The sequence below is a fragment of the Lissotriton vulgaris genome, chromosome 1_1 (genome assembly GCF_964263255.1).
Source record: "Lissotriton vulgaris chromosome 1_1, aLisVul1.2, whole genome shotgun sequence".
Classification (NCBI taxonomy): Eukaryota; Metazoa; Chordata; class Amphibia; order Caudata; family Salamandridae; genus Lissotriton; species Lissotriton vulgaris.
Window position 1 is genome coordinate 1,381,821,967 of NC_141685.1, and position 257,916 is coordinate 1,382,079,882.

Below are 257,916 nucleotides of genomic sequence, written 5' to 3' on the forward strand. Positions count from 1 at the left end.
AAAACTCATCTCAGAAGCCCTAACCAGCTAGCATCAGTGTCACATTAGCTCTTCGTGCTATAGCAAAGGAACCAATGATTAGACAACCAAGAACATGTAACTTAGATTATACTCAGGAATGGTGGGAAGCAAGAACACTCTTTTGTTATACTCTCATATCAGTCCACAACAGGAGTAAAAAGAGACACGGGAAAGGTTAAAATATTTATTTTAATGACGTGCTCTAAGATGTAGTATCTTTGCTAACATAAGCAGACATATGATTAGAAATAATATGATCAGCATTGTTACAATTCCATAAAACACAAAAGGAGAAATAATATTACAATGATGGTGAAGAAAGGACTTATAGCGCCTTGTATATCACCCTCCATACCTAGGAACAAATGTTTTATAAAATATAGAAGGTCTCTTAAGCTTGTGTGGGGAACCCCATACCACGAAGATCAGCAGGAGTAAATCACATCAGGATCTTCAAAAGCTCTCTGTCTCTCTGGAAAACGGGAATCTTCCAAGTGCCTAAAATCATGCTTACAGTGCAATATTAAAGGCGCCAGAATCACGATGGCTGCAGCTGCATGCATGTTATGGCTGAAAAGTGAGCTGATCAGCCTGAACAACAGCTACCTTGTTATGATAACCTTGGAGGTTTTAGCACTCAGTGTGCAGACTAGTCACGATGTGAGTCTAGGGAAGCTGAAAACAAGCCATTCTCCTGTGAAGCATTTCACACAACCTAACTTACAACAACATTTATATGTGGTTTTGTGTGCAAAAGCAGCAAATAGGTAAAATGGCGTTTAAACTTCTAATAAGCCTATGCTAACATAGCAATGTGCGCAACAAGGCCCAGCCCGCACTACACCCTTAGTCTTAGGTCCATGTCCCCCCCCCAAAAAATCAGCACGCAATTTAGGTTTCATCATTGATGACAAGCTCTCCATGGCTGAGCACATTAATACCACTGTGCGCTCTAGCTTTGACATCCTGAGAACTTAAAAAAAATCTTTACGTGGATTCCGCTTTCTTCTCGGATGCCCCTTGTCCAAGGCCTCATCATTAGCCGTCTAGATTACGGCGATGCTTTACTCGCAGGCAGCAACGAGGGACACCTGTCTAAACTTCAGGTGCTTCAGAACACTGCAGCAAGAGTGGTTCTCAATCTCCCTCCTCGCTCTCACTCAGCTCCCTCCCTCAGGGCCCTACACTGGCTGCCCGTGAAAAAAAGGATCATTTTCAAAACTTGCTGCATAATTCATAAGACTCTCAGCGGCAATGGACCCATATATCTTGAAAATAAGCTAAGAAGGTACGCCCCAGCCCGAGCTCTCCACTCATCCAGCAAACTACTTCTAGCTGTACCCAAAGTGCAAACTATCAGAATGGGAGATAGAGCATTCACCAAACTCGGTCTAGAAATGTGGAACTCTCTTCCTATCCAGCTACGCGATGAACACCATCACAAACATTTTCGCTAACTCCTGAAAACATGGCTCTTCCGGCATGAGTGAGTCAGCTACTACATCCCATCAACACCCACTGGCGCTGTGAGACCTACGGGTGATGCATGCACCCAACAAATACCAAATACCATACCATACCATGCTATACCACCCTCCCTTGATCGGAGAACGCACAATAGTGGGGGCAATTTTTAGAACTCAGAGCTCGAGTTCGAATGAGACAGAACCATGTTCAAAATGTAGCCAAAATGGATAATTGGGAGTAAAATCCGAATTAATAATCATAAAAATTTCAAAACCCAAGAGGGGTGCATAATGTCAAAGCACATGTAACTTATAGAGTGAGAAAAAAAAATGAACGGGAACAAAATTAATCAGTCCATTACGTGTCTATGAATCAGAAAAAATATCGTAACTTCAATCCAACAGCGTATAGGTACAGTACGTTGCAACCGGCTCCAATAGGAAGTCGTTATCGTCAGCGAACATTTCAGCCATCCAATTCAATATTGGGAAAGAACACACATGTTCTTCAACAGCCGGATCCTCTAGCATCATCAGAGGACAACTTGGGTGTTCTTCAAGATAACTGCGAGCCAGAAAGTCATGGGCTGCAGTCCATATATTCCAATTGCCTAGGACTCCATGAGCGGCTGCGCAGGCCATAATCCTGACACCTTAACAGTCTAGTTTATGAGCAACTAAGGGACTCATTAGTAGATCATAATCCGGGTTAGGCGTCACCGTGTTTCAGAGACAAATCCAGAGCCCACTCAAGACTGCCATCCAAGCAGTGGAAAACTGGCTGCAGGCATGTAAAGTACGAAAAACGGAAAGATAAACCATACGCCACACTCAAAGTAGCCAAAGGTAGCGATCCACAGTATTCAAGCATCCGGTTACGAAGTTGGAGCAGCCTGGGCAGAACATCTTGGGCCACAGAATTTGCAACTATTGTGCAGCAAGCAAATTAACAGCAGTACAACGACAGCTAAGGCGAAAATTAAGGGTAAACCGCAAAAGACGCTGGAAAAAATAGAATGAAAAAATGCCGGTATCACACCAAATATAGTTTGGAATGAAGTCACAAGGCCAGAACTTACTACTTTGAAAAAGTGTGCCAAGCCTGTGGTCGAAGAGGCATTAAAGATAGTGTGAATCAACACCCCAAAATGCAGGGGGAGATCTGTGTTGAGTAAGGCATGTACCTCAGTACGAGTATTAGCCACGTTAAGGACGAATGTTTCACGCGCAGATGTAAGGGCAACTTGTTTTTGAGACAAAAGAGCCCTTATTCGACTCATCTTGTTGAACATCTGCTTTCAAGGTCGGAATGGAAGGCCAGATGGCTACATCGAGCTTCCCATGCAGAGGAGGAAACAGCACCTTTTTATAACAGACTACACCTTGGGAGACAGTCACTATGAACGGTATCCCTGCCAGCATACCACAGCAATCTTCATTATTCAATAATAAATACCTACTGTTTGCTAACAACGTGAAAGTAGGTGTAATAGCCGGGGCGGGTGTACCTTTTAAAATACAGGCCAAATTCGGTGCTTCCAGGTTACACGAGCCGTGCAATTGTATATTCCTACAGACCAATGAGTGATCGGGTGTGGAAGTGCAATCTTCACCTTTCAAATAAACTTCTTTACCCTCCCTCAGACACTTATAGGTGAACGGAAGAGACCAAACTTCATGGAGATATGCTCTACCTAGCTGTTCATATCTGCCTATGGCATAATGTTTCATGCATGCTTCAAATTTAAACAGTGGAAAAGGTAACGTTATTAACCCATGAATAAGCTAAACCGCATAATTTGTTTCAGCCACAGAAAATGGGAAAGGTTCCAACTTTTCAATATGTAATAGTGAAAATGTAGTATCTTTTATCGACATAAATTGTTGTTTAACATTCAGATTAAATGGTAAAAACGGTGAAGTGTTCATATAGTCCCAAGGCACCTTCCCAGCCTTCAATGTTTGTAAAGTCCATGGAAACTGCATAATAGAACGCAATTGATTTTGACCATGGTACAAAATTGAGACTTCATCCTGTACAATATCAACGACAATTTTATCTAATGTGTAAATTTGGGAAGAAAGTGTGTTAATGCTATTGTCTACAACTGCAAGCACTTTTTCTAAATTAGCTTGATCAATAGCTCTTAACCTCGAAGCAGCTTCAATTTGGGACAGTTTCCAAACTTCGTTGTATACGGCATAAATCCATCTTTTGGATCTGCCTGCAGTAGGACCTTTTACAAAGTCATTCAAATCAACATCTTCTGACAATTTAGACAAATGAAGCTTAACTGACCCTAAGGTGAAGTGTTTGAGCCAGTTCTGACATAGCTTGCCTACAGAATAGATAGTGACCGAATGGTCACTCTGAAAACGTGGATCCACTCTTACCTGTGTATAGCCAGGGGTCAAACCTAGAAAACGATGTTGGCATGAATCTGCACTTTTTTGCCATAATAGCCAACCTTCGGGATCCAAACTGGAAATGTTAAAGGACAAATTTTGTAACCGAGTCTTAAAATCACTAAGGGACCTACTGGTGTGATCATCCCAATTGGAGTATTCTCCCAAATCAGGAATAGAAGGAGCATTTAATTTCTTAGACGTAGCCAACCCAAAGTAGGTGGTCTATGACATAGTTGAATTCATAAACATATGGTTCAGGATGAGACATGCACAATGCAAACCCTCAGTGCCTTGCACTTGCCAATTTTTAGAACCCCAAACAAATTTAAGATCAATAGTATCTTTCCACAGCTCATAGCCCCCTACTGCCAATTGGTCGATGAAGGACTTCGAATACAACAATTTTGTGTGGGTGAGTCTAACCTTGGAAGAGGACTTCTCAGTCATCTTAAAAAAATGCATCAGGATTTGATTGATTAAAATCAGTAAAGTAAGAAAACTTTTTCAAAAGAGTCTTGGAGCTGCCTTCAACAGGGGCAGAACAATGTTCCCATTGTGTGCAATTAACCACGTTTCTAAACGTGTGTGCTTTGTGCCGAAAATGATTACCATTGTGTTGGTAACAAAACAAATCAGCATAATATGCAGAATCTAAAAACAAATCTTCAGCATCAAAGGCAGCATAATATTTCAAATCAGAAAATAAAGCCTCTACGGCTTGGACGTCCCAAACATCAGAGCAAATATTTTGTTTAACCACATCCCCCATTGAAACACAAAGTACATTAGGGACATTAATAACCTCTTTGGGTCCGTGGATTTGAAATTTAACAGCATCCCATAAAATCCCATCTAACAGGCCACGCAGGGATATTCACAAAAGTCTGGTTCCTCTTCATTATGTGTAATGAGGAGTGGGGTGCCAAAGTTCCATCAATTAGTCTAATTGTAGTTCTTTCTTTAACATAGTGTCCATTCACAAGACAGAAAAAAATACACCACAAATCTAATGGGCATGAATAAAAAAAACTGAAAAAAGCACAAGCCAAATGTAAGTCCATGGTGGAATGAAATTTTTTTTTTTTTTAAACCAAACTGCAAAAATCAAAACTTTTGAGGGGGGACTTCGGTGTGGTCGAATTAGTGTCAAATTAAAAATGTTATTGATTAGCCACACAGGTCTCTAAATCGGGCATAGATAAGTCTGTGGGTTAAGGGTACTCAGTATCATCAAGAGGATCACCAGCCGGTGGATTCAATAAAGGATTTGTAACTGTATTCATCTCAATGGCAACATCAGGTCTGGTGGTAGGTGCCGGAACCAAAACAGAGTTTCTCAGCATCGCTGGACAAGAGACCACAGGTGTCATACTAAGAAGAATCGGCCACTCTGTGTAGTTTCACATTGTCAATGGAGATGTACCTGTTTTCCTACCAGGAAGTGGAGGTAAAATGACTGTTCTTGTACCCTGCACACCAAGCACAGGAACTGGAGCACGATATGAGGGGCCGAATTCCTTCTTGTTCTCGACCTTCTCTCGGACCAGTTCACCAACTTGGGGTAGTCAGACAACTACCGGAATCTGCAACGCAGCATCAGATGTGGAGGGCAAGTGTCCTTTGCAAGACTGTCACAGGTCTTTTGTAGATTCTGGAAAACAGTACAATGTTCATCTACGTCAAAGGGAGTGGCAGACACCGCTTGGTCTAGACCCGCAAGATCCGGAACAAACATTTTGATACCAAAGGGCATCTCGTTTGGGGTCCACCCACCCAGAGACCTTCTAGGGAGATTATTAAGTGCATGCTGAAAGCTATTGAGGGGGACTAGCCAGTTCCGGCCTGTACCTAATTCCCTAGCTGTCAAGGATTGCTTTAAGTCACGGTTCAGCCGCTCCACAACACTATTGCCCTCAGGCCGATATGGAGACGAAAATTTTACTTGGACCCCCAATGAATGCATGGCAGCTTTGTATGCCTTATAGGCAAACGCCGGACCCATGTCCGAATGGAAGGTACCACATGCAAAAATTCCCACAAAGACACACAAATCCCTTACGACAGTTCAAGAATCAGCACTCCTTTGGGGCCACACCCACACAAAGCGCGTGCAAGAATCAACTACAACAAAGATGTACTTATATGCAGTATAAGAGGAGAAAGGACCACAGTGATCTAAGTAAACACAACCAAGTGGTTTATTAGATATATAGGCAACTGAGTCTGGGGCGGGTGGGCAGAAGTAGAAGTTTTTATCTGCTGGCAAATGTCACAATGAAGGACATAATCACGCGTCTGTTTGTACAATCTGCGCCACCAGTAACGCTGTTGTAGAAGAGATACAGTAGCCGACACAACAGCATGCACTGAGGCCATGCCCTCGTGAGCCGCTGTAATCTAAGTCTGCCTGCGGTCTGCGTTACGAATCAACCCGTCACCAACGTCAATAATTCTCACATAAGGAACTTTATCAGGACTTAAATGATTAGAGTATTTAGAAGGGAAACCTTTTGGATAATTACCTCCCTTCTCTGTTGCAGCAATAGCTGCCAAGATGTCATCATCAATCTTACTTTTGGAACGTGTAATCGTTGCTACTAAATATGTTGCTACTGCTGCCTTCGCCGCTTCATTGGCGAGACTGTTGCCCACAGTGTTAACTCCAACACGTTGGTGACCAAGAGTATAAATTACAAACACAAGTGTCAGCCTTTCTTTAAGCTCAGCCACTCGGACCCAGATCATTTTATGTTTTATGTGCTACCGTTGGAATCACGATAGTCATTTTGAGACCAAAAGAACAAATTGTCATTGTAAGACTGTACACAGTAGTAAGAGTCACTTACGATAAAAGTAGTCACACTAGGATCAGCTTACTTAAATGCAAGCATTAGAGCACAGAGCTCTGCCAACAGGTCGGTACAGTCCCTTAATGTCGGTGTATGCACGACATCGGACTTGAACTCTCCATTCACCATGGTACCAACCACAATTGCGCAGGCAGAAGAATAGGCGTGCTTTGAATCCGTCGCCGGTTGCGCCAAACCGTCAGTGTAAATGATACAATGGAAATCCTCCAGTGGGCGCCTGGTCTGAGGAGCTGGATGAACACATTCATGCTGCAAAAACTCCTGAGTCTGCAAAAAGGAATCGAAAATAAACGTGACTTCCGGAGATGTCAAGGACGTAGCCCATTGTATCTACCGTGGGGGCAAAGCTTTTGAATTTGGTACACTGGCTTTCGTCACTGCTTCCAAGGCAGGATACGGAGTAACAACAAAAATGTGTTTTCCCTGCGACAGTGCACGTTCTTTCAGAATCACCATTTGTAATGCTGTCAAAACTTTTTCCACAGTGGAAAACCGCAGCTCAGCCAAAGTGTACAAGTGTGATTTGTAAGCGATAGGGACTTGGTCACCCTCATTAAAAGTCAGGTACGTGAAACCCACTGCCCCAGGTACGATTCTTATTACCAGGTTGGTGTGGTTATCACGAGTCAATAAGAATTTTGATTCTAGAAGATCAGCATGCAAAGATTGCAAAAGGGCTGAATGAGCTAGCAGCCAGCAAGATTTGGAAAAAGTAGGTTGTACCAAGTCATAAAACGGCTTGATACAATGGGCATATTCGCGAATGTAAGTACGCCAGAAATTTAAAAAGCCTAGTAAAGATTGTAGTTTTTCAAGAGTTGTAGGAGTGCACAGCTGTGCGCATTTCTCCAAGAAGTGAGGGGCTAAACCTCGACCTTCATTGTTGAGCTCAGAGCCCAGGAACAACAGTGTGTACTCTGCAATGTGTGATTTTGCAAAGTTGAATTTATAGCCAAAATCCGCAAAACAGCAAATTATGCGGTCAACGTGACACAGATGGTGCCATAATTCGTGGTCTGTGAGATAAATGTCATCCACATACGAATATGCATCTGGGTCGAGTCCCTCCAAAAGAGAGACTATGCGGGTGGCAAAGACACCAGGACTGTTCTTATAGCCCATAGCCAATCTTCTGAATTGGAGTTGTTTGCCACCACTGGTAAAAGCTGTCCATTGACTACTAATAAAGGACAGGTTGTGTGCGAAGAAGTCATTGGATATGTCAAGTGTGGTTTTAAACCTTTTACGTAAGAGACTATCCACAAGGGCAGAACTGTGAGTGTTTTGTACCGCGCACGTACGACAATGAGAGTTTAAGTGCCAGTCATACAATACCATACGGTACGAGCCATTAGGCTTAGTCACAGTAAAAAGAGGGTTATTCATCGGAGACACACACGTTTCAATCACACCTTGATATTCCAATTGTTCAAGGATCTCTGCGGCGGGAGCTTCCGCTTCACGCTGCATGGGGTATTGTGGCTGAGGCTGTGGCATAGACCGCAATGGTATCTCATGTCGGGGGGGAAAATGTATCCAAACCACAGTGAGTACGGCCTGCTCCTTCGGCACAGTGTGCGCGAAACTAGGGAGGATTACCTCCTCCCCTTGCGGAGCGGCTAAAACAAAAGATGGGGGCCAGTCAACCTCCGCCAACAAAAAGTCATAGGTAGTAGATAGATTTTCCCAAAATACCCCTTCTACAGTACGTGGTATGTCCCCCTCAATTAAATGACGATTTCAAAAAGTCTTTCAGGGGGAGCCACTCTAGTGTCAGTAGTCTCAACAACAAGGAACTTGTCAGTTGCTGTCACTTACAGAAGTGGACGCAGCGCCTCCCGCCGCACTGTCTAACAGCGTCAACGCCCACGTCAGGTTCTGAAGCTGTGTTCTCACTATCTGTGGCATATCTAGCTGTTAAAGCAGCAACTTTCTTTTTCTGAAACTGGGGTCTCAGGCGTGTATAGTCGTCCTGCTTGCCTTTACCATCCGTCATGAGGGGCTACTCTTGTTTTGCACCCAGTCCTCTGCCGCCTTCTCCTCCACCGGTGGGTAAGACCGATTTTCCCTGCAAAGAGCGAGGAGAACGTTGATCAGGAACCTGAAAACGATCAGGTGACTAAATAGTAGTGCTGTTGCGCAATTCATAAGTGTGCTCAGTAGACGCAGGTATGGGGGAAGCAGGACGGGACCCCTGTTCTGTTGCCGTTTCCCCTGTTTCTTATTTTTATTCCAATTCTGCTTTGGAACATTGGGGCGATCATCCTTATCACATTTCTCCGCCTGAGTTTGCTTTTGCGTTGGTTTAGCAAAAGGCTTAACACCCAAACTATTACGCCCAATGGTCTTATATGCCACTGTAATAATTTTTGGTAACTGATGGGGTTTCTCGGCATCGGGAACATCGCGCAAAGCATTAGACACCTGGAAGCTTACCGCATCTCCCTTAACATTGGCAAGGACGAGATCGGAAACTACGTCAAAGACTCAGAGTCTCATTCCCAATTCAACCACAGCCTCCGGTCCGTGCTCATCCTGAACACGCTTAATGACTGAGGGCAGGACAGCCATGACCAGAGTGCCACAGCACTTAGCATAGACTACTGCAAAAATCATACCGCATGTGGCACAATCAGTCACTTCCGGCACTAAGTCTTTTGGCAAATTTATGGTAAGAATCCTGTGCTTCTCCACAGGAGTCTTATTTGGAAATGCTGCCTCCAGTTGGTCAAATTTCTCGGCAAGCCAATAAGGCATATCATCCTTATCCTGGGGGGCGCTTGCCCATAACCGCATTAACCATACCGGGACTAAGCTTCAGCCTGCTCGGTCCAACTGGATGCACTGAAGCTCCAGGGGCCCGCCCTGGAAGTTGCGGGTGATGTAGTGAACCAAGGCCCTTATAACCCCTACTGTAGAGGTATAAAGGGTCCTTACTTCACCAACCGGAGCCACTCCGGCATGGGGGTGCGGAGTAAATCCAGCCAAAATAGGCCAAGACGCGCTTAGGATGGACAAAGGACCCAATCGAACCGCCGTTAAAGAGTGGGGGAGGGAGCCATTAAACTAAAATTCGGTGCTGCCAAGCAGAAATCGGAATCTCCTGTGTCCTCTATGGAGTGTACTCCATAGGCACGGCAGTACACATGAAACGTATTGCCATCTGCATTCACCGCAGGGAATGTAACCCAAAAGTAGAAAATCTCAAATGGGTAAGCTGCGTCTGCACTCACCACAAAAACAACTGCCATGCCCTCTAAGGGGATGTTAAAAGTCTGCAAATGATTGCGGACCGCCATCCGACTATGCTGGAGTATTTCAACATAGACACAATAGAGAGAAAAATCAACACAAAATAATTTAGCACAACTGGGTAGTAACTCAATTAAAACTGTTTTAAATTATCAAGCTTGAAAAAGACCTATTTAACTATAGGTAGGTTTATCCATCACCACTGTCAACCGGAAAAAAATAGTGAGGGGGTCATGGACTGATGTAAGCACTACTCAAGTGTCTCAAAACAAGACCACAAAGTTGGGTGCGCCATGTTGCAGGGATTCTACTCCTACACAGAACTGTGCACAGAGACCCAGGACCTCAGTGAATTGTGGTGGACCAAAAAACTCACCTCAGTACCTAGAAACCCTAACAAGCTAGCATCAGGGTCACATTAACTCTTCGTCCTATAGCAAAGGAACCAATGATTAGACAACCCAGAACATGCGACTTCGGTTATACTGGGGAATGGTGGGAAGCAAGAACACTCTCATACCAGTCCACAACAGGAGTAAAAAAAAGAGACACAGAAAGGTTAAAATATTTATTTTAATGACGTGCTCTAAGATGCAGTATCATTGCTAACATAAGCAGACATATGATTAGAAATAATATGATCAGCATTGTTACAATTCCATAAAACAGGAGAAATCATATTACAATGATGGTGAAAAATTGACTTATTGTATTGTATTGTAAGGGGTGCTTATAAAGCGCACTCACACCATGGGTTTCCTGGCGCTGGATGAGATAGAGGGTACAGAGAGACTAACCAGATTGAGGGAAAAGCCAAGTTTTTAAAGACTTGCGAAAGAGAGTCAGAGAGTTGGAAACTTTAAGAGAAGAAGGAAAAGAGTTCCAAAGCTTGGGGGCCAGGTATGCGAATCTCCGGCCTCCAGATCTACAGAGCTTGTAAGAGGGGACAGTCAGAAGGTGAAGATGGGAGGATCTCAGATTCCGGGGCGGGCAATAGGGTATAATCAGAGATTTCACAAACGCGGGACAAGACCCGGTTAGCGATTTGAAGATAAGACAGCCGGTCTTGAAGGCCGACCTGGCGGTAACGGGAAGCCAATGGAGTTTGACAAGGAGGGGCCTGGCGGATTGCCACTTCGGGATCCCTAGGGCCAATCTCGCCGCTTGATTTTGCACCACTTGCAGTCTAGCCACCGATGTTTTAGGCAGACCGTGGTAGATCGCATTAGAAAAATCTAAGCGGGAGAGGACGAGAGCCATGATGACCTGCAGGAGGGCATCGGGTGTAAAGAGGGATGCCACTTTCCTGATCCTGCGCAGCTGGTAGATGCAGGACGAGACCACCGTCCCCACCTGTGGCCCAAGGGATAGGCCGGAGTCAATTGTGACCCCTAGGCTCTTCACCGAGGCCACGGGAGTGGGGGAGGGACCAAGTTCCGCCGGCCAGAATTGTGGCCCCCAGGAGGTGGCGCTCCTACCGGGGAGGAGGAGCTCCGTCTTCCCGGGGTTCAATTTCAGCTGGTTGTGGCCCATCCACTGGAGAATGTGGGACATGACTGCCTGAAAGTTGGGAATAGCAGAAGGGGAATTAAGAGAAAAGATGAGTTGCAGGTCGTCCGCGTAATTAAACACGGTGACGTCCCACTGCCTCAAGGAGAAAAGAAGGGGGCGAAGATAAAGATTGAAAAGAAGAGGAGATAGAGAAGAGCCCTGGGGAACCCCACAGGGCGAGTGCTCCCTGGGAGCCCTGAAAGTACCCAGGCTGAGGGTCTGAGATCTGCCGGTCAGAAAGGATATGACCCAGGCCAGCGCCTGGCCCTGGATGCCAGCCTGCTCGACACGGTGGAGGAGGATGTTATGGTCCACCGTGTCGAAGGCGGCAGACAGATCTAATAGTACCAGGGCCTGAGGGGTGCCCTTGTCGACCCCGTCTCTCAAGGCATCCAGTACCGCCAAGATCACAGTCTCCGTAGAGTGGCCGGGTCTGAAGCCAGCCTGATTGGCCTCGAGAAAGTTGGAGCTCTCGATACACTGTGAGAGACAGGTAGTGACGTGGGCCTCCAGGATTTTAGAAAAGAAAGGTAAGAGAGGGATAGGACGGTAATTTGCTGGAACGGCAGGATCCGCCCCTGGCTTCTTCAGGAGGGGCACCAGAACGGCTTCCTTGAAGGAGCCAGGCACCGTGCCAGAGGAAAGAGAAGAGTTTAACAGGGGTAGAATGCAGTTGGGTAAGGAGTGGCAGATAGCCCGAAGTATGGACGGGGGACAGCAGTCGTCAGGAGATCCAGACTTGATACGGGTGGCAAGAGTGGCTAGAGAGGTGGAGTCTAAGAGAGGGAGTTGTGTAAATGAAGCAAGATTGTGAGGAGGGGGGGGGAGGAATCAGCGCCAGGAGGGGTAGCTGGAATGGTGTCCTTGATCAATACAATTTTTTCTACAAAATAGGTGCTGAGAGCATTGCATGCTTCCTGTGTGGCAACCTGAGTGGGGAGCGTCCTGGAGTCGGAGGTGAATTCATTGAGGACTTTGAAGATTTCTTTGGGTTGACATGGGGCCGATAACATTTTTCCTGATGCGTAAACTTTTTTTGCTGTGAGAATGACAAGTTTGTACCTATTACGGGCGGCCACATAGGCATCTCTGCTTAAGGAGTGGTAATCTCTCCTCCACTTGCGCTCAAGTTGACGGAGTTCCAGGTGGAGGGATTTGAGGTGAGGGGTGAACCATTTGTGGGAATGGCTATGCCGGGATTGGGGGAACTTGGTTAGGGGGGCAAAGATGTGGCTGGCTGTCGTGAGCCAGTCTACTACCAACCCGTAGAGCTTATCGGTGCCAGTATCATTAGATAGCGCGGGACAAGTTTGAGACAGGTGGGCAAGCAGTTTAGGGGGGGGTCAACAGCCTTCCACTTGCGAGCCATGCCGCCCTCCCGCAGGGGGACCCTAATCTGGCCAACCGCCGATATTGTGGTGTCGATCATAAAGTGATCCGACCACACACAAGGTGTTATTAACGGGTGGGAGGACTTGACCCCATGGATTCAGATATGATCGAGGATGTGGCCGCCTTTATGGGTGGCGGACCTGACCAGTTGAATAAAATTCAGGCTCGAAAGACCCTCGAACAATTCGGAAGCATGCGGGCCAGCGTCCTCATGCTGAAACCAATAGTTAAAGTCACCGATGATGACAGTACGGGGGGAGGAGGTAGCAATGTTGGTGAGTTGATCAATGAAGGCTGAGGGGAAAGACGGCATCGGGTTAGGGGGGCGGTAGAGTACCACGAGGGTGACTGCCCCTGCCTCCGTCCCAAGGCTGAGAACCAAAGTGTCCACTTCCGGCACGGTCATAGCCGCAGAAGTAATGATCTTCAGATCCTTGCGTATGACCGCCGCCACCCCTCCCCCAGCGTGACCTCCTGAGCGGTTGGTATTTAGCAGGAATTAGTCTGGGGGCAGAGCAGCCAAGATGTCAGGAAGTGAGTCATCAGAGAGCCAGGTCTCTGATAACAAAAGGACATCAGGGCTCTCGGTGAGAAGTAGGTGCAAGATGTCGGCTTGGTGCTTAACCATGGAGCGGGTATTTAGGTATAAAACCCGTACCTGTGACTCAATGGGAGCCGGAGCCGCAGGTACTAGCATCGACCCGAGATGGGGGGAAGAAGTACCAGCAATACCAAAAGATGTAATACGAGTCCAGGTGTCGGGGGAAAGAGGGCTGGCAAAGACATGTAGGTGATTGAGAGCAGCGGGGGAGTAAGGTATAAGGGTAGCAGCATCCCTGGCCCCTGGGCCAGTCCGGCCGCGGACGGGCGCAGACGGGCAGGACTCTGGCACGACTCAGGCGCGCCTCCGTCGCGCCCGCTGCGCTCGTCCGCTGCGCTGCCTCATGGTGTTCGTATAAATAGGGGCGGAGCTGCGGGGGAGTGGCAGGGCTATGGTGGAGAATACTGCCCAAGCCAAAATGGCGCCCGTTACCGCTGGGAGCCCCCGAGAAAACGATCAGCCCCAGTCGGCAACTCACCCCTGCAAACAGAATAAGGTAAGAACCTGCACAAGTTTAAAAGCAGTTAGTTACAGTGCAATTTAAAACAGATTCCGATATTTCCCGAAAATAAATCGCCTGCGCTCGTAATCAGCGGGGCGGGATGCCAAAGAAGCAGGGAACTCTCCAAAGTGTGACCAGACGACCCACTGCCACCGGGCCACTGGTCAAACACGAGAGAAAGCAGGAAACGCGCTCCTAAATAGGGGCGGAGCTGCGGGGGAGTGGCAGGGCTATGGTGGAGAATACTGCCCAAGCCAAAATGGCGCCCGTTACCGCTGGGAGCCCCCGAGAAAACGATCAGCCCCAGTCGGCAACTCACCCCTGCAAACAGAATAAGGTAAGAACCTGCACAAGTTTAAAAGCAGTTAGTTACAGTGCAATTTAAAACAGATTCCGATATTTCCCGAAAATAAATCGCCTGCGCTCGTAATCAGCGGGGCGGGATGCCAAAGAAGCAGGGAACTCTCCAAAGTGTGACCAGACGACCCACTGCCACCGGGCCACTGGTCAAACACCGACCCGGCGGTTGCGGATTTCCCGCCATCACTCTGAATATTCCCACCACCAAATTAGGATGGCGGTGGGAATGGGAAAGGTACCACGCAGACGTACAGACCGTCCACTGTGGTCCCGCAAGGCGGGCCTTATCCGCCCACCTTGCGGGACCCAGTACTATGGGGCAATGGAGGCGGTGCCGTGCAGGCACCGTCGTGGGCATTATGATGCCTGTCTTTTGCAGCGTTGTTGCCGCCGCAAAAAGACAGGTGGAGAATGCCATTGGGGGCCTGTTGCGGGCTCCCGGGATGGTGGGTGGGGTGCTGCACGTGGGGGGACATATGGTACCCCCTACATATGCATGTACAAGGTGACAGGCACCCCGCTGTGCCTGTCACATTGTACATGCATATGCAAAACATGTTTTTTAACATTGTGGAGGGTGCTGCCTTCCGCCGCAATGTTGAAATACAGGATGCGCCCGCCAGTGTGGCGGGCGTATCCTAATTTGTTTTGCAGGACCGCTGCACCTATAGCGGGCATTCACTTTTGCAACTTTTTCGGCCCCTTTGTTTTATAAAATAGAGAAGGTCTCTCAGGCTTGTGTGGGGAACCCAATACCTTCAAGATCAGCAGGAGTAAATCACATCAGGATCTGCAAAAGCTCTCTGTCTCTCTGGAAAACCGGAATCTTCCAAGTGCCTGAAATCATGCTTACAGTGCAATATTAAATGCTCCAGAATCACATTGGCTGCAGCTGCATGTATGTTATGACTAAAACGTGAGCCGATCAGCCCAAACAACAGCTACCTTGTTATGATAACCTTGGAGGCTTTAGCACTCAGTGTGCAGACTTGAGTCACGATGTAAGTCTAGGAATGCTGAAAACAATTAATTCTCATGTGAAGCATTTAACGCAGCCTAACTTACAACATTTATATGTGGTGTTGTCTGCAAAAGAAGCAAAAAGGTAAAATGGCGTTTAAACTTCTAATGACCCTATGCCAACATAGCAATGTGCACAACAAGGCCCAGCCCTCACCACACCAGAGTAACACCCACTTTGGAGGAGAGGAGGAGCTCTAAGGTCTGTATTGTTCTCTAACTATTGTTTTGTGCGCCTTCCGTATAGTAATTGCCTAGGCAACAAATCTCTCCTTTTCAATGAAATAGTGATCTGTACACTCGCAGAACACCCCTAAAAATCTTTGAATTTTAAGGTACCAGGGATTGGTTGACCAGACCCTCCATATTGTGTCCAGCTATGTTTGAACCTCTGCTCACAGTGGTGAACAATCCGATATACCCCTGGTTAGGTCCTGCACATCTGAAAAGTGGTGAGATTGTGTGTGTCGAGTGAGGAGATAGTCTATGAATTATAAACTGCCATGTGTGCCCAAATATAACAAGTCTTGTTTTTTCCAGTGGATTGTTGGCTCTCCAAAGGTCCACCAGTCCCATTGCCACCACCAAGTCACACCTGCTCTCTGAGGCATATTCTTTTGTGTCAATCAGTCCCAGTCCTTCTGTATTACCATGTTAAAGTTGTCACCCACTATTAAGGTACAGTCCGGTAATTGTGGCAGCAGGGAGCCTGTGTCTGGTAAGGCTGATATATGTAATTTGGGTGGTATGTATACTGAGCATCCATTTAATGTTAAGCCCTCCCACTCACCCGTTATAGCCCACATACCTGCCCTGGGGGTCCATCCATGTCCTCTGGAAGATTAGGTTTATTGCTTTTTTGATAGTTTTTCCCACCCTCTGGACCCTGTTGTGTAGCCCATGTCGGCTACAAGTGTAACCACATCAGTCCAGAGCTTTATAATTGTCTCCTGAATCAGCACTATGCCAGGGGCATGGTGTTTTCAATATTGTAGTGCAACCCACCTTTTTATCCTGTCCTCCAGTCCGTCAGCATTTCATGACAGTACGTTCAGTGACCATGGTGTCCATTAAGATGTCAGACGGTGGCACCACCGCGGTGCTGGCAGGCGGAAAAATGCCTTTTTCCGGCCGCGAGCAGCGGTACTCATGTCCGCCATATTAGTATAGCAAAACATAGGTCATTTCCCGTCCACCGCGGAGTGCCGCGCACTGCCATCAAACCGCGGCGGTGGGAGCCACATCAAACCAACTACAGATGCACAAATCAACCAACACAACAGGACATCTGGGCATACACATCAGGCAATGTCAAGGCCACATACACACAGCACTGTATGCACAACCACCAGTGTGTGCACAACAAGCACAACAGCTACACACAGACATGACTGACACAACCTTACCACACACACCACAAATCAGCACAGCACAAAAACAACAGCACACACAGGAAGTGTAGCAATACCACAGCCAACACACAGACATCCAACACAACAACAACAACAGGATGCACCACTCTGGGATACAAGAGCAGAACCATCTACACCAGAGCACTGGGCAGCACACACAGCTCAAGTGCACATGGGCAATCCTCACTGATAAATAGCTCAAGAACATCACACACAAACCATTGGGGCAATGTCCAGAGTGGAGGATCACTCTTGGACCAAGAACTACACCACAAGGCACAGTATCACAAATGAAGTGATGGGGAGGAACATACACATGTAAACAAAGGGGACAGCTGACATCAAAGTCAACGGACTTGCATGTCAGTAGTAGACATGTAAGGGGTGTACCATACACAAATAGAGGGAGTGCAGACCCACAATGGCTCGGCACAAGTGGCACACATAGGTGATGGCATTACACCACACACACCATGCAGGAGGAGAAAAGGCACCATGTGCCTGCAAAGCCTGTGAAACACAAACACAATGCCAGTGAGGAGCAGCAGGGCCACACAGTCTACACAAACACACTCAAGACACATTGATGATCAAAGAATTACAACACCGATATGCAAGTCACACGCTTTTCACACTCATAAGTGACGAATACAACAGGGAGGAGTCACACAGAACTGCATGGACACACCAACACACTGCACAACAGACAACACACACAAGCGCATACAATCATTTACACAGGGCAGGACAATCCAAACAGGCACACAACTCATGGGTGACATGTGTGTCTATCACAATCCAGGGGCATCCACACCCACTACAAAGTCACACCCTTCACACTGCACACCTCCTCACTACCCAAGAGCACACATCTCATGTAGGCCAGGGGATCAGGACTAAGGGCCTACACAAAATTACCATACACATACACAGCTGGGCACATATGCAGGATTTGCACAGACATCATGACATTGCCCAGCCTGCATGCAAACCTGTGCACAGCATCACACCCTGTGCTGGCAGTGTACCCCAACCTGACATGGCAACAACGTAGCCAACTATAGCAAACCACTAAAAAGAGTACTGCATGACAGGTAAAAGTGCCAACACAGATGACACAAGTATCAGTTTCTGAATGGACTGAAGACACTGTCACCCCTGTTTAAAAATGTGATGCGGGCAAAGAGCTTGGCAACGTTGAAGTGACACATAGAGCATGCGGCACAGGCAACCAAATGCACACACCAAAAGAACTTTAATCAGCAAGGACACTGACAAAACACACAACAGGAGTAAATGTCTTTATTCACATATTGCACAGATGTGACAGTAGAACAGCAGTACACAAGAGCAAGGCACAAAATGATGATCATATGCAAGATAATCTGCACAGGCAAACTACAAACAGGAAGACCAGTGGGCATGGCACAGGGGAGAGCACAACACAGCAGAGCAACAGGGCCAGTGTCCATGACCGGTGGCACAGCAAGTACATGTGAGGCTGCACAGGTGAGAGTCCAACACAGCAGAGCAGCAGGGCAAGTGTTCATGGCACAGGGGAGAGCACAAGACAGCAGAGCAACAGGGCCAGTGTCCAGGGCAGGTGGCACAGCAGGTACATGAGAGGGTGCACAGGTGAGAGTCCAACACAGCAGAGCAACAGGGCCAGTGTCCATGGCACAGGGGAGAACACAACACAGTAGAGAATTACAATTTCAGTGACTAGGGAAAAATGCGGAGTCCGGGCACGAGAAGCTGCACAGTGACTGTGTTTGACTGTACCCTTCCATGACCAGCAACACAGCCAGGTGGCAAAAATGGGCAGGACTAGTACACCTGTTTGAGAGACAGGTGTATGAGGGGGACTGCCACTCACATTAGGCTGTCATGTGGACTTTGAGCTAGCTGTGTGTCTGGGACAGCAGGAACACTTGACTGGGAAGACATAGGCGCAGGTGATGTAGGGCTATCAGTCGTTTGGCAAGCTGGAGGGCTGTTTGGACCAGGTGGCTTAGTGGCACGTGGAGGTAGAGTCATGCAGACCTGTGACACAGTGTAGGTGGGAGAGGTTTGAGGAGTGCCCTTCCACTTTTTGGGAATACGAAATGGCTTCCATGTCTTGGGGTTAGTAGGAACTGGTGATGACACAACAGGCACACACACCAACAGTCCTGCATCAGGTGCAGACACTGGCACTACCTCTGGTGACGTGCTGGATCCTGCGAAATTCTTTGTCTGGCTACGTCTCTGGACCACCTTCCCCTGTTTGCCAGGTGTGCCACCTACAGTGCCCTCCTTTGCCTCTTTGCCAGGGGTGGCCCCTACAGTGCCCTCCTCCACCTGCTTCACTGGGCTTGGAATTGGAGTTGATGTGGTGGGGTATGTGGCTCTGTGCCTTTCCTAGGTGTACCCTGGCTATACAACACCTCCTCAGTGGGCACAGACACTGCACGCCTAGCTCTGCATGAAGATTTAGGGACAGGAGAGTCCTTTGCTGGTGATGCCTCTGAGGCATGTGAGCCTGATGTCAGCCTCATTGCTTTTTCGGCCTTGCTCTTCCCTGATTGGCTCTTGTCCTTGCATTCTGAGGTGGCTCTGCTCTTCTGTGGGGATGGTGTTTGTGGGCGGGACTGCTTGGGTTGTGTCTGCTGTGTGCTTCCTGTGCTGTATCGTGTTTGTGACGCATGCGAACTGTGGTCACTGTCCTCCGATGTGGCCACTGACTGGGGTTTGGACAAAGGCACCTGAGCAGGAATGGGAGCATGTGCCTGTTGAAGGGCAGATGTCACTGTGGATGACAAAGCCTGGACTGTACGGTTTAGCCCACCCACGTCAGAGTGTATGCCCTCCATGTAGGCAACCACCTGGCCTAATTTCTTGTCATGGTCACTGAAGGCATTGAGCAGAGTGGTCTGGCCCACACAAAGCTGGCGCAGGAGCTCTACAGACTCAGCACTGAGGGCAGCAGGGGGGGACAGGTGCAGGATCAGCGGTGCCAGGTGTGAATGTAACTCGTCCCATCTTACTGACACGGACACTGGAAGCACCAGATGAAGTGGATGGGAGGCTGGGCACTGGCCGCTGAGTGGTCGATGATGTTGCAGACTCACCATCCCCTGTGCCTGCCAACATGGATGCATCACCGATGGCATCAGATGATGTAGTACTCTGTGTCTCAGCCACGGATTCTTCCTGCATACTACGGTCCCCTAAAGATGCGCTGGTGAGCTCTGTCACTGGCCCCCGGTGCAGCTGCAGTGCTACTTTTGCCACCACTGGTTTCCGGCTCCCGTTCCTCCGTGTCCACTGGCGATTCTGCACGAGAGAGAGATGCAGGGTTGTGTTAGTGTCATCATCAGGACAAAGCAATCCAATCAATGCAGTACAGGGGATGCCCAAATCAAGATTATGACCATCAAACCCTGCAATCACATTGCAGCAACACACTGCATAGACCACAACAGTGCCTGTAACACTGAATATCTGCCATGACTGAGCCATGTTGAGGCCACACAGCATAACACCCTGCCCGTGGATGAAGTGTACCAGACACACAACTTGCCCTGCCCACACCTATCATGTCCCATCACTCATTGCCACTGACAGACCTTCAGGGAACAGGAGGGGACAACACACACACACCTATTAGGACAGGACAGTCCACAATGCCAAGTAGGCCATACCAAGGTCCATGTGGGACTCTGGAGCACCTTGTTGTCAGATGTGTGGGTCTCACCGATCATGGTGCATGCAAAGTAGGAATACATGAAGTCACACTCAGATAGTGGACCCTGCAGTTCACCCCCTAATAGATTCCCCACACTATCCCAATGCTGAATGACCATGTGGATCTGAACACATCTGGCTATGAGAAAGCACAACAGGGAGGATCAGCTTTGTAAGGCCTGTATGGCACAATGCCTGATACTGAGTAAACGTATTATCCCTGTGCACTCAATTCAACAACAACTTTTGGATTGGAATCATTAAAAGTTCGTGGTGGCGCATAATCGTCGCACATAGTCAAACTGTGCCTTTGAACATGAACAACGGATGTGGTGGGTAGACAACTACCCTCGTGATTATGCGCTCAATTACCAATGAAACAAACAGGTTTCTTCTCAATTTTTCATTTATTTGTACTTCAAGTTCATCTGGTCTTAAACCCAATGGTAAACCATAATTTACAAGCAATATTTTCGTGCGTGCATAATGATAATCTATGTACATGTATTTATATATAGCGCAAATTACCCACATCGCAGGCATCTAAGCGCTTGCTTAGGGAACCCGTCCTGGTATTCCCCTGTGAGATAACCCCGGCAGGGTATCCACAAGGTGAAAGCCAGGCATCCCGCCGCGAGGCGCCGTTGTGGAGATTAAGCAAGCTATTGCCCAGAGTCGCAGAGTGTGAACCCGTGAGTCGAGTAGGCACCGGAGCGAGAATTATCGAGTCCATGGAATTATTGAGCCCAAGCCCCGTCGAGGCGGGGAATTGAACCCTGGTCCAGGGCCGATCTCAGCTTCCGGGTCTGCCGCCTCTAACCCCTGAGCCACACTTCTCTCAATCTTATGTCGCAATATAACAATTCCGCGTGAATTTCACATCCACCCAATGCATTTCGGGTCAAAAACCAAGACCCTTTGTCAGGGGTCTGAAAACAAAGGATAATGCAGGACCAAATTAGTTACTCCGACAATGGAAGCTGTTTGTCATGTTAAATACTCAACGAGAAATTAAGAATGACTAAATCAGCTCAACAAGTGACCCGTTGTATGTGTGGCTAGTAGTCAACCAAAAATGAATTCAAGAGCACCAAGTGACAACTATACGCGTGTGCGAGTAATATAACAGGTGATGTTGACAGAAGACCGTCAGGAATGTACTACATGCATACCGGAGAGTTACCGAGGTGTGCGATAGACGAGCTGAATATCAGTGCAACAATAGAAACAAAGATGTGACAATATCCCGAAAACACAAGGGAAGAAACACTTAGAGGATCGGACAACGCCGTAACTCCGCAGGATATCGCCGGTTTACGCGGTTCAGAAAACGCCATGTAAAGAACGTTCGAACGTGGGTCACGTGATCGGAAGGTTACCCAATCCCAGGAGATTGAAAGAAAACCTGTGGCACCTGTCATGTGATGAGAGTGTGCATGCTTCACAACACGGAAGTGAACGGATGAAATGTATGAAGTGTGTGGAATATGGTGACGTAGATTCAACTTAAATATGAACAGTGAATACTATGTGCGATTCAAACCAGTGCAGTACAGTAAATAGAATATTTATAAATATGACATATCGTATAATGAGGACCAGCGTGGTTCATGGGCCAATGTTATATTACAAGAAAGAATCAAAGGAAACAAGAATGTTCAACACTATCATTCATCCCAAATGGATGAGCAGAATTAAGTCTCTTGATCCAGTGAAATTGTGCTCTTAATCTTTGTTTCAGAGGATCCATGTCTGAGCGTTGTGGGATGGTCTCGAGAACCATAAATTTAAGTTGTGGAATTTGATGACTGGCTTCTTTCCAGTGACATGCTATGGTTGATTTGGTATTCATTTGCCGAATGTTACTCTTATGCTCTGTGATCCGAATTTTTATTTTTCGTTCAGTTTGGCCCACATATACTTTACTGCATGGGCATTGGATTGCGTACACGCAATTGGTAGTGTCACAAGTGCTCGTGTGATTAAGTTCTATAGGATAAACTTTAGTTGGATGTGTAAAAATCCTTCCTGTCATTACGTTATTGCAATGGAACGTTCTTTACATGGCGTTTTCTGAACCGCGTAAACCGGCGATATCCTGCGGAGTTACGGCGTTGTCCGATCCTCTAAGTGTTTCTTCCCTTGTGTTTTCGGGATATTGTCACATCTTTGTTTCTATTGTTGCACTGAAATTCGGCTCGTCTATCGCACACCTCGGTAACTCTCCGGTATGCATGTAGTACATTCCTGACGGTCTTCTGTCAACATCACCTGTTATATTACTCGCACACGCGTATAGTTGTCACTTGGTGCTCTTGAATTCATTTTTGGTTGACTACTAGCCACACATACAACGGGTCACTTGTTGAGCTGATTTAGCCATTCTTAATTTCTCGTTGAGTATTTACCATGACAAACAGCTTCCATTGTCGGAGTAACTAATTTGGTCCTGCATTATCCTTTGTTTTCAGACTCCTGAAGAAGGGTCTTGGTTTTTGACCCGAAATGCATTGGGTGGATGTGAAATTCACGCGGAATTGTCATATTGCGACATAAGATTGCCATTCTGCACGCAAGAAAATATTGCTTGTAAATTATGGTTTACCATTGGATTTATGACCAGATACAAATAAATAATTGAGAAGAAACCTGTTTGTTTCATTGGAAATTGAGCGCATATTCACGAGGGTATACAATGCCTGATACTAACACACATCCCAGCAGCCACTCACATGACACAGCACAGCACCACCACACGAACATCACATGGGCCACCGCTGCCACAGGTCCTGTACACATGCATCCGCTCTCAGCCAAAGTAACCCTCCCCAAATACTCACCCTTGCCTTGCTGGCGATGCTCCTTCAGACGTGCATCTAGCTCCGGATTAGTCACTGCCAATATGCGGATCATCAGTGGTGTTATGTTGCTCCGTGCCAAACGCCCAGTGCACGGTTGCAGCCCCAATGCCATCTCTGCCATGTTCTTTGCAAGCCAGCTGATGTCGTCTCACCTCTTGTGGCAGTGGGTGCGTCATCGGTTGGATACCCCCAGAGCTCGCACCTTTGCTGCAATGGCCCTCCACACGGCCTTACGCTGGTGTACCTTGAGCTGCAGGTATGGGATAAAAGAAGGGTAAATGACCAGTTACACAGTGCCATGTACCAACATCTATCAGTACAGTAGTAAGACACAGACTCAGGACCCAATGTAATGTCCCTCCTTCCCAAACTGGGGGACACCTCACAAGGGCACTCTGCATGGGCCGAACATATGTGATTGCATGCACACATGAGGGCGTAAAGGGTCCCTGATAAACTCACACACATGCATGATGACTGCACTGAACCCCCTCAGTGGCTTGTAGATATCACCAGTCCCATGCTTGTCTGCCCACTACATACATCACATATCTACCTGTGTCTGTGTCTAGAAGCACTGTGTGCCTGACTGGTCAGCATTCAATGAGCATGTCCTGTGAACATATGTGTTTGTTATGTGTAGGGCCTCGGGGCACATGGACTCACCAACAAAATATCCCTCTACAGAAGTGTGTTTGTGTGCAATTATACAGGGCTGAGATGGTGCATGTTAGAAATGGGATCTCCGGCTGGCCAAGGCTTGCGCCAAAAAGTCAGTCAGAGATCACCACTCTAAGTCAGTTCAAGGGAGTTACACTCCAAGATAACCCCTGCTCACCCCCTTGGTAACGTGACACGAGCAGTAAGGCTAAACTTGGAGGCTATGTAGGTTAAGTGTTTGCGCGCGCACCCAGCAACAACACCCAAGGCCCACCACAAAAGAAACTCCACACAAGGTTATATATAAAAATAGCCTTTGTATTATACCAAAACACATTAGATAAAAACACACTTTACAATGTGCCAACAGGCACGGGCAGAATTTAAAGGGGATATGTACAAGACAGGGCCACATGGACCACTGTCAGGAACAGGCACTTTTAGAACTAGCACTTAGAACATAGAGAATAAAATCACTGTAGCACAAATTAGAAAATGTAGCACACAACCAGTAATCACTGGTAACAGGTAAGTATCACCTACGCAACCCTAACCACCTTAGGAAAATATCACGCAGGGAATCAGGACCTCACTAGCAACACCTGTACTAGCAAGAACAACCACCTAAGTATCAGCATACATTTAGAGGTATAGGCATGAACACATTACACATGATGCCTAACCATACCTTCAGAGGTGTAAGAACAATTGCACAGAAATCACATTAGTCACCACCTGTGACTGTCCCTTGGCCAACTGGCCTTGCAGGGGCTAGATGCCCTGCATCCCAAAGTCAGGGGTGCCTAAAAGTAGCAGCTGCCCACTAAGTGCTGCGCAGCTGTAGAGACACTGATGGGGCCAACGTTGGAGCCTCACAGGCTCTGGCCACCAAAGCACTTGTGAGCCTCGTGGCTCTAGACAACTGGGGGGGCGAGTGGGAGCGGACCGCTGACTTCTGGGGCCACTTTACCACACAAGGAACCATGCACAATGCCCCTGATTACGTTGGAGTCCCTCACGGGGGACTCGAGAACAGTTGGGGCGATGAGGAGCCTCTCAGGCTCTAACACAAATATGCCCCCACAAGCCTCGTGGGCTCTCGAAACAACTGTGGCGCCTTGAGCCTCTCGGGGCTCTGGGAACAAATGCGGCACCTGGAGCCCTTCAGGCTCTCACTTTCGGGGGCTTCGCACTGGAAGGGTGGGGCGGGCACTGGCAATGTGCCCCAACGCCCCCCCACCCCCTCCTCTGCAGGCACTCACTGGGTTTAGTCTCCGGCTCTGCGGCAGCTCTCCTCACTTCCCCTGGTGCCGCGGGCAGGGCTCCTTCCTCAGGGGAGCCTCGCTAGGCTTCAGACTCTACGTGCAGCACTTCCCAGTGCAGGGTAGGCTCCCGCCTGGGCTTCCGGATGTCCCTTTGCCCCGCCCACGGCCTGCCTGACTTCCGGCCAGGTCGGCGGTGGCGATCTGATTCGTTCACACACAGGACTTTCGAAATGCCGGGTGGGCACCGGCCAAAGGGGTGAACGCGCTCCCTAGCGCTAGAGACAAAAATCAAGGTCCAAAATAGAAATAAAGCGCTCCCAGTGCTAGGCAGAGGATCACAGCGCTCCCAAGCACTGCAGGGCAAGATAAGTGAATAAGAACAGTTCCCAACAGGTATTATGTAGAGACAGTTTTGAAGACGTATGCAATAAGCATTACAAAGAAAGGAAAAACCAAGGAGTCAAAGAGTTTTTTCATAGAAAGTGGTCTTATTTTCATAGGTAGTTGAGGGTCAATACAGTTAAAGCAGCACTGTACAGAGTGGATCGTGTGACAACCCGGTGACACTTGGTGCAGGTGCTATATACAATCAGTGACAAGTGAGTGTGCAAGTGTTTAAAAACAACAGCAGTGGCGACGCATTGAACAGAATTCACAACATCAAATAATGGCCCCGGTAGAGACAAGTAATCATTACTTGAAACAAAATTATTATGATGGGAGCACAAGACGTGAAATGCGTCGTGAAATTCAAGCTGTCTAGTCGACGGCGTTTCGATCCCAGTTGTTCGGGATCCTCATCAGGACGGGGTTGTCGATGAGAACAGTGATACTAGCTTTCCTAGGATGGCTTAGTCCAAATCCTGGTTGAGAACTCGATCGTTCAAGGTTACTGGATGATTCTTCCGTCTGGGCAGCGAGCGGTGTTGGCGAGTCCTGACTGAATCAGGGAGGTAGGCCGTAACCGGGGTCTGCTGTCACAGCGGGTTGCAGGCAGTGAATGCACGGCAAGATAAAGCGCTCTAAAGTGCTATAAGTAAAATAAAGCGCTCCCAAGCACTAGAGGCAAGGTCCAGATCCAGCAAAGTTATTTAGGTAGGCAGGGGGGGGGGCAAGGCTGGGCCCAGAGCCAGCTCACTGGGCCTCCAGGCAGGGAGGCAGTCCAAGTGGCAGTCCTCATGGCGCCCAGCAGCAGCAGCAGCCCCCCTCAGATAGGATCCTCAAAGAGAACCGATTGTAAGGGGACACAGCCCCTTTTTATACACAGTATTCCTTTGTCTGGCTTCAGGGTGAGGGGATACACCAGTCACAGCTGGTTTGTGAGCACTCTTGATGTGCTCAGCCCCTCACTCTATTTACTGGCAGGGCTAGGGACATTAGACGCACCACAGGGGGTGGAGCCAGCATTGTGTGGGGAAAGCCCAGCCCTATTCAGGACCCAGGTGCACTCCTCCCCAGCCATCAGTATGCTAATCTCCACACTCACCACCGGGACAGACCCATCCAGACTCCTATAGCCAGGCTCACCAGCCAGCTCCAGCCAATCATGTGCCAGCACACACACAGCACACGCACACCCATGTCTAGAAGTGGCACTTCCACACTAGAAACATTCACGCCGCACACATCATTGCGCAGCATTCAATCGCACGAGTCCGCACATACCAAACTCGAGTCTGCACACCTCACGCATCAGGCACTACCAGGGACGCAGACATTCCCCATGCATTCCTATGGGAGGGTAGGCCAACCTTACTCCATGCACTCAGAGTGCGCATGCACTTTCCACTGGGACACAGTGAAAGTGCGCAGAAACCAATAATCACTACTACCAATTCACATTCAAACAGCAAAAAGTTTTAGGGGTGAACCTGCCAGAAGGGCAAAGTCCAACAGTGCATATCTACTATTCAGTGTGAATGAACAGGAGCAAGGACCATGTAACTTTGGTGATGTGTTCTTGTTTGGGTGGGCAGGCACTGGGCCTAGTCTCTGGGTTCACACTGAGTCGGACAACAGGGGCACACAAAAACATTAACCCAAGCAATTACTGTCCTGGCACCTACATGTCCAACATCCTGTGGCTCTGTATGGCTGACAATGTAACACACTCCACTCACACATATAACTGCAGGCAGAGCAACAGTGACATTGGGACACACACACACTCGCTCGCCCTGGAAACAGTTTGTCAGTGTATGACACAACCCCACACCCTCAGGCATATACTGCAGCAGCACAACTACATGCATGACACCCTCCCTGCCCTACAGCACCCTTAAGGATGACTTACCACTACATTGGGGCCACCATACAGCCTTGGGTACTGTGCCAGCACCTCGTCCACTAGGACCTCTAGCTCCTCGCTTGTGAACGGACTGTCACGGATCTTCTCTGTCCTTGCCATCCCTGTGGACATGGAACACCTGTTGTGGAAGTGAGTGGGGAGGGGTCCCATGCAGCAGGCACCTGAGGCAGCAGCAGGAGAGGGTCCCAAGCAGCAGGCACCTGAGGCAGCAGCAGGAGAGGGTCCCAGGCAGCAGGCTTTGTGAGCAGTGGAAATGGGAGGCTCACTCCCACAGATTTATAGCCCCCTGGGGTCGTTTGTAAGGTGCAAAGCTGCAACAACTGGTTGTCCAGTTCTGCCTCATTCAAAAGCATCCAATGACCGCCTCCGCCTCAAAACTGCATCATGCCACCGCAATCATTGCTGCCACTGGCTGTAGGCAATGCCCCATGGGGGTGATGCACCGCAGGGGCCCAGGGTGTGCTACCCCGAAGGTGCATCGTTCAAAAGCATCCAAAGACCGCTTCCGCGGTGGCGGAGCACGCCTTCCGCGATTTTCAAAACTTCATCATGCCACAGCAATCATCGCTCCCATTGGCTGTAGGCAATGCCCCATGGCGGTGTCACACCGCTGTGGCTATGCGATAGCTACCGCCATTTGGGTGGCGGAGCCTGTCCACCTCCATCTACCCATGTCTCCATGCCAATGGCTACTGCACTTGTGAAGAGGTGGTGCTGGTGTCACACCGCCGTTGCCAGGCGGTAGCTACCACGAATTTGGGCACATGCAATGGCAATGTCCATCGTGAACACTGCATCAGTACACCGCAGCAACATGGTTAAGGGTACTTCATTGTGCACACAATGCCATTATTCCATGTAATTCACAGGTGGACGCACGATGTGTGACGCACATTGGTCTGTGGTCCCTGCCATGTAACGTATGCATTTGATGTTTGATGATGCTTCACAGTGTTAAGCTGATGTCAATGTCTGACAAATAAATGTGTTGTGGGTCAGTGCTGACCTTGGCAAGGCTGGTCTCACTGTATGGTATTGTTACTTACTTGTGCTACCATATCAGCTCATGCACACAAGTGACAGTTTTCCAATTACTGTGATCATTGGGCTGTTGATGTGTGCCAAGTTCACATGATGCATTGAGGTGTGACAGGTACAGCAGATCGGTATGAGACAGTCATGGTCATTTTACACACTTGTGGATGGTACGGTAGGAGACGTGCACATGTGGAATGTGGGGTTCTGTATGTGTGCATTCACATTGACGTATGTGTTGTTTACAGAACTTGTGTATTGTAAATGGAGAGGTGTTCCCTCTGTGTCTCAAATGTCCACTAATGTAACCTGGTGTGCCACGCATCTCTCATTACAGTCTTGGTTTTTCTGTGAAATCCTTAACGGTATGTGCTGTGGCCATCTCATGATGGTGGTTAGTGACATTTGTCCATTTACATCTCAACTAGGAGGAGGCCTAATCTCATACGTCACCTGACAGTGCTGGAGGACATGAAGGATATAGCGATCATTTGCAAATTCCGCCTCAGACCGACACTGAAGACCCTTTGTGATCTGTTGGAGCCTTGTCGCCACTACCCAACAGCATTCACACCCACATACAAAGTGATGGCAGCCCTCCACTTTTTTGCAATTGGTTCCTTCCAGGAGACCGTGGCCAGCGCTGCAGGGATGTTGCAACCCATGTTTAGCCTGGTGCTCAGAGATGTTCTTGCAGCCATGATGATATTTAAGGATTGATACATAGATATCCCCATGGGAGCAGAATTGGCCGGCGTGAAGGGCGACTTCTATCCCCTTGGGCACATCCCCCATGTCGTTGGTGCCATCAATTGCACCCATGTAGGTCTGGTGCCACCACAGGCGACTGAGCACATTTTTAGAAATCGTAAACATTATCATTCGATGAATATGCAGGTGGTGTGCCTTGCGGACATGACCATATCACAGATGTTTGCAAGATTCCCCGGCTCAGCCCAGGATTCGTACATCCTAAAGAACAGCATGGTGCCCCGGATGATGGCCAATCTGCTTCCCGAGCGTGCTTAGATTGTGGGTGAGTATGCCTAGTGATATGGCGTGCTGTGTGTGTGACATGCTGCCCTCTGCCTGTGCAAAATTCAATGTGTGTTTGTCATTTACAGGTGACTCTGCATATCCCAGCCGTCCATGGCTGCTGAGCCCACTACGGAATCCCAGGACCCTGGCGGATGTCAGGTACAATGAGGCCCACGGCAGGACCCGACATGTCATTGAGCGGACTTTTGGCCTGCTCAAGTCACGATTCCGCTGCCTTGACAGGACTGGAGGTGCATACTCGCCTGGGAAGGTCTGCAAGATCATTGTGGCATGCTGTATGCTGCACAACATGGCCATTCACAAGGGGATTCCCCTGCTCCTAGATGGTGGTGGGGACCCAAGGCCCCCGCCTGCCCAAGGACCTGAGTCAAGTGATGAGGAAAGTGGAGAAGAGGAAGGAGTTGACATGCGTCAACAGCTTATCACCCACTACTTCACTTGAAGGTGGCTGAAGAGGTACAACTTGTACATTGTCTGGTGTGATTGCTGTTGTTGTGAAGGGCTATGCACGGATGGTACAGACAGGCACACGTTGAGTCACCTGTATGTGGAAATGTGGCAGTGACATTTCACATGTGAACGTATACAGAACTCGGTATGTTGACACTTGCTGCACATTGTGTTGTCTGCCTGTAGACTTATGTGGATGTTTTGTGTAGTGTTAGGTCTGTGATGCCACACTAACGCCAGTGACTGTTCTGTTGTGTCTTCCTAGGTGTGTCAAAATCATCCAGCCCTACCTACTGTACATCTTTTGGATACATCATGGACATTTTCAAAACTGGAAATATTGCACTAAAAACAAAACTGCACAAATTCAAGTGCGTAAGGTATTTTATTTTCAAACTTGACATGTGAGGGGTGCGGGCATATTTACATGAAGGTGGTGATGGAGCAGTGAGTTGACAGTCATGGTAGATGAGAAGCAAGAGTAGACACCACATGGATGTGGTGACCCAGTCCATCAGACAGGTGCCATTCACAAGGCAGTGTGGGGAAGGACAGTCCAAACAGTCAATGCAGTGGGCAAAAGGGTTGTCATCAGGGCTGGCTCCGTGACTGGCGTGTGGCTGGTGCCTTGCCTCCAGAGACTCCCAGGCTCTTCTTTGGATGCCCCTTTGGTCGCTTTGGCAGGGGGGGCCTGCTGCATGGCCAGCGGCGTCTGGGGACTCACCCCTCTCTGTGGCCGCAGGGGAGGATGGTGCACTGTCATCCTGCAGCACAACAGACGGGGAGGTGTTTGGGATGCATCCCTGTCCCTCAGTAACGCAACTTGCTGGGCCATGAGGTCCACCATTTGTCCAATGCGTGTGTCGATGGACCTCTTCAGCAGGATGAGCTCACGTAATAGTTAGTCAGACCGGCCACTTTGTCCCTGGACCTGTTCATATGCCCCAATGACTCTGGTGAAGTGGTACAGGGATGTGCCAACCTCCTGAGGTCTGGGGGTGACCCTGGCCCTCCCACCTGCCTTGTTGCCACGGACCTGTTGCCTCGCCACGGTGGGTCCGCGCACACTCTCCCTGCCCTCCACAGTTGTTGTTGTGTCCTAGTCATCCCCTGGGACAGGGAGGGTGCTGCAGTTGTACTGGTGGTGGTGGTGGTGGCGGCGGCGGAGGTGGCAGCAGAGGAGGCACAGATCGTGACTTCAGTGGTCTGCTGTACTATTGTTGTTGCAGCAGATGTGGTGGTGAGGAAGATGGGGGCCTGGGACCTGTTGGTCCCTGGCACACCAGATGGGCCGGCCTGGAGCTCATCGTCCAAACTATCCTGGGAGTCAACATCCGAGAGTCCATGTACCGGGGGTGGATACTGGCTCTGCTGGTCGTTGTCCTCAGCAGCGAGTTCATCATCACCTGTGGATTAGATGGGCAATGGTCAGTGTTGGGCACTGTGCATGTATTCTGTTAGCTGCGTGTCATCCACTGTGTGTACACTACACAATTGAGACAACTTCACTATTATTTTTAAGTGCAATACTGGGCGTTATTACATGGTGCAGAGGAATAACAATTACTTGTACAAATCATGTATCGATTCATTGCATGCAATTGGTGCTGTGTGTAGTAATGCAGGTCTCCCACCCCCAAGCAGCCAGTACAGGGAAGATGGCTACCTACCTGTAAGTTTGTTTGGTGAACATGCAATGGCTGGCCCATGCTCCTAGGTGGGGGAAGCCTCTATCCTGCTCAGGTGTGGGACAGGGGGCATGGTGGAAGTGGTAGTGCAGGCCTCCCACCCCCAAACAACCAGAACAGGGGAGAGGGCTACCTACCTGTAAGTATGTTTGGTGAACAATGCAATGGCTGACACATGCTCCTGGGTGGGGGAGGCTTCCATGCTGCTAAGGCGTGGGCCAGGGGGCATGGTGGGAGTCGTGGTACAGGCCTCCCACACCCAAACAAGGCCTCCCAAGCAAGATGGCTAGCTACCTGTTAGTTGAGGGTGGAAAATGCAATGGTGTTTGGGTTGTGCAACAACGTACATATCAGTGTGTTGGTTAACATTTGTTTGTACTTACCAGCCTCCACTCACACGGACACTCCAGTGAGACTCTCAGGATGCAGTACGGCAAGCACCTTCTCCTCCCATGGTGTGAAGGGTTTTGGTGGAATGGGAGGGCCACTGCCAGTCTCGTCAGCCAGCTCCCGGTTCTTGCTTCTCTTCTCTTTGACAACCCTCTTGAGATCATTCCACCGCTTCATTATCTCCTTCTTGGATCGCAGGGTGGTCACTACTGTATTGACCCTGTGAACTATCCTTTCCCACATTTGTGTACTTGTGGCTAATGGTGTCTGTTGGACCAGGCTACCACATAGTTGTGGTTCCACTCTCACTATCTCATTGACCAGGACTGTCAACTCACTGTCTGTGAATTTGGGCATTTTATGTGCTGCCATGGTGCGTGGTGTTTGAAGTGTTTGTGGGTGCAGGGGTGTGGTGTTGATGTGTGAGGTGTGCTGGGGGATTGTTGGTGCTGGTGTGATGGTGGTGGTGGTGGTGTGTGTGCGGTGTTCTTTTGCCTTTCCTGTCAGATCTGGTGTATGCCCTCTTCTGGAGTGTTGCAAAGGATTGTGGTCAGTAAAGGGGCTGGTTTTATACTCAGCTGTGTGGGTGTGCCCAAATGGGATTTTGCTGTCATGTGTGTTGTGGGTGTTGTCCTGGGAGTTTTTTTTTTGGCCTTTTGTTTTTTAATTGGTATGTGTTTTGTGTATTTAGAGGCCATGGCTACTTTGATTTGTGCTAAGTTTGTCATTGTTGTGGTGTTTGGCATCGTCCGCCATGTTTTTCATGTACCGTCCGCTGCGGTGGCTATGCTGCTGCTCTTCCGCTGTCTCTCCCATTCACTCCGGTGTGCAACCGCGGTGGTCATAAACAGCGGATCGTACCGCGCGACCATCCGGGATCTCCTAAATTCCCGTGCGGTGTCTCCGCTTTGCTTCCGGCAGGTTGTAGCTTTTCTGCTACGTTTCCGATCGCCGCCGTCGGTTTTTGGACATCACCGCCAGCGTCGGAGGGTTTTTGTTAGCCCGCTACCGCCACGTTGGTCTTTTTTGGCGGTTGATCCTAAATTGACCGCCGGGTTATCCCGGCGGGCGGTTGTTTTCCTCCTCCATGGCGGTTGGGGTGATTTTCCACCCGCTATCCTAATGTGGCCCCTTGCGTTGGCCATAGGGTTTAGGTTTGATCCCGGTCGACAGCATCAAACATGGCCAGCCCCCCCCCCCCCCCCCCTCGGAATGGCAGCCTGGAGATTAAGAGGTCTGAAGCTAGTCTTACCCATTTCATGAATTCAGCCTATTCTTTTCTTAACTGCTTGTCCACGAAATCAGAAAAGAGCTGTATAAATATTTTTGCCTGGATTTTACTTGGGATTGGAAGAAGGGTGAGTCTACACTAGTTGTTACAGTTGGTTAATGTTCCCTTCTTTGGAATCCTGACAATGATGCCTTGGTTCCAGTCATCTGGTACTTTCTTCCCTCCAAACTAATGTAAACAGTGTTTGGAGGATCTTGGCTGATGTTTCAGGGTCTCCCTTGAACATTTTTGCATACAGGTTATGTGGTCAGGAACTGTTCCATAATGGAGGGCTCAGATGGCAGCGATGATTTCTTCTTTCTGAGGTGGGACAGTGTTCACATCCAAGTCTGTCTCTGCTTTTTGGATTCCTGCTTCGCAACATGTCTATTTCATGTCTCTATAGTGTGATTTTAATTAGTTGTTGTAGGTCATTGGTCAATTTTATTTTTTAGTGTTGCTATTGGTTTATTTGAATTTTTTTTAGTTTGGTAATTGTTTTACTTGCATGAAAATTGGCAAAGTAGAGAAAAATTATTTGTATTATTTGAGGAAGGATATTCTGAATGTATTTCGTTTAAAAATGGTATAATATATATTTTAACTAGTGAAGATGTTGATTATATTTGTTTCTAAATATTTTAGTTTTTTTTTTTATAAATTATGTTGTATAAGTTTTGTTAGGTATGTTTGTATATAACTAATGTAATATGAGTATATATGTTATTTATTACAAATATAGTGTTGAAAATAGTAGTTTTAATGTGTTTTAGAGTTGTCGATATTTTGTTAATGACGAGAATATTGATGTCTATATTTTTGTTTTCGATATTTTGGACATGTCCTAAATTTATTTATAACCTTCGATATTTTGTATTACGATATTTGTGTTTGCGATTTGTGTGTTGTCGATATTTTTGCATTACAATATTGTGGTATCAATAGTATTGGTTTTTTATAAATAAGTATGCAACATCGATATTTTAGTTATTGATATTTTGAACTCGATATAGTTGTATGTCGATTTTTTGACTTTCGATATGTCACCATGGTATTAAAGTAAATAAATACAAACACAAATATTCTAACCAGGCCGGAAATCCAAAATACAACAATAAAAATGAATACCTAAATAAACAACTACAAACACCATAACTTCCAAAACTTAACTCCATACACCCTAAAAACAACACTACTACCGTCTAAATACGCTTAAAATTGTTAAATTTAAAACAAAATGACTCTTACCTTCTCAGACACGAAACAGCTCCCACCGCGAGCTTCTCTCTTCCCAAATAACCCAAAAAGACAATGAGCAGTGCCTAAATTAAAGACCCAAAAAAAGAGGTCAATAGAAATGTTAAATAAATGACTTTATTTAACAATAAATAATGATTACAAAATTAAAATAACAGTGATGAATTATTTAAAATTGTATCATACTTTAAAAAATATTGTATTTGTCTCATGTATTGTAAAATTATAATAAATATTATGACAATCTATTATAATAAAAAAATATGTATGTTCAAAACAATTACCAAATGAATGCATTATTTTACAAAACAAATGTTATGATATGTAATAGTTAATAATTCATTATTAACATTATAAATACATGTACTTTATATTATAATTTTTAACTATGTTATTTTGTGCACACTTTATTGTAAAATATTTACAGTATATTATGTTAATAAATATTTAGCAATTTTTGTTAACATTTATAACAATTTTAAAATGTAAAAACAATATGTTAAATTTATAACAAAATATCCACTATTTAACAAGAGGTCAAACGAAAAAATAAAAATGCAACAAAGTATATGTACAAAATATATGCAAACGTAAAGTATATTTTTATTCACCATATTATTTTCTTTTTCTACAATGTACTTTTTGCAACATACATGCTAATAAAAATAGATTTGTATAAAATAAAGACATACTGCTGCAAATACTTATATTTTGTGATTATATTTCTACTGTTTAGTAAAAAATACAATTTTAATTTAATTATCAACTCTATGGGATCGATTCCGAATCGGGAAACGAATCCGTACGACGGTTCGTATTCGCAGCAGTTTCCGTCTGAATCTTACGAATCCGTCCGAATCGCGTAGTACGATCCGTTGCAAGAGAATACGTCCAAATTATTGCGAACCGAACGAAAATGAAGTGTAAATCCGTACGGCATTGACCACACAGTGAACAGTAGGATTCGTAAAAATGCCGTACGACCTGCCAAGTACGATCCGGACCAGGGAATGAGTACGCGACTCGTATGGTAAACATTGCGTATGAGCAATTCGTACGGATGGCTACACTATCACATACGCACTGTACCCCTGAAATCCAGGGGTGTACGCACCGTACCCCAATGTACCGTACCCCTGCAATCATAGGGTGTATGCACCGTACCGGGGGTCCTTTTCGTACACATTTCGGAGGCGAAATCTGCTTTTACGGATGTTTTAGGCTCCCGCAGGAAAAGAGTCGTACGGAGTGTTGTCGATACGATTTGTACTGGCTGGGTCGGAAAATGCAGCTTATTCCGTATGGACATTGCGTACTGCGCGTTCCGAATGCGATTCGTACAGATTAGTGAGTTGTACGGTCTTCGGTACGATTCGTACGGAGAACTGTTTTGGGTACATATCGTACGCACGGGTTCGGTTCTGCATACGATTCGTACAGGAAAAAAAGCTCCCTATGGCTATTTGGAGGGCATTTTACAGAATCAGAATCAGCCCCTATATGTTATATAATAAAATATTTGGAAATAAAATGTCTCAATTTTTTTTTTACTACCTTTACATTGCTATGACTTTAAATGTATTTAAAAATTGCTATTCTTATAATATATATAATATATAATCTAAATATAATAAAAGACATAATAAATATATTCATTTAGCACATATGTAAAATTATATTTCAAAAATAATCATAAAAATATTATTACATTATATTTAAGAATTAATATGTTACATTTTACTTACAACTTAATTCAACTTAAACATAAAATACTTTATATATTTTTCAGTTGTATATTTAATTATAATCGATGCTAAACATGGACCCTAATTAATATACTATTCCCACTCAAGTCTAAATTAAATTGGGCTAGGTGCTGAACACTTAACCTAATTAATTTACTATTCCCACTCCAGTCTAAATTGAATTGGGCTAGGTGCTGAACACTTAACCTAATTAATTTACTATTCCCACTCCAGTCTAAATTAAATTGGGGTAGGTGCTGGACACTGAACCTAATTAATTTACTATTCCCACTACAGTCTAAATTAAATTGGGGTAAGTGCTGGACACTGAACCTAATTAATTTACTATTCCCACTCCACTCTAAATTAAATTGGGGTAGGTGCTGGACATTTAACCTAATAAATGTACTATTCCCACTCCAAACTAAAATAAATTGAGTATGGGCTAAAATCTAAACCTAAATAATTTCAAATTATAGTAAATCTAAATACTAAAAATAAATACTATTGTTCTGAATATTTGTATATACAATAACATTTCTAAATATTTTGAAACACACTCCCCAACCTTATCCCCTAAACTCAACATTCCACTCCTAAAATATAATTTTAATTTCGAAATTAAAATAATTAATTTGCTATTTAGATTTTAAATTAATTTAATATAAGTATTTTAAAATACTCCGCACCCTTATCCCCTATAAACTCAACATCCCACTCCTAAAATTTAATTTAAATTTTGACATTTAATAAATTAATTTCCTATTTAAATTTGAAATTTGTATTAAATATAAATATTTTAAAACACTCCCCACCCTTTTGCCCTATAAACCCAACATCCTGCTCCTAAAATTTTATTTGAAATTTAATAAATTAATTTCCTATTTCAATTTGAAATTTTTAATAATTAAATATACATATTTTAAAACACTCCCCACCCTTATCCCCTATAAACGCAACATCCCGCTCCTAAAACATTAAAAATAAAACATTATATATATCTAAAGACAATTCAATACTTAACACTAACTACAAAATAACATAAAAAACATACAAAAACAATATTTTTACATTTCGATATTTTTCATTTCGACATTACTAACCTCGATATTTCACACAGTATGTAAAATCGATATTTTTTACTTCGATATGCAGAAGATCGATATTTCCAACTGTTGACATTTATAACTCGATATTTCTGTTTATCAAAATAAAAGACTCGATATTTTGACTATGCACCGCATTTCTCATTATGCAGATCCATCCGTATCATGTTTCCAATGATATTATCATCCACATTGTGTTTACCATATGTTTCTGTTATTGTATTTATTCCATCTTCAACACTGATACACCATTATATTTCTCCTAGAAGTTCTCCAGTGATGTCAATAATAGCAAAGCCTACATTGATTTTGGTACTCAGCTTCTCACTCTCCTCTCACACGCAAACCACAATCGAGCAATAACACAATGCACTCACTGTTATCTTAGCAGAAAAGGCCACTTTTATTAAGACTATCTTCCTTTATGCAAAAATAAAAACAATCATTGACACTATCAAACCCCTTTTTGCATTATACTTCGAGAAAAAACACGAAACATTTTAGTATGAGAATACCCCAAATAGTTCCTACAAAACTTGCATAAATAAACCCCATGTAATGCAAAATCCCACCATTTCCCTTCCCCTCCTTTGCTTACTGACCTTTACCCTCCACCCCTGAGAGATGGATAAGCCTGCTCCAGACTATCCAACCCCCCCCCCCCACCCCCACCCCCCCCCCCCCCAAATGCCTACCTAGCAATGAACATATAGGGAATCTCAACTGTCTCATAGTGACGATTTTTTAATTTTTTTTATGTGTATACATATAGGGTGGGTCAAAGAAAACAGTCAGTCCCCTTGGGTCCCCATTCCAAAATGGCTGCCACACTTTTCCCGGGACGGATACCTTCTCTGAATCAGTCGGTTTTCGGTTTCACACAACTTTACTGTTCGAGCACACTAATTTGTTCATTTGGGCACTTTTTTAAAAATAGTTGAATTGCATTTAAATCTCCATCCACTCTGTTTTGACTTTTCCGGGACGCTATGGCGCTAATTCTTCCAATTTGCCAAACCGGTAAGAATGGCAGCACTATCAGTTTTTATCGCATCTTGCCATTCACAAGGCTCATTCGACAGTTTGCCTTACATGAGAATAATTTTAGCATTGTTTATCTTGCGTTCACCAGACCCGGTCCATCACATCTTGCTTTTCACAAAACCAACTTCAGATTTTGCCTCACGTGACAATAACCTATCATTGTTTATTCCACGGTATCTTGTTCTTCACCAGACCCATTTGTGATTTCATCACATATGATAACATTGCAGGCAGACCAGCCTTAAACCTGGGTGAATTCGCCTTCAGTCAGTACTAACGCACATTACTGCCTATTGATTTACACAACTGCACACAAATTAACAGCACATAAGCAGTCTGCCTTAGAACACGCTGGCAACAGCCATCTTCAGTCTTGATTTTACCCACAGCCCATGGTGATCCCACTCACAACCCTGAACTCTGTGGTGGTCACTCCCTTCGGCGACTGCTTGACCACCTCTGTACAACTACATTCGATGTATGAATTCAATACATTACCACCACTACATAGTGACCCATGCTTTTTCTAGGCTCATTTGTTTAGGCGTTTAGCATAACTCTGAGCAGGGGCCCCTTTCAGCCCGAAATGCATTGTGATGATAAATAATTTCGGAGCATTTATTTGCCTCACCTTCTTTGTTCTTCACACATTCTTTGTTCTTCACACCAAAGCTCTCTATTGGACGGACCACAGCTGCGTTCACTTCCACTACAAAAAATCCACGACCCATAACCCCCCAAAAACAATTCCCTGAAGAAACTGGAACAAAATCACCACTGACCAGCTCTTCTCGTCGCTTCAACAAAACCCCACTGCCAATTCATCGGACCCTAACCAAGCAGCCACCAACCTCACACAATGGATCACACACAGCGCAGACGAACTAGCACCCTTGAAAAACCATCAAATCAAGCAAGGTAACAAAAAAGCCCCCTGGTTCAAGGATGACCTCAAGAAATCCAAGAAGCTCTGTCGGACTCTCGAGAAAACCTGGATAAAAAAACCTTACCACTGACAACCTGACCTCCTTCAAGAACGCCACCCGCAAACACCACCAACACATCCGGTCCACCAAGAAATCAGCATTTAAGACTCGACTTGACAACAACGCCCAAAACAGCAAGGAACTATTCAACATCGTCAAAGAATTCACTAACCCCTCCGCAGGCACTAACGACATCACCCCCTCCCAAGACCTCTGCGACTCTCTATCAGCTTTCTTCCACAACAAAATCACCGAAATACATAACAGCTTTCAAAACCAGTCCGAAGACCAAGCCACTCCACCCACCTCCGAACCAAAACTCCCCTCTAACAACCTCTGCGCCTGGAACCCATTCACCACTGAAGACACCATCCGCCTGATGAATTCTATCCACTCAGGATCGCCAAACGACCCTTGTCCCCACCACATCTTCAACAAAGCAGACTCCATCATCGCACCCCATCTCCGAGACGTCATCAACTTCTCCCTCAACTCCGCCACCTTCCCGGAAAACTGAACTCGGCGCCCTTCTGAAGAAACCCACGGCTGACCCAACCGAACTTAAGAACTACCGCCCCATCTCGCTCCTCCCTTTCCCCGCCAAAGTCATCGAGAAAGCCGTCAACAGTCAGCTCGCCACCTTCCTCAAATCCAACAAATCCCTCGACTCCTCTCAATCAGGTTTCCGAGCCAAACACAGCACCGAAACCGCCCTCATCGCAGCTACAGACGACATCCGAACACTACTGGACAACGGAGAAACAGTTGCTCTCATCTTACTTGACCTCTCCGCAGCCTTCGACACAGTCTGTCATAGCACCCTCATACAACGCCTCAGCAACATCGGTATACAAGGAAAGGCATTGGACTGGATCATATCGTTCCTTACCGGAAGAACCCAGAGAGTCTGCTTCCCCCCTTTCAAATCAGAGGCCACCGAAGTAATCTGCGGCGTACCACAAGGATCATCACTCAGTCCCACCCTCTTCAACGTATACATGAGTCCCCTCGCATCCATCGCGCGCCAACACAACCTCAACATCATCTCCTACTCAGACGACACCCAGCTGATCCTCTCCCTCACCAAAGACCCAAACACCACCAAAACCAACTTACACGAAAGAATGAAAGAAGTAGCCGATTGGATGAAGAACAGCCGTTTAAAACTAAACTCAGACAAAACAGAGGTCCTCATCTTAGGATCTTCCCCCTTTGCCTGGGACGACTCATGGTGGCCACCGGCCCTTGGAACCGCACCCACACCTATGGACCACGCACGTAACCTGGGCTTCATCCTGGACTCCTCCCTCTCGATGACCAGACAGGTCAACGCCGTCTCATCATCCTGCTTCAACATCCTACGAATGCTCAAAAAAATCTTCAGTTGGATCCCCACCGAAACAAGAAAGACAGTCACCCACGCGCTGGTCACAAGCCGATTGGATTACGGTAACACCCTTTACGCGCCGGAACCACAGCCAAACTACAGAAAAAACTTCAACGCATCCAAAACGCCTCTGCCAGACTCATTTTAGACATCCCTCGGCAAGCTCACATTTCCAACCACCTGAAAGACCTCCACTGGCTCTCTGTCAGCAAGAGAATAACATTCCGTCTCCTCACCCACGCACACAAAGCCCTCTACGACCTGGGACCCGAATGCCTCAACACGCGTCTATCCTTCTACACCCCCTCCCGCCAACTACAATCGTCCAATCAAGCCCTCGCCGCAATTCCGCGCATCCACAGATCCACCATGGGGGGGAAGATCCTTCTCCTACTTAGCGGCTAAAACCTGGAATTCTCTCCCCACCCACCTCCGCCTCACTCAGAACCACCTCTCTTTCAGAAAGCAACTAAAAACCTGGATATTCGATAAGTAAATCACCACCCACCCTCAAGCGCCTTGAGACCCTCTGGGGGAGTAGTGCGCTATACAAATTTTTTTAACTTTTTTTTTTAACTTGACATGTAAACAAAAGATTTGCCATGCAGAATTAATGACGATTTAATGAATTCTATTTTTTTGTTTTTTAGAAATCTTTTTATTAACATTGCTCATTACATCAAACAATGCAGGACATTTAGCACAGTGCATGCAGTGAAATCGCAGTTTACAGGACAATGACAGACCTTTAATTGCACAAATAAGACAGATGACAATTGACATTACAGTCCCAATCCATTCCTCCTCTCCCTGTATTTCCACCATGGTCCTCAAATTTTCCGCCATTTCTTGGCGCAACCCCTACTTTTGTAGATGGTTTTCCTTGGCCCTCTGGCACCAGTCCATGTCTCGCACCCATTGGTCCCACTGAGGCGGCATCCGCGAGCCCCAGACCCTTGCAATATTCCATTTCGCTATCCCAGCCGCCAGTGCAGCCAGATCTCCTTGTACCTAGTCCAGTCAGAGTCACTTCTAATCATTAAAAGTAGCCATCGGGGCTCTAGCGGGACCGGTGAACCCACCACTGTCTTAATCATGTGGACAACCTTAGTCCAGAAGGGAACTATCTCCGGGCATTCCCATAAGATATGGTAGAAGGTGCCCTCTTCCCCACATCCCCACGCACAAAGGGCCGACTGACTCCTCCCCCAAGCGTGTGCAGGAATAGTATACTATGTGCAGGATTTTAAGCTGCACTAACCAGAACCTGCATCGGATGGCTATCTCCCTTGGGCTCTGTAGGGCGTCCTGACAGTCTTCATCTTCCAAGTCCCCAATGTCCCCCACCCATCTCTCCCGCAGTGTCACCAGTGGGTCCGCAGTGTTGTTTATGAGTTTGCGATATATTGTGGAGGTGGGATTCTCAACTATCGGGTCCAGCAGTAGCCTATCTTCCATTGGGGAGTACTCTGGGAGAGACGTGCCGCTCACTATACGAGCCCGTAGTGCATGGACAAGTCGTATGTAGTGGTATTGCTGGGAGTCATGCAGGTCGTACTCCTGTTTGAGGTAGGCAAAGGATCGCAGGTTTTCCCCTTTCCAGACGTATCCCAGGTATTCTATACCTATAATTTTCCAGCCCCGGAACCCTTTCAAGCGGGTCACATTCCTCAACTGGTGTCTGTGCCACAGGGGGGTTCTACCCATCAGGGAGCACGACCACCCCAAAAATTGATAGGCCTCCCTCCAGCATTGAACCACCACCCCGGTATGAGACGGCCAATCCTTTCCCTGTTTCCAAGCATAAAGCAGGGGCTCGCAGTTTCCAGCCGGCATAGCCCATCGGACGCAATATTTGGGGTTCCAAGTTCCTAGCGAAGAACTCCGCCCTGTCCTTTGTGATGTAGAGCCCTGAGTATTTAAATCCGTCCACTACGACAGAGGCGGGACACCGGGTCGGGATTCTCGGTGTAGGGCCCGGGAACGGGAAAATTACTGACTTCCCCCAATTAATCTTATAACCTGAGTAACTGCCAAATAGTTCAAAGAGGTGTAGAGCCTGTGCGATCGAGTGGTATGGTCGGGCCATATAGAACACAATATCATCTGCATATAAAGAAATACGCTCCTCGCACTCATCACTCAAGGCCAGGCCCCAAAATAATCTATCCCTCCTTATCCAGTACGCTAGTGGGTCCAGGGCTAGAGCGAAAAGGAGGGGGGACAAAGGACACCCTTGCCTGGTGCCCCTATGTAGCGGAAATATCCTGGACACCGCGCCGTCCTCTCACCCTCGCCACCGGTTGTGCGTATAAAAGCCGAACCCAACTGCAGAATACCAAACCGAACCCCAGATGCCGGAGCACCATAAACAAATAGGGCCTCTCAATACCATCAAAAGCCATTGAGGCGTCCAGCGCCATCAATGCTGTTTGGGTGGCCCCCACATCCTCTGTCATGTATAGTACTCGATAAAGGCAGCGGAGATTATGCCGGGTGCTCCTATGAGGCATGAACCCGACTGGTCTCCGTGTATTAAGTCCGGCAGGACCGCTAGCAGCCTGTCCGCCAGGGCCTTAGCTAAAACCTTGGGTTCTACATTTATAAGTGATATTGGGCGGTAGGACGAACAAAGATCAGGCGGTTTTCCCACCTTAAGGATGACTACTATCGTGGCCTCCCGTTGTTCCGGCAGAAGCCTATCCGCCTCTCGCGCTTTCCAGTACATGTGTAGGAGTGGGCCGATGATATTGGCCTGTCGTTTAGAAAGCTCCACTGGGAGGCCGTTTGGCCCCTGCGCCTTTCCAGATTGGAGGGAGCTGAGAGCCAACCCTATTTCTTCCCCCATGAGGTCAGCCTCCATTCGATCTGATAGCTCTTGGGATAAGGTGGGGAGTGCAAATTCCTGCAAGAATTCTGCGCATACTTGTTCAGTGCGGGTGCAGCCCAGGGTGATACCTCTTCGTAGTAGGATGTGAAAGCTTTCGCTATGTCTGCGCTGTTCGAGGCCAGTGAGCCTGTGAGGTCCCTCACTCTGGCCACCCATGAGCGTTCCCTGTCACAGCGCTCAAGCCACGCCAGCAGCTTAAGAGCCTTGTCTCCAACATCGTAGATTCTGTGTTGGGTGGCAATGGAGTAGGCTTGTGCCTCGCCTTACGCCAGAGCCCTAAGCTCCTGCTGTTTAAGGGCCAAGTTATGTCTGAAATCTGCCGTTGGCGCTGCCCCCGCCCCCCTCTCTATCTCCTCAATCTCCCCCTCCAACCGGGAAACCTGCAGGGATTCTTCCTTCTTCTTTGCTCCTATCAGCGCCTGAGCCTGTCCCCTTAGAACAGCTTTTAAGGCCTCCCAGAGCGTGATGCAGGACTCCACCGACCCCTTATTCTCCTCAAAGTATAGCTGGGAACCCGCAGGGAGCTCATCACTTATGGTGTCATCACTGCTGCGCCACAGATCAATCCTCGGGAAGGAGGCCCTGTTAATCACTGGCCCCTTAATCGTAACCCCAACCGGGGAATGATCGGAGATTCCCCGGGTCAGGATATGAGGTTCTGCAAAGTCGCCCAACTGGTTAGCGTGTGTAAAGAAATTGTCTAGCTGGGAAAGGGACCGGTGCCTGGCCGAAAAGAATGTATGCTGTCGTTGTGTGGGGTGGTGTGTGCGCCAGATGTCACTAAGCCCCAAAGCGGAAATAAAGTCCTGCAACCCATACTCCCCCCCTGGACCCCCGCCCGAGCGGTCCAGGTCAGCGTACATTACGGCATTGGTGTCACTACCTAATAGGAGGGTACTCCATGGAAGATCAGTCAGGAAGGAACCCATTTGTGTGTATGTTGAGGCGTGAAGTCCCGGCGGGACATAGCAGGAGCCCAGTACTATGGTTCGGCACTCCCACCTTCCAGCCACTGCAACCAAGCATCCTGAGTCGTCTGTCCAGGTACCGGACACCATTAGTGGCAGGGTGTTGCGGATTAATATGCCTACCCCTCTGGATCCAGACGTGAACCCCGAGTGGGCCACCATTTTGTAACCAAATCTGTCAAGGGCCTTGAATCTGTTACCTCGCAGGTGTGTCTGCTGAAGCAGGACCGCATCTGGCGAGTGTCTTTTCAGGTACTGGAGGACCAACATCCGCTTAATTTTGTTGCCCAGACCATTGACGTTCCATGTCCAAACTTTAATGAGCGTCTGGTCACCCATCACTGACAACTGGCCTCCCACCTATCCGAGCATAACTGTCCCAGTGTGCACCGATCGAGCGATCCCTGCATGCAGAAAGCCTGTGTTGATATCGAGCATAACAAACCCCTATCACAAAAACACCTCCCTGTACCAACTCCTCCCCGTACCAACTCCCCCCTCCCTGCCTCCCTGCTAGGTGGGTACACAACTTCCCACCAACCAAACATGCAGAGTGCCTGTCGTCCCGTCGACCCATATCAAAACCTGAAAAGGAAACGGGAGCTTGCAGTCAGCTAAAAAGGTTATACACTATTGACGGACATTACACCCAACATGGTAAACATTCTCTAGCAACCCCTAATCAACTCCCCAGGTCCCCACCTGTCCCCCTCAGGAAGTAGCGAGTATATGTCCCAAGCAGCGTGTCCAATGCTCTAGGAAACTCCCAATGGGGCCAATTCAGTCTCTGATGGCTTGCGACAGCGCCCATTGACACCTTCCCTAGCTTCAGGGCCACCGGAAACCCATCCACCGCCCAGGGCAGGAGTCACGCTACATTTCTGCACATTCCCTTTACCTGGGCCAACATAGAGCCTTGTCGTGGATGTCTGTAGCGTGGGTGTTCCCTTTCAGCGCATCTCGTCGTGGCAAGCTCTGTTCAGGAACACGCCTACCCCCACTCCTGCCCACTGTCCGCCATCCATCCATCCATCGCTGGCCTCCTCTGGCAACTCAAAAAAGTATGACTTACTGCCATCCAGAACCTTAAGGCATGCAGGGAAGAGCATCATGTACTTCACGCCTTGTTCACACGTGGAGCGTGAAGTCAGGGAAGAATCGGATGGTGGCATTCTCAAGCTGTAGATCTCCGGTCACTCTATGTCTGTAGGATGGCATCCCGGTCCCTAAAGTTCAGGATCCTTGCGATTATTGTGTGTGGCGGGGCCCCTGGCTTAGCACTCCTTCCCAGTGCTCGGTGGGCTCGCTCAACGGAGAAGAACTTGGAGAGGCGTTACGGTTTCAGGTGGTTGAGAATTAAGTCTTGCACAAAACAGTCGGTGGATTGCCCCTCCATTCCTTCCGGAAACCCCACTATGTGGATATTATTGTGCCGTGCCCGACCTTCCTGGTCCTCCATCGGGCCTGAATTTCAGACTGGTTTCTCGTCAGGGCGGCCACTTGTTCTTCCAGTCTATTTGTCTTGGATTGGAGACTACAGATTCCTGTCTCCACCACTGCAACCTTTTCTGACATCTTGCAGAAGTCGGCCCGCAGGAGATTGACCTCCTCCGTTACAGAGTCTAGTTTGGGCTCCAAGGTGCCCCGCAGGTCCTTGATTGCGCCCATGATGTCCCTAAGCGATGGGTCTGGGTCATTGCCTACTGGATCCCCAGTTGGCTGCGACCTGCAGCTTCCTCCGCCCTGCCCATGGCCACCGTGTACTTGTCAAAATGATTGGACTGGCTCTGTCCTAGTGGTCTGTTGCGGCCCATGATTGGGCGGACGGGCCGCTCTTGTGCGCGACAGTAAGTGCCACCAGCGATCTTTCCGTGCCCCTTTGAAACTGGTCCTAGACCGCCAGTTACCTCGCGCTGTGGCTATGCCCTCCTACCCCTTCTTGGAGCTGCAGGTGACCAGTACTGTTGCTCCTGCCACCACGCCTTGTAACTTGTGCCCCTGCCCTGATGTGTGCCTGGCCGCTGCTGCCCTCTTTCTCCAACGAAGCACCAGGCGTGCTCAATCTCGCTAGGGCCTCGGCCCCTAGTCAGCAGGGTTCAGGTTCTGGGCGACACTCACCATTGCCCCCTCTGCCGTTCTCCTTATGCTCTGAATTCCTGCACTGCCCGGCCGGAGGCCTCCAATTCCCGCCCTCTGGTGACTAACCAGGGGCTCCGCTCTCGAATAGTGCCCTGGGTGCAGGCTCCTCACGTGTCTCACCACCGCAGGCCCGATGTCAGAGTAAGGCTAGTTTCTCCAGGGAGGCTGCTCACTCCCTCACGCACACCCAGGGACACAACTCGTGGCTGCCGCACCAGCAGGGGAGCCTCCACATACCTCAGCGCTCCACCCTGGCCATGGTAGATTCCGCACTACCACGATCATGTGTGCCTCTTTGCCTGTCGCTGCTGTCTTCGACCCCTCAGGGCATTAAGGGGACATCTACATGCAACCCGCTGTCTCAGACGGTCGCGGATCCTGCTATCGCCGAGCTACTGCCCGGCGGGCGCCATTTTGTTTCCGGGGTCGGGCCAATTGGGCTGCCTGAGGTGAGTGTTGGAGTGCTCTCGGGTCGCCTCGGTTTTCTTGCGGGTCTCGCCACCTCCCGACTGCTTCCGATGCTTCTTGTTGCCGCTTTGGTGCAGGATAATGCCAGATTTCGGGTGTAGATATGCTGACTGTTAGCGCAGCTCTGTCAGTGCGCGACCTTCTTCGGTGGCTGCAAGCCACGCCCCCAATGAATTCTATTTTTGAGAAAGGACCAACCTGTCTTATCTTTGATCAAACACAGACTTCTCCATGAACTGGATATCACGCTGTGCATTTGAGCGACGCCACTCCTGGCGTGGCGCTTATTCAGAATATTCTCTCTAACGCTCGTGGATCAGAGAGCGATACCCGATCTGCATGCATCACCATATTGAACATTCAAAGGAACATTTGACCTTCGTTTCCATATCTTGGTGTGCATGAACTACCACTTGTACCATCTTGAATAGTCTCATAATGCTGTGCAGGAGGTTTGGGACAGGGGTGGAGGGGTGATGTGGCACCATATGTTTGGCCTGGATGCCTGGCATCGAGAACCTTCCACCCCCATTTAAAAAGTATGTTGTAAAAGGGAGAGAGAGAGTGCTTTTTGCTGGTGGACTCCGAACACAGGGACGTTGTTGGTGGCAGCAGCCATAGACTTGTCCTTCCAAACAAGCCCCATAATACCCAAAAGGAGGCAGCTCACAGGTCACCCCAGGACTAATGGGTCTCTCCAAGGGTCAGTGAGGCTGCCCCTTGTACCAACTGAGGACTAGTAGGGGAAAATCTGGATCTTTGCGCCACAGAAACACGAGAGGAGCACAAGGCGCAAAGACCAGGAGGAAAGATGGCACAGAGAACAAGTGGAACCAGATCCCTTATGTTGCCCGCTGAAACTGCAAGAGTCCATCATCAGGAGTAAAATGAGCTCAAGATTGTGAAAAATGGCCAAACAGGGCCGGAGATATCCAAATTTGAAGCTCACTAACCTTTGACTTTTTCAGGACACAGTATGTGTTGCTCCACTGTATTTCTTTAAATTACCTCCAAAGAGTGCAATGGCCCAGGGGTTGGCACAAGATTCTTATCACTAGTCCTAGGTAGTGCTTGCAGAGTTACACTCCACAGAATTCCACGGAGTTGCTGAAAAATTTCACCAAATTCTGCAGAGTTCTGTAAGCGGGTCGAGTATTGCTCGGCCAACCCTAATGAACTCCCCTTGGCTGTTGAGGGCCGTTGGGGGCCAAGAAGCCCTATTGTTACATCAAGTAAGTCCCCCACAGCAGCATAGCTGAAATGGCAACGGAGGCCAAACCCTCTCTCAACCACTCTGCAAAGGGACCTCCTGGTGCACAACTTTTGGTGGATGAAGTCCCCTTAGCTGCTGACAGTCGTTGGAGGCCAAGAACCCCTAGTGTTGATACAAGTAAGTCCCCCACAGCGTGATTGCGGAGATATCGTCGGAGGCCCCATCCCCTTTCTTATCCGTGCTGCAAAGGGGCCTCCTGGTACACAACTGATTGGGGGATGAAGTCCCCTTGGCTGCTGAGAGTTGTTGGGGGCCAAGAACCCCTAATGTGGCAACTAGTAAGTTCCCCACAGTGGGATTGCTAAAACATCATTTAAGGCCCCCACCCTTTCTCAACCACTCTGCAAAGGGGCCCCCTAGTGCACAACTGTTTGGAGGATGAAGTCCACTTGGCTGCTGAGAGTCGGTGAGGGCCAAGAACCCCTATTGCTGCGACAAGTAAGTTCCCCATAGTGGGATTGATGAGATGTCATCAGAGGCCTGCCCCCTTTCTCAACCACTCTGCAGAGGGGCCTACTGGTTCACCATTAGTTGGGGGATGAAGTCCTTAGGTGCCGAGGGTCGTTGGCAACCAAGAACCCCTACTGTTGCCACAAGTAAGTGTCCCACAGTGGGTTTGCTCAGACGTTGTTGGAGGCCCCATCCCCTTTCTCAACCATGCTGCAAAGGGACCTAATGGCGCACAACTGATTGGGGGATTAAGTCCCCTTGGCTGCTGAGAGTCGTTCGGGGCCAAGAACCCCTAGTGCTGCAACAAGTAAGTCCCCCATAGCCGGATTGCTGAGATGTTGTTGTAGGCCCTTCCCCTTTTTCAACTAGTCTCCAACGGGCCTCCTGGTGCACTATTGGTTGGGAGATGAAGTCACCTTGGCTCCTGAGGGTCGCTGGGGCCAAGAACTCCTATTGTTGCCACAAGTAAGCCCCCCACAGCGAGATTGCTGAGAGGCCGTTGGAGGCCCACCCCCTTTCTCAACCACTCTGCAAAGGGATGTCCTGGCGCACTACTAGCTGGTGGAGGAATCCCCCATGGCTGCTGAGAGTTGTTGGGGTCCAAGAACTCCTATTGTTGTAACAAGTAAGTCCCCCACAGCGGGATTGCCGAGACATCGGAGGCCACACCCCAGTACCCCACCACTCGGCAAAGGGGCATCCTGGTACACTACTGGTTGGGGGATGTAGTCTCCTTGGTTGCTGGGTCATTGGGGGCCAAGAACCCCTATTGTTACCAAAAGTAAGTCCCCCACAGCAAGATTGCCGATATGTCGTCAGAGGCCCCACCCCCCTTCTCAACCACTCGGCAAAGGGGCCTCCTGACGCACTATTGATTGGGGCATGAAGTCCCCTTGACTGCTGAGGGTTGCCCGGCTCTTGAAGTGTGCTTGTCAAATCTTGTTGCGCTCCCCGCACCCACAGAATGACACAGCAAGCGCGCAAATGGGCGCCAATGCCGAAGTGCAGAGTTAATCAGTAACTCCGCATTCTCTGCCGAATTCTGCAAACTCCACGAGCGGAGCAGAATTTTACATCTAGGCCTAATAATTACGTCCTCTGGTAGGGGCTCCATGGAGAACCATTGCGCCCCCCCCCTCCTCCAATGGTGGTAGCCTCACCTCCGCTCCCTGTGCCTAAGGTGAGCAGAACAAACACTACCAAACGCACCTCATTGACCGTAGGGAACAGTCAGGGTGAAGAAGACGGCAAGCTTCCGCCAGATGCACAGGGGGGCGATGAGCCACAAAAAAGTTGGTTCCCTGTTCGGCTATAACACATTGATATAGCGCTTACTACCCCTCTGGCCTTAAATTTGTGATGCGCGGATAAGGATTGTCAAATGGAGTATTTGGTTAGGGGTAAGAGTTGGTGGGTACATTAGATAGAAAGAAGTCAGTTGTTAAGATATCTGGATATCGACCACTTTTTATTCAGCTTGGTGCACAGGTCTTGGATAAATGAATTGGAAATTAGGAAAAAGCAGATATAAGAAAGCTCTGGAAAGTTTGGAAGAGTACCTTTTTGTATTTGTTTTAATTCTGAAGGTAAAGAATTATGTTTTGTGGCAAAGGGCTTTGAGGTAGGAGGGTTAAGGTGATATTGGTGTGCATTCTGGTCTTTAATTTGTGATGAGCGGAAAAGGGTATTTACATGGGGACCTAGAGTAGATGAGTTCTGGTAGGTATGAAGCAGTCAGTTGTGAGGATATCTCGATACAGTTACTTTTTATACAGGTTGGAGCACAGGCTTTAAACAGATTAATTAAAAATAAGGAAAAGACAAGTGTAAGAAAGCTCAGGAAGATTTTAAAGAGCTCCACTTTCCTGGACCATTTTAGATCCTTAATAAAAAAAAAAAAACAAGAGCGGGCCACTCGGCCCCGGCTACCCCATCCACCAGCGCCATGCCTTGATATTACTTATTTATTTGTTTAAATGGGGAGGGCGGCCTGCATGGTCCCTTCTCTGGGCCAACTTTGGCCCCAGGGACCCCATCCCCCAGGGCCTGGCCTATCTTTTGGGATCCACGGGGGGAGCCTCAAGGCCCCACGGTCCCCGACAGCTCCCCACCTCCTGCGGGAGACGGCTTTGCTTTTGGACAGAGGCAGCTGCTAACATGCATCTCCCTCTGTCCAAAAGCAATTCTGCTCTGCTTCTTGGAAGCAAGAGTATTTTTAATGCTCTCACTTCCACAGAGCAGAGCAATGTTTGCTATGGCTTGCTTGGGGCGGTGCTCCCGCCATGCCATGGCAAAATGCAATGTCCTGGGGGTGGGCACCCCGGGACATTTGCTGGAGTTGGCCCTGGGGGGGTGGTGGTGTACAGGGCCATGTAGAGCTTCTAGAGGTGGGCTGTGCGCCCCCATCCTTTATTCAACGGACCCCCTAAATGATTGTATGGGTGTCCTGGGGAGGTGGCAGTCCCATTTATTTAAGCACGAAGGAGGTGCGGGAGCTCACACTTGCTTTAAAAAAAAGATTTGCAGCTAATTTGTGAATATTGCAAATTCCCTGCAACATTTAAAAATAAAAGCATTTTATGCCATGGAGGTGTCCCGGGGGACACCAAGACCATGGCTTCGGGGTCAGGGTATTCCCACCCTACCCTCTTTTTTTTGTTTTCACTTTCTTTTGGGGAGAGTCCCAAGATGGTTGCCAATACTTCCTGGTTGAAGTTTTGGTAGTTAATCAGCGTGGCACATTTCCCTGCACAAGCTTGTCTTTTTTCGCAAAGGCTTGTCGACCGGATGTATCACTATAATTTTCAACTTACATTTCTCAACAACTACTGAAGGGATTTACACCAAATAAGCAAAAGACACTTTCTTGAACCAACATCTACCTCCATGCCAAATTTGGTGTAAGTCCATTCAGCAGTTCGGACTGTAGCTGTGGCTAAAGGTTCCTATGGGATTTAACATTACAAATGCACCCTTATTTTGCACCATAACTTCTCGTATCAAGCGAGATAAAAATAATAAAAAAATTATTAAAGTGCTATTGTGTGCCTTTGAGAATTATTCCTAATAAGCGAGTGGGAACAATCAGGAATAGTTCTCAAAGGCACACAATTGCACTTTAATACTTTTTTTTGTTATGTCGCATGATAATATATCATGGTACAATGAAAATAAGCGTAATCCTCCACTGTGAAAACTCGTAACAATAGTATGTCATTTTTTGTAAATAATGTTAATATAAGTTGTCATACACTCCATATCCCATAATGCCACATCAAGGCCATATGGGTATATATGGTGAATGAGAAGGACTCACTAACCGTGAGCAAAGCTGTGAGAGGGCTGAAACGCTGGGGTTGAGTGTTGTTGAATAAAATTACTCCGGAGTGCCGCCGTCATTTGTAATACATGTGGAATTTAGGGCCAGGATCCGGTCCCCACGCTAAGCACCAGCTGGTGAGTGCATCAAGCTTTTGGATACATTGTGGAATAAAAATTAACTGTTCGGTGGCGCCCGAGTGAACTCGCTAACAACCACAGGAAAAGGAGCTCACCTCGGTGGTTGAGCGCCGTAGGAAGGAGTCGGAGGATGCCCACTACACGGCAGTCTCCCGGCAGGTGATCGCGCAATAATCAGGCCACACTTGTTGATTAAGCGCAAAAGGCCATTTATTAGGACCAGGCTGCACAACATAAACCACAACAATAATCAACATCAACTACATCTCCCCCCCAACACCAAACTCCCATCATCATACTCTCCTTTCATTCCACCTTCCGTTCCTCAACCTTACCTCCAATCTCTCTACACATCCTGGCACTACTCATGCCACCAGTCGCCCCTCCCATCATTCACTCCTCCCCCCCACGAGAGGTGAGTGCGCCCGCTAGTGACTCCCCCACCCCTCCCAAATACCTCCAGAAACGCAGCCCGTCCTAAATCGGCACACTCTGCCAACCCTACCCCAAAACCCTAATAACTTGTAGGGCGGGTGGGTGGCCACAGAAAAACTAACTACCCCCACCCAGCAATGCCAGAATGCAGGAAGAGGAAGTGCTCCCTCTCCCTGCATTCTTTATACCCACCCCCCCAACCATGCCCCCCAACCCACAGACCGGTGGACCTGGCACACCGGGGGTTATTTAGAAGCAAGTGCGGGAGCTCACACTTGCTTTAAAAAAAAGATTTGCAGCTAATTTGTGAATACTGCAAATTCCCTGCAACATTTAAAAATAAAAACATTTTATGTCATGGAGGTGTCTTGGGGGACACCAAGACCATGGCTTCGGGGTCAGGGTATTCCCACCCTACCCCTCCCTGCGCGAAAGACCCTGGGGGAAGATTAGACTGCGTCTCCGCTTCCCCCGGGGCCCTCCATCGCGCAATAATCAGGCCACACTAGTTGATTAAGCGCAAAAGGCCATTTATTAGGACCAGGCTGCACAACAAACCACAACAATAATCAACATCAACTACATCTCCCCCCAACACCAAACTCCATCATCATACTCTCCTTTCATTCCATCTTCCGTTCCTCAACCTTACCTCCAATCTCTCTACACATCCTGGCACTACTCTCATGCCACCAGTCGCCACTCCCATCATTCACTAATCCCCCCCACGAGAGGTGGGTGCGCCCGCTAGTGACTCCCCCACCCCTCCCAAATACCTACAACCAGGGAACCCCCTTTAGGGCGGTTCCCTGCCCCCCCAGTCGCTCCCATGCATCTTTCGACTCTACACCCTCACACATCCATCCGGCACCAGATCGCTTCATTCCATAACTTGCTCACTACGTCACGCAGCTCCATCATGTAATACGCATTCCCAAGCGTCAAAGGATGCACTCCGTCGTCCCTAAAGAGCATCCTTTCTTCCAGTCGTAGTCCGGGATGAGAGATCACCTTAATGTCTTTCCCTTCACAGAAAACCCGCATTGCCCTGTTCAATTTCCTCCGGGCCTTCTCAACTGCCCCATGCTTAATCGCACCCCTCCATACTCTCCTGGGAATGAATTCAGTCCAAGCAATGCAGGTCCCAGATAACCTTAGCTTCATGACCTCCAGATCCCTCTGCATCAGCTGCAAGAGCGCCAAACCCGACAGCTGAATCAAGTCATTTCCCCCCAAGTGGACGATCAACAAATCCGGGCATCCCCTCTGTGGGACCATCTTCGCGAGCCAGGGCAAAAGTGTCCCCCATCGCATCCCCCCTTTTCCCCACCAGAGCACCACGTGATGGAGTCCATTGGGTCCCAGGTTACGGCCGTACACCTGCTGCTCCACATATTTCGAAGCCCAGTGCACAAAGGAATGCCCCACAATCCATGTGACAGTCTTGGTCCCCGGTCTGCCCAGGCAACCTACGAAAGAAAAAGGTATTAATACACATCCTGGTAAAATGGTCTCCACAACCACCTACCCTCCCTACCCCTGGGCCCCCTTATTTCCTGACATACCGCTCACAACATCGTGACCGCCATCTACCAATCCGCCGAATCCGATCCCAGGACCACCCCAAACGTGCCGCCGCAGTAGCCACCCCTATTCTAAAAGAATGTGTACCAAACCCAGCTGGATTCAATCCCAAACTGCTCACCGCCTTACACAAAACCGCCAACAACTGCCCCGCTGTGACCCTGGCCCCGGACTCATGACAGAATATCTCAGCACCCGACAAACGTACCTAGTCCACAAAAGACCTGCACTCATTCACTGGACACACACCGTCCCATACGCTCTAACAGAGCCAAACCCATTTTCCCCTCCCCAACTGATCCGTCTTAGACTGGCTCAGCCAAATACCCAATTGTCCTGCCTCCTACCTCATCTTTAACGAACAGCAAAATGGCAGCCGCAAAGCTCGAAACATTTTCGGGTTCGGGGGCGTGTATTTGTTGTTTTGAGTGACGGATGACGTCACTGGCGAAAGAACAGCAAAATGTACATCCCTGAATCCGAAAGAGACGGAGCTTCTTTCGAGGGACGCCTCTCTCCTCCAATGGCTGGCCTCAGTTTAGGAAGCCAGCCAATGGAGGAGAGAGGCGGGTTAAACTACACTGCTAAGAGACATAAGATCTCCTACCGGAAGCTGGCAAGCCAGCATTTCCTGTCCTCGACCTAACCAGACTGCAAAGCGCATGAAGACCACTGCGCAACCGCAAGTAGAAAATATCAATCTCATTGTGAATCTCACAAAATATTCACTATCTATGGAGGAAAAGGCAGTACTAAACAATGTTATTGTTATTGTTAGTGAGTTTTTATATCGCGCCTAATCACCTGCAGGTCTCTAAGCGCCTGGAAAGATGGTAACAGACAATAACTTAGCAGGATGAAAGCTGAGGTCATAGCAGATTATACTGTGCTCATGCTTTTGCGGAACAGAAGTGTTTTTAGACTCTTCCTGAATCGTAATAGATTCCCTTCCCGGCGCAGCACCTCCGGCAGCCTGTTCGATAGCTGAGGAACTTGCACTGAAAAGGCTCTCCCTCCCTTGGTCACTAACCTGTAGCGAGGGCAGACCAGTAATTGGGAGTCTGAAGATCGAAGTGTTCTCATAGGGCAATAAAGTTGCAGACGATCTTTGATGTAGGTTGGGGCTTTGCCATAGATTGCCCTATGGGCCGTGCATAAGTTCTTAAATTCCACTCTTTCTTTAATGGGGAGCCAGTGCAAACTTTGTAGTAGGGGAGTGGCTTTAGATCTCCTCGGTAGCCTGAAGATCAACCGGGCAGCGTCATTCATTATGACCTGAAGCCTACTGGTCAGAGTTTTAGGTAAGCCAAGGTAAAGGGCATTACCGTAATCAATTCTGGAGATGATGGTGGCCGCTACTATTGATCGCATCATGGGTTGTGAGAGGACAGGAATTAACTTCCGCAGTTGCCGAATGATGTTTGTGCAACTTCCCACAACCGCGGAGATCTGAGGGGCCATTGACAGATCATCATCCAGCTTGATCCCCAGGCTCTTTACAAACGGGCTTGGTTTTGGAGCAGGGCCTAACTCTGTGGGCCAGTAGAGATCACACCAAGGTGAGGCAGTGGATGGAATCACTAGTACCTCAGTCTTGTCAGGGTTAATTTTTAACAGGTTATTCGTCATCCATTGCACTGTGAAGCCGCAAGATGTTCTGGGCTTGGAGTTGTGCGGCCACAGTGTCATCGACACTTAACAGCAGTTGCGTGTCGTCCGCGTAATTAAAGACTTTACAGCCCATGGTGGCCAAAGAAGCAATCAATGGTTGCAGGTAGAGATTAAATAGAAGCAGGGACAGGGCGGACCCCTGTGGCACCCCGCACTCTAAAATCCCTATCTCAGATGTTTCATCCCCCAGTTGTATCTTTTGGGTCCTTCCTGTAAGGAATGATTGCAACCATTGAAAGGCCAGGCCCTTAATCCCAAAGTCCTTCAATCTTTCCAAAAGCAAGGCATGGCTGACCGTATCGAAAGCCGCTGATAAGTCCAGCAAAATCAGGGCGCTCGGTTTCTTGCAGTCAGCCATGCCTCTTAGATCATCCAACACCGAGAGCATCACCAACTCAGTGCTGTGATGAGCTGGGAAACCTGCTTGTCTCTCATGGAGTAGATGATGAGTTTCCAGATAGAGGGACAGGGACTTTAATACATGCTGCTCAAGAACTTTTGAGAGAAAAGGCAGCTGGGAGATAGGTCTGTAATTTTTTAACACCGCAGGATCCGATCCAGACTTTTTCAGTAGAGGTCTTACACGCGCCTCCTTAAGCTCAACCGGTAGGTACCCCGTATCTAATGATCTATTGAGGAGGGAGATGATACATTCCTCCAACAAGGGGCGCGCAACACGGAAGATCTCTTCCGTTCTTTCTTTCTGCCCAGAGAGTCATTTTAACTATACACAAGTGAGGATTGATTTGTATAAATAGGTACAGAAACTTAAATTAGCCAAGATACACGCATTGACACAAGAGAAATCACCCAATTGGATGAAACGGAACCAACGATCAGTATTGATCAAGCACAAGATCTAAAAGATATGTTTGATTTCCTGTACAATTTGAATGATGATGAGATGACAGAGGAGCAAATACTAGACCATCTAACGATTGAAACTGACAAAAGAGTGGAAAGCGGCTTAAAAGAAAATCTAAGTACTGCCTGGTCTTGCCCCCTGGAAACATATTTGATCAGTTTAGAGAGGCAATAGTTGAAGAGCTTGACAAAATATCTAATGCAAGAAATGACAATCGAAGAGAAAATGTAAGTAAAAAAGAGTGGGAAGCAATTAATGAACTGATGGAAAACAAGGAAATCATAATTAAACCTGCGGATAAGGGAGGAAAGATTGTGTTGATGGATGTAAAAGATGATATGCAGGAAGCCTATAGACAACTAGAGGATGTTACCAACTACTGCAAAATTCTAACTAATTTAATCAACAGAACACTAGACCTCAATGAAAAATTAACAACATGGCTTCATTCCTAAAAGAGGAACTGTATCCCATATTAATAAAGTGATCACCTTAATTGATATAGCGGAAACTGAAAAGAGAGACTTGGCGTTGATATTACTGGACGCCGAGAAGGCGTTTGATCGCGTAGAATGGGATTACTTATGGGAAGTTATGGATAGAATGGGATTTGGTAATACATTCTTAACAGCTATTAAGGTATTATATCGATCACCTAATGCGAGAATTGTAGTCATGGGGCAAAAATCAGATAAAATAATTATTACGAGAGGTACCCGACAGGGATGCCCTTGTTCTCCACTTCTTTTTGCGTTACTTATTAATCCTTTTTTAATTAAGTTACAGGAATCATTATGTATCAAACCATTTATAGTATCTAATATACCTTTTTCAATATTTGCATACGCGGACGATATAGCTGTTACCACCACAGATCCCAGACAAGCAATCAGAGATCGAACAGTTAGCTATCAGTTTTGGACACAGCTCGGGTTATAAACTTAACGCTGCAAAAACGCAGGTACTTTGCACAGATAATCTTCAATATAACGATAATAGGGTAGTCTCAGAAGTAACATACCTAGGAATAACTATAAAATCACATACTCAGGAGATAGTGACAGCTAACTTGACTAGGATAACATCACAAATCCAACAATCATTAGATAGATGGGCGAGATTTCAACTTTCTTTTATTGGTAGAGGCAATATTATTAAGATGAATATACTACCTAAAATATTATATATTTACCGTAGCATTCCTCTACAAATTCCTCAAAACTATATAAATAAAATACAAACACTAAGTACGAAATTTTTTTGGGCACCTGGGAAAACCAGAAGAGCAATGAAATGGCTAACTTTGCCGGAAGAGAGAGGGGGTGGCGGGGGATCCCCGATTTTCTGTTTTACTATTATGTATGTTTTCTACAGAAAATGCGAATTCTTCTGACTGGAGAGCAAATAGAGGATCCGGCAGAGTTTCCCTCAATATTTTATTTATTATTGGGAGAATATTCAAAGGGCTGTTTATTGAAAGAGCTGGAAGGCAACTACTATAAACACACACGGTTTAAGGTGATTGATGCAGCATATGAAGTATGGAGGAAAGCCAAAAATATATTGAAATTAGATAAAATTATTTTCTACACCCCATTTTCAGCAGAGAGAATTCTTCCACCAATTTTCAGGGATCAGGTGGCTAAGGATTGGAGTATGCTGGGGATGGTAAAAATTGGCGACTTATATCAGAAGGATGGAACTTAAAAAGCTTTCTGAATTGATTAATAAATATCATATTCAGCATTCTAGTTTCTTTAAGTATTTACAAATTAGGGATTTTTGTTTAAAGAAAGTAACTAATCTAACACCTAATAATCTAAATCGAGGAAATACCAACAAAGAGAAAGATAGGGCAGATTTATCAATTATTGTTGGAGTATAAACAAGATGATTTGAATAAATACAACACATATTGGCAAACCCAGCTGGAAGACAATGAACTGAATATTCTAGATACTATTCTTATGCAAAAAGACATTTGTATTTCAGCCAACATGAAGGCACAAATATATAAAACGGTATTTAGACTATATTACACACCTAAGCGAATGTCTTCATGGGGTCCACAATATGATGGAAAATGCTTCAGGTGTGGAGGAGAAGAAGCTGATTTACTTCATATCTTCTACGAATGTTCTAAATTGAACTCTTTCATATCAAATATAGAAAAGTTCATATCTGAAATTATTCACTATCCTTTAAAAATATCTCCGGCTTTGATGTTAATAGGAAGGACTCAATCTATTAATGAAAATACAGACTTGTCTAAATATAAACACTTCTTATTTGTAGCAATGATAGTCGCTAGATTATGTATAGCTACTGAATGGCTACAACCTGAAGCACCCGCTTTTGAATTCTGGAAAAGGAAATTATTTAATATATTTGAACTAGAATGGAATTTATATGTTCTAAAAGGGACAAGGAAAAAAAAGATTGGAATATCGATATGGGGTGTACTTAAAGATTACTTAGAGAATTAGAATCTTTTTATGATTTATTCATGTATTTTGTAACAAACTAAAATGCTGGTATCAATCACTTATTTGTAAAAAAATGTTTCTTATGTTAGGCTTTATTCTTTTCTTACTAGATTTTTTTTTGTGTATTTTTACTTTTTGGTTTGATCTCTTGTTGGCAATAAAAATAATTTTAAAAAAAGAAAAATTAACAAAATGGCATAATGAAAACCTGATCAGTGATGATGAATTGAAATTTCCTATTAAAGACTTCCCGGTAATTCCAACAATATTTTTCTTGCCCAAAATACATAACACTCATCACCCACCTGGGAGACCTATTGTCTCTTCGTGTGACTTATATAGACAATCTGTTTTTAATATGGAATGGCACTGAACAAGAATCCCATATGTATTATCAAAGATTGAATGAAAACCAAATTGGATTATCTTTTACCTGTAACACAAGAAAAACTGAGATAACCTTGATACTTTGATATACATCGAGAATGACAAAATACACTACACACTCTACAGAATAAAGACAGCCACAAATAGTATCCTACACGGGACAAGCTTTCTCCCCAAACCATTAATTGACAGCAACCTCTATGGGGAATTTATGCGGATGAAACGGAATTGCTCTAAACCTAATGATGCAGAAGAGAACATTAAAGAAACCATGGAAAGACTCAAGTCTAGGGGGTAAAGAGAGATAACATTGAACAAAAGCAAGAAAAGAATTGACAAAAAACCTATAGAGAAGACATTAATTCCTAAAAAGACAGAACACAAGGAAGAACAACAAGTACCAAGATTTACAACAACCTACAGCAAAAATAGTGGAAAGATCATGAGCAAGATCAAAAATATTGGCACCTCATTGCAAAAGACAGACATAGGGCAACTCTTAAAATCGAAACCTGTAGTTACATATAGAAAAACGAAGTTCCTCAAAGACGTGTTGGTCAAAGGCCATTTAAAAAAACAACAGGAAACGAATTGGCTAACGGAACAACAGAACAGCTTCACGAAATGTAACTCATGTAAAACATGCAAAATCGGAAAAAATATGCGAACCATCATGGAGCCTAATGGGAATACAATAATGTTGAACCAAAGAATAACCTGCACAGCGCAATATGTAATTTACATTATTGAGTGCAACTGCGGATCAAATACATTGGCAGCACAATTTGCACATTAAAGAAATGCAAATTGGAGCATATCCGAGCAGTGAAAGACAGGGATGTGACTTATGCAACTGCCAAACACATGCTGTGATGTCAAAAAGGAGACTGGAGAGCAATGAGCTACTATGGCATCCACGCCATACATCAGATGAACGTGGAGGGAATAGAATGAAAAAGCTCCGCCAATTAGAATCTCGCTACATCATCAGGCTCAGGACAAAGATCCCGAGGGGGATGACCAATGACGAAGAACTTTTTATACATCTAGAATAGGAAACGGAACCAACAAAGGATCCTCCCAAAGAAATAGGAACAGCGATGAAACAATAATACTGACTCAGCCATTGCTCTTGGACTGGATACTACATCAAAACAGAGAAACAGAGCCAATACAGTCGTACTATACAACATACAACAGCAAGAAGCAATACACTGAGATGGGTGTAAGTTGACACTGAGACTGCTTGCATCTTAACTACTTGCTGCGTGACAGTAAATGTACTATACATACAGACAATAGTGAGTGGGAACAATTAGGAAGAGTTCTCAAAGGCACACAATTGCACTTTAATATATTTTTTATTATTTTTGTTATGTCGCATGATACTATATCATGGTACAATGCAAATAAGTGGAATCCTCCACTGTGAAAACTCGTAACAGTAGTATGTCCTTTTTTGTAAATAATGTAAATATAAGTTGTCATTCACTACAGATCCCATAATGCCATATCAAGGCCATTCGGGTAGATATGGTGTATTAGAAAAAGGACTCACTAGCCGTGAGAGGGCTGAAACGTGTTGGTTGAGTGTTGCTGAATAAAATTATCCAGACTTGACTCCAGAGTGCCGCATTATTTGATATATATCAAACTCATGTGCAAAACACTAGGCACTCACAGGGTATATTCTCCATTCTTTAATAGTAGCACTCATACGCGTTTCGGCTATAATGCCTTTCTCAATGATTGCGCTAAAAAAAGAAAACATTTCAAAATTAACATGTGCTCTTACTGGCAATTCACATCACAGCGTCATAGAAGGACTAGGTCATTTTTTCGTGTTCAAATAATTTTTATTGAGTAAGGAAAATAAAGTAAATTAGCAAGAAAAGAAAAATAAATAAAATGCAAAGAATGAACGTACATACATTGGTGACTCCTTATTCAAATAAGAAAAGTGTAGTAATGTGGCACAATACAAGATATACAGGATATACAGTTACAAAAGCAAAACACTCAGAGTAAGGACAATTCACATACCGTATGTAAAGCATGTAAAGCAGATCTAACATTACAAGTACTAGTAAGCATACATACATGACGTCTTGAGTTTGATGGCAGTATCTAGTTCAGGGGTCAGAGAGTTATGCCACTTCGAGGGAGTCAGAAGGACAAGCATATACGGTCTAAGAAAAATAAGACTAAAGACAGTAACCTAACATTAAGTCTCATTAAGTCTATACCTGATGGACTAGGCCATTTTGATGTCAAAACACAATTATTTTCGGCCGCCATATTCTATGCGTCATTTATATCCCAAATGTTTATGTCCACTATATCTTGGAGATATCTCATGTCCAGACATTGAGAAAATCAATGGACGATGGAAAAGAACGAAAATAATCACAAAAGGTGGACTGTGGTAATATGTGCATTGAGTGTCTGTGTGGTCCACCATGTCTTAGGAAAAACAACTATACAAAGTGGAATTGTGTTTTAACATGCAGATATCTCCAAGATCTGCATCTCCGTCAGTGCCAGGGTGAGGCTGTGTGGGGCCACCCACTTTCACTGCTGTTTTAAGCTGTTCTCTGTCAACTAACTCTCCCTCTACAACAGATGTCGCAGAATGTTTGATGCCCCTTGCTGGAGAAGGTACCGTAACTTGGTCTTGGCCTCATTTTTTACTGTTAATGTGTGCCTCTACATCTCCCAGTGACAATTTAAACTTAGTATTGGGACATTAAGCATCCGTGTGTGGGTAGTGTGAGGGTGGTTGTGTGTTCCTCTCAAACAGCACTTTCTAGGGCCTTTGGGCTAAATAGAGGTATTGAGGGGTCTCTGATAGATGGGTAAAAGAAAAGGCCAGGACAGGGCTCAGGGTATGGATCGCCCCAAAAAGGTCCTCTGGAGCTATTTGTCATGAGACAATGGACATAATGGAGTAAAATCTGACAGAATGTCATGAATTAGCCCATTCTGGCTCACCCTGCCCTTCCTCCTGGCCAGGTAATCCCACAAACCCTAACAATAATCTTGGAGCCTTAATTACCATCTCCCCCGAACCGCCACTAGCAAAACAACCTGCAAAGCTAATTCCACAGATGTTCAGAAAAACATACTAAAGGGCGGAGTAAGGGCCTGGTCAAAAGATCCCTTGACCAGGGGCCCAGTCCAGCCGCCTCCATATCAAGTAATGGGTCAAGGGACTCTCCTGTCGCACTGTATGTCACACAAGTTGAGTGTCATAATAGATTTGATGTTCTTGGAAATGAGGAAGCTATGACGCTAGGGGTTGGGATAGTTGACCCTGATGAAATTTGTAAAATCCCGCAAGCGAGATACAGGCACTGAAATCACTAATCGAGTCATTGAGAGATGAGTTTGTCGCACTTAGAGTGGAGGTTATTAGTTTAACAGGGAGGATAAATTGTGGGAAGGTGGCTTCATAAGAGACTCCGATAGCTCTCCCGTCTACGGCTATAAAGGGAGTTGAAGGTAGGTGCCCGGGACCCCATAGGCGCGGTAATGCCAGACAATCACATAATATTGCCCTAACCAGGCTTACTCACCCAACCCCCAACTACACTAGGGATCACCACTTCAGTGATACATTTAATTCAACTAAAGGAAATCCGCGAGGTGCTGGCCAAGGTAGGGGTGGGCGTAAGATCATAGATAGAGGAGAGGTCATACTGGTTGAAGGGTGCACCTCTAAGCTAGATCACGGGAGGGTATTGGGAAAGGGGGCAGTGTGGATGGTGTCTTTACCAGATCCATTGAACATGGTAATAAAGCTGTGGTTTACCTCACAGAGGTTTCCAAACTCTTGACGGTTGAATACGAAGATCAGGACTCACTCAAAAACAAGGTCATTCTCTGGTTTAGGTCCACCCGACCCAGGGTCACCATGGGATACGATCGAAATCAGTTTCTTACATAAGGATATGGTTACTAGATTACTGTTGGGCGACTCCTGCACGATCCCCCCCTGTGAATTCCCTCATTTCCATTAGATACAGACCACCAGCAAGACCAGACCTCGTGTTCCCCAGAACCGCCCTAGCAGGACTTTCCACATGACCCCAGACACCACCATTATTGGGCCTCTAGGACCATCACTAAACACGCCTCTAACAGAAGCCCCACAGTCCCCAGGTCTGGCATCCACACTTGAGGCCTATTGTGAGTCAACCGCCACTGACACAAGCAGGTGCACGGCTGCCATCTCTCCTGGTATTGCAGAAGGGGGGGGAAATCCGCTGATCATTCTCTAAAAAGTTTCTTGCCTGGAATGTGGTAGGGATTTCCAAGTTACTGTCTGACACAGAAGGGTGTTCCTTCGTGGACTCCCATGGCGTGATTTTATTTCAGGAAACCTGGAGTTTGTATACTCCACACAAACGTGTTGTTTCTGCCTATGGCATTAATGCTACTAGGAAAGAACTGGGTAGACCCTCAGGAGGCTTAGCAGTCTGGGTCAAAACTGCACTAGGGTCCAAATTCAAGCTCTTCCATGCTGAATCGCAAGATATATTAGCATTTCAGCTGATTCTTTACAGTAGTTGGAAAATTACGATTTTTAATGTATATAACAGGGTGGTGCGGTGCTCCGAGGACACCAACATGATCCGCATTATAGACCACGCTCTGTCCCAATTCTCAGATAATGCTCCTGTATTAGTGGCGGGAGACTTTAATTGCACTTTTGAACCCCTTGACCTCACTCCGCCAGATTTAACTGAGGAGTGCGGTCAATTGGATAAAATGTGAATGCATTGTTTCAATAAAATTCAAGACCCCTTCCATATTAATCATACTCTTTGTACAATATATAGCCTTTAAGAACTGGAGGTAGTGGTAGCTTCTCCATTAAAATAGGTCGCTGGAGCCTCCTAAGACCTATGAGTCTGCGTATCTTCAGCCGGCACAAATGCTGCAATGTCCGGGGGTTCTCTAAAGAAAAAAAATTAGATAAAATATCATACAAATGGTGACACCAAGTAAAACTGAATCAGGGGTTCAAATTTGCATGGGTCATGAGACGAGACTAAGGAATTTAAATCAATACTTCAAAGGCCACTCCATGCATAGGTGAAATGGATTGCATGTTATATATCTGTATTTTCTTACTTTCTCATACTGACTTATTATCTCATTCACATTGTGGACCTCTACGACACATGTATGGACAGGTTCAATAATTTGACAAAGTACCAAAGGACATTCTCAGACACAAAGTCAGGCTTATCATTTTTTAAGGCGAGCCATGAGTGCCATGTGCGGCACCACCTCTTTGTGTCCATGGGTGGGAGTGGCATGGGCACAAGCGATGCACGAAATATTGTGTATATCACTCTATGCACTTTATCACATACACCCATGTAAGAGTATGTGGACCCATGGTTGTGTGGCAAAAATTCTTCTTAGCTGGCAGAGGGTCCGACCAACATGAGAATTCTCAGAACAGAAGGGTCATTATTTACAAGGAGGCATAGAAGTACAAAATCACAACTGGGGCATTTTTACCATCCTTCAGTATGAAAACACTTGTTTGTTAGGAGACAGTACTTCACAATGGTTATTCTATCAAGTAGCTCACTGACAGCTCCTCATTTAGTTTACTTGTATATGACTGGTCAACGGCGCTGTGTTTTTCCACAAAACTCACTGTAGACTGGTTGCATAACTGAACCTTAGATTACCATTGGGGATTAGTTTTCTGTTCATGCATACAACTATTCCCACTATCCAACCCAAGTGCAACAAAGACTATCACCATGCTGTGGTATTGTTCGGCAAATCAAGTGCAAGAGTCAACCGTATGCTGTGAGCAGCAGTAGGGCACCTCTGTGATCTTTGTCCAGTGGAAGACATTCTTACATGTTCTCTGAGCAAAACTTAATAATCTATTCCCTGTGTAAGACTTCACTTAGTTACCTATAGCCAGTGTGAGTCAATTCCCAGTGAGAGCCATGTTCCCACCTCCCACCTGCTCCTTAACCACTCTGCATTGTTTTAACTGGATCTACTACAGTTGGATATTTATTCAGCCAGTTCTGCTGCAACTTTGACAGCTAATTCCTTTATCATAACTGGTAAGGAGATGTTTTAGGGGAGTGTTAAAGAATACTCTGATTTGCATCACCTAGTAGTAACATACTTTTATTTGTCTTTATAGATTCAGACCTAACAACCGGCATGCATATGACCCACATCCAACATTTCCAGGACTCTCTTGCTTACTGCATGCGCTTTTAAGTTCTTGATTGACTGCCTCATCTGGTCTATGTTTCATTGATAAACTTGGGTGGTGATGCTGGATCTCTTCAAAACACAGCCTCTACTCAACATCTGTGTGAAAGATAATTTCAGCCTTGTCCAGACAGCATGGAAAAGATATATGCCAGCCTGAATTTAATGTCAGTCCATACAAATCCTTATTTATAAACAAGAGATGACTATAGGTATATCAGCTCCAAGCGATTTACCGAAGACCAATCCATCATTAAGACTCCTTCCTAAGTTTCAATTTCTTGTTTCCTCCTTTCTTCTCTATTCATCTTTTTCATCCTTCATGTCTCCCCTAGCCATTTTGAGAGACCCTGATGGTGACGTGAATTGTTACACAAATCAGATACATAATATCACACTGAATGGTCTGGCGCTATCCAAGAATTACTGGGCTGCAGAGGACCCATCAGGTCTTCAAGACTTTCAATTTTCCCACAGGTAAAGTGGGTAAGACTTTTCCTCGCCACACGTCCTCGTCTTCCAAAGACACCATTGTTCCGTGAAATCTCACCTTTTCTGAAACAGACCTTCAAGTGTCAGATTCTGCACCAGCCCCACAAGTCTGCACTGTCACCGTTATATCCTGAAATCTTCCTAGTGTCCCACATGAAGAATGTGTTTGTCCCTTCCCCACACCTAATAGCCATAGTGATGGTTTTTAATTTGGGTCCTGTATAGGTCATGGACAATTACTGGTCATTATGTAGTGAGATATAAGATCTGTCACTGCAGACCTGGATAGGTACTAAAGAGCCCTGTGAGCATATTCCAAAAACTTACTTTTCCAGAAAAAATGATACCTGGTTGTATCGTAATGGAAGCTCTGTAAGGCTGATATCGACAGACTATTACTTAGACCCTGCCAAGTGTATTCCAAGTTATGGCAGGCGTGTGCTAAGGGTGCGTTTTAAACTCCCTTACTTTTACTGTTTGCTTGAACAGTGGTGATGCCTACCTGGAATAGAATGGAATGGAAGGTGGATTTATAGAGTGCTGCTTGTCACCTATGAGGGTAACCAGGCACCGAGTAGGTGAGAGTAGGCATGTGGTGAGGCTGGGCCTGAGTATAGGCAGTCTCGATGATACCCCAAGTAGACTAATTGCTACGCCAGGTCTTCAGCTTCTTGAAGAATTCTAGACACGAGGAGAAAGCCCTGGTGTGTTAAGGGAGGTCGCTCCAGGATTTGGTGGCTTGGCCGACCTCCCATTCTGTGTCTGTAGATGCGGGTGTGTGTGTGTGTGTGTGTGTGTGTGTGTGTGTGGAAGTGAGAGTGATGATGAGTGAAGTTCTCAAGTGGGTCGGTGTAAGTGAAGCCAGTGATTGAGGTATGCAGGTCCCATGTTGTGTTGTGATTTGAACGCATGTGTGAGAAGTTTGAACTGGCAGCCCTTTTGGCTGGGAAGGCAGAGGAGCTCTCTGAGGAGTGGTGTTGTGTGGGCTCAGCGCTGGAGGGAGGGAAGGAATAAACCTCAACATTTACAGACTTTGGAAACTGAAAATTCCAATATTGCTGTTTGATGAAGATGCTGGAATTTTGGTTGGGGCTGGAAACAGGATTCAGAGATTTATAGTAAAAACACAGATCTGTGCGTTTCGCCAAGAGATTTTGGCTGATTTTAGCAGTTGAACTCGGGGGTGAAATGCCATGGGAAAATGAGAAAGTACTGAGGAACGGTGGCCGGAAGTAATATTTACCCAGGTCATTTCCCATTTATAAAGGCCCCACTTGTAATCCTTGGTTACTCTGCTCCCTGGAGCTGTCCATAGCCTTGGTATCAGGAACCGGGGTTTGTCGAGTTACCTCGGGTTCTAAGGAAGACCTTTTAATGAGTCCCATAGGGATTATGCTGATGATTTTACAAGCCTCCCTATCTGACCCTAACAGTGACTTCATTATCCTTTCCATCATCCTTATGCTGCCAGCTGCACAAGGCTGTGGTGCCACGAGGCGATATTAAATATCCTTCTGAAATGGGCAGAAAACTCCGGTCATTACTGGAGAGCCCCCTAAAATGAGCGGAAAGGGTGGCCTACTACAGTTAGTTGTCTGCGTGCCCTCTGAATTGAGAAGAAATTGTGCCGGGTGGTCTCTGGTGCCGGTGGCAAGACTGCACTACCTCTGAATATTACTAGAAGAACCTCTAAAGTTAGCAAAGGATGTTCAGTATCACAATTCATATAATTCCTTCTAATTTCAGCAGAAGCGTGTAATTTGTATTATTCCCTATACTTACAACTTAATGGACTAAATCAAGGCACCTAAAAGCACATTTAATTACGCATGCTGAACTCATTCAAGGCATTTGAAATCATTTTTACATTTGTAACATTTCACCAAAAAAAATCACCTTGTGAAACGGGAACCTTCTCACACTGTGGTGAGTCTGTGTAATTTAACATGAAAATCATCACAGCTAGGTGGTGCAAAGCATTATGGGTAAATGTACAATAGTCCCCTGAAGAACGAGTATAATATTTCAAGAATGAATTACTGAAACAAGAGTCACCTAGTAGAAAGAAGTGCAGTTTTGATCAGCATCACTCCTTTTGTTTTTTAATGTAACTATTATTTTATATAAATGAGAACTGAGGCAGCTGAACTGAGGCTTCTCGTGGGGAAATGTTTTGTTATTCTGCTAGAGTTACATTCAAGGGTGTTACCATAAAGAGAATGATGGACTATGCAGAACAACTAGGTTAATGAACAGGAAGCCAATGTAGGGTGGGCTTGGCATGACTCGAACAGGAGGCCCATGTTACCAGTTTGTCTCCCTCGTTTCAAATAGTATGCAGCTGATTCAGCAGTGAAGCACTTATGCATGGATAGGACTATTACAGCATTGCAGTCATGAGCCAGTGCAGGTACATAAAGTTATTGGTCCAAGTTGGAGGCTGCATGGGATACACAGGCATCATGCAGCACGAGATGACAGGGAACAATGTATTCTTCATCTGGAGGAGAGGGGAGCATCAAGTGTGATACTTAGGGCCATATTTACAAGCCCCTAGAGCCACTGGAGCGTCACTTATTTTGACGCTGCGGTGGTGCTGTGTGCTGGTCCATGTTTACAAGGCTTCGCAAAGCCACTTCGCGTGGCTTTTCACAGCCTTGTAAATAAGACCCTTAATTTCTTTAGCTGCTAAAATCTGCAGGCCAGAAGGAAGACTGCCAGATGTTGGTATTGCCACCAGTGACGAGAATTTCAATTTTCTCTCTATCAGTTTTAAGCAGGGAAATAGCAAGTCTAACCCAATTCTGCACTGCTAAAGAACAACTTTACAGAGAGGGGACAATATTGGAATCAGTGCTAAATCTAACAAGCATTTGCAATGCAACGGTCTCGCCTTTAGGATCTTAAAAGTATTTACCTATGCAGCACATTATCCTGGCTGTTATATTAAGTCTTGTCATTTAGCCTTACACAACTGCTATAAACGGATGAAAAGAGCATTTGTTTTCAGTAGGGCGCCATGAAAAGGGGTTAAGGTAACTGTTAGTCTCAAACAAAGTTTTACAAAAACCAACATGCATTGAGAAAGCTAATGCATTGACAAAGTCAAAAGGCTGGCAGCATAAGTCGGACCAGCTAGACCAAAACGCACAATGCGGCCCTTGTTCCACGCAGACTTTGTAGCGAGGAGGGCGGAAAAAAAGCGGGTAGTTTTTTTTGTTTTAGGTGGAGGAAAAGAAAGAAATAATGAAGCAAGACAGTGACGTGCACTTACTGGTTGGTTAGGAAGAACGGGGCGTGCAGAGGGAGATTAGAGGGCTTGAACCGAAGGGCGGGGGTGAACACAGTGACGCAGATGCCGACATGTGGTCAAACTGAGAAACCTTTTAGAGTATATTAGTTTGTGTTCTAGCAGCTGTGATCTTCTAACAAAGAATTCTTCGAGCAAGTGCCAGACAAACAACCCAACCTGCTTAGAACCTGTGATCGTAGCGCCTCCATGTTTGAAGAACACCTCCACACATAACACACTTGCGGCCAAGCTGAACAAAGCCTTTGAGCCTCAAGCTGAGGTATTCACACCAAGTTATCGCACTTCCAGTAAAAAAAAAAGCATTTGCAATGCAATAGGTCTCGCATTTGCAAGAGTTTGAGCTACTGGCTTTGCAAATGACAATTCATTTTATTTGTGCGTTTTGAAAACCTGCGAGGGCGCACTTTGTACTTATAGTCATTGCTTACAAGATGCAAGGCTGCCAATAACTGTGCTTCTTTTACTGCCACCCTTGCTTCTCATAAGCAAGGACTAGAAGTACAAAGTGCGTGTTTACGCACCGCTTGCAGCTTTTCAAAACACAAACAAAATGCATTGTCATTTACAATGCAAATAGTTCAAACTCTCTCAAATGCGAGACGTATTGCATTGCAAATGCTTGTTAATGTTAGTGCTGACCAGCCTGCTCTGACTATCACTGCATTAGATTGGCGAGAATATTGTCACACATTTCTTTAAACAACTTACATACAGTCTGGGACTGTTGACTCAGGGGACTTATGCATCCACTTTAGAAACCTGTGTTTGACCTCATGGCCGCAGGTTCAGATGCTAGAGGGCCCACTAAGGTGTTCATCCTTCCGAGGTAGATAAAATTAGCACAATATTTACCTATAAAAATACAGCTATTTTGCATGAAGGTGCACTTTAAAACTACATGTGTTATGTCACTTACATTTGTGTGGACGCTCATGTATTCAGACTCACCCACGCATTAGCAGTAGTTTCTTATAAGCACTACATTTTTCTGCCAATACCTTCACGTCTGCCCACTTGCGCTTGCGTTTTAGCCCTGCTCCGCACAGTATTAAGTATAAAGACACAGACACTTGAGCACACACACACACATATATATATATATATATATATATATATATATATATATATATATATATATATATATATATATATATATATATATAACCTACTGGCGATAGCCAGTAGGTATATATAGTTAGGATTTTTTCTCTATGGGACTTTTGAAAATTCTATGTCTAATAACTTTGGCGTTTGGGGACGGAATCGGCTGAAATTTTCAGGAAAATGGCACATTTTGTTTCTGAGCAGCCCCTGAAAATTTGGGGGGGGGGGGGGGGTCGTCAAGGGGGGGCCGAGAAAAAAGGGGGGTCCCAAAACGCGTTTTTCCCATTCATTTTTCCATAGGGCGGTTGGCCTCACTTTTAGCTCGAACGGCTGAATGGATTTGCACGAAACTTGGCAAAATTGTAGGGACTGTTAGCCCGATGTGCCTTTGCTAGGTCTCAATATATGTGCTCCAGTGGATTTTGAGAAATTAACGTTCAAAAAAAGATATATATCTGTAACAGCGCTCCGGGCAGCGCTCCGGTTCGCGTACTTTTCGCGTAACGGAACTTTGCGATGCGAAGCTGATTGGCTCTCCGGTGTCTGTCAACATTCTAAACAGTCCGGAGCGGCCGCCATCTTGTCTCTCGGTAGGATCGAGAGACAAGAGGAGGCCAAAACAAAGGGGGAAATGAAGGAAAGGGGGCAAGGTAGAGTCCTCCTGACCCCCTAGGATTGATGAGGGGGATATTATAGAGCCACGCGGGGCCCAAAAAAAAAAAAATAAATAATTCCGATTTTTTCGCCGTAGAGACGCGTCTTGGTACGCGAACCGGGCAGCTAACGGGGTAGCTAACCGGGAAGCTAACCGGCAGTGTAACGGGAGTCTGAGGAGTAGCGGATTGGCTGTCAACATTGTAAACAGTCCGGAGCGGCCGCCATCTTGTCTCTCGGTAGGATCGAGAGACAAGAGGAGGCCAAAACAAAGGGGGAAATGAAGGAAAGGGGGCAAGGTAGACCCCTTCTGACCCCCTAGGATTGATGAGGGGGATATTATAGAGCCACGCGGGGCCCAAAAAATTCCGATTTTTTCGCCGTAGAGACGCGTCTTGGTACGCGAACCGGGCAGCTAACCGGGAAGCTAACCGGCAGTGTAACGGGAGTCTGAGGAGAAGCTGATTGGCTGTTAACATTGTAAACAGTCTGGAGCGGCCGCCATCTTGTCTCTCTGTGGGATCGAGAGACAAGAGGTGGAAAAAAAAAGGTGTAAATGAAGGAAAGGGGTAAGGTAGACCCCTCCTGAACCCCTAGGATTGATGAGGGGGCTATTAAAGTTCCCCGCGGGGCAAAAGAAAAAAAAATTGCGATTTTTCGCGGTAAAGGTACTTCCCGGTACGTTAACCGGGCAGCTAACCGGCAGCGTAACGGGAGTCCGACATATTGTGTTTTTTGAACGTTTGTGATATGTGCACGTGTGGATTTTGTCTACTTAAGGTTAAAAATATATATATATATATATATATATATATCTTTAAGCGTGCTCTGGCGCGCTTACGTTACGGGTTTTGTTTGCGCTGCAGAGACGATACGTCACGGTTATGCGATGCATCATGAGGCGTCTCACGGGCTACGTGATACGTCACGTAATAAAGAATATATTTTACAGCTATAGATATTAGCTTTTAAAAAACCAATGAAATTCATTGAAAAAACCATAGGTTATAGACCATATATAGTTAGGAATTTGCATTTACAAAACCTTGAAAATTCACTGAAAAAACCATAGGTTATAGACCATATATAGTTAGGGATTAGCATTTACAAAACCTTATTTTATTCGCACAAAACCATTGAAATTCCATATATAGTTAGTTGCACTAACTATATATCGCGGACCCGCAATCCACTGCTAATGATGTCACATATTACATCATTCATGACATGGTCAGTGACATCACTGATGACATCGCAAATGACATCACTGATGACATCACTGATGACATCTCAAATGACATCACTGGTGACATCACTGATGACATCTCATTTGACATTACTGATCACATCACTGATGATATAATTTATGTGATAATACAATGAACATCTTCAGACTCTAATATAACCTTAGATACACTCAGTGTAAACAGACACTCACAGACTGTCACACATCCATGGAGTTACTCACACACCTAGTCAGTCATGCAAAGAATCAATCACACCTCCATTTCCTCAACTATACAGTTATACACACCTTACTTATTCAAACATATACTAACACATATTTACTCTCTTATACAATCCCTGATACAAGTTCACAATGATCCATACAGCCACTCACACATTCACTGGCTCTTATGTTCAGTTATTTATATATGTCAACTCTCACATGGACTGTGTTTTACATATGTACTTACTTTGACATGTAGCACTGAGATATCCATTCACTCACCAATACACTCATGCACACAGTCAACTGTCCATACAGCTGTTTCTACATGCACTTTTGAACCCATACACCTAGGGAATCAACTGCTCACACATCTATGCACAGAGTCATACACCTCCCAGCCACCCACACACATACTCAGTCTCCCATACAAATACTTGGGCAACCATTCAATAACCCATATAGTTACTGATATAGCTACTGATTTAAACATGCAGCAGTTTACAGAACAACATATATAATGATTGCCAAATTAAGACACTTTAGTCACTAACCCATGCACTCAGTGAGACACATTTAATCATTCTCTCATACAGTCAGTCATGCACCTACTAAATCCTTCATCCAGACACTTATACATCCACTCATTCTTCAATATGTAAGACATATTTTAACTTTACAGAAACATACAGTCACTGGGTGTTGTCATCAGTGATGTCATCAGTGATGTCATCAGTGATGTCACTGACCATGTCATGAATGATGTAATATGTGACATCATTAGCAGTGGATTGCGGGTCCGCGATATATAGTTAGTGCAACTAACTATATATGGAATTTCAATGGTTTTGTGCGAATAAAATAAGCTTTTGTAAATGCTAATCCCTAACTATATATGGTCTATAACCTATGGTTTTTTCAGTCAATTTTCAAGGTTTTGTAAATGCAAATTCCTAACTATATATGGTCTATAACCTATGGTTTTTTCAGTGAATATATATATATATATATATATATATATATATATATATATATACACACACACACACACACACGACAGACCTCACGCAAACACACACACTGACACGCACCAGTGCTTGTCAGGGGGTCACTGCTGGCATCGACATGCAGGTCCTGTATGTTCATCACTGGTGCACACCAGGGTTTGCCCATATATACCGTGCACTGTATGTTGTGTGTTGACACAGCCCTTTCTCTGCACATTGTAGGACCGAAATGGTCACTGTCCTAGTAGGATTGTAACTTCTGAACTGCAAGTAACACAAGGATCTTTGTGACAAAGGCAGAACCTACTGAGCGATCCACATAAAATACAATTCACCTGCATTTAAAAACTACTAACCGACAAATGATTGCTCTCCAGCAGGATCATTAATCACCAGCGTTATCTGGGCATTTTGTATTGTCTTTTTATTGTCCTGCATCAGCCATGATAATGATAAAAACTGTTTAAATGACGCACACACAAAGTATGTGTCCTGCTGGGCCTCTGCAGATTTAAAAAAGAAAAAAATGTAGTAACACATTTTCTTACCTACTCCATTAGCCAAACTTTGTGCCAGGGCCTGATGTGATAAGCCGCTGCAGGGGTCAGGAAAGTGACTAGGAATAAACAAACTAGTAGGTCAGTAGGCAAAGGTTACCAAAGGTTACCATTGTCAAAGGATTTGTGCCTTTCAGAGATGAAGGGGTGAAAAAATAAACCAAGCCTCCTTAACATGTAAATGGTCTTTTAAAGACCTGTGAAGTACTTGCATGCGGCTGCGATCATCTTTAAAGCGGTCTGTGTGTGTGTGCGCGCCCGGGGAAGCTGCCTCAGTCGGGCACACACGACCTTTGCGTTGCACTCCTGCCTTCAATTCCTCACTGCGAGGGCCAAGGATCCTGTTTGGGTGGGCCAGGCTAATGTTTGGGTGGGAATGGCCCACCCGCTGGAACCAGGCCTGTAGGGATATTGAGGCTTTTGGTTGCTTTGCCGTGTTACTGTTATTGAAAAAACTGAATTTAGTAGGACAACTAAAAGCGCCAAGAGGCCAAGTAATCAGCGAGCGGCTCTACACTTTAAAACACCTTTTAACCTAGCATCGGTGCTCGTACTAAATCCGGTTAAAAAACAAGGTATGTACAACTCGACTAAAAAGCGGCTGCGTTTTCAGAGAACATGGGAGTATCTGTGTTGATTTGCAAGGACGTTTCTCATTTTCCAGGAGCTCTACATCAGTGCGGGTACTAGGGAGACTGTTGGCTAATACTCATGGCGGGGGACATGTGCTGCTGTTATTGTCCACTGACACACAGAATTCAATGCAGCTCAATGGTGCATTTTAATGGCACTGGTGGTGCCCAGCAAACGTCACGTCCCTCCCAGCCCGCTCTCTTCCCAGCTGGCACACTGAACTCCGGTGCCTGCCGCTGTTTCCTCTGTTTACCCAAGCTTCTGCCCTCTGATCGCTTTAATTAGCTGTGGCTGCGCGCAGCGTTTCTGCCTAATTGTTTTTTTTTTGCAGAGTTTTATGTAGCGCGAACTTGACCCGAATCGTGTATCAGAGCGCTTTACATAGCACCAGTTACGTTACATGAGGACACAAATTCATTTTTGTTAGGCACGGGAGATTAAGTGATTTGCCCAGAACCACAGGATGTTTTGGCGTCATTACGGAGACTCGACCCCGGTTCCAGAGTTCAAGTGCCCTAGCCGTTAGGCCAATATAACTATATATACCTACTGGCGACCGCCAGTAGGAATAGGAATATATATATATTGGAAGTTCCTTATCTTATTTTGATTATAGGCGTTTTGACTATGTATTTCATCTGGGGACATTAGCCGATCCACGGCTATATTTTCTTGTCTAATTTATGACTTTGATTCATGATATGCCATGCATGGAATAACGTGCCTGTCCATTTGAGGGCTTAACCACCGATTCCTGCACTATGTCATCCAGTGTTTTATATATATATAACATACATTATAAGATGGCCGCCCCTATTCCATGCATGGTGCGAGTCCCCTTGTTTATGTCCATGCCTTACTGATTGTGGGAGTAAACACTAAATGTTTAAAACTATGTCGGGAGTAAACACAGTGCATCACACACTGACTAAGGCAGACCGCCGAAACGCGTCTGTGTGCACCCCTCCGCTGAATAAAATCTAGCGCGTTGAAACCTTCATCCTCGAGTGCTGTCTTGTTCTTTCTGGAAGCTGAAGGGATTTGGAGCGTATATATATATATATATATATATATATATATATATATATATATATATATATATATATATATATATATATGTGTCGCCAGTAGGTATATATAGTTAGGATTTTTTTCCTATGGGATTTCTGAAAATTCTATGTCGAATAACTTTGGCGTTTGTGGACGGAATTGGCTGAAATTTTCAGGAAAATTGCACATTTTGTTTCTGAGCAGCCCCTGAAAATTGGGGGGGGGGGGGGGGGGGGGGGGGGTTTCGTCAAGGGGGGGCAGAGAAAAAAAGAGTCCCAAAACGCGTTTTTCCCATTCATTTTTCCATAGGGCGGTTGGAATCACTTTTAGCTCGAACGGCTGAATGGATTTATACGAAACTTGGCAAAATTGTAGATATGGTTTGCCTGACGTGCCTTTGCTATGTCTCAATATATGTGCTCCAGTGGATTTTGAGAAATTAACGTTTTAAAAAACAGATATATCTGTGACAGTGCTCCGGTTAGCGCCCCGGTTCGCGTACCTGACACGTAACGGAACTTCGCGAAGCGAAGCTGATTGGCTCTCCGGTGTCTGTCAACATTCTAAACAGTCCGGCCCGGCCGCCATCTTGTCTCTCAGTAGGATCGAGAGACAAGAGGTGGAGAAAAACAAGGGGGAATTTAATGAAAGGGGGCAAGGTAGACCCCTCCTGACCCCCTAGGAATGATGTGGGGGTTATTAAAGGGTCCCGTGGGGCAAATAAAAAAAAAAAATCGATTTTTCGCGGGGGAAGCGCTTCCTGGTACGCGAACCCGGTAGCTCACCGGTAGCGTAACGGGAGTTCGCCATTTTGTGTTTTGGTCCAATTTAATCACAAGATGGAGGAAAAACAATGTGGGAAATGGGTATAAGGGGGCACGGGAGACGTATCCTGACCCCCTAGGTTTTCTGAGGGTGGCTGAGGAGGCTCATATATGTCGGAAAAAAAATAATTTGAATTTTTCGCGCGGTTAGCTGCCGGTACGCGAACCAGGAAGCAAACATAAGTGAAAATTAGGGAAAAAAGGTACATTCGAAATTTTAAAAGAGTAATTATAGTTAAGGTAGCTCTGAAAAGAGCTTTTGGGTTCTGTGTAAGTTCTGGGTACTTATAAGTAGGTACCAATACACAGTCTTAAATTTTGTATGAAAACTCTGTTTCCCTCATCTGAGAAGTGCACACCATCTCCTCTGTAGATATCTTGCATGTAGTAACGCACATTTATTTATTTATTCATTTATTTTTAGGTCACATGACCTAGCCTTACATCATTCAGAAACCAAAAGTGAAATCAACCAATAAAAAGTGTTATTTTCAAGTCACATGACCTGTTACGCTTACGTTACGCGTCCCGCTACGCACCCGGAGCGCTTCCGGGTAGCTGCGCTTCGCGCCTCGGTTCGCGCTCCAGAACGCTTCCGGGTGCGCTAACGCGGCGCGTCATGAGACGCATTACGCGGCAACGCGATACGCCGCGCTTACGCGACGCGTCACGATGTTGTTTTCTAACGCTGTAGTTGCGCTAACGGAACGTTTACCGGTTCGTGGACCGGGTCGCGGAACCAAATTGAGCTAACGGGAAGCTACCATGTGCGCGGACCGGTAGCGAAACAAAAAAAATAATTAAAAAAAAAAATATATATATACATAAAAAAATTATATAAAAAACAAAATATATTTTTCCATTAAAATAAGAATACATTTTACAGCTTTTGATATTTGCTATTAAAAAACCATTGAAATTCACTGAAAAAACCATAGGTTATAGACCATATATAGTAAGGAATTAGCATTTACAAAACCTTATTTTACTCACACAAAACCATTGAAATTCGCATATATAGTTAGTTGCACTAACTATATATCGCGCACCCGCAATCCACTGCTGATGATGTCTCGTATTACATCATTCATGACATGGTCAGTGACATCACTGATGACATCACTGATGACAACATCCAGTGACTGTATGTTTCTGTAAAGTTAAAATATGTTTTACATATTGAATAATGAGTGGATGTATAAGTGTCTGGATGAAGGATTTAGTAGGTGCATGACAGACTGTATAGAGAGTGTTTAAATGTGTCTCACTGAGTGCATGGGTTAGTGACTAAACTGTCTTTGTGCATCATTAGGTCTGTTGTTCTGTAAACTGCTGCATGTGTTGATCAGTAGCTATACGAGTAACTATATGGGTTATTGATTGGTTGCCCAAGTATTTGTATGGGAGAGTGAGTGTTTGTGTGTGGGTGGCTGGGAGGTGTGTGACTCGGTGCATAGATGTGTGAACAGTTGATTCACTAGATGTATGGGTTCAAAACTGCATGTGGAAACAGCTGTATGGGCGGTTGACTGTGTGCATGAGTGTATTGGTGAGTGAATGGATATCTCAGTGCTACATGTCAAAGTAAGTACATATGTAAAACACAGTACATGTGAGAGTTGACATATAAATTACTGTGTATAAGAGCTAGTGAATGTGTGAGTGGCTGCATGGATCATTGAAAACTTGTATCAGTGATTGTATAAGAGAGTAAATATATGTTAGAATGTTTGAATTAGTAAGGTGTGTATAACTGTATAGTTGAGGAAATGGAGGTGTGATTGATTCTTTGCATGACTGACTAGGTGTATGAGTAACTCCATGGATGAGTGACAATCTGTGAGTGTCTGTTTACACTGAGTGTATCTAAGGCAGAGGTCTTCAATCTGTGGGGCGCGACCCCCAGGGGGGTCGTGGAGTCCTGGGAAGGGGGTCGCAGATTCTGTTGGAGCGTGCAGCAGTTCCTGGCGTCAGGCTGATTGAGGCCGGGTGATCACGGTGGAGGCCTAATTCACGCCTCATTAACAAGTAAAGGTCTTCTGAAGACCTGTGAAGTACTCGGGTGTGCCTTTCTGTGTGTCCCGAAGCTGTTTCAGCCGGGCTCACTTACACGTGCTGGGGAGTGGGGGGGGGGGGGGGGGGGTGTCTGGGGGAGGAGGCTGTAGCCCTTTGAGTTCAATCAATGGACTTAGCTGTGGGGTTTATTTTTAAACGTTTTATATAGCGCTAGCTTAACCCGTAGGTATCAGAGCGCTTTACAAACACACATAGCAAACAGCAGAAGGACATTACAGTCATTGGTTCAAGTCCCACATACCTGGCGCCTGTGCAGGAGAAATGTGCCTGAAACTGTTCTTCACCGTGAGGTGTTTATACAGCCTGTCTGCCCCCCCTAAGCAGGGAAGCACAGAGATGCCCTCCCATGAGAGAGGAAGAAGGAAGAAGACACAGAGAGATACTGACCCCACCCCCATGAGAGAGGCACAGAAAAGGTGGGTGGATGAAGGATGAATGTATGTGTGGATGGAAGGATGAAGGGTGGGTGGATGGATGAAGGATGGATGGATGTGTGAAAAGGTGGGTGGATGGATGGATGAAAGGGTGGGTGGGTGAATGATGAGTGGATGGATGTAAAGATGAAAGGGTGGATGGATGGATGAAGGATGGATGGATGTGTGAAAAGGTGGGTGGATGGATGGATGAAAGGGTGGGTGGATGAATGATGAGTGGATGGATGTAAAGATGAAAGGGTGGGTGGATGGATGGATGAAGGATGGATGGATGTGTGAAAAGGTGGGTGGATGGATGGATGAAAGGGTGGATGGATGAAGGATGTATGTATGGATGGATGTGTGAAAAGGTGGGGGATGAATGATGGGTGGATGGGGGTGGATGGATGGATGGATGGATGGATGAAAGGGTAGGTGGATGGATGACGGATGGATGGATGAAAGGGTGGATGGATGAAGGATGTATGTATGGATGGAAGGACAAAAAGGTAGATGGATGAAGGATTGATGTATGGGTGGATGGAAGGATGAAGGGTGGGTGGATGGATGGATGGATGGAAGGAAGGATGAAGGATGGATGGGTGGATGTAAGAATGAATAGATGGATGTGTGAAAAGGTGGGTGGATGAATGATGAGTGGATGGATGTAAAGATGAAAGGGTAGATGGATGGATGAAGGATGAATGGATGGATGTGTGAAAAGGTGGGTGGATGAATGATGAGTGGATGGATGTAAAGATGAAAGGGTGGATGGATGGATGAAGGATGGATGGATGTGTGAAAAGGTGGGTGGATGGATGGATGAAAGGGTGGGTGGATGAATGATGAGTGGATGGATGTAAAGATGAAAGGGTGGATGGATGGATGAAGGATGGATGGATGTGTGAAAAGGTGGGTGGATGGATGAAAGGGTGGATGGATGAAGGATGTATGTATGGATGGATGTGTGAAAAGGTGGGGGATGAATGATGGGTGGATGGATGGATGGATGAAAGGGTAGGTGGATGGATGAAGGATGGATGGATGAAAGGGTGGATGGATGAAGGATGTATGTATGGATGGATGTGTGAAAAGGTGGGGGATGAATGATGGGTAGATGGATGGATGGATGGATGGATGGATGAAAGGGTAGGTGGATGGATGAAGGATGGATGGATGAAAGGGTGGGTGGATGGATGGATGGATGGAAGGAAGGATGAAGGATGGATGGGTGGATGTAAGAATGAATAGATGGATGTGTGAAAAGGTGGGTGGATGAATGATGAGTGGATGGATGTAAAGATGAAAGGGTAGATGGATGGATGAAGGATGAATGGATGGATGTGTGAAAAGGTGGGTGGATGAATGATGAGTGGATGGATGTAAAGATGAAAGGGTGGATGGATGAAGGATGGATGGATGTGTGAAAAGGTGGGTGGATGGATGGATGAAAGGGTGGGTGGATGAATGATGAGTGGATGGATGTAAAGATGAAAGGGTGGATGGATGGATGAAGGATGGATGGATGTGTGAAAAGGTGGGTGGATGGATGAAAGGGTGGATGGATGAAGGATGTATGTATGGATGGATGTGTGAAAAGGTGGGGGATGAATGATGGGTGGATGGATGGATGGATGAAAGGGTAGGTGGATGGATGAAGGATGGATGGATGAAAGGGTGGATGGATGAAGGATGTATGTATGGATGGATGTGTGAAAAGGTGGGGGATGAATGATGGGTGGATGGATGGATGGATGAAAGGGTAGGTGGATGGATGAAGGATGGATGGATGAAAGGGTGGATGGATGAAGGATGTATGTATGGATGGAAGGACAAAAGGTAGATGGATGAAGGATGGATGTATGGGTGGATAAAAGGTTGCATGGATGAATGATGGATGCATGGATGGATGTGTGAAAAGGTGGGGGGATGAATGATGGGTGGATGGATGGATGAAAGGGTGGGTGGATGAAGGATGGATGTATGGATGAAAGGGTGGATGGATGTATGGATGGAATAATGAAAGGGTGGATGGATGAAGGATGGATAGGTGAAATGGTGGATGTATGGATGGAAGGATGAAAGGGTGGATGGATGAAGGATGGATGTATGGATGGATGGGTAAAAGGTTGCATGGATGAATGATGGATGGATGGATGTGTGAAAAGGTGGGTGGATGAATAGATGGGTGGATAGGTAAAGGATGGACGTATGGATGGAAGGATGAAAGGGTGGATGGATGTGTGAAAGTGTGGGTGGATGAATGATGGATGGATGGATGTGATGAGGTCTAACAGGCGCATTTATGGTTGTCGATAGTTGTTGATGATGAGGAGTACCAGTTTCTAGAATCTTTTGTCGTAAGGGGGTCCTTACGCCTAAAAAGGTTTTACAAGGGGGTCTCGGCATCAAAAAGTTTGAAGACCTCTGATCTAAGGTTATATTAGAGTCTAAAGAGGTTCATCGTATTATCACATGAATGATATCATCAGTGATGTGATGAGTAATGTCAAATGAGATGTCATCAGTGATGTCACTGACCATGTCATGAATGATGTAATATGTGACCTCATCAGCAGTGGATTGCGGGTACGCGATATATAGTTAGTGCAACTAACTATATATACGAATTTCAATGGTTTTGTGTGAGTAAAATAAGGTTTTGTAAATTCTAATCCCCAACTATATATGGTCTATAATCTATGGTTTTTTCATTGAATATATATATATATATATATATATATATATATATATATATATATATATATATATATATATATATATACACACACATACATACACACACACACACATACACTTTTGAAGACATTTATCTATGCAGATACCTCACCAGACAACCTGGCGTCTTCTCTAATCTTTTTTTTTTTTTTTTTTTTGGGCGTTCAAAACTGCTTTATTGCATAGTTAGGAAATTACACTGCTGTGAATGCCCACAACCCGGAGGCTGGCAGCGACAGAGCCATAGGAACAAAGGCTAAGATATAATAGTGGTAGACACAGCCTTGATACCGGCATCCCGGAGGCCCGGTGGCGATAAACCGTACTAGGAGAAGGTGGGAGGGAAGGACGTTTGGCAGGAGAGGAAAGGGAAAAAAAAAAAAAGGGTAGGAGAGGAGGAGGAGAGGGAGGGGGGAGGAGAGTCAAGGGAGGATAAAGGGAAGAGGGGTGGGAAAGGAGAGGCAAGTATAACTCAGGATTGACAGCAGTAGAACAGATTTTTCATTGTTTTCTCCCCAACTCATCAACACGGAACAGTGAACCAGAAGGAAAAAAAAAAGTAAAAGGGAAAGAAAAACACAGAGGCCGCACACACTGTCAAGTAGTAAGAAAGAGAAAAAGAAAAAAAAAAAGAACAATTCAGATAAAGTTACTCATGGAACATCAAGCATAGATCATAGCGTGGATTTGTGATGGTGATTGTGGCACCCGGAGGGACATATACAGTAACAATGCAGGAGTCGTGAGTCATGTCCTAAAGGGGTGGTAGTCAGGAGGATAAAGCACGAGCGTGGAGTGTATTGGGACTTGGAGAAACAGCCGCCCAAACTAGTTATCGCATCTGCAGAGCCATGTAGTAGGGAAGGGACATATAGTGGAACAGAAATGCAGGACATGCAAGCACCAGGAGCTCATGGCTAAGCGCCCGGATATCCAGTTCAGCCGGTCGCCCCCTAGTTATCAATGCGAAGGTGCGTCGTCGTCATCCTGATGTGACAGGTAGGAGATTAGTGGTTCCCAAATGTCTGTGGGCCTAGTTGTGAGCGGTAGGAGTTCAGAATAAGTGACGTGTTGGACCTGACAGTGAGTCATATCCGAGAGGCACTCCTTAAACTTGGGCGCTCTGCCTCTGCCCCAAAGACATGCCACACGTCGCTTAGCCAGGAGCAGAGCGGTGTCAATGAATTTCCTGCTGGATTTCGGAAAGTGTGGCGTGTGCCCCAGCAGAGCAATAAGCGGGTCTGCTTCCACAGTAACCTTGGTCATCGCTGTGAGGGCCTCCGTCACCTGTTGCCAGTACGCCCGCACGGCCGGGCACTCCCAAGCGAGGTGCAGGAAGCCGGCATGGTCAGCTCAACGCTCGCATTCGTCAGTATCAGCGAGCCGGAACCTGAGTTTTTTGACTGGAGTATAATATAGCCGCTGGAGGAACCTGTAGTGTATCATCTTGAGCCTGCTGCTTGCCGATATCCTGGCAGTGAGCGTGCAGCAGTACTGCCACTTCTCATCAGTAAGAGCGGTAGGTAAATCCTCACTCCAGGCCGCTCGAGCACCTGTCTCAAGAGGGTCAATGTCTGACCGAAGTCGGCGGTATAGGCCGGAGACCAAGTGCGCCCCATCCTGCGAGCTAAGCAGAACGTGTAGAGGGCCCAGGGGTTCTGGCTCACGGGGATAATCCGGAAGGATATCCTTCATCCCCCGTCGGAGGCGAAGGTAATAGAATATGTCGAGAGGGGAACGGGCATGAGTGGCAAAGAAGATGTCTATGGACTTAAAAACATTATTCGCAAACAGATCACCCCAGGTGATAATGTGTAATCGACCGCAGAGCAGCTGGAAACCACGTTCTTGCAAAAGTGCGAGTGAGGGGTGAAATGTCAGGGGTAGGAGGGGAGAGTAAAGGAAAGAACAGGAGAGTCTCCTGGTCAGGCGGCGCCAAGCGTCCAGGGTGCAGGAGACCGAAGTGTTAGGAGTTTGGATCAGCGACTCTGGGCAATGAAGTAAGCCGTTGAGCGGTATGGGATGCACGATCCAGTCCTCCACCGCTAGTTGCGGCATGAAGGGCGTGGGAACCATCCAATGAAAAGCAAAGTGGGCCTGCGCGCAAAGGTAGTAGGCTTCAAGGTCAGGGACATCAAATCCCCCGGCCTCGTAAGGCAGTATCAGTGTGGACCATTTTAGCCGCGGGGCCTTGCCGCCCCAGAATAAACGACAGAGCTCCGATCTCAGGGTCTTGAAAAAAAAAAGTGCCCGGGTAATACGGGATATTGAGAAAAAGGTATAGGAAACGGGGTAACACAACCATTTTGATGAGGGACGCCCTACCAGCCATGGAGAGTGGCAGAGTGATCCAGCGGTCGACTGTGGCAACAAGGGATGTAATTGCTACTCCGTAGTTGGAGCGAAGGGTCTCCTCCCGATCCCGCGAGATCTGAATGCCTAAGTAGCGAAGGTCCGAGCGGCACCATTCGAGAGGGTAGTCGAGGGGAAAGTGAATCACAGAGGGCGTGAGGGGAAAGAGCTGGGACTTAGACCAGTTGATGTGTATCCCCGACATGCCCCCAAAAGCTACAAACTCCCTCAGTAAGGGGTTGAGATGAAGGTGAGGGTGTTTAACATAAAGGGTGATGTCATACGCATAGAGGGAGACATCTATCTGGCGCTGTAGGCACTGCACAGCACTCTCCCGGTGCAGCTGACGAAGCCGACATGCAAGAGGCTCAACCGCAATCGCAAAAAGAAGAGGGGACAGAGGACAACCCTGGCGCGTGCCCCTCGTGATGTCTATCGAGGGGGACAGCCTACCATTGACGAGAACTCTCGCCGTCGGTCGTGTGTAGAGGAGTTGTATCCAGGAAAGAAACAGCTTGGGGAAACCCATACTCGATAGCACTGAAAATAGGTAGGGCCATTCGACTGAATCGAAGGCTTTGGAGGCGTCCCAAAAAACGGCAACGACTGGGAGGTCAGGGTGAACTGTGCGGAGAAGCGAAAACAGGGTGCGCAGGTTATGGGACGTAGAGCGTCCGGGAACAAACACCGACTGGTCTGGCAATACAATCCTAGTCATGAGCAACGAAAGCCTAGTAGCCAGTACCTTGGCTAAGATTTTCACGTCGCAATTTAGGAGAGAAAGGGGGCGATAAGAGCCACAGGAACAGGGGTCTTTACCAGGTTTGAGGAGGGAAGTGATGACCACTTCACGCATGGAACCTGGGAGAATGCCATCAGCAAGTGATTCCTCATATACTTCACGAAGGACTGGGGCCATTATGTCGATATACGTTTTATAGAATTCGGCCGGTAGCCCATCTAGTTCGGGCGCCTTGTCATTTTTAAGGGACATGATGGCTTTACGGATTTTGTCCAGTTCAAACGGGCCGCCAAGAAGGCCCTATCGCCATCACTGAGCCAACAGAGTGCCACATCGCTCAGATAATCAGCGTAGGGCATCTCCACTGAAGCGGTGGTAGTGTACAGATTGTGATAATGGGAGGTGAGGGTGGCTAATAGCGCGTCCGGGTCCCTAATCATGTGTCCTTGGTTGTCAGTGAGTTCCAGTATGGCATTACGATCGCGTGGAACTCGGGTCAAGACTGCCAGAGCTTTACCCGGGCGGTCGCCCTCACAGTATCTCCAAGCCTGCCAGTGTTTCCCCTTGAATCTCGCCTCCCTGTCGGCCTCCTCTTCATATTTGGTCAATGTGACCCTGAACTCCGCGTGTAGTGCAGGGTCATCCCCTGCGACCATACGATTCTCCAGTGCTCGCAGTTCCCTGTGCAGTTTACGGATAGTGGCCTGTATGTCCCGGAGGACCCCAAAGCTTTTAGCCATGTAGAAACCTCTGACAGTCACCTTAAAGGCCTCCCAAATGTGCTTCACCGAGGCGACCGACCCTTTGTTCCTTGGAAAGAAATCCACAATTTCCTCCCCCAACTCAGAACAGAACAGGGCATCGAACAGAGCCGTCGGCTGTAGGCGCCGAGGAGGCCTAGGGCAATCCCACCCCGGGAGTCTAGTATGCATCAGGACTGGGCTGTGGTCAGAGTATGTCCTCGGTAAGTGTGTGACCGCCGAAACCCCAGGTATTATGCCAGGTGTAATAAGGAAGTAATCCAGTCGCGCCCAGGTGCCAGTCTGTGGAGTGAAGTGAGTTCCCTCCTGTCTGACCGGTTGTAGGGATCGCCATATGTCTACCAGGGCCCCCTCAGCCATAATGCCCTCAAGGGCCTCTCGTGCCTTAGGTTTGTAGTGGGCAGTCCCATCAGCTCTGTCCATGCTGGGTACCAACGCCAGGTTGAAATCCCCACCCCAGATGACATGGCGGGAGCCCACGTCTAGGATTTTACCCCAAAGTGTGGTGAAGAAACAGGGCGTGTCCACATTAGGGGCATAACAATTTACAAAAGTGACAGTGTCATGACCCATTCTCCCCCAGAGCAAAGCGTAACGACCTCCCCCATCTACCAGTTCCCCGCATTTGTGAAACGGAACAGTGCCCCGGAGTAGGATGGCCACCCCCCTGGCATACGTGGAGTAGGATGAGAAGGTACGGGTGGTAGCCCACTTACATGCAAAGGTGGTACGCCCTTGTGGCGACAAGTGAGTTTCTTGGAGCATAGCAACATGCACATCATGTCTAGTGAGGTATGCAAGAACATCCCGGCATTTCCTAGCATTATTGAGCCCACGGACATTCCACGACAAGCAGTGCAGCTGCGCTACAGACCCCAAAACCGCCATTTAGTGTGATGTAATGTAGTAGCACTTCTCCTGCAGAGCAGTGCAGGCAATAGCAAAGGACTCGAATCCATGTGTGCAACAGGAAAAAACATAAACCAAAAACAGTTTCCGGTGTGCAGGCCTCCCCCATCCCAACGGATCCCCCCCCCCCCCACCCACTACAGCGCTCTGAACTTGCCTGCAGCCAGTCAGTCAGTCCCACCCCCCCCCCCCCCCCCCCCCCCCAACATCAAAGTCCAACATAGCAACAGTCATCATGGGGTGCACCCAATGGGGTAACGACATCGAGGGCGCACAACCGCTGTACCCGCCGATGGCCTCCAAACACTGTACCGCCCTCGGTGGAGGCCAGGGCTAGGTAAGCGGATCTTGGTATACGTTACCACAGAAGTGTCCAGGCACCGCCAAGTCCCGTCGAAGAGTCAGCCACCTCGGAGCAAGCAGGATGAAGAAGTAGCATGCCAGGACGAGGTAGGCAAAGGGTCAATTCAGGTAGATGGTCATGGTCAGTTGTCATTCTCCGCAGCAGAAGGATCATCATCCCTTAAGTCAGCAGCCGCAGCATGGTCGCCACCTGTGGCCCTTCGGAGTGATTTCAGGTAATCCTCAGCTTTTTGGGGGTTCGTGAAGAAACGTTGCTTCCCCTGATGCGTGATTCGCAGTTTCGCTGGGTAGAGTAGGGCGTAGTCCAGTTGTGCTTCACGTAATTTTTTCTTCACAGGGAGAAATTTGCGCCGTTCCTCCTGGACCATAGGGGTAAAATCCGGGTAGATAGAAAATGTTACACCATCATATTGGAGGGTTCGTTGAGTGCGGGCAGCCCTCAGCGCCACATCGCGGTCACGGTAGTTCAACAGTTTGGCGATGATGGGCCTGGGTGGTAGGCCAGGCTTCGGAATAGGCGCCAAGGACCTATGTGCGCCTTCGACAATAAACTGCGGTGAGAAAGCATCCTCGCCTATGGATCCCTTGAGCATCTTCTCAATGTAGAGCTCCATCCTGCCCGTGTTGGTGGACTCCGGAACGCCCGTGACGCGGATATTGTTGCGTCGGCTACGGGCTTCCAAATCTTCGTTCCTAGCTGCTATGATCCTGAGGAGATTGTCCATGCGAGCCAGCTGTGTGGTATGGGTGGAGGCGACATCGTCAGCGTCAGAAATGCGTTGCTCCGTGGCCGCGAGCCGTTCCTCATGCCGATCCACCCTGTGGACCAGAGCGTCAAGTCTAGCTGTCACACCATCCACTTTCTCCACCACGGTGGCGAACCCCTGCCGCATCTCCTGAAATAGTTGGTGTAAGTCGAGTTCCTTGGCAGGTGAGGAAAGAGTGGAGGAGGAAGCGGCGCCGGAGCCAGGATCCGCAGGAACTGTCTTCGTGGATTTCTTTGCGCCATCGAAGCTGATCTTTGTTTGGCGGTTCTCAGGACGAACCATCTTGAGCTACTAGATCGGCGCCGCCGTCCGTCCAGGCCGTACCAGCACAGTGCGAGCCGGGTCCAGTCGGGTTGGGATGTCACAAGATCGTGAAATGACCCGTCCCAAAGACCCGTGGGCAGGAGTGTCCAGCCGCGGTACAGAAGGGCAGTGCGGCACGCGTAACCTCAGTGGCGGCAAGCAGGAGGGGTCAGGCCGGAGGCCGTCCGACCCGCAGCTGCGACAGGACGGCAGTCCCAGTGTGTGTAGGCAAGGCCACGGCAGCACAAGAGCTCCCCGGGGTGGCAGGTCCGATGGTAGGCCAGGGTGCGGGGAAGAACGCGTGGCCCGCAGTCCCACAGAGGAAGGTCAGTGGTGGTGGAATCTGACAGGCTCGTCCGGGGAGACCCCCGGGAGCAGTGAAGGTCCGTGTGGCAGTGAGGCCGTTGGCGCCCAGGGACCTCCGCAGGAGCCGGTGGATGAGCAGGCGGGCCCCGGGGCCCGAGCAGGTCAATCTAGAGGCGGCGCGGGGCCACGCAGCTCACTCCGGCCGCAGCAGGCAGGTAAGGGCAGAGGTGGTGGTGCAGGAATCTGACAGGCCCGGCTGGGGAGACTCTTGGGAGCAGTGAAGGTCCGTGTGGCAGTGAGGCCGTTGGCGCCCAGGGACCCCCGCAGGAGCCGGAGGATGAGCAGGCGGGTCGGCGGGCCCTGGGGCCCGAGCAAGTCTATCTAGAGGCGGCGCGGGGCCATGCAGCTCACTCCGGCCGCAGTAGGCAGGCAGCTCAGGGCAGCAGCGGGAGGCAGGGTCCACGGGAGGAGCGTCACTCACCCTTCACAGGAGTGCGGCGGTATTCTCAGACGGCCGCCGGTAGTAGGCCTCAGCTCCGCCAGGCTATGCCGCTGTCCGGGGGTTCCGTAGGTCCGACGTCCGTTGGGGGCAAACCCTGCGACTGCTCGCTATGGAGGACCAGCGGCCAGGCGGCGGATCCCCAGGTCACGCAACAATCCGAGGGCTCTGCACAGGGGTCGTGAGCTCCGGGGTAGGCGGGGCCCAGTGCCGCGTGTCAGGCACCGACCTCGCGTAGGACTCCACAGCCGACCTCAGCGTCCAGCAGCGACCAGGGCACCAGCCGGGCCGATTTCACTCGGCAAGATCTCCGCCTCTGGCGATAGGATCGAGACAGGCTCCTGGACGAATGTGAAGGGCAGTATTGTGCTTCAGGTGACTGGGTCTGGGGCGATGCCTGTCACCCGTGGCAGAGGATAATCGAGGATCGATGGCCAAGGTGCGGGAGCTGCAGTATCAAGCAGCCATTCCGCGTGTGCGCCCTCTAGCGCCCCCTCGTCTTCTCTGTAATCTTAAAATCTTACTGTTGCACCCCACTCGCTTCTAGGCACTTTACATTTCCAAGACATTGTTTCTCTAGGCGCTCTGTGAATAGAGATTTAGGGTCAACATGGGCATAGAGGGCGAACTCAAATCTGTTGTCTTATTTTGCAGACAGGTCATTAACAGGGCATAAATTAAGGCCAAGAACAAATGGAGAGACCAGCAAATAGCTAAAAAAATGAAGACAATGAGACCCGAGACCGTGGGAGGATGTGGAGTAAGCTACCGCCTAAGACTCTGGAAGGGTGCAAGCTCCCACTCCAGACCGTGTAAGGGTGTAAACTATTACAGACCGTGGAAGGGTGTAAACTCTTACCAGAGACCGTGGAAGGGTGTAAACTGCTGCCCTGGGGCGTGGAAAGGGGTGTAAATCTGCAGCATCCTTTCCATTCACTTATCTAAGCTGGGGTCTGTAATGTAGTCAGCAGTCTAGTAGTTGGGTGGGCGGAGTTAGACGGGGACCAGGGGAAGAGGAGGAGCGTAGGGAGGAAAGGGGCAGATAGAGTAGGGACATGGACGGAGAAGGATGCAAAGAATAAAGCTCCTTATAATATAAATAATCGTGTCTGTCTTCCTTGAGCCAGGACACGACAACTGGCGACGAGGGTGGGATGAGCAGCTTGCTCTCTCTATGACCCTGGAAACAGCGTCCTGTCCCGGGGGCACTGGTGAGGAACAGTCGCAGTCGTGACGTGTGTGTCCCAAAGAAGTTGCCGCCCAAAGAAGAGGCCAGCAGCGAGTATCCCTGCTCCGCGATGCAGCGATCGCGTGGAGCCAAGTAATGGGAGAGCGGTCGAGCGCCAAAGAAAATTTTGAACCTGGCGCCGTTTCGCACCCAAAAGTGGTGAGTGCGAGGTCGGGGGTCGTGCGGGACCTACGAAGAAGTCGGGAGCCCACCCCGGACTTCCTGAAGAGCCCTGGAGGCCAGAACCGCCTGGAGCGCCGTGGGGAAGTCTAAGACCCCGTGCCGAGTGTGCTGAACGTCGGAACTCACCCCCGATGCGTGGGGTTTGGCAAGCTAACAATCGAGAGCTGATCCTGAGCTCACCTGTAGGTGCATGAAGACGAGAGGCACAAAGGAAACCAAGGGAGACCTGCTGCCAGCCAGATAAGCTGCCGGTGAGTGCCGTATGAGTCCCGAGAGCCTGAAGAGTGGATGCTGCCTCAATCCTCGTGATGACTGAGAGTTTCAAGGGGGCGGCCATCTTGAAGTCAGGCAGCTGAATAGGACACCCCTGTGCAGTTTGGGAGCGGCCATTTTAAAGTCAGGTGTGTCAGTTGGCAGACAAGCAGTGACACGGAAACTGCTGAAAACAAACTAGCATGAGTTCATGCAAGACACTGATGTTAATCAAGAAAATGCAGCAGTACAAACAGAAACAACAAACAAGCATAAGCTAAGACAAACAAGACACAATCAATCAGCCTGAGCACCTGCGAAAAAGGGACAATAGGTTAACCAGAATCAAAGGAAAGAGCGAAAAGGACGTGTTACCACAATGGTGACCCCAAACACCTCACCACAATGAAATGAAGTCAAACCGATCATCACGGGAGTGTCGCATCTGCGGCCCCCGGAACCCTTAATACTGACCACGGGAGGGAGCATGGGCCCCAGATGGCAAGAGTGGCTTGAGGACTTTGAAGATTAGGGGTCCAAGGTAACCATTGATGAGGAGAAATTGATTGCCCTCCGCAATCTAGCGGGCCGAGAGATCAGTAAGATAATCAAAGACCTTCCTCCTGCGGATGTAGGAACCTATGACAAGGTGCGTGAAGCCCTGAACAAAAAATTCCTCCACAAAAGGAATGTTGACTATGAAAGGCATGCATTTCATCAAGCGCGTCAAGGGAAAGATGAAGCAATGAGCACATTCATCACCAGGCTGCGGAGATTATCGAGACACTGTGAATTTGACACCTTTGACAGATGCTGCAATAAAATCACAAATCATAGATGGATGTCACTCAGAAACTCTTCGGAGGCGGCTGCTGAGAAAACCTCATGAACTAGATGACATTGAAGAAATGACTCGTGTCTATGACCAGGCGGAAGAACACGCTACAAACATTGAAACTGGATGCAATGTAAGCCGTGAACAAGCGTGTCGGGTCCAAGCCAGCAGCAGCAGTCGTCGAAACTCAAAGGAAAACCAATGGAGACCTAGGCCATCATCCCGTCAACGACACACTGAGCATAGGAGGCGAGACCCGGGGCGAAGGGAAAGGAGGCCGGAGAGGACAAAAAGATGCTATAGGTGCGGATATGACTATCCACACGCCGATGCCTGCCCTGCCATGGGCCAGCAATGTAGAAGATGCGGGCGGACGAACCATTTTGAAGTGATGTGTGGGGAATATCAAAAGGAGAGGCGGAGCGGAACAATGAGGCCATCTCGCTCTGACACCAGAAAACATCACATAAGAGCGGTCCAGGACAAGCCTACGTTGTCTTCAGGCTAGTCACACTCCAGCCGGGAGTCACGAAGATCTAGATGGGAGCGGAGGTCACCATCCCGAGACTCTAGATCATCCAGAGATTCTGAATACACAGTGGAATATGTGAATATGATTACAGATCTGACCAGCTCAAGGAATATACACGTCTGGACATAAGTGTGGGGAACCACGAGACAAAATTTGTGCTGGATAGTGGAGCTTCGCTAAACTAAATTCCAGTCACGGAATATGAGAGGATGAAGCCTCAGCCACCATTGACTCCTGCACACGTCCGAGTCTTCACCTGGATGGCCAAGAAGCCACTCCCTTGCTTGGGAAAATTTCCAACAACACTCGGGCATAAAACTGTGACTATACCAGCATTCATACAAGTCATCAAAGGACCGGAAGCAGACTGCTTCCTCAGTCTCCCAACTCTGGAACGCCTCCGGCTTGTCGAGATTCTCTTTAAGGTCAGTGATGACCCAGACATCATCAGTAAGTTTCCCAAACTATTTCAGGGATTAGGGAGAATGAAAGGGTGCCAAATCCGTCTTCACATTAATGAACAGATCAGACCGGTAGCACAACACCCTCAACGCGTACCATTTCATCTCCAACAGGCTGTGGAGGATGAACTTCAAGAACTCCTTTCAGCAGACATCATCGAAAGGACTGACGGTCCGACTCCATGGGTGTCGCCGGTAGTCATTGTACCGAAGAAAGGTACTCCTGGCAAAGTGAGGCTGTGTGTTGACATGCGACTACCCAGCACGGCCATAGAAAGGGAGCGTCACCCTGGGCCACATCTCAGCGACATGATTTCTGCACTCAATGGAGCGAGGGTGTTCTCAAAGCTTGATTTAAACAAAGGCTACCACCAGTTGGAGCTGGATGTCAAGTCTCGCTACATCACGACATTCGCAACCCATCTTGGACTATTAAGATACAAGCGTTTGAGCTTTGGTGTCTCCTCGGCTGCAGAAATCTTTCAGGAGGCAATTCGACAAGTCATTCATCACATCCCCAACACTTTGAATTATAGTGACGATATCCTCGTGTACGGATCGGACATTCGTGAGCATGACAAGGCTCTTGATCAAATATGTCACGACCTGCTGGAAGCTAATTTGACATTGAACAAAGACAAGTGTGAGTTCCACCAATCCACTTTGAAATTTTTCGGTCACATTTTCTCGGGTGCTGAGATGAAACCCGATCCGTAAAAGATAACTGCTCTGAATGAAACAAAGAGCCCACAAGACGTTAGTGAATTGAGGTCATTTCTGGGCATGGCCAGCTATTGTGCTCGCTACATCAAAGACTATGCGACCATCAGCCACCACTTCGAGCTCTCACAAAACAAGGTCAACCGTTTAATTGGTCCTCTCAGTGTGAACAGGCGTTCAGGGAGATCAAGCGGGCGGTAGAGTCTGCCGATAACCTCTCATACTTTAGTCCTCGCCGGAAAAGAGATTACAGTGGATGCCAGCCCTGTGGGGCTAGGGGCGATTCTGGCGCAATACGACAATGACTCTGATCAGAGACGCATCGTTGCCTATGCCAGTCGCAGTCTTTCAGATCCCGAAAAAGCATATTCGCAACCTGAAAAGGAGAGTCTTGCGGTGGTATGGGCGTGTGAACATTTTCATGTCTTTATTTATGGCAAGCACTGTACCCTGATCACCAGGCGCTGGTCACTATTTACGGCAACCCGAGATCCAAGATGCCACTGAGAATTGAACGATGGGGTCTGAGACTACAAGAATATACTTTCACAATCATCCACAAACCCGGGAAGTCTGAGAACCCGGCAGACTACATGTCACGACACCCGCACCCATCGTCTGAGTCCAAGCCCTCCATTGCAGAGGAGTATATCCACTTCGTGGCTGATCAAGCACTGCCACCTGCCATTCCCATGGAAGCCATCCGAGATGCCACTGCGCAAGACGTCATATTACAGAAGGTGCTACGTCGGATTCAGACTAACCGGTGGAGACATGAATGTGAAGAAGACGCCAGTGATCCGACTATCAAGCAGGAGATGCAAGCATTCCGGCACGTCTGTGACGAACTGTCTGCCACCACAGATGGGTTGGTACTGCGAGGTCAGCGGATTGTTGTTCCCAGATAACTACGGCAAGGTGTCATCAACCTTGCCCATGAAGGCCCCAGGGGTGTAGTGTCAACAAAACGAGCTCGCCGGGAACGGGTGTGGCTTCCTCTTCTCGATCAGACGGTGGAATCAGCTCTGGAAGACTGCCATCAGTGTCAGCTGGTCAACCGGGGGGATCCTCCTGCTCCATTGCAAATGACCACCCTACCTAGTGGAGTGTGGCAAGAGCTCGCCATGGATTTTTACGGACTTCTACAATCTGGAAAATATGTTGTGGCCATAATTGATGAGTACTCACAATTCCCTATTGCGCAATTTGTGTCATCCACAAGTGCCTCCAGCACACTCAAAGTATTGGATGAAGTGTTTGCAGCATGGGGTGTACCCAAAGAGTTGAAAACAGACAACGGACCTCCTTTCAATGGACAAGAGTTCAGTGCCTTTGCAAAGCACTTGGACTTCAAACATAGGAGAGTTACACCTCTATGGCCACAGGCAAATGGCACCATTGAACGATTTATGGCCACACTTAAAAAGACATTTCAACAAGCCCCTGCTGAGAAAAAGGATCTGCAAGCAGCCCTGAACGAGGTCCTTAGAGCATACAGAACAACCCCTCACGCGACCACTGGAAAGTGTCCTGCAACACTGATGCTAGGGCGTCCTATAAGGAATCGCATTCCGACTTGGGAAGGAGCCTTGCGAGCGGTGTCGCCCCTCCGCAGTTATCAAGAGGTGATGGTGACTGACAGCCGCAACAAAGACAAGATGAAATTATACGCAGACGCAAAGAGAAGAGCGAGATCACCGTCTTTGCATGAAGGAGATTGCGTCATTGTCAAACAAGATCAACAAAGAAAGACTGACTGTCGTTTTCGAGATGAACCTTTGCTGGTCACACAGCAGAAGGGCACTATGATAACAGCAGAGTCCGATCAACGGCGGATCACTAGGAACGTATCACACTTTAAGAAGTGCCCTCCGGTCATGAGAGAAGCTTTAACGAAGATGACTGGAGTGTCCGCCCCTGAAGGACATGATCACTCTGACCGAGAGAGCAGGAGTCGGACAAGAGACCCTCCGGTGGACGCTGTGACTGAAACTGAAACCATGTCTATGAGGCCCCGCCGAGATATTCAACTTCCAAAAAGACTCATTGAAGAAATCTGAACCAGTTTACTGTTTTGTTGTCTTGGTAAGAAAGGGGGAGATGTAATGTAGTCAGCAGTCTAGTAGTTGGGTGGGTGGGTGGAGTTAGACGGGGACCAGGGGAAGAGGAGGAGCGTAGGAAGGAAAGGGGCAGATAGAGTAGGGACACGGACGGAGAAGGATGCAAAAAATAAAGCTCCTTATAATATAAATAATCGTGTCTGTCTTCCTTGAGCCAGGACACGACAGGGTCCTACGTCTCTACCCAAAACTTCTAGAACACGGAAGGCCTCCATTCCGAGCCACTTGCCCTGTCGGCTCTGCGGAACTGAGTGAATAACACTAGCACACAATATTGTTTTCTAGTGCCTCACTGCCTGCCTCAGATAAGGAGTGTCTGGGGGTGCCTACCTCAGCCCTTCCCACCTAGCCTCGTCCGTTCGCTCTGTGCAGTTTAACCCCCTCCCCGACCCTCTAATGCACACGGTAAGGTCTCGAGGCAGCTCCCACCTCGCTCTCGGGACCCCTGGGCAGGTGGCAGCAGCATATCGCACCAGCCGACCCGTGACTGGCCAACTCCAAGGGTGGGTGCCCGCGGAGACCAGCTTCACCACAGATGCCACCCCGGAGCACACTGGCTGCGCCCCCACACACATGCCAGCCTAAGAGGGGCACAGTTCTGTAATCAGACTGCGTCTACACGGACTAGAATTGAAGGAATGACGCTTCACTACAGCGCTCTGGGGAGTCGGCCTCGAGGAGCTGGCTGAAAAGAGCCACTGCGTCATGCTTCCGTCATCAGAGACCAAAGGCGTGAGGACACCGAGGGCGGGGCGCCGGAGGGGGGGGCTGCAGATGACCCTAATTATATAATTAAAGATAGGAATTCTCAAGACCACGAAATCAGTGCTGGGAATTCCGAGCCCCCAGGCAGTCTGGAACGGAGCGCTACCGGACCAAGCAGCCTGAAGGAAGTCAAATGCCAAAGGATGTTAATGAGGCGCTTGCAAACCTTTGAAGCGCCAGTGCTCGCCCCCCTTGTAAGAAATACTGTGACTGCACCTTTCCGGCCCGGCTCGTGACGCCCGTCCAGTGCCATGGTGAGGGTGATGATTGATTGCAAAGTGACTGACTACAAGGACACTAGACTCACCTTCTCTGGGATGCCTCCTCGCTCGGCTTCACCTCTGTCACGCACACTTTTGATGGCGCGAGCCCCCCCACGGCCCCCCCCCCCCATGCGCATGAACACCAGCCCCACCCTAGGACCGCGCAGACACGGCTCGGCTCCCGATTATTAAACGATTAAAGCCTGCTTGCAATGCCAGGCGAGCCCTAACAAGCAGAGTAGAGTAATCATGGTAAGCGCAGGGGGGTGTTTGTGTGTGTGGGTGCGCCCGTGCTAGTGTCTGTGTGCGTGCAGGGGGGGGCTGGGTGTGCGCGCGCGCCGTTAGTGCATGCAACCAAGCGGAAGCAGGGGCTGTGTGTACGCTCTGAGAAGTGCGTCCACAGACCCAAATCGGCGCGTGCACTGCTCTGTCTCCTTTGGGAGGCAACACGGCGACTATAAGTCTCGTTGGCGGCAGCGCTTCGCGTTGCAACGCCAGCGAGACCTAAAAACGAACTGCGTCATCCAGTTAAGAGTACATTTTGGACCCAAAAGGGCATATGATAGCAACTAGAAGTTTTGGGTTCAGTTTAAAGAGTTAAGGGGACAGTGCTGAACCTTGGGAACTCGGCAAGAGGATACATTTTACCACTGAAAAAGGATATACCCAGTCTAAGACCTTGTCCTGTATGCCTGTGGAAGGCAGGTGGCTTATATGGATCATATGGTTGATGGTATCAAATGCTGCTGGTAGATTTAATAAAATCAGGATACTTGGTGGACGGTACTCTGTCGCCATGTAGAGATCACCCACCACAGTCAGCTTTGTGATCTTGGTACAGCAATGGGGCAGAAGCCAGCTTGCCTGTCACCCAGTACTTCCATGGCTTTCAAAAAGGAGCAGAGTTGTATAGCTCAAAAATCTTCAATAATCTTTGCCTCAGATGGGAGCAAGGTTTCTTTTTAAAAGTCACTACTACAAAACGCGTTAACTGCACAATAGTTCTGTGGGTTGATGCAAACTATGAAAGACACATCAGAAAAGCAATAACTGACGAGGGCTGACTAAACGCCCTATTTCTGTGTGCTGATAACTTTAGCTACAAAGACACTTGAGCTACGAAGGGAGCATAGCAGTTAAAGTTTTTCTTGAAAATAATAGTTCTTGAACTGTATGGGACTTGAAGTGTATCTCATGCTACTAGGCAAAGAGCTCCAGAGAGGAGCCCCTGTGACTCAGAGATTAACCTTCAAATCTGTTTTTTTAAGCTAGAAGAGTGGCCATGAAGGCACCGTCTGATCTTAATTGCCTGTTCCGGTTATGGTGGTAGTTCCAAGATTGATTGCATAGTGGTCCAGATCTCCAAAATCTTGTGTGTTAGAAGTAGAGTTGCAAATGCTGCTGTGTATTAGATGGGAACAGGGAACCTATGAAGCCCTTTCAAGAGAGCAGCGACATGGCCATTCATGTTTTCATGGAAAATGAGGCGTGCTACCCAATTCTACATCTGTTGTAACTTTTTTAAATGTTTTTGATAGTCCTTGAATAATAGTAAACTGTAGTGATCTAGTCTGGAGGGCAATGGTTTAATACTGCCTGTATAGACAGACGATCATGTGATCTATGTAAGGCTCTCCTCTTCTAAAACATGAGCCATGCACTCCCTAAAAGCTTGTAAGTCTAAGACAGGTGTCCTGCATCCATACCTGAGTTTGAGAGAGTCGTCAAACCAACTTATCTTCTACTGTTGACTCTGAGTTTTTAACCTAGGTATGAACAGTGTAGTCCTTCAGCCTGAATCAATTTCCACTTAATAGTGAACAGGAAGGAATTCAAGACCTGCTCTGAGTTGAGTTTCTGATCTAAGTGTTAAAATGACAACTATAATTTACATCTATTAGTGTCTCCATGCTGCCATATGTGCAACAAGCACAAATGAGCACAGGCATTTCTCACTCATATATCCAAGTCATTGTGGTGTTGTCAAAAACCATTGCAACAAATAAGGAAGGCTGGACACGTTTCTGTTTTATTCAGCTGAACACCACTATTTACATTTTCTGTCTCAAACTGTACTTTTTTTCAGCTGCCATATATTAAGGTCTTAAAGGAGCCCGGTAATAAATGAGGTCACAAAAAATCTCAAAACTTAAGCAAATACCGTCAAATGAAGGATTATGCTAGAAGGCTTATTGCTGATGTTAGAACTGGCTATTTCTGGTTGGCAAAGGCTGACGCCAAAGCTAGGCAGAAACCACCATTCTAGTCAGGGCAAGGGAGTCACACGCCAAGATAACCCATGCTCATCCCCTGGTAGCTTGGCACGAGCAGTAAGGCTAAACTCTGAGGCAATGTGTAAAGCATTTGCGCCAGCACACAACATCAACAACATTCTAGGCACACCACAAAAGGAGCTCCACACAAGGTTATTATAAAATAACTTTTGTATTGTAAAAACACATCAGATAGTATCACACAATGTACATGGTGCCAACTGGCACGGGCAATATTCACAAGGGATTATGTACAGGACAGGGCCAAATGGGCCACTGTCAGCATCAACACTTTTAGAAATAGAATAAGTATAGCACAAGCTAACAGTTATAAATCACATCCAGTAACTACTGGGAACAGGTAAGTACCACCTACGCAACCCTAAACACCTTAGGAGAATGTCACGCAGGGAACCAGGACCTCACTAGGACCACCTGTACTAAAAAGAATCACCACCTAAGAATAAAATACATTTAGGGGTATAAGCAAGAACACATTACACGTGATGCAAAACCAATAGTCAGAGGTGTAGGGAAGGAAATACACATGATGCATAAAACATACATTCAGCGGTGTAATAACATGGCACATGATGCATCAATCACACATTCAGAGGTACCAGAGAAAACGCATGATGCTTAAAACATTCAGAGGTGTAAGGAAGGAAAAGCACATTACCCATGATGCATAAATATACATTCAGAGGAGTAGTAAAGGGAAACACATGATGCATAAACCTACACATTCAGCGATGTTAAGAACAAGGCACATGATGCATCACAAACACATTCAGAGGTGCAGCGCTAGGAGACACATGACGCCTAAAACATTCAGAGGTGCAGCGCAGGGAAAGAAAGACACATGATGCATAAAAACATTCAGAGGTGCCCCAACACAACTCAATAGCGCAAAAATACACGGTAGGCAATTACCATCCTAAACATAGCAGGTAACCACATTGCGCAAAACTTACATAAGCCACCACCTGTGGCAGTCCCTAGGCCAACTGGCCTTGTTGGGGCTAAGACGCCCTGTGTCCAAATGTCAGGGCACGCTGCCAAGCAGCGCCAGTCACAAAACCTAAACGTTGCAGGTGCCCACTACTTGCTGGGCACCTGAGGACATCACAAGACCTAAACGGTGTAGCTGCCCACTAATTGCTGGGCAGCTGGGAATCAAAAGCTTCAACAGGGTCCTCACTGACCCTTAGGCAGAACTGTGCCCAATCGCTGGAGCCACACAGGCTCTACAAACACATATGTCCACGTTGGAGCCACACAGGCTCTTGCACAGATATGCCCCATGAGCCTCTCTGGCTCTAAACAAATGGGTCTCCTGAGCCTCTCTGGGCTCTAATCATAAAATGCCCTCAAGTGCCTCACTGGGCTAGCAAAACAGCAATGTGGGCAGGGAGCCTCTCGGGGCTCTCAGGAACAAAGAAGAAATGCCCCCCCTCGAGCCTCTCTGGGCTCCAACAAATAGCTCGCAGGTAGGAGGGGGCGGGCACCGGCAATGAGCCCCGATGCCCCCTCTCACTAAAACGGCCCCGCTCTACTGAAGATGCTCATACTGCCCCTGAAGCTCTCGTGTCTTTACAACCACACCGAGCACGAGATTGCGCTACTAGGGGGGGGGGGGGGGCTCCTCTGTTGCCCCACTCACCGCCTTCCTGAAGCAGGGGCTCCTACGGCTTCTCAGATGCTGGGGCGGCTCTCCTCTGGGCAGCGCGGGGCTCTCTACGATACCGGAGCCCCGCCTGCGCCTGTAACCGCTCTCCTCTCACTCCCAGCAATTCCGGTATCTCTCTCCACACGGGAGACCGGCAACGAGGAAGGCAGGCTTCTCCCAGGCAGGGGGAAGCGGAAATGGCCGCCTCGAGGCCCCGCCCACGTCGCGCCACTGTTTGCCTGGCTTCCTGTGCTGAAGGCCGCCAATGGCAGCACGGCCCTTGGCAGGGAGGCGGGCGCAGCGCCTCTTCCTCGATCTCTGGGCCAGCGGCGGTGAGACACGGGGGTAACACGAGGGGTGGGCACCCTCGCCATAAATATAAAAATAAAAGTGCTACTAAGCGCTTGGGGGGCAAGTTAAAGCGCTCACAGCGCTGCAAGTACAAATAAAGCGCTCTCAAGCGCTGGGGTAAATAAAGCGCTCCAAAGCGCTAGAAAACAGATAGGGCGCTCCCAGGGGCTCAGGGAGGAAATACAGCGCTCCCCAGCGCTATGAACCACAAGTTCAGCAGAGTCCTTCAGGGGATGCAGCAAAGTCCTTCCAGGCACTTTAGGCTATAATAAGCCTTGGTAAAGGCAAGAGAAAGTTCCCAGAAGTCTGCAGCAGGGTACCACAGGCAAAGGTCCCCAGGGAATATCCATCAGGTGTCCAGGGGCTGGGCAGGCCCGGAATGGTGAGTCTGCCTACCGGGCAATCCCCCGGTAGGCTGGAGGGGGTGGGGGGGGCCGGTTTTCGAAAAGGGGGCCGGTTTTGTGGCTAGGAGCCGATTTTCAGTCCGACCGTCACAACCTGTGACGGTCGGACTGAAAATCGCCCCCCCCCCCAGGCCCTAGCCACGATTATCCTAAGCAGAATAGCAGTAGCGCCACTGCGCCAGCAAGCCGGATTGACCGGTGCATGCATTGCTGAATGTTATGTGCAAGACAGTGCAACCTAACCCCAAACGACGGAGGAGGAGGTGTGTTAGACGGGGACCTGGAGGGTCGGCCGAGGACAGGGGGAGAGGCCTCCGGTGAGGGCCGTCTCCAGCGATCGTACAGACGAGTAACTTCCCCCCCACAGATGGACACCACACAAGGATGAGGTCAACACTCTTTATATACGATTCTTGAAGCAAGTTTATCAGCAATACAGTGAGGTCGGGAAACTAGGGTCCTCTCAATTCTAGTCTCTGAAGGGGAAAGGGTAGCGGGACAGTCTTGGTACCGGTCTGGTACGGAGGTGGCAAGATGGGTAGCTCACACTCCTCTAGCTCGGAGTCCTGGAAGGTCGGGCCGCGGCAGCGCCGGCAGGCTAGGATGATAGTCTCACTTGAGGAGGGCCGCGGCTGCGCCAGCAGGCAAAGGCGATGGTTCACACAAGGATGGGCCGCGGCAGCGCCAGCAGGTCCCGACGAAGGTGTAGGTTGCAGAGGGCCGCGGAAGCGCCAGCAGGTCCCGACGAAGGTGTAGGTTGCAGAGGGCCGCGGCAGCGCCAGCAGGCAGGAACGAGGGTTCACGAGGATGGGCCGCGGCAGCGCCAGCAGGTCCCGACGAAGGTGTAGGTTGCAGAGGGCCGCGGCAGCGCCAGCAGGCAGGAACGAGGGTTCACGCGGATGGGCCGCGGCAGCAGGTCCCGACGAAGGTGTAGGTTGCAGAGGGCCGCGGCAGCGCCAGAAGGCAGGAACAATGATTCACAAGGCAGGGCTGCGGCAGCGCCAGCAGTCCGTCAAGGATGAGTTCTTCTAGGTGTCTCTCGACTCCAGGATACAACTGCCTTCCTGCTCTGGAGCTGCCCCAGTTATAGGTCTGGCGCCCTTTGATGTCCGGACCCTCGCACTTGGAGGTCGGGAGGTCCGGGATGAGGGAGTCCAGACACCCAGCAGGGGGGTGGAGTCAGCGCCCGGGGAGGCTGGGGGTGATCGGCACCTGGCGGGGGAGAGCCATCGACACTCCTTTCTCTCATTGACCTGCCAAGTGGTCTCTTCACCTCCTGGGTGGATGGTGGTGCCTCGATGTCGGGGCCTGGCCAGGCCCAGGGTTGGGGTCGAGCTGAGGCCACGCGGCCTCGTGGTGCAGTGTCCAAGATGGCGGCTGGGCCGGGGCAATGCTGCTGATGGCGGCCCGGGCCGGCCGATGTCGGGGGCAGGTGTCCCGTTGGGAGCGGGTTGTGGGTTGCTTCTGTGGATTGCCGGGGTGGTTCTTCTGGTGACACCGGTAGAGCCGGTGCTCGGGCCTTATCATGCGGGGGAGGGAGCGGCCCCTTCACGAGGCCTGTCCAACAAGGTGCCTGTGCGCGCAGTGTGCAGAATTATGCCCTGTCTCCTTCTCTGCCGCGTCTGCGCGCCTCCAGGGTGCGGGGGGTGTAATTCCCGCGTGACTGCCAGGAGTGACGAGAGCGAGGAGCTAGCAGAAGTGCGCACAGAGCGTCAGAGCCACGGACGGACGGTACAGTTGATTGAAGCGGCCATAACAATTGTAGGCTAGCGCCGCCTAGTCCGACCCCCCCCCCCTGGGTCTAGTAATCACTTTTCAGCAGGCCTGAGGTGAGTGAGTCCGTTTTTCCGCCCACCCCCGAGACTCTGTAAGAAGCAAGCAGCGTGACCGCGACGTGACTATAATGTACCCCTGAGAAGTTATAACCTGACCAGGCCTGGTTAAAAACCTCCCAGCCCGAGAGGTTATAACTTATCATCAGGTACATAGTCAGCGCTGCTTGCTTGCATCTTTGAAATAGAACTGTGCAATTAGGTTCGCACTCGTCTCGCAACTCCATGAATGATATGGTTGTGACTTCATGCAAGGATAAAGGTAATGCACTTGTTAGCTAAATGGGTTGTCAATGCGTATACGTACATGTTCTGCTGCTCCTGCAGTAAATCTGGCATGAAACTTGTTTCACGGGAAGGCGACAATAGTTCAGAGATGTTGTTGTACTTACGACATCACTATCGTTTTTAGAACATTTGATATACGTAACGTTTAAATCACACAATGAAATACACCCACAGAGGTTCACAAAAATTTGCAGAGGTATGCACAAAATCTTTTTTACAATTCTGAGTCTGAAACAAATGTTCAGAGGGATACTTTTACATTAACGATTGATAAAGTATAAATGAATAATAAAAAGAGTATGCATTATATAGCTGTGCTCTATTAAAAAACAATGAATAATGTACTGGAGTTGTTTATATTATCATAACATTTCTGGCTATAGACGTTTGTAATCTGAGTAAACCTTACACTTGTATTAATATTCCTGCCGTATACAGTGCAACATTTTTTCCTGTGGTGGGTAACCTCTAAATTGCTTGCATTTTGTTTTACAATCTACTTTTTAACTGCGCAGAGTTTAGTGAGAAGTGTGGGGCTTTGTGCAGTGGCCCCGCTGCCCATCCTCTGAGAAACGTTGGTTCGATGCTTGCTGGATAAGTTTAAGAGTATCTCATATGAGTGCATAGCCAACATTTAAATGAAGGGAAATTGCATAGCCTGTTGAGAACAACGCATTCTGTTGATAATGTACAGTTAAACAATCATTGAATCCAACGGATCCAATAAAAGCATACATTAAATGAATTGAGGTTTGTTTGTGAAAAAACACACGATATTGGTGCACTCTCCTGAAAGGAAAATAAGATGTCCTGTGCCTAGTGTGCCAGTGCATAGTGTAGGATGTCCGGTTTACTGATCATTGCTGAAGTGGCCACATAACATAATTGTAGGCTAGCGCCACCTAGCCCGACCCCCCCGTGTCTAGTAGTTACTTTTCAGCAGGCCTGAGGTGAGTCCGTCCCCCCCCCCCCCTCCCCGCCGAGACTCTGTAAGAAGCAAGCAGCGCGACCGTTAAAAACCTCCCGGCCCGAGAGGTTATAACTTATCATCACGTACATAGTCAGCGCTGCTTGCTTGCTTCTTTGAAATAGAACTGTGCAATTAGGTTCGCACTCGTCTCGCAACTCGCAAGCTGCCCAAGTTATAACCTGACCAGGCCTGGTTAAAAACCTCCCGCCGATTACACGGTGTCCTGCCGCGGCGTGACTATAGATTAGTCTCTAGGATATATGCAAACAAGGGTTTCTGGTTATGGTTATTGCTGTGACAGAAGTTAAATGGACGTCAAAGTGTTGCTGTGTGGAGGTTCTGATGTGTTTTAAGAAGCTCGTGTTTGGTATAAACCATTTAAGTTGGATTGAATTAATGTAACTTTGTATGATGGTCATTATTATGGTGTGTTTCTTAATAAATATCCTGAACAGTAAATGTAGGAACATTAGGTCTTAAGTACTGGAAATGGAACTGAAGTGGGGGTAGGGGGGAGGGGGTGGCGGCGACAGAGCGGGAAAGCCAGTCCTGAAAGGTGGATGCAATCTCAGCCTATGGTGTCCCAGGACATATGGATTCTTTTTTTTCACAAACTCTGCCCTCATGTCAATTCAAAAGGAGAAATGCTAGCGGTAAAGGTGTTCATGATTATTATTATTATTATTTATTAATCTTATAGAGCGCGACAGCTACCCGTAAGGGTTTCCCGGCGCTAATTGACAGTAAACAACATAATTGATCCTGAAGGAGAAGGATTATTGGGCAAACAGCCAGGTCTTTAGGGCTTTTCGAAAACGGAGATGGCACTGCTCCATTCGTAAGTCCATGGGTAGAGAGTTCCACAGTTTGGGTCCCAGTACAGCAAAGGAACGGCCTCCCACTCTGGAAAGCCTGAACCTAGGTACGCAGAACAGATGTTGGGAAGAAGAGCGGAGTGAGCGTGTGGGTAAATAAGGCTTGACGAGTGCTCGAAGGTAAATGGGAGCAACATCAATTTTAATCTTATGCATAAAGCATAGTGCCTTAAATTTTACACGATTTTCAATATTGAGCCAATGAAGTTGCTTAATGCGTTTCGTGATTGGATCATATTTCCGGCATCCACACAGGAGCCGGGCAGCAGCATTCTGAACCAATTGGAGACGACGCAAGATCGCCTTGGTAACCCCCAGATAGAGCACATTACTGTAATCTAATCTAGCGGTCACCGGGGCCGTCACAACAGATCTTTGGGTGTCAGATGGCAGAATCCAGAAGATCTTTCTCAGCCATCTAAGAATAGTAAAACAGGTGGCTGAGACTTTATTGACTTGGTCTTTCATCGACAGATCCCTGTCAATGAGAACCCCGAGGTTCCTAGCACGTTCAGATGGAGTAGGTAGAACGCCCATGGTTGACGGCCAGTGTCTCGGACTCCAAAGGTCAGGCTTGTTGCCGAAGACAAGCACCTCCGTCTTTTCGCTGTTAAGTTTTAGAAAATGACGGCTCATCCAGCGAGAAATGTCACTAAGACCAGATTGCAGAGAGGAAGGTGAAGAAGGGTCTGCTTGAGATAAGGAAAACACAATCTGAGAATCATCAGCATAAGTGAAAAGATTGAGGCCAGAAAGCTGTGCAACATGAGCCAACGGAACAACATAAAGATTGAAGAGGAGAGGGCTAAGGATAGAACCCTGGGGAACACCATGAGGGAAATTGTGGATGTTCGAAGTGGAAGTATTAGAGAAGATTTGGAAGGTCCTATCAGAAAGAAAGGACAAAAACCAGAGTAAGGCTTCGTCACAAATGCCAAAAGAGGCAAGGCTATCGAGAAGGATACTGTGGGAGACAGTATCGAAGGCTGCACTGAGATCAAGCAAAATCAGTGCAGCTGTTTGACCTTGATCTAATAATTGGCGAATGTTCTCAGTAACACCTAATAGGGTGGTTTCTGTGGAGAAGCCTTGGCGAAAGCCAGATTGAGATGAGTGAAGAAGATTATTGGAAGTGACAAAACGTGAGAGATGTAGATGAATGTGTCTTTCCAAAATTTTTGAAAAGGCTGGCAGCAATGAGATAGGCCGGAAATTAGCAGCAACATTAGGATCTGCAGTGGGTTTCTTGAGGAGTGGGGTAACCATTGCATGCTTCCAGCAATGGGGGACCGTGGCTGAAGCAAGGGAAGCGTTAAGTAAAGAACAGATCACTTCAAGTTGGGAAGATTCAAGCTGGCGTAGAACCGAAATAGGTACGGGATCCATGGGTGAGCCAGATTTGATATTGTTTAGAATTTCTAAGAGAGTGGCAGGTACAAGGTCAGGCCAAGTCTGCAGAGAGGCCAGGGGAGGGCAAGTGGTAATAGGGGGTGACCAAGGGCAGGCAGTAGATTCCTCAAGAGATTTGATATCTCTATAGATTGTGTCAATTTTAGATGTAAAGTACTGGGCAAGTTCGTCACATTTCTTACTCGAAAGAGGAGGGGGTATAGCGACTGTCTGTGAACCAGCAAGGTCTTTTACCACTTTAAATAAAACATTTGATTTATTCATGGCTTCTGTAATCAAATTTGTGGCATAGGTGGCTCTGGTGTGAACACAGGCCTTGTGGTATAGTTTCAGTTCGGCTTTATACGTAAGCCCGGCAGCAGTAGAGTAATCTTTCCTCCAGGCCCGTACTAATCCCTTACATTGAGCTTTGTGTAGACGAAGAGTTTCATTATACCATGGGGCGGGAGAATTATGGACAACATTTTTTTTGTCTGTAAGAGGAAGACAGATATTTATAGCATCAGAGAGCCAAGAGTTCACCGAATTAGCAGCTGAGTTCATATTGTCTAAGTTAGGTTGATATTTAGGCAAAAGATCAAGCAGTTTTGAGTTGAGAGCTGTAGTATCCAAATTCTTCCAGATTCTCCTTTTAAAATTGAGAGAGGAATTAGATGTGGTCTGAGTCTTATTGGTAGCTACAGTGAATTTAACTGGATAATGATCTGACCAAGGGACAGGTAAGGCAGGAAAGCATGTTATTAGTGAAGAGTTTGAAAAAATAGGATCTAAAAGATGTCCACCCGTATGGGTGGGGCCCTTGTTATGTAAGGTTAAGTTCATAGCAGCAAGATCGGTGATACAGCTATCAGCAGCCTTATCATTGGGGTTGTCCAAATGTAAGTTTAAATCACCAATGACAAAAAAGTTGCTGGAAGATACGAGCACAGAAGCTATGTAATCCAAAAATTGGGTGTACCAAGAATTAGTAGTGCCAGGGGGACAATACATTAAAAGTCCAGTAATAGTAGAATTGGGGTTTAGAGTGAGCTTGAAGTGAAGAGCATCACATTTGCTCAGAGTAATGGAATCAGCATGGCATTGGTATTTTTTATTGAAAATTATTGCCACACCGCCTCCTGTCCTTACAGGACGGTCACAACGGACAATGGCATAGTCACTGGGCAGTGCTTCGGCGATATCAGGGCCAGAGTTGTCGTTGAGCCAAGATTCAGTGATAAATAGCGCATCAGGCGCCTCATCAGTAAGCAAGTCAAAAAGATTGCGTTTATGTTTGGGTAGAGAGCGACAGTTATGGCTGATAAAGATAAAGCCAGGAGGAGAAGGATTGGTAACTAATTGTTGTTGACTTTTACATAAATCAGGAGTATTTAATAGGAAAGGGCAATCAGGGCAGTGCAAAGGAAAATTTCCAAGCAGGTCAAAGGAGTGCGTTATATGCGTATTGACAGGTCTTAAGTCAAGTAATTGTTTTCTGGAGTATGGGCGCGGAGCCGATGGAAAAGAACCAGGGGTTATGGCCCCGGGGCCCGGTTGGGCGCGGACGGGCGCAGACGGGCACGCCTTTGGCGCGCCATTGGCGCGCCCGCTGCGACCGCCCGCTGCGCGGACGGGAAATGATACACATTTATACAGGAGGAGGGTGGGAGGGTCTGAAAGCCTAGACCGCGATCCCTGCCCCTCCCTAAGATGGCGGCTGACCCCCGGTTCGAGCCGCCACAGCGTTCAATCTGCTGTGCGGTCCGAGGTGGGAGCGGAAACAGTGTGAACAGTATCAAGATTTTGAGTATGTGCAAATTGGCAAATTTAAAAGTTTAAAAGTAAGAACACAATTATAAAAATAAAGTCACACTTTTAACACGCAAATGTAATGTGCAAATGGTAATGTTTCCCGGCTTTTCGCCTCAGGAAGAATAACACGCTGGTGTCAATCACCAGGCAGTGCAAAAAGAGCGTTTAAATACCCCGGGAGGGCGGGAGGGTCTGAAAGCCTAGACCGCGATCCCTGCACCTCCTTAAGATAATAATAGTAGCGCCCCTAGCTAAGCCCGACCGCCCCTGTGTAGTGCCGCCCCGCCACCAACAGCAGTCACAGGCCTGGGAGTGAGGTGAGTCCGGCGAGACAAGAACAGGGCAAGCGTGACGAGGCCTGAGGCCTGGCTGGCTCTGGGCCTGGTTTGGACGAGTGCTTAACATACAAATATCCTCTCTGCAGTTAAGCGACCACAACCATAATTTTCTACTGGCAGTGGCTAGCGCCTAGCCCGACCGACCGCCCTGTGTCCAGTGTCTGCCATAGTGCGAAAAACGGACTCGCCTCACTCAGGCCTGCTGACTGCTGTTGGTGGTGGGGTGGCACAGTGCCACCCCACCACCAACAGCAGTTAGCAGGCCTGAGTGAGGCGAGTCCGTTTTTCTGCCCCGAGCTTGAAAGAAGCAAGCAGCGCGCGACGTGTACCTGATAAGTTATAACCTCTAGTCTTGGGCCAAGAGGTTATAACTTATCAGGTACATATTCACGTCGCGCGCTGCTTGCTTCTTTCACTTAGAAATGCATGCAAGTAGCGAATCATTCGATTCGCATTTCACTCGCAGACAAAATCCCACACAAGCTGCCTGCCTGTAAGCTTAAAAAAAACGGAAACACTGCCAGCGGAAAAATCAGGCCTGTGAGAAATACATTCAAAGTACACACGACCTTGCACAGTCTCGAGTCACATTATTCAGCATCAGCAATAAGTAACTCACTGCGGCTCTGTGTTTGTACTCTGCTTTTGATCCTGGACTGATGTCATGCCATAATCACTACAATAATGACTAACCATATATGTGCAAGGTTGGTGCTCAATTTCTAGAAGATGTATTAAAGTTAATTTTTAAGGTCAGTAAAAAAGAGGCTCTGATGGCCCCTCGTTTAGTTTTACACATTCAGAGGAATGCATCACTGACCACGCACACACTGAACTTGAGGAACAAGTTACTTACCTTCGGTAACGATATATCTGTAAGAAACATTAGTTAGTGTTAGATTCCTTACCTTAGAATATCCCCAGGCGTCAGTCTGGATCCGGAAACTTTTGCGTAGCAGTACCCCTGCGCGTCGGTAGGCGTCGTCTGCAGGCGTCCCCTGCGGCTCCGCGTCCGTCGTCGGGCGCCGTGATGACGTCGCTGGAGTACATAGACGCCGCCTCCGCGCGCTGACGTCAGTTCTTTGCACACAGCTGTTCCGCGCCAGGAGACGCAGAGCCATGAGAGAACCAACACTGGTGCCATGTACAAACTAGGGCCCTGAAAGGGATGACCTTAACCCTAGGTATCAGTTCGCAGAACGGGGAGGATGGGTGGGTTCGGTAAGGAATCTAACACTAACTAATGTTTCTTACAGATATATCGTTACCGAAGGTAAGTAACTTGTTCATCTGAAAGAAACACGTTAGTGTTAGATTCCTTACCTTAGAATACATACCCCAGCAATACCAACCCCGGTGGTGGGTCTGCGAACCAATACAAAACTACACCAAAAAGTCCTGGAGGACAGAACGGCCAAAGAAGCCATCCCTCCGGACTTGACTGTCCAGGCAGTAGTGCCTCGCAAAGGTGTGCAGCGAGGCCCACGTAGCCGCCTGGCAAATGTCCTGCAAGGGGACTCCCCGGCCCAGGGCAGTAGTAGCCGCCGTGGCCCGAGTGGAATGGGCCCTCAGCCCAACAGGGGGCTCCTTCCGAGCCAAAGAGTAGCACGCTTTGATGCAGAGGACGACCCATCGAGAGATGGTTCGTTTACAAACCGCCCGTCCCTTCTTCGCACCCACGTAGCCAACAAACAGTTGGTCATCCACCCGGAACTGGCGTGTGCGATCCATGTAAAATGAAAGCGCACGTTTTGGGTCCAGACGATGGAGCCGCTCTTCATCCTCTGAAGGATGCGGAGGCGGGAAGAAGGAAGGGAGGGTGATGGACTGCCCGATGTGAAAGGCCGAAACAACCTTGGGCAGGAAAGAAGGTCTAGTCCTCAGAACCACCTTGTCAGGATGAATGAACAGGAAAGGAGGTTGGACAGAAAGAGCCTGGAGCTCACTCACCCTCCTGGCAGAGGTGATGGCAACCAGGAAAGCCGTCTTTAAAGTCAGGAGACGGAGAGGGCAAGAATGAAGGGGCTCAAAGGGAGCACACATCAGGAAAGTTAGAACCAGGTTCAAATCCCACTGAGGCATCACAAACGGAACAGGTGGAAACATGTGAGTGATGCCTTTCAAGAATCGAGTTACAATCGGGGATTTGAACAAAGAAGGCTGATCAGGAAGCCTCAAAAAGGCTGAAAGGGCAGAAAGGTAGCCCTTGATAGTGCCCAGAGCAGAGCCCTGCTGGGCAAGAGAAAGAAGAAACAGAAGAACCTCCGAAAGAGGGGCAGAAAGAGGATCCACAGCCTTTGCTGTGCACCATGCCACAAATCTGTTCCACCGACAGGCGTATACCGACTTAGTGGAGGGACGCCTGGCTGCCAGAATAACATTACAGACTTCAGGAGGCAAGTCAAATGGCCTCAACTGCCGCCGCTCAATCTCCAAGCATGGAGGTGGAGACTGGACAGGTTCGGGTGGAGGACCGTCCCCTGCTGCTGCGACAGAAGGTCCTCCTGAAGGGGCAGGCGGATCGGGGGACCGACTGACATGCTGAGTAGCTCGGGATACCAGTACCTTCGAGCCCAGTCCGGAGCCACAAGGATAACTTGGGCCCGGTCGCGCCTGATCTTCTTCAGCACTCTGGGCAGAAGTGGTATAGGCGGAAAGGCGTATAACAGACCGCAACTCCACTCGCGCCGAAAGGCGTCGCCGTGCGAGTGCCGTCTTGGAAACTCCAACGCGCAGAACTGATGACATTGCGCGTTCTCTTCTGTGGCGAATAGATCTAACCAAGGCTCTCCCCATTGCAGAAAGATGCCTTGCGCCACGTCCGAGTTCAGACGCCATTCGTGATCCATCGAGCACCGACGGCGGAGTTCGTCCGCCCTGGCGTTCAGAGAACCTGCCAGGTGTTGAACCGTCAGAGTCACGCCCTGACGTTCCAGCCATTGCCAGAGGCGCAGAGCCTCCTGGCAAAGGGTCCACGACCCCACTCCGCCCTGTTTGTTGCAGTACCACATGGCGGTGGTGTTGTCGGTGAACACCTGCACTACACTCCCGTTGACAAAGGGGAGGAATGCCTTCAGTGCCAGACGAATCGCCCGCAGCTCCAACAGATTGATATGGAGCCGGGACTCCGCCGGAGACCAGATGCCTCTGATCTCGGCCTCTCCCAAGTGGCCACCCCAGCCCTGGAGGGACGCGTCCGTCACGACAACGTGCTCCGGTTGGGGAAGGGAGAGGGACTTGCCCCTGACCCAATCGCGGTCCGTAAGCCACCACTGCAGTTGTCTCGCAGTGCCCTCCGAGATCAAGACGTGGTCGGACAAGTTGCCCTGATGCTGGGCCCACTGAAACTTCAGGTCCCACTGCAGAGCCCGCATCCGCCACCTGGCGTGATGCACCAGAAGGATGCAGGAAGCCATCAGTCCCAGCAGCCGCAGCGTCAACCTGACCGAGACTCGGGATAGCGGCTGAAAGATGGGAATCAAAGCCTGAATATCCCGAACCCGCCGTTCCGGAGGATAAACCCGAAACTGCGCCGAGTCCAGAACCGCTCCGATGAAAAGGAGCTTTTGAGAGGGACACAGGTGTGATTTCGGCACGTTGATGGAGAACCCCAGGTCGTGCAAGAGGTCTGCCGTCATCTGAAGGAGGTGGACGACTGTCTGGGGCGAGCCCGCCTTCAACAACCAGTCGTCTAGGTAGGGGAAGACTGAAACCCCTAACCTGCGCAGATGGGCTGCGACCACCGCCATCACCTTTGTGAACACCCGTGGGGCGCTGGTAAGGCCGAAGGGGAGCACGATAAACTGAAAGTGCTCCTGGCCTACCGTGAACCGCAGGTAACGCCGGTGGGCCGGCAGGACGGGGATGTGAAAATAGGCGTCCTGCAAGTCCAACGCTACCATCCAGTCTTGCGGGTCTAGAGCAGCCAAGACCTGAGCTAACGTCAACATCTTGAACTTCTCCTTCCGGAGGAAGCCGTTGACGTTCCATAGATCCAAGATAGGACGTAGGCCCCCCTTGTCCTTCTTGGGCACCAGAAAGTAGTGGGAATAACAACCACGCCCTACTTCTGGCCCAGGAACGCGCTCGATGGCCCCCTTGGCCAAGAGGGCCGTAACTTCCTCCTGCAGAAGTGTCAAGTGGTCCCCCGACACACGGTGGTTCTGCGGTGGCATGGCTGGAGGAGAGGTCTCGAAGGGGAGGGAGTAGCCCCTTCGGACAATTTGCAGCACCCACCTGTCCGAAGTGATCGTGCGCCAGTGAGCGTGGTGATGGCGAACCCTGCCACCCACTGGCGTCACATGGGGCCGAAAGCACGGACTAGGAGGATTTTGGGGTAGATGCTGCGGGGGAAGGTGTGGTCTGACCCCGCCGTTGTCCCCGACCGCCACCACGGCGGTTTCCACGGCCGCCACCGCGTTGGAAGGATTGTTGCGGCGCGTGGCTGGCAGCACGTGTGGGGGCGCCCCTTCCTTGGCCACGAAAGGGACGAAACGAACCCGGTTGCTGACGCTGGGTCGAGAGACCCAAGGACTTGGCCGTGACCCTGGAGTCCTTGAAGCGTTCCAGCGCGTGGTCCGCTTTGTCACCGAACAGGTGACAGCCATCAAACGGCATGTCCATCAGGGTATTTTGGACATCAGCCGAAAAATTGGCGGATCTCAGCCAGGCGTGACGACGAATCGCCACCGTCGTAGACATAGCTCTGCCCAGCGAGTCGGTCGTATCAAGACCACACCGAATTGAATATTTCGCTGCATCCCGGCCCTCAGCCACAGCCTGACCGAGCTTTGCCCGCACCTCCATGGGGCATTCTGGCAGCAGCTCCGCGACCGTATCCCACACAGAGTGGGTGTAGCGGCCCAAGAGGCAGGCGGTGTTGCAAGACCGCAGGCCCAAACTAATGGACGAGAAGACCTTTTTGCCAAACTGGTCATACCTCTTGGATTCCCGGTCGGGCGGGGCCGACGGGAATGCGGACTGGGAGGTCGAGGCCTGGATCACCAGACTCTCAGGAGTGGGGTGGGTAGACAGGTACTTGGGGTCGTCCGGACAAGGACGGTGGCGCCTGGCCACGTTCCGATCAACAGGCGCACCTGAAGCGGGCCTGGACCACGTGCCCAACAGAACGTCAGACAAGGCTTCATTAAACGGCAGCAGAGGCTCCAATGGGCATGACTGCGGTTTGAAGACCTCGGTGAGGATGTTAGGCCTCACGGCCGCGACGGGGAGCTCAAGGTTTAAGGCCTTGGCAGCCCTCATCAGCACCACAGAATAGGCAGCTCCCTCCACCGATGCCACGGTTGGAGGAGAGATCAAACCAGGGTTAGGGGAGTCGTCCAAACCACTGGCATCCCCCAAGTCACCTGTCCAGTCCGGGTCATACTGGCACTCGCGAGCCAGAGGGTCCTCGGACCCCTCCCAACCTTCACCGTACTCCTCATCCTCTCCGTATTCGGAGTCAATGATGAAGACCGGCTCCTCGGGGTTCATGGGCCCCATCGGCGCCGGGGCCGATCGACGCCCGTCCGGCGCCGCGTCCGGCGTCGGAGAAGGTAAGGGGACGGCGCCGCCCGGAGCCGGCGTCGGAACCCCACCGCCGGCCGGAACCGGCAGCGGAGAACCGGCGCCGCGCGGGGGCGGCGTCGGGGGTAACCCCGATGGCAACGGCGCCGGGGAGGCCGGAAGACCAGCCGGCGCCGATCCCGAAGGCCCCTGCGGCGCCGGGGTCGGAGCCGTCGGCGGCGCCGGGGCCGGAGCGCCCGACGGCGCCGAGGCAGGGACACCCGAACCGCCAGGGCCCCCAGACGGTAGCACTGGGCCCGAAGGCGCCGTAGGCCCCGTCGGAGAAGCGAGCGCCCTCATGGCCATGAGGAACGCCTCGATCTCCTCAGGCGTCGCACCATGCCCAGGGACCGGAGGGTATGAGGCAGGCCGCGCCGGCGACTCTCGCGGAGCCGCGGGGATGGGGTCACCCGAGCCCCCGGCCGCATCGCGCGAGCGTCGGGGGGAGTCGGGGGTACGATGACGACGCCCCGACTTCTTGTGCTTCTTACCTGACGAGGATGACGAGTGGCGTCGACTTACGGAGCGCCCGGCGCGGCTCCGCGACCGCTCCCTCGAACGCTCTCTCGACCTCCGGCCGGACCGGGACCGCTCCCGGTCCCGACGTGGGGCCGACACCCGGAGCTCCAGTAGCTTGCGGGACCGCTCCCGTCTAGCCTTGTTGGTAAGGGCCCGGCAGTCGACGCAGGAGTCCACGTCGTGGTCGGGGCCCAGACACCGGAGGCAGAGGCGGTGATGGTCTGTGACCGACATCGTGCGCTCACAGCCATCGCAATTCTTAAATCCTGGCATCCTATCAGGCACAATAGAGAAAAAGACAATCGAAAAACTTGGTCAAAGACCGGAGTACTGCTCTTCAGATCTGCGTCCACTGGCGCGGAAAAAAGAAGAACTGACGTCAGCGCGCGGAGGCGGCGTCTATGTACTCCAGCGACGTCATCACGGCGCACGACGCCGACGACGGACGCGGAGCCGCAGGGGACGCCTGCAGACGACGCCTACCGACGCGCAGGGGTACTGCTACGCAAAAGTTTCCGGATCCAGACTGACGCCTGGGGATATTCTAAGGTAAGGAATCTAACACTAACGTGTTTCTTTCAGATTAAGATTTTTATGTCAGGTAATATTATGACTGATACGCGCCAGATGTGTGAACCAGCTGAAGTGAAAGAGCACGCATACCAAGTTATGTCATCACGTAGAGCCTCCAGACTGTTCTGAACGGAGGTGGAAACGTGAGACTTGCCCCACGGCCTCTGTCAGATGGGTTCCCCATGTGTGTGAACTGAAGTGCATTTGCAATGAAATAGGGGAACGGAGCTCACTGGCACAGGTTCATCTTGTCACATGATACGGGTAGGCACATTTTGTGCAGACTGGGAGATATATTTATTGTTTTATTCATCAGAACGATGTAATAATTGAGTTTCGAAAGAAGAGTATGCTTATGTTAGGTCAAAGCCTTCTGAAATGTGTCAGGGAAAAATGCCCAGTGATTACTGGGACATGAAGATTTTGGTGCAGTAAGCATCAAAATCACCGCACAACAATCTGAATGTTGCTCCCCAGCAGTGATTTTTATTCGGTGCGATAAATATCGGCACAGACTACTTTAAACGACGTCCTAAGTTTTCAGCTCGGAGCTTTATGTTTGAGGTGCAATGAGCCTCCAGTGCCATTGTACAAACTGCATTATGTCGTTCTCTGTTTTGTAGTTTCTTCCCTGCAACAGCTCGGAGTTGTCCCTACTAGCTGCCAAGTTTCCAGTGTTCTTCTCCACCTTTGTCATGGAGTTTATCCTTTTGGCTTTTACCCTGCCCACAGGTTACATGTGTTGATCACTTCCGGAGAATGTCAGGAACTGTGTGCACTGCAACCCTACCTATTCCTGAGCTATTTATAAGTAAATAGACAACCTACATAAGTTCAAGTCAAAATATGTTTGTATAAGGTTGAGACAATTGTGGATTTCAAAGTTTTTCACGCAACGTTGAGCAAATGTGCAGGTCTTTTGTGGTATTTCATATGTTCATGATCTATTCATATGGTCACTGCGCTGGGTTGTCTATATGTAGCAATAGTGAATTTGTCAAGGGTATCCCATGTGTGCCCCATACATATAACAAGTCTAGCATTTTTCGGTTGCATTGTAGATGCTGCTTCTCTTAACTGCAATTTATTTCTATTTCTTCAGTAACAGTTATTGTTTGTTACTATACTTTTTGGCTATGCACTCTCCTCAGATCATCACTCTGAATAGCTCCTATTTCTTAGCGCTGTATTATTTAGCATTCTCCTTCAAGCTTCTCAATAAGGCCCGAACAGTGAATCTCCATGTTAAGATCTTAGTTCTGTCTTGTGCCCGATTTTACCATACCTCTGGTCTGGAATGTGACAGCAGGGAGTTTGGCCTAATATGCAGACTTCATATTTAAATAGGAAGTCCTTCGTAATAATGATGTATTCCAGGCTATTTTATATGAAGAATAAATTGGTTATATTTAAATTCAGGTTTCATGCTTGACATTTCATTTTTTAGTGTTCACTGTAGCAATGTCTGTGATTTATGATTGGGTATCCTGGTGCTCTATAAGGTAATCATTTACTATGCTTTAAAAGTTAATACAATCTAATATGTAATGAAAAATGTGTTGAACAATGCTTTGTTTTGGCCTTTCTGTCTCCCAAATTGTCTTGGGGGTAGAAGTTCAACCCCCCAAACTCCCCCTAGTCATTGCTCACAGCGCTTGCTCGCTACACACCATGTGGGGCTTGGTCTCACTTTAACTTTGTTCTCTCTGATTCACTACTTGCGTCTATTTTTGGTGCTCTCTGAAAGAATGCCTATGAATACATATGACTGGGTGGGTAACCTGATGTTCTTTAAGGTCATAATCTACCGTTTACTGTGCTTTGAAAGTTGATACAATTTGAATATGTAATGAAAAAATGTGCTGTAAAATTCACCATTTTGGTCTGTCGCTACGCTCGCTCGCTACGTGCTGGATGGGGGCTGGTTTCCTACGCGCCGGATGGGGGCTGGTCTGGCAAAATTTGCCAGGGCTGCTTTCAGTTCCCAGTCCGGCCCTGGGGCTGGGCTGGGCAGGGCCCAGGGATTCCCCTGGGCCCAAGCAGCAGCACCCCCCTGGCAGATTCAAGTCCGAAAACAAGAACATTTTGGAAGGGGACACAGCCCCTTTTTATACTATAAAATCCTTTGTCTAAAGGGTGAAGGCAGTGTGAGAACCAGCTAGAACTGGTTTTAGGGAACTCCTTTCAGGGTGAGGGGCAGAGGCGACAGTCGCTTAGCAGGAGGTGGAGCCAGCATTGTGGCAGGCAGGCACAGCCCTCTTCACTCCCAGGTGCTATCTCCTCCACTTCCCTGGCAGCAAATTCAGCCTTTCATCCACGGGCTGACTCAGACAACCTCCTGGGGCTCCCCAGCCCCTGTCACCCTCAAACCAGACAGTCAATCCACAAGCAGGCCCAGGTACTCCTGGACCAGGCTCACCAGCCAATCACACGCCAGACACAAATTACACAGATATGCCAACTTCTAGAAGTGGCACTTCTACACTAGACACACATGCCGCATATATCATTACGCAGCATTTAATCTCACGAGTTTGCACATACCAAATCCGCCCCTGCACTCCCCACACATCAGGAACTACCATGGGCATACATATTCCCCATTCATTCCTATGGGAGGGCAGGTCACTCACCACACATACACAGAGAGCTCAAGCGCTTTACACTGTATCACAGTGAAAAAGTGCGCAGAGGCCTAAAATCACCGACACCAGGTCACAGAAACAGGCTAGGAAAAAGCAAAAAGTCTCGGGGTGAACCTGCCAAAAGGGCCGGGTCCAACAGCTGATGATTTTTAGAGATGAAGGATTGTGTAAAGAGAATTGTGTTCTCCTCAATGGATGGCTCCTTTAAGCACCATTGCAGGCCCTGTTACTTGCCAAAGAAAAATCAAAACAGCATCAATATTCTACAGTGACATCACAGACAATGGCGTGTGTAGCTGGGTCACATGATCAGGTCACGGCCACTGAAACACTACATTTCTAACAAATCAATTCAGCAGCATTCAACCAGGAGAATCCAAACCAAAGTAGAATGAAATGAGGTATCTGCACCTGGCTGTCACACGCCTTCCTGAAGAACTAAGCAGGGAAAGATAAAAGGGAAAGCCTAGAAACTACCTCACATTGGACCAGCAGACCCACTTCTCACCATACCATCTTCAACATGGCTGTGCTCAGAAAGAACTAATCAGCCCATTGCTAAAATGTCCTCACTGAAGTTCAAAAGATAGCCCTGTCACCACTCTCCCTCACTTCAGTGTCTCGATCTCCACCCTCCAGCTACACAAATGCAGGCAGTATACTTCCACTGTCCGCGGAAGCTGTAGGCCATAATCCCATCTTAGGTCATGTTAAACCAGGGGCAATCCAAACATGATCCTGCAGGTCCCAGAAACCATTCTTTCACCACCTCATGGAGCCTTGTTGCTAACCATACTGTCCACACATGCTGTCACATCGGCAGCTTCTTGGTTGCCTGGATGGATGTAGGATGGCACATCGCAAACGTTATCGTATGCCCTCACATCACCGTTTTTACATCGCATGTTCCTTTACATCGTAAGTAATCACAACACACCCAATCACGTCACATTTCAATTGAAAAGCATACAAAATACATTCACACCGCATACAAACACCCTGCATGGTTCTAAATCGCGTTTTTACCCCTAGGCGCATTCCCCTGACCCTAAGGCCTAAACTACACTATAAGCAATGTATTAAACACACCCCTTAAAGCCTAAAACTATCATATACGACCCTTAACCCTGAGCCCTAATGCTAAGGTTTAAAACACTACCATATACGCCCCTTAACCCTAAGCCCTAACCCTAAAGCCTAAAACACTACCATATCCGACCCTAAGCCCTAAAAGCCCCAACCCTAAAGTCTAAAACACTACCATATCCGCCCAAAGCCCTAAAAGCCCCAACCCCTAAAACACTACTGTATACTACTATTAACCCTAAGCCATAAAGCAGAAAAACCCTCCCCCTCCACGTTCTTCACAGTCCTCTGTTTTGCCGATGGTACTTCTGAATGTGCTAATCTAGCATTTGTCTCTTACATGACTCACTGCTTGTGCTCCTTCTGCTTTTACCTCCACAGGGGTGATACAAGGCAAGTGTTCCTTCTAAGCTAGAAGCCCTCCTCCCACTATATCAGTGTAGGTGTTGTATGTAGAATTAGAAGATACATGTTCCAATGCAGAGAGGTTAGATAGGTATACAGGATTGTTAGACTCATACCTTTTTGTATTTTCCAGCATATGGCGGGAGGAATTGTGATTACATGCTCAGCACCCCTGTTAGCTGGCAACCTTTTCTTTCCTTACAGGTTAGTGGAAGTATGGGTACATCCAAGTATGATGGGAGTAGGGAGGAATTGGAAAGGCTTAGGTGGTCATTTGTTCTTTTGTATTCACAGGTCACCCTCCCCGCTGTCCCCATCATTCCCTTTCCCCGCTTGACCATCCTTTAGTCTGTGTGCATTCATATCCAGACTTGGACTGTCGAGAGGTGGACCACATAGAGCATTGGTTCGATCCTGAGGATACGTTAAGGCCTGGGACAGTTCGACATTTAAATGGAAAAATATGAGTGCAGGTACTCGACAACGGAGCAGTGGACCCAGGTGGAGTTTGAGGCCGGCAAAAGGGTGGGGCAAGGTGCAGGGCTGTTTTTCGGTCGAGCCTAAGCAGCGCATGCGCTGCTCTGCAAGGCATGCGTTTTTCAAGTATAGACTTAAAGTCCCGCCCACTCTCCACCTATATTTGTCATTGGCTTGTGTCAATGTCCGTGATAAATGCTGGCTTCTGATTCGTTAATAGGCCTGTTAGTCCCTCCTTCTCTTAATTTGAAACCTCCCATGAGGACTGGCCCTTTTACTTCTGTTGCAAAATAGTACGCCTTATTTAGTCTGTAAGCACTACTTCTTTAATGAGTTTCTCCTACTACAGGCACGACATGCTGTCCTCCAACATTCAGCGCGCCATGCGCGTTTTCACTTTTCAAGCAGCCCGGGACAATGGTGGCCGCTTATTTGAAATGAAATAGGTCTTGCATTTACAAGAGTTTGCGTTATTGGCATTGTAAATGACAATGCCTTTTATTTATGTGTTAATTATCAAAAAAAATAAAAGGCATTGTCATTTACAATGCCAATAGCTTTAACGCTCGCAAATGAGAGACCTATTGAATTGCAAATGCTTGTTTATCATGTGGTGTTTGATGTCATTTGCTTTAATTGTTCTTCTTCTATTTAAAGGCCTTAGTCTGGTTAGTGAGTGCATCGCAAAAAATCTGCATTCCTTTTTCTTGTTTCATCACTTCTGCCACTTACTGACCCGGACACTTTCCTCTCGGAACTTCCTTGTCTGGATTACTGACAACAGGTTCTATCCAAACATGTGAAAAATAACTAGTTTTTTTTTTACACATTTGGCTTTTTCTTCTTGAGAAAGGGGCATTTTCCTACCACGTATTCCAGTGTTTAACGACATTATGACTTCCAGAAATGGTCACCCTTACCTAGGACAGCGAAATACCCAGATTACGGTTAAGGATATAGCCTTTACACATTCTTCCACATGCACAGAAGATGTCAGTGCCAGTGTCTTGAGTGTTGCATCTTAGCCGAAAGTTACATGAATGGGGCCATCGGGAACTTACTTTAAAGGAATGGTCTGTATTATCAATCCTTAGAAAAACTGTATATTGCCACCACTGCTTCATGTCAACAACTCAGGACATGGAGATGAGACCTATGTTGGATTATCGTGTCATCTGGACCAACAAAAAGTCAAGTTACCAATTTCACATGCAGTTGAGTAATTTAGGGGAGAGGTGCATACCAGTTTACCATGCCGGGAATAATCCTGTCCCAAAACACAGTAAATACATACATACATATTTGTGTACATACATACATATTTGTGTACATACATACATATTTGTGTACATACATACATATTTGTGTACATACATACATATTTGTGTACATACATACATATTTGTGTACACACACACACACACACACACACACACACACACACACACACACACACATCTGAAAAAAGCAAGTACACAAATATCAATATACATCCACCCAAAACACCCACACTGAGCCATACATACCAGTCTTCAGGAATAAGCCATTGGAGAGGGGGGGCACTGGCGGCCTAGACAAGGGCGTGGCCTCCTCTCACTTCTGCTGTAATATGATTTGCTGATAAACTACACCCAAACCCTACTTCCAATATATACAAATCATAAAATTTCCATCACTGGGCAATATTACCTAATATTTGGCATATTTGTGGCCACTCATATTGCGTTTCTAATGCAGATTTCAAGTTTGCGCAAATGGCCACGGTGTCCACATAATCCAGCAAAATCCGAACCACTTTTCCGACTGAATACATCGTCCAGGGGACCGTGAAAAATTCACAGAACTGAAACAAAAATCAAAGTTTACATTGAAATATATTCTACAGAAGGGTCAGAGCAGATCGTGTTAAGAGTGCAAGATGCAAGTTTATCAGAATTATTCAGAAATGTTGCGACCATTTAACTAATTTGACTTTGAAATAATTACCATAATTCCTCAACATGATATATTATAACGTCTAGTTGATCCAATGTACTTTCCAATTAACTTCACCCACCCCTATTAAAATACTTGCCAGCAAATGTTATGGGTCAGTGACTAAATCATGTGGCAAACACAGCCAAATTAGGCAGCATTTAGTGGCAGACTATGCAGCTCTGTTATCTTGCTATTTTGATTGACATTTTAACACCTTGATACCAAAAAATCCTACAGGCTTTTAAAGTACTAAGGGTTCTTAAGTAAGAAAAACATGTATATTGATTAGGTCCTATTAAAACCATTTTCACCAGCAAATAATTACTTAGTCGTGCATGGAAGTTCAGGAACACTATTTTATTAACATTGTCACTGATAACTCCGAAAGTAAAATAATGTGCGTTAGGAGAAATCTGCACTACTTTTCCAGAGGGCTACAAATGCCCTTGTGCACCATAGGCAACCTATAAAACAAGCATTGGCAATACCAATAGGTCTGTCTTCAAAGGAATGTTGTACGGTAATGAGAAGCATTACAAATAGGTAACATGGGTGGAAGTAAAGAACTGTAGAATAATATGGAGGTTAAAAGGTCAGGTGACAGTTGCACTATCAAGCCACCTAAAACACCATGTGACTTTCCAATCAGTGTTGCTGCCAGAGAAAAACAGCATAAATTATTGAGTTATCTAAGACACTTTAAAAGCATTCCAATGTTGGTTGTGTGTGTGTGTGTGTCCCTGAAAGTTCAAGCTTAGGCAGCTTGAAAAATAAACAAAATGATCCCAGCTATGTGGAGGGCAAGCACTTTTTTGTGGAAGGGCACACATTCTGCTGATTAAAACCATGTACTCCAGGCTCCCAACATATGGGCAGACCTAAAGCTCCTCTCTAGAGATGCTCACATAATTGTCTAGCAGCAGCTTTGCCACTAAGCTAAAGACAAAGAATATGACCAAGGACCTATTTTAGAGTTTGGCGGATTGAATACTCCATTACAAAAGTGCTGGTTGTCCTATCAACTGTATTTCAAGTGCATTTTAACCTATGACACTTGTAATATGACGGATGGGATATACGCCACTTTTGAGATGGATCATCCCATAGTCAAAGCTCTAAATAAGGCCCTAATGTGTAGTAATGTAATATCAACCCACTCAAAGTTATTTTCCACTCCACACCAAGTCTGATACATAGAGCTAAAATATATCATTACATGACACCCATTCTCAAAAACCTTCATTGTTCCCAAGGTGCTGCATACCAAGAATCCTCCATACTTCACAGAATTACTCACCATTTCAGAATGCTCAAGAAGCTTCTAAAGCCAAAACTCTTTGAGTCTGATTACGAGTTACTGATACTCATGGTGGCACAGCAGTGGAGGTCCATCTTCTTCTGGATTACAGCTCTCACCGTGGTATCAGCGGTGGACCACCGGATGTACCACAGAACAGTCATTCCTTGGTGGTGGTGGAGCTGTGTCACAATGTCAAATGCAGCTAGTCCCGCTGAGCATATTCCTGCCCTGCCAGCCATTTCATGGTGGGAGCCCTGTCATGAAAAGGCTGGCGATGCAGAAACAAAGGGGCCCCTTCAGAGCCCCCATGCCCCCCACCATGGAGATACATTCAGGGGGGCACACCATGTGCCCCACTGTTTGTATTCCCCCAAATTTCTAGCACAGCATGGACATCACCGTTCATGCCGTGCTGGAACTTTTTTTGCCGTTCCTATTGAGGTGCCAGTTTTCCAGGCACCACCATGGGAAAGGCAAAGGACTGTGTGCCTTACAGAAGTTGAATGTGTAATAAGGCGGTGGTCTTTGAGCGGCTTTGGCGCAGCTGTGCCGGCGGAGAGCTGGCGCAACTGCGCCAAAGTCGTAACCGGACATTTACAAGAGTTCGAGATTTTAGCATTATAAATAGCCTTTTATCCTAACGTTCTCTTTACTTTTATGTTAAAACATTACTGAATAGAGAGGGTTGGCTAATATTAATGTATCTCTTTGCTATTCATTTATCTCTTCATGTTTATTCATTCCCAAGTATATCTTTTTATGTATGTTAAAACAAGAATATCCTTGACAAAGAAACCAATTAATCTTGACGTGCATTGACAAAAGCCATGATTGATGGAAGTGGGTACATAAAAACTGTGAAAATAGAAAAATATATTTCAAACGATAACAATCCTAGAATTAGATAAGAAACGAAATTAATTGAGCATAAATATACGAGAAGAAATATGAATATTAGCCCAAGTGGGTAAGAGTGGCCGCAGAGGAGATGCGGCCTATAATCCGTCCTCATACTAAGCTGTTTTTGAGTTTGAGTGGTAACAGGCAGGGCCTGCTAGGATAAAGAAGGGAGATGTATTTAAAATTCCTTAGAGACTACGAAGGGCATTCAATGAGTGACTCAAGTGTTACTCTTCCAGCTCAGGGAAATTATCCATGTTACACCAACAAGGAAGATAAAAGAACACAGGCAGCTTCATTAACCTGCTGCATCAGCCTGCTCCCTAAGGTGCTCTACGGCACTCACTAAGTTTCAAGAGGGGCTTTACTCATGCCTACCCAACCCAGCAATAGCCCACACTGAAGGCTTAAAGAATCTTCTCCATACTAAGTGAGGGAGAAGTGAAAGTTTCCCACAAATGTTAGTGACAGAGCTTTATGCCATCTACGCATTTGATGTCTGCCACGTACCAAGGTAAAGAGTCATGCATCCTTTAGCGTTAACATAGGGTATCCTTCTGGGTGATAGGGCGCACTACAAATCTGCATAACATAGGGAGTTGATGAGAGATCTCCAGTGTGGTGATCTCGAAGAGTGGGCAAGGGTAGGAAATGGGAACACGTTGAATGCTCAAGCGCTTCCAATAGATATAGATTGATTTTAAATAAAATGTAATGAGGTAAAATTATTTCATCAACAGCAATAAGGGTTCCATTCCTTACTGTAGGCAACTCCTCAGATTCTACTGAGTTACAAATTCCTTCAGATGGCACAAGTAAGCAGCGGATGCCCAGTCCTAACAGTCTGAAGAGCATCTAGAGACTTTAACCCCCATTTGCTATTACTCTTGGTACACAGGACTGGAATCAAACAAACAAGAGCACATTCACTGGAGCACGGTGAGAGCAGTAGCAAGAATAAGAGAAAAGTAACTTTTTATAAAGAAATTGTAATCATAAAAATAAATGCTTTCTACTTAGTCAGTTATAAAATTATTTGCAATAAATAGTTATGTAGTGAAACAATATGCCATATTATCACTCAACAAGGTGGGAATACCCTCAAAACCCTTTGTTGGTGGTTTGTCATGGTGCAATCTTTTCCAGAGAAAGTATACCAGTCCACTAGTTCTTACTCTTCCCTTAAGGTCTAACTTTGGCACTACTTACTGCAGAATGATATTGGAAAGCACTCACCGGATTGTCTTTTATATCAGACGATGCCCATTCAGGAAGTATATCCTCTTCCAGGTTTGACCATGAGAATGAATTTCCAAAAATATCACTATGCATGCAGTCAAAACAGAGTTCAGCCTGGTATCCATTATTCAGCAGCAACCTTAGCATGAGCTCGTCATTTAAGGCATATTGGATAGCACTTGGAAAATGGGTATCATATTCACCCATGAAGAAGCAGTTGACATTTGCTCGGTAAGATAGAAGTAAACTGACAATCTCGTGGCTTCCAGACCTTACCGCCACAAGAAGGCAATTCAGTGGATCTTGGTTTGGGTCAGCACCAGCCTTGAGTAAAACCTCGGTGCACAAAATGTCAATGTTGGACACAGCGAAAAAGAGTGCACTTTTTCTATCGTCATCATAGTTTTCTGCCATGTTCTCGGCCAAAAGGTCATTGACGTCAAACCCATTTTCAATAAGAAGCTCCAAGCACTGCACGGACTGTCCCTCTGCCGCTGAGTGAATGGGACTTGCCCCACTTTTCTTCACTGCATGTTTAGATGTAGCAGGAATGAGAATCTTCAAAGCCCTGAAAACAAAGAAAACATTTAACATCTAGGTCTGGACTAGATGCCATCTGCAGGGTGACCTTCTGCACTCCGGGTCTTTGTGGAGCCTGTGTCCAATCACTTTTCACCTACAAATCATTGTTTTCAGGTGTGTTAGTCTGATTAGTGCAATAGAAGCAAGGCATGAATAAAAGAATGCTTTAGGTGATCACACGAAAGTTCAGTACTCAAAAAGTGTCTTAAGGACTTGAAAGGAGGTGGACACTCTTCAATTCAATCTTAAGTAAAAATGGGCAGATTTACAAGCCCCTTGCGCCACTTTTGCGCCACTTTTAACATGGGAAAAGTGACGCAAAAGTGGCGCAAGGGGTTTGTAAATCTGCCACAAAGTATTTACGAGGCACATCGTCAAACTGTACAACTCAACAGCAACAAAGATAAGGAGAATTCAGAATAACCTGGAATCTATGAAGGTGGGACTCCTAACCATACTTGTTCAGCATTATAATCAACTGAAATACACACACACCTTGAAATGGAACTTAGAAGTTTTATTTCAATAAAAGGAACGCAAACATACAGAAAACTGATCTATAAGGAAAACAGCGGGATCTAGAATTCAGATTCAGTGAAAACTAGATTCAATGAATATATTGAATGGAGTGTTTTACCATTGAAGTTATTGCTTTCAGATAAGCCTTTATAAATTAAGTCTCTTTGACCATTTAAATGTCAGCCTCCCAAACAACAGTTCTCAGTCTAGTTACAGTTCAGTATTTCCACACCATTTGAGAACCATGAACAAAGATGGCAGCGCAATGGTTCTCACAGTTCTAGCTGGAAACATGCAAAATATAATTTCCCTGAAATGTTCCAGGTTGAGGCAAATATTTTACAGAGCTACTCATGCTTGTAGTGTGCTGCTGATAATATACCAGTTTACCAAATAATTTATTTACTGATTTATTTACATCAGAGGCATTATATTTCACATATGCCACAAATGTCAGCCTGCCTGGAGTGATCGTGTATGCTCAAGTAGACCACTGCTACATACTGTGGCATAGGGTTGTTCATTGTATTAAAAGGCTGCTCATGGGCTAATGTAAGCACATGCTACTTCTGACCTTCATGTTTCCGAGTTTACAGGCGTTGTCCTTATCCTTTATTTTGTTACAGCAGAGCACTATGGAATTGCTGAAATGTCCCCGCACATTCTCTTGCCTGTCCTTCATCTTTCCTGTAACTACTGAATACAGTAACTTGGCCCCGAAGCTTCATGGACCCACCACCATGCCCTGCTACTGTGTACAGAGATGACAATACAGACAACATGCACCATTCCGACCTGCACCTTTATGGGCTAGGCCACCTGCTCCCTTCTGCCCATATTTCAGTGTATGTCTGCCCAGTAAACAGTCCATAAAATGGAGTTATGGGAGCAACACAGCTTGCTGCTGGTTTCTAATGACTGGTCTAGTGTCCTGAAGCCAGGCAGCTCAGGATGCTGTACTGTATTAGGCAGCCATAGCTAGAGTGACTGTTCTTTTTGGATTAGATGGGCAACTCATTCAATCCTAGAAGCACCCCTTAGACTGCGGCCATCATGTGATTTCCAGAGGTCTTTAGGCTTGAGGGCTGCCAGAAGCTGTACCACCAACTTTCACAATTGAGGCCCATTTTGCTCTTTCTTTCTCCTAATCCTAAGGGTCAGGGCGGTGCTTAACTCTAGACTTAATTACTGCCTTTATTAAGACTTCCCAGTTCTCAAAATCTAACAGCTTCAAAGAGGTCAGAATACCACAACTTGGCTGACTGGAATTAGGAAAGAAAGAGGGCGTGTCCTATGCTAGATGATTTCTGCCTTAGTTGCCAGTGAAAAACCACATTTGCTAAAGTTTGGCATATTAATATTTTCAGACAAGCTCAAGAGTCAAGGTAAGTGGCTACTGATAGTTTCTCAAAATTAGCTCCAATTCAGAAGCAGGTGAGCCTGCTCCAACCACTGTCCCATTGTCAAGAATTTCTTGCTCATGGAAATAAGGCAGCTCCCAATTCTGATTACATATCAGAATAGTACACACAACATGGGATTTTGGGATCCAAGGGAAGACTTTATAGACCTTTGAGGAAAAATTTCCCCTTTAACATATATACTTATAATAATATATCTCCTCGAGTCTGTTCTTATATGTTTGATGAGCCACATTTAACCAATTCACAATTACAATACTTGTGTTGTCATGATTAAATCCAATTGGGAATACATCCCTTAAGGACTAGAACCCACACTCACCCTTGGGTGACATGCTTCATCATGTGGGTTCCTCCTTACCAGCAAGAAGACCTAGTCTTGTTGGGAGCTACGACTTCCAGGATTTTAATGAAGGAGCTCAGAGATGTTTTCTTAGTATGTTGTAATAGGTAGGAAAATATATCCCATATGAGAGCTAGTGGGGTGAAGTAATTGTAGTGCAGTAAAAAGTGATTAAGCATATGTGTAAATAAAAGTGTATTAAAACTGTCTAGATCGATATACTACACAATTTTATTCACATGTTCAATCTGACAGGATTAAAAACAGGGCAATTAAGTAGTATGGATTTGAACTACTTAAGGTCGACATGTTTCAGCCATGTGATCTTCCATTAGTATCGGTGGCTTTCTTCAGGACCTACAAAAGATGGAAATATGCTACTGCCAATAAGTGTATAATAAACAAAAAGTGATAAATATATATACCAAACTAGTATTCCTGTGGCGTGATACCTGGTATTACTGCGTTTATCTAGAGACAAGAAAAAAAGGAAAAATGTGTATATACACTCACACAGATCCCTTCATATAAAGTGCTCTTATTTCTGACATTATCCATTGTCAATTGTTATTGAATATCTCAACATTTGTTTTCAACTTACTCATTGGTAGGATAATAAACCTCACCTCAACCTGGCAGGCAGCTCAGGGAAGGAGGCCCTGCACTGCGGAAAAAAATAGAAGTAATAAGATCTTCTAATATAAAGTTATTAGTGCTTTATAAAACCAAAACATAACTGCTGTATGCCACCAAAAAATGGGGTGCACCCAGATAATACACTAGGTAGAGGGCTTCTCTATTTGACATTTCGGAAGAAAAATCTGTATCTCAGGTGGATATTCACCTTGAGATGCCCATTAACTTGATGCAACCAGTATTTTGTGTATCAATTCATTTATTATTGCACCAAAAATTGGGCCATTCAATCCTATGCCTGAGGTCCTGACTTAATATCACGTTACCAAGGGCAACAGAGCTAGAGTATATAGATAGCAAGCTCTATTTACTACCATCTTGTAATGCTGTCTCAGGCATCTAGGTTTTGTAAAACGATTCCTACGATTAATTAGAAAGATAAGGAATATGCAGTTAGATAAATGCCGAAATTCCCCCTCAGTGTTATAAGTAGGTAAAAATAGGTAAAAATAAAAATACAGCGTCCAGCTTAGTAAGCCTTATCTCTCCGTCGGTACCTCGTTGTGGATGTAGAGACTGCCTCGGGAGGTAAGATACTGGCTTGCTAAGCTGGTTTATGTAGTGTCTTGATTACCAAACAAATTGCCTCGCGGTGGTCGGGGACCTTTTCTTAGAGGTATAAATTAATGCCTGCTTCAAGGAGAAACACAAGAGCATGCGCGATGGCGGAACGCTATATTTTCGCGCATGCTCGTTGCTCACCGTATTTTAGAATCAGTGTCTTAGAAGCTTCATAAGGGGTATATATGTAAAATGCTATGCCCTTCCCGCATATTGTATCCTACTTGTTGACTACTTGGTGGCAACGAAAGAGCACACGCGATTACAAGACAATATATTCTCGCGCATGCGCGTTGTCACCGTTTTCTTCGGCGCTGCGCTAAATTTCAAAATAAGTGCCCAGATTTATCTGCGTAGGTCGTATATTACATGCGTTGATCGTTCATAAAACCTCCTAGCCGACACGTGTTTCGTCTGATATGGCGTTAATCCACAGACTTCTTCAAGGCTAGAACAATGTAATTTTACAGTTTTACAACCTGTACATATGTATGTTTATTTCCAACATCCTTATTTTTCAAGAACTCAGATTTCAAAAAGAGTCCCATTATAAAGTGTTGCAAGTTATCAACATCAGAGAACAGGTGCGATATCACCTAGAGACCACACAAGGTGCTCTAAAGGGAAAGTTTTTATAAGTGGTAATCACCAAATGACAAAATATATAAAAAGGTATAGTAGAAAAGAGTCCCACCACCGTGAGCTTTATCCTATGTGCGATTTAAGTCAACACACAGTCAAACTTTCAATATTCATAAGTGTGAGTTTCTTGTTGTGGCCAGAGAGAGATAGCCCCGCACATCAACATAACGTGCTCAACCGAAATTATGAATCCGTCATAAGTACCTTAAATTGAATAAATTCGGCCTCTAATCTCCTGTTCAACACCCCTGCCACACCGTCAATGGGGTTTAGTTGTCCTCTTGGCTATCAATAAAAGACCGCAATTCAGAACCTAAAATTCGTCTATCTATATACATATCAAAGGCCAATCTTAATTGCATAATATTTAGTACTCACTCTATTTTCCGTTGTTTTTAGCCCGTGGGTAGTGGGTAAAATCAATCTCTCTCCATACAATATTAGTCGGGTATTTTCCTCCTGTAGTCAAATTAAAATAAGTGGAATTCTGCTAGTTAGGAAATATTCATTTCCGTCATCATTAGAGACATTTAGATTTAATATCTGGGGTCAATCTTTAGGTGACCCACACTTTAGACATAATAAGCTGTGAGAATTAACCCACTTTACTGACAGCAAGTTCTAATCGCTGTAGTTGCGCGCACTACACGACCCATGTCCATTAATAAAAGCGCAGCAAGTCGTGCCCGGCAAGTTAACGCCGCCACGTGAAGAGATCTGTATATGTGCAGGGTCTCACCTGTGACGATATCTCGTCTTCTCCAAAACCGGGTTCCTGGCGTTCAGCACCCGCGCCATGTCGGAGTGTCTACAAATACCCACATCCGGTATCGGACATAGAAAAGGGACCAGCCGCATATGGTGTGGTTTCCAAAGTGGAAATCCGCGCCATCTTTGAATATATTAGTCGATATCTTATCCCTACCATATCTAATGTCTACTCCAGGTTGTGTAAGTATATAAGTGCACACCGAATAAGAAAATAGAAACACAGACACCCAATGAAAATTTCCATCACCAGGTGTCATTTCCTTCAGTCTCATTATTAACATCATAACACTACGTTTTCACAGAGTCAGTTGCTGGTAAATATAACGTTCTTGGTCTGGACAGAGATTATCTGCCTGAACAATCTAAAACAGAGCGTATCATACGATCCCAGCATGTGGTAGTCAATATTATCTCAAAATTCATATTGTGCCCAATCGCGTTAGTGTTATGAAAATTTACAGTAAAATATAAAGACAGCATCATTTCTCATAGGTATACTTAAAAGTAGCTTTACCCGATCATAATAAAATCACAAAACATGATTAAAAACATGCTTATCAAAAGGTCATGTACATTTGGAGATTCAACATATAAACACAATGACTGTTCTTTGAGTCATAAGTTCCAAATGAGTCATATTCAAATGATTTACACCAGTTAGCATTTAGAGTACTCCATCCGGAGTATGTCATCAGTTAATTTCCCAGAAAGAATTGAAGCTCGTCATCAAAATTGAGACCCCTCTCTACTGCATGAACCTGCATTATCCATCTAGCCTCGAGTTGTCTCAATCTGAGCTCCCTGTTTCCTCCCCTCACATCTTGGGGCATTGTTTCAATACGTGATTTTATGTGATAGGTTGGATCTAAAACCTATCACATAAAATCACATAAAATCACACATTGACTGCAACACCACTTATGTGGTATATGCGATAACGTGTAAATGCGACCAGGTATACATTGGCAGCACCATACGCAGACTCAGGGATCGCATGGCGGAACACTTTAGAGCATTAAAGAATAAAGATTTGAGACATCCCCTAACAGCACACGCTGTAGAGTGCGAATCACAGAGTGAACATCTAGCTATGTCATTCCATGGTATTGAAACAATGCCCCAAGATGTGAGGGGAGGAAACAGGGAGCTCAGATTGAGACAACTCGAGGCTAGATGGATAATGCAGGTTCATGCAGTAGAGAGGGGTCTCAATTTTGATGACGAGCTTCAATTCTTTCTGGGAAATTAACTGATGACATACTCCGGATGGAGTACTCTAAATGCTAACTGGTGTAAATCATTTGAATATGACTCATTTGGAACTTATGACTCAAAGAACAGTCATTGTGTTTATATGTTGAATCTCCAAATGTACATGACCTTTTGATAAGCATGTTTTTAATCATGTTTTGTGATTTTATTATGATCAGGTAAAGCTACTTTTAAGTATACCTATGAGAAATGATGCTGTCTTTATATTTTACTGTAAATTTTCATAACACTAACGCGATTGGGCACAATATGAATTTTGAGATAATATTGACTACCACATGCTGGGATCGTATGATACGCTCTGTTTTAGATTGTTCAGGCAGATAATCTCTGTCCAGACCAAGAACGTTATATTTACCAGCAACTGACTCTGTGAAAACGTAGTGTTATGATGTTAATAATGAGACTGAAGGAAATGACACCTGGTGATGGAAATTTTCATTGGGTGTCTGTGTTTCTATTTTCTTATTCGGTGTGCACTTATATACTTACACAACCTGGAGTAGACATTAGATATGGTAGGGATAAGATATCGACTAATATATTCAAAGATGGCGCGGATTTCCACTTTGGAAACCACACCATATGCGGCTGGTCCCTTTTCTATGTCCGATACCGGATGTGGGTATTTGTAGACACTCCGACATGGCGCGGGTGCAGAACGCCAGGAACCCGGTTTTGGAGAAGACGAGATATCGTCACAGGTGAGACCCTGCACATATACAGATCTCTTCACGTGGCGGCGTTAACTTGCCGGGCACGACTTGCTGCGCTTTTATTAATGGACATGGGTCGTGTAGTGCGCGCAACTACAGCGATTAGAACTTGCTGTCAGTAAAGTGGGTTAATTCTCACAGCTTATTATGTCTAAAGTGTGGGTCACCTAAAGATTGACCCCAGATATTAAATCTAAATGTCTCTAATGATGACGGAAATGAATATTTCCTAACTAGCAGAATTCCACTTATTTTAATTTGACTACAGGAGGAAAATACCCGACTAATATTGTATGGAGAGAGATTGATTTTACCCACTACCCACGGGCTAAAAACAACGGAAAATAGAGTGAGTACTAAATATTATGCAATTAAGATTGGCCTTTGATATGTATATAGATAGACAAATTTTAGGTTCTGAATTGCGGTCTTTTATTGATAGCCAAGAGGACAACTAAACCCCATTGACGGTGTGGCAGGGGTGTTGAACAGGAGATTAGAGGCCGAATTTATTCAATTTAAGGTACTTATGACGGATTCATAATTTCGGTTGAGCACGTTATGTTGATGTGCGGGGCTCTCTCTCTCTGGCCACAACAAGAAACTCACACTTATGAATATTGAAAGTTTGACTGTGTGTTGACTTAAATCGCACATAGGATAAAGCTCACGGTGGTGGGACTCTTTTCTACTATACCTTTTTATATATTTTGTCATTTGGTGATTACCACTTATAAAAACTTTCCCTTTAGAGCACCTTGTGTGGTCTCTAGGTGATATCGCACCTGTTCTCTGATGTTGATAACTTGCAACACTTTATAATGGGACTCTTTTTGAAATCTGAGTTCTTGAAAAATAAGGATGTTGGAAATAAACATACATATGTACAGGTTGTAAAACTGTAAAATTACATTGTTCTAGCCTTGAAGAAGTCTGTGGATTAACGCCATATCAGACGAAACACGTGTCGGCTAGGAGGTTTTATGAACGATCAACGCATGAAATAAAAGAAAGAAGAGAAGAAAACAAACAGTGATTTGTGATTTGTCTATTGACTGAAAAGTGAATTTCCGTACTAGCTCAGGACATTTGTTGTGTTGTGTATTAGGGCATTGACTGGTTCATGCCTGTTGTGTTTAGATTGGTGGTCTAAACTCTGTCCTTGGAGCTTTCATATATTTTCTTATCCTGATTATTATCACTGTTACCCAGCGCAATTATAACCCAACCACCAATTTTCCTATTTGCTATAGGTCGTATATTAGATCCCAGTGCGACCGTCATCATTGTAGCCTGGTTGTTTCTAGAGTATGAGACCCTCAACCAAACATCTGAAAGAAGTATGCACTACTCGATTGCGCATGCGCAGACGCAATATTTTGTGATATAGTGCCCCATGTGATACTCCTATAAATACCTGTGCTACAATCATTTTTACAGGCAACCAGCTCCACAGCAAGGGGCACATTGCATTTGTCAATAATTCTTAAACCCCAAGAAGGGGGCCAGCATTGTATTCTTAGTCAATTTTGCAGGCAAAAAGCTCCACAGCAAGGGGCAAATTGCATTGTCATTAATTCTTAGCCTGAAAAGGGGGCAGGGGCCAGCGTTATATTCTTTGTCCATCAACCAGGTATTATTATGCCTCTTAATGATATATCATTATTGCTTTAGCACTAAACGATGCATATCTTAATGTAGGCTGTAATGATTTCTTTAGTAATGGAAAAGGGGCCCGGTTGTTTCATGAGTATGCAAACTGTACACTACATGTTAACTTAGGGACATAGTTGCTATATTTCTCCCAATCTGTAACAAAGGCACATCCTTAAGATACTGGAAAAATTATGAAAGGGCACATGTACAGTGTGTCCCCAAACAGAAAAGACATTAGAGGTAGATATTGATACTGAAAGACTGTGGAAAATTCTCAAGCACACAAATTGTAACACTGAGAGACTGATATATTTAATTTGGTGTCCGTGTAAGCTGCAGTATGTCGGCATGACAACGCGAAAAATAAAAACAAGAATAAAAAAACACAAGAGCACGATAAGGTGCAAAAAGCGTTCAACCAAAATGACTAATCATTTTCTGGATCATAATCACACAGAAACTGATCTAAGATGGATCGTTCTGGAACAACCATGGATTCCAACACATATCAGCGATGTCTCGAAATTCCTGTTGCGACGTGAGCAGAGATGGATCTTTAGATTAAAAACAGACATACACGGTCTAAATGACGAGATTCCATGACTAGCCCTTTCATAATTTTTCCAATATTTTAAGGATGTGCCTTTTTTACAGATTGGGCGAAATATAGCAACTATCTCCCTATGTTAACATGTAGTGTACTGTTTGCATACTCATGAAACAACTGGGCCCCTTTTCCATTACTAAAGAAATCATTACAGCCTACATTAAGATATGCAGCGTTTTGGTGCTAAAGCAATAATGATATATCATTAAGAGGCAAAATAATACCTGGTTCATAGACAAAGAATATAACGCTGGCCCCTGCCCCCTTTTCAGGCTAAGAATTAATGACAATGCAATTTGCCCCTTGCTGTGGAGCTTTTTGCCTGCAAAATTGACTAAGAATACAATGCTGGCCCCCTTTTTGGGTCTAAGAATGAATGTGAAATGCAATATGCCCCTTGCTGTGGAGCTGGTTGCCTGTAAAAATGATTGTAGCACAGGTATTTATAGGAGTATCACATGGGGCACTATATCACAAAATATTGAGTTTGCGCATGCGCAATCAAGTAGCGCATACTTCTTTCAGATGTTTGGTTGAGGGTCTCATACTCTAGAAACAACCAGGCTACAATGATGACGGTCACACTGGGATCTAATATACGACCTACGCAGATAAATCTGGGCACTTATTTTGAAAGTTAGAGCAGCGCCGAAGAAAACTGTGACAACGCGCATGCGCGAGAAAACATTGTCTTGTAATCGCGTGTGCTCTTTCGTTGCCACCAAGTAGTCAACAAGTAGGATACAATACGCGGGAAGGGCATAGCGTTTACATATATACCCCTTATGAAGCTTCTAAGACACTGATTCTAAAATACGGTGAGCAACGAGCATGCGCGAAATATAGCGTTCCGCCATCGCGCATGCTCTCGTGTTTCTCCTTGAAGCAGGCATTCATTTAAACCTCTAAGAAAAGGTCCCCGACCACCGCGAGGCAATTTGTTTGGTAATCAAGACACTACATAAACCAGCTTAGCAAGCCAGTATCTTACCTCCCGAGGCAGACTCTACATCCACAACGAGGTACCGACGGAGAGGTAAGGGTTACTAAGCTGGATGCTGTCTTTGTTTTTTTACCTATTTTTACCTACTTATAACACCGAGGGGGAATTTCTGCATTTATCTAACTGCATATTCCTTATCTTTCTAATTAATAGTAGGAATCGTTTTACAAAACCTAGATGCCTGAGAGAAAGCATTACAACATGGTAGTAACTAGAGCTTGCTATCTATATACTTTAGCTCTGTTGCCTTTGGTAATGTGATATTAAGTCAGGACCTCAGGCATAGGATTGAATGACCCAATTTTTGGTGCAATAATAAATTAATTGATACACAAAATACTGGTTGCATCAAGTTAATGGGCCTTTCAAGGTGAATATCCACCTGAGATTGCAAATGCTACTTACCAGTATGTATCTGTTCTTGGCATGTAGGCCTGCTGACATTCATATCTGTGCATAGATCGCCGCCTAGTGTTGGGTCCGGATGATTGCACATTGTTGTCCTGGAAGAGTCTTCGAAGTATCACAAGATAGGTGGCTCCTCCCCTGGACTACAGTGCGCATGGGCATCGACTCCATCCCCAGATTGTTTTTAGCCATTGTGGCCAAGATGGAGTGAAACTCAGTGAATGATGACCATGCCATGAAATGATATGTGCACACTGCAGCTGCTACAGGCGACGGGTAGGAGGGCGGTCGATATGAATGTCAGCAGCCCTACATGCCAAGAACAGATGCATACTGGTAAGTAGCATTTGCAGTTCGAGGCATGTGGGCTGCTGAATTCATATCTGTGCATAGAATACATAGCAGTCCCTCCATTAGCGGCGGCCGCCCGTGCCAGCTGCAGCAGTTTGGAAAAGTGTTTTGAGAACAGCCTGCCATACAGCTGCCTGCCGTTTGGAGTGCACGTCTACACAGTAATGCTTAGTAAATGTATTTGTGGTAGACCATGTGGCTGCTCTACATATGTCCTCTAAGGGAATGTTTCCAAGGAAAGCCATAGAGGCCCCCAACTTTCTGGTGGAGTGGGCTCTTGGTGGAATTGTAAGAGTGCGTTTTGCCTTTGCATAGCAGATTTGAATACATTTCACGATCCACCTAGCAATACCAGCCTTGGAAATAGGGTTACCTTTGTGATGTGGCGCAAAGGCAACAAAAAGCTGCTTAGTCTTTCTAAAATCCTTGGTCCTATCAATGGAATACATTAGGGCCCGTTTAACGTCAAGGGTGTGGAGCATCCGCTCCGCCAGTGACTCTGGATTTTGAAAGAACACCGGCAACTCAATGGTTTGGTTGATGTGGAACTGAGACACAACCTTGGGTAGAAAATTAGGGTTAGTGCGGAGCACTACCCTGTTTGAATGAACTTGGAAGAAAGGCTCTTGGATTGTGAGGGCTTGCAGTTCACTAACCCTCCGTAGCGATGTAATTGCTACAAGGAAAGCCACTTTCCATGTCAAGAACTGAATCTCGCAGGAATGTAGTGGCTCGAAGGGAGGACCCATCAGTCTTGTAAGAACCACATTGAGGTTCCATTCAAGAGCTGGTGGAGTCCGTGGCGGAATGACTCTTTTGCGGCCTTCCAGAAAAGCTTTGATGGCAGGCACTTTGAAAAGCGAAAGGTGCTGTCTATTTTGGAGGTATGCGGCCATCGCAGACAGGTGAATGCGAATGGAAGTATATGCCAGATTACACTTGTATAGATGGAACAGGTAAGAGATGATGTTCTGAATAGAAGCATCTAGTGGATCAATGTTGTGGTTTGCGCAATAGATGACAAACCGTTTCCATTTTGCCGCATAACATGCTCTAGTAGTGGGCTTCCTAGCCTCCCGAATGATGTCCATACAATTGGGAGGAAGGTTAAGGTAGCCAAACTCTAGGACTTCAGGAGCCAGATCGCCAGGTTGAGCTGTTGCGGATCTGGGTGCTGAATGTCGCCATGGCTCTGCGTCAGAAGGCTGGGTGTGAGATGAAGCCTTTGATGCGGTACCACGGAAAGTTCCAGAAACGTGGTGTACCATGGTTGGCGAGCCCACGTTGAAGCAACTAGGATGAGAGTCATCGAGTGCTGCCTGAGCTTGCGCGCCACCAGTGGTATCAGAGGTGCTGGGGGAAAAGCGTACGCAAATCTGCCTGACCAGTTTATCCATATCGCATTGCCCTGCGATTGCGGGTGTGGGAACCTGGCGGCGAAGCTTTGGCATTTTGCGTTCTCCCTTGTGGCGAACAGGTCGATCTCTGGATGACCCCACCTTTGGAAGTACGGTTGGAGTACTGATGGATGTATCTCCCACTCGTGCATTTGATGGCTGTGCCTGCTGAGCAGGTCCGCCATTTGATTGTCCTTGCCTGGGAGATGTTCTGCCATGAGGAAAACGTTCCTCTGAATGGCCCACTTCCACATGCTCTGAGCCAGATGAGACAGCTGCGGAGAGTGTGTGCCCCCCTGCTTCTGAATGTAGTACATGGCCGTCATGTTGTCCGTCCGGATCAACACGACCTTGTTGCACAGATGTACTTTAAATGCCATCAAGGCCATGAAGATAGCCATCAGTTCCAGAACATTGATGTGCATCTTCTTCTGCTGTAGCGTCCATAGTCCCTGCACTGTGTATTGGAGTACATGCGCTCCCCATCCCTGGAGAGAAGCGTCCGTCGTCAGGATAATCTGCGGCACAGGCTCTTGAAACGGTCGGCCCTTGCAAAGGTTTTGCGGATTCCACCAATGCAGAGAGTTGTATGCCCGACCGCTCACCAACACTAGGTCTTTTAACTGCCCGTGAGCCTGAGTCCACTGACGTGCTAAGCACTTCTGAAGCGGACGCATATGTAGTCTCGCGTGCGGGACTATGGAGATGCAGGAGGCCATCATGCCTATCAACTGCATGAACACTCTTGCTGGAAGCGAGTGTTGAGGTCTGAATCTTTGGATCAGAGACTGAATGCTGTTGACTCTCACTGAATTCGGCTGCGCAGTGGCCGCCAGAGTGTTTATGGTCGCACCCAGATACTGCCGTATGTGGGCGGGCTGGAGATGGGACTTTGGGTAATTCAGTGAGAACCCCAGATCTTGCAGAAGGTGAATGGTGTGGGACACGTGGTCGGCGCACTGCTGGGCCGACTTAGCTTGAATGAGCCAGTCGTCCAGATAGGGGTAGACGTGGATGTTCTGACGTCTCAGATGCGCCGCCACCGTCGCTAGGCACTTTGTGAAGACCCTGGGCGCTGTGGTGACCCCAAAAGGCAAAACCTTGAACTGGTAGCGCTGGTTTTGAATGGTGAACCTGAGGTACTTTCTGTGTGAAGGATGCAGTGGAATGTGAAAGTACGCATCCTTGAGGTCCAGAGTTGCCAGGAAGTCCCCTTGCTGAAGCAGTGGGAGAACCTGCTGCAGCGTGAGCATATGGAAATGTTCTGACAGAATGTAAAAGTTGAGAGGCCTGAGGTCTAGGATGGGCCTGAGGGATCCGTCCTTCTTTGGAATCAGAAAGTACAGGGAGTAAACCCCTGTACCTCTTTCCTGCAGGGGCACGAGCTCTATTGCTCCTTTTTGCAGCATGACGTTGACTTCCTGCTGCAACAAGTGCAAGTGCTCGCCGGACATAGGACGGCTCTTTGGGGGTATGTTGGGTGGAGTGGATGTAAGCTCCAGACAATAACCATATTGGATAAGAGATCTGACCCACCTGTCCGTGGTGATGGACTTCCACACGGGCAGGAACTGCTGGAGTCTCCCCCAGACCGGTGTTGCGTGGTCGGGGGGCAGTGACAAGGCGTCACTGTTTGTTGGCGGTGGAGGACCAGGAGCTGTTATTACCACGTCCTCTGCCTTTGACGTGGTTGCCACGGTATCCACCCCGACCCTTGTTGGTATAGGAGGGTTGGGTGTTACTCTTATAGAATTGCGTTGACTGTGACAGTTGACCCCTCGAGGTGCCTCTATTATTGGAGCGACGAAAGGAACCACCCCGAAACTGCTGGGACTGCAAGGCACCCATAGACTTAGCAGTGTCGGTGTCCTTTTTCATTTTCTCGAGGGTGGTATCAACTTCTGGGCCAAACAGGTGGTCTGGGTTGACAGTTTGGTTCAGGATGGTAGTTTGAATATCTGGTTTGAAACCGGATATTCTGAGCCATGCATGTCTACGCAGTAGAACACTAGTGTTTATTGCTCTTGAGGAGGTGTCGGCCACATCCAGAGCGCACTTAATTGAAGCATTGGTGATAAGCTTCCCCTCCTGTATCAACATTTCTGCTGCTTCCTTATATTGATCTGGCAAGTGCTGTAGAAGGGTCTCTAGAGTGTCGTAGTGTGCCCTGTCGTACCGCGCAAGTAGCGCCTGTGTGTTGGATATGCGCCATATGTTGGCTGCCTGCGCAGCAACACGTTTCCCCGAAGCCTCAAACACTTTTGATTCCTTGTCTGGGGGAGGAGCATCACCCGTAGTCTGTGAGTTGGCTCTTTTGCGAGCATTGGAGACAACTAAGGAATCCAGAGGCAACTGTCCTTTGATGTATGTTGGATCAGTGGGCGTTGCCTTGTACTTCTTGTCAATACGCGAGTTGACGACTCTTGCTCGGGTGGGCTCCTTAAAGACCTCTGGCGCATGTTTCAACACCCCTTTTAGCATTGGCAAAGTCTTTACAGTTTTTTCAGCGACTGAAAAGGTGTCAAAAAGAAAATCGACGTCTACTGGGTCGGCATGGAGATAGACGTCATGATTGGCTGCCGCTCTTTCAATCAGAGCATTGAAAGCTGCAGAGTCCTCAGTTGGGGAAGTCTTTGCTGAAAAAAGCTGAGGCTCCTGTCCTGAATGTGGGTCTCCAGGGTCGCCACCAGCAGACCAAGGCTCAGTCACATCTTCTGGGTCTGAGTAGACTGGATAGGCATACTCATCCTCACCATCACCCTCCTCAACATTAGAATGAGTGGGTGAAAGTTCATGGCCTTGTGGTGATGCAGGCTCCATAGGGGCAGAGGCACCAGCAGAGTCCATCTTTCTCTTAAGTGGGATCTGGAAATGTTCTAATGCCGGTTCAGGGGTGATCTTCCTTTTAAGGAGAGAGAGCTTGCCTGTGTTGGCGTCGATGATCACTTCTCGACGCTCCTTTTCTGCCAGTGGTTGGTGGCGTGGGCTTGGAACCACCAACGATGCCTTCGGCGTCGACGATAACTTCAAGGGCACACCGGCCCCAGGTTTTGCCGTGAAAGCCTTCGGCGCCGTCTTTGGCGGCAACGTGAACAGAATTGGCGTTGTCGATTTCACCGTTTTTTGGATAGGCTTGGGCGGCACAGTGTCCTTCGGCTCAACTGCCGCGGCCCCCTCCCTAATACGCTGAAGGGACTCTGTGACCTTTTTAGTGAACGAGGCGGAGGGACGCACTGGTTCGAGAGAGTCTTCTGAAGCTGGTTTTGGGACGGCGACCAATGACGCAGTCTTCGGAGCCGACGCAGCTGCCCCCTTGGCCCTGACGAGCGGAAGCGGGGCAGTGAGAGACTTGGGGTCGTCCTGCAGCTTCTTCGTGGTCTTCTTATGGTAGTCGACCTTTTTGGTATCGATGCGACTCTTAAGTGCGTCGACCAACTTCGGCGCCGACGCAGCCACGTCGGCCGCCTTTACCTTCGGCTTCGACACCGTAGTCTTTGGGTTGGCCATTTTGGCGTGGCTCTTGAGCTCGACGGCCATCTTGGATTTCTTCGGCGCCGAGGCCTCCGAAGTCTTCGACCCGACCAGTGCGACTTGCGCTTTCGATATGTCTGGCGCCGAGACCGATGGTTTCACTTTCGGTTTCTGTACCGTGAGTGGTGCCGTATCAATGTCCGTGGCCGGGCCGGAAGGCGGAGCCGTGGGACGGGAATCAAGGCTTTGGGTAAGGCCCGAAGGCGATCCCTCGGCCTGGGCCTTAGAATGGTGGCTGGCCCCGGAGTCAGTGTGAGGAAGCTCCTCTTCCGAGCTATCCTCTACGGTGGCAATGGCCCCTTCGTCGTCCCCTACCTCCTCGACGACTTCCTCGAAATCCTCGTCTTCCGCGTCGTAGTCGTCCTCGCCCTCCGACGCCGGGTTAGATTATGTGATATCCTGGATAGTGTCGTCGCCGACATCCTCCGTGTCGAAGATGTCCGTCGGAGGGGGTGCCGAGCGCTGGGCCTGCAGTCTTGCAGCTCGGCGGAGCTGGAGTGTCTTTTTCGACCAGAACTTGGAGCAGTCCATACACTTGGCCTCGTCGTGGTCCGGCGACAAGCACTTATTGCACACTGGGTGCACGTCGATATGTGGGTACTTTGAGGCACACACCGGGCACCTCTTAAATGGACTTCGTTCCATGATGAAGGTAGTCTGGAGCGTCGTGTAGGCCCGTCCGCGCCGAAAGCACGCGGAAGGGCAGTGTTGGTTCGGAGTCGATGAAACAAACGAACCCGAACGATAGACAATACCGACGCGAGTCCTAAAGACCTTTTGGTCTCAAGTAAAATAAGTAAAACAACTATCGATTCTGACAGAGGGAACCGAAACACATCCGAACCCGATGGCGGAAAAAAACAATCTGGGGATGGAGTCGATGCCCATGCACACTGTAGTCCAGGGGAGGAGCCACCTATCTCGTGATACTTCGAAGACTCTTCCAGGACAACAATGTGCAATCATCCGGACCCAACACTAGGCGGTGTATTAACTGGATGCACCCCATTTTTTGGTGGCATACAGCAGTTATGTTTTGGTTTTATAAAGCGCTAATAACTTTATATCAGAAGATCTTATTACTTCTATTTTTTTCCGCAGTGCGGGGCCTCCTTCCGCAGCTGCCTGCCAGGTTGAGGTGAAGTTTGTTATCCTACCTATGAGGGTAAGTTGAAAACAAATGTTGAGATATTCAATAACAATTGACAATGGATAATGTCAGAAATAAGAGCACTTTATATGAAGGGATCTGTGTGAGTGTATATATACATTTTTCCTTATTTTCTTGGCTCTAGATAAACACGATATTACCAGGTATCACGCCACAGGAATACTGGTTTAGTATATATATTTATCACTTTTTGTTTATTATACACTTAATGGCAGTAGCATATTTACATCTTTTTTAGGTCCTGAAGAAAGCCACCAATACTAATGGAAGATCACATGGCTGAAACATGTCGACCTTAAGTAGTTTAAATCCACACTACTTAATTGCCCTGTTTTTAATCCTGTCAGATTGAACACGTGAATAAAACTGTTTAGTGTATCGATCTAGACAGTTTTAATACACTTTTATTTACACATTTGCTTAATCACTCTTTACTGCACTGCAATTACTTTACCCTACTAGCTCTCATATGGGATATATTTTCCTACCTATTACAACATACTAAGAAAATATCTTCTCTTTCATTAAAATCCCGAAAGTCGTAGCTCCCCGCAAGACTAGGTCTTCTTGCTGGTAAGGAGGAACCCACATGGTGGAGAAGTGTGGCTCAACGGTTAGAGGCGGCAGACCCGGAGGCTGAGGTCAGCCCGGGACCAGGGTTCGATTTCTGACGTGGCCGGGTGCAGGACCAATGCCAGCGGGCCCGATAAATCTCGCCTCGGTGCCACTCTAACAATGGGGTCCCACGCTGCAACTCTGGGCAATAGGTTGCTTAATCTCTAACTCCGGCCCCATCACCGCCGGGGACGCCTGGCTTCACCTTGCGGAGGCCCAGTAAAGGGACCATCTCACAGGGAAAGCCAGGACGGGTTCCCCAGTGGTACAGCGCTGGGACGCTCCAGGGTAACCACGCGCTCTATAAATCCAACATTCATGATGAAGCATGTCACCCAAGGGTGAGTGAGGGTTCTAGTCCTTAAGGGTTGTACTCCCAATAGGATTTAATCAGGACAAGTATTGTAATTGTGAATTGGTCGAATGTGGTAAGCACTCACTTATTCTAGATCCCTTCAAGGCTCATCAAACATAAGAACAGACTCGAGAAGATATATTGTTATAAGTACATATCAGAATAGCCAAAACCTATCTAAAAGATATAGCATTAAGGGTCTGATTTATATTTGGGTGGACGGCCTGTTCTTCCAGGGCAATGAAGTAAATTACTCCATCGCTCTGGTGGAGGGACCGCCCACCAAAGTTATAAATGACCATCAAGCTGGCAGGCATTAAGTAATGGTAGTTTCTGTCAATGCATTTTTCTGTTTCGAGCAGGGCTCCATCAATTTCTGTTTTTAATATTAAAAATAAAAAAACTTGAAATGGGATTTTATTTTTGAAAATAAAAACTTCAATGCCCCTTTCGCCATGCGAGACCTGTCACAAGGAAAGAGGAGCATGTAGCTTTTTTTAACTGCCCCATACTGCAAGGGTTTTCCTGGTGGTGATGGCAGTGACAACTGATCTTTCATTCCGCCCATCTAAATTAGGTGATCAGAATGACAGGTCAACTTCTAATGGCCCTTACTATGCAGGGCCATTGGAGAAGTTTGGCCATGATGGAGAGGGAGTAGTTCCAACGTGGCCAAACGTACCCACCTGCATATAAATCTGGCAGATGCACCACTATAGTGGCAGGGAGGGAACTCCGCCCCCACTGTGATGGAGTTCCCTCCCACCAACCTATAGATTGGACCTAAGTTTCTATTCAAAGGCTACGTTCTGTCTCTGGTCCAGGGCTGGGCGTTTTGGAATTCTGCCGAGCTGGGGGCTGATTTCACTGCGGTGGGGACTGATTTCGTTCATGGAGACCTGTGTGTACTTCGAAATAATTAAAGCAAAAGGAGTTTTGTTCAGTACACGCAGGTCCCCATCAATGAAATCAGCCCTCAGCTCAGCAGCATTCCAAAACGCCCGGTAGGCAGTCCGTCCCTGCTCTGGTCTACTCCCTACCCATTTAAACAGGAGAAGGAGGTGTTTGACAGAGCTTTTCCGGCTCACGTTGTCATGTCTATCACACACACACACACACACACCCACACCCACACACACACACACACACACAGAGGAAACAGCTCAAAACATTTCTCTTACAAGCTTAAACGTGTATGTTGTTCATGTGTTTAATATCTAGGATGATCCTAAGAAGTGGTACATGGAACATGTGCACTTTACAAAACCAAATTAATATAAAAGTAGGGAAAAAATTTGCCGGATCCTGCAAATGACATTCGACTCACTTTCCTTTACGGCACTTCTCACCTCCGTGATTTTCTCATGCAATTAACATCAGAGGGTGATCAGAAGTGTGAAGCTTCTTCTCAACTCCTCCAAGCGGGATTACTCTAATACCCTGGAGGAGTAACCTACACCTCTCTTCTAAAGCAGTTAATAATGCTCTGGTTAATCGACAAAAGAGGAGTAACCTACACCTCTTCTAAATGAGTTAATAATGCTCTGGTTCATCGACAGTAGAGGAGTAACCTACACCTCTCTTCTAAATGAGTTAATAATGCTCTGGTTCATCGACAGTAGAGGAGTAACCTACACCTCTCTTCTAAAGGAGTTAACAATGCTCTGATTCATCAACAGTAGAGGAGTAATCTACACCTCTCTCTTCTAAATGCATTAATAATGCTCTGGTTCATCAACACTAGAGGAGTAATCTACAACTCTCTTCTAAAGTAGTTATCAATGCTCTGGTTCATCAACAGTAGAGGAGTAATCTACTCCTCTATCTTCTAAAGGAGTTAACAATGTATATTATGCAGGAACAAAATGGAAATACAGCATAATGGTGGAAGGGAAGGAACTGGAGCACACTGTTGGAAGGAAAGAAACTGTGCTGATGAAAAGGGAAGGAACTGGCAAACACTCATGGAAGGGAAGTAATGGTGGGTAATGAAATGGAAGTAACTGGATCATAAAGCAGAAGAGGGTAAGGGAGAAGATCAAATAGGAGTCAGATGTGCACTGAAAAAGAAGGGAAATCCTCATGCAATGAAACAGATACAACATGAAATGAAAATGGAGGAGGAACCTTAGCCAAAAAAGTAGATGCTTGGCCCAGCCAGACGGGGTTTAAATAGAAGGATGGATTTGTTTTGGATGCGTGAGATCAGGCACTCACGGAAACACAAAGGAGCCATCACTTACAATGCTGTTACTATTAGTGTAGCGTGTTGAGTGAAAAATGAGGTATCGTTTTCCTGGATGTTCCACAGTAATGTTACTGAGAAGCTATATTCTGTACCTTCGGCCACTGAGTTTACAGCAGTGGGTTCTTTTAAAAATGCGAACTACACTTGTCAGCAGTAGCTGGCGATGCAGCCAGCCATTGGTGATGTAGTGTGCACAGTGTAATAAATTTTTTTATTTATGTATTTTCCCACGTTCAGCTGTATTACGTGGTTTACTAGACCCCCGCCCCTCCCCCGCCTCGCCTCACCGCCCTCACCACTCCCTCCAGGAACCGTTACTGCTGAGAAGTGTAAGTCCTTATGTTTGAGCCTCCAACTCACTGCATGCATCCTTTCATGTCTCTAAGAAGTGCTTTGCCCAGTTTCTTTACTTACAGATAATGTCCTCCATAGGCAGCTTTATGTATGGGGAGGTACCCTTCTCTGTCCGGTATGTTACCGCTTCCGCCATAGGCTAGCACAAGAGCTACGCAGTCTGGATTGCCGCCTTTAGCTGCATCATGCAGCAGAGAGGCCCCATCATTTGTCACGGCATACACATCACCACCTAGAGGAAGAGAGAGAGCATTACCTTATCTCTGCATGCACATCGCGGCATGGTGCCAGAGTACTGAGTGCCTAATATGCTACAAAAATATTGTGGCCAAATTTTTGATGGCCTGTATATAGACACATTAAGTATATATATAGGTAAGTATGGATTTACCATTCTTAACTGCTCATCTATGTAACTCCTCTCTTGGAGGAGGTTAAGTTTTTTGGGTGATATATATATATACATATTTACACACACAACTCGTAACCTCCTCCAAGAAACGGGCAAAGACACTAGTGTGTTTTACTCTGTTTTTATTAGTTATGTCCGCATGACTCGTTTCGGCCAGTGCTGCCCTTGATCACATACGCTCTGCGCGACTTGAACATTAATTTATAGTCATCACGTGGTGCATAAACATAAAAAACATACTTACCACATCTAATAAAGCCCAATTCTAAATGGCGCAATTGCAATGAATATAGAGAATAATGTCATTATTAGCTTATATATTACATTAAGTGCATTGTGGGTCAAATATCAGGGATAATTGGGTAAGTAATCTCCACCCAAAGGTTAAAACCAGGGACTCAATGTATAGTTGTGGAGATGTTCTACTGAATGGATCCATAATGTCAATCTTGCATAAAGACATCTTCCGCTAGCCATTAATCAAAATACATCACTGTATAAATACATATAGATGTGAATAAATAAATATGGGATATATAAGTGTAAAACTACGTGAAATACATAAATAAATACCTATTGTGGGATTATATCTAAAATATTGATAAGCATGCATTGGTATAATTGAAACATGAAGCTAGTACTTGCAATTGATCTCACAATGTTAATTTGGCTATATAACTGGATAGGACCATAATATAAAAGATCAAAGAGATGATGTGATATCAAGTTGAAATAACTTCTCATAGTATACAGCATATCAAACACCCAAAAAAGGGGTTGAGGAGACACCATATAACCAATGTAAACACACCTATATATCAACCTCAGCATAGCAGCCATGGTCCCTGCATCCCCACTATAGATAACACCTCTGTACATTAACTGCAACATATAAACCCATCAAAAAGTGCATAAATAAACATAATTAGTAACGGGAAGGTAGCAGCAAAATAAACAAAAGCTCCAATGTTATACTGAATGCATACATCTCGAAATGCGTGTATGAATTAACCCCACTGTTTCTAACTTTTTAGAAAGAACTTTTTTCTGATGCGACTCCATTAGCAACCCTTGCCAGGGCACACCTTTTTCAAAACCAGCTGCATCAATTTCATAGCAATTACGACCAGCACCCCGGCTTATCTTGCAGACAAGCTCATTATATCTGGTGGGTTTCGGCACCCCCACAGCAGCCAGCAGGCATTTTTAATCTATCTACATTAGATCTGGGACCCCCATTTCCATCAGGACGAACCGACACTACTTCAAATTTAGGAAAGAGTTTAAGATGCCCCTCTCTAAAGAATACTACGCCAGAAGGCATACACAGGTCACAAACTAGTTACCTCTATTATCAATCGTTTACCTTTTTTTTTTTTATCCAGCACTCCTCTGGCTTCTGCATAGGTTTGTAATATTGGAATATCACATACATGCATAGATACATTAAAGAATTTCCATGACATATGTCACATCATTTGTATGATAGAAGGAACCTATTTTCAAAATAGTAACATGTAAAATAATGACCTGCTCTTGATGTTTCATACTGATGAAAATGGCGTTAATGGGTATTTTGCTGTCATCATTGCAAGCAACATTCTTCTCCATACATTTTGCTTACATTTGAGAGATTTGTACCTTTGTGAATAAGATACTCCAGTACATCGCAGTGACCATACTGTGCCGCCACTCCTAAAGGGGTCACTCCGACGCCATTCCGCAGGTTTATGTCGCCGCCATTCTTCAGAAGCAGAGCCATGTTGTCTTTGCGCCCTTGCTTGGCCATTTCGTGCATCGCTGACCAGCGGTTTACGCACGGTTGGTTGACACTGCAGCTGTGACTGATAAGGCTTGACACCATTTCATAACATCCTATTTTTGTGGCTTGAACTATGTTGGATAAAAAATAGCATCCAGTATTAAATATTTCAAAATTTTCATATGTTTAAAATGTAATTCTTAAATACCCGCAAGTATATCCCTTTGATATCAACCTTTATTTATTATGAACAGCCTCCACCTAATGGAAAGCAAGGAAACCGTAATCCTAATCTGTTTTGAAACTCAAAAGAAGCACAGTGCAACATTTTCAGAAAACAAAATGCACAAAACACAGTTGAAGGAACTGTGCCCTAAAAGGTGATATTGGAGGAGGATGGAGCAATCTACTGTGCCGTTCTGCGCATCTGGTCCTCTAGGAGCATTCAAATGCCCTGCCCACCACTCTCCCACCTCTGGACTGGTGATTATGAGTATCCTTGACACTTTTGAGATCCAATCCAGGCTCTGTGTCACTTGAAACAAAACTAGACTGTTAAACCTGTCAGCCTTAGGGTAGTCTTCTGCCAAACGTTTGCCTTCACCCTCCTATTATACTGTTTTTATTTTGTTGGCATTGGGATTCTGTGCACTTCACCATTCCTGCCCAGTGCTAAAGTACGTGTGCTCTCTCCCTAAAACATGGTAACGTTTACTTACACCTAATTGACATATTTAATTCCCTTATAAATCCCTAGTAAAATAGTATACTATATATTGAGGGCCTGTAAATTAAAAGCTACTGGTGGGCCTGCAACACCTATTGTACCACTCACTTAAGTAGCCCTTAAAACAAGTCCCAGTCCTGCCATTGCAGCCTGTATTCAGTTTAAACTGGCAATTCTACATGGCAATATATAACTCCCCCTTCCCAAGCCCTTTTATTGCATATAAGGTAGGCACTAGGTAGCTCATTAGGAAGGGTGCATTGTACTTACGTTGAACATGTACTTTTAGGTTTTACTTTCCCTAGAAGTGAAAAACTCCTATATTTGTTTTTCACTAATGTGAGGCATACCTCTCCTACAGGATAACATTGGGTTGCCTTATTACATTTATTAAATGTTACCTTTTGATTGAGAACAGGTAAACATTTCATGTTTGGTGTCTCCCATGGTGGTGTCGAATTTTAAGTTACAAGTTTGAAAATGCCTCCTTCAGAAAGTTTCGAGTCTGTATCGCGGTGCACAGCCTAGTCTAACAAATCACTAGGTTGGACAACCATTTGTGTTGATTTACTTATCGTTTTTATACAAATTTTTCAAACCAGTTTTTGGCGTCAAGAGATACAACACAACATTTATCACAAAATACAAATATACATTCAGTGAAATGAGAAAGAAATATCAAAAACAAAATTGTGTAAACAAAGGAATTGTCATACATAAATAACATGGACAACTGTCAAACAGGCCTCAAATTAATGAGTCATAGAGGCTCCAATCCTGATTATGCAAACCACAAGGGGAATGTTAATTTCTAGGGCACGCTAGGATTCAACTTAAACACACTTTGGAATTGCTGATATGTTCCTATGTTGTTCCTAGCTTTGGCACCTAATCTGTTGATCTATTGTGTATCTTGCGAGGGTTGTAACAAGGAGGTTTCTTTAACTTAACATTCCCCTTGTTGTGCTGCATAAATAGTTTACACATTGCCTCTAAGTTAATCTTGAATGATTTTGTGCCAAGCTACCAGCTGGTTAAACACAGGTTAATTTTGTGATTTTTGTGGTTCACTCTGACAGGGATTGAGGCTATGCTTTGGCAGGGTTAACACCCCACTCAAATACCAACCCAATTTTTCACATGGACAATTTCCTGTTGGCTCACTGGGTTGAACAGAGGAAGGAGCATGTAAGGATGGCACAACCATGGTAATTATGGGCTTTCAATACTTGGGTATCTGCTTCTGTGCCACAATGACCCTGACTAAAGTGGATAGTTGTATTCACCTACTGACTGTGTTGTGTGGCAACCTGCATCAATTGTCCTTACTAACCCTGTCTTTGTCAGGGCACATTGTGCTCCTTTAAATGATTACACAAAAACAATAACATCCTTTTCTTCTGCTCTTACTGCCTTCATATATAACTGCGGCCCCATTGTGTGACACAAAATGCTGCAAATCAACCTACGTTGGGAGGTTGGCTATGACTGATTTGATATACAACTGAGCCTTTAATTTACTGGTCCTCAATGACTGCCTATACAGCCCCAGAATACAGGCCCAAATATTGGGTCATAGGCAAATACTTCCTCCTCCACTACATATATGGGGGCAAAGAGTGACTGCTTCCCCCCACCTTTCAACCATTGTTGCTCTAAAAATTTGGAAATCATCACTCTCAGATCTCCAATTGGCGGGTAGACTAACTGGTGAAAATCCTTTTTGGCTAGCCTGTTCTCCTACCCTAGGTCTCGCCTTTGCAAGGTTTTCACTGATGGGATTCCCTAGGTGTTTTACAAGGGGAGTGCAGTTCCTAGAGGGGGGATGGAAGAGGAAGGGGAAAAGAAATCTCTTGTCCTGTTGCCCTCACACACCCCAAGAGGTGTCATGCTTCATCATTGGGCCTTGCTACTCATCGAGACGGCGCTGCAATGCTCAACGGGCTCACAGTTTCCGGTGCTCTTTGTCAGAGATCTTTTTAGAAGAAGCCGTTGGGTGCATGTGGGTGTTGGGGGCAGTGGGGGTTTGTGTGCACGTGAGGGGTGATCTAAAAGAGGTCAGGGTCAGTCCTATTCTCAAAAAAAGTTTTAATGGTGGAGGTAGATCCTGCCTAAATAAAAACGAAATGGACGCCCTGTGGGAATGTGATGTTCCTAGCGGGCAGTCTCTAAGGTCGGGTGGACATGTATCGTGCCTAGTTGTTCCTAAGGAATCGGGTGGCACTTCTTCAGGACCTATGTGAAATGTGGTGTATTATTATTATTATTATTAAGCAATTTGTATCGCGCAAACTAAACCCGAAGGTGTCAAGGCGCCTATCAAAAACAGATCAAAAAGTTTGCAGAGCACCACTACAGGTATGCGCGTGTGAAGAGGTGGGTCTTTAAAGCAGGTCTAAAGGCTTGAAGAGTGGGGCGGGACCTTACTTCCAGAGGGAGAGCATTCCACCATTTAGGGGCCAGATTGGAAACGACCTTGCCTCCCCATCTTGTCTTCCTGACACGAGGCACAGAAAGTAGAGGTTTATGTGAGGAACGAAGATTCCTGCCGGGGTTGTACTGAGACAGGATAGATCCAATGCCCGTAGGGCTAGTTTTAGCTAAGGCTTTGTACACCATACACATGGATTTAAAGAGGATGCAATCCCCGACGGGAAGCCAGTGGAGCTGCTTCCGAGCATCGGTGGCAGAGGCACGTTTGGGCAAGTCGAGAACAAATCTCGCTGCCGCGTTCTGGACCACCTGCAAGCGCTGCAGCTGACTCTTATTCAGTCCAGCATACAGCGCATTGCAGTAGTCCAGACGGGAGCCCAGAAGTGCGACGGCTAGTTGCTTTCTTGCCTGAAGGGACAGATAGTGCCTGATTTTTCTTAGTATGTGGATGATCCCCCAACAGGTCGAGATAGTCCTGTTGACCTGTTGGCACATACTAAGTGTGGGATCAATCATAACCCCCAGATTTTTTGCAGAGGAGGTAGGATCGGGGCAGGCACCCAGTGAGTTCGGCCACCACTCAGCAGACCAGATCTCTTCCTTTCCTCCATATACCATCACCTCCGTCTTCTCCCCATTCAGTTTCAATGAATTGTGAATCATCCATTGGCCGACTGCCTCCATACAAGATCTAAAATTGGCGGCAGTCGACGTAACTGACTGGGAGAGAGAGAGACGAGGATCTGGGTGTCATCCGCGTAGGAAACTACCTCCATCCCGAAAGATCTAATAAGTCTGGCAAGGGGCGTCACATAAATGTTAAAAAGGGTAGGGCTAAGCGCTGACCCTTGAGGGACCCCACATTGCACAGACAGGGATGGAGATAGGAAATGGGCCCAGCATTACCCTTTGCTCTCTGTGATCGAGAAAAGAGGAAAGGAGTCCCAGGGCTGACCCCCGGACCCCAATCTCCCTCAGTCGAGATGTTAACACCGAGGGAGATAGGGTATCGAAGGCCGCTGTGAGATCTAAAAGGATCAGGAGGGAGGTCTGTCCCCCATCGACCCTAGTGCGGATGTTATCGAGCACTATGGTGAGGGCAGACTCGGTGCTATGTTCCCTCCTGAATCCATGCTGGTAAAGATCCAAACAGCCCGAGCTCTCCACGAATGCAGCCAGATGTTTATTAAGATGGGCTTCTAACATCTTCGCGGGAGCCGGGAGCAGTGAGATGTGGCGAAAGTTTTTTAATACCCCAGGGTCAAGAGAGGACTTCTTGAGCAGAGGTTTTACCACAGCGTTTTTCCACTGCTGGGGAAAAATGCCCTCCTTCATCGCCCTGTTCAGGATGTCAACCAGTGGGGGAAGGAGGGATTCTCTGCACTGCTTAAGGATCTTTAGCGGACAGACATCTAGCGGAGAGCCAGATTTAGTTTTGTTAAGCAGGATCTCAAGATCCTGACAAGAGAGGAGGAAAGGATTCCAGATCCTGAGGACGGGATGATTCAACATCATCAGGCTCCAAGGGAGCGGGCACCGAAGGTACAGCGGTAGAGGATCTTTGAGCTTCCAGGGCAATGTAAATGTCCTGGACTGAAAGAAGGAAGCTATATTGGTGCACAGTTCCTGAGAGGCAACCACAGGGTCTGGGATCTTAAGGGAGGTAAGGGAGTCAGCGATCCTGAAAAGCTCTCTAGGAGACGAAAGTGAGGAAGTGAGGGCCGTGAAGTATTCTTGCTTGGTCTTAATCACTTCCAATTTGTAGTTTTTAAGCAAGACCTTATGAGCTTCTCTATCCTTAGGGTCCCAGCTAGAGTGACATAGGCGTTCCTGTCTCCTTACTTCCTGTCTACGAAGCCTAAGTTGTTCTGAGAACCAGGGAGCTGAGGGTCTTTTCCTGGCTGAATAGCAAGACCTAGCTGGAGCCAGCACGTCCAGGACCTCCGAGATGGTATTTTCATACTTAAGGACCGCTGAGGAAACGTCCGTCTCCTGGGTGGTGGACAAACTAGATGTCCATGGATGGAAAGAATCTTCCCTGATGTTTTTGAAGTTCCTTCGTACTTCCCTAGTACTCGGGACCCTTCTGACAGAGTCCTGGGTCAGATTGGTCATATTAAAGGGAACAGCCAGATGGTCCGACCAAGAAAGATGGAAAGGGTTGGTGACTGTCAGCCTTTGATCATTCGAAAAGATTCTGTCGAGCGTGTGTCCCGCTCGGTGGGTGGGTCCATTCACCAGTTGGGTGAGTCCACAAGCTGATGTTACTTCCAGTAAGGAAATAGTGTCATGGGCCTCCAGTAACTCTAGGTGAAAGTTGAAATCACCTAGGATGGTGAGATTTTGTCAGCCGAAATAGGGTTCCAAAACCTGCATCAGTTTCAGCCCGAAACCTGCTCTAGGGCCGGGGGGGGCGGTAGGCCAGAATCCCATTGAACGCGGGGTTGGAAGAGTCGGACAAGGAAAAGTATAAAACTTGGAACACATCCTTAGGGTCAGAAAGAGGTATGGTGTGGCAATGGAACCTGTCCTGATACAGAATAGCCAGGCCACCACCAACACGGCCTATTCTTTCCTGTCGAGTTAAGCAGTATCCCTCAGGGACCGCTTCGACAAGATCAGGGCCAGAAGAGTCTTTAGCCCAGGTCTCGGTGATGAAAACCCGGGATGGTTTCCTATCTAAAACAAGCTCCTTAAAGACAATGCTGTTCTTAATGAGCAAGCGAGCGTTAAGGAGAAGGCAGTTTTCGCTCGGCCCTTTGAGTGCCGGAGGAGGACAAGACTCTGGAGGAATGGGGGGGGAAGGATAGTTTAGGATCCTCCACATCTTTCTGAAAGCAAGCACAGCCAAGAAGTGTTGGAAAGTCTTCTGGGATGCATCGATGGAAGCATGGGGCAGATGTGGGTTTGAGCCTTAAAACATCCTGTAAAGAATATTTCAATAAATATGGTGCACAACTAAAGAACAGGCTCCAAGACTTTTGAAGGTAGCCTGATGTGGGGCCCTAGTAGTCCTGTACTGGGCGTGTAGAAGACCCGTTGTACAGGAGCTACTGCCTGACGGGGATGTTAGGGAGCACAATGTTACCCCACTCAGGAGGGTGGCGGCAACTTGCTTCTGAACCTACCCTCGCTCCGGTTCCCCGTGACGGGAGCAAGTTGCCACCACCCTCCTGAGTGGAGCAACATCGTGTTCCCTAACATCCTCGTCAGGCCCCACATCAGGCTACCTTCAAACGTCTTGGAGCCTGTTCTTTAGTTGTGCACCACATTTCACAGCGTGTCACTTGGGACAATCAGGACCAAGAAATCACACGAGTGACCAGGAGCACGGCCTCAGGCAATACTCCCGGGACCAGCCGATACCATCTCTAGTGGGTAATTTGTCATCTATCGTCCTATCCCCGGTCCAGGAACAGCTTCTTAACAAGGGACTGGGCTTTGTCCCCACAAATCGCTTAGACCTCTTTAAACTACGTCAAGATCTGGCAGTATTTTTCCGCAATCTGCTTTTAGGAGTTTTCTTTCAAGATAAAGAGTTTGTGGATCCCCACAGTGGTGATACCCCCTTTCGTCCAAAATCTACATTCACCCCCTAACTCTGTGTTACCCCCGGAGGTGGCTACCTTCGAACAGGCAGTGGTAAATGATTTGGAGACGCTAAGCTTGTCTCAGTCCTGCTCTTTTTCTAATATTTCTAACTCTGAGAAACTGGCCCTCAAAGAACTCATGGATTGCGAAGAGATCATTCTGAAACCGGCCGACAAGGGCGGGGCAACAGTGGTTCTGAACAGAACCATGTATAATGATGAAAACACCAACCTTCTTGCGGATGAGAAACTATTTGAAACTTTCTGTGGACCCCACTGAGGAGATTACCAGGGAGATTGTGACTGTAGTGGAAGAAGCAAGATCCAATGATTGGATTTCTGATCATGAGGCAAACTTCTTAGTAAATAAACAACCCAAAACACCACAATTTTACATTCTCCCTAAAATTCACAAACCATCAAGACCCGCTCCCGGGAGACCGATTGTCTCCGGGATGGGGTCTCTGCTGGAACCTCTATCACAATTATGTGATTTTTTTCTTGAAACCCTTGGTCCAAAAACTTCCAGCATATTTAAGAGACACCTTGGATATCTTAAACCATCTGAAAGATATGCCATTTGACCCGAAGACAGAATTCCTCATAGGCCTTGATATCGAGGCCTTGTACACAAACATCCCCCAGAGGGAAACTCTTAGGGTATTAGAGGACATCCTTTTTTCAGAGGATTGGCAGTACCAAACGCCCAGGGCATTTATCCTGCATCTTGCAGAAATTGCTCTTACAAAAAACTTTTTTCAATATGCTGGCACCATGTATCTTCAGACTCATGGGACCTCCATGGGCAGAGTTTTCACGCCTAGCCTGGCAGGTCTATACGTTGGTGTCTTTGAGCACTCAGTCATCTATGATGATGCTTGCCCATGGAGGTCTCACTTGAGGCTGTGGCGTTGCTACATTGATGACGTCTTAGTCGTATGGAAGGGTGACAAACGCTCAGTGGACCTGTTTTTGGAATGGCTTAATGGCATTAATCTGCTGCTGCATTTTACTTCCACAACCACCAAAACTAGCTTCCCTTTTCTGGACTTGGTCATTGAACCTAGAGGGGGGTTACTACACCCAAAAGTGTACCACAAGCCCACAGAAAAAAATGCACTATTAGCTTTCAATAGCTTTCAACCAAGGTCAATGCCGGAGAATTTACCTGTTGGGCAATTCTTCCGCATACGACGGAATTGCTCTGAACGTAGTGATTTCACAGAGGAGGCATCCCTTTTGTCTAAAAAACTGCACGAAAGGGGTTACCCAACAAGGATAATCAAACGTGCCAAGAAGAGAGCATCAAATGTTGCTCGGCAATCTTTATTAACAAAAACAAAGAGAGCAGAAGTTAATAAACCCGTCTTTGTATCGACATTCAATACATCTTCCCAACAAATAAGACGGACACTACTTAAAAATTGGAAGATTCTTAACTCTGGCAGTCTGAATGAAAACAGAGGTTTTTCCATAACCAGACGGTGCCAAAACCTCAAAAATCTATTGATTCACACTAGACCCAGGATACCACGCACACTGGGGAGATTGGCCATCATTACTGGTTTGCCGCCTGTAGTTGGCACTTCAAATGCGGCTCTTGTAGTGTTTGCCATCTAACTACTGACACCAAGTGTATTGACTTGGGTCTACCCACCCCTTGGGAACAGAGTACACACCAATTGTAATTCACAGCGTGTGATGTATTTGATCACGTGCCCATGTGCTAAACAGTATGTGGGTATGACCAGCAGGAAGGTAAAGACCCGCAGTACGGAACATCGCAGCACGATTAGATGTGGCAGAACTAATACGAAGCTGAAGTCACACTTTATTGAGGCGGATCACACCTCAGATGATTTGCGATGGATGGTCATAGAAAAACCATACTTGGGGCCGCATGGCAATGGATAACCGCAGAGCCCTATTTCTGCGCGAACAGAAATGGGTGTTCTGCCTTAAAAGTCATTTGTATGGACTCAACGATTATATACCCTGGCATACACTGAGTAGGTGATCACATCAAGTTGTATATTTTGGGAACATACTTACTCCAGATAATCATCAATGAGACATGAACATTAGTTCGAGACATCGTGCACTGGTCTGGAGGGTATATTTATACATGCTGCGTCAGTCCCTTTTAGGATTGGATAATGGGTGAACTCTGTTATAAGTTGAAATTTATCATTTCTCACCCAGAGTCCTTTGTTGTTTCAGACCAGGGCTCATAATTTGACGGTTGTGTCCATCCTTTGCATCATATGGGGTTCATTTGAAATCCAGCTGAAATGTCAAGAGGGATGAAATACTTTGATTCTTTAAACCATTGTGGGCATAGCTATATCTATTTTTCGAGTAGGTATACTCCTGCTTTACACTTGGCCTATTTGTTTTAAGAAAAAAAACTATACTGTTCCACTATTAACAAACAAGGAGGTGATAAACCCCCGTTAATATCTGGTCATCAGGTTCTTGTGCCGGTTCGGGAGCTAGATTACTGCTGACAGTTTATTCCTGTAGGGGGCCGTGAATTACCAATGCCAATGCTGTGTATCAACCCCGTCAATATCTGGCCGTTAGGTACTTGTGCCAATTTGAGAGCTATAATAATGTGGATAGTGTCGTTTCTGTAGGTGGCCGTGAATTACCAATGCCATTGCTTTACATTCTCGAGGCCACATGGTCTGTAGGCAGATACAGTGCTTTTTTCACGCAGGATGCCAGAAGTGACATTGGAGGGCTTGGCAATCACTGCTACTACATTGCCCATGATTCTGTTACGAGCGTCAGAATCACGCAGGTGCGCCGTGACGTAGATGCGCCTGCGACGACAGTCAGACTGTTTGCTGTTGGTAACATGTTTATAATGGAGGCACAGGCGTTCTGCAATTACCTTCGCGGCGCCACTGGAATGGGCACGAGAGGTGCCGGAGGCTGCTTAGGAACAGTAAAAGATGTCTGGGCTGTTTTCATGATTATTTAGCCGTGAGAGTCCGCATTTCAAACACCATGCGGAGATGCTCAACTGGATGTAGTCTAGCATCCCGGGACGAGTTCTACCGCTCCCGTTTGTCAGGTCACATTCGAGACCAACACACGTTACAGTTCTAAAAAACCAATACACATGACTGATTGGTTGGTCCATCTTGTTTAGTGTGATTCAGTTGACAATTGAAATATATGTTATTGTGCAACTATTTGTCCTGAAGATGGTCCCAAGGATCCATGTGACCACCAGGGACCGAAACGTCGACGTATGAACACCGTTTTTGCTCAAATCATTTAATTTGGTTTTGGAGATCTATTGAGTATGTGCAATGTCCATTTGAACATGGTTATTTGTAAAATCCATGTATAATGCGAAAGGTGTTCTCTGTCCTACCACTCAACATTGTTTGAAAAGATTGGTAGTTTCTGTTGCCAAAAAATCAATTGACAAAAAATCTATGTATTATTAAATTCTGATCTTTTTTGATAAACTGTCATCATTTAAGCTCCTGTGATTGTTGCAAACTAAGTGTTCATGGATATGACACTTACAAATACCAATATTGTTGTATAAATGATTCCTTTAGGGACTCTTTGTTATTGTTATCAACTGGATGTAGGGCTCGCTTTTGCATACTATGGGGCTTAATACTCTAGGGTATGTACACTTTACTATTAAGAATGGGCACGCAGGATGAGCTAAAGGGACATCTTGGAAAATAGATGAATGCGCAGTGGCATATCTTCTTTTATGTGCATCTTATACATTTTCCCGACCTTCCCTTTCTGTCTTTGAACACAGGTTGTGTTCTTTGGAGCTCCTCCCGCTTGGTGCCATTTCGGGTTTAATCATTCAATAAACTCGGAGTGTTGGTGCTTGGTGACATGGGGCTCTAATTATGGATTTGGATATGGCATATGCTTAATGCCATGTTTGACAGTGTGAATTGTGAAATACATACTTGGGCAACAATAATACAATTAAGGAAACACGTCTAGTTTTAATGTTTGGAACCATAATGTGGCAAAGGGGCATTTTAGATTAATTAGATGCCATTGGGGGCACTTGAATACATCTAGTGTTTGGAGACAATACCTGTATGGGGGGTATGAGGATTCGAAATACCAGTATATTAATAATGATAGGATACTTCTGGATTATATTTTAGAACTGTTTTATATCTCTCCACAGTATTTAGATTCCGTGTTGGCGGAATTTCCCTCCACATGGTCCAGATTGACTTGACCGTTTTTCACCTCTGTAGTGCCTGATTAAGGTAAGGGGTTAAATAAGATTGGGACTGATAGACGTCCTGAAGAATACCAACGTGACCTGTTTAATGGTGGCACTATATGGTCGAAACATGTTGAATACAGAAGTTTAAGGAGTGGTGTTGTAGGATCCTGATTTCCTTCTTTAACACTACCATCCTTCATTCAATTTTTAATTCAGACCTTGGAACCTATGAATAAAGGCATGACAGGTATTCATGAGCCAGTTTTAACTTCACTATCCTGACTGCACTTTGTTCTATCACTTTACCCAGTCTTGGGTTAATACTTTTTGTTGTGAACACGGTTTGTCACATTTGAGTTTGTCTCCATCTGTGTTCTGTGTCCCCCCCCCCCCTTTGCTCCGCCCTGTGCGTGGCTACGCCAGGGCGTTTTGTAAGCAGACCTGTTGATGAAGCATGTCACACACATTTGTCTGAGTGAGGGCAGTTTTCCAAAACACATAATTGTGCCACTGCTTTTTCATCCCTCTCTTGGGGTCGTTCCCTCTCCACCCCTTTAAGTGTGTATATGAGATACTAGGGGGTTCGGGGTGGTAGAGTAGTTTTTGACCCTCTCCCCTTTCCTGTGTGAGATAGCGCTCTCATCTAATCATTTGCCGAATTACAGGTGGAATTTGGGCTGGAGCGTGCTCGGTTTTATAGATATCTGCAATGTGGCATGCTTTCCAACTGTCCACAACCTGCCTGACTACAGTCCCCTTGCAGCAAAGTTGACTACGGCTGCCCTTCCTGATAGAGGCCGCATGACTACTATATATAAGTCTTTGATATTTAAGACCTCAGATTACTTTCCAGTACTTTGGAAAAATGGGAGGATTATCTTGGCATGTCGGATGAAGGTGAATGGGCAATGGCTCTGACGGGATTCCACCAGATACAATTCAAATACTTGCACCGTTTAGATTTAACAAACAAAAACTGCAAAATGAATTGATAGAGGATCCCAATTCCCTCCGATGCTGCGGGGCAGTGGGCAATTTTCTACTTGTCAGGTTTAGGGTTTTTCTTACCAGTCTCGAGACGTTGGAACGGTTCCCAGCTTTGGTTCTTGTAAGTCCTGGTTTGGCCAAAATAGGGGCAACCCCTTCCCGTAGCCACAGTGCTGCCGACAATGCAAGCCTAAGCAGCCAGTGCCCTCCAGAAGGAGTCCCGAGAGGAGAAACCCCAAAGTGAAAAAACCTTTGGTGTTGATGAGGAGACTCCAGGAATGAAGGAGAAGACAAGGAGCCAGAAAAAACTGGAAAACCAGGAGCCCAAAAATGAACCAGGAGAAGACTGGAAGACAAGCTGGAACAGAAGACGCAAGGAGAATAAAGCGCCAACAGAAAGAAGAAATCACCAAAAGAGGAGCCACAGGACCAACAGGAGCGAGGACACACCAGCAGGAACAAAAGGAGCCAGGACAAACCAGCGGGAGCTAAGAGGAACAAGGAGTGTCACAATGCAAGAAATGAAAGGTTCTGGTCCCTTATATATAGAAAAAACAGGAAGCGACATACAGGAACAGGAAGTGACATGCAGGAACAGGAAGTGACATACAGGAACAGGAAGTGACATACAGGAACAGGAAGTGACATACAGGAACAGGAAGAAGAGGTGAAGCCATCTTGGATAGGGAAAAGAGTGAAGTGCAATAATATGGCCCCCAAGGAAGGGGGATCACCAGACGCCCACACCAAGTGAGTGTAATGTCCCAAGGTGCCTCAGGAAGCAAATGGGCAGCTTTGCAAGTATGCAGCGTGCCCGAAAACCAAGAGGCATTGCGGGTGCTTTCCGCGAAGCTGTTGAAATGGCCACGGCGGGCGGCGATGCTGTACCGCGGCACCCCCGAAGAGGAGGGAGGGGCGCCACGGGCCGCACCACAGCCAGTGAAGAGGAAATGGGTGACGCCATGGTTCGCGAGTCGGCCCGCGGCGTAACAGAGGTCCCCCTGCCAAAGCCCCGGGTTTGCCCGGAAAAAGCAGAAAAAAACATCGGACAAGAACAGGAGCGTGGACAGTTTCAGCATCCTCCCAAGTATCATCACTGAGGGGTCAGCCTTCCCAATGGACAAGGACCTGCAAACGGCCCCTAAAGAACAGAGAGTCACAGATAGCTTGGACCTCGTACTCAGGTACCTCATTGACCAAAACAGGAGGTGGATGTGAAAAAACCTTCCTATATGGATCAGAGACATAGGGTTTCAACTGAGAGGCATGAAAAACAAGTTGTATCCTCCAAGCACGTGGGAGTTGAAGTCGAAAGGACACAGGATTCACCACTTGAGTAACTTTGAATGGACCATAAAAGCGTGGTTTAAATTTACTATGTGATAACTGAAAAGGTAGAAACTTCGAGGACAGCCAGACTTTGTCATTGACTTGATATAATGGAGATTGGCAGCGATGGACATCAGGAGTGTCCTTTTTCTCCTTAGCATCTTGGAAATGGACATGAACTTTAGATCGTATGGCTCGGAGGTGGCGAATAAAGGAAGCTGCCGCTGGAACAGAGGGGCTGTCTTGCAAAACTGAAGGAAAGGTCCGAGGATGGAAACTGTATATACAAAAGAATGGTGTAGCCTTGGAATCACTATGGACCTCATTGTTGTAGGAGTATTCTGCCAATGGTAGGTAGGAGGACCAGTCGCTCTGAGTCACATTGCAATAACAGCAGAGGTATTGCTCTACTCCTTGATTTAAGTGTTCCGTTTGTCCATTGGTCTGGGGATGGAACCCAGGGGACAAAGCCACCTCAATATGAAGAGCTTTCCAAAATTTTTTCCAGAAACATGATACATACTGAGGGCCTCGATTAGATACAAACACCCATGGCAGGCCATGGAGGAGGTATATCTCCAGTATTAAGATGCTTCAGAGTTCTCTTGCAGTAGGCAATTTTTTTAAGGGCGGTGAAATTAGCCATCTTGGTGAAAGAATTTATTGTCACCATTATAACCCGGTTACCAGCAAATGAAGGCAGAGTTGAAATGCAGTCGGTGTATATTGTATGCCATGGAGCCAGTGGAACAGGTAGGGGGTGAAGCAATCCCATGGGTTTAGTATGCAATGTTTTGGCTTTGGCACAGACAGAACAAGATGATACTTAGACTTTGGGATCTTTTCTTATCAACGGCCACCAGAAAGAGTGAAGTATCAGTTCTAGAGTAGCCTTGAAATCACGATGCCCGGCCACAGGAGAATCATGACACATTTAGAGGGCCTCTAGCTTCACCTTTTGTGTGGGAAGAAATAAAGCCCTACGATGGTAGTGTGTGTCATGTTGCTTAACCTGATCTACTAGCTTCTTCCATTCTTCTTGGTTCATGGATTTATATTCATAATGAACAATGTCTAGGAAGGATTGAACCATGCCAACAATCCTTTGCGGCTCGATTATGTTCTGTTGTGGGGACATAAGTCTTCCTGGAAAACAACAAGACAGGGCGTCTGCTAAAGTGTTCTGAGATCCTGGTATATAGGAGATGACAAAGTCATACTGGCTAAAAAAGTAAGCCCACCGGGTTTGGTGGCTATTTTGGCATTGAATGTTATGATGACATTGGAGATTTCTATGGTCTGTTCTGATTTCGAAGGGTTCTTTAGTTCCCATTAAGAACTGCCTCCATTCACGGCGGGCCAGCTTCATGGCATGTAGTTCCCGTTCTAAAACAGAGTAGTTACTTTCAGAGTCTGACAGGACATGTGACAGGTAAAACACAGGATGTTCCAGTCTGTCCTCTTGTTGTTGAAGGAGGACGGCACCAACTGCTCTGCCCAACGCGTCTGTCTCCACAAAAAATGTCTTTGTTGCGTCAGGGTGTCGTAAAATGGGTGCTTGTGTGAAGGTCTTTTTTAGGGACTGGAAGGCCTGTTCGGCGGCTTCAGTCCACTGAAACCCTTGCTGGAGGTATTCCTTTTTTAACGTTTGGGATATGTAGCTGATTTGGTGAGCAAAGTGGTCAATGAATGGACGGTAAAGGTTTGCCAGACCTAGGAAACAGTGTTTCTTTAATGGTCGAAGGTGATGGCCAATCCAAAATAGCCCGTACCTTTTTAGGATCCATGGCTATTCCTGTCTTGTTGATTCGGTAACCCAAGTATTCTACCTCTGATTTGTCAAATTCACATTTTTCAGGTTTACAGAGCAGCCTATTTTGGCGTAGTCTTTCCAGGACTTGCATAACGTGCGTAAGATGTAACTCAGGAGCTGCTCAGTACATCAATATATCGTCTAGGTAGATAACCACTATTTGGTTGAGGAGGTCTGAGAACACGTTGTCCATAAACTTTTAAAAGATGGAAAGATGGACATTAGTCAGCCCAAAAGGCATAACTCGGTATTCAAAATTCCCCAACGTGTTTCAAAATGAGATTTTCCAGTCATCCCCTTTTTTGATACGAAGGAGATGATAGGCACCTATGAGATCCAACTTGGTGAACATTTGAGCCCCTCTTACCGACTCCAGTATATTCTTAATCAAGGGCAACGAATAGCCGTCTACGATGGTGACTTTATCCAAGCCTCTGAAGTCAATACATGGTCGGAGATATTTAGTCTTCTTGGGGACGAAAAAGATGGGTGCCCCGGCAGGTGATGAGGATCGAAAAATAAGGCTACTCTGGAGATTTTCCTCAAGGTATTGTCTGAGAGCCTCTCTCGGGTTCAGTGAGAGAATATACTCTTCCGATGGGTACTGTTGCTCATGGTTCCAATGGAATGGCACAGTCAAACTCCCTATGAGGAGGTAACGTAGCGTTCATAGACTTCTGAAAAATTTCAGCGTAAGTCTGGTAGTGCCTTGGTACGCCTTGGACAGAGTTAACTGAGGTACAGGCTTCCTTTCTTATCATAGGCATTACCTTAGGAGAGCAGTATTCTTCAGTGAAGTAACAGAATTGTTGACAGAAATGAGATGACCGGGAAATGGTTCTTGTGTCCCAGTTGATATACAGGTTATGTCGGATTAACTAAGGTATACCTAAGATCATGACCTGGCTGGGTGAGGCAATCAGATCAAAAGACAAATGTTCTTGGTGTTTTCCAAATGTAAGTTGTAATAACAGTGTCATGTCTTTGACTGAACCAGAAATGAGAGGAATCCCGTCCACAGTATGGACTTGTTTCGGGTTCTCTTTAGGGACATGACTAATTTGCCTCTCCTTAGCCCATGCTTCATCCAAGTACATCTCGCTGGCACCACTATCCAACAATGCTAGTATCTTCTCTTCTTCTCCATTTGGCAGCCTTACAAGTATAGGTAGACAAAAGAGAGGTGGAAGTTTCGTTTGAGGTACAGATCGAAGGGATTCCAGACCTCTCCCTTCTCACAGAGGACAGGATTCAGCGTTTTGCGACTGCCTAGGAGGGCGAGTGGGACATTTGCGAATCATGTGCCCTGAGGCGCCACAATACAGACACAGTCCATGTTTTCTTCCGTGTTCACATTCAGGCTCAGACAGGGGTCCCCTAGTTAAGCCTATCTGCATAGGTTCTTCTCCTGTGGAGGGCTGTATGTCGGACATGGGGGTTTCTATTTTACGAACGTTGGGTTACTCCGGTATGCTGTGTTCATTGAGGCGATGTTCAACCGATAATGTTAAGTCCATTAGCTCAGTCATAGTCTCAGCACGAGGAGAATGTACTAACTCATCTTTGATTTCTTCTCGCAGCCGTCTGCGAAAAAGGGTTACTAGTGTTCGTTCCACCCAAGTAGTTTCTGCCGCCAATTGCCTGAAAGGTGTGTGATGTACTGCAAGACATCCTGACTTCCTTGTTGGATGTCATACAAGACTTCTTCCGCTGATTTCTCGCAGCCGTCTGCGAAAAAGGGTTACTAGTGTTCGTTCCACACAAGTAGTTTCTGCCGCCAATTGGCTGAAAGGTGTGTGATGTACTGCAAGACATCCTGACTTCCTTGTTGGATGTCATACAAGACTTCTTCCGCTGATTTCTCCAGCCCAGGTCTTTCAAATATCCATTTAAATGACGCAGGAAAAGACGTATAATTAGAAAGCTGTGGGTCTTCTGTGGCTACCAAGGGTGTTCCCCATGCTAGGGCAGGGCCAGACAAAGCACAAATCAGGTACCTACCTTTAGTTCTATCCAAGAGAAACTGTGCTGGACGAAATGCAAAAAACATAGTCAAGGAAGCCAAGATTTCTTTCAGCGTGTTGGGACCTCCAGAGTAACTAGGAGTAGAGGCAGAGATCTTGGGTACATCGGATGCCTTGGTTGTAAGCATGTGACGTAAGGCTAAGTTTTCTTCTCGTAGATGTTGTAGTTCTTGGGCTTGTTGAACCGTCTGCACTAATGCCTGTGCTGTTTCTAGCGACCCTTTGGTAGGAGAGGACTGAAGCATCCATGCAGGTTTTTGGGTGTTGCAATCTGTTGGGTTCAGGGTCTTTCTTACCAGTCTTGAGGTGTTGGGGCGGGTCCCGGCTTTGGTTCTTGATAGTCCTGGTTTGGCCAAGATAGGGACGACTCCTTCCGGTAGCCACGGTACTGCAGACAATGCAAGTCTAAGCAGCCAGTGCCCTCCAGAAGGAGTCCCGAGAGGAAAAACCCCAGAGGGGAAAAACCTCTGATGATGATGATGAGACTCCAGGAATGAAGGAGAAGACAAGGAGCCAGAAAACACTGGAAAACCAGGAGCCCAAAAAGAAACCAGGAGAAGACTGGTAGACAAGCTGGAACAGAGGGCGCAAGGGGAATAAAGCGCCAACGGAAAGATGGAATCACCAAAAGACGAGCCACAGGACCAACAGGAGTGAGAACACACCAGCAGGAACCAACAGGAGCGAGGAAACACCACAAGGAGTGTTACAATGCAAGGAATGAAAGGTTCTGGTACCTTATATATAGAGAGAAAACAGGAAGTGACATACAGGAATAGGATGTGACATGCAGGAACAGGAAGTGACAAAATAGGAAGGAGAGGTGAAGCCATCTTGGATAGGGAAAGGAGTGAAGTGCAATAATCCCCCAAGGAAGGGGGATCACCAGATGCCCACACCAGGTGAGTGTAATGTCCCAAGGTGCCTTGGGAAGCAGCTGGGCCATTGTGCAAGTATGCGGCATGCCCAATAACCAACAGGCATCGCGGGTGCTTTCCACAACGCCATTGAAATGGCGACAGTGGGATGCAATGCTGTACCGCAGTGCCCCCGGATTGCGATTCGGCCCGCTGCGTCACACTGCTCTACTTTGCTCTTTCAGGGAGAAACCTGTATATGAAGCCAGTGCTGCCCAAGAAACATGGGAGGGTATGGGAGTGAGAGGGGGGGGGGGGGGGGGGGGGGGGGAAGTTTGGCAGCGATTTTGTGACAATGCTTAATATGCATATGCCACTTTGGATGACTGATTGTTTTATGGAGGATAGGCGATAGGTGCTGTACTGGAAAGAAAATATATACATTGACATGACGTGGGCAATTTGCAAAATGAGCACATTGCAATTGTTTGTTGTTAATGGTAATGGTGTTTCATCAAATAATCCAAATAAAAACATTTTTAAAAAAATCCCTGTCCACCAATAAAGGAAGCCCTAGAAATGCTTCTAGAACACTCATCATAGGTAAAACATGAAAATGGCACCCCAGCAATTTGTTTTTTTTATTTTTTTATTTGATGTTTTCTTCGAAATTGGCATCCCATTTAACATAAAATGTTAACTATTTGTACTGCCTGCTCTCATGCAGCAAGTCACATGCTTACTGCTTGCATGTGAGTTGGTGCACTCCCTTATTTATGGGTAGAAACAGACTCTGTGGCCACATGGGTGGAGCCACAGGGTTTGATGGTGTCAACATGCCCGCTCCCTCCTCCCACATGGCTGAGGGTACTGTGATTTGCTCCTCCCTCTGAGCATGTGGGTGAAGTGGACAAAATGTTGTGCTGGTTCCTGTAGCTCTCATATGTTTGGATTATTGGACAGTGCAGTGCCTGTACCATCGATCGCACCAAAGCGAGTACGGATTCCTTCTGCGTTACCCCTTCCACCAGTTTTTCATTATCAGTCCAAAGGAGATTCATGTATGTGGCCATTGCATTTATCTTGGTTTCAAACGTAGATTTGGTATAGAAAATTTCTTGCAAAATGGCGCCAAATTTTTTAGTACGACCCTCCAATGTTGTTTCAACAGATCTCAAAGATCCTTCAGTGGCTGAGGCTCCTTCAACAAGCATCTCCACTGATTTTCAGTTGTGCCATCCAGCAGTGGAGTTTTTAAAAATGTGAGTGAGCCTGTGGGCCTAACTCCAGTGCAAAAACCACAGTTGATGGACAGAATGCAGAACAATGTCATACATTCACCCCAGTACAGAGATCTGGGCCTAAATCCATCTTTTTTTTTGCCAGTAACCGGTCCTCGGAAGCTTGTTTCCGGTCCAGGGAAGGCATGGCTTGGCAGTTCGGGCTGGACTGTTCCCATGAGGCACAGGGTCAGACTGATTTGCATATGGCCATGTCTGAACTGGGGTGGTGTGGAGTGCAAAAAACGATGGATTTAGGCCCAGATCACTGTACTGGGGTGAATGTATGACATTGTTCTGCATTCTGTTCATCAACTGTGGTTTTTGCATTAGCCTAACTCCAGTGACATAGGGTAAAAAGGCCCTGTTCATTACTATAGAATATTACACTGCATGCTGCCACCACCATGCTTCTGCTGCTTACTACTCCTGGTGAAGGCTGTAGCCTTCCACCACTATGAGGGTAGCGCTTTGGGTGCCCCTCCCCGTCCCATAAGAGTACAATACATGAGACCGGCCTATGTCAAGATGCACACACATGGTATGTGTTCACCTAAGACAAAAAAATCAGCATTAGGGATCCCGACAACAATACAGTTGGGCACTTCAGGGCATCGGTACACATCGTTACCATACAGAGGACTCCCCCCGCCAACAAAAGCATAACCCAAAAACAAAAGACATGCGATTTCTAAAAAGCTGTATAGACAAAAATACGTTGCATACCACTAGTGTACCAGTGTTACTCTTACTGTGATAGTTACTCCCTTGGAAACACTGGAATGTTTACCCTCACAATTATTACACCTATTTCCAATTTTGATTTGATGTCTTTTCTGAATATTTTGAACTTAACTCCTTATTTGACTCCTCACAGTTAGGATGTAGGAAGTGTATCACACAGTATGGAATCTGGCCTTCTTGCTACGATGAAGGATTTAAGAAGCATCTTGGATCGGATGGAGAGGACTGTCAGCAGAGATCAAAGCAGTCTCATGCAGCCGTATTCTGTAGGCATATTGAATTTGACATCTGTAGGGATAGTCAGCTGGCTGAAGTCCTGCTTCATGGACAGAGTTCAGATGATCTCTATGTCACCTTACCACCCAGTGCCATTTACCCTAAACTGTTGCATCCCTCAGGACTTAGTATTGAGCCCCATACGATTTAATATTTATTTGTATCTGCTAGCTGCAGACGTAAGAGCCAACAGCTTCAATCTACTCTTCTAAGCTGATGATACACAAATCATTTTATCCATCCCCAAGAGAGGTTGAAGATAAGAGCTCTAATTTCTGAAGTTGCATGTCTCGAGTCACAAGCTGGATGAGGCAAAATTGCCTACAGCTTAATGGAGAAAACACTGAAATTCTGGTCTTTGGAACGGTGGCCAAGAGAACTTGATGCAACTCCACCCCTTACTAACGTGGCAAGGAATGTTGAAGTCACTTCTTACACCTCCTTAATATTCTCTAAACAAATCAGCACTGTTGCCACCTCCTGTTTTTGGATTTTAAAATCCTTGCATGATAAAGTTTTTCTTATGGCAGTTCCTTGCTGATTTATTGGAACATCCGACCTGAGCAGAGCAGTCATATCGCATTGCTCGCTCTGTGGGGCATCTAGCTTGATTCTCAAGCACTTTTAAAAATCCTTTGTATTTTGTATTTACTTCATTTTAATTTCGTTTTCCCTTGCTTTTAATAGCTGCTCCTCATACTTGCATTTTAATTGTCAAACCACCGCGCTTTGCGGGTCCTGGGTCCTTTAGTTGCTGACCCTCGGCAGTTGGGAAGTTCGGCGGCCATATTGGGTGAGGGGAAGGACGCTGGGCGCGTAGTACACGCTCTAGCGCCTAAGGACGCTCGACCTCCTCTTAAGGAAGTCATGCTGACACGCAGCGGTCACGCGCTGCGGGAACGCCGGGGTCACGCCAGAGTCCAGCCCGTCAGCGCCCGTCCGCGTAGAGGACGGGCTGCAGGACGGCCTGCATACTGATATTTCGCACTCCGGCTCAGGTTGGTTAACTCCTAATCTCCCTGCCAAGCGCTTAACGTATTCTGCCTCTATTCTCAGATCTTTGCGTCCCCACACACCCGCCTCCTGTACGTCTTGTACTTTACCTACTCATTATTTCACATGTGCTGGCTGTGGCTTTTCCACCGGCAAAATGTTGCTTTCCAAGACACAAACCACTAAAGCGCATCACCGGGGTAGAAGGAAGCCTACTAAAAAACTTTTGACCTCCCTTCCTCTCCAATTTTGGAGTATTAATTGTAGATCGCTCCCCCAAAAATAAAATCAATCTATTTGACTTCATAAATGATGAGTCGCCAGACGCATTGTTTTTGACTGAGACCTGGCTCCACGAAAGCTCTGGACCTGACATTGCCATAGCTGTTCCTAACAACTATGTGATAGTACGTCAGGACAGGGCTATCGGGAAGGGCGGGGGGATTGCTATTATTTTGAAAAATATCTACCAATGTAAGTTGGAGTCGTTTCCCCTCTCTGGATGTGAGGCAGCACTTTTTAAATTAATGATTTGTCCTCAACGCTTTCTGGTCTTCTGATATATCGCCCTCCAGGCTATGCTGGACCTTGGATATCGTCGTTGGCTGATACCATATCTCCCGTGCTTCTTAAAACGGCTAATTTCACCATTCTTGGTGACTTAAATATCCATCTTGAAGACATTGAAGGCACGCTCAGTCAGTCGTTACTGTCTGACCTTGAAGTTTTTAATCTTTTACTTCGAAACTCTGGGGCTACCCACTCTGCTGGTCAACTGTTAGATCCAATTATCTCTAATTTACCTTACGATTGGTCCCAAAAGGCCCGCCCACTAGAATGGTCTGACCATTTTGCAGTACATTTCATGCTACCTCTCCCTTTAACCAATTTTAAGCACTGTGTTGGTAAGAGTAAGCCTTCCTATCGGTGGGATAAGCTTAATCTGGTGGCATTCAATCAACATCCTACTGATTCTACTCCGAGTCCGGATAGCTCTGGAGTTGAATCTAATGCTGCAGTTTCCCAATGGTTAAGGGATGCTGTAATCGCATCCTCCCCTCCTTTATCTAACAACCACAGATCCCTTCATCCTCCCGCACCTTGGTTCTCTGAAGATTTAAAATCACAACGAGCCAAGTGCAAGGTTTTGGAAAGGAAATGGAGGCTTTCCTACTCCATCTCTAGTAAGGTAGCTTACAAAGCAGCATTAAAGAGCTACCATGGTAATTGTAAATTGGCCAAGGCCACCTTTACGGCATCTACGATAACTCAGGCACAGAATTGTCCACGGACTCTCTTTGCAGTAGTGAAGAAGCTAACAGGAGCAGACACTACACCTTCTCCTCCGGCTCTGGATAAACCACAGTGTGATGCCATTGCAGATTTCTTTATTTCTAAGGTGGAGCGTATTCATGAATCTTTGAATACCTCCCCATCACCTGTTCATCCCTTACCGGTGACTACTTTTAGCAGTCCTCTTCCTCCCCCCTCAATATATATTCACGACTGGCTACTGTTCGATGACACCACTTTTCTACCGTGCCTGAACAGTATTAAGTCAGGCTCCCCTCGGGACCCTGTTCCTATGAAAATTCTAAAACAGTTGGACCTTGAGCGTAGGAGAGTCCTGATGAGACTCTTAAATACATCTCACACAGAGTCCCTGGTGGCGCAGGAGTGAAAGCATGCCATGGTTGTTCCCTTGCTGAAAAAGACCGGAGCGGACACCTCTAACCTATCCAACTTCAGGCCCATATCCATGCTGCCTGCATGTTCCAAAATCTTGGAACGACATGTGAACACTCAGCTTATTTCGTTTGTCGAGAACGTGGGATATCTTCATCCGTCCCAATCCGGGTTTCGCGCACACTATTCCACTGAATCCGCTCTCCTCTGGGTGACGGAGAGGCTTCGGCACGGTATCGATCGCGGGGAAATCTTTGCACTCATCCTTTTGGATTTGAGTGCAGCGTTCGATACCGTGTCTCATTCCATTCTTCTTGACTCTCTCCGCTCACTTGGTGTTTTGCTGGATCTGCGCTGGCCTGGATTGCCTCCTTTTTAGGTGAGCGCACCTTTCAGGTGTTTGACAGAAGCTGAATCTGCTGTCTATTCATCGGCACACGGCGTCCCCCAGGGGTCGATTCTTAGCTCTCTGCTGTTTAATATCTATATCAGACCCCTTGCTACCATCGTGGAGGATGCCGGGTTGACGATTTATTCGTACGCCGATGACACGCAGATCGTGTTCTCTCTTTCCAGCAGTGAGGGTCATGAGGTCTCCGCCTTGAAATCTGGCCTGTCACGAGTTGCTGCTTGGATGCACGACCATCTGCTCAAGCTCAACGGTGACAAGACCGAGGTCATTATCCTGGGCAAGAATAAAGATCTGTGGGGCCCTAGGCACTGGCCCAGTGACATGGGTCCTCTGCCGAAGCCAACCCCTGTCGCCCGCAACCTTGGCTTCCTCATAGATGATAGGCTTTCTATGAGACAGCAGGTAACAAAGGTCGCTGCAATCTGTTTTTCTACCTTAAAATGGTTGCAGAAGATCCTATGGATGCTGCCTTGCTCCACTCGTCCAGGCCCTTGTGATTTCTCGTATTGATTATGGGAATGCGCTCTATCTTGGGGCCGATAAGGCCACCATAAACAAGCTCCAAGTGGTGCAAAATTCGTCAGCTCGTTTGTTGTGTAATGTTCCTCGGAGATCCTCCGCAGCTCAGGCTTTACGTGACCTTCATTGGCTCAAAGCCTCGAACCGCGTAAAATTTAAAACTTTATGCCTCCTCTTCAAAATTAGGCAGGGCTCTGCACCAAAATACCTGCAGGACCTGGTTCAAGTCTATAAGCCTGGTCGGACTTTAAGATCTTCCAGTAGTGGCGATTTCTTTGTCCCCAGAATCAAACTGGCCAAAATGGGCGGCCGCTCGTTTTCTTATCTTGGCCCAAAGATGTGGAATGCTCTTCCGCCGGCTCTGAAAGCTGAGACTGATCTTCTCCCCTTTCGTAAAAAACTGAAGAGCCTTTTATTCAATTAATTTTCTGCATTGTATGTTCTGTTTGGGCCTTCTGCTTGTTTTCTTTCTTTTATCTATCTCTGGCGCCGGGAAACCCATTGAGGGTAGCTGCGCGCAATACAAGTTCAAATAAAAATAAAAATAAAAATGTAATCTAACGATTCCGCAATATATTCCAAACAGGTTACAAACAGTACAAATTGCAGCAGGTGGATTACATTTTTGGGGGAATTACAAGCATCATTTTGTTAAACAGCATCTGACAGCCCTGTATTTTATTCAAGACACTTTGCTGTGCGCACAAAGTAGTTCACCATAAAAAGCACTCCCTACCTGGCCCACAAATTTACCACCGAAGTGCCCGCTTGCAGTTTATGATGTGCAACGGGACATTTACTGGTTGTCCCAAAAATCTTGTAGAGTCAATTGTGAGTTTGAATTTTGTCCTATTTTGCAGCCAAACTTCAGAACTATTTACCTTTCCAACAAATATCATTGACCAATAACAATCGCTTTAGGATAAATATTAAAACTTGTTTATTTCAAATGAACTTCTAGTTTCTCTAACCAGCATTGCTGTATCTTTAGCACCTGAGTGCCTTTTAAGAAGCAGTGCCCTGCAGTTCTAATGTTGTGAGATTGTGCTTCAGGGTAGATTAAAACTCACTAGGAGAGGGGCAAGCACAGATCTCATGATAAAGAGAATTTCAGTGATGGGAGACAGAAGACAGTGACCGCAATCCTGATACGGCACAAGGAGGTTTAGGTGTTTTCAATAGGTTCCAGTTGGCAGAACGTTCATAACATTAGGGGTTAACAGGTCATGTTTTTTAGCTAAGAGGCCCTCAGCTTCATGACTAAGGGAAGTGATGGGTGTGAGCCTGAACAAGAAAAATAGGGTTCAGGTACCAATAAAAAGAACCTTGTTGAATGGGGTGTAGGAATAGTGAAGGAGGTCAATGAGCAGACTGATTTAATACTCAAGTTTATAGAGCCATTTATTTGGTACCTTCGAGGTACAGAAACATGTTTAGTACTTGGCACAGTGTTTCATTTGTGGGGTAGTAATAAAAAAATCCATATGCACCAAAAAGTTGAAGAGCACATAAAGATTTCTTTCAGAGGAGGGTGAAGTCGTACTATTGGGGTGAAAAGTGGGCAAAACTTGGTAGAAGGATGGGTGCAAAAGAGGATGTAAAAAGAGACTTTGGGGCCATTAAATGTCAAATGGTGGTGAAGGAACTGGCAAGGCATAATTGGGAGTAGGTATATAAGGTAGAACATTAGAAGAATGAAAAGGAGAAATCAAAAGAAAGGAAATAGGAGCAGTCCTTGGTCTGGCCCTTAAAGGAACCCAAATGATAGAATGGTTAGTGGTGAGCTTTTGACATCTCTAAATAAAGAGACTAAGCAACCAGGGACATAATAGGAAAGCCACTGCAGAGGAGAGGCCAAAGGCCAATAGTACAGAAGGAAGAAAGCAATGAAGAGAGATGTCCAGTGTCAAATACTGCAGAAAGATAAGTAGATATGAAGATAGAAGATTGTACTGTTGCTGAGAAGGGGAGATCAAGTGATTTCAGTTGAATGATGGGCACCGCAGCCCAACTAGAAGTGGTAAAAGGTATGTTAGAAGAGAGAGTGCTTTGTAGCGACTTGTTTGAAAAATAGATATTACTGTATCTAGGATAGTAGACAATAGAGGCGGTGGAATGTTAGTGGTATTTTTTAATAAAGGTAGTACAACATCACAGATGAAACGGAGTTAAGAACCAGGTAACGAGGAATGACAGTCTAAAGGAATTAAGCACAGAACTGCATTTGAAGGAAAACCAAAGTGTTTAATAGTCTGTGGCCTGATGTGGGAAGAAGGTTTATTGTGTGCTGAAGAGGTTAGATGATTCGCATGATGGGCTAGTGGATGTGAAAATGAGAATCCACGAAATTGTTTAGGTAGTAAAGAAGTCAAATAAACTTGTGGAGTGAGATTGGGGTGTGAAAGAGCTCAAGAGGTAGTGGGGCAGTGACTTAACTAGAGGCAGCATGTCTAATAGTGGAGATCTTGTAGCAGAAGTATGGGGTAAAACCACTGTCTAAGAATGAAGATGGAGTTATAATTGTGTGTGGAGGTGTGAATACATTATTGTATGTGCGAGACATTGAGAAGGGGACCATAATGAGGAAATAATGTTTTGAAAGAAGGTGGACTTGGCATTATCTAATGTTAGAGAAAAGGAGTTCAAAGTTTATCTATCACTGTTAGGTTTTTCTGGAGTATTATGTTTATGCTAATTGCAAATGATTGCCCTAGTCTAGTATTAAGTAAGCAAATGTCAAGTGTAATCCAAGGTTGAGAAATTCGAGTAGTTGGAGAGGATATGACAATGTGTACCTTACACAAATGAATTTTAAAAGATTTTGTGGAAATGGTCATAGGACATGAAGTGAAGTTGAGTAAATACGGTTGTTATAGACTATGCAGGAAACTAGGGAGAGTATTATGAGCATGCGTTCATTTTAAAACAGTAGAAGAGGTGAGGCACTATGCATGGGTCCAACACAGGACATAAACACACACCAGGTATGTTTACATAGAACAAACATGCATTGTCAATGGGATAGAAGAGGTTACGCTCCAATATTTTGGATGACTTTTGTATATTTAACATTTTATTACACAGGTAACTGAAGAGTAATGAAAAAGTAAGGTCAATAAAAGTGAAGCTAGTCCAGGAGGAACAGGTCACTTGATACCTGCCAATGAATGCCGGTAACTTCCTGGCTTTGGAGTGTTATGGCAGATACACATTACGCTGGGTCACAGAAGAGAATCTCTAGAACCCATAGAGGTAAAACTACCTTTGTTCCAATTACCAAGGAAAAAGAGTAACAAACACCATCCAAACAAGCGCCAGGAGAGTGCCCACTTATGTTGCTTCCAGGTGCACTTCCTCCATTGTGTGAGTGCACACAAGGTGAACTTGTACACCTGTGCTAACTGCTCATTTTGCAAAGCCAGCACTGCATCTCGGCCTACGCTGTTGGATTTGGTGTTTTCATTTTTACATTTTCCCATACTGTGCAATCAGTGATGACACCTCTACATTTTGTTTCCTTTGTCTACACACTCCAGAAGCTAACCAGAAGCTGATAGATACACTGCTAAAATCCTTTGCACTTAATGAGCTGTTATGTTATCTGGAATTTATAGAGCGGGTGGCTACTCCCAGGAGCGTCCCGGCAGGGAGATAAAAAGACCACAACAACAACAGACAGAGATCCGCCCTTGCCGCCGAGCCGGAAAGGCCTAGACCTGGAAAAGCCACGCTTTCAGATTCTGCCTAAAAGTTAGGAGGTCCAGGATCTGTCGCAGTGGGGGAGTGAGACTATTCCAATGTCGAGATGCTACTGCTTGGAAAGATCTTCCCCCAACCCGGGAAAGCATGACCTTCAGGGTCATGCTAAGTCCTTCATTGAATCTAAGCTTGCGCCCCTTGTGGCCTTACGTCTGCACATGAGAGAACTCTAACAAGATGTAGCTTAAAGGTAGCAGTACCTTTGGAATTCTAGTCCTTATTGTCTTGCCAGAAATAGTGAAGAAACCTCCTGATGAAAATCTGATCCTAATAACTGTCCACCCCTCGCAAAGGGTTTATGTGATGTATTGCCTTTTACATTCTTGCTCTTCCCTAACCTGAAGGCCGTGCTTCTCTTCTTTGGGCGATGTACCTTTAGTAGAACCATATTCCATCCCTCATTAGAGTTGTCCCTTTTTACATGTTGCAAAGCTCATTTACTCATATCTATCTCACCTCTGTTAGATGCCTTCCTTCAAACATCCCTTTGACACCCCCTGCCCTATCCAGACAGCTACCAGACCACGGCAAGCCTTCTTTGAGCCCAGTTACAGGAGCCGTCCGCTCACTAAGTGGGCCCAGTAGCACACCAGGCCGCCAAGATCCTCGCCCTAAATTATGAGAGCGCCCGTAGGCGCGCGGGGGGGGGGAAATTACGAGGACGGCCTGGGCGGACTCTTGGATCCCTCGGAGTGTGGCTCCCTCGCACAGCGCCGGGTGGCCGGCTTGACCCCGGAAACAGAAAGCTGCTTGTTCCTTATCCCCAACACTGTGCATACCACTGGCCTAATTTTCCGGTGCCGCCTGCGACTCAATCAATCAATCAATCAGTGACATTTATAGAGCGCACTACATACCCGTAGGGTCTCAAGGCGCTGGGGGTGGGGGGGGGGGGGGGGGGTGCCGGAACAGCTTCTTCCTGAAGGAGAGGTGGTCTTGGGTCAGGCGCAGGTCGGTCGGGGGAGGGAGTTCCAGGTCTTGGCGGCCAGGTAGGAGAAGGACCTTCCTCCTGTAGTCGCTCTTCGGATGCGGGGGACGGCGGCGAGGGCGTGGTTGGCTGATCGGAGGTGGCGTTTGGGAGCGTAGAAGTTGATTCGGCTGTCGGGACCCACGTGGAGGTCGGCCTGGCCGTTGAGGACTGCTCTCCCTGCAGGCACTTGGTAAGAACGCACCCCCTGCAGCTGCACTGGGAGAGGGCTTTTTCAGACTAGCATAAGGCTGCCCTTCAATTTCGGCGATCACTGGGCATGTGGCATCCTTGGCATTGGGAGAGGGACTGGTGACACAGGACCTGCTTGGCCCACCCTGATTTGGTCCTAACTTCACATCACCTCGCTGTGGCAAAACCTGAAGCGACGGCTACATGCAGTGCCGAGACCTGGTGGGGCCAACGGTATCGGTAGTAAGTATCTGTCTTTGCTCCTGAGACCTATTCAGTGGTCGGTACAGAGGCTCCACGCTGGTTCATAGCGGAGGCGCGCGGCTCACGCGGCGCGCCAAGTGCCCACACGGAGCTACTGTATCAGCACCTTCTTGGCCCCGCTGCGGTTTCGGACGTCTTGACCCTACTCTGCAGCGCACCTGGGAGTGTCAGAAGAGCATGTCCACCGCCAGGACAAAGAAAGTGAAACCTTTGAATGACATCTTTGGTCGTTTGCAATCTATCCCTAACATGGCTTCCACAGCTTCAGAGGCAGAGGCCTTAAAGCACCCGGCAAACCCCGGGGATGAACCCAAAACAAAGGCATTCTTGGAGTCGCTGTTCCTCACCCTCAGGGAAGATCTGCAATCTGAGACACTGGCGCTTACGCGATGCGTTGCTCCATCATGCCTCCACAGTTGAACAAATTAAGACCGCCATTACAAAGTACCTCGCCCTCAACGCCAACCCAAACACCTCTTTAGTGACACAGTGAGCAGCACTAAACGCAGTCATACGGGGGGAATTCATAGCCATTTCCACAGCCAGCAACCTGGAACGTAGTCGTTAAAGGGCCGAGCTCTCCCAACGGGTCGCGGAGCTGGAGCAGATGCACCAGCGGACCAGTGCCTCTAGGGCCTGGCGCCAATTGTGTGTAGAGCGGAAGCAACTTGCAGCATTAGACCAGGACAGGGCCGAATATGCGGCACTCCGCCTCCGCCACTCATACTACACGAGGGCAATAGGTGCGACCTTTTATAAAACATTCTGTACCCAGGTGGCCCCTTTCTTAAAGGACTTATTCAACACCTTTGCACAAACTGGGGACATTCCAGAAGAGATGCTTGAAGCTTCGTAGTGGTCATCCCAAAACCCGGGAAGGACAAAACATCCTGCAGCGCATACAGGCCGATCTCCCTCCTTAACATAGACATTAAACTCTACACTAGCATATTAGCGACCCTTCTAGCTCCCTATATGTCCCAACTAGTTGAGCCGGATCAACAAGAGGAACACCCCATACAATGGTCAACATCCTCGATCCCGTACCTGGTAATTCAATTAGGTCCTACCATTCAAGCCACAACCGACACCAACTACTCTATACTCCGTGCTCACAACCATAAGGAATTAGGACAATGGAAACACTATACTCTCTCCTGGCTAGGCAGGATAGCGGACATTAAGATGACCATCCTTCCCCAGATCTTGTATCTTTTTCAGACCCTCCCCCTTCGCCCTCCCTCTAGCTGGATTCAACAAACTCAATCAGACTTAGCACATTTTATTAGGCAGGGTCGCAAGCCCCAGTTTAAACATGCAATAGCGATCCTTCCATCGGAGAGGGTAGGGGTCCCTGATCTACAGCTCTATTTTTGTGCCTCACAGATTCGATATTTAGTGGAATGGCATCGCCTAGAATCGGAGAAGCACTGGTTGTTCCAAGATCAGGCTGTGGCAGCCATGTCCTTGCAAGGTGTCCCATTCCTCTGCAAGCCACATAGGCCACCCAATCTCTATGCATCATACATCACCAGCACAATTATGGAGTCCTAGGACCGCACTAACACCGCCCATGCTCTGACTTCCTATCCTTCCCCCCTCACGCCACTGTTCAATAATCCAGAATTCCAACCCGGCATGGATACTAAGGCCTTCACCGCCTGGCGCTCCACTCCATGTCGGTCCTTGGGCCACCTCTTCGACTTAGAAGGGATCATCCTATTTCCACAACTCAAGACATATTACGGCATCCCTGAATCAGAACGCCTGCCCAACTACAGCTCAGGCACTGGGCACTTCAACCGCACATCAAACCTGGAGCCCAGCGCCTTTTGATCCCTTATGAGAAATGGCTCATCACCCATACATCCGATAAGAATCATCTCCGACCTATATAAACAGTTATTAACAACCTCTACACATACATATAACACTAGTCAAGCAAGATGGGAACGGGACCTGGGAAGGACGCTTAGTCACAAGGAATGGGATGGTATATATCATAGGGCCCGACACTCAGCATACCCCACAGGACTCACTGAGATACTAACTAAGATAGCTACTTTCTGGTATTATACGCCAGAGCACTTACACCGCTTTGATTCCTGACAGAGTGCCCTTTGCTGGAGGGGTTGTGGGGAGGTGGGCACCCTAGTACATCTCCTCTGGGGCTGTGACCATATCCAATCATACTGGTCCCAAGTGCTCAATGAGATAGGCACTCATTTCAAGAAGCAGCTCCCGAGATTTCCTGCATACATTCTCCTGGGCTTACCTAACCCCATAACATATCCGCTAAAATCCTGTAGGGGCCGATTGATTGCCATCGCACTGGGCGCAGCGGCACAGAATATCCCGGTACACTGGTGCTCTGCCTAGCTTCCAACACACTCTGGATGGCTACAGAGACTCTTTCTGGTACTATGGATGGAAAGCTAACCCTCACATTAGCTGGCAAGGGGTCTGATTTCCCAGAGTAGTGGCGACCCTTCCTGACCTTACTGATAACAGAGTTCAGAGAACTGACATGCCCTCAATACCTCAGACTTCTTCGTCTTTCCGACAAACAGCTCCCACAAGATGGTTCCTCGCGACACAGTTCGCCACCATGTTGAATCCTAGAGTATTTCCCCCTTTTCCCTCTTTTCTAGTGGGAAAGGGGCAGGGTAGGGGGTGGTAATGTGGGTTACCAGTTGTCTGTTGTGTTTTTCCCATTCCCCTCTTATTGTTTACTCCCACAGGCCCGCTCCGCTCATATTACCTTGGTAATGCTATTTTCTGCGACACTTGTTGTCTATATTGCACTGTTTCCACGGAGCTGGGTGTCTGGTTTCCTCTGTCGTTTTGAAAATTAATAAAAGATTCAAACCATAAAAAGGGTGGTCTTGTGAGGCAACAGGATGCAGGGGGCATAAGGATAGGAAAGAGAAGATGTAGAGTAGGAATAAGGAAGAGACAGAGAAAATACTTCATCTGAAGCACGGCAAAGCAAGGTAAGACATTAGGTAGTGCAAGACCTAAATGCTTCTAGGCAGGAAAAACACAAAAATTGTTAGGAAAGTAAGCAAATCAGGAGCAGAGAATTGGGATAGGCAAGACATCCGTTCAACCATGAGCAAGGAGCTGACCAAAACCCACTCTAAACATATGTATTATAACCATTAGTTCTGGTCTCATTGCAAAGACCTCAAAAAGGGAAGAAGTCCTTACCAATGAGGAGAGGAGATATTTCCCTGCTGTTCTTTGTTTTCGGCCAGACTCCTTTTTCCAGTAGTGTTTTAACATTTTCTGCACAACCAGCCGTGGCTGCCAGCGTTAGCGGGGTTTCACCATCATTGGTCTTCTGCTCCCAGATAGTTTTATTTGATGCTGTACAGAAGAGACAGACCACAGTGACTTGTGCATGGATGCCAAAGGATTATTTGCAGAAGCATATAGAGACAATTTTTTGTTTCCATTAAAAAAAAGCCTAAATGAACCAACAGTAATGCATGAACTGGCTAAATAAAAAACAGAACAAATAAAGTATCTTTAACATATGAAGCCCACCATCAGAAAGCCAATAGGTCTGACTCTTGCTAAAGTTTGCAATGATGACTAAGTCATTCACACTGCAACTACTCTTTCAGTGTGAATAACTTAGTGGGGTCATTTATCAATTGGTGGACTGACTGCCTATCCACAAAGGAAGCAGATGCCCCACAGTAACACTCCTGTTATACTTGCAGTTCCCAGACCTGGTTGAATCGGTTTCATTCAACATGTTGATGCAATGATATGAGCAAAATATGAGACCGCTCATTGCATTTGATGGCCTGTCTTAGAGGTCATCATACGATACCATGAGACTCACAGACACAGCACAAGTACAACATTACACAGGAAAACCTTCTATCAAATGCATTAGATATCGAATATACCCAGCCAGATATCCCTATGTATACACAAGAGGCTCCAAAACGAAGCCAGTCTCCAAGTCAATGTTTGCAAGGAGAAGTACAGATTCAACTAACTACCTACCTGTTGGCCACTACCGGGGATTTCTTTACCGGGCTCGCTCTTCATTTAACCCCCACACCAGCACTGTTGTCTTTTCCGCCGAGACCATCCCGCTGGTGGCAACGCGGGCGGTCCCGGACTTCAAGTTCCAGCATCCTCGGTGGGCGCTCGCTTGTGGCTTCATACTCAAGCGCCAGGCGGTGCTCACAAAGACGGAGCCTCCCCCAGCACGGGACGTGCGTGGGCGTGCCCAGGCACTGCCCGGGCGAAGCCTGGGCCAAGGGCGGGACCGTCCGCGCCCGAAGCCAGGAGGAGGTTGGGCTGGGCCACCCCCTTAATATCTATTGAACTGCCACCCGCTTGGACATGGTTAGTTTATGATAATTTGATCCAGGGTCTAAGGGCAATAATGAGTAAGACAAGCCAAAAGGGGGTCGTTGGAACACTTGATGCTTTTCTTTTGAGAGCTGAATCTGTGCTTATAAAATAGATTGAGCTTACCCAAAGACTATTGTCTCTTGACCCCCGTAGAGTATCTGCTGTGGCTTCCATAGCCGGTCTTCAAGAAGGGGCGGGTTCATCTGTTGATCTACCACAGCAAGCATCTCCTGGGTTCTCATCTTCATTGTTACCAGTCCCCTTAATTCCAGCTAGAGATCCCACCCCCCCCTCTTTATCCCCTGATATGATGCTAACACGCCAGCAGTGTCAGTTACAGGCTAAGAAGGGTGAGGGTCGAGCACCAGCTCCGTCCAAGAAAAGTAAAGCGGGTGGGCTCCCTGGTACTATGCACCAGGTCAGCAAAGTGGCCAAAACTAAGGGGCCCACCCGCGCTAAGAAAGCTCATGCCCAAGAGGCCGCCACACTCAAGTCCCATAGTCCCATATCTATTAGTTCTCCGACTAGTTCCAACCAGATACCATGTGATATGGAGGATAGGCTTATTGCCAAGTTTGAAGAAAAATTACAGGTTATACTAGAACAGTTGGCATTAAAATTGGCAGACATTAGTCAAAGATTAACTAATATTAAGAACCAATTATCTCTGCCAAAAGGCAACAATGTGAGTTGCAGTTCTGCTTCTAATGGAGTTTTGGTTCCAGCATTAACTGTTTCACCAATGTACCTGTCAGTGATAAGGCTATGCCCGGCATTATTGCTCCAGAACCCACACCCTGTTGCATGGAATACTCCAGCCCCTGATGCAATAGCAACATGCAGGAGACCAACACCGGGGAGTAACAATAGTATGGCCCCACAGGGACATATGACTAGACAGCATTGTAATGACTTTCTCAATTTACCCCCTGAGGCAAGCCCCTACACCATTGTACTCACTAATGTACCCCACTTACAATCAGGTGTTGAGAAAAATTGGGTTTCTTTGAGGAATAAGGCCCTCCATCTAATAGGGAGGTCTTTTATTCGGGGGCTTCAAAATGGCTCGTAGAATTCCGTGGATTGGCAAATCAAAGAAAACGAGCAGAGGCGATTGTGTGGTGGTTAACTTTGGGTCTCCCTATCTAGTCAAAACAATCATTGATAGGGCAGGCTCAAGGTATTTGAGTGGGGATGGTATTAACATCTTACCCCTAGAGTTCTTCTACCAAGATATGCGGTTGTTGAATATGCCTAGGGTCAATTGTAATATCACACCACACGATCAGAGGATGTACGAGTACTCTGTCCCAACTTTTAACAGGTCCTGCTGGCTGCTGGCTGATTCTTCTTCGTTTGGGCTGCTTTCCCCCACCAGTGCTTCCAAAGTCTTTCCTTCAAGGCCGGGCTTGGCTCCGCCCCCCTCCCGCACCGTGGACGACCGGCCGGGCTTGGCTCCGCCGGTCCAGCTTGGCACTACATCCCCCAGCATCCTTAGGAGTGAGACGACGACGTGAACAGGAACGCGCCAGGAGGCGCATAAAGACTGGACAGGTCCGTGTCCCGCGAGGACGCGCGGGGTACGTGCCGGGCTAAGCCCGGGCCCTCTGTGGCCCTCCGAGGCCAGAGGAGGTCGGGTCGGGCCTACCCCCTTTTACCCCGGACTTATGGATTGAAGTAAGCTGCTGTTACACATCTGCCTTCTGTTTTTTGTGCATGTTTCTCTGAGGAAATTGCTTGTGGTTTACACTTGATTAATCCTAGTGACTATACGATTTTTTATACACGATAATTGGATTTACATCATGGCCATGAAAGGGGTCCCTAAAAATATTATATCCCGGGGGGCCACGAAAGGGCACTCTAGACCATTACCTTACTAGGGCTAAATCGGCCATTGAACGGGAAATTGAGAGAGCCGAACAACGCCTCTCTTTAGACTCTGCATCCGTTAAACGTACAACTATGGTCTTAAATGAGTTAGCTCAGAACTCTTCCATAATAGAGGAAGACAATGATGTGCCTGATACTGCTTGTACCCCAGTTGAGGAGGGAAATGGATTAATTCCTGCTACTATTTGTCCTACTGCAGACGTAAGTGATGAGGTAAACTTAGTAACTCAAGTGAGTGAAAGCTTACAGGGCACTCCCCCCCCCCCCCGTCACCACTAAAAGATCTCAACCCATATAACTCCGGTTCAGGCACCACCTGCAAAGAGAAAGCGCAAAGGGGCGAAACAGAGTGAGAATAGCGAAGCAGCAAAAACTGCATCTTAGCCCCCCACTGCCTATCATTACCGCACCTACAACACTAGACCCCCCCCCCCCCGAGTCCGGAAACAATGGTAATTAACCAGCCAGTGAACCTACTAGCACAAATTGAACAACTGATCAAATCGTTACTATCCCCGTTAATTGAAAGAATGAAAAGAATAGGGGAAAAGGTTGCAATTATAGAGAATACAACTCATGCAAACGCCATACTTATAAAAGCTATTCTAGGGGCTAACCAAACCCAGAGGTTGATAAATACTGATGTGCCAAAATCTGTAGGAACAGGGGACATCGCTCAAATAACTGCTAATTCAAATGTATTGCCCCCCAATACTAATAAAATAAAAGTACAAAAGCCTGCAGTAGTAAGAAAAGACCCACAAATAGTGAGGCAGAGTAATGAAGATGTGACCCAAGAGGGTGCAAACACTAATAATGGAAGGCGTCCAAGAAAATTTAATCGTATAGACCTACCACCGGAGGCCGCACCATTTGTGTGTGTAATGCTGGGAGTACCAGAACTTAAACGGGAAAAATGAAGGCCACCAAGAATTGAAAAATAAGGTGTCATATTGGCTAACCACAAATAGACATCTCCCACCTCACATTGATGGGAAAATCCTAAATGTACAAAGAGTGGGTTGGTTAGGCCATTTGCCAAAGGATACACCTGGTGATCTGATAATGGTGAATTTCAGAGATAACCACGTTGTCCCCTTATTAAGGACTTGGCAACCTCAAATAGGTGATAGCCCAATAGTAATTTGGGAATTATCCGATTTTTATCCAAAACTTAATTACATGCCAAGTGTGAACCCTAATTTCGAACATAATTATCTGGTGGGCAGTAGAGGACGCATTCCAGATCCTTATAATGTGATAACTCACAATCGTTATGATTTATTGTCGGGCTTGGAACTAGTGGACTGACTGAATAAGGATATGCCTCTGATTACTTCATTGAGTTTACAGGAGAACCTTGATGGGATTGACACAAACTTAAATGATCAGAGATGTTTACAGGATAATGAAACAATGAATTTAATAAAAACGTTTGCCGTAGAGATTAATACATGTAGCAAGGGGGAAGGCTCCACAATTAGGAGTAACCGGGAAGCTGGGCCCAAAGAAACTAATGGTAAAATCAATTATTTGTTATATAGGAGGGAATTGGGCAATGCCCCCGTGAGTGAGGTGGCAGTGAATGAGAACAAAGAAACCTGCAGTTTGATGTTTTGGAACGTAGCAGGTTTAAAGCAGAAAATCACTAATCCATCGTGGGAAAGTGTCAAACAGTCTGGATGTCTTGGTTTTACAAGAAACTTGGACTGTCGACCCCATACATTTAAATGGTTATAAAAAGCTACTTTACGTCGGCAGTGGGGGGCGCACATGGGAGAGCAAAGGGCGGTCTAATCACGTACCTCTCTAACCAACTTATAATTGAACTGGTACGTTTTGATTTGAAATGTAGCTTCTACCAGAAAATGGTAATAGATACTAGGAGGGGAGCGAGTGTTATTATAAATTTTTATAATAACATTCAGAGTAATGCGATCCATGGCACCTTAAAAATGCTAAGTGATGATTTACAATATGAAATAGACAATAAGGATAAGGAATAAGGATAAGGAATAAGGATAAGGAATCAATGATTTTGTGGGGGGGGGGGGATTTTAATTGTTCTCTTTGTAAAAAGTGTCAAAAAGGCATTTGTGGCTTAATGTTAGAGCAGGACATTAACCTTACTCATTTTGATCACACCTTGATCAGGGATTTATTAAACGATATATTATTTTATTATGACCTGGGATATGTAAACGAAATTGCCCAAATACCAACTCCCTTTGTCCCTAGTGGGAGGGGAGCATTGACTACTATTGACTTCAGTATCTGCTCAAATAACTATGGTCATAGGATAAGCAGGCTCAGGATTCTTGATTCACCAATGAGCGACCATCTCTCACAAATATTGGAGATTGATAACCCATTTGGGGCGCACTACAACGAACAGCCCCTAATCCAGCCAGTGACGGATGTGACGCTGGGGAGGCAAAATGGGTATACACTTAAGTGGAGCAAGCTGGTCCCGGAGAAATTTTTGGGTAATCTGGTGGAAAAGTGTACAGATAGCTTCAGGATTTGCCTGGATGAGCACTCTGAGCACGAACAGATAATAGAACACTTTAAGATTATAGCAACAACCATTAAGGAGAGCCTGTGGGTGGAATAAAAAAAAAAAAACAAAAAAAAAAAAACACAAATCGGGCCGAAAATAGTAGAAGATGGTGACAATACATGCACAAAGGCCCTTACTGAGCTTAAACACGCCATTCACCAGGCCCCCCGAGACTCCGTAACAATAAGAGGGCTAAGGAAAATATATAACACGGCATTGAGAAACAGGAAAAACGCCATAAAGAGGGAGGCCTGGGAAGACCTATGCGCAGCTTCACAGTCTAAGGACCCATCTGCATTTTGGAAGGTGGTAAATGCGCCCTTCCTTTATGACAACACTAAAGCTCGCATGGAAATTGCAATTGCGGAAGATGACTGGGTTGCCCATTTTTCCACTCTTTACATGCGTTTAGAGGAAATTCCTGAAATAGGATCTAACTTAATGCATGACAAAGGGGGAGAGGCCCAAAAATTGGCGATAACTTTGTCTGAGGTTTTGGAGAGCTTGAAAGCAACAAAGGGTGGAAGGGCGGCAGGACCGGACGGAATCCCAGCAGATCTGTATAAAGCAACTAGAGATATCTGGGGTCCCATGCTGGTACAGCTTTTTAATGCAGCTCTAGCGAGGGGTTTAAGTCCCTCATGGTTTACCTCCATTATTGTTCATATTTACAAAAAGGGGGATAAGCAAAACTGTGCATGTTATAGGCCGATATCCCTGCTAAACTCAACTATAAAGATCCTGGGCAGAGTCATTTTAGCCAAACTTCAAAACTGGGCAGAGGATAACGGGATAATAAGTGACCTGCAGTTCGGTTTCCAGAAGGGCATAGGAACAATCGAACAGGGCCTAAACTTATTTATTGTCCAGCAAAAATATAGAAGGGTTAAGGGGGAGCGCCTATACCTTACGTTTGTCGATCTCACATCGGCTTTGATTGTGTGTCCCATAATAAATTATGGGAACTACTACAAAGGTTGGGCGTGGAAGACCCCATTATTTGCTTCCTTAGGGAATTTTACTCAGGGGGCACAGCTACTGTTCGTTATGGAAAAGGGGGTGAATGCACGAGATCATTTGGGATTGAACGTGGGGTACGCCAGGGGTGCGTTTTGGCACCATTCCTATTCTTGATCTATATAAATGGGCTCGAGCTCCGTCTGCTGCAAGAGTGTAGGGATATGCCCATGATTGGCAAAAGATCTATCCCTGCACTCCTGTATGCAGACGATGCTGTCCTAATGGCTCGCACCCCCTTGGCCCTACAAAACTTGATAACATCTTTTAACAAGTTCATGCTCAGTTTGGATTTAAAAATCAACTGTAGTAAAACCTCCGGGATATGTGGCCTTCTGTGAATACCAAAATGGTAGTAAGTTTAGGATTTTGTCTTAAGTTAGTTCTGTGAATCGGGCCCCATATCTATTTCGATTGTTTAATGAATTCAAAATAATGTCTCAGTTGATAGTTATTTTATGGAAGCTTTAATTACTGTACTTCCTAAAATTGATAAAGATAATACTTCTGTTGCAAATTATAGACTATTTCATGCTTAAATCAGGACGGGAAAATGTATGCAAAAGTATTGACAGGTAGACTCTATAGCTTTCTCTTCCATTATTCACAAATATCAGACTGGACTTACAAAATCACGCATTTCTTCATGCAGGAGTGGCCTATGTCATGTGTTAAACAAATCTCAAATTGCAAGATTTTCTCCTACATTTCCTTGCTTTAGATTCTGAGGAAGCATTTGACAAAGTACATTACAAACCCTATTTACAACTGTGCAAGTTGTTTTAAAGTTGGCTCTAATTTGCTAAATATGGTAAAGGTTGTATATCTTAAAGGACACACTAATCAAGAAATCGCACAGCGCAGCAAGCCACCATGCTGCACTGTGTGAAAGGACAGGAATGCGCCTTATTTAACATTATGCATTGCATTCTTGTTCTTTACTTGCGCTGGCGCACGGACCACTTCCTAGCGCCAATGCAGTCACCCTCGTGCCGTAGTGTACGGGTGCCTGCATTGCAGACAGGATTATTTTTGTGCAGGAAGGTGTACATTCCTGTGCAAAAAAAAATCCTGAGGTATTTTCCTCTTTGTATGTGTGCTGCAGAGTGCACAAAGAGGACAGAACAAGTCAAAATAAACATATTTCTCCTCTTTAGCCTCACCTATGGAGGCATATCATTTTGACGCATTTCCAGGTCTACCAGTAACGGTAAATCTGGAAATGCCATGTCAACAGAACGTGTTTCCTTTAGAAAAACCGCTAGTCTAATACTAATAACTGTATATCCTGTTATAGAACACACTCACAAGCATTCAACCTATCGCATTGTATAGAGTGAGCAGTATAATTCCACACCCCAAGCCCTTTGCTGGAAAATAACCGGATATACAGTTATTAGTAGTAGACTAGCGGTTTTTCCAAAGGAAACCCGTTCTGTTGACATGACTGTTTAGAACCCTATTGCTTTGGTAAAAGGGGTGAAATGCGTTACTTACCTGTAACAGCAGTTATCCAGTATTGGTATCTTTCATAGATTCACATGCCTGAATCATTCCCCGTCGTCGGGGTAGGAGTCCCCGGTAAATAACAATAGTAATGTCACATAGACATATACTTAGTACTAGGCCAGAGGCCTCACATTAGTAGCCTATCTAGGTCCTTATGTAAAAAGGACCAAACTTTGGCCAGGAGCCAATCAGCTACCATCACCCTTCTCACCTTCCTGGAAGGAGCCCTAGTCCCTCAGATTTTCGTAAGCACAGTGCTAAGTAGTACCTACTGAGAGGGAGAAGGTGAGCCCTTCCAGGGGAGGCGGGTGGGTTGCATGTGAATCTATGAAAGATACCAATACTGGATAACTGCTGTTACAGGTAAGTAACGCATTTCTTATCCAGTATTATGGGTATCTTTCATAGATTCACATGCCTGAATCAGAATAGCAAGCAATAATGAGCACATTTCGCATAATACATTCGTAAAGACATAGTAATCTTATCACAAGTTGTTACACAGTTTACATGATACTCACAACCTGATAAGAAATGTGCGATAAATTACCTGGAAGGTGGGATGATAGGAAGAAGGCTCACCACTAATGAAATAGATGACGTAGGACAGCCTGCCCCACTGCTGCATCCTTCATAAGTTCAGAGTCCAAGCAGTAGTGCTTGGTGAACGTATGTGGTGTCTTCCATGTCGCCGCTCTGCAAATGTCGACAATGGATACCCCAGCAAAGAGCGCCAAGGAGGTGGAAACCGCTCTAGTGGAGTGTGCTCGTACTTTTGAAGGCAGAGGGTGGCCCGCCTGTTGGTGACAGAAGGCGATGGCCGCTGAAATCCATCTGGAAATGCTCTGTTTTGTTAAAGCTAAGCCTTTCCTGGGTCTGCTAAATGCAACAAACAATTGGTTGGACTTTCGAAATTGCTCCGTCCTGTGAAGGTAAAATTTGAGACATCGTTTGAGGTCCAATGAGTGAAGAGATCTTTCAGCCGCAGATGATGGATTCGGGAAGAAAGATCGTAGGACAATAGGTTCGTTGAGATGGAAAGAGGACGGAACCTTCGGTATAAACTTAGGGTTAGTCCGTAGAATGACCCTGTCGTTCTTGAACTGGATGAAGGGGTCTTGCACAGAAAAAGCCTGCAGTTCACTCACTCTCCTTGCCGACGTGAGCGCCAGCAATAGAGCTGTCTTCCATGACAAATATTTTAGATCTGCTCTGTGGATTGGCTCAAACGGGTGTTTCATTAGTTGAGTTAGTACCACATTTAGTTGCCATGTAGGTGGAGGTGCTCTAACTGGAGGGAAAGATCTGAATAATCCCTTCAGAAACTGTTTGATTAGTCTGTTGGTCCATAACGAAGCTCCACACGAAGATCGTCTGAACCTGGAGATGGCCGCCAGGTGGACCTTTATTGAAGCGTGTGCCAGTCCAGAATTGGCTAAGTGGAGCAAGTAGGGCAGAATTTGTGCTGGAGTAGAAGTGAACGGGTGCAAATTCTGAGCTCTACACCACAAACAGAACCTTTTCCACTTGAGGGAATACGTCTTATTAGTACTTTCAGCCCGAGCCCGGGCTAAGACGACCCTGCATTCCTGCGGAATATCTAAATCCTGGAACTCTCTGAACTCAGGAGCCAAGCTGATAATTTTAGAGATGTTGGATCCGGATGCTGGACTTGTCCCTGGTTCATTGTGAGGAGATGTGGGCATGTCCTGAATAGAATTGGAGGTTCCAGCGATAGAAGGTGTAGCTCCGTATACCAGTGTTGGCGCGGCCACGCTGGGGCTATCAGGATCATGGTACAACTCTCTGCTTTCAGTTTCCGCAGAACCCTGGGGATCAGGGGAAACGGTGGAAAAGCGTAAGCAAAGACGTTGCACCATGTCATCGAAAAGGCATTCCCTAGGGACCTTTTCTGGGGAAGCCAGCTTGCGTAATGTTGGCATTTCGCGTTCACTTTCGTCGCAAAGAGATCCAGGTGAGGTTTGCCCCAACGGGAGAACACCGAGTCGAGCGTCTGCTGGTCGAGCTCCCACTCGTGGCAAAGTGAACGCTGCCTGCTTAGCGAGTCTGCCAGGGTGTTGTCTACTCCTGGGACATACTCTGCCCGCAGAGAAATGTCGTGTTGTACCAGCCAGATCCAGATTTGCTGAGATTCTCGAGACAACGTCCTGGATCGAGTACCCCCCTGCTTGTTCAGGTAGTGCATTGTGGTGGTGTTGTCCGTCCTCACAAGCACTGGGGAGTTCCTGATACGGGGCAGAAATGCTCGAAGTGCCAGGCGCACTGCTCTCAATTCCAGCAGATTGATGTGGAGTTGTTTTTCTGCCACTGACCATTGACCGTGTACTTGCAGTTCCTGTAGGAACGCCCCCCATCCTTCCAGTGAAGCGTCTGTGGTTATCACATGAGGAGAGACTGGGAGAAGAAAAGGGAGACCCTTGTTTAAGTTGTCGCCCAGAAGCCACCATCTCAGAGCTTTCTTCATGACCTGAGTGATCCTGATCCAGTCGTCGAAAGACCCTGTAGATTGGATCCACTGATTTGTTAAGGCTTCCTGTAGAGGCCGCATGTGTAGGCGACAGTGAGGAATGAGAAAAATGTTGGAAGACATCATTCCTAGCAATGATTTGAATAGTCGAACTTTGACTCTCTGCTTGGCCTGAATGTGGACAGCCAGAGTCTTCAGCTTGACCTGACGTTCTCTGGAAGGAAAGGCTTTCTCTTGTTGTGTATCCAACGTTGCTCCCAGGAAATTGAGACGTTGTGACGGTTGGAGAGTTGACTTTTCCTGGTTGAGTGTTAAGCCCAGATTTTTGAATAGATGAAGGCAGGCCGAAGAGGACTTGGCTGCGCCTATCCGAGTCGGAGCTTTGATGAGCCAGTCGTCTAGGTAGGGAAAGACTTGGTGATGATGCTGGCGAAGGTATGCCGCTACTGGTGACAGACACTTCGTGAAGATGCGTGGAGCTGACTTCAGGCCGAATGGTAAAACCCTGAACTGGTAGTGCCTGCCTGCCACTGCAAACCTCAGAAATTGTCGATGACTCTTGTGAATGAGGACATGAAAATAGGCATCCTGGAGGTCTAAGGATACCATATAGTCTTTTGGATTGAGTAGGTGTAATACCTCCTGGAGGGTAACCATACGGAAGGACTGCTTCTTGAGGTATATATTTAGGTTTCTCAGATCCAGTATTGGTCTCCATTGCTTCTTCTCCTTTTTTCTGACCAGGAAGAATCGGGAATAGAATCCTCTCCCCTTCTGACCTCGAGGAACTCTCTCCACTGCTCTTTTCTGGAGCATTAGAGAGAGCTCCTGTTGAAGTAGGCGTAGATTCTTGTGCTGCATAGGACATGGTGGGTTCGGAGGAGGATGTTCCACAAACTCCAAAGTGTGTCCGAAGCGAACTAACTGCAGCACCCAACGATCTGTTGTAATTTGTTTCCAATTGTGAAGGAAGTTGGTAATTTTTCCTCCAACTGCGAATTGTGGAGAAGAGGTGGAGGTATGCTGGAGAAAGCAGTCATTGGCGTCTGTAATTATCCTTCTTTCCTCCTTTCCCTCGAAAGGACGACTTGTTGTAGGAAGCTCGTCCTTGTTGCTGTCTCTGCTGATATTGAGGCTTGTACTGCTGAGAAGAGTTATAAGCGGACTTGTAACCTTGATAGCTGCCCCTATTCTGCTGCCCTCTACCTCTGGATCCTCGAAAGGAATTAGTTTTGTATTGTAGGGTGCCTAAGGCTTTCGCCGTGTCGGTATCCTTCTTAATACCTTGCAGCATATCATCGATATGTTCACCGAAGAGCAGTTCGCCATCAAATGGCATGTCTAGAACTTTGGCTTGCACATCAGGCCGGAATGCTGTGGCTTTTAGCCAGCCCTGGCGTCTCAAAACCGCTGCTCCTGCCAGTTGACGAAATCCTGTGGAAGCGATATCTAAGGCCACATCGATCATCTCTGAGGCAGAGCGTTCGCCCTCCAGCAAAATTTTCTTAACCTCTTCTTTCTGGTCTTCTGGGATTGCCTCTAGATATGGAGCTATATCTGCCCATATCTGTCGATTGTAGCGACCTAGTAATGCTAGAGAATTTGCAGCCCTGACTGATAGGGCGGACATAGAAGAAAATCTTTTGCCGATGGCATCAAGTTTTCTCCCCTCTTTATCAGGAGGCGCTGTTATTGCCGCTGACGGGTTGCTAGACTTCTGCTGAGCGGCCTGTGATATAACTGAGTCCGGTTTAGTCTGGCCAGTTAAGCATGCGGGAGCAGTGTCTGGGGCTTTGTACTTCCTTTCAAGTCTAGCCGGCACTGGAATGAGTGAGGAAGGATTTTTCATAATTTTAAGTCCTTGCTCCCATATATAATCGATTACTGGGATGGATCGAACAGATCTTTTGAAGGATTCCTTAAAGTCATGGAGGAAACAGTCCTGCGTTTCCGAAGCTATTTGGATGTTGAATCTCGCAGCCGCTCTCCCTACTATATTATGGAATCCCCCTAAATCTTCAGGGGGAGAATCATCCTGTACTTGCTCTGGGGATGCCGGATCCTGGTTGTTGTTATCATCAGAATCCTCATCATGTATTTCACCTTCCTCATCTTGGACTTCATCATGTCTCACTTCTTCCTCATATTCATCCTCATCAGAAGAAATTTGAGGAGGCAATTTCTCATGCTCAGGATGCACAACCAGCGGAGGTGGTCGCTGGCGACGTTGAGGTGTTGGAGCTTCCTGCTGTGCTGGCACTCCTGAAGCAGGAGCAGAAGACGGAAATCTTTGTTTATAGTCTGAAATCAGAAACTGTAGGTCAGAGACAATTGAAGCCGGGAGGCATACCATAGGCTGAACAGTGGTATGCTGCCGAACTTCTTCTTGAATTGTCACCTCTTCGAGATCTTCACAGTCTGAACTCTCATGAACCTTAATGTTAAGATGAGAGGGACTGGATGCTATGGGAAACATGTTCTCCACGTCAGGGTCTTCTGCCTCCAGAAATTGCGTTGGCAGCAGTTGCTGGACTTTGCTAGGTGAAGTCATCTCTGGTGTCACCATGCATGATGACATCTTAAAATGGGTATAGGAATACTTCAGTGACGGAGAGCCCTTTGATTGTAGATTCATTGTAGCGTCTGATGGAGCGTCTACAATAGTTGACATGTTATCATACATTCTCATCGTCGACTGCATCGACGTCGATGATGTCCTCGTCGACGACAATGCCCTCGTCGACGGCGGCGTCGACACTGCAGAAATCAACGACGACGACGGCTTCGTCGACGGTGTCCTCGTCGACGGGCTCGACGACGATGGAGTCGTCGTCGACGGTGTCGTCGTCGACGGTGTTGTCGTCGACGGTGTCCTCGTCGACGGTGTCCTCGTCGACGGTGTCGTCGTCGACGGTGTCGTCGTCGACGGTGTCGTCGTCGACGGTGTTGTTGTCGTCGACGGTGCCCTCGTCGACGGAGTCCTCGTCGACGGTGTCGTCGTCGACGGTGTCCTCGTCGACGGAGCCGTCGTCGACGGTGTATTCGTCGTCGACGAGGAAGTCTTCGTCGACGGTCCCGATGTCGACGGTGTCTTCGTCGACGGTGGCTTCGACGACGACGAAGTCCTCGTCGACGATGAACTCGACGATGGTTTCTTCATAGACGCTGGAAGCCTTGTCTTCGTCGACGATGAAGCAGACGTCGACGGGAGCGTCCTCGGCGGTTTTGTGAGAGGAATAACAGAAGGTATCGACCTACCCATCGTCGACGACGTTGTGGCAGTGGAAGCCATGGAGAAAGTAGTCGCCGTGGATGTCGAAATGGAAACTGTTGACATCGTCACAGGCAGGCCAGAAGATACCACCGCAGGCTTTTTGAAGGCTGTCATCTGAAGAGAAGGCTTGACCTTAGGATGACCCTCCACAGATTTCGGCTTCTTGTGAGGAGGCACAGCAGACTGACCTGGAGATGTCTGTCGAGGCCTTTTAGGAGAGGAGTGGAAACTTCTGAAGGAACACTCACTCTCACCTGAGGAGACTTGGTCCTTGTTCCTCAGTTTCTGGAGCCACAGAAGCAGTCGCCCTTCCCTGTCTTTCAATGTCTTGACCGGGAGAGTGCGACAAATCTTACATTCCTTGGCAGAATGCTGAGGATAGAGGCAGTACAAACAGTCCTCATGCTTGTCCTCTATGTGTAACCTCATTTTACTACATGAGGCACATGGCCTAAAAAGACCTTTTTTAGGAGTAGTAGACATATTAAATACTAATACTCCTTTTCCAACTGAACTTGAAGAAAAAGTAGTCAAAAAACCAAAGATATAGGAAAAAACCTGAGCAGAGCTCAGTGGAGACTCCTCTGCACGACGTGCGGTAGAAAATCTGAGGGACTAGGGCTCCTTCCAGGAAGGTGAGAAGGGTGATGGTAGCTGATTGGCTCCTGGCCAAAGTTTGGTCCTTTTTACATAAGGACCTAGATAGGCTACTAATGTGAGGCCTCTGGCCTAGTACTAAGTATATGTCTATGTGACATTACTATTGTTATTTACCGGGGACTCCTACCCCGACGACGGGGAATGATTCAGGCATGTGAATCTATGAAAGATACCCATAATACTGGATAACCCTCTATTTCTTACAAATCTGGGAATGCACCAAAATTCATGGGTGGATGCGTGGGAACACTCACGCTCTACCCCTGGAATGCCTAACTGGAGCAGAGTAATGCAATGCAGCAATTTGCTTTTCGTTGCTCTAGATTTACCAAGCCATGCAGGGCCCTGTAAGGAGACCGTGCGTGGCTTGATAACAAACTTAGTAGTTGCGTTGGCCTTGCGCCCCATTGCATGGTGCAAAGGTGGCAAAACTCTTTGATAAATATGTCCCACTGTCTGAAGTTATAATTTTTGTAAATGGAGTTCCTTCTGATTCTTTCAGTTTGTTTATGAGTACTAGAGAATGTTGTCAATTATAATCTCTGCTCTTCTTGCTATAGAACATTTACTGCAGTGAAGGGCATACTTACCAATCTTTCATGCAAAGCAGGGCAAAGGAGCGTTGCTGTGTTGCGTGAAACGGAGAGTGGAAATTATCTATATTTGGAAAGATATGGGCCATTTCTACTTTCTCCTTGCACTGGGACACTGTGTGCAGCCAAGCGGCAACTCAGCCACCCTTGCACCAGATGCAATGGTGCCTCCATTACAGGCAGGATTGTTTTTGTGTTGTAAAAGAGACCTTTCTGCCCAAAAACAATCTTCAGAGGTATTTTGCTCTTTCCATGTGTGCTGCAGAATGCAGCACACATGGAACGAAGAAATAATGAGGAGAAATAAACATTTCTCCTTGTTACACCTCACTGAAAATGTGTAGCATTTTGACGCATTCCTAGGCTTACTGGCTTTAGTAAATCTGGAAATGTACCAAAATCCATGGGTGGATGCATGAGAACGCCTATGCTCCCAGTGGCGGTTTCTCTTTGCTGCCGTCGGGGCTCCGCCCCAGGTAATTTATCATGTTTATTAATTTAGATCACGTTTATTTATTATTTGTAAAAAATAAACTCCATTCCCAATGAACACAGGGCACTGTCTGAGTCTGCTGCCCCACTGCCAATACCGCCGCACCAAGTTTATTTACTAAATTACGTCACTGACATCACTGAATTTGATTTGCTGCTCCGAGGCCCAAAGAAGCCTGCTATGTCTTTGCCGGTAGAGAACCTCACAGCCCTGAAGGCGGTGATGTCATCAGCTAGGCAAAGACATAGCCTGGATGTCACCCCCTGATGGCGTGGAGATTAAGTTAGCCCCGGGCGTTTTTAATAGAAGCCCGGGATTGCGAACGTCTCCACGTCAATCAGAGAGTGGAGGAGAGCTTGCTATCGTGTCACCCCACCCCCTCCCAACTCGTCACAGCGTGGTGAGACCCACCCTGTGACGAGTTGGGATAGGGACCTTCTGCGCAGACTCAGACTTCTTCCCGCGCATGATTTTGCAGTTGGAGAAGTAGCAGCCATTTTATGCAGACGGACTTTCACTGCAGTAGAGGAGCAGGGACTAGCCGAGGTCAAGGTCGGAGCCTCTGTCCTGAAGGAAATGGGACCGGTCGTTTCCTGCAGCAGCAGCCTAGTCCATCCATTTTGGTTGCAGGCTGCCAGGTTGCTAACCGGACCGGAGTAGAGACTTGTGAACTCGGGCAGTTCACCAGGTAGGGCCCCCTAGGCGGGCAGTTTTTAACTTATTATAGGCCTGCACTGCATGTGTTAGTGGAGCGAAGGAATAAAGGGAGCTAGTTTTGTTTGCAACAGAGGGCAGAAAGGCACAAAACACGAGTGGAACAGAGGGCAGAAGGGCACAAAAAACGAGGGGAAAATGAAGTGGAACAGAGGGCAAAAAGGCACAAAACACGAGTGAAAAATAGGGCAGAAGGGCACAAAAAAAACGAGTGGAAAAGAGGGCAGAAGGGCACAAAAAACGATGGGAAAACGAGTGGAACAGAGGGCAGAAGGGCACAAAAAAACGAGTGGAACAGAGGGCAGATGGGCACAAAAAACGAAAGCGATTATTATAGATAGAGGAGCAGGCGACATATGCACACCACAGAAATACATAGTAGGCCTCGTTGTAGTGGTCCCTTTTGTGGTGTGGCCTATACTGATTTGCAGAGGGGGCTTGCTGTGTGCATTGGAGCAGTAAGCAATAGCCTAGAATTCATCCCTGGGTAGTTACAGTTGGCTGAGATTAATTCAATAATTGCACCCTACACTTCAGATATTTTTAATGGGGAACTGTAATAGGCTGACATAGGGGTTCTGACTAAACTGGGCCTAGTACAGTGCTTATGCTTATGGGGTCACAGTTTGAGTAGGCAAGGAAACCTCTTATTATACTGAAAAAGTAAGTTCACTTGCATACAAGCGTATGTACTATTAAAATGCAAATCCACATATGTTGCCTAAGGCATACTACTATATTTTATAAATAAATTGCTATTTCGTTTTTTGTGCCTGTTTTAAGACCACTTATTGCACACTTACATGATTTTAAGAGAGTTCCCATTTTGTGATCCTGTGCTGTAAATACAAACCTTTTTTCCTCCTCTATCCTTCTGCTATCATTCCAAATCCAAATAACTGACTAACCTATCCACCACCTTAAAAATGCACTTGCATGTTTCACTATACTAATTCAACACTAATCCCCTATGGGTTACAATGTTTTTTCTCACTATTCTTTTTATTTGTTTTAATGATACTTATGTGTTGTGTGTGTTACAGTAATTAAAAGCCAATGGAACTTTTTTCATTAACTGGCAATAGTACTTTTTCTTTATCTCTGTAAGAATCACATGTTCTTATGATGTGCATTAAAACCAAACAGGGCGTCTATACCAGTTCCAAATACAAATGCCTGATAGGAAGCACCTGTGCTCTTCTAATCATATTCTATTCAATGGATATTTTTTACAATTTAAAAGGTTTATTTAAAGCATAGTGCAGAAACCTTTACATGGAAGCACATTTTAATTCTTCTTCTCACTATTATTACATGTCTTTACAATAAAACACCATTGCATTAACCTGCTAACATCAGAACTATTGGCAATTCAAATTCACATATCCAGAATGGCTGCTTCAAATTATCCTCCACAGCCGGATGGAAACACATAAAGAACACCCTGACAGTCTCACAAACTACCACTGAGCTACCCCTTCACGGTCTATCACAAACCAATATGAATCACAGCAAGCACTTATTGCCTACAAATCAGAGCAAGGGCTTATTGCCTACAGATCACAGCAAGGCTTATTAGTGAACCACAGTAGGCATTTAGAAAAAAAGAATAATCACAACCTGGCCACAAGCAAACACACATTGGCCAGCTCCCCACAGATCAGGCATTCCCATCCAGTATCACATTCCTCCCTATACATAACTGCCACACCAACCACCTCAAAAAGATCAAACTCTCATGGACCATATATTTAGACAATCTCCATGGATTTGATTTCTCATAGCTTTCTTTCACATAGAGCCTATTCATGAAACCACTTAAGCAACAATTTCCCTACCTCTTTCACAAACCGAGAAGAAACCAGGCCTGTACCAGCATTTTTGTCTACACCCCTTCACCATCCACAAACCAACACAAAAATCCGACCATGCCAGCATAAAATCAGCTGTTTCAAAAATCTGCCCCGCACTGCTGTGTTGACAGGTTCGCTGGCACCTGTATCCAGAAACCCAAATTGTACGCATTTTGAACGTTTAGCAAAATCTGGTCTGTCTATGCTTATCTATGTGAACAGAAAGGGATCATTTAATAGACATTTTCATCAATGGAGTAATTAGTCATGCAATGTTTTATGCTTAGAATGTCATGAGCAAACCAGGACTCATTTAATTTAAATGTTGATGGAGGCATCCACTCCCACTGTTATGCATTCCTCCTTTCCCCTATGCAATTACATCCACACATCCTACCCTTACCCATGCCCCCAGCTATGCACTCACTTAATCTTTGGCCCAACCACCCTTGAACGCACACTTATCCTGCTCAGTTATCCACATGGATCTGCGTAAAGTTGTATATCCACCCATACCTATTCATCCCTAAAACACCTTCAACCAAGCACATATCCATCCACTCTTACCTGCGCATTGATCAATCCTCTAACACTCGGCTGTTCACCCATATTTTCGCATGTGCATCAAGCTAGTTATGTGATTAACACCGATCCACCATAATATGCACATACAGTCATCCAACAGCCTCTTTAACTATGTATTCCTCTTAACAGCCATCAGCGCATCCATTGACAACCACGTGTGTTTGCATGTTGCCTTTTGTGTATTGTCTCACTGCATATCTCTCTACATTTTGTCTGTATATGCTTCTGGGTACTATGCTTATAGTGCTACATGAATGTGTTTGCTGTTTATGTATCTAAACAACAACAAAGACATTACACACAAGCATTGGCATAGCCAATAGGTCTCACCTTTGGGACTTTATAAGTGTTTAGTTATCCAGCACAATATCCCTGGTGCAACAACATCACTGTTGCATGGCTAAACACTTATAAGATCCCAAAGGCGAGACCTCTTGGCTATGCCATTGCTTGTTCTTTATTATTATTTTTCTTTTTTAGTAGAAATGTAGGGAAACGTGAGGAATACAATACATACTTGATTTTATACACTGTTAAAAGGAAAGCATTTTTAATGAGGCGCCTGAAAAACCACCACCTCGGTTGCTGCTGAATAATTCTCTGACACGTTTTAAAAGCTTTCTAATAACCTGTTTTGGATCTGGTTTGTGAGGTACTGGGCACGTGTAAGCGTTAATGCATCTGACAGCCCAGGCCTCTCTTGGGGCCTTGTTGGCGCAGTCTGGGTTGTAATTAATGTGGCCAAGTATATTGCTGTAGGTTTAACTTTATCCTAGATGCTGTGATTGTCAATTACAGTAGCATCCCTTCTTCCAACTAAACTGCGCTCAGAAAGGCCCACTAATCTCCAAAATACAAGTGGCAGGGCATGTGCTGGGTATATTAAAAGATTAGATAGATGAGTTTGACGTTATTTAAGGTGTTGTGCTTGTGCCTCATGGCAGTTCCTGTTGAAAGAGTTGGACGGTCTCGGTCTAAACGTACTTAAGTTGGATTTCTGGAAGCATGCTGAGTTTACGGGCAAAAGATGGAAAATACACAGGAACAAAATAGAAGACTGTTTGACCAGTGACTGAGAGGTGTGGAGGAAGGCAAAAGTAAATAAGTGCAAGTTTATTGCCAGGTAACATGACACTGGTTCTATCTGCTCGCAAAAAAGTTGGGCCCCTGCACTGTTGACCCCTGAAAGGTGGGCACTGCGCAATTTGAATTGGAAATATGTTGTCCCCGACCTCCCTCCCATTTGCTCCTAAAAATATGTACTTTGGCCATAATGCAAGAAACTCCACAAATGTTAGTTACCTCAGTGTTCGCACAGTAGGGTCCCTGCAATGTTTGCTCCTGCAGGTTGGGCCTCTCTGTGCACTCAGCTAATTCATGCTGAGGCGCTTACAAGGTTTGCTAGTAAAACGTTGGGCCAAGGTCCACTTTTAAATATTTGGTCCTTGGTGTTGATTACTCATACCGTTTTCATCCAAAGATATTCCCTCTGTAAAGATAGATTGTATTCTGTGGAGTTCTCTGGTTGGGCAGATCCAGTAGTATTTTAATGCATTTCTACCACTGGATATAAGTAATTATAGCCTGCCTGCAGTCTAGGAGAGAGCATTGCCAGTTCTAGCGATTTAGGATCAGTTTGGACTGGCGTGTATCTGCAGCTTGTTAAAATGATAAAATCCCTGACATGAATGTGTGAAGACTTGCCACAGCCAAAGTTGGGGCCTTGTAATGGCATGGATGGATGTCAGGGTGAGAGTGTTAACCTGTGAGAAATTGCCTTTCTTGGCTTGCCTTTAAGTTGTTTATTTTAAAAATTATCAATGAGGTATTGAGCAGATATTTATCCAGAGTTAAAGATGCCACTTCTGCATAACAAAGTGTTTTTATTAGTGTTTTTATGTATTTGAAAGCAATTTTAGTCATTCTTCCTGTGAGACATTTAGCGGTAGTACGCGCTATATAAATGCAATTGCAATTATGAATACTTAACAAGGTCAAATTAACTGCTATGAAATGTTATATTGTCATTTCAAAGTTATTGCACGTTAGCTCTTGTGAAGTGCTGAGCAGGGTTTGTTTGCCTTGTGCGGGGCCTGTGGTGGGTTGTCATTTTGCGATTGGCAACTGGCGCAGTCTGTTATTCCGTTTGCCCCTCATAATGTGGTAGTTTTGAAATCACGAACACAGCCACATTGGGAACTCTGAGTCTGAACCCCCTTGAGTTTAGTTAATCACGAGAAAAACATGCATATGCGGTATTTTCGATAGCCATGGCAACAAAAACATCCCTACATATCACAACAAAGAGGATGCAGAAGAGTACTGGTGTAGAAAGGATATTACTTGGCAAATTACTTGTAGATGGCTTTTTTACAAAAGAGAATTTAGTTACAGAATATAATAGAGTAAATGACATTTGAAATGTGAGGCTATAGAATTATGGTTTTTAACTTAGTGAAACTGTTCATTTTGTGATAGGTGTATGTTAATGGAAAGCACGATAGGGAAGAAGCTACTACTGAAAAGGATTCAGACAGCTTAAAAGTAGTATTGAATGTGATGACATGGAAATTGTTAAATATACTTTATCATGTCTGTTTACATTTCTACACCTAAATACACGCAATTGAGATTTTGACACTAAGGCTGGTGAGGTGACTGCAGTACACTGATGTAATTAAACCTAAAGAGGCCCCATGCAAGGTGCATTAAGCATGCCAGCGCCCCCAGGATATTCCTGTTTTCAACTGTTTTTTCACCCTCTGAGTATATACAGGAATGTAGGTTTCAATTGTGGTGCAGGTCCACCATGTCTCAGGAGAAGTGCCACAGAGCACTACTCCGTGACTGCCTATATTATTTCATATGCTTCCACCACAGACCCCAACGTCAATGTACATGAAACCTATAAGAATGCATTTCACCCTATATTACTGAGAAACCTACACACCGCAGTCCCTGTGGCGTTGGGGCATCTGGTTTTGATGCAAATGTGAAATTAACAGCTGCTTTCAAATTGTTCAAGCTGTTCAGTGGTTTCTGCTGTGTATCCAGTGGACACTATTCTCAAAGCTTATGTCCTTTTTACATTTTCACAGGCACCAGGGAGGAAATCAGCAGATAGTTTAACAGGCAGCGGAGAGGAAACCAGCAGAAAGCTTTTCAACAGGCACCAGAGGAAATCAACAGATAGTTTGACAAGCACCAGGGAGGAAATGAACAGATAGTTCAACAAGCACCAAGCAGAGGAAATCAACATGTAGGTTATCAAAGAAACTACAGGCAGCAGAGAGGAAACCGGCAGAAATGTTTTCTACAGGCACCAACAGGAAATCAAGAGATAGTTTGATAAGCACAAGGAAAGAAATCAACAGATACTAAGTTTATCAACAGGAACAAGAGAGGAACTCAGCAGGAAGGTTGTCTCCAGGTTACAGATCAACTCAGCAGATAGTTTACCAGGAGGCAGCAGTTTCTAAATCAGCTGAAAGTTCATCCACCAATCACTAAAAAGGACCTTGAAGTACAGTTGCAAATCCGTATCACAAGTGATATACAAATCACAACTAACTACTGCTGCTACTTCTGTACTTGTTGATATTTCTTGTTAGTACATCTATGGTATTTTACATAATATACGTGAGTGACCTCGGTTAGGTGATACATCTATAATCTAGTTTAGGCTTTCTTTGAACTGTTAATTTTATTGTTTGTCAAAATGAACACAGTTGACAGTTTACTCACAAAACCATTTTTGGAAATGACACACGAAGATAAACTTCGGGTGAAAGGACTTGGACCTGATAAACCTGAAATAAACATTGAACAGTCTACAAAAGACCGGGGCAAGGGTTACACACGTAGATTTACATGAAGCTGGTTTGATAAAATGGAGTGGTTAACTGCCAGCTCTTCTAAGAATGCCTTGTTCGGTTTCCCCTGATTGCTCTTTGGGGGTGAAGTTAGCTGGACTAAAACAGGAGTTACTGACCTTAAACATCTGGCAGAAAAAAATAAGAGGCATGATTCCAGTGAAGCCCACTTGACCAATGTATTAAAGTTGTCTTTGTTTGAAAAATCAAATATTGCACTACAGTTAAATGAAGCCTACCGCAAGGGGGTAATCAAACACAATGAGGAGGTTGATAAGAACCGTTATATATTATCCAAATTGATTGACTGTAAAATTTTGTGGAGCTTTTGAATTGGCATTGCACGGCCACGATGAAACTGAACATTCCCGAAATCCTGGAGTCTTCAAAGGGCTGGTTGATTTTGTGTCCAGTATAGACAGTGCAATGGAAGCACACTTAAAAAGTGCAACTGTATTTAAAGACACTTCCAAGACAATCCAGAATGAGTTGCTTGACTGTATGCTGGAGGTAACAAAAGAAACTATTGTACAGAAAATAAGAAGCACTGATTACGTAGCTATCCAGGCCGATGATACAACTGATGTCTCTACCAAGACGCAGTTAGTACTTGTTTTCCGCTACATTGATGGCAATTCCAAGGTAGTGGAAAGATTTTATTGCTTTTCAAATCTTAAAGATTCAACTGCAGATACAATTTCAGCATCTATTCTTAATGAACTTGAACATATTTTCCCAGAGCACAGTGGTAAAGAGAAGCTAATTGCTCAGAGCTATGATGGTGCCAGTGTCATGTGTGGTGCCTCTGGTGGGGTTAAAAAAAAGATCAGAAACATCTATCCAAATGCGCACTATGTCCATTGCTATGCCCACCAACTAAATCTAATCATGGAACAGGCTGCTTCAAAAATATCCAGATGCAGAATTTTCTTTAAAGAGTTGGGTGGTATTACTGCTTTTTTTCCCCGTTTAGCCAAAACGGACTGAAGTGCTTGGACAGATAGTGGCAAAAAGAATACCGAGAGGGTCTGCAACTCGCTGGAACTTCAACATCCGAGCTGCCAATATAATTCACGAACACAGGTGTGACCTTTTAGAATGCATGAAATCTATTACAGAAGACCGTACATTGGATTCCACTTCTGTGTGTGAAGCCAAGGGCTTTACCAGGACTCTGGAAGACAGGGAGTTTCTTTTTTTCTTTATTTGTTCCACGATATAATGCCACACGTCAATATGTTTTAGGAGCAATTACAAAAACTAGATATTGATACTGTATCTGCCCAAAAATAGAATTCAGCCTTTATGATCAGCATCAAAGTACGAGAATCCATTGATAATTTGGACTCTGAATTGCCAGATGATTCTCGATTTACAAACCACAAACTGCAGATAAACACCTTGATTCAGGAAGGAAAGGAAGTATGCGACATTATTGTGGTATTTACAAGGCATCTAGTCAGTGCAACACTACTGCATAGTGGCCTGTTTCAAACACATAGCAAATATTTTCCTACTGCAGCTCTCAATGAAACAGTGAAAGCATATCCAATGCTAAATAAGTCACGATTTTGCACTGAACTATCAATCCTGTATGGAAGACAGGACTTGCAGCAGGCTACAGGTGGTGCCATGGCTTTATATATTCTTATGTCAAAACAACTTGCATACTTCTTTTTGTGAGACTTTTAAATTGATGAGAATTGTCATTACGACACCTATGGCAACATCTGAGGCTGAAAGATGCTTTTCCACACTGAAAAGGATAAAAACATTAAGGAACACAATGACCCAAGCTCGGCTTAATGCATTGGCCATGCTGTCAATGGAAAAGGCACTAATAAATCAGATTCCAGATTTAAACAAGAGAACGATTGAAAAGTTTGCTCACATTAAAGAACGGCGTGCAAACTTTCTGTACAAATAGAAACCATGGAAATGCACGTGGTACTGTGAATCATTGGTGCTAACAAATATAGTTTTTGTTTACTTTGTATTGCAAGCAGCCATTCAAGTATACTGCAGGAACCATGAAAGCAAATGCACCACGTGTTAAATTTATGTTTCAGTACCTTGCATGACTTGAGAGTAATTCAGACATATCATTATAAAGCCACATAAGCTTAGTGTTGTTTCAGGGTATTAGTTAATGCAACTCTCTCTCAACATTTTCTCAAAGTTCCCCAGCAAACATGACCCAGTTTTGTGAATATCCCACACTCTGGCAAGCTTTGCACTAACTTACAAACTATAGCCTGACACACTGATACCATGTACCTTCCATTATATTCTTAAAGATGGTGCATACTGGGCTACACATTTTATGTGTTGCATGTATATATTTTATCTCTGTATGCTTATGTGTTTTTTGTTTATACATGGAGCCTTTATGCAGGATATTGAGTTTCAAAAAATGAACACTAACCAATATGATATTCTATGTGGAAAAAGTAGGCATTTTACTCTGATGGGCTAGCTTGAATGCCACTTTATCTCACGTAGGCACTGGGTCAGTAGACAGATCCAACCTATTTATGCAACATTGTTAAAATTAATTGTGGTTTATTGCAATTTAGAATGGTTTATTCATGAGGCCTTGGAACGGATGATAGTTTTAGGGGAGGCAGTGGCCTGTTTCTGTTAAGCACAATGGCTTCCGAAAGTCTTGAAAATCCACCATTTGCCTGCTAATTTTTCAAAATTCTTTAGGTGGTTCGGGCTCGCAAGGTGTGCTACACCAATAACTTTCCGCCTCACCCCTTTCAAATGTCATCAGCCACCACTGTATGCTCCACACATGGAACGCCTTCTACCTTCGAATGTAACATAACACAGCAGAAGCAAATGAGTTTCATTACATTTCCTCACAAAGCCACTCTAGGTAGCAAAAATAGCCCCTTGCATGGCTTTTCAAACATCACTGAAACCTTTTTTTTGTCCATGAGCCACCTTGCACGATACAAAAAGAACACAACAGCTTTATAAATCTAGGCCTGAATTCATAATTTAGACATTAAGGTCATTAATGCTGGAGGTGTTACTCAGAAAATTCTACCACATGCTGGTGATCTATTACTATTATTGATGACCCGCTCACTGACATTCTATATCAACTTCAAAATACAGCAAGTTAGGCTAGCCTTTCTGGATATACTCTATTTAGGAATAAAACTGATTTTTCCAATTGAAAATTCATTGTACTCTAGACATGCTAAATAATTCTGGTATTCTTCGATGTAAAAGTATTTGGGTCTTTTTTTATTTAAATCTATTAAAAGTACTGTTAATAGAATCTGTGAACTCATGATGCTGAAACAAAGAAAATATCAATAAATGGCCTTCTCTATTTCTTGGTTGGTGGAGCAGAACTGAAGTGGGGAAATGGTTATTTTCCCACAATTTGTATATTTGCTATCTATGCTTCCCCTAGAATGTCCTACTACCTTTTTATAATGCAGAAAATAAATTCTCCAAATTTCTTTGAAATATAAAAACACTCCTTTTATGAGTTATCATGTACTTATCATTATCACCAAGATAAATGAAGTTTAGTTTTACAAGATTTTCAGAATTATAATTTATTGTCCCTGGTTATCATTCTCTCTCTCTCTATGGGCGTAGAGACTTGGATTCTGCTACAATTACTAACTGGGTGTTACTTAAAAAAATATGTTTAAGTCGTGCCATGACCAATTATCTAATCAATTTCCAGTAGTAAATTGGACAGTGTAGTTCCAATGATTTAAATGACTAGATTAGCCCACTTGGAATGTGGCTCTATTTCCCCTTTGAATTTTGCATGTTCTAAAACAATTGCCCTTTGGTCTAATCCTCATTTGAAGTAAAGAGCTAACACTTCTGGAAATCTTGGATTGAAGCAGGTATGCCTTTTTTACATCACGTATGCCAATGAAATGTCTATCTTTATGTTTTGCAAGTTAAATACAAATTTTCATCTGCTAATTATTATAAATGCGAAATGTTATGAAATTATATGCTACATGTTTTCCAAAACGCATAAACAGTGGCTACAATTAGAGCTACACTTCAATATTTCTCATAAAAGATTATTTGGCATCCAAAGAATATAAAAAAAAGATATTAACTATAATTCAAATACTTAAATACTTTTGCCGCATCTTGGAAAAAAGAGTTTTCCTTTACTCTTCTAAGTTCTAACCAATGCATACAATTTGGCTTTGCCATGTCTTGGGTCCAATACCAGTGGCCCGCTATCAGACCAACTGATTTGCGCTTTATGAATATCATGGACTTCTGAGAAATTATACAGAGCTAATTTAGTAGACTTCCAATTATATTTTCATTCTAAACTCAAAAACAGTTACCTGAAACATCTTTTATATGATTACTCTTTTATCCTTACATTTTTGAGGAATGCAAAACGGTAAAACATGTTTTAATATCTCAGACACTATTGCCTAGAAGATGACACATACATAATTTACTCTATCCTCTTCACTCCACACAATTCAAGCAAAAATATTTTTTTTCTCATTTTACCAGGTATTAAATCTATTAACAAGAATTGGAAAATAATATATGGTCAGAGAGAAACTCTTCTGTGCTCAACAATACAGTCCCTGAGGAGGCACCACAAAGCCATTTGAACGGATTGTATTTGGTTGCCGATGGCAAGACTTTACTTTTAATATGGCAAAGTTTAAGAGGTATTGTAGAAGACCAGCCACATCAGAGCAGAGATGCAGATAACTATACATTATTTTGTGGAACTTATATAAGCACCAAAAGGAAGAAATGTGGTTAAAAGTACTATAGTCAGGCACCACCAGATGCATAAGCAGGAATCTATTGTTGCCTTTCACACGACCATCTGTCATGTCAAAAGAATGAGAACAAATAGGCACACTCGCATGCTAGCAACCTCCAACCACTATGCAGGAGGTTTAGCTCAATTGCACTGTGCCTGAAAAGAAGATGGGAATTCAATAAAACTATCACATAACTATCTCAATGTATTTCATGGATCTCTCCCAGTAAATCCTGTGACTCTTTCAATGCATTCATGACAAATGCGTTTAGCCAAACATTTGCCAAGTCAAGTCAAGAATAACTTTGATTCCAAAGAGCATAAAAGTTTGACAAACATAACAGTTTTAAAAGCTCATAGCATATTTGTAGAACAATGTAGTTAAAATGTATGAAAGATAAAATTCATAGGAATCTGGCGGTTAAAAAACATAGTCCATAATACAAATGACCTAGCACAGCAAGATATATAATTGATCATAAACTTCTAAAGTTATAAAAAGTGTGCATAAAAAACGACAACGTTCCTAGTCAGCTTCTATAGCTCATAACGCTTTCCAATAGCCATTGCAACTTTTATATAGTTAGAGACCGCTATGCAAATAGCAGAAAGGGTCAATGAATACAGCAAATTAAAACCATCAATCCATGTGCAAGGCCGGATTTCCTTTAAAAGCAGGAGCTAGAAAGTTTTCCCTTGGCTCTTTGTAAAGAGGGCAAAATAGAATACAGTGCAAGGAGTTCTGAGCTGCCAAACTGTCACATTGGTAGGGCATACGTTTGTCAGCCCATCCTGATTGTCTCAGGAATGCAACTAAAAAGTGCATAGTACATAAACTAAATCTAGTTGAAATAAATCATACCTGTACATTGGTGGTAAAGGTTAAGAAAAATTGCTGTTGGGAAGGGAGAAAACATAAGACACCAGAGGCCTCTGACTGTGTATGACGCATATATGAAATGAAAATTCGATTTTTATAGCGCACTTCTACCCTGAGGCCTCGTAGCGCTTGGACTGGGCGGGCGGAAAAACAAAGCCAGCCTGTACAGATTAGTGAAAGAGGAAGGTTTTCAAGAGTCTGCGGAAAGTCTGTAGATCAGGTTCGCTGCGCAAAATGGGTGGCAGAGTTCCAAAAAGTGGCAGCATTCCACGAGAAGGAACGTCCACCCCACCTGGCTCGTCGTACTTTCCTTGTCATTGCAAGGAAGGCTGTACTAGAACGCAGACTTCTAGAGGGTTAATAGGGGGTCACTAAGGAACAAATCATAGCAGGACCTGATTTCCACATGGCTCTATGAGCTAAACACATAGCCTTGAATCGAATTCTGGACTGGATTGGCAACCAATGGAGCTTCTTCAAGGCAGGTGAAACTGACTGCCTCCGGGGAAGCTCCAAAAGTAGGCGGGCCACACAATTCTGAGTCACCTGCAGTTTTTTGGTGGTGGTCAGTGGTGCGCCCAGGTACAAAGCATTCCCGTAATCCAAGCGGGACAAGATGAGCTTGCACCATAATCCTACGAGCCTGGAAGGGGAGTAAAGGTAGAATTTTCCTCAGCAACCTCATCAGGCCGAAGCAGATGGCGGAAAGCTTAGTAGCTTGGTGGTTAAAACAAAGCGCTGTCCAGCCACACGCCCAAACTCTTAATCTGATCTTTAGGAGCCGGCATGGTGCCAAGACAGGTAGGCCACACCAACGCTGATCTAGGTGAGGGAGACTTGCCCAGGAACATCAGTTCGGTCTTGTCCCTGTTTAACTTAAGATGAGAAAGTGCCATCCAATCGGCTACCTCTTCAAGGCAAATGCCCAAAGTGCTAGATGATCCCTCAGGTGGTTAAGAGCCACAACCAGTTGGGTGTCATCTACATAGGTGACAATTTCTATGCCGAAAGGAAGCACTATCCCAACTAATGGCTCCATATAGACATTAAAAAGCATGGGGCTCAGGAAAGATCCCTCAGGAAACCCACAGCTAAGGGGCCATCGTTTAGATGAGGTAGCACTCTCCAAGACCTGAAAAAAACAGTCTTTCAAAAAGGATTGCAGCCAGGTGAAAGCCAAATCTGTCACACCAAGATGTTTTGATCGAGAGAGCAAGATGTTGTGATCCACAGTTTCAAAGGCGGCACTGAGGTCCAGCAAAATAATTGCTGCTGTGCCGCCTTGGTCCAAAAGCCTCTGAGCGCCCTCTGTCACTGCCAAAAGTGCTGCTTCCGCCCCGAGCTTAGGACGGAAACATGCTTGGGAGTCATGGAGTAGATTGTTAGACCCCAGATAGTGAGCCAAGATGATATGTCTCTCAAGCTGCTTGCCCAACCAGGGAAGGAGGGAGATGGGGCGATAATTGGCCAGGATGGAGATGTCCAAATTGGGTTTCTTCAATAATGCTCTAACTTGGGCACATTTCCACGCCAATGGCACCTTTCCTGAAGTGATGGAAGCATTAAGAACATTCAGGATTACTGGCTGAATTATATCCGTAATTAGCGTAAGGTGGCATGGAGAGGCTGGACGAATAATACGCCATTTTGACAATGGCTTTTGCATTTGTGAGGATACTATCAGGAGTCTCATAAAAGTGCCCCAGGCCTATCTCATGCAATTTATCTCTCACAAATCGAAGCCAAGGGATCGATAGGGCACTACCTAATTTAGTACAGTCTTTAATCACATCCCTTGGAGAATGTTAATTCATCGAACAGCCACATTTTTACACATAGGAGTAAAGGGCAATGCATATACGGTCCTCTAAAAATTCCAACCCCAGCTCTGTTACAAAGAAGTGTGGGGGCGCTATTCGGGTAATCAATAGCCTTTTTATGAACTTATTTTCCAAAACCTGTAATTGGCGGCTTTTATGGTGGCCCCACACCCCTACACCATAGGTTGCCACAGACAAGCACTTAGCTTTATAGAGGGTGACTAGCTCTGTCACCGGCATGTGTCCTAGCTTGCAAGCAGAACAGAATAACCCCTCCACAACCCTGCTTGTTTGTTGCACCCTTGCTGTTATGAGTGGTTCCCAATTCATTGTATTAAATATGTTTCCGAAATATGTACAATTATTCAATTTATCAATACTTTTACCCCTTACAGCCAAATATCTAGTTTTTGTCAGTTTGGGGCCACACACCATAATATATGATTTAATAAAATTAACTTTCAAATCAAGCGCCGACATAAAATACGTAAAAACATTGAGCGATTTTTGGAGTCTATTTGCTGTCAAAGCCATTACCACTGTGTCATCCGTGTACAATAGTAGCGGGACTAATTGCCACCAATTTGGGGAGAATCAAATTCCTTATCTAATAAAAATGCCTCTACGCCATTAGTATAGATTAAAAAGAGAAAAGGAGATAAAATACACTCCTGCTGGACACCTTCAATGGAAACAATCGGCTTAGGCTTTTCCCCGTGGGGGCTGTATCTTATGCCACCAGTGGTGTTAGAATGTAACCTACACAAGAGGGAGAGGAGTGCTTCCTCAGCACCCATTTTTCCCATTAGTGCCCACAATATCTACTGATTAACAGTATTTAAAGCGCTACACAGATCCATGCAGGCCAGGTGGATAGAACCCTTCTTGGCCCTCATGTAATTAATAATCAGGGACAAATTGAGGCACTGCTATGTAGTACCCAGCCACCTCCTAAGACCATATTGGGTTTTGGACATGACCCCTTTGGTAGTTGCCAGGCTTATAGTCTGGCAAGGATGACCCTCCCCAGTACCTTTGCTGTTGCATCGAAAAGGGAGATAGTCTGATAACAAGCCGGGTCATTCCTATTGTCTTTTTAGGTCCGTGCAGCGGAGACCTCTTGTACGGGGTTCTGAAAGCTGACTACACGCTTGTGATCAGGCTTTCGACAGCTGCCATTGGCTTGAGCGTGTTTTTTTTTATACAAATAAGGCACGAAATGGGCAAAGGCGGCGCATGTCCCACCTTTGCTCCGCCCATTCCCATCGGTGGCTAGGACGCGCAGCAGCGCGCGTTCGACTCGCTGCCGCGCTCTCTTGCCCCCGCTCCTCGGTGATGAACGCGCACCACTAGTTTGTTTTGCTTTTTTTGGTTTGCGTGTATCTAAATTTGGTTCCACTTGTCCAACTTGTTATACCGATTAGCGCCCGAGTGGTGAGCGAGCATGTGAGGAAGAGAGGTGGAGCCCGCCAGGGCTGTCCCCTCCCGGTGAGTCAGGCGTCCTGGCACACACCAGCCGGCTCTGGAGTGCTCGAGTCGGGCGCTGTCTCGGTCTGAGGAGCCCACAGGAAGGTGACGGGGCGTCTCCATGATGACAGTGAGCACCGTGTGCGGCGCAGCCCCCAGGCCTTCAGCATCTGCGGCCCAGGGCTCCGAGGCGTGCGCTCCCTCTGAACAGACCTCCCGCCCGGCGAGAGCACAGCAGCGCTGTGTGTACTTTCCGGTCCAAAGCAGGTGCTTCGCCGCCGCGCGAGGGCTTTTCAGAGACGCACCTGTGCAACCTGTTTTTCCCGTGGACACTTGTCTTCATCCAAGGAGGTCCCCGAGCTTACGAGTCTCTGCAGGCCGGGCAGAAGGGCGCCAGGGTCAGGGCAGAGGGTGCACGATCCCCGTGTAGGCTGTGGATCACCGCAGATGACGTGCTGAGTTACTGAGGTGAGCTGCTTGAGGTGGCAGGTTGATTCATAGGAAGTTTTGGACCATAACCTCACCTTGGACCGAGGCGGCAGTGGGTCAGTAGAAGCTGCTCTGCCCGGCACTGGGACGCCGGCACGGAAGGCTTAACGCGGAGCATTAGTGGAGGCCACCATGGAGAAAATGGAGAACTGCCTAAACCCTGCAACCCAGGACCTGGTAAGGAAGGAAGCGGGGCACATTTGCGGCCACCCCGGGGGATGCAAGGGGCTTGAAAGCAAGCACACTGCACTCTTACATTACCAATTGAGCCTAGGGCTTCTCGGCTAAGAGGCCGCAACCCCTGGGCCGGGTAAGGGCACCCCTTCTGCAGTGCTAAAGGTGCCCTACTGGGTGGTGGTGTAGAGGCTGTTTCCCTGCAAGTTGTCTCTCTTGGAGTGTGAATGAGACTATCCTTCCAGTAGTGTTTCGGGTCCATGTTGTGTAGTGTTTCATGTCTGTATTGTGTATTGCTTTGGTTCTGTATTGTGTAGTGTTGAGTGTGCACTTCATGTAGTGCTGAGGCTATCTGCCCTGCAGTGCCATGGATGTCAGTCCTGCAGTGGTACTGAAGCAGTCTCTCCTGTTGTGGCACCGAGGAGGTCTCGTCTGTAGTATTGCAGAGGCCTAAGTGTCTCTTCCTTATTGAGGTCAAATTTCCTTTAGTGTTAAGAGTCCCCCCTCCCTGTGCGACACTGTTGCTCCCGTGTTTCCGGCTGCACTGGGGCTTCTTCAGTGGAGCTCAGGACACATTCCTGCAGTGGTGCTTCTTTTATCTCTGGTGAGGCTGTCTCGCCTAGAGCTGCCGATGACACGCTTCTAGTGCTGCGGGCGTCTCTTCCGTGGTGCCAACCATGGCCCTCCTGCTGTACTAGGAGTTCTCTCTTGAGGTGGTTAGGGTAACTGTACTGTAATGCTGGGGCGTAGGTAGTTTTTCTTGTAGTTCAGGAGCAAGGCTGTGCAATGCCTCACGTCATATGTCACTTCGCCACTGCCCTTGTTTTTATAGCAGGGTTTGCTTCATGCGGCCTGTAGTTTAGTTTTTGTGTATATAACTAGAAGTTTTGAAATGCAAACGTGAAAAAGTTTGTAGGGTGAAAAGCTAGGATGGGCTGAGCGCTGCTCGCATTCAAAGCACTCCTTTTTCCTTTTTATTAAGCACTTCACCAGACTGCATTGATACTTTTTCCAGCTGTTTCCCTTGTGTAATTATCTGGTCTCTACATCATGGTTTGTGCTGCCCTCTGCTGTCCGTTTGGTTTTATCCCAACTGTGCCCCCGCCCCCCATGTTGCTCAGCAGCCTGCGGTTTCCACACTCCCTCCACCTCCAATATTGCTTCTTTCAATGGATTCTCTTTGCACAGTGTGTAGAGGCACCTCAAACTGGTCACAGGCAGCTCTTTCTGTGCCAACAGGCCACTCCAAATTGTGCCTACTCTAAAGGTTGGTGAGGGGCGCTAGGCCCTCATTATGCTGTGTGGATAAATCAGACAAGGACACCAGAATGTGGGTTAGCTAATGGGCCCTGAGCACGTGCGCTCAGCCCCTTTTATTAGCCAGGGTCATCTGACCTATGACGCCTGGTGGTGGGTGGGTGTTAGTTGTGCTGATACATGAAACTGAGATACTAGACCGTGTCTTACGTTACTACATCCCTCCCAACCTTAGTTAAGAAAATTACACTAACTAAAGTCCAACCTGTGGGAAAGAATATAGTTCACACAAAACCCATAACTCAATCACGATGACTCTCATGTAGTCTTCTCCACTGCTGGTCCCGTCAAATACTGGCAATGGTGTCTCTTCTTGCCTTGGCAGGCTTGCAGCTTGTAGGTGGGCTGTACAGTCTCTCTCGCTCTGTTTCACATCCTGTGAATGTGTAGAGGTAGTAATAGCAGGTCCCAAGTGTGTTGCTTTCCGCTGGACCGTCCTGGTCAAGGTGTGTGGTTCAAACTGGAGTCTGTCCCTGACGGGATCTTCAGCTGCAGGTTATCCCTCTCATGGATACCCCTCTCTCGTGGATGTCCCCTCTAACTGGACGACCCGGAGGCCCTTTTCTGCCAGGCTCCCACTGGACCGGAGGACATGCCGCCTTGCCGCTCCAATGTGTTGAAGGACGTCGCTACGGATCCTCTCTGTGTCCGAAGCTCCACCTGAAAGGGTGTTGTTGGCACTGGTTCCGTCGTGTGCGACCTTCGGTCCTCCAGGATCTTCAGCGCGAGCTTCAACAGTCCGTCTCTCGTTGTGGGATCCGCTGCCACCGGTGTCCCGGAGGCCTCTGCCCTGGATTTCCGCGGCCCTGTGTCCGTTCCATCCCAGAGGTGGTTGTTGCCAACAGACCGGCCTGCTCGCTGCTGTCATTCCTGGGTGACTGTCTGGTTCGCACGTGGATGCTTACTTCCAGTAGTGTTACATGTGTCCCGGTCGTGCGTGTGGACTGTCGTGCACCTCTCACTTTCTCTTCTGCGTTTCCCCTCCTGGTGTGTTGTGGTGTCTTGGTCCACACTCCTCTTTGCTCTGCTCCTTGCTCTTGTCTTCCTGTCGTCGTGCTGCTCAGACCTCTTCTCTTTTCTTCGGTGGTGGCAAAAGTGCCCCTCAGACCTCTTCTCCTTTCTTTTCTTCAGTGGTGGCAAACGTGCCACCTCAGACATCTTCTCCTTTTCCTTTGTGGCGTCGTGCCACTCCTTCTCCATCTTCCTTTTCGCAACGCGGTCTGATCATCTTGCGGTCTTCATCTTCCTGACCAGAATTCTCCAGGCAGCGTGCACTCCGCCCGTTTCCCCCTGGTCTTGTCCTGGTTCTCGGACACTGTCTTCTAGTCTGTGACTGGACCGGTCGTTGGGATCTTCTCTTTAGACTTTGAACGTTGCATTTAGGTTGTTGAAGTTCGCTGGTCCATGTTCGGGGACTGTCTTGGTGGTCGAACTTCTTGGACCTCGTCAGTCCACTGTTTGCTGACCCTTGCATCGGTCACCTCCATTCGCGGCCCCCTGGTGGGTCGGCTTCTTGGTGTGGCCATCTGGCTGGCCGGCTTCTTGGATGAGTCACTTGTGAGACCGTCCAGGTTCTTCGTGCGACCATCTGGTTGGTCGGCTTCACATTCTCTTTTGCGACCAGACTGGGTGGTCTTCTGCGTGAGTCCTCAGGCTTCGCTGTCTTTTGTGTGGTCGTGTTTCGCTCGGTTCCGGTGCTTTAGCATTGGCGCGCTTTTGTCCGCGCTCTTCCCATGCTTCCTTGGGTGCGGAGGGTTATGTCACCACTCCTCCTTGCTTCTTCGTGTTCAGGTCGCTCCCGTTACCTCACGGGGTGTGTTTGCCATCTATCTGGGACCCTTGAGCAGTGTCGGCGGTTGTCGCGCTTCCTCCGTGTCGCACTTGCCTGGTGGGGAGTCTTGGAATCACTGTACCTTCGCGTGGTGGTGCCCCTTTCTCTTTCTTCCAGCAGCAGTGACAGCCTGTGGCCACTAGGCGTCACCGTGCTTTCCGTTGGTGTGGCTTCAGTGCTTCTGGTGAACTGTGCCTCTGCTCCGTTGTCCTTCTCCTGGTGCGTGGAGTTCCTTCACTCCTTGCGCTCTCCTGCGCACTCACTTGTCGGTGGCTTGGCGTCTCTCTGACCGTGTGGCATCTGTGCGCTAGTCTTGCGCAGCTGTGTCCTACGTCACTGTGCAGTGTCTCTTTGGTGGCAAAAATTCAATGGTTACCTGGCACCCTTTGCCACTGTTCGCAACTTTTTCAGCTCAGGGAGCTCGGTCGCTCCTACGCGTGTGCTGTGTGTAGCCTGCTCTGTACTGCCTTTGCGTTACCTTGTCTTGTCCCAGGCTTGTTTTGCACTGGCGTCAGTCCCTTGGTTTGTTAAAGGCTTGTTTTCAGCATTTGCTGCAATACTTGATAATGTCCACTAGGTGGCAGTGTTGCTTTTTATATCGAGGCTCTAGCAGCTTCCCAGCGCTGCAGGCCTCGAGTAATTCTCCGGACCAGTCCAGTGCGCCGGGTGACCAGATTCATGTCTCTGCTGGTTAGGAGCTACAGCTGACCTCCGCGCAGCGTGGCATAGAGACTTGTGGGGGCATGGCTATTTTCCTCCCGGTCCTTCTTGCATGATGCTGGGAGTCCTGCCGCACCTCCCCAGGTAGGCCCTCTCACAATTTTGCTTTCTGTTAGCACACACATGCTCTGGGAACTGATGCTGCCATAGTCCATATCTCGCCTTCTCTGCGGTATGGGGACTCGCGTCACTGCGGGTGGGGGGCTCCACAGTGTGGTTCATGGTGTTGCCTGCTGTTTTAGGACACACTTTACTTGTGAAGGACCCGGCAGCTTCCTTCATGCTGCGGGCCTCGTTTGTCTTTCACCTTTCTGCTGCCTGGTATTATGCGTGTGTATGAATGCAGGGTGGCGGGCACCATTCGGTTTCACTGCGGGTGGGGGTAGCGGCCGCTGTCTCACTTCTCTACCGCCGCTTCACTCTTCCACGCGGCGGGGGAAGGGTGTCGGTGCTCTCGGGGCATTCTGTGTTATGCTGCGGGCGCTCCCTTTGAAGTTTACTCACCCCACCGCCGCAACCTCACTGCACATACGCTGCGTGGCGGGGGACGCTGGCCCTGCTTCACTACGGGGTTTGTAGTTTCTATCGCGCAGTTCCCCAACCCCCCCCCCCCCCCCGTCTTCTCTCTGGGCTCACCTTCGGCCGGCGGGCCTGTTCGACCACGCGGGTGGGCTCCGCGTGGTCCTCAGCATTCCGGGACTCTGTTGCGGCCGTCTCGGGTGGTCTCCGGTCGGCCAGCACTCTCCTCGGGGGGTCACTTCGGCGCAGGTGAGCTCTGGCCGGTCCGCACTGCTTCATGCACTGGGGGTCCAGGAGCGGGGTAGGCTCCCGCTGGGCCTCACTTCCTCATAATTACCGCGGCCGATGCGGGTGAGCTACGCACGGCCTCCTCGCGGTATGGGTCACTGTTGCGGCCGACGCGGGTGGGCTCTGGTCGGTTGCCTCGCGGCTGAGGTCAGCCGCGGCCGACGCGGGTGGGCTCCGCTCGGTCTGCTTTCTCTCCCGGCACCTCCTCACAGGGGGCAGGTCGGTGCAGGCGTATGAGGTGCGGGGTAGGCTCCCAGTCACCTAGACATGTGCGTATGGACCTGGGGCACGGCACACGCTTGCGGGCTTCTCAGCAGCCGGCGCCGATATTGCGGGGGAGGCGGGGCGTCGCCCTGCAGCTCTCTCCCCTTTCCCCTCGTCGCCAATGTAAAGGTTGGTGAGGGGCGCTAGGCCCTCATTATGCTGTGTGTATAAATCAGACACGGACACCAGAATGTGGGTTAGCTAATGGGCCCCGAGCACGTGCGCTCAGCCCCTTTTATTAGCCAGGGTCATCTGACCTATGACGCCTGGTGGTGGGTGGGTGCTAGGTGTGCTGATACATGAAACTGAGACACTAGACCATGTCTTACGTTACTACACTTACCATAAAGCACATCCGAGAGCCAGCACCGGCTACTGCTCACCTCTGCCTGTTTTCTTTCAGCTCAGAAACAGTCAGTGCTTTAAATAGAAACATTGAAGTGCTGGTACTCACAATCCACAGTAACTGTTTTCTTCAGCAGAATTACACAGAAGCACGAGAGTGCATGTTTGTGCACTTCAAAGCTTGCAGGGTAGATCCGCTGCCCTTATTTACTGCACATAGCACCATCCTAGGCTTTGCATGGTTTTTCAGGATGCTGTGACACTTAACAAGTAACAGGTATATGCATCAAAGGATCTTGCAATCGCAAACGGTGCGAATCGCAAAAAAACGGCCGTTTGAGATCGCAAAATCTGCTTTTGGAATGCATGAAGGGTGAGGCCCTCGCAAAAAAAAACTTTTGTGCATTTTTCAAAGTTTCATGCTGTGCACACATGCCCCAAGGGCATGTGTGTGCACAACAAATGTGCACAGATTGATTTCGGGGTGCAATAGGGTGTCCTTTGGACACCCCTGCACCCTTGAAATCGCATTCTCAATTTGCGATTCGCTAATTGCTAATCGCAAATTGAGAATGTCTTCCCATTCATTCCTATGGGCCTCTAGGCCTATAGGAATGAATGGGGAGGTATTCCTTAATTGCGACTCGCAATTTGCGAGTCGCAATTAAGGAATATTGAGAAATCGCAATTTATTTAGCGATTTCTTGATGCATTGCATTAGGCAATTCCTTAATTGCGATTCCTTACTTTTCGCAATTAAGGAATCGTAAAAAGCAATATTGATGCATGTGCCTGTAAAAGTTCATAAACAAACATACCTGATGTTCCCGACCTTCTGACCTACAAGCAGTCCTGCCTTCTTTCTGAAACCACCAAAAGACAAAGGCAGCATCCTTTCCCCCACCAGGCCCAATCCTTAAGAATCTATGAAATGTGCTGATTCCTGGGGTGATTTACGAGATAACAATTTGTTGGTTTATGCGGCTGGTGGACTTGATACAGGGTTAATTAGCAGAGGCCATGTGTAGTGTTAATAATAGGGGGGATCCCTTTTAATTATAATGATTTTCTCTCAAACAATTTACTTAATCTGAAATATATCGCGATTTTAGGTTCCTGTGAAAAAGGATTACTCCTGCTTCAAAATAGCAGCCTCGATCACTGCACAGGAAGAAATTGTGTTGCGCTTCTCAGACCCAGGCGTACTTTCAGATACTTCCGACATGCCAGGAAATGCTCAAAGTGCTGGGGTTGCGCATGCAAGGGGAGGGTTCCAGCAGCACTGGGCGCTGTATTTGAAAGATCCTGGAAGCAGATCAACAGAGGTAGAAGTTGAGGTACGGTGCAGAGGTTGACAAGCGTTCGGGTGAGAGCAGGAAATAGCTCAGCAACCTTGCTTTAAGACCCCCATTTAGTAATTGTGATTTGCCCATTCTCAGCCGCTGCTCAATACATTCTGGCACGTGGCATGATTTGTGTAATGAAACATTGTCCCCTCTCTAAATTCTAGTCATCACCACACTTTATAGATCACACACTTTCATATTCTACCGGCGGACACAGTCCAGTTCATATTAAGCTCCGCTTTAAGTGGAACGAAAACACTGAGGAATGGGGGTCTCTAAAAGAGCTGGGTCAAACCTGCTTACGGGACGTGGCCTGCACAATGAGGGGAATGGCCTAACTCAAACTCTGCACTGTACAAAACAAGCATTTGTAATGCAATAGGACTCACCTTTGAGAGTTTAAGCTATTTGCACTGAAAAAGATAATGCCTTTAATTATATTTTAAAAACCAACACATAAATAAAAGGTATTGTCTTTTACAATGCCAATAGCGCAAACTCTCGCAAGTGTGAGGCCTATTGCACTGCAAATGCTTTTTAAAAATAGTCACCACAGTAACTTGCTTCCAGGTTGCTGGAATAGGGCTAATCAACACTGCTTTAAAGACTTTAGTCAATAGGGGTGCCCAGAGGTTGGGATTCCTTTTGAACAAATCAAGTGGCACCCCCTCAGGGTCTGGGGCTTTCATGCATATTCCTTTCGCTAAAGCCTCCTCAACCTCCGATACTGAGATGGAAAAGCTTAATTGGGAGGCCACGCTTAGATCGAAAGGCATGTCCCCACTATTCTCCTCAGACACCCCCCAGAATCAGTGAATCCGTCTGCCTCACCTCATCCGTAAATAAAAGGCGATTAATGATGTCCCAAAAGCCTTTGATATTTTAAGGGAACTAGCTCTCTCCAGGTCTTCCCATGCCAATCTTCTCAATTCATCTTTCCTTTGGCTAATACTAGTTTTGTACATTTGCCTTGCGCTCTTAATTTGATTTCTGTCATGAGGGCTAGCGTGAAGGGCCATTTAAAGGTTCTTTTGAGCCCTGGTGCATTCGGTGTTAAATCACCGTATCTCCTGGTGTTCCCTTTGCTGGACCGACCTAGTTCGTCTCAGGTACATTTATAGCGATCGATTAAAATTGCTGAATGACCTCCTCTGGGGAAGAATCTTGTAAACATAATTGGTTGATAATTAGCTATGACAGTTTCTACCTCAAATTGGGTAAGGTTTATTTTACCCTAATTTAATCTTACCCCTTTATTAGGATTATAATAAATTAGAAAGCTGCACCTTTCCCTACCTGGGCTGTTATACTTAGCAAAACTGAGGGGGTTATGATCACTAGCATTATTGGGTTCCACTTCAAAGTCGATAACAAGAGACAAAAATGTCCTTGAAATAAGCATATAATCAATACAACTTTCTCTGCCACCTTAAACATATGTGGGGCACTGGGATGTGGAACTAAAGGCCAAGTTGTTAATAAAGCCAGGTCATTCTCAATGATGATGGAATTTAAGGCCTCACCCTGTGGTGTGTGGGTAAAGTGCGACCGGGCTGACTTTGTGTCCAACAGCCCACAGACTTGTTGAGCACTAAACCCAAAAACTTTATAAATGTCAGCCTGTAGGGCTTCTATAACATGACAGGAATTTTGTTCAAAGATGTTATTATACCAATTCACCACTAGTATCTTAACCTGCATCAAATTGGAAATCAGTAGTAATTGATACCAGGGTGAAAAACCTAAGTCAAGGGCTTTTATGGACCCACTCTTTACTGAGCTCAACAACAGCAGCCATCCTTTAGCCCTCCCTGCTAGGGAAGGAACTGCAGGGACAATAAACAATCAATAACCATCTAACACGATGTAATCCCTATACCAAGTCACCCTAATATACTCTAGCCACACCTCATTGGTCAATTTATGGCAAATACCTGCAATGTTCCAGGAAATAATTTTGAGGAGAAAGTTGTATGCCCCTGGTTCACCAAACCCACAGGTGCACTATTAGTAGCCGAGATAGTGGCAAAAGCTACAACGCCAGGCCCCAATCCCTACAGGGTTACCCTAAATGGTTGAATTGAGTGGGAGGGAAGGCATTTCCTGTTGGTCTATATTCTTATTCATAGTGATCGATATTAAGGGGATGGTGCTGGCTAGGTCTACAAGGCCTTTGCTGACAGAGTCACCTTCATGTAAATTTCTCTCTAGGTTGATGTATTGCGAAACCATTCTTCTCTTCCCGACTGGCTGTCCATATTATTTGAGCAGTCAATCGATATCAGTAAGTTCTGAGAGAGCATCAAAACTGTTCAGATGATTGAAAGGAGAGGACTGTGAAGAAGAATAAATATTCTAGCCTAACGGTGAGGGTTGTTGGTTCATGATAGTGCGCCTATGGGAAGGTTAGAAAAAACCCAATGGCGAGCTTTTATCATTTTGCCCAGAGTGTCTCTAAGATGCTTCAAGGCGAAATACACACACCTGGCATCATTGAAATTAAGCACCACACAATCCCCTTCAACAGACTTGGCCGTGTAACCTAACTAACTCACCCACCCTGCCATGATGAGGTGTACAAACCAATTTATCTGGGATAACATTTTCTTGAAGCACCAATGAACTAATTTATTAATGAGGCTTTGACAGGTTTCTTAGGAAATCAGGGAATCATGCACTGGGCCATTAGCATTTTTATTTCCTCTTGAAGAGCTATTCCGATATGGCGGGCCTGGTCTAAGAAAAATTGTAACCCCATGATTCACCTTTCTGTTATTCCCATGGATGTTCCCATGGGGCACAGTTTCCCACATTGTCTGCGCCGGAGGATTATTGGGGGGGGCTCAAGGGAAGGGACCCTCTTACTTACAGTGCTAGAAGTAGATATCATACTTAAAGGGGTCATTCTATCCAAAGGGGCACTGAATAGAGCATGATTTACATTTTGATCTATATTAATAACTTGAGTGGCCCTTTCAGTCTGTTTGTTGACTGCCAAATACTTTCCTATGTCCTGCAATCACACTTCTATACCAACTAAACGAGATAAGATGGGTACCAAAGCCTCTTGTACTATTTTACTGAACTTTTCTTCATGTGCGGCGCGTCTTCCTCCTCCTGTGCGAGGTCTGCCGGCATTGGCTGCTAAATGGGTTTGTTTAGTTCTCTTGATCCTCGGTGAGTGCCCCTTTCATTTGTACTCAACCCCTGCCAGTTCAGTGCATTTCCTCTTCCCCCCTGTTGCGGGCTGTGGACCAATCTTCTCCAGGGATGGGTTGGGGGAGGGCTCAGTGCCATCATGTGTAGCACAAAGGTCACCCTGATTCAAAATCATGACCGTAGGCGAAAGTGGGGCTTGTAGCCTATGATCAGAGTCCATTTCGGCTATGGCTGTTTGAGCGTTAGTGTTAACATGAACAAATGAATCAGCTTGTGGAACTAATGAAAGTCCTCATTCCTCCAGTGATATCTCCTTGCTAATCACTTCTACTGCCTTTTGAAGGAAACCATCCAGGGTAGTATCACTGGTTTTTGAGGCAGGGGCAGGTTTCCATTTCCCCATACTGAGATTTCCCTTAAATATATAACTGGAAATAAATAATATTTTTACCTTCAGGTGGGATCACAGGGCTGGATTGCAAAACCGCAGACACCACAAACACTGCGACACCAAAAGTCCAGAGACAAAAGAGGAAAAGCAGAAAAACCAAGAAGATTGGCCCAGCCCAGCCTCCTCCAGGCTCTGACAGGCGTAGGACCCCCCGGGCATAATTTCAAGCGCCTCCTGGCGCAACATGAGCGTCAGCAGCGTGAGAAGCCAAAAGGTAGGCTGGAAGCGGAGATCCGCTGCTTCCCCTTGCTCCCTGTAAGGACGGGACCCCGCACTGTAGGAGCCCCGGGCAGAATTTCTAGGTCTCCTGGAGCAGCGTCAGTGGCTTGAGAAGCTGCAAAGCAGGCTGGGAGCTGTGGTCCGCTGCTCCTCCTCACTCTCCTCTGGTGCCCTTTGATGTTTAAGCTAGATGTAGAATGTAAGCAAATTCAAAGTGAGAGGCGGGTGGCCCTGCCCAGCTTCTTCCAGCCGCTGACGGGCACTGCGGGCCGCCTCACTGAAGTTTGTGGCTCTGGCGCCCTCATTGTACACCGTGGCCTGTGAGCCGGTCAAAGAGTGGGCGGTGTAGTCTCTCTGACCAAAAAAGATAAATATATCAGTTGCCAAAGAGGGCCTGGTAAAATAATAGAGACCAGTTCAGGTGAAAGGAGCCATAGGAGGGTGAAAGGAGGTGTTGGAGGGTACTCAGAGGGACCAGTGCGTATGACGGTGGGACCATAAGGGCCCATGGTAGGTATTGCTGGTACCTTCACTGCTGTTCACTAAACGGTCTCCTTGACCATTTACAGCAACACCGCAACTCCTGAGGACTGCTTCTCTTTGGCTGTACCAAGGGAACCACAAGGGATTCCTTCTTCCCGTCTACTCCATGGCTCCTTGGCTTAGGGGCACCACTGGTACAGTGCCCTGAGATTGGGCAACAAAGGCAGAGGCGTGTCTCCGGCCTCTTGCTCTAAGACAGCGGCCAGACTTGACCATGCACCGGGATGGTCATCCTGGGCCACTGGGCTGGTCACACCACTGGGCTCCCCCAAACTTTGTGGTTTCCGGTAAGAGGCGAGGCAGGTGGGGCTGAGCCAGTTCCTCACTCGGCAAGTCTCACAGTCATTTCGCCGCGTCCAAACATTAGCCATAACAGCACAATTATCTTATTTAGTCCTAATCCAAAAGATAGCTTTGGCCCTGAAAACTGAAGGAAGCCTCTGAATTCAGTCAGTGTATAGATACTTGCTTATATTTCATTATATTATAGTATGTCATAGTAGCTATTAGTTATGAAGAGACCAATAGCTGTCAGCTTGCTAATACTCAATTTCTCTTGAATTTCTTGTTAATGATCTATAAGTTTTGCACCTGGGTAACAACAAAAATTACCTTTTACAAATTTCCGATAGATGTCCAAAAAGTATGTTCTCCAACTAGGAGAGGTAAGTTAAGGCCTGAGGGGCACACTGTTTCAAGCACTGATTGTGGTGGTATGGGATGTGAACTCTTCTGCAGGGCAGAAGCTCAGCATTCGTTTTTGCAAGACAGTGTAATTTTTTGGTTTTCTTTTCTTCTTGGCAAGGCCCACATATTCCACAGATCTGTGTTTTGCCTGACCTCAAAATGGATTCGAATTGGAGTAAGTCCAGCAACACCCCTTCTCCCTTGTGTACCTATGCTTCCATTCTAGATGGTCCTTGGGCATTTGATAGTAGCAGGTTAGAGTACCGGCCTGGACAGCTGGTACAGTCTGTTTCTATGAGACTGTTTTGCTGGTGGAGTACAGTTACTGACTTACGCTTTTTTTTGTTAATGAACCACTGTTGCATGCTCTCTGTCTGATCATTGTTTGGATATATTTTTTAGGGAACGAGATTAGAGATTCTTCCTGAGTTGGTTGTGCATGGGTACATTTTCACTAGTCTTGCTGGCTTGGTCATATCCTACTGTCATGTCTTGAGCCCTGTAGAGTCTTGCATGGTTGTTCACTTTGAATGCTGCTATATTCTAATGCCACACTGTGGACTACTTCACATTCATGTAGTGTTTGCATACCCGATTAATAAAGTAGCAGCGAAATGTCTTAGTTAAACTTGCACCACTGACATTTAGTGCGACCCAAACATTAGGAGTTAAATTCCCAGAAAGTCTCAGAAGACAAATCCCGTCTTTGATTCTGCTGCAATCAATTGGCTTTTTACTGCTAACCTGGGACAGGTACTGGCATCCTTGGATGGATCTCTTTACCTTGCTCATTTTTGCTCCTTCCTGCTGTCTCAGGATTCATGGCCATCCTTAGTCGAAACCATTCCGTCACCCAAAGGCTCCTATATGCCTTACCCTATTCTACTCTGTTCAGAGTTCTGAGGAAAATCAGGAATGATAGGGCAGTGGTCTTTCTGGTGTCACACTGTTACACAGACCTTGGGCTCTATACTGCAATGCTTACCACTATGGTGCCCGTTGCTCCAAGATTCCTTTCTCCGGAGGCTGTATTTGGGGCTGTGGAATTTGGAAGGTTGAGCTACAAGCATGGAGTTGTTCACAGATTACCTACTATGCTTAATCTGTACTTCTGTCTTTCGTGGAACGTTGAGGCCTTATGCACCTTGACTGTGTGCTGGTCATCTTTTGAGAAGCAAACCGAATTCTTGATATTCCTCATGCTGGTTCTTATTTTCAGAGATGATTGGACATCAATGATTTTGTGGGGCTCGAAAATACAGCAGGCAGAATGCCTGGCCTCTTTCCATTTTAGAAGATGGTTTATAAAATACCTAATGACTCATTTTGCTGTTCCCTCTTGGCCTTGGCTTCTGTCCACCAAGGGCTATAGGGCATTCCTTTCAAATCATTAGAGTCAGTGGACCTAAGGTTTCTTAATGCCACCATGATTTATTTTGATTGCCTTCTGCCCAGGGAGCCAGCTGGGCAAAATGTGTGTTTTGCTGTGGAGTAAGCCTTACATCGGTCACCTAGCTGTGTTCCCTTAGCCTTTTTCACTGTCTACAGGATTTTACCTAGCTGTATCTGGTTAAATCGTTCCTACAGCGACATACACCTTAAAGCCTATTCACAACAGCACTTCTAATTCTAAAGTTACTACAGCACCAAAGAACCTAAAACAGTAGTAAATGTACTTCAGCTCAGACTCGGAGAAAGTTCAGCACCACACATGGCCAACCACTGGTACTACACACCTTCCCACAGAAACTAATGGAGGCAGGGAGTTAAAATATCACTCCGTAGGAAACTTTGCACAATACATTAATTTATTTCAACTTCTTAAAAGTTAATATTATTTTGGTTAAAATTAAAATAATTATGACATTTTTTAAAAAACATTTTAATTTAAAAATAAAAAGTAACTTTATTATAGATATATTAATTCATTTTAATTTAATATACAACATTAATTAAATATTTAATTAAAAAGTGTATGATGCTGCTGCATTTTTTACTACATTTTTAAGAAATATATCAAATCAATTTACATTAATATGTCACATTAAGATCGATTTAAATATTTTTTTTTTAAAGTTTAATACACTTTTTACAATTTCTGTATAGTTTACCACAGGGAGCTCTTCGCCCCTGAGGCAGAGTTCTCTGCCCACATGTGAAAAGTTTGTAGTAACTTTAAAATTGTAAATTGGCATCCAGCACCTGAATTCAGGGGTGGAGACATGTACGTCTACACTTTGTAGTAAACGTACATTTGTAAATGGTGAATCACGGCCTGTGGGCTTGTAACAGAAGAGCTCATTCTGATTCAGGGACACATGTCTTTAAACGGCAGGGTAGTTCCAGCCGATAGATTATATTGTGCAGGATGTTAGACAGTGGCCATAATTGATTGATATGAAGATGGTATCCAAACAGGACAGTGACCACAATGCCCTGGACCGCATGATGAAATCATTGGGCACTTGTTTACCGTGTTCTAATAATTAATCCTTTGACAGGAGGTTAGTACCTACTAATAACGGGCATAGGCTCAAGTGGGGCACAGTAGCTGAGAACGGAAGCCCCCGGGTGTAGATTTATGAGGATTTTACTTCTGCATTGGTAGCTATGAAGGAAGTGGGAGTTTCGCCTTATGGCCCCTCCTTCTGGGTGGACTTAGCTGCAATTCGTATCACTCTATTTTCCATTCTTAAAAAATCGTTTTAGTGGAGTCTAGGGCCTTTTCTAACAACCACAAGTTTGTGTCATGGCATACCAAAGCAGGTTAGCTAAGCCGGCACTTATAGATGCCTTAAAGGTGGGGTTGTAGGATACAAATTCAGAGTAAATCTGTCTTTTCAGGGGCCAAGCGAGATTGCAAAGAGGCCAAATGGAAATCCATGCTAGCCGCATTTAGAAACAAAGAACAACAATTGTTTTGCCATATATTGGCTGATAAGGGAGGGGAGACAGCCTCACAGATCTATTTTAATATTAGTGCTACTGCTTTGGTTGACGACTTCACAGTTATATAGAGCCACTGCTGCTACAGTCCGTGTTGAGCCGGTTGTGGCAGGGCCTTTTATTCTCAGGGGAAGGAATAATCCATCTAACAACAAGTGGGGTGGTATGGATGCTAGCTGCGGATTCCCTGGGCCAATGGAGACTCTTGCTCCAAGAAGAAAGGAAGAGGGGCTGAGGTATAACTATGGATTGTCTCTTTTGGCTAGAGAACAGTGGATCAGGCCCATAATGGCCAGGAAGGTCGCAGAAGCGATCGACTGGATTACCCCAGGCAAAGTGTCTGGCTTAGACAAGGTGCCAGGGGACCTATTTAAGGCTGATGAAGACATTCGGAGCACTTACTTTACTCTGCTCTTCAATACAATATTGAGAGGGTGTCCTATGCTCCCCACGTGGGCTGGAGCAGAAATCATCCCAATTTTTAAGAAATGCTTAAGATAGTTACCCTCCAACATGGGGCCATGTAAATGTTGACGAGTTGGAATTAGTGGAGAACAGTTTCCTTTGCTCTCTAACCAACCTCCCAGTTAGCACCCCACTTGTTCCGTTGCGGCTAGAGATGGGTCAAAGATCCCTAGTCCACAAAGCTGGCCTTAGACCTCTGTTGTATTAGAGGTAGACATAAGCATCCCCAAACTTATTGTCACATCGGTTGGGCCTAGAAGAATTTCTGACTACCTAGCGCCATAATAATTCCATGGTTCCAATTCATTAAACATCGCCTCACTGAAATCGGCTGTCAGAACTTATGGTCTGCCCCTCAGAATGCTTGTGTGTTATCTAAATCCATGCTTAACACCATCGCTGCTACAGTTAATTCTCCTGGATGCTGACTTTTCTGGATTCCCATTGTTCATGACGAGCTCAGCTCGTCATGAGTGTATGGAGGTGTACATCATGACGAGCTGAGCTCGTCATGAGCGTCCAAGGGGTTAAGGGAATTTAATAGTGATAGAGGAAGGAATATGTAGGAACAGGATGGTGGGCTCTCACCACAGCTTTCTGGAGTTTAAAGATTCTTTACTTTTGGAAGGCTACTTGGATGAGATTTACCTATGGGCCAATCACTATGTGAAATTTCGAATTGGGACCTTGCCATTAAGCTCAATCATGGCGAAATGGCAGCAATCTGGTTCCAAGCTTGATTTGTACTGTCCCTTTTGAACCGAGGCATTAGAATCTATTGAGCACGTCCTTATTTTTTGTCCTATGTATCATGCATCTAGAAGGAAGTGGCTCTAGACTTTATGCTGCAATCTGGGAATCAGGGACTACAAGCCGGACCTTAGGATCTTAAGAACTGATATATCACAACCCTTTGTCTTTATCCATTTTCTTTCCAATATGTGGTGGATACAGCAAAATAATGTAATCTCCTGGATGAAGCATTGGTTGATTTGCCACTTTTATTCTGTTTGATCTCTTGGTCAAATGTGTTTTTATATTAGCTCATATGTGCTTGGAATTTTATTGATTACATCAAATACACCTTATGAGATATGCTGCTATTAGGTTAATACTTTGCTTTTTAAATTCACAATTGTTTTTAATTCTTATTTGTTTTTGAACAGTTTTATCACACTTGCATGTATTTATTATTCTGAGCTTTTCTGGCAAGTTGCCGAAATAAAGATTATGATGAAATGATTAATAGCCAAATGTAAGAAGTTTATTACAAAGTAGAAGAGTAAATGTACACAAGTAGATTTGCTCAGTGCAAGTTTACCTTTGTGACTAGGCCCCATAAACGTCATTACGCCAAGTCCTAGTCTTCCTTATCATAGTGGTGGTTACCAGTACTCCCTGCCCTTTTGGGTTTGACCACAGTGGCAGGAAAGTTGATTGGTAGTACAGGACATCTGTTAGGAGCGCCAAGGAGTTGGAAGAAGTAGAGATAGGATATATTTGTTTTAAACATTGCTTTAGCTTTATGATCTAAATTATGTCTTTTAAAGGGATATATGACGTTACCACGCGTACTTTTAGCACGCATACCATTACCACAGATTTTTTACAACGCAGGTCATGTTACAACGGATTCCCTTACAACGCAATACACTACAACGCACATACTATTACAACGCATACCATTACAACGTAAGTATAGGTAAGTATAAATATATTTTAAAAAATTATTTATGTAATAATTAATTTAATTATTCATTATTATATTTTAAATAATTATTTTTGTAATATTTAATTTAATTATTCATTATTTAATCATTAAATTATATTAATGAAATTAATTTTAATTGTAATATTTGTAAATATATATTAAAAATACCATTGTACCCCAAAACCCATACCCAGCCCTTAAACCTAAAAATACCCCTGTACCCCGAAACCCATACCCAGCCCTAAAGCCTAAAAATACCCCTGTACCCCAAAACCCAAACCCAAAACCTAATACCCCTGTACCCCAAAACCCATACCCAGCCCTAAAATCTAAAAATACCCCTGTACCCCAAAACCCAAACCCAGCCCTAAAACCTAAAAATACCCCTGTACCCCAAAACCCAAACCCAGCCCTAAAACCTAAAAATACCCCTGTACCCCTAAACCCATACCCAGCCCTAAAACCTAAAAATACCCTTGTACCCCAAAACCCATACCCAGCCCTAAAAATACCCCTGTACCCCAAAACCCAAACCCAGCCCTGAAATGCAAATGCTACTTACCAGTATGCATCTGTTCTTGGCATGTAGGGCTGCTGACATTCATATCTGTGCATAGATCGCCGCCTAGTGTTGGGTCCGGATGATTGCACATTGTTGTCCTGGAAGAGTCTTCGAAGTATCACGAGATAGGTGGCTCCTCCCCTGGACTACAGTGCGCATGGACATCGCCTCCATCCCCAGATTGTTTTTAGCCATTGGCAGAGATTGAGTGAAGTATGTGAGTGATGACCATGCTATGAGTATATATATATATATATATATATATATATATATATATATATATATATATATATATATGAATACTGGAGCTGCTACAGGCGCCAGGGAGGAGGGTGGGCGATATGAATGTCAGCAGCCCTACATGCCAAGAACAGATGCATACTGGTAAGTAGCATTTGCAGTTCGAGGCATGTGGGCTGCTGAATTCATATCTGTGCATAGAATACATAGCAGTCCCTCCATTAGCGGCGGCCGCCCGTGCCAGCTGCAGCAGTCTGAAAAAGTGTCTTGAGAACAGCCTGACCAACAGCTGCCTGCTGTTTGGAGTGCACGTCTACACAGTAATGTTTAGTGAAAGTATGTGTGGTAGACCATGTGGCTGCTCTACAAATATCTTCTAAGGGAATGTTACCTAGGAAAGCCATAGAGGCCCCCAACTTCCTGGTGGAGTGGGCTCTTGGTGGGATAGTGAGAGTGCGTTTAGCTTTAGCGTAACAGATTTGAATGCATTTCACGATCCACCTAGCGATCCCAGCTTTGGAGATAGCGTTTCCCTTGTGGTGTGTGGCAAAAGCAACGAAAAGCTGCTTGGTTTTGCGAAAATCTTTTGTCCTGTCCACGTAGTACATCAAGGGTGTGGAGCATCCGCTCCGCCAGCGTCTCTGGGTTTTGGAAAAACACCGGCAACTCAATTGTTTGGTTTATATGGAATTGAGATACAACCTTGGGTAAGAATTTAGGGTTAGTGCGGAGCACAACCCTGTTAGCATGCACTTGGAAGAAAGGTTCTTGGATGGTGAGCGCCTGCAGCTCGCTAACCCTCCGTAGCGATGTAATTTCTACTAAGAACGCAACCTTCCAAGTCAGAAACTGAAGCTCACAAGAGTGCAGTGGCTCGAAGGGAGGACCCATCAGTCTTGTAAGAACCACATTGAGGTTCCATTCTGGAGCTGGTGGGGTTCTTGGTGGAATGACTCTTTTGAGTCCTTCCAGAAAAGCCTTGATAGCAGGGACCTTAAAAAGTGACAGGTGTTGCCTATTCTGGAGGTATGCTGCCATAGCAGACAGGTGAATGGGGATGGAAGAGCACGCCAAATTGCATTGATACAGGTGGAACAGGTAACAAATGATGTTTTGAATGGAAGCATCTAGCGGGTCAATATCGTGGTTAACACAGTAAATGATAAACCTCTTCCATTTAGCCGCATAACAAGCTCTAGTAGTGGGCTTCCTTGCCTCCCGAATGATGTTCATGCAATCGGGAGGAAGATTGAGGTAGCCAAACTCTAGGACTTCAGGAGCCAGATCGCCAGGTTGAGCTGTTGCGGATCTGGGTGCTGAATGTCGCCATGGCTCTGCGTCAGAAGGCTGGGAGTGAGATGAAGCCTTTGATGCAGTACCACGGAGAGTTCCAGAAACGTGGTGTACCACGGTTGGCGAGCCCACGTTGGAGCAACCAGGATGAGAGTCATCGAGTGCTGCCTGAGCTTGCGTGCCACCAGCGGTATCAGAGGTGCTGGGGGAAAAGCGTACGCAAATCTGCCTGACCAGTTCATCCACATCGCATTGCCCTGTGATTGCGGGTGTGGGAACCTGGCGGCGAAGCTTTGGCATTTTGCGTTCTCCTTTGTGGCGAACAGGTCTATCTCTGGATGACCCCACCTTTGGAAGTACGGTTGGAGTACTGATGGATGTATCTCCCACTCGTGCATCTGATGGCTGTGCCTGCTGAGCAGGTCCGCCATCTGGTTGTCCTTGCCCGGGAGATGCTCTGCCATGAGGAAGATGTTCCTCTGAATGGCCCACTTCCACATGCTCTGAGCCAGATGAGACAGCTGCGGAGAGTGTGTGCCTCCCTGCTTCTGAATGTAGTACATGGCCGTCATGTTGTCCGTCCGGATCAACACGACTTTGTTGCACAGATGTACTTTGAACGCCTTTAAGGCCATGAAGATTGCCATCAGTTCCAACACATTGATGTGCATCTTCCTCTGCTGTAGTGTCCATAGTCCCTGCACTGTGTAGTGGAGTACATGCGCTCCCCATCCCTGGAGAGAAGCGTCTGTCGTCAGGATAATCTGTGGCACAGGCTCTTGGAATGGTCGGCCCTTGCAAAGGTTTTGTGGATTCCACCAATGCAGAGAGCTGTATGCCCGACCGCTCACCAACACTAGGTCTGTCAGTTGCCCATGAGCCTGAGTCCACTGACGTGCTAGGCACTCCTGAAGCGGACGCATATGTAGTCTCGCGTGCGGGACAATGGAGATGCAGGAGGCCATCATGCCTATCAACTGCATGAACACTTTCGCTGGAAGCGAGTGTTGGGGTCTGAATCGTTGGATCAGCGTTTGGATACTGGCGATTCTCACTGAATTTGGCTGCGCAGTGGCTGCCAGAGTGTTTATTGTCGCGCCCAGATACTGTCGCACATGGGCGGGCTGGAGATGGGACTTTGGGTAGTTCAGAGAGAATCCCAGATCGTGCAGGAGATGAATGGTGCGGGACACGTGGTCGACGCACTGCTGTTCTGTTTTTGCTTGAATGAGCCAGTCGTCCAGGTAAGGGTAGACGTGGACGTTTTGGCGTCGGAGATGCGCCGCCACAGTCGCCAGGCACTTTGTAAACACCCTTGGCGCCGTGGTGACCCCGAACGGCAGAACCCTGAACTGGTAATGCTGGTCTTGAATCGTAAATCTGAGATACTTCCTGTGGGAAGGATGCAGGGGGATATGAAAATATGCATCTTTCAGATCCAGCGTAGCCAGGAAGTCCCCCTGTTGAAGCAGAGGGAGTACTTGCTGTAACGTGAGCATATGGAAGTGCTCCGAGAGAATGTACCAGTTGAGGGGCCTGAGGTCCAGGATGGGCCTGAGGGATCCGTCCTTTTTGGGGATTAGAAAATACAGGGAGTAAACCCCTGTTCCCCTTTCTTGCAATGGAACGAGCTCTATTGCCCCTTTTTGCAGCATGACTTGAACTTCTTGCTTCAACAAGTGCAAGTGCTCGCAGGACATAGGACGGCTCCTTGGGGGTATGTTTGGTGGAGTGGAAGTAAGTTCCAGACAGTAACCGTACTGGATAAGAGACTTGACCCACCTGTCCGTGGTGATGGATTTCCACGCGGGCAGGAACTGCTTGAGTCTCCCCCCGACCGGTGTTGTATGGTCGGGGGGCAGTGACAAGACGTCACTGCTTGTTGGCGGTGGTGGACCTGGAGCTGTTGTTTCCACGTCCCCTGCCCTTGACGTTGTTGCCTCTGTAGCCACCTCTACCTTTGTTGGTGTATGAGGTTTGGGTGTTACTTTTATAATACTGTGTGGACTGCGATGCCTGACCCCTTGAGGTGCCTCTGGAATTGGAGCGGCGAAAGGAACCACTCCGAAACTGCGGAGACTGGAGGGCCCCCATAGACTTGGCAGTGTCTGTATCTTTTTTCATCTTTTCCAGTGTCGCATCCACCTCTGGGCCGAACAGGTGGTCAGGATTAACTGTTTGGTTCAGGATTGTCGTTTGTATATCCGGTTTGAACCCTGATATCCTAAGCCAAGCATGCCTTCTAAGCAACACGCTAGTGTTGATGGCCCTGGAGGCCGTATCAGCCACGTCCAGCGCACATTTGATGGAAGCGTTTGTGATGAGCTTTCCCTCCTGAATTAACATTTCACCTGCCTCCTTGTACTGGTCAGGCAAGTGTTGCAGGAGAGATTCTAAGGTGTCATAATGAGCCCTATCATAGCGTGCATGTAGGGCCTGTGTGTTTGAGATTCGCCAAATATTGGCTGCCTGTGCAGCAATCCGTTTCCCTGAGGCCTCAAATATTTTAGACTCTTTGTCTGGGGGAGGAGCGTCACCAGTGGTCTGCGAGTTCGCCCTCTTCCGAGCGTTGGATACAACCAACGAGTCCAGTGGCAAGTGTCCCCTGATGTATGTTGGATCCGAGGGCGCTGCCTTATATTTCTTATCAATGCGAGGGTTAATGACACGCGCCCGGGTGGGCTCTTTGAAGACCTCCGTTGCGTGCTTCAGCACTCCCTTAAGCATTGGTAGTGTTTTGACTGACTTCTCAGCCACTGAGAAAGTGTCAAATAAAAAGTCCACATCCACAGGGTCTGAGTGCAGCTCGACATCATGGTTAGCTGCAGCTCTCTCAATCAAAGCGTTGAAGGCTGCCGAGTCCTCCGTCTGTGAAGTCTTGGCCGCAAAAAGCTGCGGTTCCTGGCCCGACTGCGGGTCCTCTGGGTCGCCTCCGGCAGACCAAGGTTCATGCTCCCCCTCCGGATCCGAGTACGCCGGATAGTTGTACTCTACGTCCTCATCGTCAGCATCCCCTGCATTGGAACGCGTTGGCGAGTGTTCTAAGGCTTGTGGAGACATAGGCTCTATCGGGGCCGAAGTCCCCGCAGAGTCCCGCTTATTCTTGAGAGGAATCCGAAAATGTTCTAACACCGGCTCCGTGGTGATTTTCCTTTTGAGGAGAGACAGTTTCCCAGTATTGGCGTCGATGATGACCTCTCGACGCTCTTCTTCTGCAAGTGGCTGGAGCCGAGGCTTCGACACCACTAATGCCGCTTTGGGCGTCGATATCTCCTTCGAGGGCCCGCCTGCCCCATGCTTCGGAGCGAAAGCCTTCAGCGTCTACTTCGGCGGCAGGGTAAAGCGGATAGGCGTTTGCGCCTTCGCAGTCTTAGGCGTGTGCTTCGGCGCCACGTTTCCTGGTTCGGGACCCATAGCGTCCTTCCGAATCCGCTGCAGGGATTCTGCGACCTTTTTGGTCAAGGCTGGAGAGGGCTTGACTGGCTCGAGCGATCTTCCTGAGTCGGGAGTCGGTTCGACGAAAGGCACCTTCTTCGGAGCCGACACCTCACGTTCCTTGACCCCGAGGGCCGGCGCCGGCTGAGCCTGGGCCGCGGCGTCGCCCTGACGCTTCTTCGGAGCAGTCTTCGGGTCATCGACCACGACCATCTTCGGCGCCGACGCAGCCGCGTCGGTAGACTTCGCCTTCGGCGTCGACCCCGAGGGCTTCGGGTCGGCCATCTTGGCGTGGCTCTTCAAGTCGGCCATTTTGAATTGTTTGGAAGTTGACGCCTCCAGAGCCTTCTGCACCAGCGCAACTTTCACTTTCGGTTTCGAAACCGGGGGAGTGGATCCCGATGGCTTCACTTTCGTTTTCTTTAACGGGAGTGGCGCCTCAGAAATGTCCGTGACCGGGCCCGGGCTGTTGGACTAGTAACGAGGTCTTGGGTAAGGCCCGAAGGCGATCCCTCGACCTGGGCCGCATGAAGGGGGTTGACCCCCGAAAAGTTTGGGGATGCTCTTCCTCAGAGCTATCCCCCACGGTGGCAATGGCCCCATCGTCGTCTCCTACCTTGTCGCCGGCTTCGTCAAAGTCCTCATCACCCGCGTCGTAGGCATCCCCCTCGGACGCGGGACTAGAGTTCGAAACTTGTATGGCGTCGTCGTCTTCAACAAATTTTTCGAAGATGTTGTCTGGTGGGGGCGTCGGGGTAGCCGATAACTGGGCCTGGAGTCTAGCGGCCCGACGAATCTTGAGAGTTTTCTTGCACCGGAACTTCGAACATGCCATGCATCTGTCTTCGTCATGGTCCGGTGACAAACATTTGTTGCACACAGGGTGCACGTCGAGGTGTGAATACTTGGAGGTACACACCGGGCACCTCTTGAACGGAGTTCGTTCCATAGCTGGAGCGTAGAGTAGGCCCGTCCGCGCCGAGAGCACGCGGATGGGTAGCAAGAGTTCGGAGCTGAGAGACAGACAAGAAACCCGAACGAAACGATACCGACGCTCAGCCTAAAGACCTTTTGGTCTCGAGTAGAAAAGTTTAACAACTATCGATTCCGACAGAGGGAACCGAAAGACATCCAAACCCAATGGCGGAAAAAAACAATCTGGGGATGGAGGCGATGCCCATGCGCACTGTAGTCCAGGGGAGGAGCCACCTATCTCGTGATACTTCGAAGACTCTTCCAGGACAACAATGTGCAATCATCCGGACCCAACACTAGGCGGCGATCTATGCACAGATATGAATTCAGCAGCCCACATGCCTCGAACCCTAAAAATACCCCTGTACCCCAAAACCCAAACCCAGCCCTGAAACCTAAAAATACCCCTGTACCCCAAAACCCAAACCCAGCCCTGAAACCTAAAAATACCCCTGTACCCCAAAACACAAACTCAATACCCATATACTTACCTTTAAACTTACGATGTAATGGTATGCGTTGTAATAGTACCTGCGTTGTAAAAAAATGCGTGGTAAAGGTATCCGTGGTAATGGATCCTGCGTGGTAATGGATCCGTGGTAACTGTACTGCGTGCTAAAAAATCTGTGGTAACAGTTACATACCCTTTTAAAGAGGCAAACGTCAGTTTGCATGCATTGGGATAGATGAATGGAGTGAATGCGAAGACTGTGCCTCAAGCAGGTCATCGTATCAGCCTACTATGGGGAGCAAAAGAAATGGCGATCTGCCGCTGCTTCTTACGGGTTGGCATCTTGTCTATTTCCCATGTCAATTATTTTCAAAGTCCTCCAATCCAGCTGGCATTCATCCATATTTGAAGGCTCACAAATGAAGTCCCCTGCTAAGTGGAAAATACATTGGCTTCCAAACCAGAGGGGATGGATTTGTGTCTCTGTAATGCCAGTTCTAAATGCTAACAAGCCAATGGAGAGGGTTCAATAGCAGCCTGCCAGCTCATTAGCTTTCAGAGCTTTGAAGGGGGACCATGTTTCCTTCTCCGTTTCATGTCCAGATGAGAAGCTCCTCTACAATCCAACTCCTTCACACCACTGATAGTTCTGCTTCTATTAATGGAAACACTAGCACACACACTCACAACCCCAGAACACTCAGGGTCTGTCTGACTTGCTTCAGTTAAAGTCAGAGCAATTAACCACACATGGCTACCATCTTTTAGGGTAAGAGGTAATAATAGTTATTGAAGCATTATTGGTTCAAAACGGTTATATTACCATCTTCCCTCCAGTCACAATTAGAAAGTAAATGCCCTTTTTGGGCTCGGTTAGCGAGTCAGGCAGTCTATCTAAATCTTTAGTTTCGATTATTATTATTGCGGCGCGGCTCTGCATTGCCAGGGCCTGGATTGAGGCAGCTAGTCCCAAGATTAGTGATTTCTGGCTGTTACTTAGGGGAGTTTTTGAAATGGAACTGGCGCTAGCAAAAGCGCGGGGTTTACATTCAAAGGTTAAATTTGGGAGGGTGTGGTCAAGTCTGCAATGGGATTAATTGCTGCTGCTTGTTTCAAGTCTTTTGTATTACTTTTTATATTTTGGGGGTGTTCATTTATGTTGGTGTCAGTTATAATTTCAATTTGTATGTTTATTTTTTCATTCAATTGACCCCGACTAAGATTATTACTTTGACTGCCGAGACATGTGAATACTTTAATGGTTAATTAATTTGGGATGCTCTTGTTGTTTCTATCGATACTTGTGCTACACATGTTTGGTTGTTTTTTGTTATGCTTGTGACAATAAAATAACTTAAAAAAAATAAACTAAATGCCCTGTTATTCACAGAGAGCTGCAAAGGAAAAGCCATTTCACCAATAAATGTTTGCTCCAAAACATTTTTCCAAATGTACCCTCTTCTCTTCCCCAGTTTGCATCAACATTTCTTTCAATTTTAACTCTTTTCTGCTTTACTGGTTCAAGCTTTTTGTGCTGACTTACCATCCAGGACAATTTCCAGTACTTGCTGAATAGGCTGAACAGCTGCTTCGTGCAGAGGAAACCAGCCTCTCTCATCGGCTATCTCAAGAGCATAGCGGTGTTTCACCAAGATCTGCAGCTCAGATATTTCCCCTGAACAGAAGTAGAGAGGTCTCAATTTCACTGTGTTCCATCTATCTATTGCCCACTAAATATTTGAGATGTCAGCTAATTTACCTTGTCTAACTGCAGCCACAATCTTTCTGTTGTCTTTACTGGCACGAACAAACCTATGAAGCAGACAATGCAAAAAAGATTGTTAGACTTCCCACAGACCTTCAATACATACAAATGTAGAGGTTATGTTTTTAATACACTGAACATAGAAAAAGCATGACTTGACCCGCAGGTTAATGCAAGATTCTAAACAATGTGATGAACACATATTTAACTATTATGGATATCTAGGATGTTTATTATTCAGAAAGGGCCCCTTTAGATAATACCTTTGTATACAAATACTTTCTAAATGTGTGTGCTGGTTCCACATATGACTTGGAACAAAAGGTTAGAAGAATTGTCTGACGTGAAGATTGTAAAGACAGGTTGGCCTTCACAATTCATCTATTTCAAATATAGTGGTCTTTATTTGTGGAGTCTGATGTTCTGATGGAACTATAATTATTTTCATATTTGGATATAGCAACAGTAATCATGGTTAGAGAACACAATCCATACTTTCAGGGATTTGGTGGGGCGAACTATGCTTCCTGGGATGGTTGGTCATCCACTAACAACTCTAGAGCAGCAACATAGTCTGACGTGGATCATGTCGTCCTAGCTCTATCAAGAAAACCAATACGTATGGAAATGAGTTTCATTCAGATTCTTTGTACGTAAATTTGCCTTATGTGTATATCTTGCAGCTTGAGATGGATTTGTTCCTCCTCAACCTAAATTAGCCCCTGTAGTTAATCACACGTTCAGACGACTTTTACCGTAGTACCACCCTACACTGTAGACTGTGTTGTTGTGTGGTGTGGTGCAATTCCATGTATCTATCAGTGGATTAAGTGGCACAAGACCTTTTTTAAATTCAAAAAAGAATTTTATTAGTCCTAAAATAAGGCATCAATACATAAAATATGAAAAGAAATGGGGGAAATAAGAGAAGGGGAAACAAAGAAAGGATAATCAGGGTATACTCTGCAAGAGATAAGGCAGCAAAAAACAATTCATGGGCAATAAGACTAAATATAAGGGGTACAATGGGTATGCATCAAAAGCAGGTGCAAATGAGAACATATCAGGTAATAATGCAGAAATAGAGAGGAAATGCAAAGGGTATCAGGGGGGCTTGAGAACCTCCTACTGGGCAGGCCGTGGGCCAAATGGAAGAGTCGCACAGTTATCTAAATACAACTTAACAGGATGCCATAAGTCTGCACGTTTTATTGCCATTTGGTCAGGGAAAACAAAAGCTGTGTCAAGCCTATGATTATGACAAACAGTATACCACCATGCTTTAAAAGAAATGTTAGAAGCAGCTTTCCAATTGATGGTAATCTGTTGGAATGCAACAGCCAACAGCAAGTCAACAATACGAACATGTAGGTCAGTCCCCTCCCAACAAGGCGAAAGACTCCCTAAAAAGAGATGGGTGTGAGACAGGGGAATACAAGTGTGGAAAAGGACATTGATTTGAGCCCAGACCTGTAACCAAAAATCATGTACATGCTTACAGAGAAATAACATATGAAATAAGGTAGCATGAGGTAAGTAACAAGACCAACAAGCGTGTGAGACAGTAGAGAACTGCTTGTTTAGGGTAAAAGGAGTGTGTAGCAGTCTATTGTAGATAAAAAACAAGGATTGCGTCAAGGACGCCGCTCTGGATGTTTTACGAACCTTTGTCCAGATCTTGTCCCATAAAGATACTGGCCATGATGTAGCAAGGTCCTGTTCCCACTGCTCTTCCACCTTTGACTTCGGCCGAATAGATGTGATAGCATGAAGGTATTTGTAAATAACAGAGGCCTTAGGAGTAGCATGTAGGAGAGAGTGAAGTCGGAGAGCAGGAGTAGGAGAGGTAGGGGAAGGTTGTGCTTGTAGGAGTCGAGTGTAGACTTCCATGACCGCTGTTTTAAGTAGAAGATATTTGAGAGCAAAGGAAGGGGCAAACCAAAGGGAACTGAGAGTGTGGAAGGGCAGAAAAGTAGAAAGTGAGAATAGCTGCGAGATCCAAATCAACCCTCTGTTCCTCCAGGATTTCCAGTAAAAAGGCTTATCATGGATTAAGAGATATTTATTATGCCAAATGGCAGATAAGAGAAAGTCAGCAATGGTCGCAGGAGGGGGGGTGGGGGGGGGGGGGGGGGTGGTGGAGGATTAGAGGATAAGAGGGGCCTGGCAGTAAATTTATGAATGGGAGTTGGAATCAAGGAGGGTTTACGTGAGAAAGAAATATATTCAGCAAAGGAGAATGGGGAGAGGAAAAGGCGCTCGACCTTAGCCCACAAAGGACAAGGGAAAGTGGGGTCTTGCAACCAAAAAGAAGCTTGACGTAACAAAAAGGCCTACAAAAGTAGGACGAATTAATCTAGCAAGGGACATTCTGGGAGGACAAGATCAAATTGATTTTCTTGAAAAATTTGGCTGGGATTGAAACAGGAATATTAGAGATTGTGTAAAGGATTATGGGGGATAGCATCATCTTAATGGTGTCGAGACGACCCCACCAGGACAAATAGAGAGGATGCCACCTAGTCGTTAGGTCAGATATTTTTTGGGTGCATTTAGTCAAACAAAGGGAGATGGTGTCTGAGATGGAGGGGGTGATGTGCAAACCTAAGTATTTAATATGGGAGGGACTCCAGGTAAAGTTGGAAGCAGTGAAATCGGGTTTAAAAGTGAACTTTGACAGGGGTAGAATCTCACATTTATCGTTATTGAGCTTGTAGCCAGAGATTAAGGAATAGTTCCGTACTTTCTCTTGGAAAGCAGGAATCGAGTCTGTGGGATTGGAGATGAAGAGTAAAATATCGTCTGCATAGGCAGCAAGTTTAATGGGAGATTCCGCGGTCTGAAAACCATGTATGCCGGCATTCTGGCGAAGCTTGGATATAAAGGGCTCCAAGGCCAGGTTAAAAAGGAAAGGGGACAACCTTGGCGAACACCTCTACCAAGGTCAAAGTAGGAGGAGATCTGGCCATTTGCGCATACTGCAGCGCGTGGGTGAGAATACAACAATGAAACTAAGGAAATGAATTTGGGACCAAAACCAAACCATCCGAGAGTGAAAAAGATATGACCATTCGACCTTATCAAACGCCTTCTCTGCATCTAGGGCGATCGCTGCAAGGGCGTGTTGGAGATGCGAGGACTTTGATAATATGTTGAATAAAAGTCTGGTATTATCGGTGATGTACCTCCCTTGAACAAAACCAGACTGCTCTTCGCCTAAAAGGTCTGGAAGTAGGTGATCCAGCCTGATCGCCAAAGACTTAGCGAAGATTTTATAGTCTATGTTTACAAGGGAAATAGGCCTGTAATTTTTGCAATACTTTGCATCTTTTCCTTCTTTGGGTATTAAACAAAAGTGTGCATCGGAGAAGGTCCCTGAGGAATTACCTAGAGCAGCAAAAGTGTGTAGGAGAGAATGGACTTTTGGAATCAGTAATTTTGAAAAGTGAAGATAAAATTCAACAGTAAAACCGTCTGGTCCAGGGGCTTTATTGAGCTTGAGATGCTGGAGCGCAGCAAGCAATTCCCTCTGCAAAATGTCAGTCTCCAAGAGGGAAAGATCAATAGGGAAGTGCTCAGGCTTTTGGATAGAAGAGAAGAAGTGTGTGAGGGATTGGAGAGAGGGTTGAGTCTCAGAGGTGTAAAGGGTTTTATAGAAACGGGAGAACTCAATAAGGATGTCGGAGTCCTTGTGCTGTAAATTAGAATTGGTATCATAAATGGATTCAATGTTCAGCTTATTGTGCTTGACCTTCAAATAATTAGCAAGGAGTTTCCCAGCTTTGTTCCTACCACCATATAACTTAGCACTTGACTTTAGCAAATACAAGGATGCATCCTCTGTGGATTTCTGATTAAATTTCATCTTGGCAGCAACAAGGGCCGTCAGACTATCTTTTGAATGCAACGTGAAGTAGGCGTGTTCCAATCTCTTAAGGTCACCAAGACGATTTTTAGTGAATTGACGTGCAATCCTACGCTTCTTTGCGACGTAGCCAATAATCGCGTGCTGCTGCCTTAAAGGCATCCCAAATGGTATGTTCCGGGATGGAAGGGGTATCATTGAACAGGAAATATTAATCATAAAAGGCTTTAAAGGAAGTGGTGAATTTGGGATCTAGGAGGAGGGTGTTAAAACGCCATCTTTTGGGCCCATCACTTTTAGGGAGCACGTCAACACTAATTAGAACCGGGGCATGATCCGAGAGTAAGATCGGACCAATTTCAGCAACAGTGAGCGTTTGAGCAAGATTGTGAGAAATAAAGATGTAATCGATCCGCGACTGGGATCGGTGGGACGGAGAATAAAAAGTAAACTCCCGTAAGATCGGATTACAAAGCCGCCAGGAGTCGAGGAGCTTATATTGGGAAATTGCTTGAGTAAAGAGTCTGTGATTTGTTGGGAATATAAGTAGCATCGGAATTCCTGTCCACAAAGGGATCTAGGGGTTGGTTACAATCACCAGCGAGGATAAAATTCTCATCCATAAATTGGGTAATATGTTGAGAGAACTCAGCCCAAAAGAGAGGTTCACCAGTGGTGGGAGTATAGACATTAAGGAGAGAGATTGGAACACCTCTAAGAGATAGTCTGACATGTGTCCATTAGCCGGTAGTATCCGACTCTTGAGAAATGATTGTAAGAGGGAGAGATCTACGACATAAGATCGCTACACCATTACGTTTACCACACCTTATGAATAAAAAACCTCACCCACCCAACCTTTTAAGCTTTGCAGACTATGTCGGAAAGGTGAGTTTCCTGGAGGAACGCCACATCGACATTCAATTTGGCTAGGTGTGATAAAATTCTTTGACGTTTAATTGGAGAGTTAATACCCTTAACATTCCACAATACAATATTCAGTGACATATTATAAACAATAATCCATAGGAAACAAAGTAAGCAAAAACATGATAAAAACCCATTAATAAGGATGGAAAAAGAGAAGATCAATCGAGAATAAGAAAAGAGAAAGAAAGAGGAGCTTGATGAGAACAAGATAAAACGCAGGTATAGAGAGCAAAGTAGAAATTAGAAGGAATTGCAAAGGGGTCAGATTAAGAAAAGAAAAGGCATGTAGATGAATACAATCTAAAACAAATAAGTTATCACTTCTACACAAACAAGGAAGCTGGGACACAAGAGGAAGGGTAGAAAACAAAAAACGAGAAAAGAGGAAGGAACCAAAGAAAAACATACCTACAAGAGGAAAAATGACAGCCCAAAAACGAGCAAATCTTGAGCAGAGAAATACAATCTGAAGGCAAATAAAAGCAAAGGAGCACGAGAAGGCGAATGCAGGGCAAAACGAAACATAATAAGAAAACACAAAGGAGAAAACAAAAAAGGAACATACCTACTCAAGGAGAAAGTGCGACAGAAGCCGGAAAAGGGGGTGTTGGACCACACGGGCAAGTCGACACAACAGAGGTCGGCCAGGTGGAAAACCAGGGAGACATCAGACGGGGAAGGATTCCTGTGGGATGAAGAAGGAGAAACAGGGGTTGGAGTAGTCGGGAAGTGAAACAGGCAACACAAACAGTGAGTAACATTATATTGCAGAAAAAGGTAAAGTCCTTCCACTAGAAACTTCCTAAAGAACAGAAGCAAATTGCAACAACATTGTGGGGAAGTCCCTTAAAAAGTGGAAAAGTGAAATGCAACAGCACCAGAAGAGTCAGAAAAACACATTTCATCCAGGAGCAGAAGATGATGAACCAGAAGTATCCATGGCAGAAGTCTTGTGCGCATTAATGAAACTCTGTAAGCGTACTGGATCTTCGTAGGTGGTAGTCTTGTTATTATAGGTGACCTTGAACAAACAGGGGTGATGGAGGCCGTATCTTGCTCCCATCGCACGAACAACCTCTCTGAAACCTAGAAAAGCTTTTCGTCAATTAGCCGTAGCTTTTGCATAATCCTGAGCAAAGAACAAGGAAGAGCCCGACCATGTCAGTTTTGGAGACGATTTGGCAGCTGACAAGACCTTCAAAAGATCGGTGTACTCCAAGAAGTAGAGAATGACACCTCTGGGGCTCTGTGATGAGGAGGCTAATGTAGATGGGCGTCCCAGCCTATGTGCACGCTGGATATTTAGATTTGTGCCTTCTGGTAAGCGTAGTAGCTTGGGAAGAAATTATTTAAAGAAAGCTAGTGAGTCCAAGCCTTTGAGTCCCTCTGCCAGGCCATAAATACAGAGATTGTTCCGCCTGTTCCTATTTTCCAAGTCCTCCACCTGTCGCTGAAGGACAGATACCCGAGAGTTTAAGTGAGATACTGTGGTACAAGTCTCTTGAAGGGATTCCACAGAGTGTTCGACGGAGGCCACCTTGGTTTCCATTTGTGACCAGTTATCTGTGAGGTTCGGAAGCTTGACGTTGGTTTCCTCCATAAAGGGCCGTAGAGATCGAATTTCCTCCAGAAAAGGACGAAAGGACCTAATTTCGTCCATCAATAACTCCATGGAGACTGGCGCAGGTTGTGTAGGAGGCGAGGGGGGATCCTTCTTTAGTTTTTTGATATTAATTTTCCCCAGTGGGGGTTGAGAGGGTTCCATAGCTGTGTCCGAGCCAGATGAGGCGAGGGAGTCCTCCAATTTGGACAAGGCAGAGAAGACTTTAGAATTCTTAACAATGGGAGTCTTAGTTGTACGTGTCAAATGCGACATGGATTTAAGCCTGCCCATAAAACTTAGGGTAGAATTTGTCACTCATTCAATGTACTCAGAATGCATAGAGAGGTAAGTGAATACCCCAGAGTGGCTATAGCAAGATTAAAGAAAATCTGTTAAATATAGCGCATGTAGAATGCAGTCCTGAGAAGATAAGAGCGTTGAAAAAGGTTTCAGGTGCGTGTAACAAACAAAGCAACCAGGGAGGAACGTATTAGACCTGTCATAATACAGATGAGACAGCGCATATATCACGGGGCATTAAGGCTTGAGTAGTGCGAGGCAATGAAGAGCGAAGCCACAATCACCATTCAATTAGCTTGAGCACGTATGAAGAGGACTCCCAACATCGGAATACAGCAGAAACCAAAAAAGGAGACAAAATAAACAGGTGTTGAGGTGGTTAAAATGGTGGATGCATAGAGCAATGAAGCCACAAGTAATCTGCAGCATTCATAGGTTAGAGCCTAAAGCATAAAGTCACAAGGCGTTGTAGTAGCAGAACTTAAAAAGCATCCTAGAGCCCAAACAAAAGACAAAATGCGGCAGAGAGTGCACTCCAGAGGCAGGTGTGAGGGGAGAGAAACACCATGCATCACAAAATGGCGGCCGTGGCAGCCAGAAGCTCATTAAACGTTGATTTTAGTCAGGAAATGCAATTATGGTGCTTGGGGAAAGCTCCTCTATCCTGCGAAGTCAATTGGCGTCACTACCTCATTAGGAGAACTCAGAGCGCCGTTAATGAATGAAAGTGAGCATTCAGCGGCAGCACTGAAGATGGCAGCCTCGCCGGCGGCATTCCGCGCTCCACTCACTGTGTCAGAAAACTCCGTCAGTGGTCCGGTACAGGAATCCAAAAGCAGCTAGAAGTCACCAAGGCATGTTCTGATGTACACGCAGCTCCCCGTATCAGGAAAAGACGTGTGGGAATGGAGTGTCTCCTGGGACCCCACGGAGCCTCACACGGGCGCCGCCATCACCTCCGGGCGCCAAGCCACACCCCGACACAAGACTTTCTAAACTCAAGCTTTGGATAGGCCCTTTGAGTAGGCATGCCGTCCATGCAAACTGAGGGATGACAGGTCCACAATCACCCTGGGCATGTTTCAGAACCCTCTCCACAGTCGGTATAAAGTCAAACCTTGAAATAATGTTCTGGAGAGAACGCTGGGTGGAAGTTCACTAACAACCTGATGCCGTCTACTTCAAACAGGTCAATAGATCCAAACAGATGAGCTTGATTTGTCAGCCCCATGACAATAGTTAGCCTTGCTGGGGAATATCTTCGAGGTACAGAGGAGAGCAATAAACACTGGATGATAAACAAGCTACTCAATTCAACCATGTTCCTTAGATGACATGGATATTGCGTTCATCAGAGGAATCCTAGTATTCCTCCGTATATGCTTAGGAAACTCATAGGACCACACATTTTTAAAGTAATAATTTATGCCTGAAGTCTTGTTCAGTGCAAAATATCACCCCAGCTTTCTCGGTTATAATTATAAAGCACAGTCGTTAATCCAAAGCAGCAGTGGGTCTATACAATAGAAAAACATAGAATGAAAATACGCGACAGCAAAGGAAAACATGTTAAACACACTATTGGTTCATTATGAGTTTTCAGGTAATCTGCCTGGTAACTCCACCCCCAGAGTAACTGATACTGAGGGCATTAGAAACACTGGGGGAACAAGTTATAAGGGATTACAAGTAGGGCCCTGAGGCCCCCCTTAAAAATTATGAATTTCCAAGGCAATTAGTAATTCTGGTTACAAGTACCCTGGTTAGTCCTCTGTTTGCTCTTCGCATTTCTCCCAGATACTCCAGCTGGTTTTAGCAGGCGGGATCTACAGGTGAAAAACACCAGACCCACTGTGGTTATCATATTTCTAATGTGACTTCAACTCTAGTAACCGGCTCCATCGAAAATAAAGCACAACTCATAATCGTAATGCCATATTCACATAGAAATGATCAGTAAAGAAAAAAGTAAACAAGCATTTGTAATGCAATCGATCTCGCCTTTGGAACCTTATATGTATTTAGCTATGCAGCACATTAGCCTGGGTGCTGAAACATCTACTGTTCTTTAACATGGAAGGAAAGTAAGCACCAAACTGTATGACACGTCAGGTATGGAAACCTATGGAGAGAAATATTGCCTTTCAGCAGGAAATGGTATAGTTCAAAGCTCTGTTTTTAATATGAAAATCAGGGCCTTCGGTGGTCATATCACTGAAAATACAAGATTTGAAAAAAAATGTCTACGGAGCTGGTGGAAGACAATTTCAATGGACTGGAATTTAGAGAATGCTAAAGTGATTCTAGTATTTTACTGACCTCTGCTGGTCGTTTTCTATCAAGAAAGTTAAATAGAGGCAGTTGCCACAAACATTAAAAAAAAGAAAGTCCCTCAGCAAAAAGCAATTTTGGTATTTTACTAACCTCTACTAGTCGTTTTCTATCAAGACAGTTAAATAGAGGCAGTTGAACAAGCAGAAATCAATTCTGGTATGTTACTGACCTCTACTGGTGGTTTTCTATCAAGACAGTTAATAGAGACAGTTGAACAGAAAATAAGCGGAAGCAGACAAGTCCTAGGGGTGATCTCGAGAGCCCACAAAGTACATACACATACAAGTATATACTAAACTATATGCAAGAGGTATTGAATGCTCGACCTAAAAAGGTGCCCTTTAACTACAGCACGAAACATCTACAGCTGGCGTGTGATGACAAATCTAGTTTACAAAAAAATCCTTGAAACCTTCTTGGAGGAATGAAAAGGCAGGATGGAGCAAATTTCGAAGCATTGAAACCTAGGAATGCCCAAGTGTTGTATCTCCTTCCTTTAAGTGACTCTACATGGGTTCAGCGAGACCAAGGAAAGGTTTGAGAGATATTAATAAGGAAGCACTTTAGTGCTATAGTGTCAGAAGTGAATCTGAAATTAAGGTGAAAATTTAAGATTGCACGTCAAGGCCAATGTAGGAGAAATAATTTTATTTAAGAAATTGACTCAAGCCTGTGACTGGGGAATATTAGGCAGTTTTTCTGCTCATGACGGCCATGCTGGTCATGGTCTCGAGCAGGGAAATCAAGCAACACCACGCCCTAAACAGCTTGGGATGAATCTTACTATGACCGGATGTCCCTGTGGTGGAAAGGTCATAAGAACAGAGGTCTCCGCGCAGGGGCAGAGAATGCTCCATCGCCCAAAGTCCAGGGCTTTCACCTACCCTGATTAGAGTGGGGGGACCACAATTTGTGGGGCGAGAGCACTGGTGATTTTCGGTTGTACTCACGCTGTGCCAAACTCTAAATTTACCCCTTGGTTATAGTACTTGGATCTGGCTAGATTTCCTTAATCTGATTATTTGACAACTGTTGCTCACTTTCTCCTGCTGTGTAAAAGGCCGTCATCAGAGGGTGACGGCTTTTTAAAAGGAGGCACTAGTAATTACATGATTTCAACATGAGGTTTTATTGATCATAATTTTTTCAACCAAAGTGAAACTACGAGGTCAATGTGGTTACGTGAATTATTTGTTTTGACTTGTTAGTTTATATTTACACACATTAATACGCATGTAGTTTGACACAGATTCGTCACTGCCAGTAAAGGGGAGGGTCTGAGAGTGCTGGATTTGTTTTAACTTCTGCAATTGAGACTTTTAGTTGAGCAGCTCTAAATGTGGGCATGCACACAAGGAGTTGCCACAATATCCTAGTGAGAATATTCAGCAAAACCCACAACTTGGGGCAAGTATGTTTGGCTAAACATAGGAATTTAAAACAGGATGAAATCATTCTGGAGTAATATTTTTGTACAGTCGATGTTTTGGAAGTGAAAGTTGTGTGTTCATATATTTTTAGTCTATTTTTGACACCGATTTGCTATTTCTGTTAACTTCTTTTCCGGGAGGGAGTTGACACTCGAGCCTGCCACCAGTGCTAGTGGTTCTGTTCCTGAACACAGTCTATTTTCGTCTACAGCGTTCCTCCTTGGCCTTCTGCCCTGCTGCCCCTCCAGTCTATCCGCCGCTATCGCTGCTGGCCCTGTGTATGTGCATTGTTGTGTGTTGCTGGACACTCAGCTGTCAAGCACTTAAAACATTTAGCTGTGCGATTGTTTCCATTTGAACCCTTGCTATTTTTAGGTTGTTGTAACTTAGTAGCAAAAGTGTTTGTCAACTGGTAAGGCCCGCATTTCCCTAGAATTCTGTTTTACTAATATGTCAACACAATAAATTCACGGCTGTTCCACGTACAGTGGAAAATCTTGCAATTGTGACGCTCAGTGCACGAGTTTGAAAAATATTTGGGAAGGTGACAACATTTGCAAAAGTTTTAAATGAGCCATCCAGTGTAGAGAATAAGGACAGCCCTCTTTACCCGGCCAGTCCTATCTATTTCTCTAGCAATCTCGAACAATAAGCAATCTAACATGTTGGTTTGTTTGATAATGTCACCTGGGGGTTTGAGATGTGTGGTAATTGTGACATCATTCACCGGATGGCCCCTTTAAGCTCCCAGGTGCCACAGAATGTTTCGTGAGTGTATTTACATCTTTAAAGTTGCTCGTAACACAGGCCCTCGTGCCAGTTGGCAGCACTCGTAGTCACTAATTGTTGAAAGGCATTTCTCGCTGGATATCAACTGGGCCAGACTAGGAATCAAAACAAGTTTAGGCAAAAAAAAGTCATATTCAGCCTGACATTGACCCCTGCGAGGTGTGGTACCACAATAATGTTGTGGGGATATTGTATGACATGAATATAGAGCACTAAATATTATTTACAAAACTATTGCCCAATTGGTGTTAGTTATGGAAAATAGACAGGTCAAAAGAAAATAGAAGTCATGTATATCAGATTATATTTCTGTATACAATATTCTACCATCGAACCTCTGCTCACAAGAGTGGGGCGCCGGATCCGCTTCATTGGGTTGAGGGGGGGGAGGACAGAGCCGCACACCGAAACATATTTTGAAAATGGGTTTAATTGTTTCAACTTGCAGAACAATATTTCAGATATACTAGTTGAGTTCCTCAGGGCTGAAGAATCAACCCATCTAGCACTAAAAGCAGCCCCACACCATGCAGCCCATCTGGAAGTGACTGAAAGGCCAGTGTGTCCATGCAAATGAAATGTGTACACTGGAACTGAAAACACTGCTTTATAAACCTCTCATCTACTGTCTGGATAATTAACTACGAGAGGGATTTTGTTGTACTGTGTCAGTCTGTTTGTTTTTTTGTTGTTGTTTTTCTCAAATGGGCACAACAATTGTGTACTGGCTGGGTACCATAACCCTATTTAACTTCCGAAGACATACTACCCGCATTCGTCCTTAACCATGCCTGATGTCTCAGCACAGAAGGGCCCTTTCGAAGCTACTAACTTTAGTATAAGGTCACCAGATTACTCAATGTCATTGGGACACTAGTTTTCCAGACCTGGGCTTTCCTTTAATCAATACTTGCTTTCAACTGTGTTACTTCAATTGGCTCAATGGAGTCAAACTAATCCTTTCCTATCCGGATTACATCGATTTGTTACATTAAATAATGGGCTGGAACACTGGTGTCCCAGTGACGTGAAGTCATCTTGTCACCCGTCTTTAGTATTCAAAGTGGGCCAGGGCACATCCCCTGGCTATCTTGCTTAATTTACCACACCCCAAACAAATCTACATTCTGCTACCAAGAAACTATTGGTTGGCCTAAACCGCCATTTGCAACGTCCAGGTTTTTACCTCTTTACCATCTTGGTCACCTACATTATTTCTATTGATCTGACCCTCAATCGGCAAACTTAGAACTTTCTTGAAGTGCCACCTCATGCAATCAGAACAAAAAGAAAAACAAAGGTTGAAGTAATGTTCTAGTTAGGTGACATAATCAGTAATAATATAACGTTTTATACTCCAAAAACCACTGAAATTCACCACTTATAGTAGTTCTCTGAAGTAACTGTAACTTGTGCCCTGAGGTAACTATTACCCGCGCCCCACCATGCACAATTTTCTCATCAATAATTTCACTGCAAATGTTGCAGTGATATTATCAATGATGTCATAGAAGATGTCATGAATGATGTAATAAGTGGGGCCATTAGCAGTGTGAGTTACAGTTAACTGAGGGCACGAGTTATAATTACTTGAGATAACTGTAACTCATGAATTTCAGTGGTTTTTGGAGTTTAAAATGTTACGTTGTTACTGAAAATTTCACCCAACTATAACGCTACTTTAACCTTTGTTCTTTCACTGAATTTTAAATGTAAAGTAATATTTAATTACCATATATAAATTCAACCACCCGCCACGCATTGGGGGGTTAGCCACAAGGCCCTGTGGCCAACCCCCCAAAGGCATTAAAAACCACAATGCGCAGGGCCTTCGGGCGTGCACTATGGGTGACCAGGCCAGATCCGGTGGCCAACACCCCCCATGCAGCCCCACACTATGCACGGCCGAGGTTGGCAACATGGCTGGTATCCCTGGGCACAGGACTAAGTTACGCTCGCGTAGTTTGCGCTACTACGCACTACGCGAATTGCAGGTAGCACAATGCAAAAACGTGTAGCGTAGCGGGCATTTTTCGCTTGCTCGTGGTCCTCAACGTCAAGTTGGCGACCTCAAGCGAGCAAAATACCATCCCGGCGAGACTTTTTCCTCGTTCGCGATCAGCAACTTCAAGTTGCCGATCACGAGCGTGGAAAATAAACCTCCCGGCGAGATTCTCAACGCGGGGAGGTCAGATTTCTCATTGCGAGTGGTTCGAATGCTCGCGACCGCTCGCGTTGAGAAACTACCAGTCCACGTACAGAAAGCTGCAGCTGGAGTACAAATCTACTAGAGCGGCAGAAAACGACCGATTGCACTGTGCAAGATGAGGTTTGCAATGATTGCACAGTGCGAAAAAGCATCCGGCACTATGCAATCAGTGCGAACAGCATTTTGCAAAGTGCACGACGCAGTTCGCATAGCTCGCGTAGTGTGAAGTGCATTTCGCGTAGCTAAGCGTAGCACTACTACACAGACTATGCCCAGGGTTACCAGCCCCTCCAGAGGCAGCCAACCTCATGCTGCACATGGCCTTTGGCCATGCGCAGCAAGGGTTGGCCACAGCACCTGGCCCTAGGGACCCCATCCACCATGGGTTATATTTTAAGGAGGAGGTGAGGCCACGTGAAACCACCCCTCCCCCCCACCCCCCCAAGCCTAATATAGCCCCGGGAGCTCAATCCCCCAGCCAATATATATTTTAAAGGGGAGGATGGCTCTCCTCCCTGAACCTCATTAGGCCCTGGGGACCCCATCCTCCAGGGCCTTAGTTATTTTAAAGAGGAGGGGGCCACATGGCTCCTCTCCCTTATAAATATAATAGCGTCCAATTATATCCACAATTGGAAGCCTCCTGGAAAAGACATCTGTATATATAGAACAGTTCTTATTCCCATTCATAGAGACTTTACCATCATTCCTATGAGACCGCATGGATTGCCTGAAGAAAATTAACCATCTTCTATTGGAACCATAATGATGGTTTGAAGGCAGTAGAAAATTATTTTAGAGAAAGACTTTTGACCCTATTTGAACATAACAGAATGCTTATCAACATGATCAAGTTCTGCCTAGAAGAGAATTTTTTTCTGTTCAATTTGGTCTTGTATATACAGGGCCAGAGGACTGCCTGTTTTGCCCCCAGCTATACCGATTTGGTAAGGGGCGCGTGGGAGGAACAGGAGTTCATGGACTACCAAATGGAGGGGTTCTTGGTAAACATCGTCATATGGCTTCATTTTATAGCCAATCCTTTTTTGATCTGTGAAGAGACTGATGAGGAATTGTATAAGTTCCGAGACTGTCTGAATGAGAGCAATTTCATTCTGTGGTTCACCATGCCTTACAGTACAACAAATATTGACTTCCTAGACATACATACAGGGGGTGTCGAGGAGGAGTTAGTAACTTCCCTGTTTAGGAAGGAGGCAGCAGGAAACAGTGTCACATGCCCTTAGCAGCCAACCGAATCACATTAAATGGAACATCTCCTATGGGGAGTGGTGAAGCAGAGAAGAAATTGCAGCACAGATGAAAAGTTCAAGGAGGCCCAAAGGGATTTATTGTAAATATTTAGGGCCAGGGGATACTACAATAGGGTCCTATTAAAGGCAATGGAAAGGATTAATTTGTCGGACAGAGAACGATTACTCTATGGGCCCGAGAAGCCAGAAGTAACACCCTTGGGAAACCCGAAGAGAATCATCGTCATTATAATCTTTAACATGGAGTGTAGGAAGGTAGCCATCATCTTAGCTGGAAATTAGGAGATTCTAGAAGGGAAGAAGCAGTCAAGGAACATGGCGGGGGATCTCCCAACAACACATACCGCAGGAGGACAAACATTAAGGACATAGTGGTCTGAAGTCTTTTTCAATCAGATAAATAGAGCTGGTGGCTAGGTGGAGAGCCTATGGTGTTCTATCCATGTAATAAATGCAAATCATGTAATGTTTTATGATGTCCCACTTCAGAAGAAACCCTACAAGATCAGAAAATACATTTCCTGCAGGACAGATCATGTTGTATATTGCAAAGAATGTGCCTGCTGTAAGAGATATATAGGCAATATGACCTTCCAAGTTAAAAAACACGTAAATGCACCCTAGAACATAGGATGGCCATGAACAATAACAATCCCAAATATCCAGTGGCTCATCATTTTCAAGAAAGTCTGGGCACATATGAGATACTATGGCCTAGACAAGGTTGGTAAGCATCAGAGGGAAGGGGAAAAATGTTTGAGGCTGCATAGGTGGGAGTCTGAATAAATTATCAATCTGGAGGCTCTGGAGCCAGGCGGCCCCAATGAGAGTGAAGTACTAGTGGTACATTTGGGTGTGTATTGGACTGAGACCTGGTTGGGGTTTCCCTTTCCAACAGCCCCCTGAATCACTGAAATAGAGATATGATTGACGGGTAATCGTCTTTTTAAATTGATCACATGAAATTATCCATTTCTTTCTTTATATTTGTTCTCGGTCTTTGTTTGATGCCAAGTTTTCCCTCCTAAACAGGGTTTGTGAAAGATTGGATGATGTTTTTCCCTCTACCCAAGACATCTGCCCACTAGGGTGATAATTACTAAGGTATATAGGGAGCAAGGTGTGGAATATGATAAGATAGAATTACAAATGAAAAGTTGGTGTCATCAGAAGGAGGAGTAGTATGAAGATACCATTATTACCCCTGTATTCAAGGGTAAAGGTTTGCTTGGGAACGGAAGCATTAAAGTGGATATCTTGCCCTCTAGGGTTTAAATAGGAAATGAAAATCAGACCCTAAAGGGAGGAAACGCAATTGCACCCAGAGGGTTTTGAGTGAAGATCTGAAGTGTGGAATCAAGCATATTATATTTCTGTCTGGGTTATGGGAAATATTTGGAGGGAAAACAAACGTCATCAGAGGATGGCAATAACGAATTAAAATATTTGCTATAATGAGTTTATTTTGCACTGTGAACACGAATTTAAATTAATTATTTGATGAGATGAATTGTACTTAATAACATAGGAGGAAACACTATACAGGACGAATGGTATAGGATGTTATCTAGTTTTATTTTGCACAAATACACTTTTGTATTAAAACAGGTTATGTTGGGAATTACGCCCATCTGCTCTGAAGGCTCGAGGTGGTTAGCCGAAATGCGCTGGATTCGTATTTTTCCACTAATAATGAAAGAAAGGCAATACATTTTATGCATCAGATCTGGCCTGCGGCATCTATTTCCTTGGCGAAGGGAAGGAGTGTATGCACGCATACCGGGTTCTGCTTCACACATGCCGTGAGCAGAATGCTATGGTGTAAAGATAGATAGATAGTATTGTATTTACCGTTTGTCCAAAGTTACTCAAAAAGTAAATAGAACAAACTCCTCATCCGCCAAATTTGATTTATGTTACTCACCAATTCTATCTATCATGCTCAGCTGATGTATACTGCTTAAATACATGTTAATGCTAATGTAGCATATAAATAAATGAGAGGGTTTAACTACTACGGTGTAGAATCTTCCAGGAAAAATATTTTGTCTGCACTGGCACAGGAAGCAGTTGTAGGGATGGGCCAGCTGGTCAGATGGCCCGTTATTTCGATGAGATGTTGATATTAAAGGGAGATATATTTGCCAGTCAATTGATAGAACATTCGGAGTCAGGTTTCTGGATTAAAAACAGAGCCTGAGTGTACAATGGTTGTGGTTGTCTTTAATTATTTGCTCTGAATTAATATAATAACTACATTTAAGTAGATAAATGCTTAAGAACTAATAAGGAATGTGATTAAAATGGGAGTCGCAGGGTCTTTTTTCGTGCATGATGGGAGTCGAGGGTAGGATGTGTTGTTTCATTCTTTTGTCTAAACTCACTAATGTATTTGAAAGCAGAAACAGGCTGTCCTGGTTGTAGTCTCCATTTTTTCCCCATGAACAATTGTTGAGAATACCAGAATTATACAGATGGGAGGGAGGGTAATCAATAAGGTGTCTCTAAATGATTATGTCAGTGGTATTGTTTTTTGTGTGTTTGGGAGTTGTATGGTGCTAACACCTTAATAATGCCTTCTGGCTCATCTACCTTTGTTAAGTTATGGTGGGTGGCAAAGACGTAGGGCATTGAGCGCACCACATGGAGAAATTAAGCAGATCATTAGTGCTAGTCTCCCTCATCTCAGCAGAGTCCTAGAGTTTTCCGGTGGCGCTAGAGAGCAACTGCAAGCAGCGAAGCCGCAGGTGTGGACGATACTGTGAGAAGCCGTGAGGAGCCAGAGTCCAAGCTAGCCCACAGCAGGGGCGGAACAGCGGTAGCAGCCCCTCTGGCACCCGGCACCCAGCATCTAGCATCCTTCATCTAGCGCATCTAGCGCGGCCGCGGCCACCAGCGGCGGAGGAGAGGTGAGCAGTGGCAAGAGGTGAAGGCGGAGGCGGGCGGGAAGAGGAGAGAGGAGAGAGCGCAGCCCTACGGCCTCGCCTTGTATCATCCCGCATTTGCTCGTACCGCAGTCAGAAGCGCACTACAGGATCCAGTGGGTCTCGGGGGGGGGGGGGGGGGGGGGGGGATGTTTGGGGGGGGGGAGGGATGTTTGGGGGGGGGGGGGCTCGGTCAAGTCAGCAGGTCACCTCTGCCCATGTTCTGCGCTTCTGTACCCACCGTCCAGCACCCTGTGCTTATTGCTTCAGAAGATGAGAGAGACGATTGTCAGCCTTTGTGTCCAACCCCCGGCTCCAGTCTCCAGTGCCCCTGCCAGCGCTAGTTTTTCGTCTGCTACCGCTGTCCTAACACCCCGGTCTTACCCCCTGCTTCAGTAGGGGATAGCGGGAGAAGAGGGGGAGCGATGACGGATGGCGGAGTGGTGACGGATGGCCGACGGTAGCCTGCTGTCTAGCTAGCTAGCTGGAAACTTGAGGAACCTGTGCACCGTTGAGCACTAACAGCGGACGGAAGAGGGTAACCAGCCTGCCCGTCTGCTGGCTCATAAGCTTTCCGCTTGTTGCTGGTTTACAGGCGGTAGGACAGAGAACCAACAGCGAACCACGGAGTTGAGCTCTTGAACCCTGAGTCCTGTCCTAGAAAGGAGTATTTCCGGAAGCATCCTTAGGCAGTGATTTAGGGCAAACTCATGAGGTCAGGCAGGACCAGGGGGTCTTTGGAGCCAAAGCCCAAATAGAA

General features: G+C 46.3%; 1 protein-coding gene across 1 annotated transcript; it reads right to left on the minus strand.

Moving 5' to 3' along the window:
- Positions 1-64,639: 64,639 nt before the first annotated feature.
- ASB15 (ankyrin repeat and SOCS box containing 15) lies at positions 64,640-243,525 on the minus strand. The gene is given in 9 exon segments (XM_086929604.1): positions 64,640-65,127; positions 122,260-122,413; positions 125,984-126,554; positions 147,266-147,437; positions 149,259-149,504; positions 181,670-181,828; positions 239,277-239,408; positions 239,493-239,545; positions 243,326-243,525. Coding segments are annotated over 9 exon segments (1,860 nt in total). The 3' UTR covers positions 64,640-64,954.
- Positions 243,526-257,916: the final 14,391 nt, after the last annotated feature.